This window comes from Amphiprion ocellaris, chromosome 17 (assembly GCF_022539595.1).
Source record: "Amphiprion ocellaris isolate individual 3 ecotype Okinawa chromosome 17, ASM2253959v1, whole genome shotgun sequence".
NCBI classification, from domain to species: domain Eukaryota; kingdom Metazoa; phylum Chordata; class Actinopteri; family Pomacentridae; genus Amphiprion; species Amphiprion ocellaris.
Window position 1 is genome coordinate 7,376,860 of NC_072782.1, and position 263,101 is coordinate 7,639,960.

The 263,101-nt window shown below is 39.1% G+C and overlaps 20 protein-coding genes and 2 long non-coding RNA genes across 40 annotated transcripts in view; 8 read left to right on the forward strand and 14 right to left on the reverse strand.

Moving 5' to 3' along the window:
- The window catches only part of LOC111581834 (lysine-specific demethylase 2B), a 26,897-nt gene extending 4,042 nt beyond the window's left edge, over positions 1 to 22,855 (reverse strand). For 2 of the 4 annotated variants that reach the window (XM_055019106.1, XM_055019108.1), the window contains exons 1-19: positions 22,671 to 22,855; positions 21,990 to 22,134; positions 21,779 to 21,857; positions 21,603 to 21,649; positions 20,300 to 20,478; positions 20,069 to 20,175; positions 17,439 to 17,532; positions 17,117 to 17,270; positions 16,835 to 16,950; positions 15,505 to 15,625; positions 14,709 to 15,115; positions 14,497 to 14,583; positions 8,869 to 9,099; positions 5,920 to 6,063; positions 5,735 to 5,822; positions 5,275 to 5,609; positions 3,733 to 4,805; positions 3,485 to 3,648; positions 1,293 to 1,454 (exon numbers count right to left, since the gene is read on the reverse strand). In XM_055019106.1, the coding sequence (XP_054875081.1) occupies positions 1,293 to 1,454; positions 3,485 to 3,648; positions 3,733 to 4,805; positions 5,275 to 5,609; positions 5,735 to 5,822; positions 5,920 to 6,063; positions 8,869 to 9,099; positions 14,497 to 14,583; positions 14,709 to 15,115; positions 15,505 to 15,625; positions 16,835 to 16,950; positions 17,117 to 17,270; positions 17,439 to 17,532; positions 20,069 to 20,175; positions 20,300 to 20,478; positions 21,603 to 21,649; positions 21,779 to 21,857; positions 21,990 to 22,134; positions 22,671 to 22,715 (3,778 nt within the window). In that variant the 5' untranslated portion in view covers positions 22,716 to 22,855. The remainder of the gene's footprint in view (positions 1 to 1,292; positions 1,455 to 3,484; positions 3,649 to 3,732; positions 4,806 to 5,274; positions 5,610 to 5,734; positions 5,823 to 5,919; positions 6,064 to 8,868; positions 9,100 to 14,496; positions 14,584 to 14,708; positions 15,116 to 15,504; positions 15,626 to 16,834; positions 16,951 to 17,116; positions 17,271 to 17,438; positions 17,533 to 20,068; positions 20,176 to 20,299; positions 20,479 to 21,602; positions 21,650 to 21,778; positions 21,858 to 21,989; positions 22,135 to 22,670) is intronic. The other 2 variants (XM_023290198.3, XM_055019107.1) reach the window with 2 other exon arrangements.
- Positions 22,856 to 22,985: 130 nt separating this feature from the next.
- On the forward strand, positions 22,986 to 24,792 carry orai1b (ORAI calcium release-activated calcium modulator 1b). Its single transcript, XM_023290200.3, has 2 exons — positions 22,986 to 23,563; positions 23,673 to 24,792. Exons 1-2 carry the CDS (start codon positions 23,450 to 23,452, stop codon positions 24,228 to 24,230), a joined length of 672 nt encoding a protein of 223 aa, XP_023145968.1. The 5' UTR covers positions 22,986 to 23,449; the 3' UTR covers positions 24,231 to 24,792.
- A 687-nt stretch (positions 24,793 to 25,479) lies between these two features.
- morn3 (MORN repeat containing 3) lies at positions 25,480 to 26,724 on the reverse strand. The gene is made up of 5 exons (XM_023290212.3): positions 26,580 to 26,724; positions 26,308 to 26,465; positions 26,071 to 26,230; positions 25,780 to 25,964; positions 25,480 to 25,623 (listed from the first exon to the last, which is right to left on the reverse strand). Exons 1-5 carry the CDS (start codon positions 26,722 to 26,724, stop codon positions 25,558 to 25,560), a joined length of 714 nt encoding a protein of 237 aa, XP_023145980.1. The 3' UTR covers positions 25,480 to 25,557.
- A 1,225-nt stretch (positions 26,725 to 27,949) lies between these two features.
- tmem120b (transmembrane protein 120B) lies at positions 27,950 to 42,030 on the forward strand. The gene is made up of 12 exons (XM_023290203.3): positions 27,950 to 28,102; positions 29,973 to 30,091; positions 30,337 to 30,453; positions 30,621 to 30,680; positions 30,776 to 30,871; positions 30,965 to 31,054; positions 31,171 to 31,236; positions 31,987 to 32,048; positions 38,050 to 38,142; positions 38,429 to 38,493; positions 38,738 to 38,806; positions 39,925 to 42,030. Exons 1-12 carry the CDS (start codon positions 28,040 to 28,042, stop codon positions 40,039 to 40,041), a joined length of 1,017 nt encoding a protein of 338 aa, XP_023145971.1. The 5' UTR covers positions 27,950 to 28,039; the 3' UTR covers positions 40,042 to 42,030.
- Positions 42,031 to 42,339: 309 nt separating this feature from the next.
- Positions 42,340 to 48,090, reverse strand: rhof (ras homolog family member F). The gene is made up of 5 exons (XM_023290201.3): positions 46,259 to 48,090; positions 45,905 to 45,992; positions 44,839 to 44,948; positions 44,415 to 44,549; positions 42,340 to 43,462 (listed from the first exon to the last, which is right to left on the reverse strand). The coding sequence occupies exons 1-5, from the start codon at positions 46,394 to 46,396 to the stop codon at positions 43,298 to 43,300; spliced, it is 636 nt and encodes a 211-aa protein (XP_023145969.2). The 5' UTR covers positions 46,397 to 48,090; the 3' UTR covers positions 42,340 to 43,297.
- Positions 48,091 to 50,007: 1,917 nt separating this feature from the next.
- On the forward strand, positions 50,008 to 70,232 carry setd1ba (SET domain containing 1B, histone lysine methyltransferase a). 5 transcript variants are annotated; one of them, XM_055019025.1, is made up of 19 exons: positions 50,008 to 50,154; positions 50,602 to 52,860; positions 53,093 to 53,244; positions 53,480 to 53,578; positions 53,880 to 54,150; positions 54,993 to 55,114; positions 55,552 to 56,652; positions 58,331 to 59,083; positions 59,966 to 60,139; positions 60,242 to 60,335; positions 61,136 to 61,347; positions 61,428 to 61,509; positions 61,602 to 61,970; positions 62,085 to 63,358; positions 63,657 to 63,824; positions 63,900 to 64,025; positions 64,277 to 64,396; positions 67,697 to 67,834; positions 67,923 to 70,232. In XM_055019025.1, exons 2-19 carry the CDS (start codon positions 52,800 to 52,802, stop codon positions 68,094 to 68,096), a joined length of 5,490 nt encoding a protein of 1,829 aa, XP_054875000.1. In that variant the 5' UTR covers positions 50,008 to 50,154; positions 50,602 to 52,799; the 3' UTR covers positions 68,097 to 70,232. The 5 variants fall into 5 exon arrangements, with proteins under 5 accessions (XP_054875000.1, XP_054875001.1, XP_054875003.1 ...); XM_055019026.1 differs by having other exon boundaries at positions 50,602 to 50,719; XM_055019028.1 differs by lacking the exon at positions 50,008 to 50,154 and having other exon boundaries at positions 52,453 to 52,860; positions 62,085 to 62,462; positions 62,820 to 63,358.
- A 20,339-nt stretch (positions 70,233 to 90,571) lies between these two features.
- car15 (carbonic anhydrase 15) lies at positions 90,572 to 97,644 on the reverse strand. Its single transcript, XM_055004104.1, has 8 exons — positions 96,750 to 97,644; positions 96,603 to 96,632; positions 93,476 to 93,652; positions 93,257 to 93,402; positions 93,051 to 93,143; positions 92,902 to 92,968; positions 92,665 to 92,825; positions 90,572 to 92,550 (listed from the first exon to the last, which is right to left on the reverse strand). Exons 1-8 carry the CDS (start codon positions 96,799 to 96,801, stop codon positions 92,332 to 92,334), a joined length of 945 nt encoding a protein of 314 aa, XP_054860079.1. The 5' UTR covers positions 96,802 to 97,644; the 3' UTR covers positions 90,572 to 92,331.
- Positions 97,645 to 98,944: 1,300 nt separating this feature from the next.
- dgcr2 (DiGeorge syndrome critical region gene 2) lies at positions 98,945 to 119,289 on the reverse strand. 3 transcript variants are annotated; one of them, XM_023270042.3, is made up of 11 exons: positions 118,786 to 119,280; positions 111,615 to 111,647; positions 110,527 to 110,649; positions 105,354 to 105,440; positions 105,046 to 105,256; positions 103,824 to 103,900; positions 103,546 to 103,728; positions 103,249 to 103,452; positions 102,649 to 102,801; positions 101,368 to 101,604; positions 98,945 to 101,270 (listed from the first exon to the last, which is right to left on the reverse strand). In XM_023270042.3, exons 1-11 carry the CDS (start codon positions 118,865 to 118,867, stop codon positions 101,038 to 101,040), a joined length of 1,623 nt encoding a protein of 540 aa, XP_023125810.2. In that variant the 5' UTR covers positions 118,868 to 119,280; the 3' UTR covers positions 98,945 to 101,037. The 3 variants fall into 3 exon arrangements, with proteins under 3 accessions (XP_023125810.2, XP_035803932.2, XP_023125811.2); XM_035948039.2 differs by having other exon boundaries at positions 103,249 to 103,728; positions 118,786 to 119,289; XM_023270043.3 differs by lacking the exon at positions 111,615 to 111,647 and having other exon boundaries at positions 118,786 to 119,279.
- A 3,053-nt stretch (positions 119,290 to 122,342) lies between these two features.
- On the reverse strand, positions 122,343 to 128,874 carry ess2 (ess-2 splicing factor homolog). The gene is made up of 10 exons (XM_023270039.3): positions 128,515 to 128,874; positions 125,991 to 126,159; positions 125,751 to 125,834; positions 125,343 to 125,512; positions 125,096 to 125,213; positions 124,864 to 124,997; positions 124,641 to 124,743; positions 123,313 to 123,422; positions 123,117 to 123,232; positions 122,343 to 122,908 (listed from the first exon to the last, which is right to left on the reverse strand). Exons 1-10 carry the CDS (start codon positions 128,656 to 128,658, stop codon positions 122,629 to 122,631), a joined length of 1,428 nt encoding a protein of 475 aa, XP_023125807.1. The 5' UTR covers positions 128,659 to 128,874; the 3' UTR covers positions 122,343 to 122,628.
- Positions 128,875 to 130,801: 1,927 nt separating this feature from the next.
- On the reverse strand, positions 130,802 to 132,946 carry LOC111568393 (homeobox protein goosecoid-2). Its single transcript, XM_023270037.3, has 3 exons — positions 132,556 to 132,946; positions 131,451 to 131,686; positions 130,802 to 131,168 (listed from the first exon to the last, which is right to left on the reverse strand). Exons 1-3 carry the CDS (start codon positions 132,767 to 132,769, stop codon positions 131,091 to 131,093), a joined length of 528 nt encoding a protein of 175 aa, XP_023125805.2. The 5' UTR covers positions 132,770 to 132,946; the 3' UTR covers positions 130,802 to 131,090.
- Positions 132,947 to 137,659: 4,713 nt separating this feature from the next.
- si:zfos-128g4.1 (uncharacterized) lies at positions 137,660 to 140,877 on the forward strand. The gene is made up of 2 exons (XM_023270023.3): positions 137,660 to 137,863; positions 139,748 to 140,877. The coding sequence occupies exons 1-2, from the start codon at positions 137,734 to 137,736 to the stop codon at positions 140,455 to 140,457; spliced, it is 840 nt and encodes a 279-aa protein (XP_023125791.2). The 5' UTR covers positions 137,660 to 137,733; the 3' UTR covers positions 140,458 to 140,877.
- On the reverse strand, positions 140,707 to 145,359 carry rnf185 (ring finger protein 185). 2 transcript variants are annotated; one of them, XM_023270036.3, is made up of 7 exons: positions 145,168 to 145,359; positions 144,814 to 145,075; positions 143,840 to 143,858; positions 143,625 to 143,737; positions 143,375 to 143,429; positions 142,936 to 143,053; positions 140,707 to 142,845 (listed from the first exon to the last, which is right to left on the reverse strand). In XM_023270036.3, the coding sequence occupies exons 2-7, from the start codon at positions 144,990 to 144,992 to the stop codon at positions 142,748 to 142,750; spliced, it is 582 nt and encodes a 193-aa protein (XP_023125804.1). In that variant the 5' UTR covers positions 144,993 to 145,075; positions 145,168 to 145,359; the 3' UTR covers positions 140,707 to 142,747. The 2 variants fall into 2 exon arrangements, with proteins under 2 accessions (XP_023125804.1, XP_054859990.1); XM_055004015.1 differs by having other exon boundaries at positions 144,814 to 145,359.
- Positions 145,360 to 146,280: 921 nt separating this feature from the next.
- LOC111568396 (chemerin-like receptor 1) lies at positions 146,281 to 151,287 on the reverse strand. The gene is made up of 2 exons (XM_023270041.3): positions 148,600 to 151,287; positions 146,281 to 148,484 (listed from the first exon to the last, which is right to left on the reverse strand). Exon 2 carries the CDS (start codon positions 148,468 to 148,470, stop codon positions 147,457 to 147,459), a length of 1,014 nt encoding a protein of 337 aa, XP_023125809.1. The 5' UTR covers positions 148,471 to 148,484; positions 148,600 to 151,287; the 3' UTR covers positions 146,281 to 147,456.
- A 1-nt stretch (position 151,288) lies between these two features.
- Positions 151,289 to 154,769, forward strand: LOC118470274 (iron-sulfur cluster assembly scaffold protein IscU-like). Its single transcript, XM_035948037.2, has 5 exons — positions 151,289 to 151,445; positions 152,607 to 152,720; positions 153,406 to 153,516; positions 153,665 to 153,743; positions 153,830 to 154,769. The coding sequence occupies exons 1-5, from the start codon at positions 151,344 to 151,346 to the stop codon at positions 153,919 to 153,921; spliced, it is 498 nt and encodes a 165-aa protein (XP_035803930.2). The 5' UTR covers positions 151,289 to 151,343; the 3' UTR covers positions 153,922 to 154,769.
- Positions 154,770 to 154,771: 2 nt separating this feature from the next.
- On the reverse strand, positions 154,772 to 159,010 carry tmem119b (transmembrane protein 119b). The gene is made up of 2 exons (XM_023270034.3): positions 158,774 to 159,010; positions 154,772 to 156,244 (listed from the first exon to the last, which is right to left on the reverse strand). Exon 2 carries the CDS (start codon positions 156,226 to 156,228, stop codon positions 155,404 to 155,406), a length of 825 nt encoding a protein of 274 aa, XP_023125802.2. The 5' UTR covers positions 156,229 to 156,244; positions 158,774 to 159,010; the 3' UTR covers positions 154,772 to 155,403.
- Positions 159,011 to 162,281: 3,271 nt separating this feature from the next.
- Positions 162,282 to 165,345, reverse strand: selplg (selectin P ligand). Its single transcript, XM_023270032.3, has 3 exons — positions 165,058 to 165,345; positions 164,744 to 164,845; positions 162,282 to 164,222 (listed from the first exon to the last, which is right to left on the reverse strand). The coding sequence occupies exon 3, from the start codon at positions 164,205 to 164,207 to the stop codon at positions 162,894 to 162,896; it is 1,314 nt and encodes a 437-aa protein (XP_023125800.2). The 5' UTR covers positions 164,208 to 164,222; positions 164,744 to 164,845; positions 165,058 to 165,345; the 3' UTR covers positions 162,282 to 162,893.
- Positions 165,346 to 167,615: 2,270 nt separating this feature from the next.
- On the reverse strand, positions 167,616 to 190,726 carry coro1cb (coronin, actin binding protein, 1Cb). Of its 4 annotated transcripts, none has more exons than XM_023270025.3 (11): positions 188,678 to 190,726; positions 181,090 to 181,289; positions 177,314 to 177,436; positions 175,587 to 175,716; positions 175,196 to 175,377; positions 174,965 to 175,084; positions 174,435 to 174,539; positions 173,287 to 173,432; positions 170,665 to 170,722; positions 170,284 to 170,526; positions 167,616 to 168,675 (listed from the first exon to the last, which is right to left on the reverse strand). In XM_023270025.3, exons 1-11 carry the CDS (start codon positions 190,608 to 190,610, stop codon positions 168,556 to 168,558), a joined length of 3,360 nt encoding a protein of 1,119 aa, XP_023125793.3. In that variant the 5' UTR covers positions 190,611 to 190,726; the 3' UTR covers positions 167,616 to 168,555. The 4 variants fall into 4 exon arrangements, with proteins under 4 accessions (XP_023125793.3, XP_023125796.1, XP_023125797.1 ...); XM_023270028.3 differs by lacking the exon at positions 188,678 to 190,726 and adding an exon at positions 185,501 to 185,639; XM_023270029.3 differs by lacking the exon at positions 188,678 to 190,726 and adding an exon at positions 185,392 to 185,412.
- LOC111568391 (uncharacterized) lies at positions 183,952 to 211,069 on the forward strand. Of its 3 annotated transcripts, none has more exons than XR_004847306.2 (5): positions 183,952 to 184,559; positions 184,658 to 184,776; positions 187,302 to 187,393; positions 204,440 to 204,563; positions 205,913 to 207,643. It is a non-coding gene; the product is annotated as an uncharacterized LOC111568391 (long non-coding RNA). The 3 variants fall into 3 exon arrangements; XR_008604533.1 differs by lacking the exon at positions 187,302 to 187,393 and adding an exon at positions 209,672 to 211,069 and having other exon boundaries at positions 183,966 to 184,559; positions 205,913 to 206,039; XR_004847307.2 differs by lacking the exon at positions 187,302 to 187,393 and having other exon boundaries at positions 183,968 to 184,559.
- On the reverse strand, positions 194,402 to 218,905 carry ssh1b (slingshot protein phosphatase 1b). Of its 2 annotated transcripts, XM_023270030.3 has the most exons (15): positions 218,471 to 218,905; positions 216,530 to 216,567; positions 209,389 to 209,489; positions 208,104 to 208,168; positions 207,330 to 207,451; positions 207,176 to 207,244; positions 205,936 to 206,001; positions 204,447 to 204,641; positions 203,556 to 203,649; positions 202,474 to 202,602; positions 202,326 to 202,372; positions 200,885 to 201,031; positions 200,167 to 200,367; positions 199,354 to 199,984; positions 194,403 to 199,220 (listed from the first exon to the last, which is right to left on the reverse strand). In XM_023270030.3, the coding sequence occupies exons 1-15, from the start codon at positions 218,549 to 218,551 to the stop codon at positions 198,609 to 198,611; spliced, it is 2,598 nt and encodes an 865-aa protein (XP_023125798.1). In that variant the 5' UTR covers positions 218,552 to 218,905; the 3' UTR covers positions 194,403 to 198,608. The 2 variants fall into 2 exon arrangements, with proteins under 2 accessions (XP_023125799.1, XP_023125798.1); XM_023270031.3 differs by lacking the exons at positions 216,530 to 216,567; positions 218,471 to 218,905 and adding an exon at positions 214,776 to 215,107 and having other exon boundaries at positions 194,402 to 199,220.
- Positions 218,906 to 220,388: 1,483 nt separating this feature from the next.
- LOC111568395 (synaptic vesicle 2-related protein-like) lies at positions 220,389 to 228,608 on the reverse strand. Of its 2 annotated transcripts, XM_023270040.3 has the most exons (16): positions 228,472 to 228,608; positions 228,144 to 228,271; positions 227,075 to 227,160; positions 226,894 to 226,992; positions 226,744 to 226,815; positions 226,530 to 226,654; positions 226,389 to 226,452; positions 226,169 to 226,294; positions 225,200 to 225,328; positions 225,011 to 225,084; positions 224,151 to 224,227; positions 223,963 to 224,067; positions 222,895 to 223,006; positions 222,719 to 222,800; positions 222,551 to 222,640; positions 220,389 to 221,710 (listed from the first exon to the last, which is right to left on the reverse strand). In XM_023270040.3, exons 1-16 carry the CDS (start codon positions 228,531 to 228,533, stop codon positions 221,573 to 221,575), a joined length of 1,569 nt encoding a protein of 522 aa, XP_023125808.2. In that variant the 5' UTR covers positions 228,534 to 228,608; the 3' UTR covers positions 220,389 to 221,572. The 2 variants fall into 2 exon arrangements, with proteins under 2 accessions (XP_023125808.2, XP_054875079.1); XM_055019104.1 differs by lacking the exon at positions 228,472 to 228,608 and having other exon boundaries at positions 226,894 to 226,988; positions 228,144 to 228,163.
- A 3,067-nt stretch (positions 228,609 to 231,675) lies between these two features.
- LOC129351007 (uncharacterized) lies at positions 231,676 to 235,360 on the forward strand. The gene is made up of 3 exons (XR_008604624.1): positions 231,676 to 231,794; positions 234,088 to 234,213; positions 235,313 to 235,360. It is a non-coding gene; the product is annotated as an uncharacterized LOC129351007 (long non-coding RNA).
- Positions 235,361 to 245,492: 10,132 nt separating this feature from the next.
- On the forward strand, positions 245,493 to 260,010 carry myo1hb (myosin IHb). 2 transcript variants are annotated; one of them, XM_035958386.2, is made up of 32 exons: positions 245,493 to 245,836; positions 249,962 to 250,123; positions 250,478 to 250,593; positions 251,183 to 251,381; positions 251,472 to 251,552; positions 251,667 to 251,846; positions 251,932 to 252,030; positions 252,145 to 252,258; positions 252,357 to 252,428; positions 252,517 to 252,636; positions 252,899 to 252,966; positions 253,046 to 253,151; positions 253,273 to 253,353; positions 253,451 to 253,542; positions 253,668 to 253,762; positions 254,090 to 254,136; positions 254,348 to 254,428; positions 254,511 to 254,616; positions 254,729 to 254,846; positions 254,974 to 255,087; positions 255,183 to 255,259; positions 255,350 to 255,418; positions 255,539 to 255,623; positions 256,995 to 257,157; positions 257,301 to 257,384; positions 257,581 to 257,674; positions 257,957 to 258,012; positions 258,093 to 258,228; positions 258,381 to 258,451; positions 259,166 to 259,263; positions 259,364 to 259,463; positions 259,544 to 260,010. In XM_035958386.2, the coding sequence occupies exons 1-32, from the start codon at positions 245,807 to 245,809 to the stop codon at positions 259,568 to 259,570; spliced, it is 3,141 nt and encodes a 1,046-aa protein (XP_035814279.2). In that variant the 5' UTR covers positions 245,493 to 245,806; the 3' UTR covers positions 259,571 to 260,010. The 2 variants fall into 2 exon arrangements, with proteins under 2 accessions (XP_035814279.2, XP_054874990.1); XM_055019015.1 differs by lacking the exon at positions 245,493 to 245,836 and adding an exon at positions 249,038 to 249,097.
- The last annotated feature ends 3,091 nt before the right edge of the window (positions 260,011 to 263,101 follow it).

Here is a 263,101-nt window from a genome sequence, read left to right on the forward strand (position 1 = left end):
TTAATCTGTCATTATGGTGTTTTTTGAATGCTGGAAAACGAATCCTGAGTAAAATAAACAGCCAGTGCTACTGCAGAGCATTTCCACCTTGAAACTGCAGCGTACCAATGATAGAAGTCCAAGGAATCAATGCTGTCAACTCGATAGGTAGGGTGTCTGTATTATTATTCTTTTTCAGAATCAGTCTCCAGTTTAAATGTGTGGCTGAATGACTCCAATAATACAACGTGTCCTTGTGTAGTGTAGAGTAGTTTTACAGTGACTGAGCAGAGTTGTACATGAGCTACAGCTTCTAAATACGTAACTCCAATACACAGAGACACATTTTTAGGGTTTAAATCAAAAACTGAGGAGACAGAAACCAGTGGCTCTGGGATTGAGTCACAAACAGAGCAGGGAAGTTGTAAAGTATTGAAAGGTTACCAAATGCACTGCTTGTTCTTTGCTTATTTATCTATTTTTGCTCTTGTAGCTGATGCTGTTTAAGAGCCTTAGGTTGCCATGACAACGTAGGAAGTTGGTCATTTTACAATCATTAAGTAAATTCTATCTTGGAAAGCAGTGTTAGAGTATTTGTTTTGTTGTACTTTTGGTCATTTTGTCCTGATGAAAATAATTATTTTTAGTCTAGTTTTTGTTTGATTTATTTGTCCTGGTTGATAAAGTTGTATAACATGTCATGTGACTCACGGCACAGACGCGAGGTGCAAAAGCAGCCAATTTTACATCCCGTCTGCTTTTATTTGTTTTCTGTTGGTCATCCAGGTGAACACGGTAATTATTCCTTTTAATACATTTTCAGACAACTGTATACTTTGTTTAGAGAGAAGCGAGAGACAAAGGTATTTGTTTTATTGCCATTTCATGATTCAAATGTGATACTGTCATGTTTGTGTTTATAGTTTTCACGGTGTACCACCAAGTGACATGGCTTCTGTGAAGACTAAACCTTCTTGTGGACATCAGTACGAAGCGTGGACTCTTTCAATGACCAGCAGCTACAGTTCTTTTCATATAATTTGTTGATAATGAGATAAACCTTTTGTTCAGCACATAATCTTGAACATTTCAGTGCTTCAGGCTCGTCAGCTGATGACTTACCAGCTCGGAATCTGTCGTACTGCATGTTTTCAAGAATGGACAGAAGTTTATGAAAAAAAACAGTGTACACAATGTGATGCATACATTTCCTTCTTCCTTCCATTATGTTCCTGTCACTTAGTGGTCATGTTCCCTCATTCGCCAGCTAACGTCTCCCACTGTCTGAGAGTGAAGGCAGAATGTGCTGGTACCTGGTCTGTTATCTGTGGGAGGCGACAGCAGGTCTCTCATCTGGGCGTCTTTCAGACCCTCGACCCACTGAACGTCCAGAGTTCGCAGGAGTGGACAGCTGGAGGTGCAGAGAGCTGAGACGGCCACCCAGGAGCATCCTGACAGAAGCAACACCCGCAGACCTGCAGGAAGACGAAGACACACACAACCTCACTGTAGATACACCTATTTCTAGTTTCCTGTTCTACATGGACACAAGCAGATACACGGCAAGCTAGGTACACTGCAGATTTATCTCGTGTTCATTACGGGGAAGAAATCTGGCCTATTTTTCAGTTCTCTGTCCCCAGAGTTTTAGCTAATCTGAGGTCACATAAATAAACCATCACAGATGTGGGAGGTATGCTTATCTAAACAACTGAATGATTCAGAAAAGAGACATATAAGTAACAAAGAAAAGCATGTAAACCTTCAAAATTCAGCGGCCTCTGGGGAAACAATTATCTGTACAGAGGAGCCTTATGGGAGCACGTTAATGAAACACTTTCATGCTTTATGAAATCCACAAGTCCACAGAGACAATGGTCAAACTCTCATTTAAACATCTTTTTAAAATCTGAGCATGCTACTTTTTTGGCACATGGAGAAAAGACATTGTTCCGTCTTTAAGAGGCTGAGCTGTACAGTGATGATATGATGATGTAGTAGAACGCTGCTGACTGACCACACATGAGCCACTTCACCCTCAGCTATGACTGCTCAGGTGTGAGTGCTCAGGTGTCAGTCTGTAGCATCGCAGTAAGAAAAACAACTAGAAGCTATTTGATCCAGCTCAACTAACAACCACTCTGCAGTTTGATTGAGTTTGTTTAAAGCATAATTTTGAGTATTTTTTTTTATCCCCAAGACAAATGTAACAGAGATGAACCTCATGGAGCATCAGAGGGAGACAGACAGATAAAGCCCGTAGACGTAGGCTAAAACAGGCATTAAAGTTACTTTTTACATTAAGTGCAGTTTTCCGTGACTCAGGTTTTTCTTGACTTGTCTGCACAAAGACTGGCCCGTAATGAAAATTGCAGAGAGCACAGTTTGAATGTCTTGACTCAGCAGAGGTGCACACACTGAGCTCTGCAACATCACAAATCAACTTTCATGTTTTTTGCTTCTTTTACTTCTCCCTCAGATCGTAGCTACATCTGTTCCACTGTCGAGCAAACAGCACATTATCCAGATGAACACGGACACACATTGTTTCCGGGCGTCATAGTGTGTGATTCAGGCACATCTGGAACATGTTAGATTAATGTCTGATTCTTTAGCAGAAGTCCTACTTGTTGCCTCTAGACTACTGTGTCAGATTGGTACCTTTTAATAAATAACTGCAGCATTACACAGCTGCAGAAACAATGAATGCGTCTTTACAGCAGTAGTAATTACATGAATACAGAACCAGTCAGGATCTAAAAGCAAATAAAATTCTCCTTTCTTCTGCACTCCTGACCCAACCTGCTCCCCTCTAGTGTCTGACTGGGGACTGTGCTCTTGATTGTAATGAAGTCATGATATCTAAGTCATGAAATGTATATTCTGTCATAGCAGATTAAAACACAAAGTTCAAGCAACACCTACATCAACCAATCACATCCAGGCTGCAGCACTGCTTACACCCAGTGGCTCAACACTGATGCAGCTTTGCTTTTTGAAGGAGTAAGCAATAAATGGGCCACGTAAAGTGTCAACTAGTCTCTCCTTTCTGTAGCATCTGCAGTTATTAACATGTAGTCTTCACTACGGTAAATATGTTAACAGAAACATCTACAGAAAGACTTAATCAAACCTTAATTTTTCTCTTTATTTTGCACAATAAGGTTATACTGTATATAAGGTTAATTTGGTTAAAGGATAGTCAGGTCATGTTGAGGTGAATCAATGTGCCTTTGTATCTCTATAATAAACCTGTTAATAAAATGTTTTTACAATCACTAAGAAAGATGGCAGAAGCTATATTACATATTCAGTTCATTCCAGCTTATCATTTCAAGCAAAGCTATCATTAGAATAATTATGTGGTGAGACAGAATTTCAAAATTAGATCTTTCAAAAAGTCATTAGACCCTCACCTCTAAAGTGAATAATTTCACTTCTTTTTTTCTAAAAAATGTACCTTGTTTTATTTCTTTTGCTATTTCTTGCTGTTGGATTTATTTACCTGGAAGTCTGTTGATTAGCCAGCTGAGCTGTTTCTTGGAAATGTTGGTCCAGCTGAGGTCCAGAGCTACTGGCTGTCTCCGGATGATGCCGCTCAGCATGAGAGGTGTGATGGACTTGCAGCGGTTCAGATTGATGTGCTTCCAGAGCCTTTTGTCACAGCACCTGATGGGAGACACAGCGGACACTTGCGTTGGAACGAAGTGCAGAAGACAAAGTTTTCAACTCCACAGTGCAGCTTGAACTCACCACCTATTCCAGGTCCTGCAGACACGCATGCAGACGCAAAGATCTCTGTGAGTGAGGTGACTGAACACCGTCATCCACGTCTCTCGTCGCATCACGTGCGCTTCGCCGTCGTTCAGCGGCAGTCTGTCGGGCGGAGGGCTGATGGGAGGCGGCCGGATCACGTGGCGCTCCATTTGGATGCATTTTGGTGGCGACCGGCAGGGGAGCGGTCGGGGGCACATGGGTGTGATGGGCGTGCTTCTGCTCCAGCCGAGCGGCGAGTAGCCACGTGGCGTCCCGTTCACCTCCCGCCCCCGGTGCCTCAGCCAGTCACCCAGATCGCTGCTGCCGTTATTAAGAGGCCATCTAGGCTTCTGCTCGTCTACTTCATTCTCAGGCTCAGATTTTACCGGTCTGTGGTTCTGATTGGCCAAGCTGTCCTCCGTTTTTAGCGGTTGTCTGTTTTGATTGGCCACACCTTCCTCCAGTTTAACAGCTCTGCGGCTCTGATTAGTGGTCGAGTCCTCTGTTTTTAGTGGTTTACGGTTCTGATTGGTCAGACAGTCTTCGTTCTTCAGTGGTCGGCGGTTGTGATTGGCTGGGATGTCCTCCGTCTTCACTGAGCCGTGCTTCTGGCTGCTCGGACAGTCTTCTGTCTTGGCAGTTTCCTGGTTGGACTCTTTGCTCGCCTCTTTGTTGGGAAGACGTCGACGCTGATGGCGAGCTTTGAGCTGAGCAGAGCTCCTCTCCTGAGCTTCTCCTGACTCGCTGCTTGGTCCGGCTCTGGGAGAGTTGGAGGAGGACTGGTCACTTTCTCTGGCTGTGGATGTCCTCAGCAGTGGGTTAAGTAGGACCTTAGCTTTGTCCTCCGTACTACTGTCTCTCTCTTTTGTCACTGCCTCCTCTTCCTCGGCATCCTCTTCTTGGTCCTCATCATCATACTCATGTTTCTCTTTTATATGCATCCTTTCCAAAGACAAGCCATCTTCTTCTTGATCCTCCTGGTCATCGTCTTCATCACCATGATCATTCTCTGTCTTGATTTGCCGCAACAGCTTTGAAGTGAACGGATCTTCCAGTTTTGAAGGCTTCTTCTGAAAAACAACAGAAGGAACATACTAATTTTTAAAGCAAACAGAAACATCAGTATACAGGCGTGACGTTAAGGATGATCTTTGAATTTTTTGCATTTTTTATGTGTAGTCTATTTTTTAAAGAGTTAAGGGAGCACAAAATGGATTTTAAAAAAATACTGACATATTTTCAAAAACACTAATTAGTTTTTAATTCGAAACATAGCAAACAAATTAGTCTAAGAAATCATCTGTGACTCTGTCTGCATTTCAATCAGTCTCAACCCAAAGTCTGAGAAATCCTTCTCTAGTTGATTTGCACATTTTCATATAGATTAAGTCTTTCATTCTCAGTTTTTTTTATATCTGCCCTCTTTGTAATATTTATAACAAACAATTCACAATGAATTAATTCCTGGCAGAAAGTGTTCCAAACTGTGAAGACACCACTCAGAATACTAACAAGGTAACAAAGGAATAAGGGTCTCACCTTCTTCTTCATAATAACAGGTTCATCATTGGTGTCAAAAAGTTTCCTCTTTTTCCTCAGCGGATTGTCCTCTAGTCTTGGTCGGGGGATGCCATCCAGAGACAGCAAGGGGGGACGTTTCTTTGGAGGCTCCTCGTCGTTCCTCTTTGAGATTACTTCCCGCTCTGCCTTTCTCTTCACAACAGATGTCGTAGTCAAGGTAGTGACCGTTGTTGTGGCCACCATGGGCGGGTCGAGCTCCTCTTTTGGATCTCGGTTTAGTCGTGGTTCTTTCAGCAGCGAGCCGGGAAGATTTGACGCATACTTGAACCCTGGCCCCCTTTTTTGCTTTGAGGCCAAAAGGTTAGAAAAAAGGAGAGCACAACTTTATTTCTCTTGTTCTGGGATCCTCAGATAAAGTCGGATGGTTAATAAATTCATCATTCAGACACATGCAAAATAAAGTCCATACTAATGCTTACTTTCCCTGTTTTCCCAGCATGGTTACACTTTGGGCATTCCCAGCAGTTTGGCAGCTCATCGTTGACTACTCCATTTGAATCTTTAATCTGAACAAAAGCATAAAGACTCTATTAACAGTGAACAAACAGCAGCTCAGGAATTCTAAAATCATGGTTTAGCACATTTTGACAGTGAGGAATTTACCTTGAGACAGTTAGGATGAACGATCTCATTGCAGATGGAGCACTCCATGAGCATGAGGTTGAACTTCTCCTCCTCATCCTCCACTGTGTCCTCCTTTCCTGCCTCTCCACAGACTAGACATACTGCTGTGTGGGGCAGTACAGGCTGGTAAAAAAAAAAAAAAAAGCACAGAGTCTGAGGCTGCTGCGTCCAATTACTGTCTTCTTTCAAGACAATTCTTAACAAAAGTTAACCCACACTTCTGTCAGTACAAAATACTGAATGGTGAATAATAAAACAGATTAAGAATATTTCACAGTCATGACTTGTAACAGCATACTGGCATGACTCAACTAGAAAGAATAAAAATCCAAATTGACTGATGTAACACTGATGTGATATTGAGCCTAATGGCGCGTTCCGACTACTGGTGAAAAAGCAACTCTGTACAAGTCATTTTTAACCCCCAGCTTGTGACAGGCTACTGAATTAAAGTCCTATTTGCATGCAAGAACAACATTTTCTTGCCATCAGCCATTTCCTAGTACTATTGCATACTTTTTCAGTGCAACATTAACAACATCATAAGCCCTTAAACAACACTTCAAAGGCAACTCTGTGACAATATAGGTCTGAGTGCTTGGCTCTTTGGTAACTTCTGCTGCTGTTCTTAGTGACATAAGAATCAGTAATTTTATGTAATTCTAGCCCAACAGTGAACATCAATATAATGATCAGTAAATACTTATTAAAATAAGCCATGTTTTGTTATTGTTTTCTTCCATTGCTTTAATGATTTTCGGCCTTATCTCTTCAAACTTATTTACTGTTTACAGCCTGTTTGCAACCACGTAGATGCATTAATACCAACAAATGGGCCAATGCGGTACAGCAGATGGCGATGGACTGCAGAATACACTTAACTGTGAGTTCTGCTTTGCAACTCTATTAAGGTAAGTGAACATCAAGGGTGGTTTAAACATATCTGCATATATTAAAAGTGAGACAATTGTTAAGAGCTTGAAACCACAAGTGTGAGACATTAGGATAAATGCCAAGACACTTTCACTGTATCATCTACAGTGGTCAAACAGTCAAGCCGAGCCTTTTTCATTATCTGTAATGCAGAAACAGTGAAACTCATCGGTCTCTCTGCAGGTCTCTGTCCGTGGTGCTGAAACAGTCAAACACAACCATCTCTACCCTGCTACTGCAGCAGCCCACACTTCTGCACGTACTACTACTTGCATTATTAGTATTACACGTGTCAACTCTAACAGCAAATAGCAGCTAGCAACCACTCATAGTTACCATAGCAACTACCTGGAACCCCCTAGCAATCATGTTGTTCTGCCCTAGCAACCATGTTGAACACCCTAGCAACTACTTCACAACCACATGGGCACATTCAAAATCAAGTATTCACAAATAAAGGAAAGCTACATCTACTAAAGAGTCATTAAAGGACCATTGTGTGCAGGATTAAGGGATATCTATTAACAGAAATGGAAAATGGCATTACTAATTATGTTTTCATTCATCGTTAACTACAAATTGGTGTGTTTGCAAGGGTCCTCATCATATTTCTACGGTAGCCTGGAATACTGTAGAAATATGGTGAACTAACCAACGCTGGCTCTAGAGAGGGTCTTTTGCATTATTCTGTTGATGTGACAGCAATCATAGGTTCTCCTATATGCTTGGAAAGAAACGGGGATTTAGTTAGTTGGGTCAATATATAATTGAGGGACTTTTGAAGACCGTGGGATATATCTTGCATATATTTTTATTGAAAGTAAAACAAAAAAATATCCTTTTAATGTTCATTATGATCATGTCTTTACAAATTCCAGAATTATTTATTCCACATTATTAATAAAAAATGACTGAATATCACTAAAATGTCAATTAAATAACCGTCCAAATTTAATAACAACCATCTTCTAATCCACTAAACAATAAGAAAATGAGTTTATTCAAAAAATGTTTTGACTGTTCTTTTCATTAAGTTGAGATAATTATGACAGATATTTCTTTTTTTGCCAACATATCACATTTTATATGGAAAATAACAAATTGTATCTGTGTCCCATAAATCACTTTCAACTAAGTTACTCATTACAAAAACACCTCTCAAGGAAGTGAATTAATTCCAGATCACATGACCTGCTCCACATGATGTCATTTCCTCCTGAAGAAAAGACTGGCCAGACTCCAAGACTTTCTGAGTTATTTAATATAAAGTAGTCAACACGTTTACTACAATATCTTTATAAATAACTTTCAATTTCAATTTTACTCAATTGTATATATAATATTTAAAATAATCTTTCTGTAAAAATGCCATGTGGTGTTTGGTTATAGGTGGCCATGTTGATTTTAGAAGCCGCAGCCAACAAGTTGTTTGTTTAGCTGGCAATAATAATAATAATAATAATAATAATAATAATACATTTTATTTGTATAGCACTTTTCAAAACACTCAATGACACTTTACATATAAAATCATCAAACATTAAAAATAAATGTAAGAAACAGGCACCCTGGCTCTATATAAATGTTAAATTAAATGCCTCTATAGCTCACAGACAAGTTGTGGTTTTACAAGGGGTTACATGCTTGAACTGTTACTCAGCCACGTGAAGTGACTTCCTGACTGGTTGCTTTTCAAACTGACATCAAGACACCAAAAATTAACTGGAAATAAATTTTACAAGATATATTGTTTTAACTAAACCTTATAAGTGCTGTGTGTGTGTGTGTTTTTTTAATCTCTGTATGTAGACTAAGTAGCTTTTTCTACCCGTTTCCAGTCTTCGTGCTGCGCTAAGCTAATCACCCACTCTTTGCACCTTTTATTAAACAAACAGCTCTGAAACTGCTACCAATATTCTTACATTTCAGCTCTAAAAATGTCCAACATTGTGTGTACATCACAAGGACATTCCCTTCTGAACATTCTGTACTTACAGCAATGCACTGCCTCATAATGCAGGACTGTTTCATTCGCCCCGGCCCACCAAACTTCTTCATGTCTTTACAGAAGTGGCACTCTCCACACTCCGTCCGCAGACATGCCTCACACTTTCGACAGCGCGTCCTTCTCCTCCTGGCACCAGATGTTCCCCGACTAGCTGACAGCTTGACTGCTGATGCAGGAGATGCTGCCATCTTAGGTTTCGGCCGGTTGGGAGGCCGGGGCTAAAAAGGATGAAGAAGATACAGTGTCAGGGGCCAAAACCAACAATATTTCACAAATAGACATTTAAAGGTCAGATGAAATAACTAGTGGCAAAGAATAAACAACGTTATGCTTCTACATATTAAATATGCATCTAGATACAGTAGGTAGATATGGCAAATAAAAGTACATTATTATAATGATAATGTGCAAATTTCAATTTAAGATGTAAAAGGCTTGGAGAGCTTGCATCATTAGCTTTCACAAAAAAAATCAGTTTGAATCCTTACAAAAAATGAATGATCAGCAAACTGCTGCACGTGTATTATAATTTTAATTAAAAAAATACATTCTGATAATAAATAAAAGAAAGGCATAAAGCTCTGCAATCTGATGTTCTAAATTACACTCCCTTTCATTTAATAATGGTGCTATGGCCCATTGGTAAGTGCATACAATCATGTTATGTAATAAGGAATAAAAATTCCTTATTACACATCCTATTAAACTCAGCTGAGATGAGAGTCATGGTGGATGTATACGGTACTGTCTGATCCTTTGCTCTTTCCATGTCAGGGTCAATAGTTCCTTCCACAAACAAATGCAAAAAGGACACCTGCATCCATGTACACATATAATACACATCCACAAACCCAATCAAAACATGCTTTGTATAAACAAATTATTCATGGCTGTTAATACACAGAATACGAGAGACAACAAACACGTCAAAAATGTCCCCGGAGGCGTCTTCCAAATTTAGCACCTCACTTGCTTCCATGTTTCTACTTCAAAGAGAAGCTGCACTTATGGTTACATTTCACACATGGATCACTAGGACCCATTATTCTGCGAAGCGGGGCACACAGACTGATTTAGAGCAGTACACATTATTAAATGTGCTCTATTTAATAGAAGTGGTCAGTGGGGATGTGATGCCTTTGATCAGCCTCATTATTGTTCTTGTGTTATAGATTCCACTGCCTCTCAGGCTCAGAGCCAAACCACAACAATGTATTTTTAACATGAAAACCACATGTCAAAACGCTGCCAACTGTGCCACGTGAGGAAATAAAGTGGCAGCGTGTGAGATGAAACAAACAAGAACAAGGAGTGCAAAACACTGCAGCTCTTGGAAATGAAGATCGGATTTCTTTAGTTACATCGGCAGTGCAGATTTTCCTGGTGTCAGCATAGCAACAGCCACGTCCCATTCCCTAACAGAACAGTCTATGACACACAGACTTGTAACCAATAAGAACTGTAATGAGATCCTCTAACAGAAAAAGTAAGCAGGCTAAATCTGAGGCATATTACAATAATTTATTCTAACAATAGCCATGAAATAGACTGACATAGGCATTCAGATATGTGGTTACCAGACAGGATTAGAGGGAGATATTGGGGAAGAGGGGGAGGTAGGGCTTGTGCAGTCTGCACTGGACTGTTCTGGGGATATTCATGGGGATTAAAACGAGGAGCAACACTGAAATGAGACCAAATAACCCAGTCCTGTAGTTCACACATCGTGATCTGTCATTCAGCGTTTGCCAGGTAAAGTTACAACTAATGTTCAAATAAATAACAGGTAAACAGCTTACACCTGTAACTTCAACTACAGGTGCCAAAATGTTATTACAAAGATTTCCACTTGCTGTATATATTGTCTCCTAAATCCCATCTATGCCCCACCCCAGTGTCTACTAAGTGGAAGATCTCTAAAGCAGATACTCCTCTGACATGCAGAATTAAATGACATAAGACACAACTGCCTTTCAGCCTCAGCATGTCAGCTGCATGTGTTTTTTGCAAAGACACCTAAGATATCTTGCAGCCATCCTCAGTACATTTCTGCAGAAGTACTCATTATAAGCTGGAGTGTGTTTTCCTCCTTACAGCACAAAGAATATACATGTGTCCTCTTTGTACAGTAATAAGGACAGTACAGGTGACCAGCTTGTCATTTTTGGCACTTCAAAGCTCATTCAGCTGGGAAACATTATGCAAAGCAGATTCTTATGTTCAGTGACAGAGCCCCGAGCTACTGAGGATACGCTTATCAGCACATTAAACACACACTGAAGACAGCGCACACTGGACACAGACTACATGGACAAAATGACAAATTGTTTAATCAAAGCACAAGTAATTTAGAATCAGATAGTTGTTTCTAGCAAAGCGTACATCGCTGTGCTGCTTAAAGTCAACACTGACATAAATAGACCACTTTCATATTGTTATAAAGTCTCTAATCATTGTGACCCAGATTGTGATTTTCTCTTTATGTCCATGCAATTGACTGGTCAAAAAAATGGGCTTCCTGGAGGGATTACTTTTCTGTTTAGCAGTAGAGGTGACATAAGCTGTAAAGCTGAGGCTGTATTTGGGAAAAAAAACACTACAGCATGTGCTCAGTTTACAATATACAGTGTGAAGCACAGATTTTACATCCTAAAAAAGGGAAAGTAGAGCAAGTGTTAGACAACAACAACTCTAATAAAACCTCTGGTGTATAGTTACCTGAGCTAACAGTGTCAATAAATTGTAAACTCTCCATACATACAGAGAAAGAGCATGCTTCGGAGACACTGAGACGATGCTGCACAAGCAGGTATTCTGGCAGTAAAATGATTCACAAGTGATTGAAATTGATGCTGAAGTGCTGGCATGCTTGGCTTTGGAACTACACTACCTCATATCTTATCAGTTATTCAGTCTGGTGTGTATATTAACCCTGAGATTAGCTGATTTTCATGCTGTTTAAATAGCTGAACTTTGATGTAAGGAACAGGTGCATTAACTGAAAATGTCTTATGATATTTGGCAGCAGAGCAAGATGTACTCATTCATCTGCAGTCAGTGTTTTTCACATCCAAATGCAGCCACAGACTTAACGTAAGGGGGTGTGGTTCAGAGGTAAGCATGTAGTAGGAGAAATATTGAACAAAACACATTTCTTTATGTGTAGTTAAGTCCTATCTTAGATGCACCTGACATATATACAAAACAATATTTACATTTCACTTCATAATTGCTGCTTTTTCAGTAACATACTGGCACAACAAACCTTTTTTGTTGTTGTTTTACTGTCACATATATTCTAACATGCATTGCGATACTTTTACAATCAAATCATGAAAGATTCATCTCCTGCATCTTGAAACAACCAAGAGCAGCCCCGAGGGTCTGGGATATATAAACACAGCCTTCTCCTACTGTTCACTTCACCTGATAAAAACACAAGCATGCACAAACACGCAAACAGCAACAGCTATCAAAAAACAAAGGCAGAAATCCAAGACCAAGCACTGAAGGTAGACTGAATCAATGCTTTTGTCTCCAGGTAGCTCCATTTCCTCACTGCCCTGTGATGCTGCACATTGCTCTGTCTGACACAAGCATTCCTCTGGCGGCCTCACTGTGCTGCCTGCAGGGCTTTAGTGTGCTAACCTGCTCAGAGTCTGAGTCGTAGTCCTCATCATCAGCGCTCAACGACATGGCCATGGCTGCTTTTCAGACACCGTCCAGCTCACAGCAAACTGACATGGCTGCAGTCTCCTCCTCCTCCTCCTTCTACTCCTGCTACTGCTGTCAGGCCTACAGCCCTCCCTCCTGCTCCAAAGCTCCACAATACCACAAGCAGATGTAGGAAACACATACAAGCCTGCCTCATTAATATGGATCGACTCCCTGAAAAAGAGGAGGAGCGTCGGGAAGCACAGAGCCAATGGGAGGCCGCTGTGCATCAGAATATGTACTGGGGGGTGTCTGCCTCTGTCCAATGAGGACAGAGAATGCAGAAAAGGTGTTATCATATTCATGACGAACATCACAGGGAGAGGACAGCAGGCTCTGCACAGCCAATAGAGCCAGATGGCATCTCATTACAAAAGGCAAACACAAAGAGGCCCCAGGACCAGCAGCTGGCCTTTGGAGGGACGGATGGGGGTGATCCAGGGCGTTTATGAGACCAGTAGAAACGTCACCTCCATGCATTCATGCCCCATTCTTAAACCTCCTGTTGAGGCTTCTCTGTCTCTTGAGCAGTTTAAGTGTTTGTTTGCACAGTTAACCGTTAACAGAAAATGAAAGAGCATGCATGTGCTATAAAACAAACAAAAAATATTGAGTGACCTAAAATAAAGTCACAATATGGCACAAGCAAACACATTTTACAAATAAAAAAACTGTTTTACATTATTTTGGATTACAATATATTGCAAATAAGAGAACACTAAAAGAGGTATTAAGGAAATGGAGGTAAAGTGATTCCTTTTTCCTTTTACATTTTGCAGATTAACGCAAAAGCCTCCATTCTAACCCTCTTACAGCCCACTGCTCCGTTCATGGCTGGAGGAAATCAAAGGCTAAATGACAGCGACATCAAAAGCACTTCAAACCTGCCTGTGTTTACCATATCACAATTTTACGAGGACTATATCATAGGAGGTATTTTGTACAAAATACCCATGCCATAAAAGCACAGCAGTCAAAGTGGCGCTCCAATAATGAGCGTCTGCACAGATGATTCCCCTCTTTCAGAGGAACAGAGGGGCGAATCACAAACACAATATTTATGAGGCCTCTGAAAATATTCATCCCAGTTAATGTCAAATTTGATACCAATTTGATCCCCAAGCAACCCTGCAAACATATAAACAGAAAAAACTGCATCTGGCCTGAAAACATGTCATACAATTTCCATCCTCAGTAAACAATGCTAGAAAACAGTGCCAATAAAAGCCTGTGTAGGATCCAGAGGGTAAATTAAAATGTGTTAATGTCAACAAAATACAGTATGTAGAAGTATGTGTATGGAGAGGAGGAAAAATATAAAATTAAAAAAACTCATTATTTACTTCATTAGGCAATACTGCAGCCTGTTCAGTCAAAATTATGCAAATGAGTACATCTACTGCTCTAGGGAAGGAATGCAATGAGAGGTGGACCACGAGGGGGAAGACAGGAAAACTCTATGAAAAAAAAGCTTCTCACTTGGAAGCTGATGACAGGAGAAAGGTAAGTATTAAAGTTTAAATGGTAGACTATAGATAGCCCATATTGCCCTTTGCTACTAATACCTGTCCAGTAGGCAACGACACAAGCATTCTTGTCATGTACAAGAGTGTACTATGTAAAAAAAAAAACATAAAAATATATAATATGGATTAACCGATGTTTTCACAGTACAAGGAAAATTTCACAAAGCGAATCTCTAAGATTAACCTTCTTAAGGTTCTTTTATCACAAAGTCAAGCAACAGGTGGATTAGATCAAAACTCTTTTCATAATTACATAGATTTTTCTATTATCAAGTGTTCATCAGCTTGATCTGAAAGCCCCAAAATAAAGTCAAAGGACCATGTTTGCAGCAAAAACAACAAGGAAGTGTCACACTGCAGATGAATCATTCTTACCTTTATAGTTTTCTTAGGCCAGCACACCACAGGAACCCCAGTAATTGCTAATTTGGGGTCGTCATCAGCGTGTTCTTTTAAGACAGCCTTGACAGCCACAGAGGAGAACAAAAAGTTCATCAGAAGTGTGTCACGGCTATTGAGTCATACCTGTTATGTAATCTGATGTGAGCAGAACAAGCTTATGCCTTTTGTCATCTTTTGTTTCTTACCTTCATGTCCTCCAGCAGAGCTTGTGGGTTCTCTATTCCCACTGGAACGCATTTCTTGTTTTCAGGAAGCGACTCCAGCTTCTCAACCAGCGTCCTGAGTCCGTTCAGTTCAAACTCCGTCAAATGAGTCCATTTATTCTGACACTCTGAGGCCGGCGAGTCAGAAGGGGTTTTGGGGAAATCTAGAGAGGTGGAGCCGGGATTACAGCTGTCCTCAGAGTCAATACATAAAACAGCTTTCAGGTGTTGGCCCTTCCCGGCGTCGGGCGAGCAGGGACCATCCTGAGCGACTCTTTCTGATTTTTCACCCTGGTCCTCCCTGACTTGAGTCCCACATGAATCCTCGTATGTGTCCTGGCTCCTGGAGTCAGAGGAGGGACTCTCTGTCTTCACCTTTGTCTCAAAGTCTGAAGGACAAAAGCAGATAAAATGTAATAACCCTATATGTGAATGTCAAATGGCACATTTGTGGGACAGTCACAATTTAATAAAGTTTTAGCTTGACTTTTAAACAAGATTTGTTCATGTATCATCCCCATATTTTCTAATTTAATGCTAATAATTATGGTCTTAATTTGGAGTTTTAAAGCAGCAAAATACAGCTAATGTTCCCAAACAGTGCCTCTTACAATAGAGCCGGTCACATGGACTGCAGAAATGTTATTCAGTTTTAACCTCTGATCTGAGATTAATTAAGAAACAGTGAAGTACAACAACAAAACAAGATTTTATCAGCAGCCACAGACATAGACAGGAGATACAGGAGAACAGATGTACATTAATTCATTTCACTCACCCATAGGCTCTTTTCGGACCTCTTGAGAAAGGTAGGAGCGTTTGGTCAGGCAGTGAAGATATCTCTCTAGAACATACCAGCATATCTCATAGTAGAACGGAAAACGAAATTTCGAATGAACCTGAAAACAGGGTAAGAAAATTTATATTAACATGAATTACAGTAAACCAGTTTTTGCAGGGGTTTGGCAGAAACCTAGTTCATTACAAAAAAAAAAGTTTTAATAAAAGCGTGGTTCGAGTTCTGCAGGCAAAACCTGACTTCTCATTCATTTAAAAACAATTTCTTGTGTGTTAAGAATGTGCATGAGAGAGACTTCAGCCAGGAAACATATCACTGACAGCAGCGTGGGGATAAACAGCCTAAGAGATTATTACTCATAGCAATATGCTGTGCTTTGTCACGACAGAGACAGAGTGCAACATATTACACTCTAATGCACACAAGCAAACAAATTCTTCAAGAATACAACTCAAATCTCAACAGATGGGCTTACACTTTACAAGATATGATCATTATTCTTCTGAAATAATGTGTAAGAGCTACAAACAAGGTAATGCACCAAAGTTTGGGGTCACCTAGACAATTTCACACTTTAATTCATGTGCTAACATAACTGCACAAGGGTTTTCTAATCATCAATTATCCTTTCAACACCATTAACTAACACAATGTAGCATTAGAACACAGGAGTGATGGTTGCTGGAAATGTTCCTCTGTACCTCTATGGAGATATTCTATTAAAAATCAGCCGTTTCCAGCTAGAATCACCATTTACCACATTAACAATGTCTAGACTGGATTTATGATTAATCTAATGTTATCTTCACTGAAAAACATGCTTTTCTTTCAAAAATAAGGACATTTCTAAGTGATCCCAAACTTCTGAATGGTAGTGTATAAAAACATAAATATATTCTGAATTTCCTACAAGAAAGTTTTCCAAAAAATATGAGCTTTGCAATATGGATTACTACAACAGACGTCTTGACAAAATATTGCTTTCTTCCATTTGTTCAGTATGAGAGTGCTTATAAAATGTTTTCTCCATTTGAAAAATATAGAATAATCTGCACATTAATGTTCCTGATATATATTTCAGTACACAATTACTAATTTTTTTTTTTTTTTTACATTTTGTCACTTCTAAATATTTTTCCCTTTGCCTCTTATTCTCTTTCAGTCTCAACCAAGCTGCTTCCTCTCACCCTCCTGTCTCTTGCAGGTGAACTCTTCACCTTCTGGTTCTCAAGAGAAATCATTTATCCCATGTAGAGTTTACTGTACTGCACTGCAGGTCAGCCACACATTGGAGAAAGCAGACTCCTACCTTAGTCCTGTTCTCTATCTCATGGATGGTAAGCTGCATAGGAATGTTAAAGCTGTGCAGAATATTGCCTCCGAACACCAGCGTGTCCACGGGAGTGTAGACAGCATGAATCCACCCTTAATTACAAAAAGCAAAAGCACAAGACATGTATAAAGAGATACAGAACAAAGAGAGGATTCATTCAAACCCACCGAGAGAAATATATTGTGTAATGGTCAAATAAAGCATTTCTGTTCATTCACGTGGTAGCTAATCTACTTTAAAACATCCATGCCAACACACCAGACGGGATGAAGAAGGTGTATCCTTGTTTAAGCTCCACTCTCTGGCATCCATCAGCTCGGTCTCCCAGAAAGATATCGCTCTGCTTGCCTGACAGTACCCAGTCCTCATACAGAGCAAGGTTATGTGGGGTTGGAGGCACAAGCCAGAACACCTGAGGAGAAGCAGAATTCTTTTTTCACCTCTGCTTCTTCAAGAGTAAAGTGAAAAATTATTTCCAGATGTTTTCTTAAGTTCTATCCTAATGGTCAGTTAAATCAATAATAGTAAATTAAGGTTTACGTCAGAAAATATCACACATAAAAGACTACAAACAACTTACTTTCTGTCCCTTGAACACATGATACCACACCGACGTTCCCCCAAAATCAATGTGGAAGTCTGTGTAGCAGCCCTTTACGCTCATCAAACAGTACCTAATGAGGAAGTAAGAAAAGAATTCATAATCATATTATAGATAAGTATATAACGGGGCTGTCCAAGCGTAACAGACTGACTTCCAAAAGTATCAAAAAAGGAAAAACACATCTTGACCAATTAGAAGAAGCAGTAATCTCACTTGTTTTTTACTGAAAAAAAGTTAGTCAAAGAAAACACTACTAGAAGCTACAGAAGCACTACAGCATACAGAATAGTTCACAATAGGGCATCTCTCCTCTGGAAGTTAATTGTGGAATGATTAACACCCCGAGAAATAAATGACTGGCTGATTTAGCTGGATGGGAACAGCTCTGAGAGAATCACCACTGAAGTGTAAACACAAAATAAAAATGCTTCCAAAGGCATCTCTGCACACTGTTGAGTTGTGAGTCCCACTGAAAAACACCGACACACTTAAACATATAAGAACAAAACTGTATACACTGCATTTTTCCATCATAAAAGCTTACGTTTTTAACAGAAGAGCCTAATTGAGAAAATGTTAAGATATCGCCAGTGATGTCCTTTTTCACCGTTTCATAATAGACTGAGTTTTAACATTTTAAGGTCCCATGTATTAAGAATCAATTTTCTTGTGTTTTGTGGTCGTCATAAAGTTGGAGGTGTAAAGTGAAAGCTGTTATAATAAAAGTATATTTATTTCTAAATTTTAATATAGCCTAATTCCCAATAAAGCCATTCTCATTTTCATATTTTCTGTTGTCAGACAAGTCACAAGTGTGAAATAATGACAAAAATTCAGTCCGTTAACGCTACATGTTAACTAGCAGGCACTTCAGAGCCATTTCCGAGCTGCTGCTCCGCACTGCTACACTTCTGATATTGTCACTGCAAATTTGTCTGATGTAAAAGAGTAAAAAAAACGACAGTAGTGTTGTCAATTCAGCTGTATTTCCGTGTAAAGTCTGTTGGAGATTCCTGGCCTCACACGCTCATTTATGTCTGGATCTGCAGCTCGGTTGACTGTTTGTTCTGCACTGTCAATCACGGATGCAGAGAGAGTTTTCTTCCTGAAGGGGGTTTGGACAGGATTTAAAGCTACAGACACATAAATAGCCTGTTTAGAACCAGGGGTGATACAGACATGGAAAAATAAACCATCTTTGCCTCATTTTGGGCTGAAAATTTGAAAGACCCATTCTGTGGAGATGTGAGACTTTCATTAATTGGCAAAAAAGAAAAGAAGGTACAATACAGGACCTACACTGCATGAGCAAAATCATCACATGAAAGGTCATCCAGTGCAGACTTAACGGTAAAAAAACACCACAGCCAGGATTTCTACTAAGTTCAACTACAACAAAGATAAAAAGAAAAAAAACATATTAAATCCTGATCAGTAATTTTGCTTGCATGGGAGAAAATGACAAAACAGAGATAATAGTTTGTTCTGTGTATTCATTCATTCGTAATGAGAAAATCATGAAAAAAAGCGCATCAGAATTTCCTAAAACCCAAAGTGGTGTATTAATTTTGCCTTTGTGGCAATTTTGCTTTAAAAATCATTTCAGCAACTTATCAAATTAACGTATACGAGTCAAACAATTGGTTAGAAACAAATAATTTTAGATCCATAATAATTATAATATTTTTACTGTGGCAAATGACTTATTGCAAAATTGGTAGTGTAAACATCAAAATCAAAAGCTGTAAAATATATCAATAGATTACATAACATAATAAATTCATAATTTAAGCAAATTTTTTTTCTCTACAAATACACAAAATAATTAAAAACAGAGACTGAAAGACAACATACCATTGCATCAGGAAGCATTGTGACTGAAAACATTACAATAACTGTTTTCTACTGTAAACCTGGAGAGATTTGTACACTACTCCTTCAGTAAACGCATGGAAACAGTGTAATCTTTAATAATAAAACAGGCAGGTTTCTGTATTGTGTCTGCACTGACAGAAAAAAATCACTGTAGCAGCACGATAGCTAAACTACTCATATTGGTAGTGAAATTAAAACTGTTGGTATACATATTGCATGAAGTTAAGGCAGAAATTATTTATTAGTAGAATTCAGTACAGCTGTTAGTTATTCCATTCTGTGCAATCCAGCCCAGACCATCAGTAACCACCTAACCTCTGTAAGGAATATGGCAGGTTAGTGGAGTCTATGTGTAATTATAATATCAGCAATTATGGGAGGTTATAAAAAAATAAAGGCACCACTGGTTTTGATTCATTTCGATTCTTCTTCAGCTGATTGGCTCAGAGGTGTCTGTGCAGTGAAGACCACAGCTGTTATAAACCATCCTCCTCCGTGGAAAAAAATTCTGCTGCCTAGCAACAATCAAGAGCACGTACAGGAGGTGACAGTATGCAGCGCTCCACTATGATGGAGCAATAGATGAGACACTCAGATGGGAGGAGAAGTATTATTTACAGCCAAGGAAGCGGACATTTTCTCCTGTTTCTATATACATTTATTTACACATATTTTACAGACTAATATACATCACCAGAGGGAACTTCATAAAACACACAGCAATGTCATACCTTTGCACTTTAGGGTACTTCATCTCTGAAATGACGTTGGTGGCTTCTGTTTGGCTTTGTTTCAGATCAGAAGGCCACATGTTGTCCACCCAGTCCACTTGATCCACCTGTGAGGGTAATTAAAAATCAATCCCAGTGTCGTTAGTCATCCCTCTTAGGATAAGGTGCTAAATGTGTGACCTCTATCAAACCTTTCATTAAATATCATTGCAACTGGTGATGTCAAATTACCACTGTGGGCCGCTTGATGAGGTTCTCCAGCTTAGTGTGGCTGAACTCTAAGCTGATGACATTGAACAGTTTGTCCCGTTCTTCCTCCGGCGTCTCGTAATAACGGACAAACTGCGCCATGCTCATCTCAGTGCCTTTCTGAGTGCTCACGTCCATAACGTCCACAGACCGGCGACTGCCTGCAACAAACAACCCAGGCCACAAGGTGAAATTAATCTGCAATTTTTTCTACTATAATTAATATGTGACGCAAGTGGTATGTAAATTAGCATATAGTTTGTCAGATTTATACGCAGAAAAGGTAGGATATGACAGATTTTAGCTTGGAAAAACTGTAGTTATATGCATGTTACTCAAATAAATGTACATCATATTTATTAATATATATGTTATTCACAATGTTCCCCACTAGATGGAGCAACTACACCCTGAACATGTTCTGCCTTCATGTCTTTCATGCTTCACACAATTATGCTTCAGTGCATTCGAAAACAACTACAAAATCATCTCATCAGATTTTTAACATTATTGTAATAAAAGAGCAGACAATAAGTGGAAACATATATAGTTTTTAATAGAGAATACCCCAACAACATGAGAAAGTGGATATGGACACACCCACAATACCATAACAATCCATCACACGTATCAAAATATTATATTAGAGTTGGACAAAGAAAGACAAGCATCAATAGACAGATCATTAGACATGTATATTTAATGCTAAAATGAAAATTATGGTAACAATAAGACATTAAATTTACACAATTTACACATCTTTTGATGTCCATGTGAATGTTTTGACAACAAAAGTAGTTTTAATGCTTAATCCTCCTTTTACTAGATAATTATTTACAAAGAAAACTACTTTTTTCAATTTATAAGCACGTTCTCTGACGTTATGACAATTCTGGTTGAGAGTACATGTTTTGTTTTTAGTTATTACCCTAACAACACTAAAGGATCACTCATAGTTAAAGTGGTTTCTTTACAGAAATGCAACAGATAAAACTATATGACACTTATTTGGACACTTGAAATCATTTTTTGAGAAGGTAGGTTCAATCAGTGTGGTACTTCTCCCTCTCCCAGCACCATTATTGCAGAGATTTGTTCTCATTATAATTTTGAAATTCCCAAAACTCATCACCTCAGTTGTTACTTCAACATCTCTAACTCTCTGAATTAGCAACTAGGATTCTTTGAGATGTAGATGTGTTTTAGATGTTGCTTGTATTTAGGACAAGTTTAACAACTCTGTAAATGTAAGTGTGTGTGACCGTGTTTGTAGCATTCCACTTACCAACTAATCCTTTAATTTCACTGACTGTAAATTCTGGATCCGGCATTCTGTGTAAATGTAGAAGAGAAGTACATGTCATTCAGTTAATATATTACATGTGTTGCTAAATTGTGGGATCAATCAACAGCATGAGCACAGTCAAAGAGTATTATGAAAGACTGTAAATGACTCCTCACCTGATCCCTAGTTCGTCTTTCTCTTTAAAAATGAGTGGGATCCTGAGGGCCTCCCTTTGCACATATTCATAGGTGAAGTCTGCAAGATCAGTGTGTTTTAGTTCAAAGCATTCACATTCAAAAGCATGCAAGTGCGTTTGTTTTCTTGCAAAACGATATAATCAGTGCAACAATAAACAACCGAGCATGACTGTGATTTGTGTTGCTTTACCTTTACCCTCCATTGAGTGGACAAAGTCTGCGCTGTAGCTGTCACTGACGAGCTTCTCCTCCACGCTGAAACCTCTGATGTTTGCAATTTCCTCCACATCAGACAAGTCCTCGTTTTCGTCGTACATCCTCCGGCAGATGGAGCGCTGCCATTAAGAAGCAGATGATTTACATGACAAAACTGGAACACGCGTGGAAAGCAAACTCTTTTCTGCCACAAAGGCCCCCTTCTCTCCACACACACCCACAGCCAGAGTAATAATTTCATGCCTAACTTTCACACTGGGGCATATGTTGATAGTAACACTTTCTACAGTAGCAGCATGTTTTTTCTTTTAACCCGTCGTTTGGTGAAATACCCGTTAAACTGCGCTTCCACTGGGAAAACGTAGTAATGTTGCATGACAGTCTCTAATTGAAAACTGCTTGTACGATCTCACTCATCTGGATATTAATTTGTGTCGCTTTAACGCTTCCGTAAACTACTACACGCATAAAAGTAGTGATAAAACCTAAAAAATATCCATCGTTCTTCCCCGTCGCCTCAAACTTGAGCAGCTTCCCTGACTTGACAAATTCCCCCCTCAACGTTTACAAACGTTAGCTTAGCTAACTAATTAGCTCGCTGCCAGTGGAGGCGCCTCGCAAGCTAACGTTACAACGGCAGATGGTAGCTACACACCAGCCTGCGTCCGGACTCGGCGCACGTCTCCGCGGCCTGAGCCATCGTCTTCCCCCGTGAACGTTTTCCCCGGTGGATCAGGGTCGGAAAAGCATCTCGGCGGAGGCGCGGCGGAGTTAAAGAAGCAGCACTTTAGCACGCTTTACGGGTTCAAAACAAGGGAACCATGTTTTTGTGTATTACGTCACCGCCAGGAACCAAAACATTGTTGGACAACGTCACGGCATGTCAGCGCTTTCATTACACACCAGCAGCATTCATCACAGCAGGGGAGTCGCTGTTTGTTTGTGGGTCAAACTAAATTAAAAATATATAATTCTAAGTACTATTAGCACATATTTCATAACTAGCTTTTCCATATTTTTAAAAGCAGCTTTTAAATCCACTTTCATTCATTTGCAAATAAAAAAAAACACTTTTAATATGCCGGAAGTGCCTTTCGTGAAGTAGTATAATAAAGCATTTCTCTTAACATTTCTACCTACTTAGTTGCTCCCGTGTTAGCTACTACAGGGATGAGTAGTGACCGCTTTACGGGGCTTTAGTTTACTAACGGATGTTGCCCTCAAACCGCGCGGGCTTCTGGGTAATGTAAGGTGCAGCACGCTGAAGGCAGCTGGTGAAAAAATAGCTTCCGCAGTTCCGTCAGCTGGCGAGGTTAAATGCTATGTAAGTGTACACCGTTGGACTCTTATTTCTCTCTTTTCACACAGCAGTGACAACCTCGTCTGTGCGGCTTCTCCAGCGTTTTTTTTTCCTTGTGTGATATTTGGCGCAACATGAGTCTGAGCGAGCATTCACTGCAAGCACTCTCCTGGAGGAAGCTGTACCTGAGTCGAGCTAAACTGAAAGCCTCCAGCCGGACATCAGCTCTGCTCTCTGGATTTGCCATGGTAACACCGTCCCCCCCCAAACATCCTGCTGTAGATGACTGCTGCAGTCACATGACAGAGCTGACATGTGTGTAAAGTTCCTGTACTCTTCCTGTTCCCTTCTCCCCAGGTGGCCATGGTAGAAGTGCAGCTAGACAACAGCTATCCTTACCCACCTGCCCTCCTCATCGCCTTCAGTGCCTGCACCACTGTGCTCGTGGCTGTTCACCTGTTCGCTCTGATGGTCAGCACCTGCATTCTGCCCAACATAGAGGCCGTCAGCAACGTCCACAATCTCAACTCTGTGAAGGAGTCTCCGCACGAGAGGATGCACCGGCACATTGAACTGGCCTGGGCTTTTTCTACTGTTATTGGTACTTTGCTCTTCCTCGCTGAAGTGGTTCTACTCTGCTGGGTCAAATTTTTGCCTGTGAAGCCCAAAACATCCAATAGTACTACAGTTTCATCTGGTGTGGCTGCTGCCATTACCTCCACCTCCATTATGGTGCCCTTTGGTTTAGTCTTCATCGTCTTCGCTGTACATTTCTATCGCTCCTTGGTCAGCCACAAGACAGACAGACAGTTTCAGGAGCTGGAGGAGCTTTCTAACCTCACCAGGCTCCAAAACGAGCTCGACAACAGAGGGGAATCTTCCATTCTTCAGTCGCCAAGCTCACATTTCCCATAAATGTGTACAGCGGATACACATTTGTGGTTTAACTTTGACTCCGAGGGGATTTGTCCAAGGAAGAAGCCACATTATTGGCTTCTAATTTTTTACAGGAATGAAGATATTCCTCACTCTTTGTTCTGAAATTACTTTTGCGAGGAACTGTATTTTTAGAAGACAAATTTGTTTCAACTGAACTCACAAATCTGCCATAATGCATGTAGCTTGACATCATGAAGTCTTAACTGTGATAGTTGCTTGATTTACGTCTACATACATCTGGGACATCTGAAGAGTAACTTGGCATCCTGTCTGTTGCCTGCTGCTTTTATTTACCAGTTTATCAGTGAATACTCGCATTTGCTTATGTATATTACTTTGTTGTGTTTTGTGAACCACACGTATGTAACTTTTTGCTCCATATTTACATGACCTATTGTACTGTTCACCATTTGCATTCAGAATGCATTCTGCGCTGACTGACTAATCACTCGCCTAAACTACAGTATTATTAGCGTATATTTGCTGACATCTGTAGCAGAGGCTGTGATGTTAAAATAAACCTTTTTTTACCAACTGACTTTCAAAGTTTAAAAAGTGTAGAAAATGATTTGAAGGGACTATTTGAAAACTAATTTCTAATGTTAGGATATGCAAGTTAAATGCAACTCACTGAAAGAGAGTTTCTGCATAAATACACACCATTTTTCATCAACAATCATCCTCATGCTGTACAAAGGCATTATACTGAAGTTTCTTTAGAATCTAAATCATTACACTTCTTGTATCAGCACAGTTTGACCTCTGTGGAGTACCTGTTGATATTTAGCTCTAGTGTTCCTCCGTGTTTCATTTTGTAAAGCCTGAGCACTCCACTTGTCTCCTGAATTAGCATGTCATGTTTATTCACATTTAACCAGTGTTTTGTTCTGATCAATTTAGAGAAACTGATCTGAGTAAATTGTCAATGCTGAACAAGGTAGGAGTCCAGGTGCGTGTGAAGAAAAACACCTAATGGTGTGCCTACAATAACTGAATCCACAGGCTTTGATTGTGTGCTTACACTGGTATCAAAGTGGTTTAATCTAATTAATTCAGTTCTAGACATGTAATTGGGTATTTTTCTTCATGTGCAGAGTTTAAATTATCAAATATTTGCTCTGTTAAATACAAATTAAATTTCAGCACTAGAAACACAGGAGCTCGTTTGCTCCTCTGAAACAAATAATCTGACTTAAAATATTAACAATGAATGAAACATTCTGAATACCATTATGCGCTTTCCTTTTATTTGTTCCTTATCAGTGAGCATGTGCTGGAGTGGAAACTTGCTTCTTGTTGTTTATCAGTACTGATCAAGGTAAGCTGATTTGGCTTCCCTTAAAACCAACTCCATGTCCACCAGATGTAGCTTGGAAAAAGAAGACAGGTACATGTTTTAATCCACAATATTGCATCGGAAAGAGGATTTGTTGTCAGTGCTTATTTGACTGTGTTATGTAAGTGGTGCGAAAATCAAGTAATTTAATAAGATGCATGGCTGTTAAAGTCTGTGGCAGTGTTTTACCTTTGGGATTGGATACTTTGCCGGGGCTGGTGCTTCATCCCTCCCAAAATCAGTCAAGGTCCCACATTTTGCTACTCCAGCCACCCAAAAACCTACATAAAGCTGGCCTTTGTCAGAATAGTAGAACTTTCCATTGCCGTTCTTCTTGCCATCTTGCCAGGTGCCTTCATACCAGTTACCATTTGCTAGAACACAAGATGAAAGTCAGATTTTACAGTTCCATACTATGTAAGGGTTTCCAAACCATAACTTATTTTTGACTGAAATGTATGTAAACCAAATTTCTCTTACAAAATCGAATGATGCCATGTCCGTGATTCTTATCCTTCATCCACTCTCCCTCATAGATGTTTCCGTTTTCATAGTACATTCTTCCCCAGCCGCTGCGTTGGTCCTCACTCCACTCTCCCTCATAAAGAGAAGAGTTGTTGTAAAAGTATGTTCCATACCCCTGAAAAAAATAGAAACATATCACAGATGCAACACACACCTGGCACAGTGTGCATGTAAAACATGTCAAAAACATACGTGCTTCTTTCCATTCCTCCATCCACCACAGTACTTTCTTGCGTAAGCCTTTGATTCTGGAAGCAGAACACTGTAGGTACCATGTCCATCACGTTTTCCAAATTTCCACTCTCCATTATAAATGGCACCAGATTTCTTCCAAACTTGAGTTCCTTTGCCTTGGAAAAAAAAATACATTTTATCTATAATGTAACAAATGTATGTAATGATTAATGGCCAGGCATTCACAGACATTTCAGTAGTTAAGTGGAAGCTGTAACCGAGTATCTCACCATGCTTCTTGTTGTTCTGCCACTCCCCAGTGTACTCGTTGCCACTGACTGAGTAAACTGTGTGCCGCAGTCCACATTTCTGAGACTTAATATCTAACAATGTTGAGACTGGAAGGCTTTTTTTAGATGTTTTAATATATGGCATGGCTGGAGGTAGCTTGATGTAAACACTATAAAAAATAAAAAGAAATATGTTTGACCTATGAAGCTGTAAAAGGTAGTTTATTTCCACCCACATTTCCATCCATAAGTCAGTTTATTTATATAGCACAGTTAAACACAACAAAATGTTGAAGCACTGCACAACATCAGCCATAAAAACATGAAAACTAATTAAAAACAAACAAATCAGTTACACCCTTATATCACAAAACCATTCAAACTAATTAAAAACAAATCAATCAAAACCATAAATCAAACAAGCCATAACAACAAATGTAATCACCATCATTGTATGAAAAATCACAGGGTAAGTCATTTGGACTTTGCATCCAGATTAAACTTTTAATTGGTTTTAAACTGTCAAAGCAAACAAGAAAATTTTTAATTAGGTTTTGAAAATCAAAGTGGGGATGCAGTTTCAAGGTTCAGGAAACCTATTAGATCGATGAACTGCTATGATATTCTGATCTTATGATCTTAGCAAACTACATGGGACATAAAAATGCAACAGGTCTGGCAAAAAAAAAAAAATACTAGTCATCAAAGTTATACTATACAGAAGGAGAAAGGGTCTACATTGACTTTAGTTCAGTGCAGGAGATCAAATTTAAAGAAGCAAATTATATATATTACAAACATATATTTACTTCATCAAAATATATAAAATCTGACTAAAACATCACTTTTTTAGCCATGTGTATTATGAGAGCATGTCTATTTATTGCGTTTACGTTTGCAAGTTAGCTACAAGGCCATTTAAGCTAGCTAATTAAGTTTTCTAGGTTACTTACTGTAAACGGTAAAAAACTGAACATCAAATATTCATTCAAAGCAAAGTACTTTCACCTCAGCGATGTGTCCAAGCGGATGACTTACTTAAACTCAGTCCGCTTGAAAACCCAAGCCGAGCAGACCCGGAGGAAATTAGGAAAACACGTTAGAGAGCTAGCAAGTTTACATTGTACTTGTTGTATCCTAGCAACAGCAATGTGTACTGTGATTGGTGCCTCATACATTTAATTTAGAGGTTGATATAAAACAAAATAAATATATTTGGGCGTCCTTTCTAATACCTGAGTCATTTTATTTATTTGTAATACGTTTTTGTTTACTTGTAGCAGGTTCAACCCCGGTTCATGTGACGTTCGTGTTAACGGCGGTTTACGGTGTGCGCATGCTCCGTGCAGCACAGTTTAAAAAGCGCCTGAGTGACCGGAGCAGCCTGCGAGAGGAGAGACTCGGTGGAGGCTGAAGCCGTGTGGAAGCGTCCTCTTCTACCCATCAGCTACTGGACCACAATGTCCAAACCGAAGTTTCAGACGGAGTGGGAGGAAATTGACGAGGAATATCAACAATTACAGGTGACAGCACTGAGTCTAATAGTATCCGCGGCGGCTTTGCAGGCAGTAGCGTGTCAGTAGCGGATGGCACTGACAGCAGATACTGTAGAGGCTACGGTAGTTTGTCTGGCTCTTTCCTGTTCGCCATTCATTCTCTGCTCAGCCGTAAACGCAGCAATAAGCAAGTAGTGACACTGTTGGTAACGATATTTAGGGAATGTGAGATGTTTCCTGGGGGTTTTATCCTCTTTCAGTCCACTGTAACATGCGCGTCTAGCCGCTAACGTTAGCAGCAGGGTGCGTGTCTTTTTGCTGCTATTGTGTTTTGCGGCTAATGAGCAGCTACAGTACCTTAGCTAACCCCTCAGTGCAATATGGTGCGATTGATCAATGTTGAGCAACTGCTGTCAAAGTTAGGCAAAGGTCGGAAAGGTGCTTTTTGTCCACGTTTCTTTTCCTGCATGTAACATTTAGCAGCCACTGAACACATCGTCATCCATCATTAAGTTGTCAAGCTAGCTCAGGTTAGCTCTAGTTAGCTAACTTGAAACAACATACGGGAGAGAGTGTTTCTCACTGCGATTATGCATGAGGCGTTTTATATTGTGTGATTATGCAGCTGGTATTAGACAGCTGGAACTGTGATGCCATCAAAATGTAAAATCTAGAGCTGCTCCACAGGGAAGGATGAGGATGATGATGTGATCGTCATCTGCCCAGGGATTTTCCTAAATGACGCTTACATCTGAGCTTCTACATTTACCTCCTGATTTTAATTCTTTGTGGCATACCAGGTTTAAATCATATGTTTGGGGTTTGTGGGTTTACAGAGACTCGAACATGTGTACAGAAAACTATCATGTGATATACTGTATACACTGGAAACACAGTGGTTGGTGTGTCTAGCTTTTCAATTTCCTTTTTCAGCTCAGAAGCTCTTTCAGGATGTTACCAATTTTGATTAATTGCACAAGAACACAATGGATTAGTAATCCACCAGGAACTGATTTCATAACCCCATCACACTCTGTCTCTGTTCTCTGTCTAGTACAGGACAGGAATGACCAGTTAGTATGTAATGTGTACTCTGTGTAGGTTTAAGCCACGCTCCTGAAAAAGCCTTTTTTCAAGCAGGTCTACACTTTAGATGACAAGACACATACAGTCTTTGTTCAGGTCTTCTTCCGTTCTCTGCTTAAATCAATTTTCTATCATGCATGTCTTAAAGAAAGCTGACCTTTTCCCGTGTTCCTAGTGTTGCACCACATGACCCCATCAGGGCCTGTTTAGATTGTAGATGTGGGTTTCTAGGAAATAAACCGCTGTCCTGGGTGTGCAAATCCTCCCCTCGGTAACAAGTCCCTAACCTCAGACCACAGGATTATCTGCTGATTCCAAGGACCCACAGACTCAGTCCAGTTTTATAAACCAGAGATGTGCAGCTGAAAGCTACCAGCAAAAGTGCACATAAGTGCAATATTTATTTCACTACATAATGTGATGTCATGGCCTGTTTGTGTTTAGACAGAAGGGTCAAACAAGATTTCACGCCATGGAGCATTTCCATCTCTGGTGAAAAGAGACTCTGTTTGCCAAGAGCTTTCCACTGTTGTCCATTGAGAATTTTTTTTTTTTTTAGCTTGGCAAAGGTTTGGGTGAGACGGGGATGTATTTTCACTCTTTCAAAGAAGTGTTTCAAGGACAATGTGGAAAAATTCAGTTTAAGCTCGTTTATTGATTGGTTGCAAACACCTATTAGCAGTGCTTTGTAAGTGTATTTTAACATGTTTGTGATATAAGAAACAGAAGATGTCGTTCATTGCACATTTCAGACAAGCAGCAGATGTTTCTACTCAGTCTCTAACCCCACATTTGTTTGCGTTATCCGCAGGAAACTCACAAAATATACAGACAGAAATTAGAGGAGCTCACCAATCTTCAGACAACATGCAGCAGCGCCATCAGTAAACAAAGAAAAGGCCTAAAAGACCTCAGACACAGCTTGTCCAAGTAAGTACAGTGTGCCGTTATTAAGAATGATATTTAGCAGGAATGACAAATAGCAAATAAAATTCTACAGCTGAATGTGACTTTTAATGTGTTTCCTGTACATTCAAAGGAAGCAGTCGTATAGTTTTCATTTTGTTTTGGTTAAATGCGTGACAGTCTGTAGACTTGTAGTTATTTGCAGTATATCTGATGAATTCCTCTTTCTTGATTATTTCACTCATGAATTCTCCATCTGTTCTTTTCAGGTGTGCACAAACATGTGAAGAGAAAGAGTTGAAACTAATAACAGACATCAAGACACAAATCAAAGATAAAGAAAATGTTTTCTTTGATATGGAAGCATATTTGCCAAAGAAGAATGGGTAAGCTACTTTTTCATGACTTAAGCTCAATATTCAACACTTTGTGACCTGGCTAAGCATGGAAAACACACTACATCATGGGAGCTCTAAAGGCCACCCTATATTTCATCAGTATAAATAGAAAAAACTACATTTAAAGTTTGTTTATTTACTTATTATGTTAACAGGCTGTACTTGAATTTGGTCCTGGGCAACGTGAACGTAACGCTTCTCAGTAACCAGGCAAAGTATGTAAAGCATTTTGTCTTAAGTTCTCCTTGAAACGTAGCTTTTCTGCATGTTGTCACTCTCTCATCTTCTTCTTTTCTCTGTTTATTCACAGATTTGCCTACAAAGACGAGTATGAGAAATTCAAGCTTTATATGACAATAATCCTGATGTTTGGAGCAATAACCTGCCTCTTCTTTCTCAACTGTCGGTGAGATGACATTTCTCCCTGAAGGTTTATTGTTGGTGGGGCTTATTAAATGGTGACTCATTGTTTTTGGCATGTTTTTTTGACTTTGTTTAGAGTCACTGATGAAATCTTCAATTTTCTGCTGGTGTGGTACTACTGCACACTGACTATAAGGGAAAGCATCCTCATGAGCAACGGCTCCAGGTTTGTTGTGGCCATATTCCTCATTAACATAGAACTTATGATTTTTCTGTAATGGGAATTTTAGTTTTGTAAATGTTTTTCTTCATGTCTTCCCCTGTTCTTCATGTGTTTTTCAGGATCAAAGGTTGGTGGGTGTCTCACCATTATGTGTCCACCTTTCTGTCAGGTGTTATGCTTACCTGGTGAGATATTGTCTTTGATTTTATGGCGTTATATTGATTCAGCGTCATATTGGAGCTTTTTCAGAAACAAGAGCAACTGCTAAGCCACTTAAAAACGACATTATCAGAACCAGAATCAGAAATATCTTAATGTTCCCCGAGGAGAAATTTCTTATGTTGTTGTTGCTCTCATTCAAGCCTTAGAAATATCAGAATCAGAAAAAGCTTTATTGCCAATTGAGCGCATACACAAGGATTTTTACTTGGTAACTGAAACTTACAGTACTCACAAAAGGTTAGTTAGATAATAAATACTATATATAGATATAAAAATAGCTTCAGCCATATTACAGGTGACTGATGAACAGGATGAAACATTACAAGTGAATAAATGAAGTGAATAAATAAACGTGGAATTCACTTAAAGATAGAATGTATTACAAAAACAGTGGCATTATATTTACATAATGCAATAAAATAAATTACAATATTGCACATGAATTGGATGGGTTTGATGTAAACATAAAATATAAACAGTACAATATATATGTAAGAATAAGTAGGAAAATCTGTCCTATAAACATAAGTAGAAAAAGTATAAACATAAAATGTAAAGTTAGCATTTTCTAAGAAAACTACATGGAAACATACAGTGTAATAAATAGTGTTTTTTTTTATGCACAGAGGTAATAAATAGTGTGTTACTGCATAGAGATATGTAGTTATTGCACAGTATTGAGTGATTTTGATTAATCTTGTGTGTTTCCACAGGCCAGAGGGACCTATGTATCAGATGTTCAGGAGCCAGTTCCTTGCTTTCTCCATCTATCAAAGTAAGAGCTATGAGTCAATTTACTCAACAAAATGTGTTACTGCATTCTTCTGTATGTTGATTTTATTTAGAATTTAGTTAACCAGGTTAGTTCCATTGAGATCAGAGATCTCTTTTACAAGGGAGACCTGACCAAGAGGGCAGCAGTATAGCCACATTAAAAAAAACAGTAAACAACAGATAAAATTAACAGCATTAAAACTTGCACACAGACAAGGTAGACTGTAATGATTTCACCAGAACTTTAAACTCATTCAGTGTAACAAGGGATTGAAGTTGATTTTGAGATTGTAGTTTATTCCAAGCATTAGGTGTAGAAAACCTAAATGTATGTATGTAGACGCTCTGAGGTTTATGAAGGCAGTAGCAGATGTTTGTTCTGCTTGCATCAGGACTGCACAAGTATAGTAATACTGCTCTTATGGATCTGGGATGCTGTTTCTGCCATCAAGGTTTATATGGTGATCATATAGTAAAAGCAATAATAGAATTTAACAGGTCAAAGATAAGCACAGTTCATAGTATATTTGTGTAGGTACATAGAGCCTATATTGAATACCCTTTAACTGCCTCTTGATGAGAAACTGTGGTGAATTATTGGGAGATTGAGTGATGAACCGTTTTAATGTGATATCTATAGACAATGACCATTAAAAAGATTGTATTCAACATTACAAAAGTAACTTTGTGCAAAAAAAATATGTAAAAATGCGTCGTAAAAGAGCATTCCCTATTTCAGTGACAGAAGTATTGCACAAATATTGACCAAACTGTCAAAAATGAATACCCATATTCTTCCTCGTCTGACCCACAGAAAACCTACCCAGGAATTAGTCTGATTCTTAGACCCTGTGAGCATTTACAACCCTATCTCCCTTCCAAATCTGGACCAGATACAGCACCTAACCTTTGTTCTTTTAGGTAGTATGTCTGCTGGGACCATTTCTCAGTTAAAATAAGTCCTCAAAAAGCAGAAGTAACTTCTTCCTTTGACTTATTGTGCAGCAGTTTAAACAAGCAACACCATTCCTGTTTTATTGTAACCACCATTTCATAGTTTTCTTTGGCGCTTTTCAGACACTCTACCATGACAATCTGTCTAGTCAGTAAATGGTGACAAAAATTTGTATTATCATCAGTTACAGACAAAAACTGTAGAATATAGAGAGGAATTGTTCATACAGCTGTCTTTGTTAAAAAAAAAAACAAAACAGGATAACAACTTTCAAAATCAACTTCTTACACAAAGAAATATGAAAATACTACAAATATTTTTATTTAAAAAAAAAAAATAAGAACCAGATGAGTTCCTGGATACAGAGCTGCAATTTGCAAGTGATGATTATTACTTAATAATATTTACTAAATAGCACTATTTAGAGCAATCATTATTAATGTGCAAGAGTCCATGGAAACATATTGAAATGTCCAAAACCCAGATTTGAGAAACTACAAACATAGACTTCTTGGCTTTTTTAAATTTCTAAAATGATTAATCAATCATTAAAAAAATCCTTGCACATAAATTTCCTATCAGCTAATTCATTTATCATTATAATTTGAATCAGAATCTTTTATATGTTGCCTTTTGGTATGAAAGAGGAGATAAAACAAAAATGACACTTATTAAAAAATGGAATCTGATGCCAACATAAAGCTAAAATATCCACACAGTGAGAGTCTGCGGCTCAATTAATGAGGAAATAATACAAAAACAGACAGCATTAGTAATAATATGGTGATCTGTTTATATTGAAACACGCTCTCCTCATTTTTTTCCCTCGAATGTTCCCGAGGCAGACGTGCTGCGACACTGTGTTATGATAGCACACTGATCCCAGAGCAGGTCAAGGCTGGCAGCACCTGCAACGCAAAATTTGTTGCCTAACCGTGAGATGTCCTTTTCAATCACTCTGCGTCAATGAAGTTGGCACAAAAGTTGATCAAACAAAGTGCAAGCATGTTAAGGTTAAGAAGAAGTAAATATCTAGAAGGATGAAACAGCCGAACACTAGATGACCTCCAACTAATAAAGGATAGTTTAATCATGAATCTCCTTTTACTTGTGCTGTTGAAGGTTGTGAGATGTCAGATGTGTCATCTCTACCCTTGTGAAAATGATTGTGTGTATAATAGAGCAGTTTTTCTCAGCAGAAAAGAGAAGAGAAATCTTTATCACACATTAGTGGTAACAGTCACTGCTTAGTACATGTAGACTCATCATGTGTCAGCAAGGTGATGAGGTCTCTGGTCGGGGTTTTCGGTTAAAGGTCAGATGTTTAAGTAGACAGATGTTCACTTAAATTAAAAAAAAATACAGAAAAATTTGTAAAAGTCTGCTAGCAAGAATCTGTTCTGTATATACACTGCTATATACATACACTAATACTGTCATTTTTTTATAAAAGATGAAAATAACAGTAACTATCTGTAAAATAATGATATTTTAACTGATACAAAACAATAAAACTCTGAATTTAAAAAAACTAATTACTATTTGTGAAAATACAGATCTGTTGATGTGGACATTGTTTACAGTTTGGGACTTTTTTTTTTACTTTTTTGTGTGATTTTACTAGTTATTATCTGAAACAAAACAGGGAGAATTAGTAAAACATGTTTTTGTTTCTTTTTTTAACGACAATTCAATGCATTTTCAGTATACAGAATTTTCTGACAAATAGTAAATGTCTGCAAAATAATTATATTTTTAGCTAATTTAAATGCTGTAAAAAAAAGTTTAAGTTTATGATCACACACTATTTTTTTATTTATTTTTTATTTATTTATTTTATTATTTTATTTAGATTATTTTTTGTATTTTTTTTAAAGTGTTAACGTGCAAATAATTACTTCCCCTGTAATTTTACTACTTTATTATCTGTAATGTACAAAACAGGGAAAATCTGTGAAACAATGGTTTTTTAAAAAATTTATTTATTTTTTTTAAACAATTTTTCTATGCATTCTCAATGTACATAATTTTCTTACAAATAACAGTAAATATCTGCAAAATAATTATATTTTTAGCTAATTTAAATGCTGTAAAAAAAACTGTAATTTTATGATCACACACTATTTTTTAAAAATTTATTTTTATATTTATTTATTTTATTATTTTATTTAGATTATTTTTTATATATATTTTTTAAAAGTGTTAATGTGCAAATAATTACCTCCCCTGTAATTTTACTACTTTATTATCTGTAATTTAACACAACAGGGAAAATCTGTGAAGCAGTGTTTTTTTTTTTTTATTTGTTTTGGGTTTTTTAAAACAATTTTTCTATGCATTCTCAATGTACAGAATTTTCTTACAAATAACAGTAAATATCTGCAAAGTAATTATATTTTTAGCTAATTTAAGTGCTGTAAAAAAAACTAATTTTATGATCACACGCTATTTTTTTTAAAATTTATTTTTATATTTATTTGTTTATTTTATTATTTTGTTTAGATTATTTTTTATATATTTTTTTAAAGTGTTAATGTGCAAATAATTACCTCCCCTGTAATTTTTACAACTTTATTATCTGTAATTTAATGGTTTTTTTTTTTTGGGGGGGGGGGGTGTTTAAACAATTTTTCTATGCATTCTCATGTACAGAATTTTCTTACAAATGACAGTAAATATCTGCAAAATAATTCTATTTTTAGCTAATTTAAATGCTGTCAAAAAAAGTGTAATTTTATGATCACACACTATTTTTTAAAATTTATTTTTATATTTGTTTATTCATTTAATTCATTATTTTATTTAGATTTTTTTTTAAGTGTTAATGTGCAAATAATTACCTCCCTTGTGATTTCACTACTTTACTACTATTATCTGTAATTTAACGACACAGGGAAAATCTGTAAAACAATGGGGTTTTTTTAAATTTTTTATTTTTTTTTAAAACAATTTTTCTATGTATTCTCAATGTACAGAATTTTCTTACAAATAACAGTAAATATCTGCAAAATAATTATATTTTTAGCTAATTTAAATGCTGTAAAAAATGTCATTTTATGATCACACTATTTTTTTTAAATTTATTTTTATATTTATTTAATCATTTATTTCATTATTTTATTTAGATTTTTTTATTTTATTTAAAGTGTTAACATGCAAATAATTACCTCCCCCGGAATTTTTCTCTACTTTATTGTCTGTAATTTAACACAACAGGGAAAATCTGTGAAACAATGTTTTTTTTTTATTTATTTTGGGTTTTTTAAATCCATTTTTCTATGCATTCTCAATGTACAGCATTTTCTTACAAAAAACAGTAAATATCTGCAAAGTAATTATATTTTTAGCTAATTTAAATGCTCTAAAAAGAGTGTAATTTTTTCGATCACACCCTATTTTTTTTTTAAATTTATTTTTACATTTATTTATTTTATTATTTTATTTAGATTTTTTTTTTAAAGTGTTAATGTGCAAATAATTACCTCCCTTGTGATTTCACTACTTTATTATCTGTAATTTAACGACACAGGGAAAATCTGTAAAACAATGGGGTTTTTAAAAATGTTTTTTTTTTTTTAAAAACAATTTTTCTATGTATTCCCAATGTACAGAATTTTCTTACAAATAACAGTAAATATCTGCAAAATAATTATATTTTTAGCTAATTTAAATGCTGTAAAAAATGTCATTTTATGATCACACTATTTTTTAAAATTTATTTTTATATTTATTTAATCATTTATTTCATTATTTTATTTAGATTTTTTTATTTTATTTAAAGTGTTAACATGCAAATAATTACCTCCCCCGGAATTTTTCTCTACTTTATTGTCTGTAATTTAACACAACAGGGAAAATCTGTGAAACAATGTTTTTTTTTAAATTTATTTTGGGTTTTTTAAATCCATTTTTCTATGCATTCTCAATGTACAGCATTTTCTTACAAATAACAGTAAATATCTGCAAAATAATTATATTTTTAGCTAATTTAAATGCTGTGAAAAAGTGTAATTTTATGATCACACTATTTTTTAAAATTTATTTTTATATTTATTTAATCATTTAATTCATTATTTTATTTAGATTTTTTAAAAAAAATTTTAAAGTGTTAACATGCAAATAATTACCTCCCCTGTAATTTTACTACTTTATTGTCTTTAATTTAACACAACAGGGAAAATCTGTGAAACAAGGTTTTTTTTTTAATTTATTTGGGTTTTTTTAAGTCATTTTTTCTATGCATTCTCAATGTACAGCATTTTCTTACAAATAACAGTAAATATCTGCAAAATAATTATATTTTTAGCTAATTGAAATGCTGTAAAAAAGTGTAATTTTATGCTCACACACTATTTTTTTTTAAATTTATTTTTATATTTATTTATTCATTTATTTCATTATTTTCTTTAGATTTTTTATTTTTAAAGTGTTAACGTGCAAATAATTACCTCCCCTGTAATTTTACTACTTTATTATCTGTAATTTAACAAGACAGGGAAAATCTGTAAAGCAATGGTTATTTTTTTTGTTTAGGGTTTTTTTAAACAACTTTTCTATAATTATAAATAAAAGCTAAAGCTAAAAATAATTATATTTTTAGCTGATTTAAATGCCGTAAAAAAAAAAAATTGCCTCATTTTACGATCACACACTGTTTTTTAAAGTGCAAATATTTACCTCCCGTTTTTTATTTTCTGTTTTCAGAAAAAAAAAAACGGGAAATCTGAAAAACAAAAATTAGTTAAAACCAGTTAATATTCTTTATTTTTTTTATACAGTGTAACAAATTCAACTGAGACAATGCAAAACTCACATATTTTTTGTTGTATTTCATTTTATGGATTGTAACTGGTGATGAGTAGATGTCAGTCCTCCATAAACAGAATTAGTTTTTGCTACATATAATTGGACACTCTTTTATCTTTCAGACATTTCCTGTCTGCAGAACTGAGGCTAATTGAGTCTAGCTGATCTGTTCATCGTCTTACAGCATTGACTGTGACGTGCTGCAATGCCTTTTAATCTTTGCGATCACTTTGTCCTGCAGGCTTTGTTCAGTTCCTGCAGTATTACTACCAGAGCGGCTGCTTATACAGGCTGCGAGCTTTGGGAGAGAGAAATCAGCTGGACCTCACAGTGGGTGAGTTGTATGCTATTTTTGGTGGCAGTCATTTCGATCGTTTGAACTCTTGAGCCATCTGTAACGCCATGCCTGGAAGAAAAAAAATGGGGTAAAGGTGAAAGATGAGGACAGCTGTTAGCATCAGCACACTGGGGAGCAGATGTCGAAGTGATTTGACCTCAGAGAATTTGCTTCTTAAACTACTTCTAATGTCAAATTGTTGTTGAGTTGCAGCACATCAATCACTTGTGTAGTTTTGTGTGTCATGTCGGGTGAAGGTTACAGCTCTTGTGTGTCTGTGCAGAGGGATTTCAGTCCTGGATGTGGAGAGGACTCACATTTCTGTTGCCTTTTCTCTTTTTCGGCCACGTAAGTCGAACTTTTCTTGTGTTTTCTGCTCATGTTTAACATCAGATTGCGGCTTTATCACCGTATTCCGGTATTTTAAATATGAGAACGTTGCACAAAATCGTGTAAGCTTGTGAGCTCACATTAAATTTTGCATCAGCATTTGTTATTTTTGGGAGAAAGATGTGGATCAAAGGCATATTTGCTTGTGCCACCAGAGTGTGCAGCAGCATTGTGAAAGATAACGCCTCCCCTTCCCTCACAGTTTTGGCAGCTGTACAACTCAGTGACCCTATTTCGCTTGGCAGGACACGAGGACTGTAAGGAGTGGCAGGTAAGGATCAAATTGGCAGATCCATCACTTAAGCTGAGTTAAAAATGTTTCGGTCTTAGAAGAAAGCAAGGAGCTCCTTTGAAAATCATTTGTGCATTTACTCATCTTTATGGAAGCAGCGTCCTTGTAAATTCACATTCAGGGCCGTATTCAGACATAGAAGTTGGTCAATAAATATAAAATATGGAGTTTCTGACCTCTAATAACACTATGGGTTAGTTTTTCAATAGTGAGTGGTGAAAACTAGAAGACTGCGTGCTATTAAACTTCTACTAAAAACAGTTTTTCAAAGGAAGTGCATTCATGTTTTACATAATACATCTTGATGACTAACACCATTATCCATTTTCTACCGATATGAACTGGGTGCTACTTCCACTCTGAAGCGAGTGCTGGTTCAGAGTTTATTCAAAAATGCCATGTGGTGTTTGGTTATAGGCGGCCATGTTGATTTTAGGCCTGAAAACAGCAAAAATGTCAACTATGATACATGTCAACTATGTTACAAAAAGTCCCACAGTTACATATTGACCCAATACATAATGGTATAATATGCATGAAATCTGCCACAAAATAATCAGGGTAAGATGTGGAGCAAACGTCTGAACGTGTCTGGGTATGTTCTCTTTAAAACATGACCTAATGATAACCTAATGTCCTCTGTAGAGAGTGATCTAGGAGTGAAATATGATAACCTGACGTCATGATCTGACCAATAGATTTAGGAAAGTATAATGGTGTCAAAAGTGTCACGCCTGTCATATGGAAAAATGAACAACTCTCACAGCATAAAATCCAATGCACAGCTCAGTATCTGTTTTTTTTTTCTTGGGGTGTTATCACTGCCAAGAACTACTCCTGGATTTTTGTCAGCAATAAATCCTACTGCCTCCGAATGCTGACTTTCTCTTTGTGTTTTTTTTTTTTGAAGATCTTGAACATTTGACCACAGTCAAGTCTTAGACTCCGGCCCATGATTTGTGACTTGGATTCCACTTCATCACTTGCAAATTGAAAAGTCTAGTCAAAAGATGGGAGGGACATTATTTAGAATCATGTAGCAAATGTGCAGCTGCCATGACTCGTACTGAAACACCCATTTTCCCATTTTTTTCCAGGTATTCATGCTGGCACTGACGTTTCTCGTCCTCTTCCTGGGAAATTTTCTCACCACGTTGAAAGTCGTCCACCAAAAAATTCAGAAAAACCAGGAAAAGGTGCAAAAAAGTGACTGAGAACAACCTCAGCGAGACGCATCGGACCCTTCAAACGGCCAGTAACCTTGAAGCAACGCGCACAACCGCTCCACGGACTGACCACGGTACGATCAGGCCGAGAGAACACGACGCTGAAACCACCGTTCCTCTCAGGCTTCGATGGCAGCAGCAGCGTCCAGCCAAAGCGTGCGGCAAACATGCTATTACTTTCTAATGACTCGATGTTGATGTTGCTGCTCAGTCGGGCTCGACACAAAGTGGTGTTGACCCGACACACAAACCGTTCGTCTCTTTATCCTGTATATAAAATGCGAGTGGAAGGAATGTGTTTTGTTTGGGTGTTTGTCGGTACGTGAATCTATCAGAGAGCCTTTGTTCAAATCATATGCAACTTACAAAGAGGGCAGGTAGCATCGGTTAACGGAACAGGAAGTAGTTTGCCTTTGAAGACCAAACGTCTGTCATGCTTCATACTTCTGTGAAGTAGTTACAGTCAAACTGTCTCTGGCTCCAGCAAAATTGAACACATTCAGCTTCATTTTCCTGAACTTTCATCATGTAGTTCTCAACTCACTGCTAGCCGTTATTTTTACTAGACTTTTGGTCTCTGAAATGACAAATGGTAGGTCAACAATTTTTAAAAATGTAAAATTGATGTTCGACTTTCCCCCAAATGAACTTCCCCCTGGTTGTGCTCTTTTTCTGTGGCGAGTCAGAGGCAGCTCTGTTTCTTATATTTGCAACTACAAGTGAATGCAACGCTGTTTCCCCCCTTCAGGCAGTGGTTACAAAAGCCATAACCGTTTTGTATGCTCTTATGCGTTTGTCCGGTTAAGTCACAAGAAGAAAAAAACGGAAAAAAACTTGTACTGTCTCCACAAATCACTGAGGATTAAAGCGGCTTATTGTGTGAATTCATGCCTAGAAGTTACATTTTGTGTTCTCATTACCAAAATATACTAACAAAACGTAACATATATACATAGATTTATCACGGTCTAAATCTTGCAGGCGTGGGAAGGTGATTTATATTCAGTTTACCACTTGAAGTCCATGTGCAGGTTTTGGATTTTTCTTTACTGAGCTGGCAGTTACCAATTTGTTATGTGACATTGCAGATATGTATTCTGATCAAATGCTGCTATTGGCACTGGTACTGTAAATCTATTATATATATATAAAAAAAAAAAAGATGTGCTGGATTATTTTTCTAATTCCGATCAACATATACCATTAAATATTTGTATTAATGAATTTATGGTCACATGTTTCACTCTGGTTCACAACAAACTTGTCTCTAATGCCTTATTCTGACTTCATAGAAAAAACTTTTATTTTGAAAACGGTAACATTACATTCATGTCATTTCTTCAGTGCAATCATGCTTCTAAAGAGAATCACTGGTATTTCTGTATCACTTTTGTTAAAGGGAAGACTGAATCGTGTTGAGTTGTCAACCAAAATGTTACATTTGATGCAGGAGCTGCCAGAATGCAACAAGATTTCCTCATTTTTATGATGTAGCTGCTCATTTCTAAACTGTAACGGGTGCCTGAGTGTGATCAGTAACACAAGACAGTTGACAGTTTCTCAAACTGTGTACATTGTTGTAAAAAAAAAAAAAAAAAAAAGAAATACTAATGATACACCTGAATAATAAAAACAACATGTCAGTGGGTCTTGCACGCTGACACAGAAGGTAATTGTGTTTATTTCAGTGCTGAAAATTCACTTTATTGTGCCACAGCTAATATACTCTGCAGCCAATAAACACATTCTGGTTTTGTGCCACTAGTGGGCGCTGTTGGTAAAGCTAAGAGCTCAGCTTCAGGCTGACAGAGCCCCAAGACGACTTGTTTCCCTGGTTTATGTTCTGCTGGAGATGAAGAAGAGACACTAAAGGCAAAAAACAGACTTCATTCACTGGATTAATTTTTCTTTCAGACAATACATGTTTAGATGTTTATTTTACTGCACTTTGACTATTAAATAGCTTTACAAATTTAATGAGATAATGCCTTATTTGTATATTTAAACAAAAATTCTGAGAGATTATTACCAAAAATAGTCTAAATCTAAGTTATCAACTATATATATATATATATATATATATATAGTTGATAACTATGTATGTATATATATATGTATATATGTATATATATATGTATATATATATATATATATATATATATATATATATATATATATATATATATATATATATATACTACCAGTCAAAAGTTTCCAGATGTGTTCTTTTACAGTTTCGATGTCTTATAGCTGGTTTGTTAGTATGTTTTCAGTTGAGAAGATTAGTTTGTTATTTTTTTTGGATCACTGTTTTTTTTGTTTTTTTTTTTTTTTTACTAACAATATCATATGATATTTCTATACAAAATTCTGGATTTTTGTCCTGTATAAGCAACGCTGAAAGCAGTCTCCCTTGCTTCTTTGACTATCTCTTTACCCTTTGCTTCTCTCGTCTCCAGCCTCATCCCGTCTTCAGTAGTAATCTACAATGTATAAAATAATTAAATTTAATTCACATTACCGCATTTTTACAGAAATATATTTAACTTCATTTCCATAATCAAACATAGAATTTTAGAAAATTTGTATCACAAAAAAACCCACTGTCTTAATGTAAGTTATTAACTGGGAAAGTTTCATATTGAATAAAGTATTGGTTAAAATTTAACAGTATTCGCCTGCAGTGTCTCACCTGCAGCTACAGTGCCGCTACATTGTGAATTCCAACACCTAATTTTGACTTGAAATTTGGTTTCTGCCAGCAGATTGAAACCAGATCTGACAATTTAAATAATATTGCAAAAATCCATGGTAATCCATTACAATACAACAACTCACTGTTCAAATTCCTGCAATAAATATAGGTTCTAGTAAGGCAATTTGGTGTCATTACAAACAGTACAAAGTTTTCTCAGAAGCTATAAAAAACACACAAAAAAATTGCATTCAAGAGTGAAACACATTGCCAGAGGATGTTACAAATTGTGCGCCACTTTAGAAAATCTCCAAGTTGCAACTTGCAAAATTGTCTTTCCTGTTGCGTCACTCTTCTTGTAACAGTAAAAGAAGCTGATGAGCTCAGCGAGGTTCAGACTTCCAGGGAATGATAAAGATTCTCTGAGCAACTTGTCACACAGCTGCCTCCACATCTGTGTCTGGTATCTGAACGTCCAGCCACTGTGAATATGAAAAATGAAGACTAACTGGCACTGTTTACAGAAGAGCAGGGTCTCTTCCTTTATCTTCACAAAACAACGCATTTCTTCTTCCTCTTGTAGTTCCTTTGTTTACGTCTGAAGGCCAGAGCCTTTTTGGTCGCCTCTCTGAATATGTCTTCCACGTTCTCCTGATATTTCGCCGAACACTCGAGGTACAGCTCTGCATTCATCTGCTGCCGTGTCTCCTCACCCTGCATCCAACACCAAGAAGAACACTAAATGGGTCAATATAGAATTGCAGGACTTTCTGTAACATAGTTGACAGGTATCATAATTGACATTTTTGTTGTTTTCAGGCCTAAAATCAACATGGCCGCCTATAACCAAACACCATACGGCATTTTTATAGAAAGATTCTTCTAAATATTATATATACAACTGAGTAAAACTGAATTTTTGAAAGTTATTTATAAAGATATTATAGTAAACCTGTTGACATGCCATAAATCCACACATGACTCACACACTACTTTATATTAAATAACTCAGAAAGCCTTGGAGTCTGGCCAGTCTTTTCTTCAGGAGGAAATGACATCATGTGGAGCAGGTCATGTGATCTGGAATTAACACACTTCCTTGAGAGGTGTTTTTGTAATGGGGAACTTAGTTAAAAATGATTTCTTGGACAAAGATACAATTTGTTATTTTCCATATAAAATTTGATATATTGGCAAAAAAGAAATATCTGTCATGATTATCTCAACTTAATAAAAAGAACACAATCAAAACAGTTTTTGAATCAGCTCATTTTATTATTGTTTAGATAACTAGAAGGTGGTTATTAAATTGGGACGGTTATTTAGTTGACATTTTAGTGATATCCAGTCATTTTTTATTAATAAGTGATTGTTTCCATAATAAATAATTATGGGATTTGTAAAGACATGATCATAATGAACATAATACATATGTATGCAAGATATATCCCATCAACTTCAAAAGTCCCTCAATTATATATTGACACAAATCACTGCAGTGGCACTGACAACTAAAAAAAAGCATTTGGAAGGGATTTGTTCTTGTCAACACAGGTAGATGTGGTTGTATGCTCTGGTTAAGGTGTTTCCTCTTGCATATTTCAGTTTACATCCTGTAGCCTCGGCTGAAAGGCCTGTTTTCACTGCACACTTCTCCTTTCCTTACCTGTGTGTAGGTGATGGGAGCCAGATCCATGGCCTTCAGCTTCCTTGCACACTCTTTGTCCTTCCTGAGGTCGGTCTTGCAGCCTATCAGGATGACCGGTACGTCCTGACAGAAGTGCTTCACCTCTGGGTACCACTGCAGAAACACAATAAGGATCCAGGAGTCTGATTCACTGCATTTAACATCAGACTTTTCGGGGCTGCAGGACTGAATTATCTGATTTCCCTGCAGAGCGGCTGCACCAGGATCAATGTCCACATGAGGGCTTACTCACCTGCATGAGTCAATCATAGCTAAGAGAATGCAGCCAGCACAAACACACACAGTCTATCAATCATTTACAAAGAGCAAACCTGAAACTCCAGTTCAACATTTTTGTCTCTTTGTACCTGAATGTGTAACTTGGCACTGTTGCAATGATTACCTTTATCATGACATTCTCGAAGCTGGTGGGGTTTGTAACATCAAAGCAGACTAAAATCAGATTGGCCTCTTGGTATGAGAGCGGCCTCAGTCTGTCATAGTCCTCCTGTCCTAGAAGAAAAAAAGGCGTGAATATGTGTTAGCGGATGAATGCATGCACGCACAAATACCAAATAATGTGTGTGAAAGAGCAGCGGGACTCAACAAAAGCGGTTGTGTTTGCAGCCTGAACATAAAGATATAACGTATGTGACAAAGTTTGGTCTGATACACGAAAACCACATCCTGGCTTCAGCTTCCTCCTCCGCTGATGTAAGGCGCCCTGCTGCAATTACACAAAAGATAAGCTGCCGGCACAGACTGTCGTGGCTTTTTCGAGAAATGAAAAGGCTTTGAAAATTCATAGGAACATTTGATGCGCCACAGAGACACAGCAGTTTGTGTCACTTTTCAGTCAAACTGGTTTGTTTTCTTTCAATCCACATTAGTGCTGCATCGTTTTCTACACAAAAACTCTCAGGTATATATGTGGAAGTTAACTAATAGAGCTAAAACAGGACATCTGATAGCGTCTGATCAGAGAATTGCACTAGTGTTTACTGTAAGAAAACATTAGGGTTCATAGACAAACATAGAAATACAGTAACTCTGCTTTTTGAAATCTTACTGAACATATAAATTCATATAAATGTGCCCTTTATATTTACTAATATATTAGTCAGTTCCTGAAACATGATGCTGATGATGCTCTGACATAAACACCGACCTTTACTGCTTCCCCTCGTGTCTTTCAGTGTCACAACAACGAGATAAAGGCTGAATCCACACGGCGGGAGGCTGCCTGAACTTGTAATCTTAAGAGATGTAAAACTATAAGGTTGTTTCCACTCCTCTGAGTCGGTATGTGTGATGTTTATCTGCAGTGTTTCTACTGTACTCCACTCAGGGGACAGTGTGTGGCCCTCAAACTCAGCAGGCTCAGAACCCCAATGTCTTTCCACATAATGTGAAATGTAGTGTAGAGCTGAATCATAAATATGGAGCTGATCACTGATTTTTTGTCTTACCAGCTGTGTCATACAGGTTGAGCTTGATTTCTTTTCCTCCAATAGAGACAGTGGCGACGTATTTTTCGAACACTGATGGTGCATATTTCTGTTGTTGACACACACACACACACACACACACACACACACACAAAATCCCACTTTATAATACAAAATATATGTCTGTGTATTTAGTTACATGGTTTTACAAACATTTGGATTGAAAAAAATGGCTGGATACATTTAAATTTCAACAATATCAGTGTTTTTATTAGAATCTCTCACAGTTATTCCCAGAAATTGTATCTGTACTGATAAACAAATGCACAATTTCAAAAGATGTGGTACATGAAACGACACAGGAGCTCTTCTTACCTCTGGAAAATCACCTTTGGCATATACCATCACCAGAGATGTTTTCCCGCAGCCTCCATCTCCCACAATCACAATTTTAAGTTCTTGTTCCCTTTTCGTGGTACCATTACCGGTGGTGGTGGCACCGTTTTGTGTCATTTCTCCTCCAAACAGTCACACAGGTGCCAGGCAGGGCAGGGCTGAAGATGTTACCTCCGGTTTTAAACTAAATACATGGCAAACCCTGATGAATGTACATTTGGAAGGGCTGAGATGATTCACAGGCGGTGAGAAGAGAGAGGAACAGGCGAGCTTCATGTTTTACCAGGTAGCTGCTCACCGCTTCCTGTTCCTGTCACAGTGAAGCTGCCTCCAGTTGACCCTCCACACTCCTCTGCTGTCCTGTCGTCAGTCTGTTCACTCGGAGCTGCAGCTGATGTGAAGCTGCTGAGTCTGGCTGCTTCTGCTTCCTCTATTGCATGTGTTTCATTTTCTGGGTGGGTACTCAATCTGAAGTACTTCCTCCACTGACCGTGTGCTTGTGAGTGTGAGAAGGAGAGAGATTACACTTAAAATGTTCAGTTTAATGCTGAACTAGCCTGAGCAGGTTTTTCGGTAAACACCGGCACTGGCAGATTTCTAGATTCTTATCTGTGATGTTATGAATGTGCATCCTGGAGATGCTGTGATCAGAGTGAATGGGGGTGGCTCCACCCACTGTGTGCATGCAAACTGGTTTCCGTATAAACTTTTACTGGCAAAAGGTCAACTCCTGCTGTGCTGCAAATACACTGAGTCTGTATGCATTTTTAAAAGGTAACCACCCTTTTTCACCATCAGTTTGTGATGTTTGGCTCATTCAGTGAATAGTGTTTGTTTAAATGCTGTAGAAATCCTGAGTTTGTCATTGAGAAAATGCCTTCAGGAAGCATAAAACCAGTTTAAATGTCGAATCTTTTACACAACTGAGAAACAAGCAAAGTCTTTGACCATGTGTGTTTCAGATTAAATAGTATATTAGTTGAAATGAAAGTGTTTTCTGTTCATACAGTTATTTTTGAATCCTCAGCAAGACATCACTTGTTTGTAATGCTGGAAAATCACAGATTAATCATCGGGACAAACTACTCTCCCTCGTGTCTCAAGACGTAATGTACAGAGTTAGAACTACATAAGCAAAACAAAAGAGATAAGGACTCAGATGTTTAGTTCATCTCTTTACTAGCATGTGATGAGAAGCTATTCTACAACATGAGGAATATCTTATCGGTGTTTCAGTAAAAATAACCGTCTAATCACGAGTGGATGTGACAAATTAGGGTTAAACGCTGAGCCAGAAGTGGTATCTGTTAGTGATCAAAGACAAAATGCACAGTAGGTGTTAAGTCCAGCCGTGTTGCCTTCGAGTATCAACTAGATATTATGTCTGTGTATTTTTATAGACATCGTATATGCAGTAAAAGATGTGGGGATATGGTTCAGCCACGTCTGTGATTGCTGATAATCACAACCAGGTCGGCTGCAGTGGGTGTCAGGAGAGAGCAGATCACAGGGAAAGAGTGTGTGAATGACTTGAACACACAAAAATGTTGGATTTAGGATCCAGTCTGGAACATTTTCAAACACAACTCAAACTGAGGTAGGCTTCAAAGCTAAATTTTAAGGTTAAATTACACTAAAGGGAAAGAATGCAGTTAGTTTGTGGGTAGGAGTGCAGGAAATTTGAGCAAGCTGTCCCTTTAAGAGGAAAAGCTGACACCCTTCGCCTATTTTTGAAAAAGAACACATTTAATCATTTTTAAGTATGAATACACACACATATTTATAATAGTACCTAAAAGGAAATCTCATCCATATTGTAAACTGTGGCTAAAAAAAAAAAAAAAAAATCACCCTGCAGTCTGAATGATGTGTATATTTTGGGTTTTATATATATACAGTGTATCTGTCACGACAGCTCAAATACTGTTTGAAATCTGGGCCTAAAAATCATTTAAAGTTAAAAAAAAATTACAAATGTACAACAACCTGCTTTAGCTTCCACAACAACAAACCATAAGCATTAGTGTATAGTCTATTTATTTAAGCACATCACAAACACAGACAGGTGACAATATTGTCAAGTTAAGGAGGCTAAATTACAAACCATACTGTGGAATATTAACTCACTACACATGCAAATCTTCAAGAGCTAGAAAGAAGAAAATCCAGTGTTGTAAATAGATACAGTACCATGTGCATGACAAAAATCCTTGAAAAATCGTGATAAGTAATCAAAAAAAGACACACAGAGCTCCGAGGATGCCTGATTTGATTCAGTGAACAATCCGTCAGAACAAAAGACAAAGAAAGAAAAGCTCTCACAGCAGTGTGCCTGTCTGCTTGCTTATTCTGACTCCACAGCAATCAGCCATTCACGGAGGAAGAGGTTCTGTCATGTGCACCATATGCCTCTACAAAAGGCTACGGTGTGGTGTAGCACAAGCCATGAAAAATGCCTACATAATAAATCATTTTAGAAAGTGCTTGTTTGACTTACAAGAAGAAACCTGGCATCCTAACTCATGGATAAAGTAGCCTAGAAAGGATATTAAATTGTCCTGTAGGTGTACAAAATATCCACACGCACACAGCCCCCTTTTTTTCATCAATTAATAAACAAAGAACAATTTTCAAAATGTTTTTTCCGCCGTGCAGATAGAGAGACAGCTGTCCTGTAGAAGAAAGAGAGGCCAATCCCCGGTGTGGAATATTCCAGTCTGTCAGCGGCAAGGCTGAGTAGCGCAACCCACCGGGGAGGGATTTTTTTTTTCTTTTCTTTATTAACAAAGGCCTATCCTATCAATAACCTCAGTGGCGGATTTCAACGCAAAACACCCCTACCTAATGTCACATATTCACCGTCTTTATGATTTTGTCGCCATCGCATTGGGGGTTGGAGTGTAGAGAGCGAAGCTTTAGAGAGGGGAAGGGTGTCGACAGACTCGTGACCTGAATGCGCGCATTTGGCAGCCCGAGGGTAGGAGTGGAGAGCAAGAAAAACAGGCCTCTGACACACACACACGCCGCGATTTTGAAGGCGCAAACACGCACAAACACACTAAAAAAAGGCGTGCGTAAAAAGGCGCTAAAGATGCACCCGGGGACCCACTTTTACGCACGAGAACAAAGACCCTCCCCGCTTGTATTTTTAACTCCTTCGCCGCAAAAATAGACAGGCTGGCATCGTGTTTGTTTGCACTCTTATTTACAGCGGCTTGAAACAGTCGGTATTGGTGATCCGTCTGGTTTTTTGCCTTTTACGCGCGGAAGCCCGACGCAGCGCTCGAGTTATTTTCACCCAGACACAGAACAACAGGGCTGCTGCGGAGGATTCCTGTTGACCTTATATGGCAGTGTGGGGGTGCTGCTCTCATGGCAACCGTCCAGAGCTCTCGGATTACTGCCGTTGCCAGGGCGAGTCAGCCCAGCAACGCGACAGCCTGAATACGCCGCGTCCTATTAAAGTTTCCTTCCTTTAACACGCAGTGTCGACTGATTTTTTGTCTTCTTGTAAAACACGCACCATTTCGAGAAAAATCACCCATGTGACGCTGTGCTTTGTCTTCGTGCTGATTCACTCAGAAACGCCGAGAAACGTCCTCGGTTTAAAAAAAAAAAAAAAAAAAAAAAAAGCCGGCGCTCTCCCCGAGCCTCACCCAGTTATGGCGCAGCAACATTTCACAGCACACTGCTCTCCTTTGTCTGTAAAGAAGCCATTTTGAGAGAGAGAACAGCAGAGAAACCATTGCACAAGCGCAGCTTACATACCACCAAAAACAGGTCTGTCTGGAGAAAGGGAAGCAGTGAAAAACACAAGATTTCTTCCCCATAAGATCTCTTTTAAAACGTGGATTTACATGTTTTGAATACTAACTGTAAGTTTCCAATATCAATTAAACGATGTGGGTTACAGTTATTTTTATATATTTTAAAACAAAAGTCAATATAGTTAAGCTGAATCGTTTTTATGAATTAAATAATATTTAAGTATTATTCGTGTTGTCTGTCCTGTAGGAGAATACGTACGTGGATATAAATGGAGAAATTAAGTGAAATAGCTCAAAATCCATTACCTTTCCAAACAACATTTTCCTTGTAGCTTTTTATATGATGTTGCTCAGCTAGAAATGTCGACATGGCAGACGTTTCTAATCGACTGCAATCCTGTCTTCAAGGAGAGAGAAGAGATGGTTTGCATATTGCCCACACAGATGATGCTTGAAGATGCATATTCGCTGGCTGAGAGGCAAAAGCTACCACTGATCAAAAAAAGTTTTCAAAAGAGCTCTATCTGTCGTGCTAATGGATTCCTTCCTTTTCAGGAGACGCTCTCCCAACCCCTTATTAATGCCAATAATAGAGGATCCGAAGATGGAGCTGAAAACATTCCTCCTGCCCCTGCGTTTAGGCCTGTTAACTGCATTTCACCCAAGCGCTGAGGTAAATATTTTTTTCACCATGAAGAGTTTTCCCTCCATCTGTTTCCTCTTTAAGTTTGACCTGTCTGTGTTTAAACCGTTTTTAAAAAACTAACATTTAAAAAAAAAAGAAAGAAGAAAAAGAAGGAAGAGAAAGATTTTTTAAGAAAGGCTACCTGATTGGACTTCTTTAGATATTTAAATATGCCCTTGAAGCAAGGTCAAGCCAACGTTTACACTTTTTTGGAGCGTTTGGCTCTTAAATGGCAGCACACACCTAATCATGCTTGAAGTTGTCTCCACAGTTGCAGTGTAAGGTACAACACAAGCCTTCAGGGTGTTTAGCGTTGCTGTTGTGAGAGGAAAAGTGTTTAAAGTCATTAATCAAAGCAAAGGAAGTTATCAGTCAACAGTCAAAAATGCAAGAAGCACAATAAAGTAATTTGCAAAAAGGCCATTAGTTATCCATGGCCTGCTTTCTGTCATTTCAGCAGCTTAATAAAACTATATATTTATGTCAGCATGCCATTTTTGAACAAATTCTATGTGATCACATTAATAAAGCTGAGTACAGAAATTGACAGAAAAATACTTATTTTTAATAACAGTAGCTGCATGCCTCACTTTTACATTGCTAAATTATAAAACACTGTTAAATTATTATAAAAGAGTTGAACTTACTCATTGCTACTCATATCCTACAAGGCCATAAGTGCAATGCCAACAATCTGCCATTACACATTTTGTCACTGTGTTCCCCCCCTCCTCAATTTCTATCATTTTAAACATCTCCAAAACCATAAAGCTGTTTATTCACAACATTTTGGTTTCTTTGTTTTACTTAATAAGAAATATAAACACTATTATATGGGTGTGCCATGACCTAGTTAAGACAAAGATGGATTCCCAGGCAGAGTAAAAAAAAAGGCTCAAAATGTCACAGGGTATTACATCCAGTACATTCTCTTCCTTCTTCTCAATCCTTTAAAAGGAGGAATCATAGTTTTATCATAGTCCGTGAGAGATGAGGAAATCAAGTGTAAGATCCCTTTTGGAACAAAGGAAACCCATATAGGCCATTGAGTCCCTGTTTTAAGGAAAATGGCTGCCGAGAGCGCTCAGCCCCCTCTCTCTGCTCTCTGTTGAAGGACTCCTGAGCCGTGCCTCTAATAGCAGACAGCTCCTCTGCCGCTGCGCTCTGATTGGCCCGCCGAGCTGCCGCTGTTAACCAGCCAATTGCCCGAGCACTGCGAAAACACCAGGCAATGTCAAACAAAACCCAGTTTTTTCGACAATTTTTTAAAAAAATATTTTTTAAAAAATGTTGAACACCACGCAGCTTCGAAAAAACCCACTGTTGTTTAATACTTGTGAAAAAATAGTTTTTTTTTTTTTTTTAAATGGAGGCGCTACCTAACAGCTCGGCACTACTTTCTCGGTCGGGATTAGCAAGAGAACGAAACAAACCGCCGCATTCCACAACAGTTATGAACATTAGCTTAGCCGCCAAACTAGTAATTTCTCCTGCCAAACGGTTGCTAGCCGTTTGTTTGCTTAGTTTAGAAAAATATACATGTACATTCCAGAATTGGAACCACAAGCCTACACCACATGAAACCGTCCGACCGAATCAGTTTTATTAGCCCCTTTTAGTGGCAGTTAAGAAGATATTGCCCCCTGTGTCTATCTTGTGTTTGCCAGTTGGGTAAATGCAAGCGGCAGATTCCGTGTAAAATGATTTAGAGGTTTACCGGCACTAAACCGCCACCACACCCGGAATAATCACATATACGAATATTAGCGTTGCTATTTGTGATTTTCTTTTAATTTTTCGATTTTTATAAGTCAAGCGCGTCGTTAAACGAGCGCTGGAAATAGAAGTGAGTTTGTGTCGAAAGTGCGGCTAGCTTCGGAGGTGGGCAAGCCTAGCGGTGTATTGTGGGAGAGACAGCAGCTACAGACCAGAGGCACACAATATGTGTTGGCTCTCGCCGAAAAGGAGGCAGTATTCTTCAAGCTAAATCATGTAATGTAAGCGGCGAAAGGAAAGCGATTTCGTCTTTTCATCAATTGAAAAAAACAAACACTCGATCGGACGAACCATGTCCAAGCCAGGCGAGAAGAACAGATTGAACGAAGACCATGGCAGAAAGCAGAGTTCAAGTAAGCTTGTTCTTTTTTCCTCTTTCTCCAGCCCTCCTAATGCCTGTTTTCCGTACGCTAGATCCCATTTTTACGCTCTCACTTGGGTTCCCCCCGCCACCGGAGCCATGCATCTGCACCGTTTGGCTGTTGAAAAAGTGCTGGGGGGCTGGTGAAGGGGGGGACCGTGTTCACAGCGCTGCCTCCCCGATAACGTTAGCTCTCCTCTCCCTGTCGCTGCCCGTCGTTTCAGGTTTGGCGAACGGCATGGACAGTCATCCCGTCTGCGGCTCGGCGGAGAAGCGGAGTCACCACTGGAGAAGTTACAAGTTGATAATCGACCCGGCGCTCAAGAAGGGATCCCACAAACTGTACCGCTACGATGGACAGACTTTCAGCATGCCCGTAAGTGCCTCCTCCGGAGCGCCTACAATAGTAACCGAGTAGCCGACCTCCATGATAGGTTCCAATGTGGCCGAGTGGACGGACACGTTCAGCATCCACAACACCGTGTCGGAGGTGGTTTTTCTCCATAAACAACACCTCCGGTTCGAGCAGGACGACTTTGCAACAAGTTAGTGGCGTGTGAAGTTGTGAATGGGATGGTAACAGCTTTGTGTCCCCCTCTTCTTTCCCACAGAACCCCGGGATCCCGCCGGTGGACATCGTTCGAGACCCGAGGATCGGTCGACTTTGGACTAAGTACAAAGAGACGGACCTCCCGGTGCCCAAGTTTAAGGTACAAACAGTGGATCAGGATGGCGGCTCTGTCCTAGTGGAGAAGGGGTGCTGTCAAAAGTTGCAGACACACCCCCTCTCAGTCATCTCTGGGATGTGGAGGATTGTCGGAGGACCGTTTAGACCAGACTTCAACCATCTGCTGTCATGCTTTGCATTTCTGGACTTTCATTCAGTTGCACTTGTTCGCTGCAACTCCTGCAGCGCTGTTCCTCTTATCTGAGCTGTCAGAAATGACCCCACATGGTGCAACATTAACCCGAGCAGCACTTAACGTTAACTCTTTGTCATTCCTCTCCCAGATCGACGAGTGCTACATCGGCCCGGTGCCTCCAAAGGAGGTGACATTCGCCCGACTCAACGACAACATCAGGGAAGGATTTCTTACCGACATGTGCAAAAAATTCGGAGAGATCGAGGAGGTGGAGATTCTGTACAATCCGAAGAACAAAAAGCACCTGGGAATAGCTAAAGTTGTTTTCGAGAACGTGAAAGCCGCCAAAGTGGCCGTGCAGTCGCTGCACAACACGTCTGTTATGGGAAACATCATCCACGTGGAGCTGGACCCGAAAGGTAAACACTGATTCAGTCATTCGAGGTAAAACGACGCGCAGCCTGTATTTCTGCACACTCAGTCCTGCGAGCAGATGCAGGGGCACGAAAATTACTAAATAGTGAAACGTTGCCTTGTTTTGGATTTTTAGGATGACAGCAGTCACGTGTCCAAATTTACGTGCGTTGCCTGGTAACGAGGGATAATTGAATTTCATTGAATGTAAGCCTGTTCCCACAAGCCCAGAGCTGAGGGTGCTGTGTACTCCCACTGTGCATAATTTCAGACCTGCAAACAAACACAAACCAATCTGCCAGAGCCCTCTGCACTTCAGATCTGCTTCTGAGTCACGTTTCTAATAAAAATAATATGAATTGGACTTGTGTTTGCAGAAAGTTACACTGCAGGTTGTTATTGACTGGCACCAAACAGCAACTTTATTACCTTCTAGGTTAATGCAAATAATTAACTATTTTGCTGGCAATATTTTTGCATCTGTGCTAATTACAGAAAAAATGGCTGCTTTCTCTGCTATTGTTTTGGAATTATTTCCACAAGTTTCTTGTTGTAAAGTGTTGATGTCTTTGTTTATTATATGCAATCCATATATTAAGGCATGTTTTGGTTACACAAGTAAATCAATAGTTCACAATTAATGTATTGTCAAGCACAATTAATGCATAATAGTAATTTCTGAGGCTCCTTCTGTTGACATTACTGCAAATTGCCACTTTACAAATGTTTAGTTTCAGGATTCAGCTACTGTTAGTCAAATCATGCCAGAGTGCTTTTAATAAAGCGCTTGCATTAAGCTCACTTTATAAACTTGGCAGCAGACCCAGACATGTTTATTGTTCTGCAGGTGAGAATCGCCTCAGGTACTTCCAGCTCCTGATGAATGGCAGCTACACTCCGCGGACCCTTCCTGTCGGTGGAGAGGAAGCCAGAGAAGTTTCCCCTCGGAGCCTGGCAGAAGCCTTGCTGGTAAAAATTCCTTTAACAATCCGCAACATTTTTTGTGCTTCTTATTTTTTCTTAACTACTCCTTTAACTGCGCCAAAAGAAGTTAATTAGCAGTTTAATATGATGAAAGTTGTGGTTTGTGCAAGGACATTCCTGAGGAGGAGTTGCCTGTTATTGTGTAGATGTTGTGGTGTTACTTTGTAGAAGTTTCCCATCTAATCTGTGCCAGTGTAGCAGGTTGTAGATTAGAGTAGTAGTGCCTAGATACTCTTTGTTAGTAGTTGTTTTATTTAAGCTCTTAAATGTAGCTTTAGTCATCTGAGGAACATCATGCAATTATTTATGATGACTGATTTGATAAACAGTTGCAATCTAAAGATATTCTCAGCAACATTTGCCCATTATTTAATCTGTTTCAGGCTTCTTGATTCATTGCAGTCTTCTTTATGTCTTTGCAGGCCTGCGAGCCCATCCGCAGGTTGTCAGAGAGCGGTGTGGCTGCAGTGGGAGCGACGTTGCCACCCAGCAGCTCCAGCACTCCCCTCACCCTGGAGACGGGCTACTCTAGCCTAAGGCAGGACACACCTCAGTCCCAGGGAACCCCTCATACGCCGCGCCAGGCAGGTACGCCCTTCTCCCAAGACTCCAACTACTCGAGTCGGCAGTCCACGCCCGCGTACCAGTCCGGCCGTCCCGAGAGCTCCGGAGGTTACAAATCTCGCAGACACGAGAGTAAGTTCCAGGACGCGTACAACCGCAGACCGGAGAGGCCTCAGTACCGCAGCAACATGTATCGAAGTACGTCGGAGCAGGCTGCTTTCAAACAGCACCAGCTCACGCCACCCGAGCCTCCACCTTCCACCACCTCCTTCACCTACACGGCGCCTCCCCCTGCTACGCCCAACTTCAAGTCGGCCTTCTCGCCCTACCAGGCCCCTTTGCCCCCCGCCTTCCCCCCGTCAGAGCCAGCGTTCCATCACCCAGCCCAAAGGGAGGGTGAGTACCTCCGACCTCCACAGCCGCCTCTAGCGGCCGCCACCGACTTTTTACCGGTCAAGGAGAGACCAGAGACTCCTCCGATCCCAGAACCCCCGCCCGAGCCCATGCCCCATCCGACCACCCCTCCTCCTCAGACGCCAGAGCACTGCCCCTCACCCGGCTCCCCCGTGCTGGATTCAGAGCGCAATAGCCTGGATTCCCGCATCGAGATGCTCCTCAAGGAGAAAAGGACAAAACTGCTGCCGTTCCTGGAGGAGCAGAACTCGGACACTGAGGTGCATATGGAGGGAAGCCCCATTTCCTCCTCCTCCTCTCAGCTCTCCCCAATCCCCCCTTACACGAGCGGCTCCCAAGGTGGCCAGCAAAATTCCCGTCCCTCGAGCACAGGCTTGGAGGATATCAGCCCGACCCCACTGCCAGACTCGGAAGATGAAGAGCCAATTCCTGGAACTGCCTCGTTGATCAAGAGAATCAGCTCTCCTGTCCACGACAAGATGAGCAACAGTGACCTCAAAGACGGACCTTTTCGAGGCCACACTCCCACTGATAAAATGGACACGGTAAGACAGAATCCTCTCTGATATTTCCCTGCATGTTTTTCTGCTTCAGGTTTTATCACATTTCACGAGAAACAAGTGTCAGATGCTGCTACAAACGCTCTCATTAATAGTGTGGATTAAGCTGATAGTAGCACAGCGCTGATGTTTACACACAGCTGTGAATGACAGTTATATAGAGGGCACAGGAAGTCGGGTCTAGTTTCAGTGTGAGGTGGTAGTAGTAAATCTTCGCTTTTGTTTCATTCTTTTTGTTCTGCCTCGAAAAGGAAATTCCGGTTTCACAGAAAAACGTGTGTGAAGGTATCATGCCAAAAGGCTCCTTCTGCTACTAACAAGTAACGACAACCTGCTAACAAGTCACTACCTCCAAAGAAGTACATTTAATCACCCAGTAGTCTCCTAATATGAACATAAAAGTGCAGAATTCCTTTTTAGTGCAGGTTTAAATAAGTTTTGAATGAAAGGTTTTTGATGCATAACTTGCAGCTTCACAAATGCCTTCACATTCGTACGGACCTGATCTCTTTTTTTGAAGTCACAGTATTGCCATCTGGCCTGTGATGTCGTATTGCTAAACTTTGCACTCTGCTCTGAAGGGAGAAACTAGAGCCACGCTGCTGTTGGGGAATTGAACACTCGTTTCCTCTTTCTAACACTCGTTGCACGCGCTCAAACGAAGGAAAACACGGCTTGGCTGTTGGCCCCATTCAACACCGCACTTCCTGGTTCTGCTGAGCCTGACAGTCAGGATTGGCCGCAGCGTCTCCGCTCTCATATTTCAAGTTATCACAAAGCAAACAGTGCAAACAGGTCATTTGGGTAACAGCAAGCCACTCCCATGCTGAGTTCACTCCGCTGGGTTTCACGTCTGCAGCAGTTGTGGCTAAAGATTCTCTTATAATATTAAACAACAGGGAAAACAAATCAACCCTGATGTGTTTAAAATCTTGCATTGAGTTTTTTTTCCTGTTAGAGATACACAGTTTGATGCCTGAACAAACAGCTCAGTGTGGAAACATGCTGACCAAAGACACAGGTCATTTGTGTTTGACTGTGCTAAACTTTGAACTCAGATCACTGCGAGAATCACTTGTTGCTCTTATTTGCAAGAACTAGCCAGACATCAGAGCTCCGTACTGTTTGGTACCGACTGAAATATGTCCACAGCACATCAATCAATGATTATCAAAAACCACAAGTTTACATTAGATGCCTATCCAGATTTGTAATCTTATTTCCTGATTGAAATAAATCAAATTACCGTCACTGTTCAGCTGTTTTATTCAGGCGCAGTTGCTTATAGCATTTAGAACTCCAGCTTCTTTTTGTTACATTTTTAGAAAGTATTTTATAGATGTACTTACATACTAATATTTCTCACAGTAATCCACCACAACAAAGCATTCATTCGCTATCATTATCAGACATTTCATCAGAGCTATTGTAATATGGACATATGGCCCTGTCATGTCAATTCATGTTAACTTTTAAGGGCCAGATTTGACAAAACAATCTTAAACCAAAGTCCACTAGCCTTTTCCGAGCTTTTGACCTCATCTCAGGGTCCTCATAAGTAAATGCCGTTTCCTCAGTTGTCATGGAGATGAAAAGGGCAGGTGATGGTACAGGTTTTTCATAATCTTGTATAGTCCTGACAGGATGTCCCCTTTTCACACAGGGTCATCAGTCGTCGGGAGAAGACATGGAAATCTCCGACGATGAGATGCCTGGGACTCCCATCACCGGCAGCGACTGTGGCAAGGGCATTGTCGTCAACTCGGCAGTGTCCCCCATGCACACCATGACCATCCACGCCGCCGGCTACCACCCTCTGCAGCACCAAGCCGGCTTTGCCATCCCACACCACCACCTGGCCCCTCACTCCGCCGTCCCGGGACACCCTGCTCACCTGGCCGCTCACCCCGGAGTGCCTCCCCACATGCTGCCCCACATGGGTCCCTACCCGCACAGCATGATGCCGCTGGTGCAGATGGAGCTGATGAACTGCTTGCGGTGGGAACAGTGGAGCACGGTTCCCATGTCCTTCCAGATGCAGCAGCAGATGTTGAGTCGCATGGCTCAGACCAGAGGACCCTATCCTTATCCACATTTTATGGACAGCGGGGCCACCGGGCCCTTCGGGGGACCTTATGCGCCCCTTTCCATGGGTGCTACACCTGCGAGCAGCACCGGAGCACCCGGTCAGCAATGGCAGCATCCCAGTTTACCAAAGTTCAACCCCACTGTTCCTCCTCCTGGATATGAGACTAAAAAAGAGGATCCCCACAAGGCCACTGTTGATGGCGTGCTGCTGGTTATTGTGAAGGAACTGAAGGCCATCATGAAGAGGGACCTCAACCGAAAGATGGTGGAGGTGGTGGCTTTTAGGGCTTTCGATGACTGGTGGGATAAGAAAGAACGTTCTGCAAAGGTAAGTCACTGATTTCACCTAATGCATCTACAGAAGCAAAAAGAGCTCATCCACACATGCACAGCGTGTTTGAGAAAGTACACTTGTGCTGACTACTTTAGAATTTTTAATTGCTGCCAGTTAAATTGGAAAAACAAATTAGGTCCATATTATATGAATTAATTATATGTAATAGAAGCCACGAATTGCAGTGACATTCATTAGGGTGGTTCAGTCTCCACTGCAGCACAAACACTCATCATAAACATCCATTCAGAGGTGGACAACATGATGCTTTCTACAGCTTATTAAAAAGAGTAATTGTGTGTAGCTGTAGCTGATTTGCCTCTCTGTTGTCCAGCGTGATTACACAGCCAAGAGTCTGGCATTAATAGTAGATATCAGTTTGACAAGTGTCATAATTAATTGATCTGATCTCATCTTGTTGCTATGAATGCAAAGATTAGTCTTGTAATAAAGTCAATTAAACAGCTTTGATAATCAATTTTCTTATTCATTTATCAAGAAAATAAATAACATATTTACTGGTTTCAGCTGCTCAAATGTGAGGATTTGTTGCTTTTTGTGTTTGTATTTAATTAAAAATTGAATTCTTTTAGGGATTTAGCTTGTTGATCAGATAAAATTAGGCTCTTGGAACTGGCAATGGGAGTTTTTTTTCTTTGTTACCAATTTTTGTTATGAACTAACAAAGTATTAAAAATTACTTGATTGATCGTGAAAATCAGCGTTAACGGTATTTACATCTAAAGCAGCTTGTATTAAATGAAAATTGCTCCACAGACTGAATGAAAAGGAAACTTATTTTGTGTTGTTGGGTGTAATAATACTTCTCAAAGCCACATCTAGGAAGCATTAACAGTCATGTTCTTTTTTTCCCAGGCTTCTTTGACTCCAGTTAAAGGTACGGAGGGGAAAGAAGAGGAAAGACCCAAACCCAAAGAAACGATGGGTTCAAGTCTGCTGGAGAACTGGAACAAGGGTGAAGGACTGGGTTACGAAGGAATGGGCCTGGGAATCGGTTTGCGAGGAGCCATCCGGTTACCGTCCTTCAAGGTAAGATTTGAAACTTGTCTTTTTAATAAATACAGAGAAGGTGGGAGAGTCTGAATCAGGTGCGAAGTCCGTCGGTGTTGAAATGTTCCGTGTTGTGTTCAGGTGAAGAGGAAGGACCCACCTGAGGCTGCATCAGCAGGCGACAACAAACGAGCCCGACCCTCCACTCCAGTCGATGACGAGCTAGAGGACGAAGGTGATGCTCTACTTTAAAATACAGTGCTCTATCGCCATATCGCAGTCTCACTGTATTGCAGATTTTTTTGCTATATCATGGAATTTTGCAGTAGGTGTTTTTATATACTTATTATTGTGGCAAGCTGGAGTGAAGAACAACACTGGGGAAAGGATGTCTACCTTTTATGAACTTTGCAACTAGCAGATGCTTTTATTTTGATATACAGAGAGAACATGTGGCAAGAAGTCATCAAACACACTTCACACTCATGGTCCTGACAACATAACACTTAACCAAACTAACTAGGCTGACTAAAACACAAAAACACAACAAAACACAAACACTAGTAACATTGGAACACCAACATAAACCACAGTAATGACATTTGAACCCCCAACACTTTGAACTCCCATGGTGAATTACAGTTCAGTCACAGCGACCAGCTCTGTAATCGCTACATTATTTTAGTTATTTTTGCGGTAAAATAAGCATTTTCTAGCCTAAAAATTTGAAACAATCCAAAATATATATAAAAAATATTAATTAAAACATACTAAAAGAATGTTTATTGTTGCTCTGCGGTGTTGTGCGGTGTGTGGGGAGGGTTTGTAAAGCCTTAAAATATATATTTAATATATAAATAATAATATAATATGTAAATAATAAATATGGTCGCTACTTTGCAGATTTTCGTCTATCGCGGGGGTATGTGGAACGTTATCCCCACGATAGATGAGGGACCACTGTACAGGCTAAATATTACTACACGTGCAGTTTTTTCTTGAACGCTAATTTATCTCGTGGTTAATTCCTGTCAGACCGGGATCGTGACCCAGCTGAGCTCCCCTCAGATGACTCCAAATTGGACGGTGACGGCACCTCAGCGAAGCGACGACACTCACGACCGCTTGAGCTGGACAGCGAAGGAGAGGAGGAGCTGGACACCTCAGGGAAGGAGGAGGAGTCGCTGTCGGACAGGGAGGAGGAGCCTGATGAAACGGTGGCAGCAGACAGGCTGTCGTCAGGCAAGGTAGGCCTAAAATATAGCCAGTGATTCGCACAGAGTATTTGGGTGTGTTGAATGCTTTTTAATACATCATCCTCACTTAGGAGAGCGGTGATGAGGAGGGCGATGATGAAGACGAGGGAGGGTCATCCAGCGACAGCGCTTCCTCGGATTCATCTGATGATGGTACATGAAGTATCTGATAGAAACAGCCGATCGGTTACTCTTGTGAAGTTTGTTTGCTGTAGTTTCTCATTTCTTCGCCTCATTTCTTGCAGAAGCCGAGAGTTCGTCTTCCTCCAAAGCCAGCTCGGACTCCTCATCAGAAAGCGAGGACTCCTCTGAGTACGAGTTGAGCTCGGAAGAGGACGAGGACGACAAGGAGGCCGCCACAGAAAATGCAGAGCACGATGGCAAGGAGGCCGAGAGCTCCTCGTCATCTTCATCGTCCTCGTCATCGTCTTCTGATGAGGAGGCTGGGGAGGTGGAGACCAAGCCTCCGAGTCCTCCTGCAGCACCAGTCCCAGAGGTTAAAGAGGAGCAGAAAGGCAGAGAGGAGCTGAGCAGCAAACCTAAACGCAGACCTCCTAGTCCTAAAGAGGAGCCAGCAGAGGACGTGAAGCCGCCGTCACCAAAAAGCATCCCAGGTGAGTCTGCTCCCAATTTGGCAGTGCAATGTGTAATTTCACCAAAACCCATTTATCACTTTGAAATACTGCTGGCACATCTTAAAGGAAAGAAATATCTTTTCTCATGTTTAGTTAAAGACAAAGTTGTGGACGGCACCGTTCCCGTGGTGAAGTCGGAACCTCAGGAGCATGTAGCGAATCTTCGGCCGTCTACTCCCACCGGCGCCCTGCTCGACAGCGACCAGGAGACAAAAGCCAAAGGTAAAGCAGAGCCTGAAGAAGTAGCCTGCACCCCCGGTCGATTAGCCCCATCCCAGGTAGATCCAAACGCACCCATCCCCAAGTCAATGCACCTCCCTCTCCCTCCTCACCCGGCAGTAGAAGGACGTTCCCTCCTCCATCCACCCCCTGGTCCTCTGCCTGACTTCCCTCAGCGGCCCAGGCTCCCCACGGATGAGGACATCCCCCGTACACCGGGCAGGGACCTGATGGAGCGCGCCCGGAGTCTGGGTAAGTCGCAGAGCACCGACACAGTGCCCATCACCCCTGGTGGAGACGCCCCGCTGACGGGCAGCAGTCTGTTGCTCAGCTCCCCTCACATCCCCGGTAGTCCTTTCTCCTACCCCGCACAGTCCCCGGTCCTTAGTGCTGGAGTCCCTCGTACTCCAGGAAGAGACTTAACATTCACCCCCGTCTTCCCCGACCCCTCAGCACTGACACTCAATAGAAAAATATCCTCTGAGAGTTTGGACGATAGACCAGTTTTTAAGGAGCCGCCCATCAGCGCTCTGCCTAACCAGGCGCTGTCAGCTGGCACAGAGCGCTCAGCCAGCGTCCCTGAAGATCTACCTTCTGGTCTCCCTGTAGACGTCCTGGTGCCGTCAGACACCACACCATCCAAGAGGAAACCTGGACGACCCAAAGGCAAAAAGACCCCAGCTGTGTCTGTGACCGACGAGTCTTTGGAGCTCTCATCTGAGTCCACGCCGCTGCCTCATGAAACGCATATCGAAGATCTGTCTGTGCAAACGATCTCTGCCAAATCCCCCAAACACCCGAGCCTGGACTTCCGGGAAGGAGAGGGGGAGCCTCAGACGACGGTACTGCCTGCAGAAGAAGGCTTCCTCTCTTATGAAGAGGAGGCACCTGTGACAGCCAAGCCAGCTCGGAGGGCACGGCGAGGCTGGGAGGAGCTGCTCCTGGGCAGCCTGTCGCCCGTCACCACGCCTCCCCGGCCGTACTTCACCCCACGCTCCGAGTTCGAGGAGATGACCATCCTGTACGACATCTGGAACGAAGGCATCGATGACGAGGACATCCGGCTACTGCAGATCACTTATGACAAGATGCTGCAGCAGGACAACGGCAACGACTGGCTCAACGACACGCTCTGGGTCAATCATCCTCATATCCTTTACTGCTGAACATCCACTGATTTACACCACATGTTATCAGTAATAATTGGTTTAAAGTGCTCCAGAAAATGTAGAGAGAATGGGAGAAACTTTTTCAGAGATCTTTCCAGTCCAACACTATTAAGAAGCATGTTGTTTACCTTTTTAAAAGGAGTGTGATGCTCTGTGTAACAAATAGCAGCCCCCTCTGCTGGTGAAAGAGAGGAACTGTTTGCCTGGTGTTGTCTGTAAAGCTTCAGGATAATATGGGTTTCAAGGCATTTTTAGTTTCTTCCTTGACTTCCCTGCACATACCAACGTCCCTGGAGTGAAGAAAAAGAGGCGAGACGATGGCATGAGGGACCACATGACCGGCTGTGCACGAAGCGAAGGATACTACAAGATCGACAAGAAGGACAAGATCAAGTACCTCCAGAGCACACGGCTGCAGTCAGAGGAGCCGCCGGTCGACACTCAGGTAGGCAGCAGGTTACAGTCTGTGATGACTGAGGTACTTGTGTTGTACGTGTCTAACTGTGTGTCGTGTCTGCAGGGTATGAGCATTCCTGCACAGTTCCACGCCTCTACCAGAGCTGGCTCGGAGCGACGGTCGGAGCAGCGACGTCTGCAGTTCTCTTTTGCATGTGACAGCGACCTGCTGAAGTTCAACCAGCTGAAGGTAAATCAAATCCAACAGCTGGAGAGTCGGGCTCAGCAACCCACTTCATTTTTGTCATTCTTACAAGTCTATCTGTACTGAATGAAGGCAGATGGTTTCACCTTTCGAATCTGTTTTTGTCACTAAATGTGTCACTGTGTTTGCAATTCATCCAAAACATTTAATGCCCAGCTGGAAAATTTCTACCAGTGGATGATTATCAACGATCCTGGGATACTTAGTGACACTTTCTGATTTTTGTCCCTCTTCAGTTCCGTAAGAAGAAGATCAGATTCTGCAAATCTCACATCCACGACTGGGGTCTGTTTGCGATGGAGCCCATTGCTGCTGATGAAATGGTGATCGAGTATGTCGGACAAAACATCAGACAGGTGAGACTCACTCAGGTTTTTGTATTTGTATTTAAACAGCTTAGCAAATTTACAAATAATTTGTGCATTTACGTGACGCTCAGGACTGAGAGATGTATAGCACATTTTCAGTATGAGGATGACATTTTTTGGAATTTTATGTGTTAAGAATTACAGTGGTTCCTCACCATATCAGGATTCACTTTTTGCAGTCTCACTGTGTTGCAGATTTTTAAATTGCATTTGGTATTGTGGATTTTTTTTGCTATATTGCAAGATTTTGAGGTTTATAGGTATTTTTATATATTATTGTGGCAAGCAGTTTTGAAGAATATTGCTGGAGAAAGGATATCTGCCTTTTATGCATTCTGCAACGCTTTTATTTTGACACCTACAGAGTAGCACTGTAGTAAAAGTGACAGGAAGTCATCAAACTCACTACACTTCACGCTCACAGTCAAAACAACATGACACTTAACCAAACTAACTAGGCTGACTAAACCACAAAAACACAATAAAACACAAACACTAATAACACTGTAGCACTAACATAAATCAAAATAATGACATTTAAACCGGCAACACTCCGAACTCCCATAGTGCATTTCAGCACAACACTTCAGTCATAGCAACCGGCTCTGCGATCACATCATTATTTTTTCGGTAAAATAAGCATTTTCTAGCCTAAAAAATTGAAAATGATATAAAAAAAATATAAAATAAGAATTATAACATATTAAAAGAATATTTAATCAAAATAAAGTGCGTAGCGTACAGCGCTGGGAGCTGATTGGCTCAGCGACCCTAGCATCTGTCTCCAGTGTGTAGCAGCATTCAGTGTCTGGCCTTGTTCATTTCACATAGACATCTGATCGCTGCGCATAATGTTGCTCTGCGGTGTTGTGTGGTGTGTGGGGAGGATTTATACAGCCTTTAAAATATATAAATGATAAAATAAATATGGTCGCTACTTTGCGGATTTTTGTCGAGGGACCACTTTATTCCCTTGTGGTTTTAAGAAGAGTTACATGTTTGTAGACTCCCAAGAGTGTCAAATATGCTAAATATGTAATTAACTGCATCTGTACGGGCTTACAGCAGCCTGCCAAACTGAAATATAACTCAAACTGACAAGTGGTCAGGTTTGTAGTCACAAATGTCTATAATACAGACGTCTGTCAATGCTGCAGACCAAACAAAAATCTGTCAAGTGTGACGTAAACATTTTAACCGGTTGACAATAAGCAGGTCCATCACTGTATGTTTTTACATGTATGAGTGCAGCATTTATTTTCTCCACACTCTTCTGTTCCTCTGATCACCTCTGCTTTGACTCACCGGTGTTTCTATAGCTTGTGGCTGAGTCACTGCAGTCGAGTGTTTTATTCTAGCCTCATGATGTTTTGTGTACAAGCCGAGCACTGAGCACATCGGTGACATTTGTTCATCCTGGTTTAGCTGAGTCAAAAGATAATTGCAAAGTCTGTCTTTTTGGATGTTGTATGTCATTTTTGCACTGTGTGTGTGTCCTGGTAGAGGTGTTTACTTTCACTCGCTAACTGGCTGTTTCCTGCTGTCGCACAACACAACAGCTGATATGTCAGGAGTGAAAAGTGTTGATGCTGATGCCACGTCTGTGTAAAGTCATGTCAAGTGTCAGGTTTGGTTTAGGGAGGAGTTCGTAGATTATTAACCCATAACCCCCAGAATTTCTGAAAACCAGTCAGTAATAAAGCCACTACTAGCTGCTCCTACTAGCTATTTACTCTGTCCAGAAACACTCTCAGCCTTTTGGTGCAATTTTCTTGTAGGAGAGAGACGTTTTTTCTTCATTATCATTTGTTATCGTCAGAATAAAATCACCTCCAAGAGATCAGACTGACAACACTTTACAGCAGGGGTGTCAAACATGCGGCCTGCGGGCCCAAACCGGCCCTCCAGAGGGTCCAATCCGGCCCGTGGAGCGACTTTGTAAAGTGTAAAAATTACAGAAAAGACATTAAATACAAATTTGTAAAACTATAAATTAAAAATCATTTCTGGAGCATGACAAATTGTTTTGATCATAAACTAAAACACTAGATTGCTCATTGTTCTTTTGTCATTGTGTGTCTCATTTTTGTAATATTTTGTCTTTGTTTTTGTTGGGTTTTTGTCTAACTTTTGTCATTTGTCTCATGTTTCTGTCGTTTTGTTTCTGGTTTTTGTTCTTTTGTGTTTCCTTTTGTCTCGCTTGTGTTTTTTGTCTGTTTTTTGTTGCTTTGTTTCTCGCTTTTGTCATTTTTTTGTCTTGTTTTTGTTGTTTGTCTCATTTTTTTGTCGCTTTCTAACTTTTTTGTCAAATTTTTTCTCTCTTTGTTTTGTTTCATGTTGTTTGTCACATTTTTTATTTTGTTTCTTGTTTTTGTCGTTTTGTGTTTCCTTTTTGTCATGCTGTTTTTTTGGCTGTTGTGTTTCACGCTTTTGTCATTTTTTATCTGATTTTTGTTGTTTGTCTCATTTTTTTGTCGCTTTGTAACTTTTTTGTCAAATTGTCTCTTTTGTTTCGTGTCATTCATCTCATTTTTGTCATTTTGTGTCTCATGTTAGTAATATTTAGTGTTGTTTTTGTTGTTTTTTGCCTTTTTTTGTCTTGCTTGTGTTTTTTGTCTTATATTTGTCATTTTGTGTTTTGCTTTATTCGTTATTTCTCATTTTTGTCGTTTTGTGTTTTTTGTGTCTCATTTGTGTTGTAAGTCTATTTTTTTGTCATTTTGTTTCTCGCTTTTGTCATTTTTTGTCTCATTTTTGTCATTTGTCCATTTTTTGTCGCTTTCTAGCTTTTTTGTCTAATTTTTTTGTCTTTTTTTGTTTTGTTTCATGTCGTTTGTCTCATTTTTTGTTACTTTGTTTCTCGCTTTTGTCGTTTTGTGTCTTGTTTTTGTAATATTTTGTCTTGCTTTTGTTATTTTTTGTCTTTTTTTTGTCTGACTTTTGGCATTTTGATCATAAAACAAAATACTATATTGTTCCGTTCCAGATACCTGTGACTAAATGTTTTGTGTTTTTCTAGACACTCTGTGATCTGGAAGCTGTAATGTGTAAATGATAAACTGAGGCTGAATGTGGCCCCTGAACTAAGATGAGTTTGACACCCCTGCTTTACAGACTCTTTCCCCTTTAGAGAGAATGAGATACAACCAAACTACGATGTCCACATATTGCTCAGATTGCCAGAAAAGGTTGCAAACAGACCTGCTGGCTTATTTTGCTTTTAAGGAACAAAGCTGTTGACGTCCGATCATCTTCAGGTATCTAACAAGTGTCCATCTTGACTCGCAGGTGATCGCGGACATGCGGGAGAAGCGCTACGAGGAGGAGGGCATCGGCAGCAGCTACATGTTCCGCGTCGACCACGACACCATCATAGATGCAACAAAGTGTGGCAACTTTGCCCGTTTCATCAACCACAGCTGCAACGTAAGACAGCGTTAATGTAAAGCAGAATCATTTGCAAGCTTTAAAGAAAATATGCTCTTATTTTGCCCGTTTCTCTCTTTCCTTGCAGCCTAACTGTTATGCAAAAGTCATCACAGTGGAGTCTCAGAAGAAGATCGTGATCTACTCCAGGCAGCCGATCAACGTCAACGAGGAGATCACGTACGACTACAAGTTCCCCATCGAGGACGAGAAGATCCCCTGTTTGTGTGGGGCAGAGAACTGTAGGGGAACGCTCAATTAAGTCGAGGTCAGAAGAAGAACCCACAAACTTTTCTTTTAAGTCGCTCGGACACCATGTTTAAACCCTGGACGAGGAGGAACTGAAGAAGGAAGGTTTTTGGTTTTTTTTAATCTCGGAGGGAGGAGCAGAATCTGGCAAGTCACCTGGATGAGAGTTCAGCTGCCTGCACTGAGCTCTTCTCATATTTAAACTCTAGATTGTTTACGATTTATGGTGCTCTTAAAATAAAAAAAACACATAATTTTTCTTTATGTGTACACACTTGACTTGCTGGTTGCAGCGTTTCCTCCTCCTGGCAGTATTTCAGCATGGTTCCCTCCACATCCAGTCCTGGTTTCTACAACTTTTTTTTCCCTCTTTCATTCGTCTCATAAGCTTTACCTACGACCACACGTGGTACATAAAAACACAGACTCACATGTTCAGCTGCTTACTAACACTGTTGAAGACGCACAAGCCCCACCAGGTGAACGCCTCTCCGTGGGAAGAAGACGTGATCGGCGCCCCGAGCGGACGGCGATCGGTGGCGTTTCCATCCAGCAGCAGGTGGGGAGCTTGAAACTCCGTTTTCTCGCCACTACCTCGACTGCGCCCTACTTTTTCTTGCAAAATAAATCAAACTGATGGGAAAACGAAAATCACAAATGGTTCAATTCTGCCACAAAATCTGGAAAAATTCAAACCCCTCACCAGCCAATAATAGATCGTGCTGCTTCCTGTCAGTTTATGCAAAAAAAAAAAAAAAAAAGTGAAAATTTGTATTAATGATATTCCAGTGTTTTCCACTTTTTGTTTAGGTAGTTCTCCTCTCACTCGTTTCTCCGAAGACACTATATTTGTGTGTTTGTTTGCGTGAATGTGTGTCGGGCCGCAGTATTTATCATCATGTCTTGATGGTGTGTGAGAATGTGAGTGCACTGCCCCCTGTAGGCCGCGGCCAAGAAGGCCAACCAATCATGCAGAGAAAAAAAAATAGTCACTTCTTCGACTGAAAATACGAGTTAATCTTAAGTTTTCAGCTAATTATGTCTCATTTGAAGTGCCATATGAATGTGTAACTGTATTTTTTTTGTCATGAAGAGGCCGACAACGGATAGAAAAGTCAGAGATTTGTTCACATGCATGTGCAAAAAGAGTTGCTGCCTAGTTTGGGCGTTTGATGATGATCATGTTTTGGCTTCTCCCTTTCGTCCCTGGGATGACTGTCTTGTGTTTGTGCGCTCATAGACCTCTTTTGAACTACAGCCCAGTGTTAAACGAAGAGTTTCTAAGACCCAGCCGGCCTCCTCACAGCCGCGAGGGTCGTTCTTTCTTTATAAACTCGTAAAGATTAAAAAAAAGGAAAAAGAAATATGAAAAAAAACATATGAATGCACTTGAGGCTTGCACTTCTGCATTATACCCTCTCATCCAATCATTTTCCCTTCTAAGACCAAGTCAATCGTTGTTTTTCATTCATTTTGGATTGATAATGGAGATTTTTCACCAGTCATGTTCATATTGTATATGATTACTTGTACAGAAGATCTACAGTTCCTTTTTTTTATCTTCACAAGGGTAACACTTTTAAGATTTCTTTCTTTTTTTTAAACAAAAAGACTGAGTATTTAAAAAAAATATTTTCAGGGATCTGTAAAAGGAATCTGATGGTTTAAAAGGTTGTTTATTTAAAGAAAAAAAGACCCACTGTGTACAGGAAAAGTCTCCGCCTCCCTTTTTGAAAGATTGTTTCTTGTAGAAACGTCTTCATTTTTCTGCCCGTTTGCTTTGTAATCCTAAAAATGTGTAAATACTGTAACTGTGAATACTATATAAATATATATATATATTTTTGTTCCCTGGGATTTGCTACGTGATCACAGCTCCGACATCTATGTATCATAATGAGGTGAGCGATGAGCTGGTAGCAGGAAATTCAGCTTGTGTCAAGCTTTGTTTTTGTTTTTTTTATTATTAATATTTTCTGTTGTAAATTCTATGAAAAGTTGTTTGCGGTGTGGAGAAAAAAAGAGGTGCAGAATCGACACGGGGAGAGGACTGAAGCGTCAGCCTGGTTCTCGTGTCTATTTATTATACAACAAATGTATGAAAAAGGAAAAAAAATGGAAATAAAGCAGTTTTGCATACATCCATAAACGTTGGTTGTTTTTGAATCGCAGATGAAATGAACTGAGTGACGATTGTCTGAGCGCCCGGTCGCACTGATGCAGAATTTTCTTGAATGAAAACAGCAGCTGACCAGACAATGACTCCGTGTCAGGCTGCTTTGATTGACGAGGTCATGTGATCCGCTGTCCTCTAACAAACACTCACAGCACAAACAAGTGCAGCTTTTAATGAAATCAAAAGGCAGAGAGAACACAAAAAGATAAATTAACCCTCATGTTGTCCTGTGGGTCAAAATTGAAATTGAAAGTTTGAAAATGTGAAAAAAAAAAAAAATTTCACAGTGAGACTTCTGATGTCCACATTTTTAACATTTTTAGGAAATCTTAAACTTTTTTTGGTGGAAAAAAATGTTAAAAATGTTTTTTTTAAGAACATTCACATAAAAATCAACCAAAATCCAGCGAAATTCACTGGATTTTGGTTGATTTTTATGTGAATGTTCTTAAAGAAAATATTACAAGTTTTACTGATATATATGTAATCACTTTAGATATTTTTAGGATTTTTTTTTTTTTGAAGATTTTTACTCATTTTTTTGAAAATACAAGAATTTTCTTGCCAAATTTGAGAATTTTTTTTAAAATAAAACTTTTAAGGGAAACTTTTAAGGAATTATTCAAATTTTCTTCCTGAAGGTTTTGCAAACTTTCAGAAATTTGGGGATTTTTTTTGCTGAATTTTTGGATTTTTTTCAGACAAGGAAACAGTATTTTTTGGTGCCTGTAAATGAAGATAACAGGAGGGTTAATACACACACAGTTATTACAGTTTATTAGGAAAACTTCCCTCTAGTACCGCAGTAAATCCTCCCATCTTCGATGTTATAATGTTCAGCTTTTTGTTCAATCTTGTAATCATTTAGGTCAGTTATACAAAGAGATGTTTCTGTTATTCAACAGTGGTTCTCAAAGTGGGGATCATGAGCAGGGGTCAACAGATTAAAAGTCTATTCAATTACTACATCTGATATTTTGCTTTCAGATGATAATCAGCATATTTTTTTTAAAATATAAACAATTCCCCCCAAAATTAATTGATTTAAAAATGTCCTACTTTGACTATGATGAAGCCACCACTCTATGAGGAATGGTATCATTTTAGCCACCCTGATCACAGAGGACCCCTCTCACCCCCTCCATCACTCCTTCCAGTTACTTCCATCAGGCAGACGTTACATTCTAAACTCTTAAATAATGTTATTCTAAATAATAACACCAAGATTTGAATTTTTGCTGCAAATATATACTGCCTGGCCAAAAAAAGTCTCCACCTGGATTTAACTAAGTAAATAGGTAAGAGCCGTCCATTGGATAACTACTGCAGTGATGAATATGTTTCAGCTACTTCTTTAACCCAAACTGATGCAGTGAGGAGCTTCTCATTTCTTAAACAACCATGTTGGAAGATATATCCTGCGGTCATGGAAAGGATATTAATCTGTCTCAGAAGGGTCAAATTATTGGCCTGCATCAAGCAAAGAAAACGACTAAGGAGATTTCTGAAACTACTAAAATCTGATGAGTCCAGATTTACCCTGTTCCAAAGTGATGGGGGCATCAGGGTAAGAAGAGAAGGAGATGAAGTGATGCATTCATCATGTCTAGTTCCTACAAGCCTGTGGGGGTTAGGGTTATGATCTGGGGTTGGTCAAGTTCAGCAACGTCATGTTCCCAAAGAATGAGGTCAGCTGACTACCTGAATATACTGAATGACCAGGTCTTTCCATCATCCATGGGGCTCACATTGTGAATGAGTGGATCACGGAGCATGAGATGGATTGACCTCCACAGAGTCCAGCCCCCCGCCCCATTGAGAATCTTTGGGATGTTCTGGAGAACACTTTGCACAGCAGTCCGACTCTCCCATCATCAGTATAAGGTCTTGGTAGAAAATTAATGTATCTCTGGACAGAACTAAATGCCATGACATTACAGAAGCTTATCGAAACGATGTCACAGCGAATGTGTGCCGTAATCATAGGTAAAGGCAGTCCAACAAAATATTAGAGTGTGAATTTTTTTTGGCCGGGCAGTGTATATTGGTTCCAAATATCTCTAACTGGCTTCCTTGATTAATAATAATCGGTAACAGCCCTATGAGAGCCTATCCCAGCTGACCCTGGACAGGTTGCCAGTGTAGTATCTGACCTGAGACGTGTTAATTACTGCATGTTCTGGAATGTGTAGATACTTTATTGCTGAGAGGGGCTCTTATGCCAGGCCTTGAACATTAGACTTCTGTTTTATTAGAAGGGTTCTGTCACCAATGGAAGAACATAGATTGAGGTTTTACAGGTAACCATAAAACATATATAAGTGAACTCAGAATGTTATTTTACAAGGTCCATATTGGCTGAATCCTTCCAGGCAGTCTCTGCCTGATCGATGCTGGTCTTCTTTATAATAAACTTACTATGAAGCAAGTCTGTGTCAGCGGGCATTTCTTCTTCACCTACACATCATCAATGTCTGAGAAACTACAGCAGTCTATCACAGGGCTACATAAAATGAAAAACAAGCACTCTCATATTCACAGTCATTAATTAACCTCAGCATCAGGAGTACTTGGAAAAACCCACACATGCACATTGAAAACATGCAAACTCCATGCAGAAAGATTCATGGCCCAGGCCAGGACGCAAACCGGGGATCTTCTAGCCTGAAGGCGGCAGTGCTAACCACCGAACCACTGTGCAGCCCTTCACAAACATTCATCAGCAAATAATAAGTCAAGATGCCAGTGTGAAGAAGTCATAGGCTGACTTGACCTTTTCTGAATAAAGGTTAGAAAAGGCATTTCAGGTCTATGAGTGACTTTATTTCAAAGTTGTGTCGACTGTGTTTGTTACATCATGAAAGTGTCACTGTTGGAATTTAACAGGTCAGAACTTCAAGTCAAATCAAGCCTATGGAGAGTCAAGTATCAGGGTCAATAGTCAAGTACACCCCGAGGGTCAAATAGAGTCCATCCATCACCTCCTCCCCCTGGTCAGAGCTGTTATTAATCAGGGAATTCAGCAGTGAAAGTCTGCAGCTTGACATCACCTTCGCTCAACCCTGGACTCACATTCACACAGTCCCCAGAGAGGGAGAAAAGGCTTACAGTGTGGTCCGTGTGTGTGTGTGTGTGTGTGTGTGTGTGTGTGTGTGTGTGTGTGTGTGTGTGTGTGTGTGTGTGTGTGTGTGTGTGTGTGCGTGTGTACACGCTGCCCCAAGGCCGTGACAGGAGGAGGATGGTGTGACCACAAGCAGAGAGGCTGGGCTGGGAGAGGGAGCTGTAGACAGCATGGGAACCTAATTCACACTCATGTCCATCTGCTTAAGGATGAAGCACACACCAACACTAGAGCACGCGCCTCCACACCGACTGATCTGATTGGTCACACGTTATCACTCCAACTGTGCTGTCTTGTTTTGTTGGTCATCTTTCCAGTTCCTTTCATAACCTTCTTTATATTTGCACCAAGTCATGAGTGGCTTTTCTTCATCCAGCAGTCCTTTTTTACATGGTGGTCACAGTTACTGATGTTGGTATGGGTCAACAAATAAAGTCCATGGGATATATCTGGCATACATTTTTATCAAAAGTAAAAAAAAAACCTAATGTTTTTCTATGTTCATTATTATCATGTCTTTACAAATTCCATAATTATTTATGATGGAAATAATCACTTATTAATAAAAAAATGACTGGATATCATTAAAATGTCAACTAAATAACCGTCCCAATTTAAAAACAACCACCTTCTAATTAGCTAAACAATAATAAAATGAGCTTATTTGAAAATTGTTTGTGTTCCTTTTATTAAGCGGAGATAATCATGACAGATATTTAATAGATATGTAAAGGTTAACTTAGTTGAAAGTGATTTCTCGGATGCATATACAGTTAGAGTTAACTATATCATTATTTTCCATATAAAATTTGATATATGTCCAAAAAAGAAAAATCTGTCATGATTATCTCAACTTAATAAAAAGAACACAATCAAAACAATTTTTGAATAAGCTCATTTTATTATTGTTTAGCTAATTAGAAGGTAGTTGTTATTAAATTCAGACAGGTATTTAGTTGGCATTTTAGTCACAACTAAGATAAGTGATTGCTTGGTCCGTGTATATTTTGGCAATCGGGTTTTCCGTTCTGAAACGGGTATTGAAAAACAAAAAACGAGTGGTTATTTGATTTTCGTTTTAAAATAGAAAAAATACATTTGAAATACAAGTCGTTTTTCCTTTTCATGATCAAAAAGGGATACACGAAATTTTAAAAATGCTTTGATTTTCATTTTAGATTTATAATAACAACAACAACAAAAAAATCAGTAAGAGACAGAAACGAGAATATGTCCGTTTTTTCATTTTCTGAGACCGGAAGTGGTCATCAGCAAGTGTGGAGCCAAACGACAACAAGATTCTCAGAGGGTGGAGCCAGAGAGCAGTGATTGGTCAGACTGACTGAGAGCCAGAGAGCAGTGATTGGTCAGACCATAGACAATATAGAAGACAGCGCGCTAGCGGATCTAGTCTGCTGTATGTATCTATGGTGGGCATGTCTGGTAGCATCTCTGGCTGTTTTTGACCTTGTTTTTGGAGTAAAACACGGTAAGAAGATAAATACTTCTAACCAGTAGCGTTGTTTTGTTGTACGTTAAGTCAGCGACTTGTGAAGAGTTGTGTTTTGTCATGTTTCAGCAGTTGGTCGGGACGCGTTAGCTAGCTAAGCGGCTAAGTTAGCTAGCGGGCTAATTAGCACAGGTGGCTAACTTACTGCTGAACACCTGTGTTAGTTGCTGCCGCAGCTGTCCTCATTATTAGGATGGACTTCTCAACCTGTATTTCTCTGCTGTGTATATTAGCTTTTAAAAAAGTTATTTTACTTTAAGGTTAACTGAAACCCGTTCAGCTGCACTGAAGTTTAACATTCAGCTGGTTTGAATTAAACCACGCTTAACTTAACATTGCACAGCATTACCTCTCTGAATCTCCATAATTTCATTAAATTCCTTCTCTCTTCTACTGCTCAAGTTCAATCCAGTATATAAAGTGACATTAATAGTGAGCAAACTAACAACCAGCCATTGTATTTATTTATTATTGTATGTATTTGTAGTAAAACATGAGTTGAAACATCCTACTTTTGGATGTAGAACTGCACAAGCCGTTCATTTTCAGTCACCTGACGAGTTAAACTCCCCTTTTTATGTGAGGTTGAAGAAGAAAGTCTGAGTTAACAAAGAAAGTTGTTTATAATTTGCGATACCTGTTATCTCTGACTGAGGCTTTAGTTTTTGTAGAGCTGATTTACACGTAGAAACTTTGTTCAGGAAGATTTCTCAGTAGCTCAGAGGACAGGCTGCTTTTTACACAACCTTGTAAGAGAATGTTTGTCAACGCTTTCAGCAGAATTTAGAAACACAACACTTCCTAAACAGATATTTTGAGGCTGTGAGGTTGAACGTTTGAGAGTATATCAGTGTGTTTGTTTGTGGTCTTTCTGTTTCTAGGTGGAAGCTGAATTAGTGAGGATGACTCCTGCTCCTGTCATCTCTAAGGTCCTCACACATCTTTACCTGCACATGAGGAAAATCACTCCTGTAGAATGCAGGTATGTTTGTCATTATTATAAAAAGATGTTGCCTGGTGACCTGTCAGAAACCCATTATACAGAGTCAGCCAAAATAATGTTTACACACATCAGAAAAAGAAAAACTTGCATAAATATTTCAATATCAAATTTATTCAGACATCACAAGATTAATAAAAGTTATCTTTGGCCTCTACAATTACAAGAGGTGCTCAAAGTAGTGGCCACTGGCTTCCAGACATTTCTGTTGTGTTGTAGACGTCACTTGTTGATGCACCATTCATGAGGGTAAAGCCATCTGTTGGGAAAACATCGTACAACAGGACAGTTATCGTGATTTGATCAAACTTAGAAAGAGGTATCTATATGTGTAGAAGTACTTATAAAATGAAATATTTATAAAAGTTTTTCTTTTCCTGATGTGTGTACATTATTTTGGCTGACTCTGTGAACTTAATGAGAACAAAACTGTCATTTAATTGTTGCTTTGAAAGCTTCTTTAGTGAAAACCAGCTGGTGTTCTGCTTTGAAACAAACTGCTGTTGAGGTCTGTGTTTTTAGGTTTAACCCCACAGTTTCTGAATGAACTGATAGTTGTTGGTTTTTTTCCTGATCAATGTGGACGTTATAATTGATGGTAACATTTACTGATCATATAATCAGCATGACAATATAACAGTATAACATTCTGACCACCTGACTAATACTGTGTTGGTCCCTTTATGCTGCTAAAACTCCTCTGACCCAGTGGTTCATCAGAACCTCTGGGGATGTCCTGTGGATCCTGTGGATCCTGTGGGTTGCAGGGTGGATCCTACCTAGACCAGGCTGATCCTGGACCATCCCACAGATGCTCCATCAGATCTGGATGTGGGGAGTGTGGAACCCAGGTGAACAGCTTAGCTCTGTCGTGTTCCTCGGACCACTCCTGAGCAGTTTTAATTTGTCATGCTGAGGGAGGCAGCTGGCATCAAGGACTGCTGTTGCCATGGAGACTAGGGGGTTGTTTGTCCTGCAGTGTTTAGGTGGTGGTACATGTCAAACATCCACATGAACGTCAAGGTTTCCCAGCAGAACATTGCATTAGAACAAGATGATGGATGTTGTTCTCTTCAGCTGTCAGTGGTCAGAATGTTGTGGCTGATTGGTGGATCTGTCTGCCTTTACTCTGACATCCAGAGTTATACAAAAGTGTAGTATGTGTGCAGTGCAGAAGAGATTTACTTTATTGTATGCTGTTTTAGTGGTCCCATCAGAGAAAATCATATCCATATACAGATTTTTATTAATTCCAGGGCTGGTTCAGTAAAGATTATAATAATAACTACATCAGATAATTCTTGGTCACAGTTGGAATTTTGCAGACTGAGAGATGGTTGAGAAGGTTTGCAGTTCTTGTTTTAGCAAAATATGTTATAATAGAAGATCTTTATTGTCATTGTACATGAAATTATCTGCAAACCAGCAAAGTGCATCAGTCTGAGGCATCTAAAAATAAATAAGTAAAGAAAAATGCTTCTAAAGCCAATAATAAACAGAATATTTTGAGGGAATATTCTAAAAAGGAAAGAAAAGCTCCATTCTCACTCCTCTCAGGATAAACTGTCATTAAAATTGACTTTAAATTTAGCTTCAACACGAGATAAAAACATTTACTTTCATTGCTGATGTCAAGTTTTAATAAAGTTCATGCTACTTTTATAAAATGATGAAAGTGAATAAATTGTATTTGTGTGATCTGTGTTTGATTTCTGTCTTTTCTCCTGTCATCCAGATGTTCAGAGGGAGATGATGCCACATCTGGTCCAGCTGATGGAAGGTCTTGAAGTTCTCTGACTGGCCTCGACTGAAGATGGTCGTCTCACTGGATTTAAGGTTCAGATGCTCAGTAACAAACTCCACCAATGAGCCAACAGGGAAGCTTTAGGTTTATTAAATGTTGCTATGAAGGTATCGCTGTTTTTCTTTGTGAATGCAATGTGCTCCAACTGAAACTTGAATTAGAACTTAGAAGTAAATCCTTCCATCTGAAAGGATTTAGTTGCATTAATAACCTCATAACATTCTAATTTTTATTCCAGTCTTGGTTGGAAATAGAATCTCTGTATTGATTCAGGTAAAAATTGAACTTCACAAATAAATCTAGTTTGAGTCCTAATCTCTGCCTGTGTGTTTGCTTCTTTACACTGCTGTTAACAGTTTAGGCTGTTAGATTGTTCCAGATAAGACAAGTACAAGATTCTTCAGAGCCGTTCTACCACGAGCCTGACAGGAAGAACTCCAACAGCTACTGAATGTTCCTGTGGTCCCCTCAAGGCTACAGGAGGAGCCCTATGAGGACGAGCCGGTCCACCTGATGGTGGCCAGTCGCTGCGGATCAAAGCCAACACCGACTACGTGGACTTCTACTGGACCACATGGAGGCCTTCAAACCGGACCAACAAGTTCACCGACTCCCCGACTCGTGGGTCTGAGGACGCCGCCGAGCCTCGGTCCAGCCGGCCTCCTGTCTGTGGGTGTTTGAGTGCTGAGAGGTTTGTGGATGCATGTGAACGTTCTGTGTTGAAACAGCAGCTTTGGACTCAGTAACGCCAGGAAAAACCAAGAGCTCCTTTATTTGTGACTTCCACTAAAAAAAACTGATGAAAATAAGTTTGCCAGGATTCTGACTGATAACAGATTATTAAATAATGAAAATAATCATTTAAATATTCCTTTAAACAATCCTTTTAGGTCTACATTTCCTTTACACTGACTTCTTGGTATATGTACAAGTATTTTGAGTGGAATATACCAATAAGCCCAATGTTCAAGGGTTCTTCTGGGAATATACCATTAAACCAACCTTTTAGGTAAATGTTCCAGGATGTTGGGTAGAATATACCATCAGATCAACCTTTTAGGTCTACATTGGAAGATTTTAGAGCAGAATATTACTCCAAACCTCCTTTAGGTCTACATTTAAGGTGGAATACTCCTTTACACCAAGACTTTTTGGTCTACATTGAAGGATTTTAGGTGGAATATTCCTTTGAACGAACTTTTTAAGTTTATGTTCAAGGATGTTGGGTGGAATATACCATCAGACCAACCTCCAAGGTCTACAGTAGTGAATTTTAGGTGGAATATACCATTAAACTCACCTTTTAGGTCTACATTGGAGGATTTTAGGTGGAATTTTCTTCCAAACCATCTTTTAGTCTACATTTAAGGATGTTTAGGATGGTATATTCTTCTGAACCAACTTCTCAGGTCTACATTTCAGGTGGAATATTCCTCCATACTAACTTTTTTGGTCTACATTGAAGGATTTTTCTAAACCACCCTTTTGGGTCTATATTTGCGGATTTAGGTGGAATATTCCTTTTAACCAGCCCCTCAGGTCTCTGAGGATTTTGGATGGAATACTCGGTTAAACCAACATTTTAGGTGCATGTCCAAGGATTTTTGGTGGAATGTTCCTTTAAGGTGGATGTTTGAGGACCTTGTAGGTGGAATACTTCCTGAAACCAACCTTTTAGGTAACATTCAAAGATTTAAGGTGGAATATTCCTTTAAACCAAGCTAAATTTCATGTTTTGATCATTATCAAGTGAGAAACCTCAATCCAGACTCCTCATAATGACGTTTGAGATTTATGCTGCTGTTATTTGTTTAGTCCAGACTAAATGACAGAAATCCACAACTGTAATTTTATTTCAGGACTCGGCTATTAAATGTCAAAACAATCCCTGTGACTCTAAAAACTCAACAGCTTTACAAACTCTAACATTAAACTCTCCACAAGGATCCAAAATAAGTTGGACTTCTACATGAGAGCTTTAATTATTCTTCATCTACTTCCTGAAAAGTTTGGTCAATTAAAAAAGACAAAAACTATTATGACTTTTTTTTTTTCCACATTTTGGACGACATACTAAACTATGACGTGTTTGTCACATTTTGGACCACATACTAAACTATGACGTTTTTGTGTCAGGCTGGCTGCTGCCAGGCCCAGACAGTGCCCCTCCCTCTCTCTCCGCCTTTCTTTTTCCTTCTCAGGTTGGTGCTGCGACAGGTGTTCCTGATCTGTGATCATCATCAGCTGGTGCAGAAGCAGCTGGGGAGCTGCCAATCAAGCCCTCCTTCACTACAATATAAGCAGACGCCACTCACCTCTCAGCGCCGGATCGTGACACAGCCAGTAACCACATACTGCTTGTTACTCTAGCCTCAGTATATTTTTGAGACTCTTTAGTAATCCTGTTTGTCCTCCTTCGTTCCAGTTTGGGTCAAACTGCTTCGTTTCCTCTGTGTTCCGCCACCAGCTCCGAGCCTGGATTCTCTCACCTGAGCCGTTTACCTCACACCTGGCGTCCATCTTCAGAACCTGCCGCTGCCTCCTACCATTCTCCATCTGGACTTCAAGCAAGCAGCCAAGAACCACCTGCCAGATATGCTAGATCCCAGTCCGAGCATCTCGCTTTCGTTTCTTTGTGAGTTACAGTTTAGTGTAGTTTATTCTTCCTATTGTAATAGTTTAGTACATTTGTAGAATCTGCAGTTTCAGTAATTTTTCCGAGCTTAACATGATTAGCTTCGCTTTGAGTTTTGTGTTGGTTCTGTTATTATAGGATTTAGAGTTTGAACTTTCTTGCCTGGGTGTTACCCACTGTGAGTTAGTGCCAGTTTGTTCGTCTTCCTTGCCTCTAGTGGTCACTAGTGGTTTCCTGAGCTTTATGATTCGTTTCTGCCTCGAGCGTTACCTGTTGTAGTTCCTAGTCTTGTGACTTGTAGTTCTTCTGTTCTAGACTGAGCAAATAAACCTTTTACTTGCATTTTGAATCCGTCTGTTCCTTTTCCTGCACCTGAGCCACCTTGAATTCTTAACATTTTGTCATATGTTGGACAACATACTAAACTATGTTTTTGTCAGGTTTTGGACGACATACTAAACTGTGACGTTTTTGTGGTATTTTGGACGACATACTAAACTATGTTTTGTGACATTTTGAATGACTTACTAAACTATGAAGTTTTTGCCACATTTTGGACGACATGCTAAACTATGAAGTTTTTGTCACATTTTGGACGACATGCTAAAGTATGACATTTTCGTCACATTTTGGACGACATACTAAACTGTAGTTTTTGTCACATTTTGGACAACTATAATGTTTTTTTTGTGGCCCTGTTTTTTTATTTTATTTAATAGGTAAATAGAGATGAAGACAGTAAAGCAGGGAAGACCTGCAGTAAAACACCATGAGCTGGAATCAAACCTGAGTCTCTGACACTGTCCTGTTTATAAGTTGCCCTCTCAACCAGTTGAGCTACCTGAGCACCTTTGGTCCAGCTGTTGAATGACATACTAAACTATGATGTTATTGTCACATTTTGGACCACATACTAAACTATGACATTTTTTTCAGATTTTGGACGACACACTAAACTATGACGTTTTTTTCCCACATTTTGGACGACATACTAAACAATGACGTGTTTTTCCATATTTTGGACGACAGACTAAACTATGACGTTTTTGTGACATTTTGGACACCATACTAAACTATGACGTTTTGGTCACATTTTGGACGACATACTAAACTATGATGTTTTTGTCACATTTTGGACGACATACTAAACTACGACGTTTTAGTAACATTTTGGACGACAAACTATGACGTGTTTTTCCATATTTTGGACGACATACTAAACTATGACGTTTTTGTGACATTTTGGACGACATACTAAACTATGACATTTTTGTCACAATCGACATAGTATACTATGACGTTTTTTTTGCGCCAAAATTCATGATGATTTTTTTTTCAAAGAAAACCTTACTGGAGTGTTTTTCACGGCCTCCTTTACACTATTTCATCATATGGCATGTTTTTACAACATGTTGAAAAATTGCATTTTTTTTTCGACATACTATACTATGGCGTTTTTTTTGCACCAAAATTCATGATGATTTTCTTTTCAAAGAAAACCTTTCTGGAGTGTTTTTCACGGCCTCCTTTACACAATTTCATCATACTGCACGTTTTTACATGTTGAAAAATCGCATTTTTTTTCGACAGTATACTGTGGCGTTTTTTTTGCGCCAAAATTCATGATGATTTTTTTTTTCAAAGAAAACCTTTCTGGAATGTTTTTCATGGACTCCTTTACACTATTTCATCATATGGCACGTTTTTACAACATGTTGAAAAATTGCATTTTTTTTTCGACATAGTATACTATGACGTTTTTTTTGCGCCAAAATTCATGATGATTTTCTTTTCAAAGAAAACCTTTCTGGAGTGTTTTTCACGCCCTCCTTTACACTATTTCATCATATGGCATGTTTTTACATGTTGAAAAATCGCATTTTTTTTCGACATAGTATACTGTGGCGTTTTTTTTTTGAGCCAAAATTCATGATGATTTTTTTTTCAAAGAAAACCTTTCTGGAATGTTTTTCATGGACTCCTTTACACTATTTCATCATATGGCACGTTTTTACAACATGTTGAAAAATTGCATTTTTTTTTCGACATACTATACTATGGCGTTTTTTTTGTGCCAAAATTCATGATGATTCTTTTTTCAAAGAAAACGTTGCCATAGTGTTTTTCACGGCCTCCTTTACATTATTTCATCATATGGCACGTTTTTACAACAACAACATTTACAACATTTTTGTCACATTTTGGACGACACACTAAACTGTGACGTTTTTGTCACATTTTGGACGACATACTAAACTGTTTTTCTTTCTACTTCCTGAAAAGTTTGATTAAAAAAAAAGACAATAACTGTCATTTTCAGCTGAACTAAAGACAGACTTTGTGATTTTTCTGCTCACATGTTGTGTTGCTTTAAACTTAGTCCTTCTAATAAATAGCCGCCTAACCCCCTGGAAACCAGCGTTTGTCCTGTTTTTGTGTTGCTCCTCAGTGACCCTAGACAGCCGGGTCGTAATGTTTTTTGAGCAACACATCATACTATGACGTTTTTAGAATGATGGTTCTACTATGGAACCAGTTTGACATGTTCAGGTGTTCTTTGTGTGAAAACTCAGAGATTTCAGGGATCAGAAGGTGGTTTTCAACTTTCTTTGTTAACTTTCTGCTTCAACTTTAAACTAAATTTCCTTCACTAAGCCAGCCCTCTGGACTTCCAGGAAGCTGTGTTCCTATTGGCTGTCCAGGTGGCTGCTTGGTGTTATCAGGAACACCTGAGGAGCTCAGTGTCTTCCTGCTTTATGTGGCTGCAGACAAACATTTCCTCTGCTTCTCTTCACCACTAACTGGGTTTGGCTCCATTGCTTTAGTTTGTTGTTTAGGCGTTGGCTTGCAGCTTCCAGCAGAAAAATCGTCTTTAATGTGTTTCTTGGTGTGTTTTAGGGCTTTGTACTGGATAGTTGTCTTGGTAAATGTGGTTCTTTAGCCACAGTTAGCACATGGTGCAATTTGTGCAGTGATTAGTGGATTTGGTACAGCTGAGTTGTGTCTTTATCTTGGCTGTAGTGAGTCTTTAGAGGTTTTTGGTCAGACACATTCTGTATTCTTGTTTGTGAAGCAACGTTGGTTGTCCAGAAGGTAAGAGTTCCTGTCCTGATTCTCTGTTCTCAGAGGTTCTCTGGTAGGCTGCAGGAGACTTTAGTGTTTGGGTTGTGCTAGTTTGGTTTATGTTAGGTTTCATTTGGACGACTATCTTGAGGCCCCTCCATGTGGTTTAGTGAGGTTTTCTGGAACAGTTCTACAAAGCCACCTGCAGCAGAAGAGACTTTGAGAGTTTTTAGGAAGTTCTGGAGAGCAGACTTTAGAGCAGCAGAAACATTTGTCAGCAGTTTGAGCAGGAGAAGGTGAGCTTCAGAGTAGAAATGAGATGGAAACCTTCTTGACCCGTGTGGTGAGGTCCTGTACCAAGAGTTTGAGCAGGTTGTGAAGAGTCTGTAGTTCTTTGGTCTGAAAGCACAAGAAGAGTTGACTCATTAAAGGAGAAAACAGGAGATAATGTTGGTTCGTCTGTCACTCTGCAGTTTCCTTAGACTGAATATCAAGTTTATATTTTAAATGATTTACCATGTGATCCCAAGAAGACTTCAATAAACTCCCTCCATCCCCTGGACACAACTGATTTTATTACCATGTTTATTTATTTTATTTTTTTTTTTTTGTAAATTTTTGAGTTTCAATCATAGTTTTAGCATAAATTTTCCTCTTTGCTTGTTTTGTCATCTGTGTAAAAGGTGCTAAACAAATAAAGTTGAATTGATAAACTGAATAATTGACTAACTCGTGATTGTGACAACAGAAGTATTTTCATTGTGATTTAAGGGTTTATTTCATTTTTAAGGTTGGGGTTAAAATCTTGACAGAAAAAGTAGATTAAAGAAACAAACTACATGACAAAAAGCAATTAAATCAAAGGAAAAAAGCATTTAATACAATAAAACTTTAACAAAATGTTTTTGTTAAAAAATATTTTTTTAAATGTTTAATATTAATCTTGTTTAAAAAGCATTTTTAAAAAAATGTTTAATATAATTCTTGTTTAAAAAGTATTTTTTAAATGTTTAATATTATTCTTGTTTGAAAAGTATTTTTAAATGTTTAATATTATTCTTGTTTAAAAATTATTTTTTTAAATGTTTAATTATCTAAAATATTTTCTCTGTAATTTTTAATAATTGTATTTCAAAAATTTTGTTTAATTTCATACTTACATGTTTTGTATCATGTTTAATAATCTGATTCCTTATTTTGGCAGTTTAATGTCATTTAATGGAATCAGATTATTAAACGCGATACAAAACATGTAAGTATGAAATTATTTAATGTTTAATTTCATTAAACTGCCAAAATATGGAAACAAGAATAATATTAAACATTTAAAATTTAAATTAAATTAAAAAAATACAAAACATTAAATTAGATTATTAAACCTTGAAAAAGACAAAACATTTAATTAAAAAATTCAATGTTTAATTACAAAATTACATCTTAAAGACAATAAAACTTTAAATAGGAATTAAGCAGAAAATACAATGAAGCATTTAAAAAGAAAATTAAACATTAAAAAGTGGTAAAACATTTAAAAAGAAAAACATTAAAGATTTAATCGAAACATTAAATATTAGGAAAGAAAAAAAAAATTCAAACAAGTCGATAAAACATTTGAAAAAACAATTAAACGTTAAAAAAACAAAACATTTCGAAATCAAATCAGACATTAGAAAAGAATAAAATGTGAGAAAAGAGCAAAACTAAACGTTTAAGAAGAATCAAACTAAAGACGAAACATTTGAAAAGACACCAGTTAAACTTTAGAAGATCAAATTAAACAGAAGAGACAATAAAAGGATCAAAATGAGCAAAAACAGATAAAGGTTTTAAAGCGTTTACTAGTCTGAAATGAAAACATCAAGTTGTTTCTTCAAACATTTCCTCTTTCTATGTTCTTGGTTTGATTGTGGACAGATTTACTAAGAACTCATTTCAGAAAACTGCTTTCCAGATAAAGTCTACTAGTAGTTGTAGGCATTGATCAAACTAATGTCTTCTGATCTCCACAAACTTTACTGTTCATTGAAGAGAATCAAAGTTTGTTGAGGATTTCTAAAAAACCCATAGGTGAAGGTCTGAGAAGAACTCAGATGGATGATCTAAATGTGAAATCAAGACTCATGGTCACAAGTTTTAAGGCTTCTGTTAACCAGAAAGTTCAAACTAACAGAGAAGTACTGAGAAACTTTGAAAACTTCAGTCCTCAGACTGTCTAAAGGTTCAAACTAACAGAGAACTACTCAGGAACTTCGAAGATATCAGTCCTTGGACTGTCTGAAAGTTAAATCTAACAGAGATCCACTGTGGGACTTCGAAAATTTCAGCCCTCAGACTGTGTGAAAGCTCAGGTCCTGAGGACTCGGGAGGTGTGGAGGCTTGGAAAGTCTCGAAACTGAGGGTTCAACCCTCCAGCACAAAGGCTGAAGCCCATCCTCCTGAGAAAAACGGTCGAGTCGAGACTCGAGTTAAAAAAAAAAACTTGAAACGACAAAAAATAGATGATAAATGCGCAAAAAAAAGAAGAATTGGTATCTGAGCGAATAGCTCAGGGAGATAAGAGGAGAGACTACAGAGTGGAAGGTCGCAGGTTCAAGACCCGCCAGTGGCAATTTTCTTTCTTTGTCTTTGTCAGAATTTTGATGAAAATTTAAGAAGTGTCTGGTCTTGAACCTGCAACCTGCAGCTCCATAGGCAAATCCTTAACTCACTGAGCTACAGATCAGATAAAAAGAAATAAATTCGTCGTCCCTTTGGCATCGTAGTTGCTGATGTCACCACATGGGTGGAGCCAAGGCGGAGTCTGGGTGGAGTCAGGGCGGAGAGTAGGCGGTGAGGTGGGTGGCGGCCTCCCCCCCTCTACTCCCCCACCTCCCACCACCACCCACCACACCTTCCCCCACCCGACGAGTTCTTCGAGTCTCCACGAGTTCTTCGAGTCTCCACGGGTTTTCCCGAGTTTCTGGAGTTTCCACCAGGTCAGAGGCAGAACAAGTTGTCATGAAGAGGTGTTGAAGTCGGCCAGGATGGACTGACTTTTTACAGCGACTAGAAGGAAGACGACTAGAAGAGCAGGTCTTTAACCACCATCCAGAAAATCCATGGAGTTGGTCTACTTTTATCAATCTCCATCCAGATCTTCAACTTGATATCTTTACTTGGAGATTTTTAGCACCACAAACCTTTAGTATCACACTTTATTATCATTTATTAGGACTTTCATGGAATCCACCAGCAGATTTAGTTTTTGTTGAGAAAGTTTATTCTTGTCGTCTTGGATTAGTCAAGAGGTTTAAATTTCTGACTTTGTCATATTTTCAATATGACAAAAAAAAAGTTAAAATAAAGCATCTTGAGACAATTTGACCTGTAATTGGCGTTATATAAATAAAATTGAATTAAAATTGTATGTATCTTGTAATGTTGGAGTAATTCAGCCATATATGTTGGAAAACACATTTTCTTTGTCCATTAATCTGTTGATTGTTTTCTTGAGTAATTCATTTCCTGTTTTGGCTTATAAAATGTCAAACCCAAATATATTCAGTTTACTGTCATAAAAAACAAAAAGATTTACATCATGATGCAGGAATCAGGCAATTTTTCACTTTTTATCTTAGTTTAGTCAGAAAGATAGTTGATAATGTGTGAATTGTTGCAGCTTGTGAGCCGTAAAAGGTTTTAATCTTTGGGGCCGAGTGTCAAAAAACATTTAGAAACCAACATCAACAAAACACTCAAAGAGTTGAACATCATTAAAAGGAAATCCAAATTTTGCATGACAATGTCTAACTAAAGGACATTTATTTCCAACGTTAATGTGTGATATTCATCCTCTGGAGCTTTCTCTTCACATCGTCTTCCACCTGGACTGGTTTGGTCGGGAGCATGTGCAACAAACATTTGAAAAACTGCACTTTAACATCAATGAATGACACTGAAGTTTAATCTCTACATAAATGAGACTGAGTCTGAATGTGCTGCTCTGTCATTAACTCCTCAGTTTTGGGAAAGTTCAAACAAAAGAGGACAGTTCAGATAAGACTTGAGAATGAGCTTATTTTGAACAAACATCTCAGACTTTCTGAGCTTCAGCACCTCTAGCAAGATAATTTAACAACAAGCAACTCAAGAGATCCAGAAGCTGGAGAGAGTTAGCTTTAGCTGAACCAAAGAACATGTGGGACGCGAACCTAGCAAACATTTCAGACTTTTCTCTGTAAATTCTGAGAAATAATTTACTATTTAATGACAGAGCTACACATCTTAACTCAATCTCATTAAAACAGACTCTAATTTAGTGTCATCCATCCATATTAAAGTGCAGTTACCCAAAATGTTTGTTGCATGAGCTCCAACAAAACCTGTCCAGGTAGAAGGCCACTTTGACAAACAGGAAGTAGATGATTCCAAGCAGATTTATAGAAGGGGGAACCGGGCTGTACTAAGTGTGGTCGAGTACAGAGGGGTGTTTTGTGGGTTTTTAAGGTTGATAATGATTATTAGTGAGACATTTGGAGTAGATATTCATTTGCAGTAAATGAAAGTATTTAATATCTTGGAGTTAAACTTGGAAGAACACAAACTCTAAAAGAAAACTTTGTTGATACGTTTTTGTTTTGTTTACAGATGTTAACTTAAAGGAGTTTTATTCGTGACGTATAACCAATCAAATCACTCCAGAAGACACAGCGACCACAGGTAGATCAAGTTTCAGAGCCAAAGTAGCAGCATTTTTAAATTGATTTATTACCGTAAATCAGTAAAAAATAAAATACTGATAATCAGTACATCAGTCAGCCCACAATTACCACAATTCTACAATGTATGTCTCTTTCCTTTGACTTGTTGTTTGTACAATATACGATGATGGCGTTTTTTCATACTATGATGTTTTCTAAGAGACATACTGTTTGTTCTGGCTCTGGGTCACTGCACTCCTCCTCTGTTGTTTTCTGGATTGTACTCAGCTGCATGCCTTCGTCCACCAGGCCTCCGTTGACTCGTCCCGCCTGCCGTCTCTGGAGCTGAAGCTGGATTGGAACAGACCAAAGTACAGTCCAATCACGATGCCAGCTGCCTCTCAAAAGGCTCCTTCATCTGGCTCCTTCTGAAGGGAAGCTGAGCTGGCCCTGCAGAACTTTGGAGATGTGTTCCAGTGGTTGGTGGATCTGTGGGGAGATAGAGAGGGACCTTTGAATTGTTCAGAAAGGAAAACAGGAAACCCATTGGTAGTTTTAGTTTAGGGTGCTACTGTGGTGTGTTTTTGGGTTTTAAGAGGTGAACAGGAAGAGTTTTTTTTCCCTATTGATTATCTTTTACTCTGTTCCTGGTTGGAATGTCCATCAATGTCAACGTGAAGTTCATTTTTAGTTTTGTTTATTTTTATTTTACTAACACCCATTTGCTTTTAACCCCCTCACATGTTGTGTTGTTGTATACTTACGCTTTCAAATAAATACTCGTCTAACCCTCTGGAAACCAGCGTTTGGACTGTTTTGGTGTTGCTCCTCACCTACTTCAGACAGCCGAGACAAAACAAAGTTTTGTGGACTAAAGGCTATACTGTGATGTTTTTAGAGCAACATGCTGTACTATGATGTTTTTAGAGCCTTAACCTTACTGTTTTAATCACATTTAGGTTTTCTAAATGTTACATTAATGTGAACCAGCATCTCCATGAACAGTTTTATTCACTAAATGCACCACATTACAGTAACACGACACACTTCAGCTGTTTACATTAAACTCAACACAAACATCGTTAGCTTAATGTTACGTTAGCTTTAATCAGGCTACGACTGAGCAGCTAGCTCGGTTAGCATGGCTAATATTAAAACTAATATTTACCGGATGCTAACATTCTTCTCTAGTCAACACACAGAAATAAACTCCACCAACATCTGGAGTGCATGGCACACATTACATCTGACACTAAAGCTGCATATAAAGTGCATTAAAAGCGGCACCGACACGAAAATAAACATTTACTTACCAAACTATCAGAGTCCTTTCAGTGTCTGCTGGTAGAATCAGCCGAAGGCAGAAAACTGGTTAAAACAAGCCAACGGGTAGGAAATCTGTCTGTGGAAAACGTTGTGCTGCTCGACCGATAAATAAACCAACAGTTATTATATCAGAATTAATCCAAATGAGGAGAGCAGAGTCTCTGCTGCTATCTCCATAGGACCTGTCAATCTTTCCAGGCTGGACTGTCAATCAAGTAACCCCGCCCCCTGGCTTCGCAAAACTTTAACGTTCTATAAAAAAATCAATATTGATTTATTTTAAGATCAGCCACCGGATCTCTCATTTTGACCATGAAAACTAACGAATAAAAAAAAATAAATTATATACAGTCTATGCACTGTACTCTGTTTGGCTCCACACTTGCTGATGACCACTTCCGGTCTTAGAAAATGAAAAACGGACTTTTTTTCATTTCTGTCTCTTACTGATTTTACTTTTTTGTTATTCTAAATATAAAATGAAAATCAAAGCATTTTTAAAATTTCGTATATCCCTTTTTGATCATGAAAAGAAAAACCGCCTTGTATTTCAATTTTGATTTTTAGATTTTAAAACGAAAATCAAATAACCACTCGTTTTTTGTTTTTCAATACCCGTTTCAGAAAGGAAAATCCAATTGCCAGATAAATACACGGACCTTGTTTCCATAATAAATAATTATGGAATTTGTAAAGACATGATCATAATGAACATAAAAAAACATGATTTTTTTTTTTTTACTTTAATAAAAATGCAAGCAAGACATATCCCATGGACTTCAAAAGTCCCTCAATTATATACGAACCCAGACACATTCCATAGCTCTAAAGTTACAAAAGTTCTCGTATTCATAGGTCATTTTATAACTATGTTAATGCAGTCAGGTTGATAGGTATCACTTAGTTTTTTTTCTGTGATCAAGGGTGTGTTCATGTTTGTTGCTTTGACTTTCTACTCCGGGGTACTTTGGAAAAAAAGAAGATGATCATACAGAGCACAGTGTGAACATCAATCGACATCCATTCAACACCTGTGTGCTCAACACTGACCACACCTAGACCACAGATTTACCAATCCCTGAAGCCTTTTTGAATAATTGCCTCATCAAACAGGACACAATCAGTTCAGAGACAGAAATCTCATCAACTGCTTTTCAAAAACAACAACAGCAAATGTGACAGAATAATGTTCTTTATTGTTAGAATACACGAAACATTAGAAGAGATTCAGTTAATAGAAAAGTGTGAAGTTTTACACTGATGAAAGTCTCAAGCCCACAGTTGACAGACATGTTTGTTTTTTCAACAGGTGTTTTTTACTCGGTGTACATGAATCCTTCCTTCTGTCTGTGCGCAACATTACTCAAAAACGGACGAACGGACTTGGATTAAATTTTCAGTGAAGGTCAGAAATGACACAAGGACCAACTGATTAGATTTTGGCAGTGATGCGGCTTATAGTCGGGATCCACAGATTTGTTAAAGATTTCCCATTGAGATAGCTTCACGGCGTCACTGTAACTATGATGCTGGTGATCACATGATTGAGATCCTACTCCAAATCCACCACTCCTGATTTATCAAATGATACAAGGAACAATTAGCTAAACTGTGGGCATGTTTCTGAGCCCCACCAATTCCCGCTGCCCGCTACATATTTATGTCAGGTGATTCAGTATCCGTACATAACATACACATGCATAACACACGCTTGTATTCAGCACAAGGTCAGGGAATGAACAGTCTTGGCAGAGTACTGCGCTCTCTGACTGCCTTTCTTGTTTGTTTTTTTTAGCCTTGCCTATTTGCATACTTGAAGCCATCCTTCACATGCTCCTGCTTGTTGCTGGTGGATCCTCGCAAACATACAAATTTAATGCAGGGAGAAGCACTGACACACATGAAAAAGTTTGCATGTTGGACGTAGGCGAGGAGGAACTTAGTTAATGAAATTTGTGTTCTTCAGTGACCTTTTGTCACTGCAGTCATTTGAGCTTGTCGTGGAGGGAAAAGCAGGTGTTACTAATGGAATCAAGCATTAAATGTAAAATAATATAACTTTGGAACAGGTAAATCTGATTGGATTTCAGCAGTTAATATTAATAACATTTATCATCAATGTCAGAACAATAAGCTCCTGTGCTGGTTTAGATCCTTGAGATTACTGCTCACTAACTCTACTAAATCCATTAAAACGTGTCTTTGCAATTAAACACCTTTTATTTCTTAGCCATGCTAAGAGAATTACTCAATGGACAGCACTATCAGCAGAGATTTCTAAACAAATGCATGAAATTCATGGTCCTCAGATGATGAATCCCATTAACTTTTCCTCTAACACCACTGTGAGATTGACATTTTTGTATTTCATTTCAATCACTCTGATCCATTGTGATTCTTGTGGCTCCATCATCAGGTCAAAATGTTTGTCTAATACTTTATATAGTCACTAAATACTCGGTAAAACTAATAATATTCCTATTAGCTTCACCTGCTGGCTGTGGTATCCTGGTTTTGACTACATTTATCTTCTGTTTTTCACTGTTAAATTTCAATATTTGTGACGTTACGGACAATCCCTAACCAAATCTAGCAAAATTGTATTTTAAAAACACTGCACATCTGTTAGAAATGTAGTTCTCAAGAACCAGCTACTAGTGCTAAAGGTCTACAGTTACTAAATGAAACTGTTAGTAATGAACTAATGGTGTTAAAGAATCCTGCAGATACATGAAACATTACAGAACAGTTACAGTACTCTTCTTCACAGCTTGTTTCTTCATATTTATTCTTTGCTGGAGCATATGTGTGAAAACTCTGATGTTCAAATAAGACACTGACAGAACTTAAATGCTGTTTTGGGGCTAAAATGAACATTTTTCTGTTTCTTTTGGTGTTGTACTATTTAATGATTTGGACGTCACACGACGAGTGCTAAAGCCCAGAAATAAAGCTTCCCAGCAAAATTATTTGAAGCACCGACGTGGCTGACCTGAGGGGCCGACCGGCCGTCGCTTTGAGGAGTTTGGCGTCTTTGGAGGCCGAAACGACGCGACTGAAGGTGGGATGGACGTGTCTGAAGTTGTTCTGCAGAGGCGTCACCTGCTCTGCGTCCTCCTCTGTGGAGAAGATCTGTGAGGTAAACTGAGCCAGCTGAGGATGAAAACGCAAAAGGTATTAGTAAATTAGTCAATCAAATCTTTCATCTGGAACCAGTAAGAGACCTTTCGATGCTTTGGAAATGTTATTAACTTTTAATTGACCTACTTGGGACCATGAGATGTAGATGGGGACTTCATACAGAGTCCAAACCACCACTTGAGAACATGGAGGAGTGGTGAGGCTGCCGTAATATCGGTAATACTGACTCATGTTGTGCTTCGGCAGGAGGCTCATCAGCGGAAATGGCTTGACTTTAGCTGTTTGGCCTTGGGGGAAGGATGCACAGTCAATATGAGAGCGCTGTTACAAAACCCATGAAGCAGAAGGTGGGAGTGGATTTACCTTTGTAAGCAACAGAGGAGAGCTTCTGTGATATGTGTCCAAAGTGCACATTTTCTGCATAAACAACCTGCAAAAAAGTATAAAATCAGCACAGATTTTTGGACCAAAATGCTTCAAATTGCTAAAAAATACACAACAAATAAACTGACGTCAATGAAGAATCCAAGAACAGCGAGTCCTGTTGGATCTTCTAATGCTGCGGACATGTTTGGATGGATGGACTTCATGTTGACGATGTGCATCTGGAGGTAAATGTCAACAAAACACAGAGAGATTAAGGGAAGGCTGCACTGCACCGGTCTGCTGATGAAACTGGCTTGTGACAGTGTAGCGCTGTCTACTGACCATACTGTACCTCCATTGGGTATCTGCGTTTGTCCACCGTGTGCTCGGAGCCGTTGGTGGCCGGGCCTCCCCAGTGGAAATGCAGCTGGATGGTGTGGTACACATCTGGCAGACCTCCACCGCTCACCGCCATGCCGCTGCCAACCTGCAGTATAACTACGAAAAACCACAGGTATGTCAGCTCCAACACTAAGGAGATACTAAATGAGCAAATGTGCTGTTTTCTCACCGGAGTGCCCGTCATTTTTGAGCGTCCAGTGGCCTGTTTGGATTGCATCGAAGCCCTCCAGATGTAGAGACTCCAGAGAGTCGTTTCTGGTCATGTGATGGTCCAGATCAATGGGAGAGTGATGAGATTCAAGTAAAGGGTGGCATGAGGGGAACGCGTCTCCCCAAGCGTAAGGATCTGAGGATGGGAAAGGAACCACATGAACACCAAGAATAAAGCAGAACAGAAACTCTAGGACAGTTGACTGCCAGGTATATTGAAAGTTTTAATCATATCACATGATATTCCTCAGCAGATGGAGTGTTTCGGAACTTCATGTGCAACTTTGGCTTGACACTTAAAGCTAAAAGATCATTCTTAACTTTTGTAACAATGGTATAATGAGTAAACAGCTCCACCACAGGTCTACTTAGTGACTTTCAATCATTATGAGGGTCAATATGAAGTTGCGGGACTTTTTGTAACATAGTTGACATTTTTGCTGTTTTCAGGCCAAAAATCAACATGGCTGCCTATAACCAAACACCACATGGCATTTTTACACAAAGATTCTTCTAAATATTATATATACAGTTGAGTAAGATTGAAATTGAAAGTTATTTATAAAGATATTGTAGTAAACCTGTTGACATGCCATAAATCCACACTTGACTCACACACTACTTTATATTAAATAACTCAGAAAGCCTTGGAGTCTGGCCAGTCTTTTCTTCAGGAGGAAATGACATCATGTGGAGCAGGTCATGTGATCTGGAATTAACACACTTCCTTGAGAGGTGTTTTTGTAATGGTGAACTTAGTGGAAAGTGGTTGTCAATTTGTTATTTTCCATATAAAATTTGATATGTTGGCAAAAAAGAAATATCTGTCATGATTATCTCAACTTAATAAAAAGAACACAATCAAAACAGTTTTTGAATAAGCTCATTTTACTATTGTTCAGCTAATTAGAAGGTGGTTGTTACTAAATTCTGATGGTTATTTAGTTGACATTTTAGTGATATCCAGTCATTTTTTTATCAATAAGGAACTGTTTCCATTATAGACAATTGTGGAATTTGTAAAGACATGATCATAATGAACATAAAAACTTTTTTCTTTTTTTTTACTTTTAATAAAAATGTATGCAAGATGAATCCCATGGGCTTCAAAAATCCCTCAATTATATATTGAACCATGAACCACCGTCACAACTACTGAATACAATGACGTGCAAAAGTTTGTGTAAAATGTCTATAACTGTGAATACATACATGAATAATAGATGACATGATTCCCAAAAGGCATAAAGGTTCCCATTTTAAGCAAGATTAGAGTATTGATTTGGTTTTGTACAATGTCAGAGTCAAAAATAGGAAGGAAAACCATGCAAAAGTTTACAAGAGAGCTGAGCACTTAGATAGCTTTTACTTAGATCTCAGACTTTGGTCAAGTGGTACAAATTACAAAGCTTTTAACCCTACAATCAGCAGCCGTGGGCTCCTCAAAGCATTCTTAAAATCCAAATAACTGATGCCCACAAAGCAAGAAAAGGCTACAAGAAGATAAGAAGCTCTGACTGTTAAGGACAAGAATGAATTGATCATGCTTTAGGCTTGTGTTGCAGCCAGTGGCACATTTCATTGGTAAAAGGAAGAATGGATTCATATAAAAGCTAAATATGGTAAGTACATGGCATCTACAACAGGATAATGATGCTAAATGCCTCATAATACACAGTGGAAAACCTCAAAAGGCTCAGACTGAAGGTTTTGCTGTGGCCTTCATAACTACTAAAACTAAAGATCTTTGAAAGTCTGTGGATGTAAGATGGCCAAAGAATCTCAGTGAACTTGTTGCGTTCTGCAAAAAGAATGAATAAAAATCCCCCAAACAGCAACTGAAAAACTACAAAAAGCATTTACAAAAGGTGTTACTAAGCAGACACCATGTGAGGTGCTCAAACCTCTACTTCAGGCCATGAAAAGATAGAAGTGAATAAACGTTGCTTAAAATATGAAAGAACTGTGTCGCCTTTACCGTTTAGTTGGACCTCCTGCATTATTCAAACGACAGCGTGAGAGCTTTGGAGGAGGAAACCAGTCCTTTGATGATTTGCTCACAACTCAAAGAACTATTCAGCATCTGAAGGAAGACACTGCTTCACTTTAAGGTGTCACCAAACCCCAAAAATAATGAGGAGAAGTAGAAATAAAGATGCAAACAAAACTATGAAATCCACCTGTTTCATCTGAACGTCTCTCATTGGCCAGTAAAATATTCATATAGTGTTGAAATAATGATTTACTTGCATTTTATTTAGAGACTATAGTCTGTACAGGCAGCTTTTTAATGCACCAATATGGAGATTTGGGGATATTTTGTTTTCATGACATGTCTTCTCTCAAAAAATACATTAAGCTATTTATTTTACTACACTTTATCAATTAGACATTGATGCAAAATATATTTAAAGAGTTCTCAATTGCATATTTAAACATGAGATTTTTGAAGAATTAACAAAAAATATTGTTTCATAATGTAAGTAATCAACTGAGGAAGTTTAAGTTTTAGTAGTAGTTTCCAGTAAAAAAAAAAAAAAAAAAGAATAAAAAAATGCAAGTAAAAATGTCAAAATTGTAGAATTTTACAATACAGGAAGCCAGAAATCTCCACTTCACTACTTAAACACTCCAAGCATTTCAGTTTTATTGCTGTCCATATTCAAAATTATTTTGTTTGTTTTCTTTTGGATTTTTTCAGAGGATTTTGCTGATATTCTATTCACGGCCTGTTTTATGCAACATTTTATTCCAAAAAAGTACTGAAAATTGAGTTTTTTGTACTTGTTGAGTGTGTCTTCTGATTAACAGAGGCTAAAAAATGTCAACAACATGGAAAATAATTATTTTGAAGCTGGCTTTGTCCAATATTTAGTGTTTTGTTGTAGAAATTAATGCAAATTAATTCCTTTTAAGACACCTCATTTGTATATTTATACATAAAATTCTAAAAACTCATAATACAAATAATCTAAGTCTTATTGGAAGTAATCGGCTGAGGTAAATTCATGTTAGTATTGGTTGTTTAAACATTTTACTCCATTCACCCGCTTTTATAATGAAAAAGAAACTCAAGGGTTACTCACCACAATGTGCCTCATTGTAACAGTAGTCCTCTGGAATATAAAAACAGCACAGAATTCTTCATCCTACTTATTAAAATGACATCAAACTGAGCAGAAATCATGGTTTTCTTTTTGCATATTAACGTGCGACTTCAGCCGGACCCTCACCTGAATCAGCGTACGAAACAGCAAAGGTGAGGAGAGCTGCGGTCAGAATCATGGCAGGATCCCGCAGGTGTCAGTATGTGAGGTAGACTAAGAAGAACCAGCGCCGACGTCCTCGTTTAAATAAGGAAGGGACGTGAAAGCCCAGTTTTATTTGCTCCTGGTCCTGATGGGTGAACCGTGTCATTTGCCAGTCTGGTGGTCTTTTCTGATCAACAGTCTCATTGATGCGACGACAGCTTCACCTCCTCCTCCTCCTGCTGCTGCTGCTGCCAGCATAGATGCCCACTGACTAGTAACAAGAGCCATTCATCTGATGGGAAAGCCAGAGGATGTTAGCAGGCAGAATTAGAAGTGAACAGAATGTATAGGGTTTAGTAGAAGGAGGCTGTGAAGTTCAAATTGTAAACATAAAAAAATCACAATTTACCGTAACTATTACTGCTTCTAGCCTGGTCTTTCTGGTTTTGCCCACATGGAGTTGCTTATTTTATCTGCTGTTGTCACATTAATCCATTTTGTGAATCTTTTTTTTCCACTTTCACCCTCGTGGTTTTCTCTTCAGATGATCCAGAATTACACAAAGGGGATTTCTTTCACGTATCGGATCAACACACAAGCCAAGTCTTCTTCAGCTATACAGGATGGTGCTCCTTATGTGTGTTTTTATTTTTCTTTGCGCTATTTTGTACCACTGTCTCATTCAAATCAGATGCTCAAATGGAAAGGCAGCTTCATCTAGTGAAATAAAAGAATACTAGATGAAAAAACCTGCCAAAATTACCACTTATACTGCATCAAAATGAAGGAAATGACTCTTACTAAATCCTATTCATCAGTATCACAACATTCCTGGGATACTGATGGTCTTCCTGAGTATTCTTCTTTTCTTTTTTAACTCTCATTTTGTCCTGCGGGTCAAAATTGACCCGTTTTAAAGTTTGAAAATGTGGAGAAAAAAAATTTTCACAGTGAAACTTCTGATGTCCACATTTTCTACATTTTTTGGGAAATCTTTGAATATTTTTTGGTGGAAAAAGAGAAATGTTAAAAATGTTTGTTGAGAACATTCACAAAAAAATCAACCAAAATCCAGCAAAATTCGCTGGATTTTGGTTGATTTTTATGTGAATGTTCTTAAAGAAAATATTAGAAGTTTTACTGACATATATTTTATATATATATATTTATATTTTTTTGAAAATATTTACAAGAATTTTCTTGCCAAATTTGGGGGATTTGTTTTTAAATAAAACTTTTAAGGGAAACTTTTATGGAATTATTGGAATTTTCTTCCTGAAGGTTTTGCAAATTTTCAGAAATTTGGGGATTTTTTTTGCTGAATTTTTGGATTTTTTTTCAGATGAGGAAACGATATTTTTTGGTGTCCATAAATGAGGATAACAGGAGGGTTAAAGATAATTATTATTACTATTGAGTGTTTTCCTTCTGCTACGGCACAAACATGGTTCTAAGAAACTTTCTGCACGTTTCCACTGGGTTTTTGAACATTTTGGCCAAAAGGTCAGCATCTTTGTTCAGTGTCTGATTGAGACGTTTCCAGAACTGTTCAGATTCAAGGAGGATTCTTCTTGGATTCTACTATTTTTCCCATCCTCATTAATAATGTAGAGTGAAAGGACACTCTCTAATAATAAAACAATGCCATTAATTCATTAAATCCGCTGAGAAATGACAAATTGCTGCCAGTTACAATCCTCTTCTCGGTCAATAAAAGCTCCTTTAACTCCAAGTCTATAAATGTTGTTAGATTTCTCCACTGCCTCGCAAATTCAATCACCGCCTCGACTCGAACAGCTCAGCGTTAAGTGCTACGTCTCCCCCATCCAGGAATAGATTGTGTGATTCTGTCACTACTTGGCCCGTGCAAACAAAGCCTCTTTTCTCCAGCAACAATGCTTCCCAGCTGGGTATCACTATCTCAGCTCCGCCTGCTGCCCTTATGAGTCACCGTGAGGTGCACCATATCCGCTTTCTTTAAATTATTTGAATCTTTTGATTAGCGTGGATTGGATTCACCCACAGGCTCCGTCTCACTGCCGGGGGATTTCCCTGCATCCCACCTTAAGCCTCTTTGACATTTCGGGCGCCGCAGACGGAGGAAATTTCCTTAAATGTCGTGATTGATGAGGCTGGACGTAAAGTTCAGCGTGTGTTCACAACCACTGATGCACGAGTCGTCCTTCATGGTGCATTTTATTTGGCATTTGATTAGATGTACATCTACCTCAGAAAACAAGCGCGCCTGAAAATGAAGCAGTTTTTTTTTTCTTTTTTAAATTGAAAGGATATGAAATAAAAGAAAATGAAATGTAGAATTTGTTGTATTACACACAAAACATTTCAAAACCGCCCCCCACAAAAAAGAATTAGTTCTCACGCCACCATAGAGTCGAGCACAGAAACTACAGCGTAAATGCAGCCGTTTGGGTCGAGTTTTAAATGGAGATATTAAACTATATGCAGGAGTCATTGAAGCTACTGTACAGGACACACTGTTGAGCTAAAAATGTTTCCATCGAAAGAAAACTCTCTCAGCATGCCAAAAGATTAAAAAAAAAAAAAAAAAAAAAAAAAACATGCACCAAAGGTCCAAAAAGCAGGTTGAAAAATAAAAACCAAACTTGATGGAAAAAAAAAAGAAAAAATCCAAACCAGTACACCATCTCCTAAACACACATGCACTTTACTTTTATCCACAATTTATGACAACATGATTCTGTTTGTTAGATAATCCACTGTGGATTGTCAATGCGAGAAAAAAAGAAAACAAAAATTAAAAAAGGGGGGAAATAAGCTTAAAGATAAGCACAAAAAATTATACATACATACAGTACATTCAAAAATGAGATACACAGATGTGCACGGTCGGACACATGTTTATAGCTGTTTTTCGAGGCAGATCGTAAGCGGTTTTGGATGCTGGTGGCGGTGGGTCGACGATTGTCATCATAACAGGGTTCTGACTCGTTCCAAATAGACAGTTTGTTTTATTACTGTTTTGTCTTTAAATCCCACTGAGAAACAAGAACGCTAACAGACCCATCAACACCAAAACAAGAAAAAGACTCACAGCTACAGTCGGTGACATTATCTCCCTCAGTAGCTGAAAACAACCTGCATTAAGAAAGACACAAACACTTCAGGGATGGAGGGGCAGCATCCAAATGTGACAATTTCTTTCCTTAAAGCAAAACAAAAAAATATTAAATTGAAGGATGAAACAGTTCAGTTAGCAAATACACAACTATCCTGCGAAGAGCTGATGATAAAGTAACAAGAATTTGCATGATTATGGAACAGTTACTTTAAATAAATCGAGTTTTTCAAATTTAATGACGGGATATCATCCCTAATCTTCACATATACACTTGAAAAGTCTTCATCGATTGGTAGAGAAACCCGCCTACATCTATCCCACAATTTAACAATCAAGATTACAACCTGCAGTCATAAATTATTATCAAGAAAGAACACAAATCATATTTATCAGTATCACAACATTCTTTGATGCGTAACGCCTTGTTGTCGGCATTACCTGATAAAAACTCCATAGCAGGAAACTAACCGTACCCTCTTACATGGACTAATCTCTGAACTACAAAACATCTCTCGCTGGAAATATGTGCTATAAACCTGGAAGACAGCTTCTCGTATCAGACTAATAAAAGTGAGGGGGGATAGAAGGGTTTTATGAGCAGATAGAAATGTGGATGTTATTGTAGCTTGGAGACCGACAGATCGATACGCACACGTCCGTTTTAAAGTATGATGCAAACAAAAACCGCACGAGGAACAAAAGCTGGCATCGCTGTCTGTCTGTCATTATTTGCTTTGTGCAGCGCTGACGCACAAGTATTAGACGGGCACAGACCTGAGGGAGTATTTACACCAGGGCCTCTCGACCATTCAGGCCAATTTTGAGATGTTTCAAAAAGCTTTGCTCAGTTAATGCTAAAAGTCCAAGTGCAGCTCTGAATGTAATGTTTGTCTCTTTGTACAGAAACGGTCCTCTCTGCTCCCTCAGTGTCTTAAAAAAAACAACCGTAGAAGAAAAAGCTGCAGAAGAGTCTTCAAAGAGAAAAGAGCATCAAAACAAATGGAAAAAAAAAACAGGCTGCTCTACCTCCTGATATGTCTGTACAAACTTGGTGTCCTCTCTGCAGTCAGCGTTTTCGCCAACAGTCTGCTGCATCCTCTCCCGGTGCAGAACAAACTCATGACCTTCCTCAACCAGCGGGTGATATCCGGGTGCCGTCGGCCCACAGTCCTATACCACGGTGCTGAGGGAGGAGGTGCAGTCCGCGGGCATGGCGGTGGGGGCGTGGCCATCTGTCGGCGTGTCGGGCCCCACCAGGAGCGTGCTGCTATCTATGGAGTCCTCCCTCTCCTGAGAGGACGGCGTCGAGTCTGGCACCGGACCTGAGGCGTTGGGAATATCTGCCTGGAGCCCGTCTCCCATGGCGTTCATCTGGCTCGGCACCATAGAAACCCCGCCGTGTCCTGACGGCAACAACAAAGAGAGCACAGGAAGAAGGGAGATTAACGCTCTGAGGACGAGGAGAGTCTTAAAACAACAGGAGAAAGGAAGCGTGCCTACCGAGGTCCACGTAGAGGAGGCTGTCTGGGTTGATGGAGGCTTCATACGGAGGTGGGGGGTCATCGGGGTGCTGGATGTCGGGGTATTTGTAGGCTGCGTACGGCGGAGGAGGCTCTTGGAAATGAAACGCGCCTCCTTCTCCATCATCAGACAGATGCAGAGGAGTGAGGCCGGTGCCAAAGGCATCTGGACCGTAGTCAAAGCCCGGGACTCGTCTTCCAAGGTTGAAGTGGTGCACTGAGGAAATAAAAACAGAGCGATGACCATGTGATGAGACAGAAAAAAAATTGTCAGCGCACAAGAAAGTTTGGTGAACAGCGAAGGAAGACGAGACTGTATTGAACTTGTTAGGTGGAAAGTTTTCTTTTAAAAATCTTCCTGATGGCAGCTTGGATAAAAGCATGGTTGTCTGTAAATCGTGCAACAAAGAGTTTTCTTATCACCTCAATGCAAAACATGTAGCTGTTAGCACCAGAGCTAAAGTTAGCTACAACAGTCCTGGTACGGGCAAATGGTGCAGCCATCCCATAATGGACCACTTTTCAAGACACTGAAAGTGCTTGAGTTTCCAGAAGTCTTAAAATGTTGAATATAATCGCTATAATTGCACTTTGAGTTTGCAGTAATCTGGAATGTGGTAGACAGATGAAAAACGCAGATAAATATAAATGAAACTTTAACAATTTTGTCATTTAAGTTTTTACTCCGCCAAGGAGGCGGAGTTAGCTGACGATCAGCGTTGGTTTGTCTGTCTTTTAATAATTTAATGATACATTTTTAGTTTATAAAAAAATACACTTAATTTTTATAAATAAAAATTTATACTCCTAAAAAAGAACCATTAAAATTACACCATTTATCAGATCCAGAAACAATGAAAACAGAAAGAATCTGTGGATTTTCAACTTTTTGAAGGTCCTTCAACTATTACTAACTGCTGTTATGTGTTATACAGTGAGAAAACTGAAATAAATCCACGCTTTAAATTGTCAAAATCATTTATTCCTACATGTTCCGTTTTCAAATTTTATAAATTTTAAATTATAAACACGTACATTTCTACTAATAGATTCAGTCGTCAACCAAAATGTATTTGAACTGAAAAACTTTGCTTGTTGTGTCAAATATTTGACAAAAATTCGATTAATTAACTGCGAAGTCTGTAATTATTAGATTAATTCATGTAATCGCGCCTCACCACTAATAAAAACTAATGTGCTACAGTTCTGTTAATTGCAACTAAACTTATTCACTGCGGTGTAATGGACTGTTAATGCTCACAGTTTCCTCCGATCAGCGTCTCGATGCGTTCACGTCTTCTCTGCCGGAGTCTGTGCACCATGAAGAGCAACAGAGAGAGGATGAGGAAGGACGAGATGCAGCTGACGATCAGTCGCATCCCGCTGGCCATCGAGTCAAACAAACTGTTTCCGTCTGAGGGGGAATAAAGAAAATCACAGAGTAGTTTGTTGTAAACTCATTTAGTTTCAAATGATCCGTGTGTGAGGAAGGTACATGTTTGTTTTGCTCTGCTCTGAAAGAAATTCGACAGTTTTAAAACACATGTAGCAGCGATTTCACACAACGCCTTATTGGTGCCAAGTCTGTGATACATTATTCAGAGTAGACAGCAGATGTCGGCTCTTTCTTAAATGGGACCTGGTAATTTATTTTAACATAATTTGCTAAATATCTCTTGAACATGGTGTGAAAAAGTGTGATGAGCTGCAGTAAATTAAATACTGCACAGCTGTTAGGAACTCCAAGAACATATTCTCAAAGGTTTTTGTGTTTCCACTGAATTCTCCTAAACTCTGACTGTTTGCACAGAAAAATATTGATCTGAAATGAAATACGACCGTCGTCGGTGTGAGGACGTACCTGGATCCAGGCAGGTGAACTTGCAGCACTCTTTGGGATCTTTGCGGAAGTGCTGGCAGCCCTGCGGCCGCTCGCACAACGCAGCGACGCACATCTCAGGCTCGCCGTCGTGACACGTGCAGCTCAAACACGGGTCGTCTCCCTTCGGTGTGAAGTAGTAGCCCTCGTTTACAACATTGTCTTTTATGTCAACACATGTTTGCCCTGTGGGGGGAAAGTAACCAAAATGAAGACGACTCCAAGAAAACAAACAGCTGCCTGAACATTTCTGATTCAGGATATAAAATGAGTCCGTACTCCTCTTGCACAGGAAAGGGAACTTCTTGTAACAGTTCTCAGCATGCCAGCTGTGCAGGCCTCGCTCATTCATGCTTTTGATCTGAAAGCGCTGCAGCTGGGCACAGAAGACGTTGTCCTGGGTGGGAGATGCCTCCCCGAAATCCTTCAGACCCTCAGGTGGCAAAAACACCTGCATGGAGCCTGTTGAGAAACATAGAACCAATGATTTAGACATCACAAATTACAAACTAGAAAAACACCTGTCTAGACTTTTTAAAAAGTCCGATCTTTAACACCTTTGTATGCGACTTCCCAGCGGCCCTCCAAGGAGTGGTTCTGATTGGTGATCACATACTGGTAGCCCACCCAAAACCTGAAAAAACAACATTTTAAAAAGCAATTACTACAAAAAAATTTTGCACATTCAAGTGTTGTTTCAGAGTTTATGCATTAGCCAGTACTGACCACTAGATGGCCTGCAACCAATAACAGAGCACCATCACTGCCTGACTGCAGATACAACATGCACACACATTTGACAGTGTATTTATACAATTAAAAACTACAAAATACTACTAAGTGGGTCAATATATAATTGCAGGACTTTTTGTAACATAGTTGACAGGTATCATAGTTGACATTTTTGCTGTTTTCAGGCCTAAAATCAACATGGCTGCCTATAACCAAACACCACATGGTATTTATACAGAAAGATTCTTCTAAATATTATATATACAATTGAGTAAAATTGAAATTGAAAGTTATTTATAAAGATATTGAAGTAAACCTGTTGACATGCCATAAATCCACACTTGACTCACACACTACTTTATATTAAATAACTCAGAAAGCCTTGGAGTCTGGCCAGTCTTTTCTTCAGGAGGAAATGACATCATATGCAGCAGGTCATGTGATCTGGAATTAACACACTTCCTTGAGAAGTGTTTTGTAATGGGTAACTTAGTGGAAAGTGATTTCTCAGACACAGATACAATTAGTTATTTTCCATACAAAATTTGATATACTGGCAAAAAAGAAGCATCTGCCATGATTATCTCAACTTAATGAAAAGAACACAATCAAAACAGTTTTGAACAAGCTCATTATATTATTGTTTAGCTGATTAGGAGGTGGTTATTATTACATTTATTTATTTAGTTGACATTTTAGTGATATCCAGTCCTGTTTTATTATTAAGTGATTGTTTCCATAATAAATAATTATGGAATTTGTAAAGACATGATCGTAATGAGCATATAAAACATAGGTTTTTTTTACTTTTAATAAAAATGTACGCAAGATGAATCCCATGAACTTCAAAAGTCCCTCAATTATATATTGAGCCAAGTACAATTAGCAAAGTGAAAATACTACTCTCTCTCTCTACAGACTGAGTTGAGTTTCCTTGTCAGTAACTGAAACAAAGAAGAGCTGGTTTGAAACATGCATGTTCAACCAGCTGCTTTCTGTGTAAATAAAGGCCAAACAAAAAGGTTCACAGTAAAGCAGAAAACTCACTTGCACTGGTCTCTGCGCTCACACACTTTGTCATCAAAATCCACCTCGATCTTCAGAATGAACTGCAGCTCCTCGTTGGTCACAAACGTCGCCAGCGAGCCGTTGACTTTCTGACACGTATCAACAGCCTGCCAGTAGTTCTCGTTCCTCAGGTAGACTTTGTAGCAGCTCGCTGTCTTCTCGTAGTGGTGCCACCCGCTGGGGCATTTCTCTGTGGACAGAGAAGACACTCTACCAGTCAATATGCAGATTCAACAACTATATGATCAAGCAAAATAAACCAGATGAGGGTAAAACAAGATGCTCACTGTTGAAGCGCACAGGCTGAGCCACGCCGATGACGTCTTCTACCTGGTCATATCCATTCCCGAAACGAAACCTCTCCTCCTTTATAGCTGCAATAAATTAAGCAAATTAAAGTCAACAAGTGTGCTCATTTGTATGCAAAGTTCTCTGGAACTCTAGATGCTGTTTTCTGCAAACTGTTAAAAGCTTATGATGATATTCATAAATATAAATTCTGAGTCACAAAGGATTTTATGTAAATGTAAGGAAAATAAAAGCAGAAGCGAAGCCTTGCAACTGGTGCAAGTTTTGTTTTCTCTTATTAAGTATGATCAGGAGTTTAAAGAGATTAAAATGTGTACAGAGGCAAGAATCGAGACATTGTTTGCACATCGCAGTCTCACCTTTTCTTTCTGAGAGGATTCAAAACAGATCTCTGGCACTAAAGTGTTACAGCAGCCTTTTCATTTTATGCAAGAAAATGTGGTAGGGAAGAAGACATGCTAGAAATGAACACTGCTTCTGCACAATAAATCAAACATAAATTATGAATCATGGGTTCCCAATGAACGTGATCGACTGTAATACTGATGTTTCAAATACCCGACTTACAGAGAACTCTAAGCTGATAAAAATTACTTGGTTTTAGTGTTGTTAAATTCAATATTAAATGGCCTTATTTCAATCTTTAAAACATAATTTTTGGTCACACATATGTCAACGCTGCGTGGGGACTAGAAGCTTGTCTGTGCTCAGCTGTCTAGCTAACTTCTACTGTGGCCTGCTGGAGACACATTTAGGGACCATCAGTAAACTGAAGTGTCTATTGATAACCGCATGTTCAGCGAGGGTGGTGTTCCAATTTTATTTATATTTTGCAAGGCGAAGAAGATCTTTGGACATTTGGGGATGTTTTTCACCATTTTTTGGATCAAAAATTACTTCATTATTCAACAGTGGCAATAATAGTTGGTTCTATCCCTAAAATGGACCTTCCTCAAATCAAACTCCATCCATAAAAGCTCAGATTTAAACCCAGACAGAATGAATCCAGATTTTTAGCTCCGATTCGGTCGCCTCCAGCAGATTTTTTTTCATGAATCGAAACTTTTTAGGGAAAAACAGTCAATAATTTTGACAATAACCTTCATAAAACCAAACTCTATTTGAAAAAGCTCCAATTTAAATCCAGAAAGAGAACATTTAAGAATTAATCCAGATTTTTAGCCCCAATTTCCAACAGATTATCAGGATGAATTTCTGTCTCATCAGTTGTTGTGCGACGTTCAGTTGGAGTTTTTTTGTTGTTTTTGAGGGAAAGAATGAACCAACAACCTGCAACAATTAACCGATTAGCTGTCGACAAATAAATTAATCACCAAGTAATTTGATAATCAGATCGGTTTGAGTAAAATTTTTTAGGAAAAACAACAAATTCTGTGGTTTCATCTTCCCAAAAGTGAATAACTGTTAGTTTGCTGCAACAATATGTACATGAGCACAAATGTACACTGTACTTTAGCTTCACAATCTCTACTTTCTCAATATTTATGACTGTTTCTATTTTTTAAGGAACGTTTTTTGCCATGTCTACATATCACTGCGCAGCCTTGTGAAACAGTCACTTTGCATTTCTTAAACGACAGAACAGTTGCATACAAAAAGGGGAAACATTCGCACATTTTTTCTGTCGATTTTTAAAAGGAGCAGAAGCTGGCTTGATATTTATTATCACTCGGGTTACATTTACAGATGATTTTTCAGGTAACACTGCACCCAGATCAGCTGAAATAAACACAGTGTCCCTCTGCGACACTTGACTCAGTGAAATTGTAAACTGTTGACAGACGAGACACAAGGCAGGATGGACAGGTTGTTAAAACATCAATGCTTTATAATGAAGCAGGGGTTTCTGGAGTTGCACTGTTTGAATTATTGAGAAAAGATGAGCAACTTAGCTCCCAAAATAAAACATAACTGAAGGAATTCTAAGGCTGTAAAAAAAGACCAAATACATACCATTTACTTAGATTTTAAGAAGTTATTTAGACTTTACTTTCTTTTATCAGGCTTTAGACTGTGCTATTGATGTCATATTTTGTACTTCCTGACATTAGTAAGTTAACCACGCAGTTTTGTTTCCCAATCCTAATAGTGATTGTGTTCTGTCTGCAACCTGGCTAACTTCTCCAATTTTTTTTTGCCAAATGGGTGTTTTCCTGTTTTCAGTAGCCGCTGTGAAGTTGAGAAGCTTCAGCCTGGAATTAGTGTGAACCATTGCTCCAACTTTCCATGTTATTCAACAAAGAGATAATCCCAAGAACAGTGACTTTCCTGCATGCTAACAATAACCCCTCACTGTGGCATGTGTAAGCACTGATCTGGTTGTTCTTTAGTTCTCTGTGAAATCACAGCTTGATCTGGCAAAACTTTATCTTCAGCTGGAAGCTTGCTCAGTGAATAACAATCATCGGATTTGCCTCTGAACACACCATATCTGCATCTGTGCCAAATAACTGTTTTGGTGAATAAACAAAGAAAACAACAGGAAGTTTCTTCTTCAGTTCTATAAATGGAGCTTTACTGAAGGATGAATAGAGTCCAGTGTGAGACCTCCACCAGTATACAGTGTTGTTGGCAGGCCTACAGCATTAACTCAAAGCATGCACAGCTCTGGCTGTATGGAGGTCACATGCTGTACTCAATCCTTTCAATAATTCCCATTATGCGGTCACAGATCTGGGGATAAGGTCTTTCTGGATTTAAGGAGGAAACAATAGGATTTCGGTCAATGGCTTAGCACTGCAATATCTATGCAGTGTTGAAGAGATCAACCAACAGTAAACAAAAACAGAAATGCAGACACGTGCAGCCACTCAGAATAACAGCTATCTGATGCTGTCAGTCAGCTGCTACTACTGGATTCTGGTTCACTGTGATGACAAGAAGGATTTTTCCAAACCTGTAAACTCAAAACCACATCTGTACTGGTTGGCAAAAGCAACTCAGCTGGACTTAACATATTTAGGGGGTTTATTGCCGGGGGGTTGTGTGTGTATTAAACACACACTACAAACATGACCGGATGATTTGTCATCTGTTAGTTCAGTCAAAATATGTATTTGAGTTAATACTACAGGTTAACCTTCTGAGCCATAAAACCCGATGGCTTGTTTTAAATCAAAAATTACATCCGTTTGTCACAGCAACAAAAAAGGGGGATTTAGATTTTCCGATGGTCCTTGAAGGTGTTACTGCTAGTTTCATTGGGGAAGCGCGACTAAGTCTAAACTTGAAATTGTAACGTTTAAGCAAAATCACATCAATCTAGATATCTTACATGCAGATTTGCCAAAAATAAACATTTTGCAGCAACCAGATTCTTTAACAAACAGAAAACTCTGCCCTCGTCTGCGCAACAGACAAGCCATTACATGCATCAACTTGTCCCATGACCTACACCTCACACCAGCTGCTTTGCTGAATGAAATTGAACGTTACTGAATGTGCCTTTCTTATTTCCGTGTTCTTGCATTGTGCGCATAATAAGTGAATCCATACACTTTAAATGGCGCACGTTTAGAACAAAGGTTAGGTGCTGTATCTGGTCCAGATTTGGAATGACGATGGGGTTGTAAATGCTCACAGGGTCTAAGAATCAGACTAATTCCTGGGTAGGTTTTCTGTGGGTGAGATGAGGAAGAATCTGGGGTGCCAATAAAATCACAACGTGAGGGATAAACTCCTCAAACAGTGCTCATTTTTGACAGTTTGGTCAATATTTGTGCAATACTTCTGTCACTGAAATAGGAAATGCTCTTTTAAGATGCATTTTACATTGATTTTTTTTGCACAAAGTTACTTTTTATTGTTGAATACAATCTTTTTAATTTTTCCCTTTATGGTTATTGTCTTTGACAAGTTCTGAAAGTGAATTATGTTGCCAAAGCTATTGAATACACATACAGTGGACAAAAATGAAGCAGGCTGTGTTTACATAAAGCAGAGAGGAGGCAAGGAAGGAAACAAATTAAACTGCTAGTACAATATTTATAGTATGCAGAGTCCCCATTTTTTTCCCACCACTGGTAACACCTGGGGACAAAATGTTATACATTTTGATTTCAGGGTTTTCAAATATGTGTAAAATAAATAGTCAAAGAAGTTACATTTTTGTTTGCATTTTGTCCAATAGCAGTATTTGACACAATAAGAAAAGCTTTTCAATTCAAATAAATTTTGGTTGACAGCTGAATCAATGAATAGACAGATACGTGAACTATATTACCATTTGTATCATATTTGATACATGAGTTTCTGAGACCTCTATCTCATCAAATAGACATATAGTTAAATAAATTGGACAAAACTAGTGTCTATTTCCAAAATCTATATCGTTGTAAGCGAACAGTTGCCAAAACTGCGCAACACATCAAATGTGCTACAAAAAATACATCATAAACAAAATTTGACAGCAAATTGTTCTCTGGATTTTATTAAAGAGGTCAATAAACACCTCATTTCCATCAAAAAATAACTTTCTGGCTATTTTTTGCTAGGTCAGGCTTTACAGGGTGAAATAACAAAAAAAATGTATGTTTCATTTATATTTATCTGCATTTTTCATCTGTTTAGTCCATTCACAGATTATTGTGCAATTACAGGTATTATATTCAACATTTTAAGACTTTTTGGAAACTCAGGCACTTTCAATGTCTTGAAAAGTGATTGAAATCGCGTAATTGAAATTAACTTGTCCCAGTCCTAGTTTTTACACAATTTCTGGCTTTGTAACTTATAGATATTACACAAATGAGTTTTCTCTTCTTCTAGCCCTGATTTTGCTGTTTCCACAGAGGTGCAGGATTTAATACTGCAATGAAAAATGAGCCCACGGTGAGTGAAAATGTGATAGCAAAAACCACCCAGACACTGCTTGGGGATCAGAAGGTTAAGACTTTTCTTGGGTAGTCAACATGCATCACTGAACATCTCTCAGTGCAGCTTGATTAGATCCAATGACATCCTTAAGGCATTCCGGCTGCATTCACACCTGGATTTAGAGCGGCTCAGCTGTGATTTGATCGTTCGAGTGTGAAAAGGTCCTGGGTGTTGCTATTCTTTCCAGAAATCAATCATGTTATGGGTGTTAGGTAAGAGAGTGGGTGTAAAAGGGCTTAAGTGAGCTATACTCACGGGGACAGTCCATCTCGTCGCTCTTGTCCTCACACGCTGTCCAGCCGTCACACTGCCAGGACATTGGGATACACTGCATCTTCCCACTGCGGCAGGCGAACTGCCCAGGGCTGCAGCGCTGCTCTGAAATACAACAACAGGGTTCGTGTGGTCAAAACCTGCACGTGACTGAGGCCGTTTCCAAACAAGAGAAAACCATTTTCAGTCAGCAGAGGGCCGGATGATGCCACGTGAGCTTTCAAAACAGATCTGGTGTGATAATCTGCGGTATGGAATAAATAAACTGATTGTTAAGGTTTCTCCTGATGCAAACTGAGAAACTCACAGTTAGATCAGACCAGCATTACCACTGAACCCAGTGGGATGAACTGAATCAGCAGCTACTGGACTCTACACAGTAACTATATTATATACTTCCAATCTTCCCGTCAGCCCACTCACCAGTTTAATATACTGAGGCAGCAAAATTTGAGGAAGCGATAACTGAAAGAAAATCCGCAGCAGCTGGTGAATGAATACACTTAGATTTGTTCAGAGATGTGGATCAACCAGAGGGAGAACATTTCTTTTGGTGACAAAACCACAGACGAGTTTAACCATGACTGCAAACTGCTGCTTTTTGTTTGTAGCTGGACCGTTGCTAAAAGCATTTTACCAAATTCAGCAAGATCAGACCACCAAGGATAAAACAATAGCGCTTTTGTGAGCATGTGGTTAAGCAAAAGCTCAGATTTGAAGGCAACAGGAAAAGACTAGTTAGATCACAAAGGACACATATTTCACTTTTATCGGCTTTTTATCTATTTATACCGGTCAGTCTGGCCACCATTTATGCTTAACATATGATGTCGAGCCTTCCCGTGTGATGAAACAACAGGTCTATCAGTAATAATGGTATTGGTTGACTGATTTAAAACAGTCTTGTTTTTAAGAGATTAAAATATTTGATAAATTTTACAATATTAGGGGACAAATGTTCTATTCTGATTTCAAAATATTAAGACATTCAAACTATGACTATTTTCTCAGGAGCTGCAGATGTATTCTAACAAAAGGTAACTGAACTAGAAGACATACTGCTTGCTTACCTGACAATAATCTTGCCAGAGCTAGCCGCGGACCTGCAACAAATAGAAACAATAGAGTGACTATCCTGTCTTTCAGAAATTTGAAATTGTACTCAACTGAGAAAAGTCAGTGCGATTTAAGAAACAAAAATCACAATTTTTATTCTATTTGTGCTGCTCCTTATGTAATCTATGAGGAAATTAATTATTAATTGAATAAATAATTGTTTACTGTATAAATTTTAAACTGCTGGCCATTCTCTGGCATCTGTCAGTAATCCCCTTGTTGCTAGTCCAGATTTGGGTTCACGAGACCATCTGTTGGTTAGATACAGGTGGTTACGTGTACCTACAACGGAGCCGGATCACCCACTCGCCTGACAAATATGGCAACACTATTTTTACTTAGAAAGAAGGCTCCGAGCTATTTCAAGACTGTTGTTTCATCTGCAAACCGACCATCTTAGGTGACCTTTTAACCCACGCAAACCAGACTTTGAGCTCTGATGATCCACACAGCACAAGGCCACAACCTACACTGGGGTTTAATAGCGATTCATTACAACTGGCTTTTATTTGCACTATAACGCTGACTGTTGCATAAATTAATCAAAGCAGCAAAGTGGGCATGTAGCTTGGAAAAAGCCTGGAAAATCAGGGCTCCAGACTGCGACCAAAAAAGTTGCATTTGCGATCTTTTTTTGAGCGTATGTGAGTTAAAATTTCATGTGTGTCGCATTATGAGAGTGCATGATGATCATTAAGCTGTATTTGTGTCGCTCTAATCAGCACAGGCAGCAACTGTGTTAACCACAGTGGTGGAAAGTTGTACTTTTATAACTTTGGTGTAGTGGGTCAATATATGATCGCAGGACTTATTGTAACATAGTTGACATTTTTGCTGTTTTCAGGCCGAAAATCAACATGGCCGTCTATAATCAAACACCACATGGCATTTTTACACAAAGATTCTTCTAAATATTATATATACAACTGAGTAAAATTGAAATTGAAAGTTATTTCTAAAGATATTGTAGTAAACCTGTTGACAAGCCATAAATCCACACTTGATTCACACACTACTTTATATTAAATAACTCAGAAAGCCTTGGAGACTTGCCAGTCTTTTCTTCAGGAGGAAATGACATCATGTCATGTTAAAAATGCGGTCTTCTCATGAAATGTGGAGTGCACCTACATGTGCTGTATTTCAGCTCATAGAAAAGACCGCATGTAGTAAAGAATCATACAATTCATCTTGGACAAGTCTGACATTATAAAATGCCCTAGTTTAACTCTTTTCAAAATAATTTCTGGTCACACACCTGTCTGAGAACCGCAGCTACCACAGCCTGCAATGTAGGGCATTTAATGAACATTGGTAAATTGTAGTGTCTATCGATAAGATGATGTTCAGCAAGTGATGTGTTTTGCCTGTGACAAGGTGGGAGGTGTGACTAAATGAGAAAGTTAGTGAAAAAGTTAGTCTGAAGCGCTGAAAATGTAAGCGTCATACAGGATGAATTTACTTTTTTATTTTAAAACAGATAACATTAAGTTTTCCTCAAAACAAACTACTCTGCAACAACATTTTCACTGGACTTTATTAGAAGTTGACAATCGTTCAAGCATCCAGCTTACTGCATTGCAATGATGTAGCCAAGAGAAACCAGAATATATGACAAAAAGTACTATTTCTAACAATTAAATGTATATCTAGAACCATCTAGCTATGCTGTGTACTTCTAGTTTTTCTAGTAAGTTAAAAATATAGTTCTTGCTGAAGACCTAAACCCCAGCAGCCGAAAGGTTGATTTAATAGAGAATGTTCCATTAACAAATGTAAATAATGAGGGAAAAAACACTTAAATAAGATCAGGAAGTAGGTGAACCTGCAGGCTTAAACACTACATTGGTCACTCTGCCAAAACGTTTTTTAAGAGCCCTCTAACACAGTGGACGTCACCTCCTCTTAGTTAATGCTAAGTGGATTGAGACGCATTACAGAGTCGTGTCAGTCTCCTGGGACAGAATGTATTATCATCAAGCCTGAAAGTGTGTCAGAATGATGGATAACATTAGACACCATACATCCCAAACACATTAGAGAGAGGAATCAATAATTAATGCAATATATTTAAAATGAATAACTGTTTGTGAATAGGTTAAAATGTGTTTATGGCTTTCAAAGAAGAGCGAATCATGTTTAAAATAAAGGATTGTGTGAAAATATCTCCCAATATATGATCTAGCCATATTCTATAGACATCAAGACTTTTTTGATGAGAACGCCTGAAAGAATACTTTCACCAGAGATGGATGTGAGCACTTTATCTTGCCTGTGCACGGCTGTAATGAATCCTCTGACAGCCTTGGGTATCTTACATTTACATATTTTTCACTAATGCATACTGTAATAGGACTTGTAGCTAGGACTGATTGCTGAATTTTTCAAATACAGCTGACTCTTTAAGCTAAAGCTACGTTTGCTTGCTCAGATCTATAAAATAAATGCCTGGTTTGTGCCTCTGATGGATCTGAGCTCCATTTGAATAAGGGCTGTCTGCACGCATCAGTATTCATGCTTTCTGTGCATTTCTGATAACCGTGCTGCAAGAACATCCACAAAAACAGAACTCATCCAGACGCCTGCAGCCTATTGCTTTTAGATATCAAATATTACAAGTTGTGAATATCCAGACTGAAGCTTCTATCTATTCCAGCTTCATTTTCAAGTGCACTTTCCTGGTCATTATTTGGATTTCCTGCCGATCTGGATGGAGTGCATGATTTGGATGTAGTTGATGGGTGTTTGAGAGCTTTTCCTTCCCTCCCTGTTTAGTTGGGATTTTTATATGAGAGAGGTTTGCTGCTTGCACTTGGTATTTTTTGTTTTAAAGAGTATGACTGATGGCTCATTACTAACCACAACAAGTCCAGTGTGGGGTGATGCAAATGCTTGACATGCATCCACACACAATGCAAGACTACTGCTCTATACACAGTAATGCATTTGCTTGGAATCATGGCGATACACGCTGATGAATGACAAAAGGAACAGGAATAAGGAGTTTTCACTTCCTGAGGGCTAAGCAAGGGGAAAAAAAAAAATCATCTTACTGAAGCCAACTCTCTCACAAGCTTTGGATTTTGTGATGTGTGAGTGAATACTTGCTACCCTGAAAAAAGTGAGCCTCTGCATCTCTTATATAACCTACAGGAAAATACAGGAAAAGACTATGAGACAGCCTGAACTCAGTCCCACTGAAGTATAACAACACAGTGAGCTGGCCTTGTGCACACACTGCATCATCTCTAGCCGCTGATGATTCATATCAACGCCGAGGCTCGCTGTTAAAAGCAGTGAGTGGGTATGGGCATTCATTTCATTTTCTTTGGACCATCTCGCATTTAAAACCAAGGTTTTTCCCAACAATGTGTGGAGGAAAGCAGCGCAGGTCAACTTCCTTCTAACACCAACAGTTTATGGGGTGACAAAGCAATACATGCCACTTGTGCTATTTTAACTAGCTACCAAGAAGTTAAACACTTTCTTTTCCCCTGTGTTGCACTTTCAGTTGTGATGTGTCTAACTTAATACCTAAAATGGTAAACAGAGCTGCACTAAGACAAGAGGTTGCACCACTACAATATGCAATTAAATATTAACACTGTACATCTGCAAACTAAGGAAACCAGTAATTAATTTAAATACCTATGGTGTTAGAGGAACAATTAATACTTTACAGCCATAATCTGTGCGCATGGGGTTGGTGGGATATCAGGTACAAAACGTTTGATTTTCAAATGTAACATCAGCCTGACTGGAATCAATTTTTCTCTCTTTCTCTCTTCCTTTTCCATTTTCAGTCCCTCTGCATGCACTTTTACTCAACCATAAAGGACAGCACAGGCAAGAAGTTGCAAACATTGCAGATATGACAGTGATAAAGCCTTGTTGTGAGATTAGTAATGTGTAAAAGGTCAAAGCTGCCACACAGCATCCTGTAGCCAGAAATAGTTAAGCTGAAAACCTATTAATTACCCCGCAGACTGATTAACTCCAACTTAACCTCCTTTTTAGTTGATGTTAAATTTCAAGACTTTGTTTGCATATTGGTTTCAAAATGAAACTTCAAACAAAGCAATTGCAAATCACAACAGAGGCAATGACTGTTTACTAATTAGAGGAATGTTGTAATTCTGTTTTATTAAGGTGGTAACTTTAAATAGTTTCTTTGTCCATTTAGCAATTTGTACTTCGTGTTTCAGGAATGTACTCTGTGACCCACATAAGACCGGTCTAAGTGTTTTATTAACCACACTGTGTATTTTGCAGCATGTCAGAGCTGAGGTTTACACTGCTGTGACACTGGTTTTACAAATTAATGTCATCCTCCTTGTGTGACAGTCACACTTTTAATAGTATCTCATGTGGTGATGCTCCATCACGTTTTACATTTATGACACAGTGAATGAAGAACTGAAACTTAATTATATTTTCTAGGGCAAATTAAACTGCATTATCTGTCAGAAAAATCGCAGTTAGATATTTTCCCCAAATTGTTCAGTCATATTTACACAACAAGCATTTTTGCAAACATTTACTACAGTAATTTTTCAGGAACTTACAACGCTGTATTAGTTTGTGGTTGTAGTTATTTCTAGTCTCTATCTTTTGGGTCAATGCAAGTTAACTGTCCACCACTCCTCTAAGTATGAGGCTGGTTGGTGACGAATGACGCCTGGCAAAAGTTAAAATGCCACCAACTTTATTGTGCCAAGAAAAAAGTGACAAACCAGCTGTCAGTGTAGATGACTGGTCGCTCAGCGTCACAGACAATGAACAAAGAATTCAGCTGACTGGTTGTTCAAGTTGACAACTATTGCAAGATTTCAGTCTTAATCTGATGTCTTGGGCACGTTCACACCATACGAGTCCAAACAGGCTCTGGTCACTTCACCTTGTTCAAATACGTTCGCCGTTGTTGCTGTGTTGTGCCTGCTCAGACTCATTTAGAAAGCTCATTAAAGTATTTCAATCTAATCCAGACTTTGTGTCCTGGTCACCTACAGTTTAAGGTGTGATCAAACTGGAGCAAATACAGAAAATGTACACATGCTAACCACTGAGCCTCTGCAGAGCCGTGCTATATGCATTTCGTAATATCTATTTCTGCTTTTACATTTAGCACATATATTAGCACATGCTGCGTAGTGTTATGTGAGCCGTGCACTAGCAACCCAACAAGTTGAATTATTTGCATGTGAAGCTCAACTTGTCTATAAAAGTGATTCTGAACACATTTGATTTAAAACCACATCCAGTGGTTGCCAATCTCTCTCGCATGGAGGGTGTGTAAAGCAAAACTAAAATATTTTGACATTTAAATTTCATCTCACTCACTGGCAAACACCCAGAAGGAACTGCACAAAACAAAAGGCTTTTTCACAAGTCTTAAAATTCTCTTGCTTGCTACAACCTGCTGTGAAAAAAGTGTGAAAACCAGGTGTGGATTAGCAGATGACACAAATGCCAAATAAATGACTTTGAAAGCATTTAGAGAACGTCTTAAATAATCATATTATGATGCCTGGCCTGTCATAATCCAAGAGACGCTGAAAGATTGCTCTTTTAGTAATGGGATTTTACTTCAGGAAATGTATCCCTGTGTCTAAGTCACCTGGCTATCAAGCTTTGCGAAGGCTGCAAAATCACACTGTGACACAGCCTGTGCAAAACAGGATCACCCAAACAAGCAGTGGTTTCAAAACATGCACGAAGTGAAGCCCAGGCAGTGCTCTACTGAAAACACATGAAGGCTGAAATGTGTACAAATGACAACCTTCACTTTTCAGATGTTGTTTTTGAGCTTAAACATTTGAAATAAATCATGACTTTGCTGTTTGAAAATTGCAGTCGATTGCTCTATAAGCGACTGTACATGAATAAGATAAGATAAGATAAGATAAAGTTCTTTATTTCTCCCCACTCCAGGGGAAATTTACATTGTTACAGCAGCTTTATTTACAATATATACAAGGGTGGCAAAATTTTTTAACAGAAAAAATAAAAATAAAAATAAAGTTTAAAGTGCAGAGATGTGCAGTGCAAGAATGTCAGTGCAAATTTTATGGTTTGTGCACACTACTGCACAATATGAAGCATGCAATGTTTTGTCCATCACTCCTTTGGACTGAGCCAAACAATAATGTGTTTATCCATGGGCTGAAGTGATAACGGTTTCAAGATCACAAGACCAAGCCTAAAGGAGACCACAAGACGCATTTTGTCCTCTTGCTGCACAAATGTATACACACACTACATAAATGCTTGCATTCAAAGCACTAATACAGGCTTTTATTAGAGATTAATGACCAAAAATGTTCCCTGTTTGGTCCATTTTGTGCCTTTAGTGTACAGATATTGTGCTAATGTGTGTGGTTTTAATAGGTCAAGTCTGTTTTCAATTCATTTTCATCTCGATTTATTAACTTAGAAGTTACATAAATATCAATCAAAGCATCCTCACTTTACACAGTTATTTAATTGTGTAATGAGAATTAAATAACTGTAATTTATCCGTCTGATGAGTTTAAACGTGCAGCTCAATGATGTGTGATCCTGGTTTAGTGATGCAGGAGCATGAATCTCCGTCAAGCATTTCAAATTACAGCTTCACGGCTGAAGCAGAGACCAAACAAGGAGTGTAGTTGGGGTTAAACACACCTTTTAATTTAGACGAGTTAACATGTCATCTTTGAAGAGCACAGGAATGATTTTACTGCATAATTTCCCAATATAGCTGCATCAATACGGCTCCAAATTGGCTAATAATTTCATCGAAGCAACGGTGTTTGTTTTGAAAGCTACATGTTTATACTGAAATAACTGGGTCTGTCGAAATTTTTAAGTGTTTTCTCCTTTAATTATAGCCGATTGGTCGTTTTAGTTGGCCCACTTTTTACAATGAAACAGCAATACTTCCAACAGTGCCGACAGAACGACGGCGTTCCACGCGGTCCAGCAGTAGCTCGGAACCGGTGTAAGAACTACTGGAGGCCGTGGTCTGCCAGCAGGCCTCTGCGCCGGAGACTCGCCGCCTCCCGCCTGCAGCTGTAATCTGTTTCTCCCACTTTCTAGTCGAGCCCACGGGAATGTGTGCATAAAAGGAGTCAAAAAACAATTTACCTGTCCGTGGTGGGTCCGTTAACGTGAGGACGAAGAGAAGAGAGAAGAGGACGAAAGTGCTGCTGTCAGCCTTCGGCAACATTTATCCTCCATTCATAGTAACTCCTCTATCCAAGAAATTTAACAAATATACCGAGGAACTGGACCGTCGTCGCCGCCGCCCTCTCCGGGACTATATCACTAAACCCTTAACACAATTCGTACCCATTTTCATTCCATTAAACCGACAGCGAACGAAGAGAAACTGCGTAAATAAAGCATAGTCGCGCCGCACGGTAACACGGAGCGGTTAATCTGGCCGAGCGGCTAACGTTAGCCGAGTGGCTCCGCCGTTAACGTCCGTCCTCTGCTCCAAGATGGCTGCGGCCTCCCATCACAACAATCCTAAACATGCAACACGCAGGCAGGCCATCAGCTGGAGGAGCTGCCGGGGCGGAGTTTAGCAGATTATACCCCCGTGTGGCACTTCGATAGCGTGTGTGTGAGTGTGTGTGTCTGCTGAGATCATTATGTGATGAGTCCAAGGCAGAATATTATCAATGGTTGAGCGGAGCGGATGGCACCGACACAAGGGCGGCGCTGGCGCAGTTTAACGCACCAAAACATCCGAGCTGCGGCCACTCAGGACACTGGATCTGAGCCGTGTGCTGATGTGGTCCTCCACTACTAATAAAAAATGCTAATTATACTCAATATGATTGTATATGTATTGGACCAGTGCAATATCCAATACATATACAGTATTCAACCTCATGTGCAATATTATAATTTAAATAATAGAATTTATTACCCTGGTTAACCCTCCTGTTGTCCTCATTTAGGGGCACCAAAAAATATTGTTTCCTTGTCTGAAAAAAATCCAAAAATTCTGCAAAAAAAATTCCACAAGTTTCTGAAAATTGGCAAAACCTTCAGGAAGAAAATTCCAACAATTCCTTAAAAGTTTCCCTCTAAAGTTTTATTTTAAAAAATCCCCGAAATTTGGCAAGAAAATTATTGTAAATATTTTCAAAAAATGAGTAAAAATCTTCCAAAAAAATCCTAAAAATATCTAAAGTGATTCCATATATATCAGTAAAACTTCTTATATTTTCTTGAAGAACATTCACAAAAAATCCACCAAAATCCAGCGAATTTCGCTGGATTTTGGTGGATTTTTTTTGTAAATGTTAAGAAACATTTTTTAACATTTTTTCCACCAAAAAAATGTTCAAAGATTTCCCAAAAATGTTGCAAATGTGGACATCAGAAGTTTCACTGTGAATTTTTTATTTTTTTTCTCCACATTTTCAAACTTTAAAACAGGTCAATTTTGACCCGCAGGACGACACGAGGGTTAAAGCAAATTTATGTCTTTTTTTACACAGTACTTCTTCTACTCCTTATACTTGTAGTATTTCTTATTTTGAATTCTCAGATTTAAATTTGTTTATTATTTTACTGTCTCTTGTTGTTGCTAGGTACTGCTCTCTATACACAAAGTCAAATTCCTTGTGTATACTGACTTGGCAATGAAGGCTTTTCTGATTCTGATATAACTTACTTACGCTTGCAATTTTACCTGAACCAATAAAACCCATCGCTCTACATTCCTTCAAAACAAAGCCAACTGTTCTATATCAACAAAACTCTTAAAATTAAATTTACTTTTTCAATTAAGGATCCCAAAAAATTGCAGAAAACATGCAATTTTGCCTTTTACTCTCTGAAATAATTTCCTCTATTGAAGTATTTTCCTCCTATTCTCTTCCGTTTGGCCTATTTGACCTCCTGAAACAGCCCCTGGGTCAAACTCCAAGGTGAGTCCCTGTCCTCCACTGTTTTATGGCTTCTTCTTGTTATCATAATGGGCCACATATCTAATATCTTAACAGCAGCTTTCAGGCCTGGAGCACAGTACATTGTGCACACTGTCATCTATCACCACAAATCACGCAACCACCGGGCGCAACTTTGCTTCCACACTTTAAATGAAACAAAGGTTGAAAAGAAATTAATCTTCACAAACTTCAAAAAAAAAAAAAAAAAAAGGCTGACCCAGTATAGCATCTGAAGTTACCTTGGGGGTTCACTTATTCATGTCAGATGTTTGCCTCCTATCTGGGTTACAAGTAAACATCTTAGGGGAATAACATTTCATGCCGATGATAATTCTTGCTGAGATATCAAAACCTCAATTGTTAAAAGATCACTTTTTTTCCAAGCTAGGCTTTAACATAATATGCCCCTTGTGCACTGAACAAATTACCACTGTAATTACTCTTACTGTCAATACAGGCTATGACTGTGACCCTTTCTTAGTTTAATATAAGGTGATCTGCAGTATGTGTTGTGTGCAATAAAAAATGCATGCAAAGTTTAACTGAAGCTATTATGAGACTTTACCAGCCTGTGGTTTTTTTTTTTTAAGTGTCTCTTGAGCAAAATGAACAAGAAAACACTCAGTGAAGAAAACAAAGCCTTGAACAAAAAATCCTCTAGTAATGGATGATACCCACTTAATGAAAAGTAGCATCAGCTAAAGTTTTAAATACATTTTTGCACAACTATAGATAGTGTTTCCCACCGGTTAGGAATCCCTTCAGAGCTGGTTTAGACAAATGACCCACATTTTTAAAATGTACATAAGGGCATGCAACTACAGGTTTACACCTCCTTTGATTGCTTTTTGTGGCAACATCTTCATTAAAAGACACCTTTTCTTGCAAGTTTTACAAAATTACCGGTGTTAAAATAAAATGAAAAGTTAAACTTTAAATGTGTAACGCAAACAACTTGGTCAAAACAGGGTTTGATTTACTCCTGGACAACAACTGTGGTATGTAAACACTGACCTATGAACCATGACTCCTCTGAAGAGGGAAGCTGTAAATCTGTAGCATGTGTTGACTCACTAACATAACAGAACCACCTCAAAAGTCTGTACTCTGCAACCTCAAATGGCCAATAGAACACCCTGGGGGTATGTTGTTGAGTTTTGTGGCTGTAGTTCATTTGAAGATGTAGATATTCAGAATTGCTTGAAAAACATACAGTACAATGCTGTTATTCACAGTTCTTTTCTACCATCAGGAGGAGATAAAACAACTACGTATGAGGATGTCATCTGGTGATGCGTGGCACTATATTATTTTAGTTAAACGAAATTATAGATTTTTAGAAAAGACTATTACAGCTTTGTGATGCCGAGCCCAGCTCTGCTTGCAATTTGTTTTCAGCTTTAAATACAGAAACTACAGGACAAAGAAGACACTGACCATTTATGCTGACAATCTGTGAGCTAAATGAAGCGGTCTTTTCCATTTTAACACCAACACGACTGTGTGAGGTTAGCAAAACCTGCTGTAACAAAACATTTCATTTTGAGTAATTTGTATGATGCAGAGACAAACGCTGAAATGTCATGGTGACATGTATGAGGTGTAGAAATCTCATTTGTACTTGTGAATCTCAGGAACAAGCACAAGATTATAATTATATGAAAAGAATCTAAGCATGTGCTCGTGGCAATGTGCCAACGACGACAAACGCTTCTTAGAGTAAACAAAGCTTACAAAAACCTTTTAAAACTGTATTTTAGATAGAGAAAAAAAAAACATAATTAAATACAATTTGGGACATAAGTTGTATTTTACAGAGATCTACATTATTTCAACTGCACCAAAATGTAACAAATTAATCTAAATTCTTCAGTCCGCTGTGCATTTCTTTATCCAGTCCTCCAGCAAAACAATGTGCTCTTAAACATAAAAATACTGAGTCCGGGAAGTTGTATTAAAGTTCTCCACATTAGGATGAGTGTTTTTGTGAAATCCCAATAGAGAATAGAGTAGCTTCTCTTGTTTAGAAAAAGTCTGAGGCTTTCCGTCTCTTGGGAAGCTGCAGCAGATTGTCTGTGAGTGATGTAAGGTCCTGAGAGCTCGGCGTTTTGGATTTGTTTGGCGTTGGCGTTCCTGAAGGAGTTGATGGGCCACCGAAGGGGGACTTACACCCAGTGACTCTGTGTGAGGGCGATGGGGTATAACTCGCTCGCAGTGCTTTGTCTGTGTATTTGCTGGATGTCCGATTTACGAGCCTCTGGAGGGCAGGCGTGAGGGCCGGGCTCAGACCTTTAGGCGTCAGACTGCAACACAAAGATTGAGGTGTTCTGTTAGCGATGGTAACTATTTCTTCATGACTAAATACACAAATAAAAAAAAAAAATGATGTTGTAAAGGACACAGTTTTGAACTTAAACTCAACTTTTGTTCTCAGGGAAATAGTTTCCAGATGTACTAAGCCACTAGTTACGCAGACAATTAGATATAATCAAGAGAAAATATAATCATTACCTTGCGAGGTTCTCTGTGACCTTTCGCAATGCCTCTTGTTTCTTTGCACGATTTTTTGCAGCCGCTTCGTTGGCCATCTTCAAACCCAACCTCTCTCGTCTTCCTGGTTCTGGAATCTTTTACATACAGACCAAATACTGTCAATAATTTGCTACTTAAATAATTAGCAACAAATCTAGCACTGAATGTCCCGTACCTTAAACGACGGCCCGTGGTTCCTCTCAACATATGGAGTGTCTGATCCCTCCAGACGAAACGGGGTGCTCTCGATCTCACCCCACGTCATCAGCGGTGACTCAGCTACACCTAAAAGAACAAAGGCTTTTAGAAAAGCGCTTCACATGTAGAGGTAAAGCAGGGTCGAGTGATGTATTACACTAACTTCTATTTTTATTTTGCGCAATGTGAAAGATGCTTCAGTATGTGCTTCCTCCGCTGCCTTTCAAATAACACCAGTGCCAGCAGTGAAAAAAAAATTGCCTGACTTTAACCAGTGCTATGCCCTCTGAGACACGTTAGAGCTCTATCCAGTCAAACACAAGTAAATTAAGACAGCAGCTGATGACAATGAAACAGAACAGAACAAAGATAGTCACATTATCTCAGTTATAACGAAATGGTTTGGACAGACATTGAACAGACCACTGTGCCGTTCTCACAAACTTTCTGCAACAGTAATTTTGGAATTTCTGGTTTCAAGTTGGTTGTTGTTTTTTGTTGTCATTTCATAAATGTTTGAATTCATGTGATCATTAAAACTAACTGGAAGCACAATAAATAAGATGTTAAGAAAGGTAAATGTCGACCTTTAAAAAGTGACATTTGGCTTAAGATCTAATGCTGTTTTACATTGTTCAATGGATGTAATATGAAACAAGTCACATGATGGTGGTTTAGTTCAGGGTCACACATGTGGGATTGTGGGTCAGATTCAATACGGCAGCAGAGGAAAATGCCAACATTGCCACCGAGGAGAAGACATGGCCTAAAAAAAAAACCCTATCTATTCTGCATGGTCTGAGAGACGCACACGGTAACTTTGACTTCTACGTTTTATTTTGTTTTACATTTGTTGCCATTACTAGTTGAAGTGTGTTGTATAGACGGTTTAATACAGTGTTGTCACAGGCTAGCATGTGGGGACCCGTCTAACGACAGATAACTAGCTTGAAAGACTCTTTGGAATCTGTCTAATGAGAGATGCGTTGGTGAAAGTTTGTGTATTTCTGAAATGTTTGTATGTCTTTATGTCCATAGTTTTCACAGTGTCGGCTGACAGAAGAGCAAATAAATGTTGAAAGACATCTGTGTGATGCATGGCCTTCTATACATCAGATCGGAGTAGTTACACTCTGCACAGCACTGTGTTTGAACTTAAAGTGGTCGCGCATGAAAAAATAATACGATTGTGTTTTGTTTATATAGTTTACTCAAAGAGATAAACAACTGCAATCTTGAATTGATCTTAAGATTGTAAGAAAAGCTCTAATTTAGGGCTTACAGATGATTATAAGCCCCACTTACCAGGTGCAGGGGAAGGAGTTCTTTCAAAACCATATCCATTCACTGTTGGGGATTCATGTGGGATGAGCTCTTTCCCATCAGGACCTACTTTACCCTGTTTGAACTGCAAAGGAAAAGTAATACATTAGCTACATCACTGAGGTATTAAACATTTTTGTGCTATTCTGGGGCACATATAAGCAACATTGTTTTCAGATTTTGTATACTTGTTCCAAAAGCCTACCTGAGCATTGAGAGCTGCAGCCTGTTGAATCTGGCTTTTGTTGAGAGCTTTGCTGAACGGGTCTCCTATAAATCGGGTGTTCTTGTAAACTACCTCCCTTGGCTTCTTAAAGAGAGCATCATCATCTTTAACTCCTGGCAAAGAAATGTGGAATAAATGTGTAAAAATCAAGCTGAAGAAGAAGAATGTAAGCAGAATAAACCTCACAACTACCCAAGTACGGTCTTCTTACCTTCTGGATAATACATCAAGGCATTCTTTGCTTTGTACTCCCATGTCTCCAGTCCAGCTTTGACACATTCAAGAGCTGCCTTCTCTACTGATGGTAAGGCAAGGTTCTGCTCGTGGCGCTGGAAAAAGATCAGAAGTGCCATGATACTAATACTTTTGTGATTTTCAGAAATTCGATTGGCACACCTTAATTCAAGTATTTCATTAATTTACTTTGAATTTGTCTTAAATAGTCTGCACATACAAACCTGTTTGTACTCAGCCTCGGCTTCATATAACCAGGCGTGCTTCAGTTTCTCCTTATCTTTTGCCAGATCCATTATCTGCTCAAAGGATGCATTATCCTCACTGGTATTTTTAGCAAGGAAATGGTCCAGACTGGGCAGCTTCTTCTCTTCCTTGTCATCTTCCTTTCTCTCTATAAATAAAACAATGACATAAATAGAGATAAATTACTGTAAATATTTTACAAGTCCATTTAACTTACAGCCAAACCTGCCAATTCTGAGATCGAATGCAAGCAAGAGCAATATATGGTTTGAGAAATGAGCTGGATATAATTGCGGGCACAGATTTGAAGGATGAAGGATGACATAACCATATTTTTTAAGGCTCAGAGCATTATGTTCTTCATCATAAACAAATTGGATATTTACCTCCATCTACCCCTTTACTGCAGTGGGTGGAGGAGGGGGATCCTGAGCGACCCACTGGTGTCTCAAAGCTCGCTGGAGTCACATCTTGCACAAGAGGAAGACAAAGGAGAAAAAACAGGTGTAAAGCACATTCATGGGAACCAGACACAACACATAGTGACCTTTCATGGTACATCGGTACTAGCTAATGGTATTAAAAGTGAAAATACAACGTTAATTTTCAAATCTTATTTAACTCACAAGGTGCTGAAGACTGTGGTGTAGGTTTTGTCAGTGATGAACCATATCGGATGGATATCTCTCTCATTCTCTCAAGGTCTCCACTTTCCTCTGCTTCAAGGTAGTCTTTCTGTGCTTGCAATTTTGTCACATCTGGGAAAAAGTCCCTCTGGATGATCTTCTCTAAGCTCTGTCAAAAACAGTTCAGTACAGATGTTAGAATTTAGAGCTGATATCATCATTATGTCAGATGATGAGTAGAAATTATCAGTAAAGACAATACCCATAAGGGGAAAAAATAAATAAGTTTGTATTAAACATTAAAAAAATAACTTTGTGCAAATAATTCAATGTGAAATGAATCTTAAAAGAGCACTTCCTATTTCAGTGACAGAAGTATTGCACAAATATTGACCAAACTGTCAAAAATGAATGCCATTTCAGGAGGCTATCCCTCACACTGTGATTTCATTGTGACCTGCCAAGAGACTGCAGATGGAAATTAGCTGAAAACTAACTCTGGTGCAATGCATCAAATGGCAACATTTATGTTTAATACTGTACATGGTCCCTTTTTAAATAAACAGATTATTATTATTATTATTATTATTATTATTATTATTATTATTAATATTATTAGTAGCAGTAGAAAATGCATATATTAAGGTAATTTTTAACTGTTAACAACAAATATGTGAATTGCATGCTAAGGATATTTTTGATCTAGTACCCCGATATCATTATTGTGGCTACTGTCTTAAGAAAACTGCATAAAGCAACTTCACCTTTATCATAATATTTTATACAGTCTAGTCTTGTGCCGTATTATGATGTGACTCTTGTCCTCATTGTATCACTTACTTAAACCAAAGCTTACTTAGTACATACATGTTAGTAAAAATAAACTATTGGTGAAGCCGTGGATTCACACTCATATCCTGTCACAGTAAATTTTGTCAGGACAGGACCTGCACTCCAACCCCAGTCCACCCCCTGGGCGGCCTTTGCAGAACAGTGGTGGAACATGCCATGTGGTCTCGCTTGGGCATGCTGCTGGGAGGCAAGGTCAGTGGTGAAGTCTTTCTTAAGGACCTTTACTGATAGTAATGGAGGAAGTGGGGTGCCCATGCGCTTGGCAGCAGAGGCAAAAAGGCCAAGGAAGTCAACAAAGGGATATCGATGAGCTGCTGGTTAGTCTTACAGGAGTGTGGCTGGATCCTTATCCTTTTGCACACAGCGGTCTCCACCGTAGTCTGAATTTCTCAGTGTCTGGATTTGGTGCAAAAAGCCACCGTCTCCCTTGACAGCCCCAAGCTGATGTCGACTGTCAACACCACAATGCAGGCGGCACAAGAATCAGCCTGTCTGGTGACACCAACTGAAGCAACAGAAATAAATTTTGTGGTGGTCCCAGGTTGCCAGTGGTAAGAAACAGATGCAAAAGGATTTACTCATCGACATCTTCTGAGGGGTGGCGATGATATGGAAGACCATGGATCTTCCAGGACGGCCGAGAGAAAAAAGGCGCTGAGCAGTAAGTGTGCTGAGGTTTATAGAGGAGCTGTAATGTGTGGCTACTACTTCCAGTGAGATCTGTCTAATGTTGCTGAAGCAGAGCCTCGGAAAATTAGCCAAAAGTGAAGTATTTAATCCGGAGCATGTATGCAACTATGTCAACATAAACAGACCTGCGACTGTAATTGTTTGTTGTATTCAAACTGTGTGGCACAAATGAGCTGGTATACAGCTTTATTATTCCCTTGGCTAGTTAAATGACACATACACCTTGATGTTAAAAGTAATTCAGTAACATGATGTACATTGAACAGAAGGACTGGACAGACTGGTGAGGAGAGCTGGCTCAGTGGTGGGACAGAGCTGGACTCTCTGGTTTCAGCAGCAGAGAGAAGGACCCTGGAGAAGATTCTCTCCATCCTGGACAACACCCAGCATCCTCTGCACAGGACTGTGATCAGGCAGAGGAGTGTGTTCAGCTTCAGGTTGCTGCCTCTGACCTGCTTCACCAACAGGCTCAGGAACTCGTTTGTCCCCCATCAGATTGTACAACTCATCACTGAGTGGTCAGGGGGGGTCTCAGTCTCAGCAGATCCAATGTGATTGTTAAATGTTTATGCACCTTAGGTAATTTAATAGAACTGTTTTCCTATTACCAGTCAGTCACTTTACAACATTCGAATTCACTTTAAATCACGGTGCCCTGAAATGTGTCAATACTGTATATTGAATTTTAATTACATTTAGTATTTCTATAGATTTTAAAATTAGAAGTGTATTTTTATAGTATTGTACAGTAAGATTTTCAGAGTATATACGAACCTTTAATGGTACTAACGTACCTGTCTTGTCTTTTTGTTATTCATGTTGTTATATGTAAGCTGCTGAACACCTGAATTTCCCTAGGGATTAATAAAGTATCTATCTATCTACCTGTCAACCTCCACAGTTTCCAGCTAGCAGTATCTCTATTGTGCTAACAACATTGTATCCCAGTGTCTCTGTCTAAAACCCATCAACCTCCACTCACCTCAACGTACTCCTCTTCATCGAGGACTTTTCTGTTTATCTTCCCCTTCTCCTCGTCGGGTTGTTGTCGGAGAGCTACTGTTGTGACCGCAGAAGGGACGAGAGTCCCGGACAACGATTTCCTCACGCTGGCGCTGCCCTCCATTGTGGACCCTGTTAGCCTGCTAGCCCAACAGCTAAAAGCGATCCTTCTACGAAAAAAAAGCCTTTGAAGAAGACGGAAGACGACTTTTGTACTTGACTAATACCGTTTTGAAAATAACTAACTAATCCTCTAGGTAATAAAACGTTTACAATAGCTTGAAACCTCAAACTGAAGCTGTTAGCTAACTTTTAGCCTCCTCATAACAGCTGCGTACGAAACCCGTACGTCAGTATGTTACGTCACCGGAAGTTTACAGCTTCTTGGTGCTTTACCGCCACCAGCTGGTTGGAGTGTGGACCAACAAAAACATTCTTCAAAAAACTCAACCCTAAACACACAAGCTCGTGTAAGATGCTGTAATATGTTTCATAATTCTCACTTCTTCAGTTGCTTCATAAAGTGTCTACTACATAAAATTTGACTTTTTTGTCTCTGTGGTTTTGGATTAGCTGCCTTTCTTCTGCCTCATATTTCTAACAGTTTGCCATAACACAGTTTATGGCTTCTCAAGAAATATTATTAGTGAAGTTCTCTGAGGAATAACCTTTATTATGAGCTAAAAATAAAACCTTGCGTCAGGAAAGAAGGACTTTTTTATAGAGGTGGTACAGAAAGTCTAAAAGCCATAAATGAATTTGAGGAATCATATTATGTTGCTGTTGTATAGAGGCTGGTTGAGACAATCACACACTGATAAATGTTGGTTTCTTATTTTATAGTCAGTGTTACTAACTATCTGATGTGCATAAACTAATACAGGTGCAGTTAACATTCTGTTATGTTAGGGCAACCACCACCAAAGTAGCCCAGTAGGAGAGATGCTGCTGTGTATCTGTGGGGAAAAAGTTTACCCAGAAGCAAAACATCGTAATGATTTCAATGGCGAAATGTGTCATGACAAGTTATTTAACTACAGTCATTTATAGTCCAATAAAAAGTGTTTTTGTTGTTACTAGACAATCGTTTCCAGATTTAACCAGTCACTTAAATGATTAGAGGTCACATTCTATTGTGAATTTCCTGCTGTAAAATGGCTCATAAAATAAAATTGCTATGACAGAAAAATATTTTGACTTTTGTAACTGGATCAGACTTTTACAGTGTAATAATTACAGCTGTGATGGTGCTCAGGATTCAGCTGTGTATCTAATAATTTCCTAATTATAATCTGTGACCCTGTGTATCACAACTCCCCTGTCTAAGGTGAATTAAAGTACACAGTGTCATTTACTGTCAGATTCTGATCTATTCTGTCTCCCTATTGTGGATAAAATATTCACAATTCTAAATCAGTAATGAAGTTACTGCTGTGTTGTGTTCACCTCTCTCACATTGGAGACGAAGTTCATCCTGCTGCTGTTTGGTGCTGCTGATGTTTAATAAACTTAGAGGAAAGATTCCTACAAACAGCCAGGCGCACCAAACAAATTTCAAACAGTATTTATTACAGACACTTTGTATTTCATAGCTTTTGAATTTCCCTCGGGATTAATAAAGTACCTATCTACCTATCTATCTATCTATCTATCTGTCTGTCTGTCTGTCTGTCTGTCTGTCTGTCTGTCTGTCTGTCTGTCTATCTATCTATCTATCTATCTATCTATCTATCTATCTATCTATCTATCTATCTATCTATCTATCATCTATCTATCTATCTATCTATCTATCTATCTATCTATCTATCTATCATCTATCTATCTATCTATCTATCTATCTATCTATCTATCTATCTATCTATCTATCTATCTATCTATCTATCTATCTATCTATCATCTATCTATCTATCTATCTATCTATCTATCTATCTATCTATCTATCTATCTATCTATCTATCTATCTAGCTATCTATCTATCATCTATCTATCTATCTATCTATCTATCTATCTATCTATCTATCTATCTATCTAGCTATCTAGCTAGCTAGCTAGCTATCTATCTAGCTATCTATCTGTCTATCTATCTACTGATTATACTTTAATTAATTAATTTTGAGCTGAGAAGATGATTTCAATATAAAATATTTAAATTCTAACTGGGAGTCTTCAGTTCATTTCAGCTTTTATATTTAAATTATGTGTGTTATTGCTCTCACACTCACACAGAAAGAATCAACCCTTTTAGAAGAACTTTATTTGTTCTCAAGGACACTTTATCACAACCTGTGCAAACCACAACAATCCTTTTACGCACTGCAGATTTAACTCTCAGTATTAATAACAGCACACAATGCCAGCTCATGCGTGCACTGAACCAATCTGACTCACAAATGGACTTTAAAACTACAGTCTAACTTCACACAATTTGACTGACACAAATGTGCTGTTAAATTTTCTGGTATATAAGAATGTGTCTGGATATTATATTTAATAACAATAACAAGCAGAATTCTTTGAAAGTCACACACACAGCCTTCTTTTTTAGTCATCTTTTACTTAGTTTTCTGTGTTTCTCACAACAAATGAAAGTCTTTTCTGACGTCTCCACTTTGCTCTTCGGTTTTTAAACCAAACCTGTGTTGCAGAGAAGATACAGCGTTATTAAAGCTGTATTGTTTCAATGACATGATACATTTACATAACTAGAAGAGGCAGCGTTACATACTTGTATCAAACATCACTGATCAACACAGAAATGTAACATAAACATAACAAACTACTCAGAGCTCAAGTAAATGCCCCTCCTAATTCACCAACATCCCAAAACTCATTTGCATTAACTGCATATTTTGAGACTTTATAAGCCGTATATCATGGTGTAAATAGGATTATTATTGTTGAAAGCAGCAGTCTTACCTCTACTCTTTCTTCTCTTAGGTGAGTCCGCTGTGCTAGTTTCTCCCTTGTGTTCACATCTGGATACTGGTTCTGCAGGAACAGCTCCTCCAGTGCGTCCAGCTGGTCCTCTGTGAAAATGGTTCGGTGACGTCTGGTTCTTCTCTGCACCTGACCGGCCGACTGATCCTCCCTGTGAGTGTCTCCCAGCCTGCAGGGGTCCGAGAGCATCGCTGGAGTCCATCCATACTGACAGGCTGCAGGGAGGACAAGCGGTTTGAGGGGAGGGAGCAGATTAAGTGCTGGGTTAATATATAATTGAGGGACTTTTGAAGTCCCTGGGATATATCTTGCATACGTTTTTATTAAAAGTTAAAAAACTAATGTTTTTATGTTCGTTATGATCATGTCTTTACAAATTCCATAATTATTTATTTTGGAAACAATCACTTATTAATAAAAAATGACTGAATATCACTAAAATGTCAACTAAATAATCATCCCAATTTAATAACAACCACCTTCTAATTAGCTAAACAACAATAAAATCAGCTTATTCAAAAACTGTTTTGATTGTGTTCTTTTTATTAAGTTGAGATAATCATGACAGATATTTCTTTTTTGGCAATATATCAAATTATTTATGGAAAATAACTAATTGTATCTGTGTCCAAGAAATCACTTTCAACTAAGTTCCCCATTACAAAAACACCTCTCAAGGAAGTGTGTTAATTCCAGATCACATGACCTGCTCCACATGATGTCATTTCCTCCTGAAGAAAAGACTGGCCAGACTCCAAGGCTTTCTGAGTTATTTAATATAAAGTAATGTGTGAGTCAAGTGTGGATTTATGGCATGTCAACAGGTTTACTACAATATCTTTAGAAATAACTTTTTCAATTTCAATTTTACTCAATTGTATATATAATATTTAGAAGAATCTTTCTGTAAAAATGCCATGTGGTGTTTGGTTATAGATGGCTATGCTGATTTTAGACCTGAAAACAGCAAAAATGTCAACTATGTTACCTGTCAACTATGTTTCAAAAAGTCCCTCAATCATATATTGACTCTGCTACTAAAGATAGAGAAACGATGCACCACCAGCTGGTGGTTTGGTCCTACCTTCATGAATGAAATCGGTGTGGAATAAATCTGCACAGTGGGAGCAGTAGCAGCAGCACAAGCAGGCATGATGGACAGCGTCTGTCTGGCCTCCAGTAGGATTCACCGTCTTCTCTTTTAGTCCACTTGCTCCACATGGCTGTTTGTCTCTGTTGCTGTTTGGATATTTGCTCAGTATGTTTTCAATAGTAAAAGGAAACTTCTGTCTCTCCATCCTGATCAGTCCATTCGTCTCCGAGGAAAATTCAAATAAAGCCCCGAAGCAACGACGATCACAGGATGTTGTGACTTTTCGATAGTTCAGCCTCAGTTGCTCTTCTCTCTCTCCTCTGTCTACAACAGCGTGTCAGGCCCTTATAGTGAAATTGGGAGGCAAAAAAAAAAAAAATAGTAAAACTGTAATCCCCCCTATGGACCAGACACATAAAACGGTTGAAACTTAATTCCTAGCTAATCTGGGCAGTTTTGTGAAGAGGTTAGGGAGGACGGCAGATTCAGTTAATCTTGCCTCATTCCTTTCTCCAAAAGAAATCAGATTTCAGTGCATAAAATGAGAAGTGGAGAGCTCTTAAGATCCTTATTGTTGAGGTTTTAGAGAAAAGGGGATTGCTTGGGTATTAGAAACCTGGATTTAAAGATGAATGTTTTTTGGTGTGGCCGGAGTCTTGTGTATGCTGAATTTGAGGATTAGTTCTTTTTTATTAGCTCTTTATTATTTATTTCATTTAATGTCACTTTCCTATTTAGCTTTATCAACAAATGATCTTTTGCAGATTAGTAGATTTTGTGTTGTAGACGACACAAGCTGGTTCTGCACTCACAACAACAATGCATGCTAATTAAACACAGTAATTAGGGAGTCACAGATGAAAGGGTGACTCATGTAAGCTGGTGACGTGTGGTGATGGTTTTATATGTATTGCTCCATACAGTTAAAGTCAGTAAAAGGGATCCGACCGTGTGGTTTGTATTCACAATCGTGCATCGTATGTCTTATCTGTGTGCTGCAGTCTTTTCAGTCTGACTTCTCTGACAATGTGCACGGCGGAGGTAAAGCTATTACAGGTTAAATTCATTCCCCCCCTCAACAAATCCTGTGATTTCATACAAGGCAATACACCTTTTTTTTTCCAGAGAATTAATGGATTTCCACAATCTGTCCTAAGCTCCCTTTATAAGGGCTTTTGAAAACAGATAACAATAAACACCATCCCATCCTTTTCACTTGGGTTTAATAGCGTCCAGATTGTTGATGTATAGTTTGTGGAGCATGTGAGATTGTTATCGGCCGTTATTGTTGCTCTCAAAAGAAAGGAATTGTACCACATCCACGCTGGTTCAAGTGGTTCAAAATTCATTACTGGGGATTAAAATGATAAAAGTTCATTTTGTTGTTGTAAGCAATATTTGGTACAAGAAGCACAGCTGCAGATAAAGTTTGTCTGCATTTTTGAGAAGATGTTTAAGGGTCAATATATAATTGAGGGACTTTTGAAGTTCATGGGATGTATCTTGCATACATTTTTATTATACGCAAAAAAATAGTGTTTTTTATGTTCATTGTGATCATGTCTTTACAAATCCCATAATTATTTATTATGGAAACAATCACTTATTAATAAAAAATGACTGGATATCACTAAAATGTCAACTAAATAACTGTCCCAATTTAATAACAACCACCTTCTAATGAGCTAAACAATAATAAAATGAGATTATTCAAAAATTGTTTTGATTGTGTTCTTTTTATTAAGTTGAGATAATCATGACAGATATTTCTTTTTTGGCAATATATCAAATTTTATATGGAAAATAACAAATTGTATCTGTGTTCTAGAAATCACTTTCAGCTAAGTTCCCCATTAGAAAAACACCTCTCAAGGAAGTGTGTTAATTCCAGATCACATGACCTGCGTGGATTTATGGGATGTCAACAGGTTTACTACAATATCTTTATAAATAATCTTTAATTTCAATTTTACTCAACTGTATATATAATATTTAGAAGAATCTTTGTGTAAAAATGCCATGTTGTGCTTGGTTCTAGGTGGTCATGTTGATTTTAGGCCTGAAAGCAGCAAAAATGTCAACTATGTTACAAAAAGTCCCGCAGGTTATATATTAACCCCTAAAGTTTTCTTTTTTACCTGAAAGTGACATCAAACTGAATTTTTAGCAAAACATTATATTTAATGCATCAGAAATGGTGCCATTTAAGTCCACATCCTTAAAGCAGAGAATATTGAGCAACTGATTTGTTTTACTTTAACTAATGACCATGTCCAGAACATGAAAAATACATTTTAACTGCATCTAATCATGATACTGCATTTAGGTAACTAGAAAACATGACAGTTTTCGTGCAGAATGGTGCCTGTTTTGATGTTTTTTCTGTTCAATTACCATAGACTAAGATGCCCTTTAGGTTACTTGTTGGGATCAGAATGAATTAAAAATGAATAGTAAAGAACACAAATCAAATTAGTGTAATTCAGACAGCATAATAAACGCACCCACCCACTGAACAGAGAGCTGCACATGGCATCAGACTGTTCATGTGTGAAAATGCTCAGTGTCTCTGGACCGTGGCCCAGCACCTCCTGGGGAATCAGAAATCACAGCTTTGCGACCAAGAAATGCACAGAATCGTCCTTCCGCCGTGCACAAGTGCAGAGAAATGTTTGTCAGATGGCAAAATCCTGATGGGGACTTGACAGATGTCAGGAGAACCACCCTCGATGTTGCAGAAACTCACTTCACAGTGTTTTCTTCTATTGTGTTTTTCCCGCTGGGATCTGAAAATGAGCTCCTGAAACTGGTGTTTAGTTTGTCTGGCTTCTTCATCGTCCCACCAGCTTAAGCTAAGAAGGTGTTGAACTCACAATGACCATGTGTTTTGCTACTGAACATGATTGCGTTGCCAAAATAGAAACATACATACATACAATCACGGATATATGTCAAGGAGTGGTTCTGTATTTATTGGATAAAGATGCATAATCTCTCACAAATACCAAAGTATATAAATATTTCTTTCACAGGCTTTTCATAGAGTTACATATAAATATCTGTCATCATCCTGGGGTGTGTTGCATTGAGTGTATTGTGTAGTTCTCACACTTTTTGCCTTTGACTCTGTGACATGAGGCGATGTCGACATCACATGTAGATGAAGTTTAAAAGAAGGTTTTAAAAAAAAAGCACAGATTAAAGATAGGATAAAACTTAACCACTTAAAACACTTAACTGGTCTGACAGTGGGGATTTATGTAATGCCAGACTAAACAGGAACAAGATTAATCTAACAAATGTATGTGAGAAGTGTAATTTTGATCAATTTTTACTCAAAACCTTGGATTAATATAACATATTGTACCTATGAATGGAAAACTCAATTGGGTCAGTACAATGTCAATACTGTATGTTAATATTTTACAAATTTAAACTCTGTCAGTGTAACATGTTTTCCTTTGATGTTTTATTGCATTTAATTAATCATATTAAGTAAATTTGCAGTTTTGGGGAAAACACATTGGTTTAATATGGAATAGCTCAGTTTGATTTTAAGGAAAATGACGTTGCTTCAGCGTCATTGTAATATTTCTGATAGAAACCATCAAAGAAACACAATTAAATACAAATATTGTATTAGTATTGCAATCTTGTTCTGACACAGTAAAATTTTATCTTTATTCTTGTTACACAGTGCAATCTTATTTTTATTTTATCTTTATTCTATTTTTTAATGACTTTTTGTAATCATGTCGTGCTCTGCTGCTAATTCAAAGAGCTGCTGAACTGCCTTTTGCTGTCGTTTAACAATAAAAATCTATTCACTTCTATTCTAAATATTATTATGTTTAAATTTGTGACATAATTCAAGATTCAAGAGTTTCTCATTACTCACATGTTCTACAGTATGTGCAGTGACTGGTCTCAAGGCTGGAGAGGTGTTTTTGTAATGGGTAACTTAGTTGAAAGTGATTTCTTGGATGCAGATACAATTTGTTATTTTGTGTTATAAAAAAACACAAATGATCAGAGAAAAACACAAAATGACTCAATGAGACACAAAACTATCATAAAAAGAGACAAAACTACCACAAACAGACTGATAATGATCAAGACAAAATGACCAAAAAAGGCTCAAAAAGACACAAAATGACCACAGAAAAACACAAAATGACTCAATGAGACACATAATTATCATATAAAGATACAAACTGAAGAGACGCACAAAATAATTAATAAAAAATTGCAAAATGGCCACAAAAACACCTAAAATGACCACAAACAGACTGAAGACGGCCACAAAAAATGCACAAAATGACCACAAAAAAAACCTACAATGCCCCCAAAATGGACTGAAAATAATCAGAAAAGAAACAAAATGACCACAGAGAAACAAAATGACCAAGTCATGTGATCTGGAATTAACTCACTTCCTTGAGAGGTGTTTTTGTAATGGGGAACTTAGTTGAAAGTGATTTCTGGGACACAGACACAATTTATTAAATTTGTTATTTTCCATATAAAATTTGATATATTGGCAAAAAAGAAATATCTGTCATGATTATCTCAACTTAATAAAAAGAACACAATCAAAACAATTTTTGAATAAGCTCATTTTATTACTGTTTAGCTAATTAGAAGGTGGTTGTTATTAAATTGGGATGGTTATTTAGTTGACATTTAGTGCAATCCAGTCATTTTTTTAAATAAATGATTCTTTCCATAATAAATAATTATGGAATTTGTAAAGACATGACCATAATTAACATAAAAAACATTATTTTTTTTTTTTTACTTTTAATAAAAATATATGCAAGATATATCCCATGGAATTCAAAAGTCCCTCAGTTACATATTGACCCTAACATTCCAGTAATTAGTCTGCACCAAAACGGCTCAAAAACAAAAAGCTATTTTCTTTTTGGTGTGTTATTTTTTGATCTATACATAAAAATGGAGTTTACCTCTCAGTATAGACATTGCAGGGTTGAAGTCGGTGCAGAGCAGAGCGCCCCCCTGCGGCAGAACAGCGCCACCGCCGCTGCTGAACGCGGCACGGCGCGGCAGCAGCTACTCGCGATAACTGGCGTCGGAGCAGCAGCTGGGCGGAAAAGGCGGGAGAAGACTGCCGCTTCCGCGTCCGCGCAGCACAGACACTGGGGCAAAATGGACGATAAGTTAATATTGGCCGTATTTAATTACCCAGAGCTTTACAATATCACTTTGCCGAACTACCGCTGCACGGAAAGTCGTGCAAATGCTTGGAGGAACATCAGCATCGGCCTGGGTCTGCCATGTGAGTGTTTGTTTTCTTGTTTGTCACAACTTTACTGCCACTTATTATTTGCTTAGCCGCTGTTACCGTGCAGGAGTAAACACGCACAACTTACTCATGAGGTGTCTTTAAGAAATAAAGGCATTTCACGCGTCTCTTTAAGGCTACTCGTAGTTTGTTTTACGCGTTTATCGCCTGCAGCCCTGCGCTGTGGATGCAGCCGCGCTTTACCGTGCTAGCGGTAGCAGGCGCAGCTCGCTCGCCGTAGGCCGCGCTGAACCGAACGGCGCCGTCCGGCTCTGCTGCGCCGCCAGAGCGGAGGAGGAAAACCTGCGCAGCGGCACCGACTCGCACTATTTATCGAGCCGCTTGGTTTCCGTCCGTGTCGCTCGTTGAACACCGGAGCTCCGTGACCAACTCAAAGCTGCTGGAAGTGTCGTGGAAGCGGCGCGGCGGCGGCAGCGGTGGAGGACAAAGCTGTCAGGGGCCACAGCCGGCCAGGTGTACCGGGTCACGGTCAGCACCGGGCCGGGATAAATGAACTAACATGACCTCCAGACGCAGCACAGGAAGAGCAATGTATATAGAACACATGACAGAGCTACTTAGTGCAGTTTTACCAACATTTATAGCTAAATACCAATAACCTGCCTTAATTTATACTAAGAAAAAGTAATGTTCATGATTTAACCCTCCTGTTGTCCTCATTTACGGGCACCAAAAAATATTGTTTCTTTGTCTGAAAAAAAATCCAAAAATTCAGCAAAAGAATTCCCCAAATTTCTAAAAATTTGCAAAACCTTCAGGAAGAAAATTCAAATAATTCCTTAAAAATTTCCCTTGAAAGTTTTATTTAAAAAAAAAAAAATCCCCCAAATTTAGCAAGAAAATTCTTGTAAATATTTTCAAACAAAATGAGTAAAAATCTTCCAAAAAATCCTAAAAATATCTAAAGGGATTACATGTATATCACTAATATTCTCTTAAGAACATTCACATAAAAATCAACCAAAATCCAGTGAATTTCCCTGGATTTGGTTGTTTTTTATGTGAATGTTCTTAAGAAACATTTTTAACATCTTTTTTTCCACCAAAAATGTTCAAAGATTTCCCAAAAAAGTTGAAAATGTGGACATCAGAAGTTTCACTGTGAAAATATATTTTTTTCCCACATTTTCAAACTTTAAAACGGGTCAATTTTGACCCGCAGGATGACACGGGTAAATAACCGACTCTTGTGCCGTTTTTTTTTAGATAACTGCACCATGTAAAACAACAGATCTGCCACAGATATTACATTTTAAGGGTCGACTGATAGGCTTTTATCAATACCAATACTGATATTGATTATCATTGATCAAGCAGACTGATAGCCTTGTTGAGAACTGATACACATTTGGGGTAAAAATGAAAGTGTTGGGGTGAAAATTTACAATAATACACCAAATTTAGCTAAAAATCAAAACAGATATCACACGTAGAGAAAAGCTGCTGTGTCTTTTGTTTTTTTTGAAATTACAACACAGAAAATAATAATCATAAAAATATATCTTATCTGATAATTAAACAGGCTGATACCTAGTACATTTATGAAGATTACAATTGTAGGTTTTTATTATAACTTTTATGATTTCAGTTGCCCTATAGTCTTATTTCCAGTCTACAACCAAATCCCACTGTGTGAATAATACATTAGTGTGATTAAAAACTAATGCTGAAATGACTGCTTGATTAAGCAGTAATTGCAAAAATAATTATGATGATAAGTAATCTAGGTGATTTTTAAGGCAAGGGTGGAAATTTTGAATTTCAAAGTATTTCAACGCTGCAAGTTGCCTCATCTTTGTTGTACATAGTTCCTGTGTTTTCCCTGTTTCTTATACTCTGGTATTTTCTCTTTTCAAGCTGAGGAATGCAAAAGAAAATGGAAGAACATGAGAGACAGGTACCTGAAGGAAATCCGAATGGAGATCAAAAGCAAGAAGCAAGGAGAAGTCATACAAAGCAGATGGAAATACAGACAGCTTATGAATTTCATAGCACCCTTCACTGGATCGAGGAGCGGCGTGGCAGACATCTGCGGCAGCAACGACGACGACCACGACAATCCTGACAACGAATCGGGCAGCGCTGACGGAGAAACCACTTTACCGGAGGCCGTGAAGACGCCGCAGAATATCACCAAGGTCCCGGTGAGTCCACCTGACCTGAAGCCTCAGGTGACTTTTGTTCCTCAACTCCCTCCAGCGTCTCAGGACACACAGATGGCCCAGCTGGCCGTTCTCGCCAAGATGCCGTCCGGCCCACAGGTCACCCCCGCCAGCAACACCGGACGCAAACGGCGGCTGATGCAAGATTCGCTGTCGCCGCCTTCCTCTCAAAGTTCAACGCTGCCGACAAAGTGGCTGGTCAAGGACGGTGTCAACCCCTGTCCCACCAGACCGCGGGACGAGGACGAACTGTTTCTGCTGAGCTTCGTTCCCGCTCTGAAGCGACTCGCTCCCCAGAAAAGGTGCGAGACGAAAATAAAGATCCAGCAGATTATGTACGAAGCGGAGTTCAATGTCGCACAGCCAGAATCTCAAGAGAAAAAGGAGACGGAAACACCGAACTAATCTGAACCGACTTTTTTTTAAAACTTAATTTTGTTTTTTAAAAATCCTCTTCCACAAAATTATCAAAATGTCTATTTTTCTTAATTTACAGCACAAAAGTGGTTGAGATTGAAGTACAACTATTTTTCATGTAAAATATGATTTGGTGCTTCTTGATTTGTGTATTTATTAGACAAGTAAAACTTGTTTGGCAATGAAGTCCTGATAGATTTACACCTTAACAGAAAAAAAAAGACAATTACTAACCTCTTCATTTACATAGCTTTACTGTCAATAGAGTGAATTGACATTTAGAAAAGTTGCTTCATGTTCAATGAATCAAACTTGACTTTAACTCTGTAATCTACAGTATTTTACATTCAATTACAGTGAAAAACAGTAAATTGAGCAGAATAAAAGCTTTTACAGTTTGGAAAGGAACACTGTTTCATACATTTAGTCTTTCCACTGCTTACATGCATAAACACATTTCTTTCCAGTGTCATCTAAAATAAAATGTCAGTGTGACAGTATATTGATTCCTCAGGATGTCTTTGATTTTTGGAAACTTTGAGCTGTTCGATTTATAAAAATCAGGTACATCTGAATAGGTGGAAAACCCACATTCTTAGTACATTAAGGTTGAGTCCAAAGTCACTCCCAGTTTACTACAGATAGGTGACAAATTAAAGGAAAAATTGAATGGGTGACCCCTACAGAGAGAGGATTTGGTGGCTTTGGTATGATGTGGTAATTTTCCTGCATAGTTTGGATCCACTGTGTCATGAAATGATCGCTGCAAATCAATACGAAGTTGCTTTAAGCGGTCACCTTTATTATATGATGGAATATTTCCTTCCCGATGGAAGTCGTCTCTTTGGATGACAATGCTCATGTCAATAGTGTACGAGGAGTAACTGAGTGGTTTGATGAGTGTGAAAATGATGTCAATCATATGCTGTCGCTTTGAACTCAACTCAGTTGAACATTTAAAGGGAGATTTTGGTCATTATCAAAACACCAAATGAGGGGAAAAATGCTGCTTCATCCCTGCAGCAGAGTTTTACAGTCTTAAAGAATCAGTGCTAAGGTGCATTAAAGCTGGTTGGGAGCCAACAACGATTTTTCCTTTAATTTGTCATCCCCTTGTACATAGTCACTACAGTGGTGGAAAAAAAAAATTCAGACATCCCATACATTTACATGTATGCTGCATTAAGAATCACTCTTCAAGTGCAATTTCTTTTCATACAATCACTGCCATAATACTAAACAAATCCTTAAAAAAAGCCATTAAAAACTTAAAATTGGTTCCATAAAAATAAAATACTGAGCATTGGGTCATTTTGGTAGAATTTAGTCTTGTTAGTTTTTGTTGTAAACAAAAAAAAAAATATATCATTTGTATTTATGTCTGTCTAATGCAGCCACACCTTTTGAAACACAAAAAAAGATTTTTCCATAAATATTTCCTGATAATGAGATTGTGTAAAACTTTAAGGGCATACTAAAACTTTTTTCCACCTCTGTACATTTACCCTGAGCCCTTTCCTCTCACAAATCACTATATGGGGACCTCAGAACTTGCACAAATTTGCACAAAAAAGGGGAGCGTCCACGACACATCCACTACTTTCTGCTAACAATCCCACAACCAAAATGAGTCCCTTTACAGAAGCGAAAATTACATTTGTGCAGCACGACAGCTGACACTGACAACTCAAAATTATGATGATTGTGAAATCTCTATATAATTCATGCTCACTATTGCATGTCTGTATTAAAGGGAGTATTGAATGAGTGAATGTGGGAGTGATTTGGGATGCAGCCTTGGTGGGAGAAAGAAGACAACATGGAGAAAGCACATGCTATTATTCAGCACATAAGTAAGAAACTAGAGGGTTTCTTTGCAGCTTGTCTAACATGGACAGGCCTTTTATTCACAGAGGATATTTTTAGTATTAAAAGTACAGGTGTAGATCATAAAATTCATAACTGCCTCACTATCACACTCTCCCACTTTAAGTTTTCTGTGTGTATTTCAAATTAATAACGCAAACAGATATGCACATAAGATAATCAAGAGAAAGATGGTACACACTAGGTGTCTGTGTTATGTGACTCATGGTGAAAGCCTAAATTAGAACAGATATCGTTAATAATTAAAAAAAAAAAAAAAAACAGCTTCATTCAAACTTCACATGACTTGGTGCCAAGGAGAGGAAAACTTTTTTAAAAAGTATGAAGGCAGAATCATAAAACATTTTAATCTGACAAATCCTTCGGGTTAACGCATCGTCTTTCCACGCTCTTATGCAATCAGCAGCCAAAACATGATCACCAGAGCGACAAACAGGAAGAGCCGAGACAGAAACTGTTCGTCCATGTGCTGCGGTGTCCCCGGAGCGGCTGTTTGGGAAATTGTTTAACACAGGTTATTCGATATGTTTGCGGCTAAAAGGACACAGAGGTCATGGTGAAGTGTGTTAATAGAAATACCTGGAGGAGGTCGTCCATCGTTGATGTTAAAAGCCGTGGCGAAAATACCGAATGGAAAGGCACCGATTCCAAATGACATCTGGAAACCCCCATCTCCGAAGCCGAATCCCTGGAAACCCTGAAAAAAAAAAGTATTTTCTTAATATGTTGCCTCGTCTTCACAATATCTGAAGTTTAATGTACAGCGACAGATGTGACGCAACAGTTGGTTACAATTTGTGATCATTCTCAAGAGACATGTGGCACCTCCGCTCTTAACACGTAATAGATCCCAGTGGGAAACATCCTTTTGTTAATGAATAAGCCACAGGTTTGTACTGCAGCACCTGCATCATCATATGTAATGGTTTCATCATGAATGCATTAAGTTACTGAGCACGTTTGGACAGGAGAAATACACTTTGTTATGACTGGAAGCATACGTGTTCATAGTACTTACACCGCGGTTTTCTGGCTCAGGCCTCTGTCCTTGTGGTCGAGGGGGTGTTCTTTCTCTGTAAAAACAAAATTACATTCAGCAAATTCAGGCATTGCACTGAGTTGCACTGTAACCTTGAATAAAATGCCAATTTAAAGTCACTTGTAATGAATACAGCATTACAAAATGTGCGTTGAACATATTCCCCATTGGAGTATCATGTGGAGGAATGTGATTGTTAGTCTGACCTGTATTACAATATTCTACCCACCTGGGGTCTTGTTGTCCTGTGCTTCCTCTCCCATACAAGGGGATTACTTTGTCTCTGCTGATTCCAGCTTTACAAACTGGACACACTTGTCTGTTTGGTCGGGTCTCCAGCCACTGCGAGGAGATATCAAGAAGCTTAGCCTGTGAAGCATCCATAACGAAGCACTATCTTGGTATTTGAATGAAGTGGAAAAAGAGAACGCAGTTTCAGCTTACCTGATGCAAACAGGGCCAACTAGTCAAGGGGAGGTGAAAAGGAAGAAGTTTGATTAGTTTAATGTCACAAGTCCAGGAACAATCTGACAAAAGTGGCATCAGCTACTAAAGAAAGGTAGAAAAAGGTTGAATTTTCTTTGAAAATACATTAAAGAGGCACAGTAGCAACAGGAATCAGGTCAAGTGTTAAACACCTGACATGTCCTGAGTGCACATTTTCTATTTCTGCATATATGTAGCATGTTCCACTATAAGTGCATCAAGAGCACTCATTAAAAATTGGGTTTCCCATTAAGGGCAACATAAATTAAGCACTTTCTATTCACCTCACACAGGCCAATCTCAAATTAGTAATCATTTTAATGCATCTGCAAAGATATTACCAGAACAAAATATACATTTAATAACTGGTTGAATCATAAATGTGTGTGGTTTTTAATTTAACTATAGCCTGACCAGGAAGTAAAGCCACAGTGGCGTCTAATTTGTACTGTTTTTTTAATCATCACTGTTGGTTTAATTTTGATTTAGATTTACAGATGATACCTTTATAGAAACACTGAAGCAATAGAAAATAATAAAAAATCAAGTAATATGTATAAAGTCGGAACTCATTGCAATTCCTGTAATAAGTAGCATTAAACTAGCATGTTCTAGCATCAACTAATTTAATCTTTAATGCATGTTTGTGTCATGTTTGTGTCATATATGTAAAGATAACACGTCAGCACCACGTGTGACCAGCAATCAATACAGCTGATGATGATGTTTGGTTACAGCTGTTGGCTTTAGAAAGTGATATTGACCTCCAGGAGTTGTGTCCCCACTTCACCTCTTGATAAATAACTTGCAGCAACTGATTCTCTGGTGGTCCAGACTCCTTCTCAGCCGCAGGTGGCCTTAATACCCAGATTAAGGTGCTTTATAATTTAAAAAATGTAAACACAAGCCACATACAGGGAGCCGGTTCTTACCAGAAGAGGTGGCCACACAGGCTGATCACCGCATCCTTGGCGGTGTCCAGACAAATGTTACACTCGAAGGTGCTGTCTTGGTTGCCGCCGTCGGCCGCCGTCGAGCCGCTGGATCCGGGACTCGGGTTGTCGGCAGCCGCGGCGGAGCTAGCGGCCGGAGGGGGAGCAGCGGTGGCCATTTCTTCAAGCTTAGATCCACTAAACGAGGAAGGGGGTGACTCCTCCGGCACCCAGCGCCTCAAAATGTACACATAAGGAGGTCCTGAGGAGAGGAGGGGCGGTGATCAGAGACCAGAGTGAAATCAAACCGAGCTAACGTCCATCTGGAGCTGCTAATGTTAGCAAAAAACTGACAGTTTAACCGTGTGGCCGTTTAACGGAACGCAGCGCGACGAAAACCGAAGCGTCTACAAGCGTCGATACACCTCGTCGTTCAGAAGCAGAGCTGACATTAAGTGAGAGTTAAAACTTATTGACAGGAGTTGGGATAATATCCTTACAGCTGGTTGCATCACACACCCGCAGCTTTAATTACCGGTAGTGGAGGGGAGGCAGGGGGCGGGGCTTCCGGTACCGGGGCTTCTGCTGCCCTCAGCTGAGCCTGACAGGAAGTTCAGTTTAATTCAATTTAATTCAGTTCAGTTTAATTCAGCGTTATTTAATTTCATTCAGTTCAGTTTAATCCAGTTCCATTCAGTTCAGCTTAATTATGTCATGTGATGATAGGTGTACGTTTGTCTGTCTGACTTTCTGTGCAACATTACTCAAAAACAGACTAACAGACTTGGATGAAATTTCCAGGGAAGGTCAGAAATGACACAAGGGCCACTTGATTAGATTTTGGCAGTGATGCGGCTTATAGTCTGGATCCACGGATTTGTTAAGAATTTCGAGATAGCAGCACGGCCTCACTGTAACCATGACAACAAATGAACACTACGTCAGCTGCCTGCTGATGATCAAATGATTGCAATTCTACTGCAAATCGGACTTATCCATCGGAAACCATACAATGACTGAGCAGCCTTGGCGGAGTACTGCGCTTTCTGAGTACTTTTCTTGTTCAGTTTAATTCAGTTTAATTTAGTTCAATTCAGTTCAATTTAACTCAGATGAATTCAGTGTAGTTAAATTAAGTTCAATTCAGAGCAAAACAATTCAATTGAATTCAAATACAATCAGATTGCTTTAATTCATTTCAGTTCAATTCAAGTAAATTCCTTTTAGTTCATTTCAGTTCAGTTCAATTTAATGTAGTTAATTTCAATTTTATTCAGATCAGTTCAGTTTTATTAAATTCAAATTAGTTTGATTCAGTTAAGTTCAGTTCTATTCAATTTAACAATTTAATTAAATTCAGATTAATTAAATTTAATGCAGTCAAGCTAAATTCAGTTAAGTTCAGTTCCATTCAGTTCAGTTCAAATCAAGCCAATTCAATTTAATTCAGTTCAGTTCTATAGAAACCAAACCACTTCCATTTAATTCAGTTCGAATCAGTTTCATTCAGTGAAGTTCAGTTCAGTTCAGTTCAATACAATTTAATGACATTCAAATCAGTTCAGTTAAATTCAACTTCATTCAAATTGTTTCAAATTCAATTCAGATCAGTTAAATTCAGTTAAATTCAACTGTAATTTGTTCAGTTCAGTTCAAATCAATTGAATGCTGTTTAGTTAATTCAATTAATTTCCATTATGAATAATTACAAGGCCCACAGCTACAGAACCACTGCTCTAGTTGCTGCTAACTGGGATATTAATGTTGCACATGTAAGCATAAAAATGAAGTGACCTTACTTTGCCTAGATCATAGGGTGTGACATTTTATATTCATTTTACTCTAAAATATCTTGAAAATGGTGCAATTATTAGCTTGATGGTTCCAATTCGTCGTTATCCCAACAAGTTCTCTGAGACTAGATCTGGAGGAACTGCAATATGAGATGATATTGTTCCACTTCGCCTTTCATATGCCATTTTATTTTTTCCCCATTGATATAGAAATATAAAAAAATAGCAGGCTTAAAATTACTTCATGAGAATGACACTAGAACAAGCACAATTATATGTACAGCAGTACAGTTTAATAGTAGGGTGATAACTGAAAACTGAAGAACTTTACACAACAAAATTACAATAATTTAATTACTTCATCTGATTTGTTTAGTTTAATTTATACAATTTTATTATGAACACAATGTAAAAACTAAAATGTTGGTTCTTAATATTTCAGTCATCACAGTTTGCTCTAAATAACTGAATATAATGCATTTAATTGCGTTAAAAACACTTCACACAAGCTATGATTTGAAGGACGCACAAGAACAACATAAGAGAAAGTCTTCCATACACACAAAAATATCTAAATTAAACATATATGAGAATAAAGATTTTCATTTTACATCGAAAGACACAGTAAATCAATAGCAGACATCAATCAATAACTTATAGCCTCAATGACCAAATGTGATCCATAATGTTTTAAGATCATGATAAATACATCATTAATGCATACATGTATATACATAATATACAAATCACCTACAGAATACATTGTGACTAAACATGTCCAAAGTCACCTGTGTTGCTAATCAAAGTTCATGTACTCCTTCACATTAATGATAAAAATTTGAAATTAATTTCATATAACCTCCATTGACTTGGACTTTGAGTGACTGAGACCACCTGTACGGAAGTCCTCAGCCATCGCCTCCTCGATCCCTGATGTCAAAGACCGCCTCAGGGTTCGTTTGAAGTCATTACCAATGAACACATAGAGAAGTGGGGATATGAAGCTGTTTGCTGCCGCCAGCGTGGTTCCCACCCTCAGCCCAGTTCTCTGCACTTCCACACTGTGGTTCTTCAGGTCCAACTCCAGCAGGACAAAGGTATGATACGGGACCCAGCAGAAGAAAAATGACAAGATGAGCGCTGCCATGATTTTGTAAGGCTTTGTTGACTTGATGGTCAAACTTCTCAGCTTCACACCAAGCACCAAGCTGCAGGACACAATAATCTGGAAAGGGATCAGGAACCCGCAGATGAACCGAGTCAGCGCCACTGCCTTGTGTTTGGAATGGCCCCCGTAATCTGTGTGGCACTGAGTGACCGAGCCGTGGACTGTGGTTTTTCTGAAGATCAGCGAGGGCAACGTGAGGAGAGCAGAGAGGATCCACATGAGGACGACGACTCTAAAAGCTTTGGGCACCCTTCGATGGTTGTGCGACCACACAGGAAATAAAGCCATCACGCAGCGATCGGCGCTGATTAGAACCAACAGGAATACGCTGCTGTACATGTTGAGAAACAGGGCGGAGGACGAGAGCTTGCACAAGATCTGCCCGAAAGGCCAGTGCGAGGTTAACATGTAGAACACGTCGAGTGGCAGAAAGACACAGAACAGAAGGTCTGAAATGGCCAAACTGATGTACCAGGTGGTGATGACCGTTGTTTTCATTTTCCATCCACAGATCCAAATCACTAAGGAATTTCCTCCAAGCCCAACAACAGAAATAATGATATTGGTTGTCACTAGGACATAAGTCAGAGAAGACTGAGAGGTACTGAAAGTCACTAGTTGAGTTAGGTTGCTGTAGATCTCTGTTTCATTGCTTGGGGCGTAATCCTCATATTCAACATAATCAACATCATCCATGCTGGTTACTTTACCTGAAATATGAACCACAACAATTTCCTCAATAAACACACAGAAAGCTGTAACAATTTGCAATTTTATCAAGAAAATGTGCTCTAGTTTTTTCCTGAAGAACAAATAAATACTCACGGTATGTGTTGATGGTCAAAGCAGCGACTAAAGTGTTGCCTTCCTGAGTCCTTTGCTGCTGGATGCAACTTCTCACTTCTGTTTTCTGAGCAGTGTTTGCTGAGAAGAGTGACGTAGGTAAGGCTTTTGGTCAAAAACACAAAAAGAACTGTTGCAATCTCAGAATGGGGATCTCCACCACACAACCACATGAAGGGACCAAACCAGCAACTCACATTTCTAAACACCAGGGTGTGTCTACAGGCCATTTAATCAATCACTTCATAATCAGTATCACAAATATTGCTCAAAACACCTATATAGAAATCCCAATTAGTGTACAGAATCAGAAAAACTTCATTAATCCCCACAGGGAAATCACTTTGCCACACTTTTTAAAGTTGATTTCAACTTCATATTTTCAAGATTGTGGAAGTTGTAAAATTATACAACTTCATCAGAAAGACCTTAAACTATATAACTGGATGACCACAGATAGGAAGGACCTCCGACATTGATTCTGTCACATCTTCCAGCCCAGATGCTTCCAACAGCTGCAAAAGAGCATCTGTAGGTGGCAGGTTGCTGCATTAGCTAAAGTCTGAAGTGTCTGAAGAGAAATTAAGTCATCCATTCTCCAAATGTAAACATCTTAGTAGTAGAACAGGACAATCTTTAGAAGAAGTGCTACTTCCTCACATATGTTTGTATCTTTAGGAAAAACAAAATTTTTATATTGATCAAAGAATGGGATCATATAATTGACCTCACGTCTGTGGCCTCCATGCTTTTCAAACTGAACTGACACATTTGTGTAGAATTCATCACAGAAATGATACTAGCTATGGCTTTTTATACACACATGCATATTTATCTCTACTAGTAATTTTACTGCACCTGATTTGTCTTCATCTTAAAGGACTGAGACCACAAGTTCTGGCGGGCGATGAAGAAAGTTCATTACAAGAAGTGACAGGAATGGAAGGTTCTGTAGATCTTCAGCATGTAAGCCTTTCCACATGGTTGAAACTGTGAAAATACTCTAAGTATGACATGTTTAAAGTGAAGTTTTCATTGGCATCATCTTGGTAAAGGAATAATAAAGGCTTCTGTAGCAGTGAATCATTTCAAAGTCACATTTTTCCTGCCTGCTTAAGTGAAATATTACATATCAAGTTGTAAGAATCTGCACATACATTATGCAATGATCATTCAGTGACTCATTTCCCCTTTTTTCACTCAAACTAAATATTTCCATGCCGTGCCCTAAAGGTCATGTGATGCTGTTATGCAACAGAAAAATGCTGAGTAAATTATTTTCAGAAAAATAACCACAAGGCAACTAACCAATAAATCGCTTTGATTCATACAAATTTTTGAGCATTCATTTATAATACTTCCCTTTAAAGGCCACATTCTTCGACATTTAAATTTGCTGTGATTTATTAGCAGTGCTGGAGGAAGCATTAAATCATTTACTGTAAAGGTGCTGTAAAAAGTATTAAATTGCATTTGAACTCAGTAAAAATAATTATGGCTGCTACAATATTCTTTAGCATCATAAATAAAATAAGTTATTTGAATAGACACCTTTATACTAATGTGTTGTAGTTCTTTTAATTTACTTTTAATATCATTGTGTTATGATTTGTATTGTGTTTTTATTTTTAAAACATTCAAATTACGAGCAGCCTGGTTGAGGTGGGCCAAAAAAAACCCCAAACAAGCAAACTTAAAACTATGATTGGGTGGTGTGCAGTGGTAGAAAATAACTAAATACTTTTAAATTCCTAATATACTTTAAATTTCCATTTTATGCCACTTAATACTTTCCCTAACCACCATTACAAGAAAAATATTGTACATTTTACCCTGGGGATTTAAATCATACATACAAAACATATAAAGATATTGTAGTAAACCTGTTGATATGCCATAAATCCACACTTGACTCACACACTACTTTATATTAAATAACTCAGAAAGCCTTGGAGTCTGGCCAGTCTTTTCTTCAGGAGGAAATGACATCATGTGGAGCAGGTCATGTGATTTGGAATTAATACACTTCCTTGAGAGGTGTTTTTGTAATGGGGAACTTAGTAGAAAGTGATTTCTCTGACATGCAGTTTGTTATTTTCCATATAAAATTTGATATATTGGCAAAAAAGAAATATCTATCATGATTATCTCAACTTAATAAAAAGAACACAATCAAAACAATTTTTTGAATAAGCTCGTTTTATTATTGTTTAGCTAATTAGAAGGTGGTTTTATTAAATTTGGACGGTTATTTAGTTGACATTTTAGTAATATCTAGTAAATTTTTCTTAATAAGTGATTGTTTCTATAATAAATAATTCTGTTATTTGTAAAGACATGATCATAATGAATATAAAAAACATTAGTCATTTTACTTTTAATAAAAATGTATGCAAGATATATCCCATGGACTTTAAAAGTCCCTCAATTATATACTGACCCACATCAACAAAAACAAAAAATAAAATAGAGCAGCTACAGGTCAACCAAAAGCCTGTCTGGAAAAAAAAAACGTTTTCAGCTGCCTAAAGTACTTTTTCTTTGAGTAAACTGTATTGAAACTGGGGTCATGACTGTTTACTGACTGCATTCATATTGACCGTCTGACTGCATTGTATTCTGAAAGGATGTTTACCTTCCGCTGTTTTACATAAAACGGACATGCGCAGATGCGGTTAGTTGAGCTCGAGCTGTTCTCCTCTTTCAAACTGCGCCATTCTGTCAACATGGCGGGTACGGTGGCGAACAAGTGTCTCAGTCCTCTGGCTTTTCTCACCAGGAGGCTTTCTGCTCCGGAGTTCATCACTCAGTGCTGCTACCACAAGAAGGTAAACCCGTCTGGTGTAGCTTTTTAACAAACGGAAGCCCGGGGTGTAGTGTTGTAGCCGCTGTTAGGCTAATGTTTACATTTATTGTAGTTAGCTTGGTGTAAGTCAGCTTAATTAGAGCAGCATTAACTCTGAGGCTAACAGTGGTTGTTAGTCAGGTAGATAGAGCTGGTTAACTGCGTAGTTAGGGGACAAACAAAGGAAGGACGCTTACATGTGTTGTGTTTTGTGCATCAGTCTGCCTCCAGACATTCAGAGAAGGGAGTGTCAGAGAGAGATAAGATGTGAAAACTCAAAATAGTTATCAATATCTGCTCCATGCCACCTACATAGCAAGCAGAAGACTAGAATAACGTCCCTAATCTGTGCCCCAGCTGGGCACAGTTTTAATACTTAAATCACATCCGATTAATGGGCTTTAGGGGGTGTCAATGTGGTGTAGGAGAACAGTGTGCTAGAAACAGGTAAATGTTCTGTAATACCTAATATATACCTTCTTCTTAGGGATGGAGCATCTTTTAGTGATCTATTAGACCTATTCACATGTTCACAAGGTTCAGTTTCACATGTCTGATGCAACATGTAGAAATAAGGTCGTGGTATGTAAAGATGTAAGCTCAGTTGGATATGTTTTTGTTTGGGTGTAATTTGAAAATTATCAACCTATGCTGAAATTATTTACTAAAAAACTATAGCTGTTGGATTTTCACTAGTGAGTCTGGCTTCAAATGTGACATCCTATCTGATATATATATATATATATATAAATATATAAAAGGTTCCTTAATCATAAAGACATTTTTGTATCAGATTTTATTTTACATTTATCGTATTAAATGTAGTCCTGTATTGTGATGTTCAGCCACTTCATTTCGTCTCAGTCAGAGTGACTCGGCAGAAACTAGAGGAGGGCAGGATGAGGAGTTGGTGTAGTGGACAATGAAATCCAGTCCTAATCTGTTTATTTCTGTGTCTCTTACGTAAGGGAAGAAATATGTAGTTGTGTAACGGAGGTGTCAAGACTTCTAGACATTCTTTTTGTGGTTATAGTAGAATACAAATGCTGTCTCAGGATGCTGCTGTCATTAGGGTTCCTCACATTTGTTCTAGTGTTAATGAACGGTAACTACACTGAACTTGTCCCTTTTCTGTTGTCTGAAGGTGGTGGATCACTATGAGAACCCCAGAAATGTGGGCACACTGGACAAAAACTCCAAGAAAGTTGGAACCGGATTGGTGGGTGCTCCAGCCTGTGGAGATGTAATGAAGCTTCAGGTGCATTTGTCACTAAATATGGATGCATTTCAGCCCTTTTATACACACTGAACCATTAGGGCTAATGTATACATATAGTATAAAATAACACATCAGAAAAGTACTTTGAAGTAGCATGTACAGAACACTGAGACATTATTATTCAGTTTTACTATGTAGAGGTGCTACATCTGAAATGGTTTATCTTTGCTTGTTATTTGCTAGGAGAAATGTGCAATTTACTAATTTATTATTATCCACTTGTTCAAAGTTACATTTTGATGTGTAGTTTTTAAGAATCGGACTGTAACCTTCTATGAACTCTACCATTTTGCACTTTGCAATTTATATCTATCTTGATATATGTAGTTTGTATCTACCTCATTGCCCTATTGCACCTACATTATTAATTTGTATTTGCATTAGTATGACACATTTGCACTAGTATGTTACTAAGTTGTGTTTGTTTCTTTTTATAATACTTGTTCTACATATATTTATCCCTATTTGTTTATTTATGTTACTTATCTCTAATTGCTTGTTTTTTTTACTCAATTTCTTATTGTTGCACTGCCTGCTCTGTGTGTCATTTTTAGTTGCCTCCTGGGGACAAGTAAAGTTTTCTGAATCTGTAATTAGACTTGTAAAGTGAAGTAAGAGTTTTGTTCACCTTTGACGCTTGAGTGAAAGTAAAAACTTTTTCCAGATTGAAGTGGATGACAATGGGAAGATCGTGGATGCCAGGTTCAAAACTTTCGGCTGCGGCTCTGCCATCGCCTCCAGCTCTCTGGCCACAGAGTGGGTGAAAGGCAAATCTGTGAGTGAACACATTCGACAACGTGACACTTCTTTCATTTCCTCTTAGATCGGTTATCTACTTGATTTGTTCTTATGCATTCTGCTCTGTTATTGACACAAAAAGTTCCTGTGGTTACTGGAGCCGTGTGCTTTGCTTTTCTTTTCAGGTGGATGAAGCTTTGACCATAAAGAACACTGACATTGCCAAAGAGCTCAGTCTTCCACCTGTTAAACTTCACTGCTCCAGTAAGTTTTCAAAACATTTTTAAAGGGATATTCTTCTTTTCTGCTGCTCTGTGGATGTATTTAACCTCTAATTGTTCCTGTTCCAGTGCTTGCGGAGGATGCCATCAAGGCCGCTCTTGCTGACTATCGTCTCAAGCAACATGACAACCAGCAGGAGGCAGCCAGCGCCAGCAACTAAGCAGAGCACTTTCACTCTGAGCTGGACAACATTTGCTTCCTGCTGCCAAGAAAATAAGTAGCAACAGTCCAGCTTCACCACCTCACTTTCCTGCAGTAATGATGCCCAGTATCGTCAACCCTCTGTAGCAGTGTTACACCAGGCTTTCTGTGTTAGTCTGATCCTCCAACCTTGTATACTGTATCTTTTAGCCTGTCACATTAACGCACAATATAAGCACTGTTTGGGGTTGTTGGTACAAAGTTGAGCCTTATTTATCAGATTGATTACATTTGAGTGTATTTTAAGCTTTTGTTCATTCTGGAAGGTGTGATGGAGGCATTTATTAAAGCTAAAAGCTTTACAAAGCTGCAGTGTGGGACTTTTACATATATATGAACCTCTGTTACATTCAAAATCCTTGTCAAACACAATGCTGAATAATCTTATGACCACTGAGTAAATATCTCTGTATTCCACAGCACCAGTTTTGATATATTTTACATCAACCAGCAATGAGTGATTTGCCAGAGTGTGTTCTACGGCAACTAGGAGTGTTGCACAAAAAGAAGCATCCGAGAAAAAGTTACGATACTCCAGATAAAAAAAGAAACTTTACATTCAGAAGAAGGATTACAGTCTGAACACTGGAAACACGACAGTATTTGTGTAGTTACTCTCACTGCCAAAAGGGGGAGACATGTTCCACACTGCAGCTTTAATTATCCTGCCTGCACACTAAGCACTCACCTATTATATGCAATTAAGCAAAGTGGCTTGAAACAAAGAAAGGGTCCATTAGTTTTCAGTGTAATTCATTTTTACCTATGCTTAACTGAAAGTCTGCAATAAAAGTATACTGAATCATATGTTGTTTTGAATCCAATTTATTACTTAAATAACCTGAATAACTGTCCTTTATAAGATATTTTTAACTGTCATTTATAGAAAAACACAAGTGAACCTCTTTCTTAATGCCATTTTAGTGCGCTACATTATACTGTGATTGAAGAACTAGCTCACCTAAATGAAATACAGTCTTTATAAGTGCTATTACTTCCATCTATATACGGCTGCTTCTTAGATGTAAACCCACCACTAATCTCAGGAAGTGGTTTTCTACTTGCTAAGATTCAAAAACTGATCTGAGTCAGTGCAATGTTTTGCACAGAAGTATCTGGGTCCACACCACACATTGTTTCTGGTAGCGACCCACATGCAGGAATGTTTCAGGATGTAGACAAACTATACAATTTCCAGCAGCACAAAAATCACCCCAGCAGATCAACTGTTTTTCATGCCATTAAACATGTTTACAAAATTGCATGAATGCTATATTTAATCCAGAGCAAACAGGCTGCTGAGTGTTAAACTGCTCAGCACCGAAGGAAATCGTGAAATTTTGAGTGTAACTTTTCCACATTTGCTTCCGTAAACCTGTAGAAATCTTTGGAGGCCAGCTGGGCAGTTTTCCACAAGCATTAGGAAACTTGTTTAGATTTCTTAGAAGGCAGTTTTCTCTCCAGCGATTAGCTGAAGTGTGGCAGAGTCATTGTGAATGTGCAGAGATGAGGGCCGGAGACTCTTGCCATTGGAAGGCTCCTGTGATTCATCTTTCTCTGGACGAAGCTGCTCTGAAGGACTCGACTCTGCTGCTGCAGCTGCTTCACTGTCAGAAACCTCACACAGCTCCTTCTCCTCAGGGAGGCTTGGAAGCTGCTGGTCCAGGATGCTGACATCTGGTTTGGAGCTGTCCTCGGCTACTTTCTGACTGGGGTCACTTCTCTCCACAGCATCAGCAGATTTATTTGGTGTGCGAAGGCTCCTGGCAGCTCTCATGATGTCAGCTTGGAGCTGCTTGTGAGAGTCCACCGGCTCACTTTCCTGCTCAGTAGATGCTTTTTCTTGCACTTCGTTGAAAGGTTTGGCACCTCCGGTTTTGTCCCTTTGGTCCACGTACATCTTTGAGGGGAAGGAGGAAGGGTAGTAGGAGTTGACTTTGCGTCTTCGGCTCATGAAAATCGACCCACAGATGATGAAGAAGACCAGCAGGGTGAGAGTTCCTGCGACCAGGATGAGGAGCTTGTTCTCCTCCAGGAAGACCAGCAGCTTCTTCAGAAAGTCAGTGTCCTCCTGGGCTGTGTCCACCGGTGTGGTTTGGTATACAGAGGAGAGGTTGCTGGTGGGCAGAGAGGAGTTTAAGTTACTGAGGTCTTCTTCATCTGTGCTTCCCTCCAGAAAACTGTAAAACAGCGGCGGCGTGGCCAGACTGCTGCTGAGGCAAAACGCCACACACAGACCGACGTGGTGAAGGGCCATCGGGAGCATCGTGTTCCCTCGGGATCTGTAAACCATAGGAAATGTCAGAGACTGAAATGTCAGAGCCAGATGTGAAGACAGTTTGTGGTCCACATGTACATTAGGGTCAGTTCAGCATCTGTTTTAGTGAAAAACAAACATCTGGTCAGTTAACAACACTTACAGCTGTTCAAAGACTCATAGTCAGTCTGCTTTACTGTACAAATCTTTATAAAAACTAAAGGAAATTATAAAAAAGTCTGTGTCATAAATAATGAGGTAGAGATCATAAGCTAAAGTGCAGTGTACCTTGTGCAAATAAAATGAATAAAAAATAATAATAAATAAGTGGATAAGGTTTGGTTTTTTGTGTGCATCTGACACAAATGTAAATACAGTTATATATTTGAAAACTTAAAAAGGCAGGAATATTGCTTGTGGAATATTTCATTCATGTTCATTCTTTCAAAAATGTCATTACATGATGTCTGGATCACTTTCTGATAACAATCAAAAGGAACTACAGTCATGAATCCGCATCAAAATGGCTCAAAAACAAGAAACTTTTATTTTTGTTATATTATTTTGTGATCTATGCATAAAAATCGAGTTTATCTCTCAGTATAGATGGGTAAACATATAATTGTGGGATTTTTTGTAACATAGTTGACAGGTATCATAGTTGACATTTTTGCTGTTTTCAGGCCTAAAATCAACATGGCTGCCTATAACCAAACACCACATGGTATTTTTACACAAAGATTTGTTGGGATTTATAATTTGAACTACTAAACTGAATGGAATCATTTGTTGGTGATTTGCTACTAATCATTATCCCTCCACTATTGATTGATTACTAATTACTGTTATCTCTTCACTACTGATTAATTACTAACTGATCATTACGTTATCCCTATATTATTATTTCCTTACTAATATATACATAACTCACTTCTTTTTATGGAGCACATTGACGTACTTAAACATGAACCATGATGAAATTAGTTTAACACAGACACACTGTATTGTACGCATTATAACAGAGTTGCATTGGCCTGAGGATGGGTAAGGGGGTCGCCAACATTACCTCACACTATGTGAATTGGGGTAAAACAAAGTTGAACAGCCGGATCAAACAGAGGGCAAATACACGCCACTCAAGACATTACACTCAAGACACATCAGATGCACGAACATGCATTCCAGACACACTCCCTGACATGCTTAGTGCACACACAGAGACCGGATGCTTCTCACTGAAGGCCGCACTTGTTTTAAGAACATTGCGTGAATAAACATGAAGCGTGAGTAATTGGAGACGTACGTCACCTCCATCAATGACAGCATAATCATTTGGGTCCGTCAGGCACATGACAAGATCATAAGTTCCTGCACATGATACACCTTACGCAAACACACCTATCAATCTGTCACAGTCGTAGGGAGGATCTCCCCTCTTCCTACAGGGAGTCAGGAGTTGGTGATGACTGGGAGGATCGCTTGGCGGGAGAAGTGTACCAGGCTGTCAACCAACGAGAGAGTACCAAGTCTAAACCGTGGCACTTCTCCATCAGTTTCTGGCCAGTGAGATTGTTGCACATTCCATCAATATGCACTGTATAGTGTAAACTGTATCCATTACCGGGAAGACACCTGCAGATTAACACCCTTTGTTAACTCTGGTCCTCTAATCAGTGATGGTCCTTGATCAAGTACTCGTTGCAGAAAAAAACAACGTTAATTGAGAGTTGTTTGTCTTCGATCTCAAATAAACGAACACGCTCGACAGATTCGTCTAAAATATTATATATATAATTGAGTAAAATTGGCCTGAACACACATTAAAACCCAGAGTAGAGAGTCAGAAATGTGATAATAAAAAAATAATGCAGGACTTTTTCCTCACTCACGCCCTTGTGTTACTAAGGGCAGCAGCAGACTATCTCAAAAAAAAAATGGAACAATTAAAACCCAAACTATCTGTACAGCGAGATACAACAAGGTTTATATTGGAGAATTTTACAAATAGTGTGGACCAGCCCTTTAAACGCTGCTTTTCTTTGCTATATTTATTTTTCTCTCTGCTCGGTCTGTGTGTCAACTGGCAGCAGCTCACTTCTATCCCTGTTCGCCTCCATCTGTCTGCAAGCTGAGCCACATGAAACTCTGCTCTCATCTGGCAAAAAAAAGGGGGTTGGGAGTTTTTGTTTTTTTTTTTCAAATTAATCACCCACTCGCCCCAGACCTAATATACGCTGCAACACATTCCTGTGCAATCAGACGCATAAACACATGCACATAAGGCCGTCGTGTGCACATCTATGCTCCAAGAACGAAGCAGCAGATTTTACTGTCAACACAGACAAAAAAAAACATTGATTCATTTTGTTTTCGGTGCAATTTACTGTCTAAAACTGGCACAAAACTTTGAAACTTTTAATAATCATGCTCCTGAGTTTGGATGCTGCTTCGAAGCATCTGGATGTTGGAATGTCACCCGCTGACGTGATGCCAAGATGCTTGAGCATTCGGTGGAATACCTAAATTGAGAAGAAAAACAGCACATTTTACTCACCGTGCACAGCGGCAGGAGACGTGTCTCTGTTGAAATCCCCTCTGAGGGAGGATGAGTGAAACCAGTCTGGAAAAAGTGAACTTCTCAGAGGAGCAAAGAAGAGTGGCGAGTGCCTGGTGGAGCACAGCACTTCTGCAGGTTCAGATTTCAGAGTGGAGGTTTGTCTGGATTACACAAAAAAAGAAAAAGAAAGATGTCGTTAACCATGAGGACAAATCCCTCCTTCTACTTCTCCACTGTTCTCCTCCCCCTTCAGCCTTCCCCTGAGTGTCTCCGGCCTGCACACAGATGTTCTTGTTAGGTAGGAGTTTATAATGTGCTGTGGGGGCAGGGACCTCTCCTGCACTCTCCTGTGTGGCTAACTGGATATGTACGTCCAACATGACAAAAAACAGCAACAGAGCATCATGAAAGAACCCTTAAACATCACGTGTTTGTCAGACGGAGCCTCTGATTGACAGCCTTCCCTTCAGCTCCTCAGCCGGAGTGACCTCCTGATGCAGGAAGAGGTTAATGTTTCCTGTGTGGCCGAGAGAAGGGGGAAGGAGAAGGCCACGCGCTGGAGGCTCTCAGAAACAACACAGGGTTTTTCATCCAGAGGCGACCAATTAGGCCTCCAGGGTGACCACTTTAGGGAGCCAAGTGTGACTGTGTGCGAGCGAGTGCATTTTTTTGGCCAGTCTGCTGTGTTTGTGATCACTCAAGACAAGGGCAGCTTTATATGGTCATCAGCAGCATGCGATGGATTCCTGCATCCACCAGGTTTACATTTGTCTCAGCTCTGTTGATAGTCACCGGCGTCTGGTTCAGCTGCACATTGGCTTTAGAAAAAAAAAAAAAAAAAATGGAGAAGAAAAACAGCTTCATGGCCCTAATAAGCATTCAGAGAGCTGTTTTCTTTTCTCAGGAAGGGAAGTGAATATGAAATCCTGTCCAGGGGAGAAGAAAAGCCTTTTGTGAAGCCTGTTATAAATAAGGGAACTGGGTGAGTTTGCAGAGAGTCCACTTTTATTATGACTCTTCACCATTTACAGACATAAAGACGTTACAAAAGTGCATATTTATCACTGGAAACGGAAATTAAAATTCGTGAGAGAACACAGTCTTATGGGGAATAAGCAAGAAAAACTTTGTTACTCCCTTATTTTAACTTCCGAGAAAGGTTCCTGAAGTTATTACTCCACCAAGGAATGGCGGAGTTATGTTACGATCGGTGTCTGTTTATCTGTCTGTTAGCAACACTACTCAAAAACAGATCAACAGATTTGGATGAAATTTTCAGGGAAGGTCAGAAATGACACAAGGACCACCTCCTCAGACTTTGGCAGTGATGCAGCTTATAGTCTGGATCCACAGTTTTGTTAAAGATTTCTGTATCATTGCGAGATAGTGGCACGGTGTCACTGTAACCATGACAACAAGTGAACACTACCTGCTAAGGACTTATCGGAACTTATCCATCGGAAATGACACTAAGAACAGTTGATTAAATTGTGGGTGTGTTTCCGATCCCCATTAATTCGTTGATGGGACTCGGTTGATGGAAATCATTTTACTTTACTGAAATTTAAGTAGTTTACTCAATATACAGTAATATACAGAGCAATAAAAGAATGGAATTCACTCACCAGTTATGTAACTCAACAGCGGAACATGATAAACTTCAAAATAAAACTAAAAGGTTATTATTCAGCACTAAATTTCACTTATTAATATCCATGGGGTGTTCGGGGGAGCAGAAGCTGGTAAAATACAACTATATATATATATATATATATATATATATATATATATATATATATATATATATATATATATATATAAAAGCTCAAATATAGTGGCTGCAATATTCCAATAGCAAGACAGATTCCAATTATACTGTATATATTGTGAATGTAATTAATAGTAAGAATGCAAGGTTCAGTGTTTCACTGTTCAGAAGACTGAGATCATGGTTAGTTTCAGTGGTAGATCTTTCATTAATCATTATTATTATTGTTGGGTCATGACATCTTTGTAGTAGAACAAAATCCATTTCTATGCTGATTCAATGTGGGAGTATTGTGTGTTGTATGCAAAACTCACCAGATTTCAGGCTGAAAGAATGACATTTAGGGTATTTTTGCTGCTGTCAAATGTCGGGTCAAATTTGTCCTGAACAGTAAGGGTTCAAGTCCTTCATTGGTCACTGATTAAACCCGCAAAAGCTCACATCTGTGTGTCAAAGTCACAAAATTAGACATTTCCCCCCCACCTCTGCCAATCTACCATTCTATTACGGTTTAAGTAGGAGCTCAAGTGCAGGAAACAAGCAGACACGCTGAAGCGATTTAACAGAATTTATTCACAAACTGACATTTTACTACAAGCCAAAACAAGGGTCGAAACTGATCTACACTATTACTCGAGATGAGCACTCTAACACAACTAGTGGTGAGGAGGACAAACCACAACCTAAGACGGTAACTCACAGTGTGTAATACCCAGGCAAGAAAGGTTTTAATGAAACTTTACTAAAACTGCGAAGCTCTAAACCCTAACGCAAACAACAGGCTCGAATGCACACTTCTGGAAACACAGGCTAAACTATAACAATAGGGCACAAAAATGCCACCCAAAATAACTTCGATAAACAATCACAACTGAATCTAGGCTGACGCTCGGACTGGGCTCACGCTGGAGGACCTCATGTGGACGAAAACCAGGGAGAACTTGAGACGGCAGGTAGGTATGGAGAAGACGCCAAGGAACGGCTGTGATGGATTAATCCCGAGTGAAGAAGACGGCGAAGAATCCAGGTGAGACCAGGCAGATCCGAAACTACGACGAAGGAAGACAAACCATGTTACTACAGGTACGTGAAATAGAGAACTTTAAACTATAGTGCGAGTAAACCAGTACAGGCTGTATCACGATCTGGCACTGAGAGGTGAGTAGCGTCTGCTTAAATGCTGAGAGAGTGAGGTCTGATTGGCAGCGTTCCACCTGCTCCTGAACCTGCTGATGAGGGTGATGTGGAACACCTGGTGCAGCAATTACTCCCAGGAACACCTAAAAAGGAAAAAGAGGAGGAGAGAGAGCACTATCTTGATCTGGCAGCTGCCAGCTTGACACATTCACTGCAGCTCGAGCACGCCAGCTCACCTACAGCTCTGATAAAACACTGTAAAGCTACTCTAAGCTACACACCGGAAACCTGTGACATTGCAGTAAAATTAGCAATACATGTTAGAACTGGTACCTGATTCTGAAGAGTGATACTGGTACAGAAAGAACAACTCTGCAAGCTGACATCATCAGTTACTAAGTTTGCTAAATGTGAAACTCTTATCTGAATCCATAGATTGAAGGTAGAAGTGTTCAGCGATGTTGTTGACTGCCTTTTTTTGTCATCTAGCATATAAATAACATCATACAAACATGTTAACAAGGTAAAAAAACAACAATTTGATTTTCACTGGAGGGGCTCTTTAATGTAATTTCTACAAAATGAAAAAGACTGACAGTCTCCAAGCTTTACCTCTCTTTAATTATCTGTAAAAGTCACATCAAATTACATGCTTTCCAGTAAAGCTGCAAGAAATTATAAGGAAATAACACACTCATAAAGGAAAGCATTACCTAAAAGTTAAATAAGACGTGTTTAATAAATTACCACAGTACAGAAACTGCATATTTACACATTAAACAGAAACACATCACTCAAAATCCTGCATTCAGTTAAGCCTTCAGTCTCCAGAACAGTTTTTCTAAACTGTACAGCGTCTGTGAAGAACAACAATCCCTTGTCGAAGCCTTCCTGTCCCCCGTTGCAAAGTGAAATACCATCAGGCCTCAGCTCCGGATGTCTAAAAAAACACAACCTTTGATCACACAACTGTCCTCATCCTGACTTAAATCCTCTGGTGTAAAGTCATGCAAAAAGTCCCGATACCAGATACAGTTCATGGTGCTTGAACATTTGTGGTTTTTATGCCTCTTCCTCCACAGAAACGAGGCGTGCATCGAAGCTAAACCGCCGACATCAAAGGGGAAGCAAAGAGCAACAGTTTCCACATCACTGACAACCCCACAGACCAGTCTAATATCTGATGTGTAAAGTCATGGGTTGTAAATCCATCTAAACACATCGGTCATTCTCTGGGAGGAAGCTGCTGAGAGTGAGGTTATCTCCTAAATCGTCGTCGCTGTCTCCACCTCCGGGAATCACCCGGACTCCGTTTCGAACTGGGTTGCGTTGCCTGGTGTAGCTGTAGCTGGGCTCGGGCAGCAGGGCGGAGATACACATCATCTCAGTACCCTGCTGGGGTTTCTTGACTCTGTACTTCCTTGCTGACAGCTTGGTGCAGAGGACGATGGTGGAAACCATGAAGACAGTGGCCAGCGCTGCCAGGGCGGCGATGATGATGAGGCAGTTCCTCGCCAGGCTTCGGGTGGAGCAGGGTTGGGTCTCAGTGCTGGAGGGGCTCTTTGTGACGTGACGGGGTGCTGCTGTAGTTGCTGGCATTGGTCTAAATGTTGGAACCGGTAGCTTCTTGGGGTTATCAGGGACCAGGATTCCTGCAGAGCTGTTGGAGACGGTGGAGCTGGGAGGGTCGGTTGAGACGGACGTAGGCGTGGAGCTGGATCCTGCTGCTCCTGTAGATGTGAGGACAGTCGTAGCAGAAATGGGATGAGATGTAGATGGAAGCTCAGAGCTGATTTTGGACGTCTCAGTTGTTGCACCAGGCATAGAGGTGGGGTTAAACACAGGTGCTGCCTCTGACGTAGGGTTTGTTGTCATTGTGGTTCCAGTTGAAGCTGAAGGACTGCTGAGGTTCTGGTTGAAGATCTGAGTGGCCTCATTGGAGGAGACGGTGGAAGATATCTGGGAGGTGACCTCAGACTTGATGATGGATGTGGGCTGCGGAGAAGACACAACCACCGTGGCTGTAAATGCGGCAATAGTTGCTGCTGGAGCAGTTGTGTCATTAAAAGTGGTGGCTGATGGTTGATGGGACTGATCCTGAGCATGTTTGTCTGTGATTGTTGTGGAGTTGTGGAGCTGGTCTTCACTTGCAGCTGTGGTCTCTGCTGTGGTGGTTTGAAGCAATCTGTGATCTGAGCCGCTTGTAGCTGCTGCTGCTGTTTCTGCTGCAGTGCTCATGACAACCAAACCAACTGTGCTGTTATTTAAACTGTTAGCCTCTTGCGTTTCCACTGTGGGCAGCACTGCGTTCTCTGTCTCTGCAGCAACGCTAACTTCTGCAGGTTTGTGAGTCGGTTTCCAGGTTGCAGGCTGCAACTCTTTTTCACCGTAAAGTACAGTCGAGGCCTTAACAGTGAAGTTACCGTCGGTGGGTTGTGGAGTGGGAGCAGTCAGGGACTCCACGGCAAACAAAACACAAATCCTCCATAGCAGAGCTGGATACGTCTTCATGCTGAGGAGCAGCATTGTTGAATAGAAGATCTGAAATTAAAGAATAGGGTAAAGTTTACTGACGTCAAATGAAATGTTGACTAGGTTGACTAGACACACATGGGGGGAAAAAAACTATGTGTCATGTGTCTGCGAGTGGCATCTTATGATGAAACAATCATGTGTCTTTCACCACACCCAGTGCTTCATTTTCACAGGAAAAAACACAGAACTACTGCATTTGTCGAGTAAATGTGAAACTTTGAATCATCTACATTTGGAGATGATTTGGAGTAAAATTAAAGAAAAATCTGCAGAAAAGGATCCAAAATCAATGGCAATGTTTGCAAAATGAAGAATAAAAGAAGTGTTTGAGGTAAGAGGGTAGTAAAATAGATTAAACTCGTTACATTTGGTCTAAAAAAATTGAAAATGACAGATAACAGAGCATCTTTTTAAAAAGTAACATCATTCAACAGTCTTACATAAAACCAACAGTGTGTCCTAAAGCCAGAAACATTCAACTAGAACAATTCAAAATATGTCCTCAGAGGCACCTGTCACTGTCTTACCTTGCTGCTGGTAAAGCAGAGGGATGGATGTGACGGTAAAAGGTGGTAAAAGTTGACTTCAGCTCATCTCAGGCTCTCTGGTCGAAGCAGACTGTAGCACAGCTTCATGGAAGAAAAGGAAATGTTCAGTCTTTAAAAAAACGGCACTATGTAACACTTTCAGATAAGTCAGAGAGACACTTCCGTTTGAAACATACAGCCTCAGATGAAATCTATCAGCAGATTTTTTTTTGAGAGGATGAAGCCGCGCACAATCTGAGCTACCACATATAAACAATTTATCTACTTTGAAGAACTTGGAAGACGTGTCTTACCTCACTGATGCAAAGCTGTGGAGCATGCTCTGTTCGCGTGCCGTGCTTACTACTTTATTTAAAGCAGCGGGAAGTGCTCAGTTCTGTAAACTGCTCAGATGCTTTCTCATGTCAACCCCTGATCACAGTTCTGTCCAAAGCTAAGTGTCATGTGGGTAAAAAGCTGCAGTCGGTTCAGTTACACAAGGACAAACCGAGAAATCAACTGAAACTCAATGTAATCAACCAGAAAGTCCATACACTGACTGGATTGTGTGTGTTGCTTAGATGCCCTGTAGCTTCTAAGAGTCATAATGAGAAACATGGACTCCCACATTTGTACCCTGTGAGGAAACAAAAATGTTCTTCTTGTGTTGAAATAATAACTGTCACTTCCTGGACTGGGGAGCCACACTGAGATGTGGTTAAAAAAAAAGTTGAACATGAAGATAATCTGCTTTTTTTTTTTTAAATTTTGGTGTTGCTATGCAGTAACACAGATAGCATTTAATGGGCTCAGACTGACTATATACACCCACAGTAAAAGCAGCATTTGGTGTGTTAAGATAATAAAACATATCAAGATTGCTGAGTTAATTAAAAGTAGTTTCTTCAAAGGTAATTTTTTAAGCAATTTTCAGGCACTTTTTATCCCATTTTATACTTCCACTCCATCATAATTCAGAGGGAAATGTTGCACTCAGCTTTAGTTACTTCTATGAAGTAGATTTGACACATTAGATAAAACAAACTTTAAAAATACACTACAGTTGCAAGATTAAACTAGTGTGTTGCAACCTTTTCTGGTTTCTTACAAAAAGAAGTTAAAGATGATTTGCTAACAGCTCCACCAAACAGTGGTTTTTCTTATCTGCTGCCCCTGATATAAAACTGGATATAGATCAGTTCAAACTAGCTCCAAGTGCAGCAGCTACAACATGCTGCCAGAACACTGGTACTTCTGTATTTATAATCTAATAATGTCATATATATATATATATATATATATATATATATATATATATATATATATATATATATATATATATATATATATATATATATATATATATATATATATATATATATATATATATAAATAAAAATATCCCTCTGTGAACAAACTAGAACTTTTATTTTACCACTTTAGCTACATTTTTGCTGCTAAAATGTGTGTACTTTTACTCAAGTTGGATTTCTTTATGTAAGACTTTTACTTGTAATATAGTATTTCTATCATTGCAGATCTATTTGTTCCACCACTGATGATCATATATTGAACTTTTTCAAACAACTTTAAAGTTCCTAACTTTTATGGATGAGGTAGTTTATTGAGAAAACAGTTGGTAGATTAATTAATAATAAAAATATCTTTTAGCACAACCAGCTCCTTCCATCTAACTACCATCCAAGTGAAAAAGCAGCACTGGAGGAGGAAATATTAGTACCGTGCAGTAAAAATGTAAAGGTTAAAGTGATCATTATGCTGCCAAAAAGACTGTGGATTATGATTTGTGATGCAGGAGCAATATTTTAATGTTGCAGCTGCTCAGGAAAGAGCTTTAACGGTTTTATGTTTTATTGAACAATATAACATTTTATCCTGTGATCATAGATTTGATGTGCAAAATATTAATCCATAGCTGTCGAATGCAGTGGAGGAAGCGGCACTTTAAAAAAAATCTGAAATGTAGAGGAAGTATAAAATGAAAGTCATGTGGGTCAATCTATAATTGAGAGACTTTTGAAGTCCATGGGATATACCTTGCATACATTTTTATTAAAAGTTAAAAAAAATAGAATGTTTTTTATGTTCATTATGATCATGTCTTTACAAAGTCCATAATAATTTATTATGGAAACAATCACTCATTAATAAAAAATGACTGAATATCACTAAAATGTCAACTAAATAACCGTCCAAATTTAATAACAACCACCTTCTCCCATTACAAAAACACCTCTCAAGGAAGTGTGTTAATTCCAGATCACATGACCTGCTCCACATGATGTCATTTCCTCCTGAAGAAAAGACTGGCCAGACTCCAAGGCTTTCTGAGTTATTTAATATAAAGTAGTGTGTGAGTCAAGTGTGGATTTATGGCATGTCAACAGGTTTACTACAATATCTTTAGAAATAACTTTTAATTGTGTATCTAATATTTAGAAGAAGCTTTGTGTAAAAATGCCACGTGGTGTTTGGTTATAGGTGGCCATGTTGATTTTAGACCTGAAAACAGCAAAAATGTCAACTATGATACCTGCCAACTATGTTACAAAAAGTCGTGCAATTATATATTGACCCATGTGCACTTAAAGTAGCACTTGACTAAGAAAATGTACTCAGTTAAATCTCTTCCTTGGCACCACATACCGACTGATAAAAGCTGCTCAAATATTGGCTACACCTGCAGCAGCTTTTAACCCGTCTGAAAAGTCACTTTTCTTCATGGTGACATTTCAAAGCCACATCAGAGGACAGAAGTGAAACTAAATGAACGAAAAGCTCCTGCTGACGCACAGTTAGAGGAGTGTCGACTGAAGACTCAACAGATCAGAAGGAATGGTGGGAAAAAATGGAGGTTTTCATGTGTAAAATCTTTATTATGTGCACAGAACTGTTTGTCAGGGGTTCAGTGAAACACAAGCTGGGGGAGTGGTCCCTTCCCAACACTAATATGCACTGGAGAGGGCAATTTGACCCTTAACAGTGACGAGAGGCACCACTACATTTGCACAACATTTACACCAGAGAGATGCAACCCCCTCCCTCCCTCCCTCCCTCCCTCCCCTCCCCCTTTTAAAACCCAATGTTAAATTTGAAGCCTAGAAGAACAGGAACAAAATGTTTTAGAAGGAATTCTTCCACATTCAGAAATCCGATGGATATCAATGAGCAAACTGGTCAGAGGGGAAAAAACTTCAACAGCTATCGCTTAAAAAAAATCCAGCTTGACTATATTGTTCTACCAGGTTGTGACTGGAATGTACAACAGGACAAAAAAAAATGTAAAAGCAGTGCATGAAACCGCACACAATGCATATTTGGCAACACAAAAAAAAAAGAAACAATGGAAATACTGATGCTACATACAGTTTTTGAGTAGTAAGTACAAACTTCACATAAGAATGTTTTTACCACGATTTGAAAACAATTTAAAAGTTAAGACTTTTCCTTCAACAAAAATGTCTTTTCTTCAATTGTGTACACGAGCTGCAAGAGTTTTTCCTTTTTCTCACTCTCTCTGTGTGTGTGTGTGTGTGTGTGTGTGTGTGTGTGTGTGTGTGTGTGTGTGTGTGTGTGTGTGTGTGTGTGTGTGTGTGTGTGTCAGGGCGAAGTGTGAAACAGGAGGCCTGATGAGGAAAAATAAAGTACATCTTGGAATGTAGGCTTGGACTCGTCACGGAGACGACGCCGAGCTTAGTGAAGCCGAATCTTGAGAATTTGGCCGTGGCTGAACCCCGTCCAGTCGATTCTCTCCTAAACAACGGATGGTCCTGGGAAGGGGGGACCGTGTCTTACATGGCAACCTTGGCGACCTGCTCTTCCAGTCTGGCGATTCGACGGTCTTGAAGGATGACACGGTCCCTGAGTGACTTGAACTCTCGGAGTACCTCTTCCAGTTTGTCTTCGATTTTCTGGTCAAAAACAGAGAGAAAGTTATCCTCGAAAAAGTTCTTTCTGTCTGTCATGTGGCTGCTAAAGATCGGCAGAGTTGTATCAAAAAGATGTACTGAGAGTAACTATTTATTTTGTTGTTAATCATAGCAAAGTGAGCAGGGATTTGAAAGGCAATAAGGCCCAGAAGCAGCTAACATTTTCCCTTGCTGTTCCACTTGGTGACCCAAATACCAAAGCATGTGCTGATCCATAACTCTGGTGAATTGTTCCAACCATAATAATTACTGTGAATCAGAGTCCACAAGTCAGCAAAAAGCAGTGAGCAAGTCTGAAAAGTGAACTCTGAAGACCAAGTAACAGGTTTTTGAGTCATTTCAAATGGGTTTTGTCCAATTCTGGCCAATTACAAAGCATTTCGCGCAGCTTTTGGGTCATTTTGGACAATTTTTAATGGATTTTTAACAATTTCATTGTCATTCACAACATATTTTTGTCATTTTGGTAAGTTTTTGAGCTATTGTAGACAATTACAATCTTATTTTTGACATTTGTCATTTGGAACCATTTTTTGTTATTTGGGCAATTTTTACCTCAATATGCACACTTTTTGGGATAGTGCTAACAGTTATAAAGTCATTTTAGACCATTTTTGGGTTATTTTGGACAAGCCATGTAGCTGAAATCTCATAAAGCTCCATAAATTAATGCTGTTTTATTGGCCTGAACCTCTACAGCAGAGGTGCAGAATACAAAGTTAGCATAAAAGCACAACAGACTAAAATAAAACAGAGCTATCCTTTAAATTCTGGTGCTTTACTTGCATTTTGGCAGCTTTTGATAAATTCCTATGTTTTGTGTAGAAACAAGCGTCACAGAGAAGCCCGTTTAAAAATCACTTCAGAAATCTGTTAAAAATTCTCCAAATACATTGAAAATTGCCCACGACCCAAAACTTGTTCAAACTGACTCAAATTGTCCAAAATGTTTTTAAAAAATTGTCCACCATGACAAAAAAAATGGTCCAAAATGGCTTTAAACCTGAGTCAACAGCTCCAGGTGGGTAACTTGTTTCCTTTTACTCATGAGTTTTTGGAAAGGTCTTTGCCACTGGGTACAAGTTTTGAGTAAATTTGGACATGTGTCAAGTCATTTTTGGACATCTTTTGAGGCATTTCAGATACATTTTATATAACTGTGTAGAATTACAAGGCATTTTGTGCACATATTGGTCTGCTTTTAACTGCATTTGGACAATTTATAACATATTTTCAGCTATTTCTTTGTCATTTACAACATATTTTGGATAATTCTGTTCAATTTGTTGAGTCATTGTGGACAATGTTCATCTAATTTTTAAAAATTTCATTGTCACGTGGAAGAAATTTTTGTCATTTTGGGCAATTTTTACCTCAATAAGCACAATTTTTGGGTCAGTGCCGAGAGTAACTTATTATGTATGGAAGTTATTTGAGGAAATGTGTGGTGTTATGTCTGTCCTGTAATTTCCTGCAAAGGATTATGAAAGGATGATTAAAGGATCTATCTATCTATCTATCTATAATAGTAATAACATGTTTAAATAAGTAAAAAAAAAAATTTCCATGAACATTGATTCCAACACTCACTACTGATGGCTGTGGAGAAGCGTGCTTCTGGACAACCGAGATGTTTTCTGCTTTTGTGGCCGGCTTGCTCTCCAGGACATTCGTCTTGACCACCTTCAGGTCCCGGTTCTTCGTGGAGACGTAGCCGTCTTTGAGCGAGATCAGGATGGGGCCTCCGTTCTTGCCGGCGAACCACTCCTCTGCCTCCAGGGCGGGATCGGGGCCGGCTGTGTCGGGGTAGAGGTCGTCCTGGAACAGATCCGACTGGGCAGGTGCAGAGGACACGCAGGAAATGTCAAGAGGAAAAGAAGACGGTGCAAAAAAAACGCTGAGGCACAGATGCAGAGAAAAGACACAGCAGTGACAGAACAGCATGTCGATCACTTCCATAAACAGACTTACCTTACGTGGGACTGTCATGATGATTGGTTCACATTTTCTCTCATGTAATTTGTAAAACCTACAGAGATGATTAAATAATATGATTATTATCAGAGATGGCTGTATGACTAGTTTTACTAAATGACATTTAGTATTTTTTAATGACTTAGACCAGAATAGAAATACTTTGAAATAAATTCTGTTGTTACAGCAGCAAGCAGAAACAGTAAAGTGACTACCCCAATACAAATACAGAAACAGATATAACCAGCAAAGTAAGGTAAAAAAAAAAAGAAAATATTCTAAATCACAAAATGCACAATGAGATAATATAAAATATAATGTAAAATATATTATGAGTAAATAAAGCACTAAAGTAAAAAAATGTACCACTAAGTGTGAAATGCACAAATATACAAAAGTAAAAGAATACAGAGAAATGAGGAAATTAAATGAAAATGTACTAAAACAAACAGCGGTGCAACACGTGCAAGTAATGCAATGAGTGCAGAAAAAACAGGTCATTACAAAAACAACACAGATTACTTACAAGCAAGGCAGAATTTGTTAAATCTGATTTGATTAAAAATCCCTAAAATTCTGAATTTAAACACTGTAGTTTAAACATTAATTGTTCAGCTCAGCTCCACTTTGTGTTCTGAACATAGTAAGTCATGACATGAAACATTTTCTGGGTCAATATATAATTGCGGGACTTTTTGTAACATAGTTGACAGGTATCATAGTTGACATTTTTGCTGTTTTCAGGCCGAAAATCAACACTATAATCAAACAACACATGGCATTTTTACACAAAGATTCTTCTAAATATTATATATACAACTGAGTAAAATTGAAATTGAAAGTTATTTATAAAGATATTGTAGTAAACCTGTTGACATGCCATAAATCCACACTTCAGTCACACACTACTTTATATTAAATAACTCAGAAAGCCTTGGAGTCTGGCCAGTCTTTTCTTCAGGAGGAAATGACATCATGTGGAGCAGGTCATGTGATCTGGAATTAACACACTTCCTTGAGAGGTGTTTTTGTAATGGGGAACTTAGTGGAAAGTGATTTCTGGGACACAGATACAATTAGTTATTTTCCATATAAAATTTGATATATTGCCAAAACAGAAATATCTGTCATGATTATCTCAACTTAATAAAAAGAACACAATCAAAGCAATTTTTGAATGAGCTCATTTTATTACTGTTTAGGTAACTATAAGGTGGTTGTTATTAAATTCGGACGGTTATTTAGTTGACATTTTAGTGATATATAGTCTTTTTTTTTTTTTTTTTTTAAAAATAAGTGATTGTTTCCATAATAAATAATTATGGAATTTGTATAGACATGATCATAATTAACATAAAAAGCATTAGTTTTTTTTTTTTTTTAACTTTTAATAAAAATGTATGCAGGATATATCCCATGGACTTCAAAAGTCCCTCAATTATATATTGACTCTTCTGTTGATCAAAACACTGTTGAACGTTATGGAGAATATTAAGTGTAGTGGAGAGTATTCATAGTGATACTGTCCCCAGTTAAATGCGGTTTTAATATGGCTCATTTCCCCATCGTTGACGTCGTTGTCATGGCGACAGTAACTGCTGAGGAGAAGTGTTGTGTGTTGTTGCTGCTGACTTCACGCATTAACATTTCACCACAGACTTTGCCATCAGAAAATGAATGAACAGACACAGAACGTTTCCTGATTTCTCCGGTACATGATTTCTACAATTACTGAAAATGTAAGAATATGTCAGAATCAGGACTAAATATGGACTAACTGTCCGAGTCGTGTCAGCCTCAGCTTCGTGTTGGTTCAATCGCAGGAGATGTGATGTTTATGGTGTGATCACACTTCAGAGGGGTCGCACTGATGCAACTGACTGTAGCGTCACTTCTCCCACCAGCCTCCAGTGGATTTTCACAATCTTGACTCTCTTCATATTGAATGCATTTTGCTTTGAAGTCATAAATGAGTTAAATAATTGTTAATTTTGCCATCACCACTTGTTCTGAACCTCTGAAAAATCAGATGTAGATCTATGAGGAATAAGTTTTACAACCCTTGCTGTTGAAGGTTCAGGGTTTGGGTTTTTTAAAGAAAAAAAAATTATAAAATTACCGAAGTGAAATGTGGCATAATCAGTATTTTTTCCATTCACTGTTTTCAGTTTAAATTACTATTAAAATAACCTGTTTACTAGTAAACTAATATGACGTGTAGAGCTGAACCAATCCACTGATGAGACGACCAACAAGTTAATCACTTTAATCAAGTTTTCAGGTTCTAGCTTCTAAAATGCAAATGTTTTGTTGTCGTATTTGTTTCCTATGGAGCTAAACTGAACATCTGGGGGTTTTGAGCAGCTGGTCTGATAAAACAACAGAAATCTTGCTTTGAGAATTTGGTATATTTTGATTTTTTTTTTTTTGCATTGTCTAGACAACTTATGAGTAGATTAACTTACAAAAATAATAATTTTGAGTTTCAGGTGCAATTACACTATTTTGCAGCAACTTTTGAGTATATGGAGACATGAAATCTATAAATTTAGCTACAGAATAGAAAGGAGAACCTACGAACTGAACAAAATATTAAAAAATGCGTAACTGCTACAATACCTTGCGATTTCACATTTGTTGACATCCAGACCTCTTTTGGGCATGTATCCCATTCCCCTCTGGGGCTCCTTGGTGGAAAAGGTGTTGAGGTAGTGAACGAAAGGTGCCTCATCAGTGATCTCAAAGTACCGAATGCTGCTGTCACCCTGAGGACACAGTCACAGATAAATGTGAGTTTCTGAATCTAATATTTTAAAGAAATTAAAAAGATAAAAATAAATCCATCCATCCATTATCTATGCACTGCTTAATCCTCATTAGAGTCACGGGAGGCTGGAGTCTATCCCAGCTGACTCAGGGTGAAGGCAGGGAACACCCTGGACAAGTTGCCCATCTGTCACAGGGCTACACATAGAGACAATCACACTCACATTCACAGCTACAGACAATTTCGAATCATCAATTAACCTCAGCATGTTTTGGGACTGTGGGAGGAAGCTGGAGAACCTGGAGAAAACCCACAATGCACAGGAAGAACATGCAAACTCCACACAGAAAGATCCCATTAAGGCCGGGACACAAACCAGGGATCTTCTAGCTGCAAGGCGACAGTGCTAACCACCACGCCCCTGTGTGACCCATTAAAATATATATACAGTCATGGAAACAATGATTACACCACCCTTGTTTTCTTCAGTTTTTTGGTAATGCCTGGTTCAACTAAAGGTACATTTGTTTGGACAAATATAATGATAACAACAAAAATAGCTCGTAAGAGTTTAATTTAAGAGCAGAAATCTAGACATTTTCCACCTCACTCTTGCCAATTTCCAGCACTGTCAAGATGTCTGCCTTTGTGGCTTCACATAATTCTTTAGTTTTAGGCATTATGTGAGAGCTGACTACTTGTGAATTGTGCTACAGCTTGAACGTCAGCAGGAAACCTCTTGGCCTTTACATGTGCAGTGCTGCTTATGACATTAAATGTCCTCTTATATACCCTGGGAATACAATGAAGCTGAAGCATGTCAAAAAGGACATAAAGTATTATGGAATCAGCTGCATTTTTTGTTGTGTTCATTGTATTCTTCAGGTAATATACCTTTAGTGGTAGCAGGCATTAAAATGAACAAGAAATTGAAGAAAACAAGAGTGCTCTCACAATTTTTTTTCCATGACTGTATATTTTTAAATATAAAGCGGCTTACCTTCCCACACAGGTAGACTATATTGGTGTCGGGGTCGTAGAAGGGCAGCAGAACTCCATTACTGGTGTCCATCTCTTGAACACAAATTGGCTCATCCATGTTATCCTGGAACATAAAAGATTCCTCATTCAAAATGCTTTCACACACTAGAGGAATATTACACTGTATAATTTCAAGAGCAAAATGAAGAACAAATTATACTCTTCCATTACATGAATAATGACTCTCGTTAATTAGATTCGGACCAGTGAAGGCAAAGCGTGTGAAAGCAACACTGTGAATTTAACGCCCCCAACTGGAGCTGAGGTGTTATAGTCCTGTTGCACAGAAGGAAAAGGAAAATTTGTCCTTGTGGGGAAAAAACAGGCATAAAACCTTAAAGCTACATTCAGACAGCACACTAGAAACTGATATTTTGACTATAACCACGACAGAATGTACATGGCAACATTCTCCAGACTACCAAGTGTTCTACAGATAACAGTTTCTACGTGTATCACTGTGTTAAGGATTAAATGAGACTGACTTACAGCTTTCCATAGTCCTAGCTGACGCTCACTCATGCGGCTGAATCCGGTGGTGAAAATGTTTCCATCTGCTAAAAAGATCGCTCTCATTGGTCGAGCTCCCTCGTGAGCTTTGTCCTTCTCCTAAAAACAGAAACGCACTTGTGAGATCGATCAGTCATGACTGTATGCTTTTTTTGCATCTTGCTTTGTGCCACCCGTGAAGCGCCTCGGCTCCAAACACCTTCCACTTACCGTCACAATCTTTTTTTTACGGGGGTCGATGACACGGACCTTCTTATCCTTGCAGGCTGTGCAGAGCAGGCTGCCATTGCGACTCCAGCTGACACTAAAGATAACATCAGGGTGCATGTCCTCCAGATTGATCATGGCCTCTCCCGTGCCCACATTCCAGATGACGATCTGGTTGTCGCACCCTAAAATGGACACACACATTCTGAATGCACACACCTGTCTGTCCCGGTTTATTTCCAGCACTTTACAACATACAAAGCAATGCAGCAGACGGCGTTGAGATAATCGGTCAGATCTGGAGTTCAGCTGTGGACAAACAGCAGATCAGTTGCCACAGCGTTATTTCAGTTCGAGGGACTGGGGTGTATCCGAGGCTTCAATAAAAGGTCACCTGCACTGAGGAGAACATTGCGAGCAGTGGGATGCCAAGACACAATGCCGACCCTTTTAGAGTGGCCCTCTAACACAACCACAGGCTCTGAAAGGGGAGTTTCCAGTCCATTCTCAGGTATCTGCCACACCTACGTCAGAAAAAGAAAGAGAAGTCGTCAATGAAAAACATTTTTTACATTACTACTATTAACACAGAATTCAGAAATACGGTTGATTAATCTTATGTGTTAATGCCAATGACCTCCATGTTTAAGAAAACAAAACACACACAATATTACTTTGTCTGCATCAAGTCAAGCCTCACTGAAAGCTATGTTTCCACTTAAACGCCAAGCGAATTTGAAGTGAACTCTTAAAATGTCACAAAAAAATGTGTTTATATCTATCGCAGGGGTATGTTCCAGACACCCCCCTGCAATAGACAGTGTATATAATGTTCTCTGCGTTTTTGCACTGTGTTTCTATTTATTCTGTACTGCCTTTATACTATTTTTTTTCTCCTTGGAGCTGCTGTAACGGTGAACTTTCCCCACTGTGGTATAAATAAAGTTTATCTTATCTTATCATTTCAATTATATATCCTTTTTTTAATTGTTCTCAATTTTTAGGCTAGAAAAAGCTAATTTTACCGCAAAAATAATTAAAACAATGTAGCAATTGTAGAGCTGGTTGCTATGACTGAACTGTTGTGCTGCAATGCACCATGGGAGTTTGTAGTGTTGGGGGTTTAAATGTCATTATTGTGGTTTATATTAGTGTTACAGTGTTATTAGTGTTTGTGTTTTATTGTGTTTTTGTGGTTTAGTCAGCCTAGTTAGTTTGTTTAAGTGTTGTGTTGTCAGGACCGTGAACGTAAAGTACAGTGTGTTTGATGACTTCCTGCCACATTTTCTATAGTGCTGCTATATTCTGTGTGTGCCAAAATAAAAGCATCTGTCAATTGCAGAGTGCGTATAAGGCAGATATCCCTTCTCTACCGTTGTTCTTAAACGCGGCTTGAAACAATAATAAATATATTGAAATATATATATCTTGCTAAATCATGCAATAAAGTGCAAAAATCTGTGATACCAAAAGCAAGTTAAAAATTTGCACTGCAGTGAGACCGCGAAAAGTGAACTGTGATATGGCGAGGGACCACAGTATTAAAAAACATGAACTACACTTATTTACATTAACTGTTTTATAGTGAATAAACCAGTCTGCATCAGAAGTTGGCAGCATAGGCTACATTACACATGGCTATAATCTACAGACTAGAAGAAGACAGAAACTTATTGCCAAAAATCTTTGAAAGAGAAGAAAAAACAAACAAAACCATTTGTATCGGTCATCTTTGACAGAAAAACGGAGAGAGTTCTTCAGGGATTTTGTTCAATCAGGAAAGTTTCTATTAAGTTTTCATGTCATCAAGTATTTGCCATGCTTTGTGCTGTCCAGCGTCTCTAGATTTAGAAACTGCTGGTCAGTTTTGTGAGTTCTATGTTCACTACATCAGAAGTGATTCAGCAGAGGTGTTCCCATCTCCCATAAAGTGCAGTGATCTTTTCTTGAAAAAGTCAAAAGCCACTTCAACCATGAGTTAAAAAAAAAAAAAATTAAAAATTCAGTTAGTTGTAGTGTGAAATGTAAATGTGTCTCTAAGTACTGACAGTGCTACTCTGTAAATAAACCGGGAAAAACCCAACACTCATGTGATCCTTCAGAGATTATCCGAGTCCTTACCATGACCGTACAGTCCTCCGAGCCGCTAGCAATGACGTGGTCATTATGAGGACACCAGTCGATGTCCAACACCGGGCCCGTGTGACCACATACTGTCGGGTAGACCTTGTCTATACGGCCAGTCTGCAACACAGAAAGAGGGGAGAGAGTGTGAGCTGAAGCAGAGCAATAAAGTCCAGCAGGCTGATATGAAAATGACAGACAAACAGGGTTCATTTGACTATCTTACATGCTGTAGAAGTTATTCAGTCCTTTGCATGACTACAAGACAGTTTTTCACTCTTCTGTGATCATCATGTTGCAAATGTATCATCACCAAAGTGACAATGAAGCCCAAAACAGGATTGCATACGCTTTAAAACATTCAGACACTAACTTGAGACATTTCGCCCTGTAAAACCAGCATAAAGAGAACCTAACATGTTGTGTGATACTTTCCAAAGACTGAATTAGTACAGAGAAGAAGAGTAAGTGATCAATATCAAACTGCACCGAGATCAAAGCTGTTGTTACCTTACATCATTTTATAAGAACCATTTTTATGTGCAGTCACAGTAAAAAACACTTTCACTGCAGTGACCTTATCCATTATGGATGTACATCTGTGATTTCCACCGAACTATCCCAAAGTTAAAGCAGCTTCTCCAGAGGCAGGACATTATACAGTGAATATAAACTAATTAACTCAGTGACCTCAAATAATGTCAGAGCACCCATCCCCTCTGTGAGTATCATGTGTGCAATGAAGCAGCTGGAACATGATACACACTGGATGGCTTGACAATCGGGCAGATTTAAACATTGATTAGCTATGGTTTTTACTACAGATATAAGCCTTGGGGAACAACAGGAGAGGGTCACAACACTGAAGAATGGACCTACAGAATTGACTAACCGCATGTTCTGAATGCTATAACATGACACAGCGTACTGTTATAACCAATGTGCTTCTGTATCCAACTTTGATCCTCAGAAGCCAGTGTTACACATTTCATAAATTCTACGTCCACAATTTTTGACAATGATGTCAGGATCAAAAATGTATGAAAGAAGAACAGTGTTTTTTTGACAGTAAATACTGCAGCTCTTTAAGACTAAATTTCCAGCTAAATGCTAACATGCTGATACCTTTAAGGTATAATATTAAGCATAATCATCATCACCTTAGTTTAGCATGTAAACAAGTTTATGTTTTGCCAAACAGCCCTAAAAACAAAGTACTACTAAAGCTGATAATAATGGTATTTGTTGGATAAGAAAGGTACTGTATAAACTTTAACCTGATGATGATGCTAGATGAAAAGTCTTGGAATTACATTAAATAAACAGTCATTAGAACATACAGATAAGTGCTTAATTAAAGAACAAAAAGCGAAGGCCTTGGATCCGACAGTGAGCGGATCTAGTGCCTCTGTTATGATGTTGGGAGCTTTTCCCAGCATGGTTTGAGTCCATTTGTCCCCTTAGAGGGAAAAGTCACTGTAAATCAATACAAAGCAGCTCGGAGTGATAACTTTATCCTTCAATAAAATATCTCCATCCTGATGGGAATATTCTCTTCTAGGATGACAATGCTCCCATACGTCATGAGGTCAACAGGGATCACAAAATACTTTGATCAGTGTGACATAAATGGGTCAATATATAATTGAGGGACTTTTGAAGTCCATGGGATATATCTTGCATACATTTTTATTAAAAGTAAAAAAACTAATCTTTTTATGTTCACTATGATCATGTCTTTACAAATTCCATAATTATTTATTATGGAAACAATCACTTATTAATAAAAAATGACTGAATATCACTAAAATGTCAACTAAATAATCAACCCAATTTAAGAACGACCACCTTGTAATTAGCTAAACAATAATAATATGAGCTTATTCTTTTCATTAACTTGAGATAATCATGACACATATTTCTTTTTTGGAAATATATCAAATTTTATATGGAAGATAACTAATTGTATCTGTGTCTGAGAAACCACTTTCAACTAAGTTACCATTACAAAAACACCTCTCAAGGAAGTGTGTTAATTCCAGATCACATGACCTGCTCCACATGATGTCATTTCCTCCTGAAGAAAAGACTGGCCAGACTCCAAGGCTTTCTGACTTATTTAATATAAAGTAGTGTGTGAGTCAAGTGTGGATTTATTTCATGTCAACAGGTTTACTACAATATATTTATAAATAACTTTCAATTTTAATTTTACTCAATTGTATATATAATATTTAGAAGAATCTTTCTGTAAAAATGCCATGTGGTGTTTGGTTATAGGCAGCCATGTTGATTTTAGACCTGAAAACAGCAAAAATGTCAACTATGATACCTGTCAACTACATTACAAAAAGTCCCGCAATTATATATTGACCTAAATCATTTGCTATGGTCTTCAGAGTCACCAGATCTCAATCCAACCGAACGTCTTTGTGAGATTTTGGACTGACACGTTAGACAAAACTCTCCACCACCGTCGTCACAACGTGCTCCACAGATTTGGAGAATCAGTGTCAAACTGTATAGAAGCTGTTCTGGCTGCAGTCGCCCAACACAAAGATAGTTTATGCTGTTTTTTCTTTAATCTGACACCTGTCTGTTTCCTCTGAGGGCGATGAAAATGTGTTAAAGATTTGAAGGCAATTCATCTAATATTTGTTGAGATATTTCAACCTGGATCAAAGCAGAGAACTATGTCTGCACCACTACTAAAAATTATATACAAATAGCTTTATCGACAATGAGTTCAGGATAAATTAAAAGAAAAATTGCAATGGGAAAGATTCCTGTGGGATTACAATATTAGCATCAGATTATCCAGTGGAGGGTGATGGATAAACAAATTCATGTAAAAACGTATTACTTTGGCTCTGATACAGTCGCCTCTATCTGTAGACGCCAATCAGCAGAATTGTCAGTGCTAAAATGTTACTTTTATAAAAGCATATGTAAAACATAAATAAGCAAAGGCATTTCAAAGAAAGTTCGCATTGTTATTCAAAATTTTACACCAAAACCTTTTATTTTTATGTGCAAATATATAGTACTTCTCAATATTGGTTACTGTTCTGCTTGATTATTAATCACCTGTATTTGTATTAACCCTGAAAAACAATCAGCTCGACCTCGATTACTGAAGATGGCAACTGTGTGTTATATTAATAACAGCAATATGTACAGCAAAGCAACACTTCTCTGGCATTGTGTTGGTTGTATGCAAACATTCAGTGCATAGACCAGCCAATTCCTGGGCACCAAGTAGAGCAACGTTTCATCTTGTTACACTTGCAGCTCCTGTGAGTAGTAAACTATGAAATATAACAATGGCATGATTGTGTAATAATGCAGTTAATGCTATAGCTTTTCTCATGTTTCCATGTTCCCATCTGCTCAGGGTTGCAGAGGTGTTTGCAATGTGTATTCAACTTCTCAGGATTATGTAGTACTTGGATACTGATGTGAGCTGTATTGAAAGCTGAAAAATGACTTGAACGCTGCCTAAGCAACACCTGGTATCACAAGCATACTGAGCAGAATGGAAAAAACAAAGAGCATGGGGACAGAGAATTGAAGAACGCTGCTCTAAATCATACTACTGGGACTTGGCAACTAAACTGAGTGTGACATAACATCACAGGTCAAAGAGGGACAAGTTATTTGGAGGTTCAGCATCTCTTAGCATTTAAATGACATCCTCTGGATACATTTGAACCCTAACATGGACCTCAGCTCTTCTTGATGCAAAAACAAAGCAGAACACCTGAATCTCTCACCTTTGTTAGAGGAAGGACGAGAAAGGCTCCTCCCCCGCTGGCATCTATGATGATGGCAACAAACTTGGGGTTGACGGCACAGAAGGAGCTGTCCCATGTGACCCTGGACACACGGATGTCATCGTAGCACTGGTCGTTCCTCACGGCTTGACCGAACACATGACGGAACTTGCTCTGTCGCACAACTCGCCGCAACATATCTGCAGAGGGGAACACGGGCAAAGTCAGTCAGAGTTGTTGTGTGTTTTGTTGACAGCTGTCCCAATTAAAGACAAAGTGGCATCTTAGTCTAGAGAAATCTGAAAATGAGCATCCCTCTGAGGCACGCTGAGAAAACCTTGAGGTAAGTTTGGGTAGCTGCCAACACAGTTTGTCTCATCTGAGATTATGTTTATGAACTGCGACTGAGTTTCTGAGCTTCCTGTGCATGCAGAGGAAACACATCAGCTCTACGTATGGGCACGTTTGAGGGAAACTGTACATGAGACACATTTCTTCGCCATCTGTGTTTGTCACCAATGTAATTTTTCCACTCCTGTTAGAGAGAAAATGCATAATTTCTGTTAAGGTTCTCAACGATTAACCATCCTAAGGTAGATTTTAGTGAATTTTGACCTCAATTAATGCACAAAAATCAGAGAAATTAAACTTTCAGTGGTTTGCCAAAGTATGTTGGTAAAGAAATATATTTGAACAATACAGTTTGGCATTTTTTGCACATTTTTAATGCACTTCAAGACCTAAACATAGACGGCACACTTTATTTTAGTGTCTATTGATTGTGACGCAGGAACAAAAGTTCAGAACTGCGACCAGTGATGTTATATTTTTAAACTGCTGCATCAGTTCCTGTGAACACACCACAGATGGCCTGTTGTTGCTTCAAGATTCTGGAAATGATCTCAATTGTTGATTCACTTCACATGATCATGTCGCAGCTCAACGTATCGTTAATCAGGCTTTTCCCGTTTCTTCTTCAACACTCATTTCTGCTCTGGGCATCAAGAGAAGTCATTCACTGAGTGGAGACAATAGTTCTCACAGCAGATTCCACTTCTGGCATCTTCAAATGGTGAGATTTGTAGCCAAAATGTGATAAATCGCATTTGCCTTGGCTTGGAATTATCTATTATAATCCCTGAAAACCTTGCCTTCAATATATTTTTACCATTTTAGTGACTTGCATTGCTGTGTAATTATCTGGAAAATATGGTGACTCAAGGCCATAATTAAGCTGCCAGTCTGAAGCAACATACAGAGTTGTTACAAAGGCTGCAGGTCTGTCGCCACACCGTACCACCTGCTATTCACATTCAAAATCAGATCTCGACAATGGGAAAGCTGAATCACGGCCATTTGGATCCAATAAAAAAACCTGAGTTTTTCCAAAATCTTTCTCAGCAATACTGGAGCATGTTTTGCTGCTTTGCAAAAAACTGAGCTACGCTTGCACCGGCAGCACCATCACAATTTACCTTGGATTTAAAGCTGTTACTTAATGAAACAGCTTTGTTGCTCAGATGTTTATTTTGACCCTTGTGACTGTGCTTTTGTAGCTGAATGTCAGGCTTTTAAGTGACAAACATGTGCTGACTGTTCCTGTTATAATTAATTTTAGGAAAATAGAATGATTTCAACAACTTGAGCTCTAAAGCCCCAGAAAACTCATTATATACCCACACAGGCCTATTCAGTTGTTTGGTCTGGTTAGAGTTTGTCTCATGTGTGCATGTTGTGCAAATCATGAGTGGCTAAAACTAGCATAACGTGACAGCTTTTTATGTTGTTTTATTTGTGTGCATTTATTTTTGTATGATTCTATGTGACTATTGTGTGAACTACATAGTCAGATGAGTATTATTCCAGCCTGACTGACATTATTGGTGAATATGTTGTCTGATATACACAGATATGAAAACTTTTTCTTTACAGAACATAATGCAGAAAAAGATCCTTGGGGTATTTTACAAATGCTGAGTAGTTTTGCCTCTGTTGTTTACCATATTCTCAGCACCATCTGCAGCACATGTAGCAGAGTAACTACACATCACAGCTGAGCAGATGATGGTATGGAAATAAGCTGCGTCTTCACGGTGTGCTGCTAACTAGTTTGTGAAATTCATTGCTGGGACTTTAAACCATGACCCTAATCAATTGCAAACATAAAAACAATATCAGCTAATATATCTATATCCAAAGTCAGGCTCTCGTATTGACGAATTCTAATCCCCCCCAAAGTTGATGAATAAAGCGAAACTGGGCAGAAACCACACAACTTCATATTACATAGCGGCCAAAATCTACACTGTCTATATGGTCCAATGTAAAGACACATCTGATAACATTCTCTATTATGGACATCTCTTGGCACAAATGGAAGACATTTTAAAAAAATCTTAATTTATGCAGAATCCTCTTTCCATAACAACATGTTGTATATGTGGCTGTAAAAAGCACTTCCATCTGTAGCTATTTTTATCATCAGACACAGAGATATGAGAGAAATAAACATTTTCAAGGTGGCTCGCCCGTTCTTACAAAACCAATACTAGCCCTGGATATTCCCAAGACAATTCCCAGAGCTGTAAACACCGATCATGTTCCTGCACGGCTGCACGCTGCCTGGACAGCACAGGAATACAGTTTAAGGCTGGCCAGAACAGCATGTTCCCTCCGTCAACAGTAGTGCTCCATTCAAACAGCAGCTACCTTCAATCCACATATTCAGCTGACAGAGCTGAGCTGCTTCAGGCCCTGCAGGCTTTAGTTGATGCCATTCATTACAAATGCTGCTCTCTGACCCAACACGGTCTCATCAGCCCAAACACACACCAGGACACCACCGAGCATCGCGATGGTGGCTTGAATCATAGCAGTTCACTGAGTGCTTTGGCCTTGCCACAGCAGGTGCAGAGTAATGCTAAAATGCTGAGGTCCAAGAGGGCAAGGTGAACGAGGATGTGATCTCTCATGTCAGTAATCAGCAGCTCTACAGGAGTCTGGCCCGTCTGTCTGCTATTTCACTGTCTGGGCGATTGTGAATAAACGGGTGTGCCACCAAACGTGCAACCATGATCACTTTAGCTCAGCCTCAGTTTAATAAAACACCGGCCTGGTAATATTTTGAATTGCAGGCTGAGGTTGCAGAGAGGTCGGGCTGAATGGAGGCTGAAAGAGCTGCACTGTGCTAACGTTTAAACAATGGTTGGCTGGCTAACGTTAGCTGATGTTACCACAAAGCGGCGAGCCCCCCTCCTTCCCGGTGAAAACAACTAGTTAGCTTCAAGATAAAATATGAAAAATGCTAAAACCGAAGCTGGGATTTTAAACGACCTCGCCAGTCATTTTAAACTAAGTCCCTAACGCCGCGGGAAGCTTTAAACGCCAGTTAAAGGTAACTTAGCTACATTTGCTAACGTTGCTGAAACAGGGGGGTGGAGATTTGTGTTTTGGTGAGCGACTCCCCAGATGTGAGTATCCAGAAAACACCGCAAAGCAAAGTTTAGAGGGATGGTAATATAAATAAATAGCTACAACATGATATTTGAAACCAATTCTAATGTTTTAGGTGGAGCTTTGGAGCGTGTTCCTTCGCACCGCCAGCTGTGCCGGGGCTGGTCCCGTCTCAACAGCGGCAGACACGGAGACGTTTCACGGCGAGCCAGGAGGAGGCAACCGGAGGGCAAGGTTTGTCTTTTAAAATGTCACACAAGTTGGACTCATGTGTTACAGCCACGCAGAGCCGCTCGCCGACACTAAAAAGGCGACATTTAGCGCAAATGAGGCTGCCGTTACATCCCCCTTAGTGTGTTTTGCATCCTAACGGCTGACGGGTTAGCACGCATCACTTAAGCTAGCTGCTAACTACTAGCTGCGGTGGACCGCTGCCAGCTGACGCAAGTGCAGATATTTCCACCCAACGTTTTTGGCTGCTCCCATTCTCAAACCCATCCAGCGAGCTTACATGGATGCTGCACAACCCGCAACACGCACACGCAAAAAAGAAAAATGCACATACTGAATACACTTTCTTACCTCCTAAATCTATGCAAGATTTTCGTTCGCACGGGGGGTAATCAATCACAACACATGAATCTGGTAGTTTAGGCGCGCCCTTATCCTGCAGGACGTTGCTCTAGTATCCCTCGTCTCCACACAAAAAAAGAAGAAGAAAAGCTCAGCCGCAATGCTCTTTTTCCCCCCTTCTTGGCTGCAAATGTGTTGCCGGAGGCAGTGTTTTTAAATGTGGTGGTATTTCAGGATGCCGGTGGACAAACAGAGCATCTCCTGTCCGCTCCTCACCTGCGGAAGACTAGCAATCGCCTGTTCTCATCTCGTTATTAAATTCAATGGGATACGTTGACGACTGGCTACGGCACATGCGCAAAAGCAAAAGTCAGATTTTTATTACCCAAGGCTCTGGAGATGGGGATGGTTTTTTTTGCAGGAATTCTGGGGGTTTCTCGCCGGATCCTGCCGCGTCTTTTTTTAACAAGACGTCCCGAATCGGTGCATTTTGTTCAGCTGTGCCTTAATGTGGATTTAATAGCAGGCGGCATCTTTTGTATAAGGGTCCCTCCCTTCCCCCTCTGTCCCATCCCACCCAGGCCTGTCCTGTCCAAACACAATGAAGAAAGCCCCCCCCCCCAATAGTCTGTGGGTTACCCATACATTCACTATCACAAGTATTTAGAGAAATCACTGTTCATTCTGTTGCATTTTCAGTAATTATGGGTCAGTCTATAATTGAGGGACTTTTGAATTCCATGGGATATATCTTGCATACATTTTTATTAAAACATGTTTTTTTATGTTCATTATGATCATGTCTTTACAAATTCCATAACTATTTATGATGGAAACAATCACTTATTAATAAAAAAGGACTGGATATCACTAAAATGTCAACTAAATCAGCGTCCAAATTTAATAGCAACCACTTTCTAATTAGCTAAATGATAATAAAATGAACTTATTCAAAAATTAAGTTGAGATAATCATGACAGATATTTCTTTTTTGGCAATATATCAAATTTTATATGGAAAATAACAAACTGTATCTGCGTCCAAGAAATCACTTTCAACTAAGTTCCCCATTACAAAAACACCTCTCAAAGAAGTGTGTTAATTCCAGATCACATGACCTGCTCCACATGATGTAATTTCCTCCTGAAGAAAAGACTGGCCAGACTCCAAGGCTTTCTGAGTTATTTAATATAAAGTAGTGTGTGAGTCAAGCGTGGATTTTTCGCATGTCAACAGATTTACTGCAATATCTTTATAAATAACTTTCAATTTCAACATAACATTTAGAAGAATCTTTTTGTAAAAATGCCATGTGGTGTTTGGTTATAGGCAGCCATGTTGATTTTCGGCCTGAAAACAGCAAAAATGTCAACTATGATACCTGTCAACTATGTCACAAAAAGTCCTGCAATTATATATTGACCCTTATGCTATCACTGAACAAATTTGCTGTCCCCTAGTAGATGTGACTTATAAATTGGAGTTTATTGTGTTACACGTATTGCCAGTGTATGCCTAAATGTGTAAACAGACAGATTTTAAGTGATCAGATTGATGATGCCAACTAATGCTGTCTATTGTTTATCTGACTGTTATTGCAAACTACAAAATCCCGAACATGATTCAGTAATCACGATTAGCGTCTGTGGAAACCATTGGCCTGCATGAAAGTTGATCCTATATGATGAAAATGTTAAAATATTTTGAGTAATTATTCTCCTAATCGAATATCAAATGCATATAGTACCTATTAAAAGTTATTCAACCAGCTTTTAACTTTTACTGGTGTCTTACGTTGGATAATTGGCAATGTAATTTGCCTTTTATGTCAAAGTGAAAACAGATTTCTATGAAATAATGTTAAACAAAATCCTGAAATGTAAAATAAGTGCATAAGTATCCATCCATATTAAGTGACTCACCTAATTCAACACAGGTGCAACCACTTAGTGCTAGAAGTCAAATAATTAACAAAAAGTAGATCATCTGAGTGTAGTGAATGTGTCTCAAGTTATTGTAATATAAAGACACCTGCATATTGACCATTGTCTAATAATGCTATTGACAGAAATGATATAAGAATGTTAATCTAACAGGTTGTTTAAATTGTAAATGAATTGATGGGAGTTATAGAAGACAGAAAGATAATGTATTTGCATTTGTTTTTAACCTGCTGGTTCTATAAGGGCAGCGGATTTGGAGCCTATCCCAAAATGCATAAACAGAAGGAAGGGAAATCCTCAGGGACTGTTTCCAAAGCTGCCGCAAGGATTATAAGGTAGACAAATGCATTCATAATCACATTAACACCTAGGTGGGAACTGGAGGCTCCATTTCAAGACTGATAATAGAATTAGGACCAAGAATGTAGATGCTGTTTATTACTTAACTTGACTAAGAGGTGGGAGAAGTATTCAAATCATATACTTAAGTAAAAGTAACAATACAGCAAAGTAAAAACTACTCCATCCCAAGTAAAAGCCCTATATGAAAACTACTACAACTAAAGATACTAAAGCGTTAGTGTGTTAGTTGTAGCTCCTGTAGTTGGAGCTAATTTGGATAACTGTATATGCAGTTTTATGATGTATATATGATTATAATGTGTGATCTGTTAACAACTCGTAGACATATGAAATGTGATCCCAACTGCATATTGATTTCTAAGATGTCAGAATCCAAAAAGGTTGGAAATTGCTGGTTTAACAGTGTGCTGTATTTGAAAGGGTTGTTATTTTATCCATTGTGTGAAAGCAAAGCAGTAAAATAAATGTAGCTGGAGTAGAATGTACAATATTTTGCTGTGTAAAACTGTCATTTAGTACAGTAATTGGGTACATACACTTAGTTGCTTTCAACCATTGACTAGACTTACATTTTGTTGCTTTTTTACTGACATAGAGTTGTGCACTTCTGTTTCATTTAGCATGAATAACAGTTTTTTAAATTAATGTACATGTTTAAGTAAAACAAACAAAAGGGCTAAACCAGGACACCACTATTATGTTAGCTGACTAATTAACCATCCATTAGATATTGAGTAACAGTAACACTAATTTAGTTGTGTATCTCTGCACATTTTGTGAATATAAGCCCAATGTTTTGTATTGTTTTAGGTCTGTTATGCTCTCTACTAACTTCATCAGGAAACATTTGGTTATTAGCTAAATGCTCCACTAGGATCACTAACTTGCTAACTTTCTGTTTCCGATTTAGTGCTGCCTGGGCAGTTAGAAAATCAGCTTAAAGAAGAAGAAAAAAGCTCCTTGGGCTAGGGTTAGAGTTGAAGAGAAGGGCAGTAAATTCTCCGTGGGTTGTGCCATGACAAGTGACTCTTCACATTACATGTAGCTGATCCAATATCAATATGAAAATATTGATTGGACCATCTTAAGATTTCAATGGCATCCACTCAGCTATAGTTTCAGAATGTCATAGCCAGTCTTAATCACTCTTTAATTTTTTACTCGTAACTAGACCATTGATTTTATAATTCATTCATTATTTGGTCATTAAAAAACAAAAGTGGTGTATCTAAGCACTGATAGTCCAAAGTACTCACCTTTCTTTGGAGATGGTTGCAATTCTGCTGGTCTCTCTTTGGATTTCTTGGGGACATCAAAGGCATTTTTCATTTGGGAAACTTTCACACTTGGACTCTGTTCTGCCACACGAACCTGAGCTTTGGCCCCTTCAGGTTTAATCCGGCCCTGATGTTTCTGCATTTGGTTTGTTTCTTTGACAATTTCCGACACAGGCTTGTAAGAACCCACCTCACTGTCAATATCTGCATTTCGTTCATGTCTTTGATCCGTTATATCTTTAAAGTTACGATACTTAATGTGGCTGTCGTCGCCAACCTGTGTGCGCATTCTTTCAGATCGGAGCTCGGGTTGCATTTCTCTTTTCACTGAACAAGCAGGTTTTGGTCTTTCAGTTTCCTTGTCTGATGCATCTTCAGGTATGTGTTGAGTCTCTGTGGAGGCTAAACGATTTTGGGGCTTTTTTGCAACAGGAGGAGGCGACCATTTACACTTGGATCGTCTCTCCAGAAATACTCTTCTCTGCAACATGTCCAAGTTTTCTGTCTCTTCTTCTGGAGACAGTTTTTCCATTCGTGCACAGTAGTCAAAGTCGACCATATCTCCGTATCGTTCATCCATGTACCCAAGCGAAAGATGGTCCCACAAGCTAATGTCCGCTGACTGTCGACGAAAGTCATTTGGTGCGGTATAAGTTCCTCTTTCATCCCACAGCAAGCACATGTCCTGATTCTTTGGAGTGTTGCATGGAAGTTTTTGATTAAAATGAAAAGTATGTCTCCTCTTGACCCTCTCCTCTGAGCGTGGATGATCTTTGCCTCTTCTTTGCACATCAGTAGACATTAACTGTGCAGTTTTGAGCCTTATAAATGGGTTTTTAGGTTTTTTGGGGACAGGTGGAGGTGGGCCTTTAACTTTGGGCTTTTCTTTTGGCATTGACTCGTCGTCTTTGGAATCGGATGAGGCAGAAGTGGTGTCTTGTGAATGTACCGTGCTTGTGCCGAGTTGCGTTGCCATCGTTGTGTCTTTCTTGGGCAACAGATGAGTTAAAGGTGGTGGCATGATGATAGCTGAGAAGCAGACGAGCTCGCTCTCCCTCTTTAAGCTCGCGACCTGTTTTCCATCACAGCCTTCATTCCCTGGCAGAAGAGGATAAGGTATCAAATCACATTGTTCCAGGGAAAATGAGGGATTGTCTTGCAGTTGCGGTATTACAGAGTGAGGGGTCACGGCCTTCGGAGGGTGGGATTCGAATGCTTGGCTGTCATCTTTCTTGGTAGATGAACACAGAGCGGCCGTGACTCCTTCTTTAACCCTCCTAGAGACAACACTGGCAAACTTGCTCTGATAGGACGGATCGATTTGTTGTGCAACACACCCTGAACTCTGGCTTTCCTTATCCTGATTTTCAGATTTGTCTCGTGTTGACAGGTGCTCCTGCTTGTTCTGGTCATTCAAGGTTTGCTCCCTCTCTGCTTTTCCTCCACCAGTTGTCTCACTGTGGGCAGCTCTGACACGACTGCCTCCTTTTAGCTGACACCTGCTGCCTGTCACTTCAACCAAATGTTGACCCATTTCCTTCTCAAAACAGGCGGCGGATGAACTCCTAGCGTGTGCGTCCACACTGTCAGTTGTGGCTAAAGGAGTGTCAGACTTTCTTCTGCTTTTCTTGTCATTACCCTTTTCTGGATGCGTATTCCTGGAAGGTTCTTGAAGGCTGAAAGTGTCTTCCTCAGCTCCTCTTTTAATAGACGATTGAGTCTTCTCTATTTTTATCCTGTCACCAAAAACAGTGTTGTTTCCTCCATCAGGTGACATCCAAGTTTCATCCTTTTCCAGCACCACAAAGTCTTCCTCACTATTAGAATTGCAGGAGGCTGTTACACCTCTTGTTTGAGGACCTAATTTACTATGGTCAACTTCTGATTTCTTCTGATTTCCTTGCTTCTCCATAGCTGTAGTCCCAAAGCAGGCCACAGCCTTATTCTCAGAGCCTTGTTTATTGTTTAAAGTTTGTCTTGTCTCCTTCGAACTCAAGGCAGTTTTTGACTCCTCTACAGTTGGAGTGTCGCCCTCCCTGTCTCCACCCACCCACTCTCTCCTGGTGTTCAGAGGGTGCTCCTGCTGCCCTAGAGGCCCGATTGGCTGCCCAGTTTGGGGGTCTGTACGTGCAGAAGTGACTGTAAGCTCCCCAGTGGCCGGGCTGCCAACACTGATCCTGCTAATCCCACCAATACTCCGAGGGCTTGTGAAACTGCCATCGTCCTGAATGCTGTGTTTCTCGTCTTGCTCTGCGACCTCTGACTGCTCTGTTTCTTCAGTTTGCTCCGAGGAATCTTCATCTTGTTCCTCCAGCTTCTGCAGCTTCTGGCCCATGACTGATGCTCTGGCTTGGCATTAGGAAAACACAGACACAAATGTCAAGACAGCAGAAGGTTTATAAGCAAGTCACAACGATGTGCAGCCCCATCCCAGTGAAATGAATTCACACAACAGGCATTGCTCTCTTTCGCCGACTATCTTGAGTTTATCTCTATTTTTGTCCATTCTTCTACACAGTTCACACTTGCCCTCCCGAGGCCTCTCTGTCTATCTCTGCCTATTCTGTCAGGAAGGAATGCTGTGGTGGCTATAATTAAGTAGGTCTGATGGCTGCCAGTGAGTCAGGAGGCCAAAAAAGAAACAAGACAAGTTAGATAAGAGGTCAGATGGCAGGTGCCAAGGTCAGACACAGCAGTTGGAGCAAATATGATACAATATCTTCTGACAATTACATCAGCAATAAATCATTCGGAATCATTTTCCTATTCTTTGAAACCATATTAATGAATTACATCAGAGCCTTGTTGAGTATGATTTGTGGATTTAATTACCGGTTTTGGGCCAGCATGTCCCTTTGTGAGACGTCACGCGCTGTCAATTAAAGCTCTGGAGACAAGGCGTGTTTGTGCTGTATGTGCCGCCCTTCGGACTATCTGAATGTTTATGATTGTTTTGGTGACGGGGTCCACAGAAAGGTCACCCAGGATACATGATTCGCGTCACGAATGCTTCGACTTCTCAGCTCAATTGTTTGTCCAGAGTTTGATGAGAGCACAGTTTAACCGCAGACATGATGGATGGTGTAACGGAGATTATTACAAAGGAAAACAGCTCAACAGGCGTTTGTGGCATGTGGCATGTGCAGTGGGTATTCTTAGCCTACAAATAAACATGTAAGCGCCAGTAGTCTAAAGTAACTACGTATATTAACTCAGTTACTATACTTAAGTACAACTTTGAAGGTACTTGTACTCAAGTTGAATATTTCTATTTTATGCTACTATATAATTCCACTCTGCTACATTTCTGAGAGACATATAATTTCTTCTCTGCTACGTTTACTTGACAGATTTTACATAACAGATAACATAACAAGATTTTCAAATGCAACACATTTTTGTTTCCAGCTTTTTTTTTAGCCTCTGGCATTTTACAAAAAGCAGTGTGTTGTTGAAATCATGCTTCAGATGTCTATGAGTTGTTAATGGCATTCAAATGGCACCACATCACCCAAAAACCAAAGAATGGACAAAAGGCCAACAACAGATTTGCGCATTTTCTTCTTTCTTCTCCTATTAATCATCTTACAACCCCACAGATATATCTGGTATCTCTGTATGTGCACTGCTCAATAATTTAAGGGAGCACTTCATTCACTGGACAGATTGATATCCCAGAAGTTTAGCTGAACTGATGTTATACTGTGGTGATTTAGTGCAGTATATAATAAAACTGTATAGAAAATAGTTCAAACCTGCAGCAGCTACAATAATAAGATGGTCCTGACACACTGATGCTTTATTAATAGTAATACAATGATCAGCCAGAAGGATCAAACCAGTACTTATATTTTAATACTTAAAATACAGGACTTGCAATGAAGTATTTTGACATTGCTGTATTGGTACTTGTATTAACATCCACAACTGGTAGGGAAAGTTTCCTAGTTTAGTAGAAACACACACTAAATTTAGGCTTGATCTCTGTATCTCACATATATGAAATGTCAGGCTGCCGTATGAAAATTTTTTCTTAATTAATAATAATCATAGTACCAATTTTGTTGGCGTAAAGATGAGTGAGGAAGCAGAAGTGACTGACTGCTGCTTAAACTAGTGACAAACATAAATTAAACTGTTCCCCTGAAACTGACTCGGGTCCATCTATAAATTAAATGTTTGTTCTTCCATCCAGAGACATACAGTGGGTACTAAATTAGCTGTGAATTGGCCACAAATAATGGTCAAACAGGTAGCTAAAACAGGTGGAAAGAATTGCAATTCACCATATATTTATAAAAATAAATTTACACTTTAAATAGCAACTTAATAAGCTACTCAAATAGCTACTTAAAAGTATTTATAAATGGTTGATGTAAATGCCACTTTCAGTTAGGAGTTACTTCATTCATCTGATGGGAACCTGTGAGAACAACCTTATTCCTTCCTATGTGAAGCAGCTTTTGTCTTTCAACCAGCCAACATTGATCGACTGCAGCTCTGGATTTCTGCTACGAGGCTGACAACAATCCACTGGCTTGACTTGCAGCTTTACTGTATCCAAAGTGTTATTTTGGGATGGATGTGTTATAATGGCAGCAGTGGGAGGCATCTGTGACATTGGCTTGTGAAATCCCCTCCCTCATTCTCTTTCTATCGCTCTTTCCATTCCCTCTTCTTGTGGCTCTCATGCCTCCAATAGTAAGCGCGGTTTTATAAGAGACTTGTGACTTAGAGTACACTAACTATTAAGCCGGTCTCACGATAGGCTATACCAAAATACCGTGCCTTTACTTTGGACTGTTAACTCTCAGCTAAAATTCAAACAGTCGGTACAACAGGATGGTATTCAGATACATAATCTAATTTGACAGTAAAATTTCCATAGCATTCTGTAAGGCAGGACTTTTATCCGTCATTGAAAGATAGATTTTAAGGTGGCACAGTGGACTTATGCAATACACCAGGTCTTTCTTCAACTTTAACAATATATTTCAATATGTTTAGATACGGGCATGACACTTTTTGACACCTTAAATGAAAAACAAATCCGATTAATATAGAAAATGGTAACTTTTCACATTTTGCTCCTGGCCTGTTACTGTACATTTACCTTGACAGTCAATACTGACTATATTCTTCATGTTAATTATTCTTCCCTTCAAACAATTACCTGTCAGCAGTTTTGTGACATAAAAATGATAAGTAACAGATTTCAACAGATAGATACTTACTGAGGTGGATGCTTCACGCTGATGTTGCTGCCTGTTGGTCTGCAGGACTTTCTGGGAGATGTTTTGCTTTAGCTGTCACCTGCCCCATGATGTCAGACTTCATTTGACTAATTCAATAAGAGCACTCTCTACTGTGACCATTTAACCAAAAGAGCAAGTGAAGGCCAGAAGACTAGAGTCAATTCATGTGCAAGGTACAGTACATTGCAAAAATCAGATACCTTTCAAAAACTGCAGTTTTCAGACATAGATCTCATGATATTTTTCACCTAAAGTTGCTTTAGTTATTATTAGGGATGCACAGTATTGGATTTTTGTTGATATCTCACATACTGATATTTTCCAACTTATTTTGACTGATTGCTGATGTCAGTACTGATTTATGCACATAGAGTCATGGAAAATTTATTAGACCACCCTTGTTTTCTTCAATTTCTTGTTCATTTTAATGCCTGGTACAAGTAAAGGTATATTTGTTTGGACAAATATAATGAGAACAACAATAATAGCTCATAAGAGTTTAATTTAAGAGCTGATATCTAGACAGTTTTCATAGTTTTCTTGATAGTAACCAACATCACTTGACTGGCTGATTAGCTATTTGTGTTAACAAGCAACAGGTGTACCTAATAAAGTGGCCGATGAGTGTATACAAAGCACCATATGGACGTTAGGTTAAAAAAAACTTGATTTTCACTGAAGGGGAAAGTGAAAAGCCTTTTTGGGACAATACGTTGTACCTATATCATCATGGACCCCTTATTATTATATGCAGGAGTGATAGCACTGGCTAAAAACTGCATTTAAGCAACATTTTAATTTTAATTTACATTCATACAGTTGTCATTAAATATGTGCTCCTATAAATGTTTTACATTTAAATACATTTTTCTTGCTCACAATCTGTAAATACACTGAGCTATTTACATTAAATGCCTCCAAAAATCAACTTAAATGAGTAATCAGATTATGCAGAGAAAATCGTTTATTTCCATGATAAACACTAGACTGGACACAATTTGAACAAAATGTAAAAAAAAAAAAAAAAAAAAAAAAAAAGATGACAAAAGAAAAGAAAAAAGTGCATACACATGAACATTGGCAATGTACAGTACAGTACACAAAAGTTAACAAAAAACCAATGTAACGAATCTTTACTTCCAGGGAGGTTTTACATTTTCTACATTTTTCACTCATCTCAAGCTCACATGCTTTGGGGCAGACTTGTGCTCGATAAATACACTCAATAAATACCCGGACCCCCTTCAGAAATGACACAAAGACTTAATGTCCTGTGGCTCTTCAGTAGGATTGTCATGTTGATGTCTGCTGCCTGCGACTAATGCAATAAAAAATTAAGCCATTTTAAACAGAACCTGAAAACGTTTGCCTAAAGTAGAGATGATCTTTTTTTTTTTTTTTTTTTTTTTTTGCTGTGGTACAATGATGAGTATTTTTCAATACACAGTAGCATTATCATCAGTACTTTTCTTAATACTGACCACGTCTGCAACCTAATGGACTCAAATAGCAAATTGTAGACAAAAAATATGTACAGACTGGTAAATTTCAAAGACTTAAATCCATTCTATGTGATATTTTCATGTAAATGATAGTTCTCATTCCAGCAATTAAGGTTCTTCAGCCAGCTATTGAACCAAAACAATGTACCACGAGTCTCAACAATATCAAACAAATACGATATCATTATAGGCTATTAATAAATGGAAGTCCATCAAAGTGTGTGTATTGAGGGAGAGGAGGCTGCTGCGGATGAGTTTATGTGTGTTTGCATACATAATATAATATGCTGACTTATACATGGTTATTATTGGGAGTGAGGGTAAATAATGTACAAAAAGCCGGACCATCAACACACTCCCAGAAACTTTGCAAAGCCTGTGATGCTTCATGACAGAGCTAAGGCCGAGGTTAAGGCACTTAAATACAAAAACAAGTTCAAAACACGAAGCAAACAACCAAACATCGTACTGTGGTCAAGGGGCGCAAGGATTTAGCCACCTGTCAAGAGCGTTAGCATACTGAGAACGTCCGTAGTAAACTAGAATCATATTATTAATATTTTAATAGAATAGTTTGAAATTTTTTGGAGTTTGCTTACTTGCTTTGTTGCTTATAGTTAGCTTACAAGATTTCTGTCAGTAAACGCGAAACTACAGCCAGTAGCAGGTTAGCTTAGCTTAGCATGAACGCTGCAAACAAGAAGTGCTAGCTGCCTTCTAGTCTTTATGCTAAGCTAACTGGCTGACGGCTAGCTTCATGCTTACATAGGAGTGGTATCAATCTTTTCATCTAACTTTTGGCAAGAATGCATATAATTTTGCTCAGAACACCAAATTAGTTTTTGAATCTTTCTTTCAGAGCCTTCAGCAAGCCTAAAGCTACTTGGTAACTTTCCTTATTTTCAAAAATTTTCTGTTTAAAATGGTTTATTTCAATAGTGTGTGATTTCAGCAGCTGTCAACAGCTTTCTTTGTGCCTTGCGTTACGTAATGGTCATATGGCCACGAGAAGGAAAGAACAAGTTAAAGGAGAAACTAAAATATTTAAATCTAATCAGTGGAGCAAACCTGCAGCTCCCTCAAATTCAGTTAAGGTACGAGAAGGAACAGAGGATGCATTGATGTCTAAGTTTCTACTGATCTAATTAAAGAGCTAAATCTACAAAAAATAAAAACAACACAAAAAACCCCTTAGTTAAAGATAATTAAATAATTTGCATTCATTCTTTGCACAGTTTTCATTTCTCCTGAAGCACTGAAGATCTTCAAACACAGTAAATCAACTTGCATGTGCTTTTCCTGCACACCAACAGGCCTCGTTCTGTACCATTCCAGCACACCCAGCGTGCCAAAAACAATAGGAACACATCATCATCAGCCAAACAGAAAAAAAAACCAAACTGTAACACCGAGTGGCACAGCAACTTTGGATTGGTGGCACAATTTTCACTAAACTGTTAAAAAAATATGCAGCAGGCTATATGAACATGTACAAAATGAAATGAACATTTGTAGACTGATTGTAGGGGTACAGATGTGGAAACCTGTGTGTGCTAGTAATGTAAGTTAAGAATATTTTCTAATTTTCATACATCAGCGAAGGAAGCTTTATTTTACATCACGAAAACAGTAAATTATCAATAAAACTGTTGACTCTTAACTGTCTGATGATTATTAAATCAAATAATCTACACTGTACACAGGGATGGACTCCACTGCAAGCAATATAGTAGATATTATTAAAAGTTATTTTGGAGGTCTCTATTTCTGGTTTATTGTGCTCAAATGAATTCAGATTAATGTACTATAGCTATAGATCTGAAATATGTCTGTGCACTGTGTGACGGATACTAGAGTTGTGCTCATGTGCTTAAAATATATATGAACAGTGTGCAAATATCTGTAGGTCGAGGGGGAAGGTAGTTTAAGGTTTTCAGTAAATGACCGAAAAATTAAACGTGAGCCATGCTTATCACAGGAGCCTCTGGGTTTGAAAAGCATGATATGGCTTTGGTTACGTCAGAGGTTATCTGACCAGAGTTAATGTCTGAGTCTTGTTTCTTCCAATCTGTCATTCTTTCAGGCTGAAGACGAATAAGATGAAGGATTGCACCTGTCATTGATACAGTGCAATCACTAACAAATCTGAATCTTACAAAGTAAAAATGAAAGACAACTTGATTATTTTTCTGTCTAAACATGTTGAGGATATGTCTTGTAATACTGCAGAGTCATGCGTGGGCTAAACTGAGCACTTTAAGTACATGATTACATTAACTTTTATTGGAGGAGGTCAGGGTGAACCAGCCACTGAGCAGAGAGAACAAAACAGTCTTTGACCAAAACAGTCCTAGATGCTTGTGGTCCGAGGTACGATGCTTTACAAAGAGGCATAAAAAGGCTTGCATGTGGTCATGTCCTTTTTTAAAAAAAATTCCTATGCTTTCACGTGAAATGCCCTCTGGTGATGCAAAAGCAGCTGCAGCAGGGAGGTGAAGTTACGTGAGAATTCAGATATCAGGGGCAACGTGAGGAGAGAGTGGATGCGATCAAACAGTAAATATTTACTGAGCTCCTTCTGGAATACTGTTGATGAGTTGGATTGAAAACATACAGTACACTGACAGAAGCATGGAACTTCAGGTATTTTTCTTTTCATCAACATTAATGTGCCGACTATAGCACTGTCAGATATCAGAAAGGGACAACAACTAGATCTTACAAGCCACCGCTGTCTTGCCAAACCTGTCTGTTGGAGGTCAAATGGCAGCATAATGCTCATCTCCACTGGGATGTGGTGACGATCCTGCATGTGTGGTGGTGGGGGCAGGTTCAAAGAGCCCTCAATTACATCTGAGGGACAGATGAAGGACATGAGAAAGTTTTCCATCCCGACATGGACAGAAGCATCGAGGCCTTTAGCACATGGCGAAAACAAGCAGCCTCCTGTGGATCTTAATCCCTTCAGTCGATGACGGGACACTCAGAGAGCTGCTGCAGCTAGTTAAAACTGAGCCAGGAGGCCAAGACATTACAGCAGAGGTCAGCGCAGAGCTTCCACCAGCAGTGGTTATCTAATATCTCACAGCCATCATAGAGATTGAGGCAGTGGTAGGCCACTTCCTCTATCTTATCTATGCTCCAGCCGTTATATTAAGGCAGAGGCCCGACTGGGAGCTGGCCTTCCATGGCCAGACTTGGCATCTTCTCGAGCTGCTCAGCCCTTTGTCGCATCAGTTCCAGACCAAACTCTATCCCCAGTCCTGGCATTTGTAGAGCCAGAGCCTCCTGAGGGAGCTCAACTAAACCACCAGGTTCAGCCTCAGCGCTCTCCCTTAATACCTGCTCTCCCACATCGCCCCCCTGCGGTTCATCCATGTCCTCCGCCTCCACTGAGCTCCGGTCAGTGGGCGTCTCCTCACAGTTCATGGGTGAGACCAGTTTCTGTTGGTTGGTTAGAGGAGGGACAGATGCGACGCTCGGGGTGCAGGTGGCACAGCGGTACAGATGAGCACAGGGCTGGACCAGGTTAGATGGGACTACCGAAGGGGTTGGCAGAGACTGCAGAAGAGAGGTGGAAGCAAAATTTGTCCCGGGCGGATCTATGCATATGGAGGGGACAGTGCAGTGGCGGGAGGGGTTAAGGCGGTGGGATCGGCCTCCTGCTGGACGGTCGCAGCGCCGTCCTTGTGGCAGACGCATGCAGTCTTTACAGGACTGATAGGAAGGCTTCACTTTTAAAGGGTTTCCTGTGCTAGCACTGTCCTAAACAGATCAAAATTGGAACAGAACACAGTGTACGGTCAGTGGCAGTGGCATACAGAAGTTGCAAAAGTAACATTAAATTTGCTGCTGGCATGAAAACAGTTTTACCAAAAGATGTATATGCTTAACTCACGTCAAAAGCTGCTGGACAGCTACGCTTGGCTGCAAGGCGGTTGCTGTTGTTTGTGTTCAGATTGGCTAAGCCTAACCGGCTCTCCTCGCTCCGCTCAGCCTCCTTTGCATCTGAATTTCCAGGGGTCTGAGCCAAGGCTGCCATCTCAGCTTCCTCTTTCTTGGCTTCTTCCTCATCCTCTTCCTCCAAAGTGCTGAACTCAAGCCTCAGTCTCATGTCCTCCAGCGGATCAAGGCGCCCGCAAGTCTGGGCTGCTGTGCCCTCACCAGGCAGGGCTAAATGGGCCATGGGGAAACCTTCGTCCTCCAACAGGGCGTCTCTTTCCACATCTTCGATTTCAATGAAAACTCTCTCCATACCTAGCAGAGGGGGACCTCGCACTGGGGTGGAGGGCTCACTGTCGAGTGCAGAGTCTGACAAACGCCTGAAGTAATAATTGTAGTTCAGAGAGTCGAGGGGTTCCATCTCCAGACCCATAACCCTGCAGGGAGATGCCCCGCAGCCTCCCCAGGCCTCCTCCTCTCTGAGCACCGGCGTCTCCTCTCCACCAGTGCAGTGGCCAGACGCTTGTAAATCATCTCCTCCCTCCTCATCTGTTTCGGGCCTCCATAGTTTGTTGTGACGTTGTTTGCTATGAAAGAAAAGAATATTTGTGAACTGATAAACACTCCGAAAGCTTCACAAAGCACCGTTACATTTTGGTAATGTCAGCAGTATGTGTACTGTCACCGTCACATCCCATGATCTTGGCTGCACTATAAATAAAAAACACAGATTTGAACTCGCAGAGATTGAAACTGTAGACCTGCTTACCTGGCATCTAGGATTCCCTCATATTCTGCCAGCTGTCTCATGAAGCCAGCATTCGGCTGAGCTATGCTCCGTTTCTGCTTGACAAAGTTGTAGGCTTTCTCCAGAGACCAGCCGTACTCCTTCATTGCATAGGCAATAACTGTAGAGGCAGACCGGCTCACCCCCATCTTACAGTGCACCAGGCACTTGGAATTATTCTTCCTATTGGACAGGAAAAAGAAAAGTTCAATTTTTCACTGTAGTTGACAAAAGCATAGTGTGGTAATTAAAATGTTTTGTCAAATCCAATAGATCAGCAGATAAATGTGTTTTATTTCTGGATGTGGCTTTAGAATTCTACCATGAACGCTCCACATATCTCACGTTGATTTTTTTCCATTTTTATTTTTACATACATCCGTTTTCACCTCAGGTTAACATGGTCAGACAGTTGCATAGCAACCAGACTGATGCACCATTTCACATCACTGTTACTGGCACAACTCCCAACCACGTCTTGCATTTGGGGAGGACAAGAATATGTCTTGTGTGATCGCAGCCTCAGTAGTTGGAGAGAATGATGTGAGTTTGTCAAACTGCGGTGACTGAAAAATTACGACTTAAAACAGCCTCTATTAATGCCAAAGTGCAAACTCTGATCAAATTCTTCTTCAGTAATCTAAATTCTGTCTAATCCACCCCAAAAGATCCCTGTTTGTTTATATGTGCAGACTCTCACTTGGCTTTGACAATAAAGTTGTAGGTGTCGTTCCAGTGGGCCAGTAGGTCGGTGGCGTCCTCATCGTACACTCGAACATTGTGATACGAAAACATCCCTGGGAAGAAGTTGTCAATCTCTCTGGTTACATTCAGAATGTAACCCACCCTGTAACCAAAGCAACAACATGTTAGTTTTATCTCTATTGCTGATCAGTTTTACTGTTAACACAAATGACAAATAACCTGAACTGCTGCAGCACTGATTATGCATGTGTGTGTTGTCCCAAGAATAAACTGTGAGATCGAGACATCCATCCATCCATTATCTATACACTGCTTAATCCTCACTAGGGTCGCGGGGGGGGCTGGAGTCTATCCCAGCTGACTCAGGTGAAGGCAGGGGACACCCTAGACAGGTCACCAGTCTGTCGCAGGGCTACATACAGAGACAAACAAGCACTCTCACATTCACACCTACGGGCAATTTAGAATGATCAATTAACCTCAGCATATTTTTGGACTGTGGGAGGAAGCCGGAGTACCCGGAGAGAACCCACACATGCACAGGGAGAACATGCAAACTCCATGCAGAAAGATCCCGGGAAAGCCGGGACGCGAACCAGGGATCTTCTAGCTGCAAGGCGAAAGTGCTAACCACTACGCCACTGTGCAGCCCCAGATCGAGACATTACTTTATTAAATTTACTGGGTTCAATACAGTGCACTGATCAAATTCTGCCTCCTAATCTGAGGTAAAGACTTCAGCACAGAGTCCAACACTGTTTTTTGTCAGTTTGGATTTCAATTTTCATGTGCTATTTGAAGATCAAACACGTCATTTTGCAACAGCTTTGAAAATGTTTTTTAATTTTGTATTAAGTAGGGATGTCCGATGTTGGCTTTTTTGCTAATAATCGATATGCTGATATTGTCCAACTCTCAATTTTTAATTCCAATATCAACCAATACTGATATATGTGGGCTATTTATCTAATTTTAGGTAACATCACATATCTCCTGTTGTGGAATTAACACATCAGGCCTAATTTTACTGTGATGCCCCATTGGATGCGTTCTCAAATGCAACAAGGCTTTCCAATGCATTATGTTATCGGTTTTCATTATAGGCAAAAAAACCCTACAACAATATTGACCAATATTACATTTTTATGCCAATCTTGGTCCAATATTATCAGACATCCCTAGTATTAAGCACAACAGATCTGAGTTGTGTTCAATTTTATAGTGAGACTTTATTAAATGGGAGTATAAACATGCATCTTTTGAAATACACATAATCTAACTATTTAAGTAACATGCTAATTAATTCCATGAGAAAGGTAAATGTACTGCATTTACACACAATGGCAAATTTCAGAAATAAACAGATAAATATTGTAAGAAAAGACATACATGAGTAAAACATTCATTATTAAATAATAAAAAAGCTATCAGCTGACCCACAGTCCCGTAGTTCTTCCAGGTTAGAAGCATTCCACTCAGAGCCCTACAGAGGAATAAAAAAACAGAAACTGATTCAGAATAATCAGAAGACTACAACACAAAAACACATTAAATTTAAACAAGTAAAAAAAAAAAACAACTCACCAAATAAACGTGATCAAAAATAAGCGTGGCCTTGTCCATCTGGCCGAGGATCAGAAGCATCTCGTTGTCTATGAACTCCTTGTATTCTTTCAGGTTGCAGCTCATATGCTGCTCCAGCTCGTTACGGATCTGAGGAGGAGGAATTAGCAGGAATTATTTCCCTAAAACATGGTTTCACAGTGCATTTCCCACAATGAGTCAAGTAGCAGTGCTTGGTTTTTAAATGAATTATTATCTTTATTTAACTCTCTCAACCCCAAAAAGTTTCTGGACTTTTTTAGCTTGTTTAATTTTTTTTACTCACTTCGGGCTCATTTTTCACTGCAATATAAAGTCCAGCACTTCTATGTGAACAGGACATCTATGACTAGTAGAAAGAACTCAAAAATGCCTTCTGTGTGGTATGACACAATTATAGTACCAAAATCATAAAAAAGAAAAACAAAAGTTGAATTTCTTTCTCAGGTGCCCACAGGTGTTACTGGAAAAAAAGGTAACTCTACATACTGTAGATAGTATACTAGTGACATCTTTCATTCGTGCTTTATGAAAACACAGTCTGCAGTTCTTTACAGTTGTACCAAGGAGCACAGAAATGTTTCTCTTTTAAATAGAAACTGGTAAATGGTTTATTTTTTGGCATGTCTCTGAATTAGACATGAAGAATAAAGTAATTTTGATGACAAAGCATGATTGTAAACTTACATTTAGTAAAACCTCCTGATGAAAAGGCATGTTATTGATTAGTAATTCTACAGCTTTCAGCCTTGTGTTGTAAATAGTGTAATATTGGTGATTGTTTTTAGACGATAACATGCTTTTCAAACCCACTGGCAGGTTTTGTAGTTCAGAGGGTTAAGGTGAAATAATTTTTGAAAACACTATTCAGAAGACTTTAAATGATGCATTTATAGTCAGAACGAATAAAAACTAAGGTCTGCCATGACAAACAAATTCTAAGTGTACACTTAAAAACGGTTGAACACAGTTAATTATCATCTTTAATCAAAATATCAAGTCCAGCATTAATGAAAGGTGTAGAGCAATAAGACACAGTGTCGAGGTGTTGATTTGATACGTACCTCCTTGGAAGTGATGTTTTCCAGGTCTTGGAACATCATGATGTTGCGTAATTTGGCTTTAATGAGACACTCCGTCCTCTCTCGCTCAGTTGGCCTGTAATGAGTCAATACATCAGTGCTGCTGTCTGAATGAAAATTAACATAATAGCAACACATTTCCCCCCATGAAGACAAAGGCCAGACCCAGCTAGTGTCCAAAGCACTGAGATCCACTATATTGACTAATGACATAAACATGTCTGGCATGTTACACCTCGGCTGGTTTTCTGTGCTCTGTGTGTCTCCTTTGGGTTGCATCCATCTGGTATTCAAATAGAGCTGCACTGTACCACTGATGGGGTTGGACGCCAGGATGTCGGGTCGGCGCAAGATTGGTCGGGCAATCATGAAGGCCGGTATTAAAGGCGGAAGGATGACGTCGTCTCCGGTTCCATCAGTGGTGTGTTCAACCATACACCATTGATTCCAACCGGCAGCACAATTTGTTCGTTCTTTAGTAAACTGTGAGTTATGTATAGTACCAGGTATAGTAGGAGTGAGTGGGCTTTTGTTTGTTATTTTGGTTTTGCTCACTCTGAATTTAAGTTAAAACATTACCACTGCTTTGTTCTTTTTGTTCAACCACATCTTTTGTTTAGCACTTCTCAGTTATTGTAAATAAATACTTCAGTTCTTTGAGAAAACACGTTTTGTGGCTGCTTGGATCAGTGAAAGGTGGCACTTCGTGTTATGTTTGAGCAGCCCTAGGCTGGGCGTAACACATGAAATCAGCTTGAAACTGTTTAAAATCCTCTTTCTCTACAGGGTAATCCAGTGTGAGTACTGTGAATGCCTCAAGTAAATGGTCTTCTTTCTTATTATATCACACTGATGTTTTCTGTTAGGTCTCACCGGTCGACAAACATGGTGGGAGAATCCGACCGGGTGCTCTCCAGATCAGTCATAGCGTTCCACTCATTGAGGCAGCTCTGCTCTGAAGTGATGCAGCTCTCGTAGAAGGCCATCCATGTGAGTGCAATGCCTCCTGGGAAGTAGTTGAACCGGCGCGACACCTCGCATGCCTTATGGAGGACCTGCAGGGCAGACCTGTGATAGCACAGAGCACAAAACATGAACTCCTGACCACCAAAAATCACTGTCAGAAAGATGGATGTAATGTTTAAGGAAAAGACGAGGCCTTAGTGGTAATTCTGACAACTGACCAGCAGGTGGCGTGTGAATGCTCAAAATCTAAACCTGCAGTGTCAGGTGGCAAATAATAATCACATAACCCGGAGATGTTTATTTTTTCACCAAACCAACAAAATGAAGGATATTTGTATTTTAAATAGATTTACATTCGTGAGGTTTTCAGTCCTGCAAAGTTTAAGATACAATTGAGTTTCCAACTTTCCCTAGCAAGGTTATGGGTGTCTTGTTTTATATCTGTGGGCACAGTGCATTTAGTCTTAAAGTGCTGGAAGTCAATAAGATGAACAGCAATAAGAGGGTGAAACTTTTTTAAGTTGTTGACATACACTTGAATATTCATAATATGGGTCAAGATATAATTGAGGGACTTTTGAAGTTCATGGGATATATCTTGCATACATTTTTATAAAGGAAAAAAAATAATGCTTTTAATGTTCATTATGATCATGTCTTTACAAATTCCACAACTATTTATTATGGAAACAGTCACTTATTAATAAAAAATTACTGGATATCACTAAAATTTCAACTAAATAACCGTCCGTGATTTTAGGCCTGAAAACAGCAAAAATGTCAATTATGATACCTGTCAACTATGTTACAAAAAGTCCCACAGTTATATATTGACCTATATAGTAAAATTTGGTAACTAAGAGATCAGATTAGTTTCCATTTCTCTCTCTTTGCGTCCATCAGGGGAACAATAATGTCAATATGACTCCTTTGTGAAATTAATGTGTATTTGTGATATGGAAATGGTTGGAATGATAAGTAATGTTGGTATTTTGACTGTATGTTTGCTCAAAAATGGTCAATTCTAATCAAAGCTGGTCAAGAATCCAACATTTTATGGAGCCACTACTTAAGATATTGACATGATATTCACTGGACTCATTTTAACATTCAGAATATTGCTCCTTCACACTCTACAGAGGTATAAAAATGTAGCAATATGCTTATTTTTTTAAACAAAATACACAATATCTTCAACTTGTGATTTATATTCCCATCAAATGTAGAGAAACCTATAGAAAAGAACACAAAAAACCCCAGAAAACATGCCTTGAAGGTGAAATAAATGCCCTAAATAATGACTGTTTTGATATATGTGTAGCAAAAATCTCCAGACAACATTCACCCAGTGTTTGTCTCACATTTCAACCCAGGTAAACATGAAGAACTTACTCACCACATGGCCTGCACAGATACAGGCTTGAAGACATGTGATCGCCCTGCCGTGTTCACACTGAAGCCTCTAAGGAGGAAGAAGAAGAAGAAGAGGAGGAAGAGGAGGTGAGTTTGGATGGAGGTGAAGCGTGACGAGGGGGATGTAAACACAGACTGGACGGGGCTCATTCGTGGGACTATTCAGGACACCAACCAGTGGAACATTCCTCCAGCATACAGAGGCAGCGGCAATGTTAACAGGTCAGCAAGAACTGGGACAAAAATGTGTGTAATTCACACCTCTGCCACTAGTGGGCAGTAAATCCCAAAATGTAGAGAACCGCCAAAACGTGTGACAGGCTGAATAAAATGAGCAGAAAAAATGCATTAGATCAGGGGTGTCAAACATGCGGCCCGCAGGCCAAAACTGGCCCTCCAGATGGTCCAATGTGGCCTGCAGGATGACTTTACAAAATGTCAGAGAGAAAATATTAACTGCAAACTGTAAACATGTAAAACTATAAATTTAAAAGGATTTCTAGACCATGACAAGTTGTTTTGATCATAAAGTAAAATACTAGATTGTTCATTGTTCTTTTGTCATTTTGTGTCTCATTTTTGAAATATTTTGTCTTGTTTTTGTAGTTTTTTGTCTTTTTTTGTCTGACTTTTGTCGCTTTGTGTTTCCTTTTTGTCTTGCTTGTGATTTTTGACTTATTTTTTGTTGCTTTGTAACGTTTTTGTCTAATTTTATGTCTTTTTTGTTTTGTTTCGTGTTGTTTATCTTATTTTTTGTCGTTTTGTGTCTCGTTTTTGTCATTTTGTGTCTCATTTTTGTAATATTTTGACTTGTTTTTGCTGTTTCTTGTCTTTTTTTGTCTGACTTTTGTAGTTTTATTCATAAAGTACTATATTGTTCGGTTGCAGTTGTAATGTGTAAATGATGAACTGAGGCATAATGTTGCTGAAATAGAAGTTATTTTTCTTCAGTAATTTCCGGTTGTTCATAATGTTTTGTGAAAAAGATAATTCCTTAAATGTGAGCATTTTCAGAGTGTACTTTTTTGTGCTAAAACGAAGGAAAATTTGGAATTGTAATTATTTATAGGTTATTATGCTGTGATTTTACTAGTCACTGGAGATTATATTGGGCTGAATGTGGCCCCTGAACTAAAATGAGTTTGACACCCCTGTATTAGGTTGCCACTTTTGAAATGAAGAAATCCAAGAAAGTAGTAGAAGTGTGACAACCTGAAACTTACCCATCTCCATCTAGATGTATGTTGGTGTCGCTCCACAGAGGCAGCACCATCCCAATAGAGCAACTTTTACTGTAGATGAGAAAATTATTTTAGCTAATCTGATAATCTGATAAAAATGTACAAAACATACAGCTGCAGCAGACAGATTGACTACCTGTCCTTGTCTGTGAAGTCCATTCCCAGCACAATGTTTTCCTCTGTGTCTTGATGGCCGTTGGTATAGATAACAACCATGTAGCGCACTCGATCTGACCATCCGCTCTCTAACCGCACAGCCTGCACGACAAAAGGAGGGTTTGAAAAAAGAAAAAGTGGTACAATTAGATGACAGTTCTCTGAAGTTGTTGTGTACGTCATTGCACGACAAACCCACAAAGTAGGCCTCCATTCTGGTCTTACTCCTGTTTTTAGCAATGACTCACAGCAAATCACTTCTAAAATTACTTTAAATAAAGGTTCTCATCCAGACATGCTGCAGTTTATAAAAATACTCTGCATTACAATTTCTGTCTGGTATGGTTTCTCTCGTGTTGCACTTTTCTGAAACATCCATTTTCTAAATCTACATACTGGATCATGACTAGTTGCTGATCAGACGTGTTGACACGCTACTCAGATTAAAAGGTTAGATATTGTGAAAATCCTTTTTTATTGTGTTTTGTGGTTAAAAACTTGGGGGTGTAAAGTAAAAGTGAGCACTTTATGGAATTTTTGAAGTGAGCACAGAGAAACTTTCCCCCTTCAGCAAAAAAAAAAAAAAAACAGCCTTCTAATATCAGACTGTGCACACACATCCGTCTGTACAGTGAAGTGAATGTCCAAGTGAGCTGAGTGGAGGAGGACTTTAAAAATACACTAAAAACACTTTAGTATCAAGTCTCTGATTTCTTGAATGTTTATACGCTGGAAAAACAAGAGTGATACTGACCAACTTAATGCGATCTTCAGACCGGAGGACCTTAAACATGACCTGCAGATGTTGAGGTAAATCACCTGGAAGCGAAACATTAGATAACTGATTAGATGACTGTTTATTACCTGAAATGACTGCACAGTGATTCCATGAGAAACGTCCTCTAATACAGTTTTTCTGGGAATAGTTTGGAGTAATTTATGGGTTTTTAACGGTCAAAACGGCTTACTAATACTAACCTCCCACAAAGACACAAGAGACACTACTTCTTGACTTTCTAGCAAAAAAAACTAAAGGTCAGCTACAAACTGAGCATTCAGCTTCTTCCATTTTGCATTCACTGTCGGTCTTCCTACCCAGTGGGAGGAAATATGTAGCGAATTTCTCTCAATGAAGACAAGTCTGAACCCTGCCAGCTGTGCTGAACGAAGCTTTCTGCAGAGTTATGTACAAACTGACTTCTGACTTTTCCTGCCTTTGTCCTCACATGACTCCAGACTCAACAAGGAGATATTAGTGTTTGTGAAAGCAAAAAATAAAGGTCAGAATGTCAGAAATTGACATTAAATCAGCAGATTAAAAAAACAGAGGGGTCCCTGACTGAGCGTTGTTTTATGTAGGTCAAAAGTTTTAGAACACCCCAATTTTTCCACTTTTTTATTGTAAATTATGCATGTTAATGTCTCATTGTACTCTTAAATTAAAGCATAGAACAAATAAACAAATGAAGTTGAAAAAAAAATCAATTCAGAAACCAAAATATATTCTAAATTTTTGACTCATCAATGTAGCCACATTTGGCAGATAAAACAGTCGTGGCATTCTTTCGACGATGGAAATCAAATATTCTTCATAAAGTTCTTCCCAACTCTGTTGCACAAGTTCCCATGCTGTGGTAGCCGTTCTGGTTCAGGGTTCTTCTCACTCTGTACAAGAACCGACTCCTGGATCCAGCAAAACAGCCCCAGACCATCATGTTTCCTCCTCCATGTTTGACAGTTGATGTCACACACTGAGGAACCATCCTTTCTCCTACTCGAGGACGAACAAAAATCTTGCGTGATGAACCAAAGATTTCAAATTTTGATTCATCAGTCCATAGTACCGTCTTCCAGCTGCAGGTCACTTCAGGTCAAACTCAGTAATATTTCTGAACACAGTTTAGAATAAACACAGACAAACCCACGGAGGGAAAAGCTCCAGCCTATACAATTTTCCTATTGTCTGGGGCTCATTTGTGCAGAATCTGGGCAAAGGAGCAAGAAACAAAGCTTTCCATTGTGAGCGTGTTTGTTCCTACCTGCATGTTTGTGGTGGGTCGGGGTCTTGGGTCCTTGTGTGCTGCCGCCCTGCTGGAGGAAGAGGGCGGCTCCTTTGACCATGAAGAAGCTCTCACTGAGACTGGAAGAAGAAGAAGAAGCACAAGTGCACAAATAAAATTAGAGCTACTGAGGTTTTAACAAGATTAAGCTTTGGTCAGTGTGCTAATAGTTTAACTATTCTTCTTAGTACTTCATTCTAAACCTGAAGTTCAAACACGTGAGATGAGATAAACCTGAACTGTGGTTTACTGGCTTTCATAGGTCAAACGCAGGGAAATCGCCATCTGGGAAGGTGTCTTTCAGTTGCGGCAGAGACGGGCGATGGTGAAAATCCCACCATCAAGAATGTTGACTATGGAAAACAGCTGATTCTTGTACAGTCCGTAGGTGCTCACTGGATCATCAAAGGCAACCAGTTGCTCATCACAGAAACCAACCACTCGCTGTAGTCCAGCTCTGGCAAGGTGAGGAGCTCTTAGCTGACACTGGACACAAGGCTGAGATTGAGCCTGATTTCAGAGGGTCTCAGACTCCCTTTGGTAAAGCTCAGCTTATACAGGTTGGCCTGGATAAGCTGAGGTTTGCCAACGTTTGCCAACGGAAGACCATGCAGGCTCAAGCTGCAGTGGTTCGTACCGGCTCTGTTCTGAAGGAGGGATGTGATAAGACGGACACTATTTACCAGACCATGGATGACCTCAAGACTTTGAAGTCATCCATGTCATAAATTGTCAAAAAAATTTTAAACTGTCAACTGTCCAACAGTCCTTGAACTAATCATGTCTGATATGTAGTTAAAATTGCAATATTTCATCAAAATAACTTTATTATATGTATTTGTCATTCAAAAATGGACCAAAACTAAAAATGATACGGCTATCGCTATAGCTAAAAAGCCATCAGTGACTTCAAAAATTCACTTCTCAGCTGAGCTGGGCTGAACTGCAGGTTGTGTTTATGCATATCATATACATCACTGACTCCAAAACTCATCGTATTTTTGGTTTGAACAATATCTCTCATGAAGGGTGTAAACATATAAAACACAAGTACAAGCATTACACTTTAGGCTAATTCAAAATACGACACAAACTATTTTGAAACAAACTATGCAAAACTTACAGCCAGTAGTCTTCCAGAGCATGACATTATCTGCAAATAATCATCCTCAGCTGGTTCAAAGCAACAGTGAACCTTACTTTACTTCTCTTTCCTATCCCCTCATTAGGAAATAAATAGTCATAAAATGTACCATTAAAATGTACCCAGACCACATGAAAAACACATTCTGCACAGAGATGATTCAAATTGCTTTAAAAAATTTGAATAAAATAAAACAAACTATAAAATTTGACAGCTTCTATGGATTTAAAATAGGATACAATATAATTTATACACCATTACATTTGTAATATATTGGTTAGATGGTTATGGTGCATTTACCTTTGCTTATAGAATAGTTAACATGGTGCTGAGTTGTGGCAGGTTGATCTAAATCAGGGGCCTGCAGAGACCATGTGAGTTGCCAGCAACATGTTCTAAAAATAACACTAGTCACCATGAAATTCCTTATAAAAAAATAATAGTTGCTGTTCTTTTTAAATAAAAAATACTTACATTAATGCAGATTTTAAATTACAATATTTATTATAATTTTTTTTTTTTTTTTTTAAACAAAAATGTCTTCGGTGTAAATGAACTTCGACCTTGTCCGAGTCAGAGTTCACTGCGCATGTCAAACCACTACGTCACTCTTTGCGGAAGTGTCCGGGCGCAGACACTTTGGGAAGCTAGATGTGTTTTTTACCCCCAAAACATGACAGAGAAGCGAAAGAGAAAACACTATTTTCACGGTGATTGGGAGGAAGAGTTCTTTTTCACGACAGTGAAAGATAAATGTATGTGTCCTATTTGCGGGGCGACTATTGTGTCGGCAAAGCGGCACAATGTGGAGAGACGCTACTTTAGCTGCTACAAAGCTTCCATGCTAACTAGCCACCTGCTAGCGCACATAGACTGTATGCTCACTACGGACAGGAAAACCCGGGACTTAAAGGCAGCTTTGACATCTACTACGCGGCGAAAGGTTTCTTCGTGGAGGAAATTATGCCATTAGAAAAGCTTGTTTCAGTTACGACTGACGGGGCTCCTCCATGACGGGTCGCCATGCAGGCTTCATTGTACGATGCAGAGGTGATCCAGACTTCCCAACATTCCTACATTACCACTGCATCATTCACCAGCAGGACATATGTATGTACAAAAGTGGCTGGATTTGATCATGTGATGACTCGTGTCGTGAAGATCATAAATGGCTCCAAAGCCAAACAACCAGGACATTGAAGGTGCTGCTGGAAGAGCTGTCAGCTGAACATGATGACCTGTTATTACACACAGAAACCCCATGGATCAGCAGGAGACCAGTTTTGCAGCGTTTTTTGTCACTGTTGGCCGAAATAAAAGAGTTGATGTAATCCAAAGGGGAAGACACCTTGCTGCTTGAGGACACTGAGTGGATTCTTGCCCTTTCATTTTTAATGGACATCACTGGGAAACTGAACCATCTGAACTGTGAGCTGCAAGGTAAAGGTAAGACATGATAAACTCTGCAATGCCAGGCTTCTCACTAACACACATTTACAGACAAAGAAAGAGGTAACATATGTTGTCATTCAAAACACCGTGCCATTACACAAAAATGTGAAAAATAATCTGTTGAAAACATGTAATGATTTGTTGTTATGATCTGTTAAAAATGTTGCAATGCTGGTGAAAAATGCCGGTGATTAGTACTAATGTGATAGGATTCATTTTCAAATGTGAGAGTTGATTTTTTTTCTTACATAACTGATCATTTCTAAATATTGGAACATATTTCCATATATGTGTGTGTGTGTGTGTGTGTTTCCTACAGTCATTGTTGTGGAAATCGTTGTTAATAATTATTGTAAGGAATAATTAACATAAATGTGATCAGTCTTTTTACATACTATTTTCATTATTATTATTATTGTTTAAAGATGATGGCGCAAGTTTGCTATTGAGGAAGTTTGTATCAAACAAGGTGTCCTTCGTACTACTCAGTACCCTTGAAGTTGCTCTCAGGTTCAAAAAGGTTGGTGACCCCTGATCTCAATGCTGCATAATAAATGTTTAGAAAAAAAACTGCCACAATTTGCCCACTAAATAATGATGATTATACATAGAGATTAACCTGAATATTATGTCCTTGAATAAATGATTGCTCCATAAACGAGCCCAAAGAGGTATCTTTACAGTTCTCGTTGGAAAAACAGCCTGAAGTTCATTGATTTACTGTGACATATATGTGAAACGAAACAAGGGAAAAAAATCCGTCTGAACAAAGAAACTAAAACCAATGAATATTTGCCATTGTTTTTTTTTTTTTGTTTTTTTTTTTTTTTAAAAAGGCTTGAAATGACGAATGATGAGTTCAGAGTCTCCATGACGTCACACATTAGTCATCACAGCCAAAGATGCACCATCAGAGGATATGAAATGGCTGCAGTCAGGACACTGGACGTACAGTGAGCAGGTTGTGTACTTATTTAGTCCTCACTGGTTCATTGAGCAGCTCATCTGTGACTGAAAGTCAGCAGAGTCCTGATCCAGCACATTTTACAGCCCTGTGTTTTTGTAGCATGATGAACAGTCTGACCTTTTATGGATCACACGTTAAACTCCCTACGTGTACTCGGGCTTTAAAACTTCTCTCCTGTCTAACCTGTGCTGAATGAAGCCCTCCCGGGTCACGGCTTTGTTGTGAAGGCCGGAGGAGGCAGAAGGACAGCTTTAGTGTCTTTTCTCACACAGAACAGAGTGCAGCTTTGTTTAACCACAGTCTCATTCCTCGCTCCACCAAAACACACAAAGCCTGGTATGACTGAGTGGGACCATCACAGGGCCTTTTGTTTGAGCTGCTCTGCTATGTGCTATCATTATTTCTTTTCAAGTTTATATAGAAGACAGATGAGTTGGCAATGACAGCGGAAATTAACTACAAAGCTTAATGTGCAGAAGTAAAACTAGAAAATGTAACTTTCCTCGAACAACTTTACACTGGAACTCAGAAGATGCTTTAATACTCCTCACTCGTTTGTTACCAGAATTTAAGTTTTTAATACGTAGCCTCTGGTTTTTACCTCTTTGATTACCAAAACTTGCCAGCTGGTTTGAAAGGCATATTGTCTTTAAGAATTGTGGAAATGAAACCATTTTTCAGAGAGAGGAACTGTAAAAACAGAAAGAATTGTTGGAGTGGTCTTTGAACAAATCACACGCAATAAGCAGTTTCAACAAGAAAATTAACAAATTAATTAATATGTAATATATAATAATCCTTGTACATATTGTACATATTGTTAGCATTGGTATTATTATTATTATACATATGTTTATTCTGTAAAAACTGTTGCTGCTGTAACTGTGTAAATTTCCCCTGGCATGGGGAGCAATAAAGGATTATCTTAATATTCATTCATATTTCATCAAAAACTCAACTAACTTTAGTCTCATCAAAAACACACCATTTATACTAACTAGATTCTGTAAAAAACAAAAAATTCTGACCTTATCCACACAACTGAAAAGCCACAACTGACTCCACTACAACCAACAGTGACTAGACAAAAAATCTTCTTCTTTTCAGGTGAACTGGAATGAACTGCAGGCTGTGCTCACACACACCAGATATGAGAAAAGTATGGAAACAAAATAAAACTTCAAGTAGTAAAATATCTAGTCATATTTTTTTTAGTATTGGTAAATAAACTGCTTGAACTAACTAGATTCTGTAAAAAATAAAAATAAAAAAAATTCTGAGCTTATCACCACAGCTGACTCCGCTACAACCAACAGCCACTTGACAAAAATAATTTTCATGTGAACTTCGATGAACTGCAGGCTGTTCACACAGACCAAATATGGGACAAGTATGGAAAAAAATTCAAAATTCTAAGTAATAAAATATCTAGTTTACATTTGTGGGCACTTGAAAAAGTGTTGTACATGTTGATTTCAAATTTGTAGAATTTCTGTAAAGTAAATAATCAAAGAAATTCTACTTTTCCCCCTCTTTCTTTAAATTTATGGCATTATAATATTGTTTTACAGCACAAAAAGCATTTTTGAGTTCTCTGTTTTTCTAGACAGTTGTGCTGTTTCCATAGAGGTGCAGGAATTTATACTGCAGTCAAAAATGAGCGACTAAAAAATGTGACAGGAGCTAATAAAAAAATGCCTAGAAACTGCTACAAACTGAAAGTACAGATTGCAGACATCTCCTACTGCCATTCTATACCAAGTTTCTCTAAAAGGCATCTTCATGTTTGCGGTCAGAACTTACATTCGACAGATCTCCGTCCGAGTCAGAGCAGCTTTCTCCACAAAGTGAGGCAGCACGGTCAGCATGGCTTTATGTGAAGATTTCACCACTAGATGCATCCTGGTGCTTTTTCTTATTTACAGCCTCCTCAGAAAAACTTGTCCATGAAGCCCTTCCTTGTTAACATCCTCCTGTCTCCTCTTCTTGTCTTCTACACCTGCAGGTTCCTCTGACTGCTGCCTATTTACATTTAACTCGTCTCGTCATGGTCTCGGCCCGGCGTGTCCATCCCCTCTTCCTCCCACAGCTTTCTTTCTTCCCATCTCGAGCCCTGAACCCTTCAGGTCTGTGCCACTCAGATTGGGCTCGTCTATCTTGTATCCACAGCACGTGATCCGGCAATCAGCTCTCCCTATGCAACCCTCCGCTACAATAGCATCATTCATGCGAGGGCGGGCAGGCGCTGGAAATGTTACTTGGCGTCAGTCTCAAGTTTGACATGCAGAATTCTAAATTAAGCCTCTACACTGATGAATCCCTGAGAAGCACAAAGCATGACACGACTGTTTCAACTGTGACAAACCCACACACACACAAACAAAGACGGAGTGTGTGCCAAAGCCGTGCTGACACAAATCATGACGTGTGTGACGTCAAGTTGACTAAAGAAAAGCCTTGTGACTGAGCGGGGACAACGGTTTATGTTCTCTCTATTATGTAACTGAGAACAAGAGGCATTTTTTCACAACCTTGTCACATTAAATCAACTGTTTCTCCAGATGTTTTTTTCAGTAAGAAACTACAGTATGAGCCAAAATGCTGCTGCCCTTAATCAGCCAGAGACAACCAGCTCATCACCTGCCAGCACATGTAGCGGCAGGAATTGATGGGACTCGGAAACACCCCCACAGTTTAATCAATTGTTCCTTGTATCATTTCCAACGGATAAGTCCTGATAAGTCCACAGCGGTGGATTTGTAGTAGGATCGCAATCATGTGATCGTCAGCAGGCAGCTGACGTAGTGTTCACTTGTTGTCATAGTTACAGTGATGCCATGCCACTATCTTGCAATGATACAGAAATCTTTAACAAACCCATGGATCCAGACTATAAGCCGCATCTCTGCCAAAATCTAATCACTTGGTGCTTGGGCATTTCTGACCTTCCCTGAAAATCTCATCCAGATCTGTTAGTAAGTTTTTGAGTACTGCTACACACAGATGGAACAACAGACGGATAGACAAACATACGGCCATCGTCACATAACTCTGCCGCGTTCCTTGGCAGAGTAAATATTCAATTTGAATACCAGTTTGGAAAATAATATGTCCCAGTGTTTTGTTTTCTCAAACTGACACCAGTCAAAGAAGAAATGCCGTCACAGCTCTATTCATCATTTGTTTTTGCTGTTTAAAGGTGTTTATGTAGTGAAATCCATGATTCAATCCAGTACTATATGTAATCAGTTCAAAAACACATAAAAAAGGCCACATCGCAGACGTACTCGTACACTCACTGTCAGAACAACTTCATTTTTGGTGTTCAGCACTCTCATGCTGAGGACGCAGCATTGAACATTAGTCAGCTTCTTTTATCTGCCTGTTAATGTTTGCTTAGAGACAACAGCATTATTTGATTTTAAAGCCTTTATAGTTGATACCAATGATGTGCCAATTTAAGTGCATTCCCCAAGAAGAAATGCAACACTTTTCTATTTCTTTGTAAATCTGTTCTGACTCTACAGAACTCCACATACATGACTTTTTAAACTTACCTCTGGTTATTTTTCCTGTCATCATCGCTCCCAAAGTCCTGAAAGACAAAAACAAAGGACAAATTATAAAGTTTGCCATGCTTATGTTGTGTAAAAACGACAAAACAGTTGAAGCAAAACAGAATAATGTTCACAAATGGTCAGACAGTATGTTACAGTTCCCTTCTCTTTATAAATGTTGTACTTTTTGCTGCAGTCCAACAGAAACACACACTTGTTCTTGTTTTCGTTGAGAATTAATGTACAGTTGCATTAAAGGCAAGTCAGCACCACCTGCTGGTCCTGCCTGGTCAGTGTTGTGATCTCATCTGCTATGAATGTCCCACAGAGCTGAGAGCTAAATCCTGAGGACACCTTCAAACAGCACGAATTCAGCAAAAAAAAAAACACATCCAAGCGTCACACACACCTTCACTTGTTCTCCCTGCTGCAGAATAGTGAGCCATAATGCTAAAAGTGATATGAAGAACCCACTTCTCATCAAAGAGGAATGTCACCGCTTATTTTTGCACCTCAGCCTACTTGAGAAGCACATAATCCACTTTCCTAAAACTCAAAAGTGGAGCACTGACACTGATGTTGTGATGACAGCTCTGTTTTCTGCTTGGTTTTACAAGTGGGATTTGAATTTCTAATTATTGGTTCCTTGCCTCAAACTCAAGTTTAATTCCGATACTATACAAAATACTGGACTATGAGAAACTGACTGCATAAAACTTGGATTTAAAGTTTGGCAAAGAACCAAATTGGGTTCCTAAAATGTCATATCACGTAGGTCAATATACAATTACAGGACTTTTTGTAACATAGTTGACAGGTATCATAGTTGACATTTTTTGCTGTTTTCAGGCCTAAAATCAACATGGTCACCCTTTAACCAAACACCACATGGCATTTTTACACAAAGATTCTTCTAAATATTAGATACACAATTGAAAGTTATTTATAAAGATATTGTAGTGAACCTGTTGATATGCCATAAATCCGCACTTGACTCACACACTACTTTATATTAAATAAGTCAGAAAGCCTTGGAGTCTGGCTAGTCTTTTCTTCAGGAGGAAATGACATCATGTGGAGCAGGTCATGTGATCTGGGATTAACGCACTTCCTTGAGAGGTGTTTTTCTAATGGGGAACTTAGTGGAAAGACACGGATACAATTTGTTATTTTGTCAAAAAAGAAACATCTGTCATGATTATCTCAACTTAATAACAAAACTGTCAAAACAATTTTTGAATAAGCTCATTTTATTATTGTTTAGCTAAATAGAAAGTGGTTGTTATTTAATTTGGATGGTTATTTAGTTGACATTTCAGTGATATCCAGTCATTTTGTATTAGTGTTTGTTTTCATAATAAATAATTATGGAATTTGTAAAGACATGATCATATTGAACATAAAAAACATCAGTTTGTTTGCTTTTAAATAAAAATGTATGCAAGATTTATCCCATGGACTTCAAAAGTCCCTCAATTATACAGTGACCCATGTAATTGTGTTGTAGTTTTTCTCAGATTTCTTAAAGTTTTCTTCAACTGTACAAATAGAAGCCATTCCTCTCCACCACTGTGGATTCTGCATTACTGCACATAAAATCCCAATAACAAAGAGGGAGAGCAACCTGCAGCAAATGTTTGTGCAGCAGCAAAATGAACACTTTGTCTTGACAGCTTTAACCCACCAGCAGCCCCCCTCCCCCTCTGCAGGATTTTGTTTACAAATCCGCTGCCACAGTGGCCACAAACAAACAACTCTCACAATGCAACAATACATCAAGTTTATAACAAACACACACCACCACACAAGCAGCCAGCGAGGTTAACCCTTCGTGCAGGATGTTAAACACCACCCAGCTCCTATTTGATTAAGGCGCATTTGGCGTGTCCTCACGCCGCGCACACAAAGACCGAGCCCCGGCCCCGGCCCCCGCACACTCACCTCCCCCGCACTGCTGTTGGTCGTGCTGGCCGAGGATGCTGCACTGGGGGTGGGAGAGCGCTGCAGAGTCACCAGGGCCATGGTCGGCGGGGCTGCAGCCGCGGAAGGGCAGGAGGAGGAGATGGAGGAGGAGAGGGGAGGGGAGGAGGAGCGCCTATCCGGGAAGATGCGCCGCTGAGATTGCCTCTGTCACCGGGGAGAAAATGCCTAGTCAGACTCTCATCCAAGCGGCTCCCTTCGTTCCGCTCCTCGGCCCCCGCGCTCGGTGCTCCCGTTCGGTCCTGCTCCGTGCGTCCTCCGCGGGGACCGGAGTCCTCATGAGCGGGGAGTGAGGAGAGTTTTCCCGTGCTGGTGTCGAGCCGGCGGACTTGGCGGTTTCATCGTCGGAGCGCAGACAGACAAACAAAACACGGTGCAGGTTGAGAGGCTTGGAAATGACATGCAGCTCAGGACGCCTCTGATTGGCTGCCCTAGTTCGCGTGTGCGCTGTCATTGGGCCAATGTTGTCAAGGTGACAGGCCAGACTAGGAACTCCCAAATACAAATGTTGATGAAATTATTCTCTGTTTATGAAACGCAGCGAGCTTCAGCAGGCAGGAACCCGTCTCATAATTGATTACATTGCGCAGTTGTATTTTGATTATTGATTTATTCATCCAGAATACGATTAAAAATGGAGGCACAATTTTCTAGAATGTACACCGAGGAAATCTGTTGCCTTCTTATGTGCAACAAAAAGTACAAAAAATCCTTTTACTACAATTTTATTATAATAAAAGCAGTAGTTTTGCTTTATAATAATAATAATAATAATAACATCAGAATACAATAAAAATAGGAGCCACAATTTCCTAGAGAATAAACTGAGACCATCAGTTATCTTCTGTGAATCAACAATTAAAAAATAAAATAAAAGATTCATCATACTATAATCTTAAGATCATGAAAAGCAGCAGATTTGCTATATTAATATTATTATTATTATGGAAGTTTCAGGGTAATCTAATCTCAAATTTTTAGATCAATTTCTGCTCAACCATCTCTGTTTTGCCTGACATTTTTATCCAATGAAATATTTTTTTAAATAAAAACGAAGGAAAATTTTAGATCAATATGTATAATACTTTCGGAGAAATATATATTTTTAAATATCACTCATGGACTTGTGCATTATCAGTTTATTTGTTAATATGTTCTCAAGGTGGGGCATTTAATGATGGCTTAGTTTTTATTTTTCCCAACTCATCAATAATCAGGCATTATTTGAGCTACTTGTCGAATATTTCAGATTCTAGATCAGCGACATGATGAGAAATAGCACATTCCAGCTAAAATTTCTTTATTTCAGAACATACTTGTTATGTCAACCTAAAATTTGACAGGTAACATTTTAAATTTATATAGTTCATGATAAAAACATTTCATGGTTGAGCAGAAGACCCCTCAGGATTTAAGTTGGAATAACTGGCTTATAGTGAACTCATTACTCAGACAAAAGAAGATTCTTGTGATTTTTTAGGGGTCTCCCTGGTTCTTCTTAGCAATATCACAACTGAAGAACCTTTTTGTTTATGGGATAGTTCATATATAATATTTGTTTTTTCAAAGCACTGATGGTCAAAGTTCTTTGAAGCCCAATTTAAGGTAAAAGAACTCATTTTAAATGTCACCTTAAGAGATCTTTGGGGGTTCTTTAAACATATGTTTAAAGAAATAATTGTTTGCTAAAAGTTCTTTATGGAATTAAAAGTGGAGAGACCAAGGCCTTCTTCACCAACCAGAAACTCTCGTAGAAACATGGATGTGTAGAAAGAAGAAAGAAACTAAAGCCTTCTTCTACAAACTTCATAACTCACACAAACAACACACAGAATCTTCACCAGCAGGAGTGTCGGCAACACAAAGAACAAACGAAATGGTCTCTGCAGATGGATTTATTGCTTCTGGATAAGAAGGTTTCAATTTTTAGTCTTTTATTTAAATTCATACCTGAAGTAGATCAACTCAACTCCAAATGTAGTTGGGCTATTCCATCTCAAGTCATCAGGATCCTTCTGCTATCATAAACTATGAATATTAATGAAGATATTTGTGGAATTTTGGCTTCATGTATCAAAAGCTTTCTGAGATATTTTTGTCTATGACATCACTGTAAAGAAACATTTTTGGTTCCGGTTAGCACATTCATTATTCTGTGTGTAGAGTTGCAACTATGGTTATTTTATAATACTATATAATACTTTTTATACCTTAATTATTTGTTAAAAATAAATATAGACAGTTTTATCTACTGGATTGCATACAGTGGTGAAAAGCATCCACTGGTTGAGCGGGTGAACAATAAACAGGGGCTGTAGTCCCCGATGCAGCGGCCTGGGTTCAATTCCAGCTCAGGCCCGTTGCTGCAGGTCTTCCCTACTTTCCTGTCTGATTCTCAACTTACCTGTCAAATAAGGCTGAAAATGTCCATTACAATGTCCCAATGCGATTGCTTTACATCATCCTTTTTACTAAATTAACATGCCAAAATTCTGATATTCAGTCTACTGAAAGTTTAAAAACAAATCTAATCCTCACATTTGGGAAAGCTGCCACCAATATGTTAGTAATGTAGAGCCATGATAATTGTACACAATTAGAAAGTTGATAATCACCAGCAAATAATTTTCTGTTTCAGGCACAGGGTTTCATTTATAAATATTTTTGAAGCAACATTTAATAAAATCCCTCGTCTCTTCAGATCTGGTTTAAATGTGTCAGTCTGCACAGTGTCTTCCTAATCTCTCTCTGGTGCTCCTCATGGCCTCAGTGAAGGAGAAGGCAAACAAACCAGCCAGAGTAGGAGTTCACTTCCGCTCTCATCAGGCCGACCCTCCCTGCCTATAATGAGATCATCTCCCGCTACTCTTCACCCATCATCGCTTGGATGATTCAGTCCGTCTGCAGGAGGCCGGGAGGTGACAGTATTCTTTCCTTTCCTTTCCTTTCCTTCCTCCTTTCCCTTTTCCTCATCCTTACTGGTTGACCTATCGCTTATCTGTGGAGTCTGTTGTAACACTCGATTGGTTGGTTGTGGTGGTCATTCGTCCTCCAGTTTCTTGGTCAAGGCTGGACTCCTGCAGACTCCTGCAGACTCCTGCCCAGCGTCTCAATGGGGAGGATTAAGGACGCAACGCCAGCCAGCACAGCAACACCACAGTACACCGACAGGGTCAGATACACTGAAGTCCTGAGCATCACCTGGAACCAAAACACAGACACGAATAGACGCTGTAAATATGAAATACACTGAAATCTGCAGTGCCGCATCACACTGAGTCATGTCATGAAAGCTATTATATTCCTTTAATAGCTAATGAGTAACAATAAAGTCGGTTGTAGGCGTTTGATTTTTTCATGCTTTCTGGTGAAGAAAAGGCGTAAACAGACCTCAGCCCCACTGAGAATCTTTGGGATGTTCTGGAGAAGATTTTGTGCAGAGGTCCGACTCTCCCATCATCAATATAAGATCTTGGTTAAAAATTAATGCATTTCTGCACAGAAATAAATATTGTGACATTGCAGAAGCTTATCAAAACGATGCCACAGTGAATGGGTGCCATACTCAAAGCTAAAGATAAAAATATTAGTGTGCGACTTTTATTGGCCAGTCAGTGTATCTAGCCATGATTTCATGCTATTTTACCAGTCACATTTTCTGGCATATTACCACCAGAAATGAAGTGAAATGAAGTGAAGAAAAATTGCTTGCTAGTAGCATGGATGTCCTTAATAGAAATACAAGATTATATTTATGACAAATTTCAACATAATTCCTAATGAAACTCTTGTGCTTCACTGAACACCACTGTCACTGCTACTATCTTAAATGCTCCTCTCAAAGCTTTGGTCAATTTCAAGGTATCTTCAAACTCCTAAAACTCCTGGTCAGATTTGGACAAAATCTTTTGATCACCAAAGCCTGAATCCTCATTTTGTCGATCCTCTAACCTTGATGTGGTGTTACATAACACTCACTGTTGCTTGCTGTAAGCTTTAGAGGAAGACAAGAAACATAGTAAATCTACAAAAAAGTCATACCTGTGCCACGAAGGGTGTAATCAGGGCACCCACCCTGGCCATCGCACTGGAAGTCCCCATTGCTAAGGCTCTGCTTCCTGTAGGGAACACCTAGTAAAAAATGACAACATATTTAGGCCAGCTTGGCTCATTTAAAAAAAAAACATTAAATGCAAAAGTGATACTTGCTTCTGGTGTGTAAACAAATACAACTTGGTATCCTCCAGAGATGAAGGCTCTGGCGACAAAGATCAGGATTGTAAGAGCAGTCCTATATCAAAAAGGACAGACACAGAGAGTTAGAGATTGGTGTTTTAATGTAATGCTGTCGTCTCAATATGAGAAATTAGAGGGAACAAACTTACCTCTCAATACAGGCAAATAACGGTAGAATACATAAAGAAAACATGAAGAAACACAGGGCCATGCTTCTCTTCCTGCCGATATGATCGACTGCCAGAAGGATAACTAGAAGACCTGAAACAAATATGAAAAACAAACGATAAATAGCTGCATTCAAAATTGTAAAAGAAAAATTACGAACAAAAATGACAATCCAACAGCCTATGTCCTTCTCTTAAACAGTTCTTTTTTTGTATGTCAGTTTCATCATGCTGTGGACCGGGGCAGTGAGTCAATACAAGAAGTCTTTTATAAAAAGAAAATGATTATCTTTTAGGTTTAATGTATATGCTTAATGCACGTTAAATTTCATGACATTTAATTTATTTTTTTTTGTCTATGAAAGTTTGATAGTTTGTTTCTATAAATGTAGAAATATCTTCACAAGATTGATCTGCTCTTGAATTTTTGCAGAATATATATCTCTATCTATTTCTGGTGATTTTGATTTCATTGATGCTGAAATTCCAAATTGGAATTATTTGATTTGGCAGGCACACAAGATTAGCTTTACAATATCAGCATTCAGCCAAATGTGAAATATAGTCACAATCTCTCTTTCTGTCCCTGATTTATGGCAGAATATACTGAATAGTGAAGTTTTCCTTTGATTTAAAATGTCATCTCTTCGTCATTTTGTTCTGTAAGACTTTTTTGGAATTCAGTCAGAATCAACACGCATATTCTTGAGTTGTGGCCATAAACGTGTCTTGTGAGGTCACAGTGACCTTTGACTTTTGGCTTTCCACCACCGACATTGAATCAGTTCATTTTCAAGTTTAAATAAACATTCATGTCAAATTTAAAGAAATTCCCTCAAGGCATTCCTAAAATATCGTGTTCGCAAGAACAAAAACTGACAACCCGAAAACAGAACGCCTCCAGCAGCAGCTGCTGCTGCCATGGAGGCATCATAAAAGACACCTGCTGCATGTGAGCTTACACAGTTATTAACAGAAACATTAAACGTGACGGTTTCAAGCGCAGGCCACACCCCTGACATCACTAAACACTAATGGGAAACATCTCACCTGGGAATTCAGCCAAGGTCGTCCATAAAAGGTCCTTGTAGTCAGCTGATGTTAAATATTTACACTCAAGACTGCAGGTCGGTTCAATCTTGGCTCCTTGGGTTGCTATAAGGAATAATTTAGTATTTGTTGGAATTTAAGATACATTATGATAAATATTTGGGCTGATAAAGGACTCTATTACGTACCCACACATGAATCTCCAGCTTGGAACAGCTCAGTTGTCAACAGAACAATCCCGTAATAGGAGAAGGCGTATGCAAACCTTTGTGATAAAATAACAAAAAGTGTTCTAGAAACTAAATCGTGCAAATTAGCTGAAAATAAAGCATAATATGTGCATGCAGGAGACTAGAAAGGACCACCTCCACATTATTCTGCATGGTGTAAGTCACTACTTCCATCATACTAACTGTTCCAACGTCAACAAAAGTCTTTAATCTACATCTTGACACTCTGCCAGGTCAGTTATTAATGAAAGGATTTGTATTATTCCAGGTAAGCGGAGCATAATTCTAAACTCATTTGTGCTCAGTTAAACAACCATAAGCTGACAACAGTTAACCTGGAGCTTTGCTAAGTCGGCACTCCTTGATTTAATATTTACCTTTGATCAGAATAAATGATAAAGAAAGCTCACTGCAGAAATGCCTGATCAAATTTAAGGCCAAACTTTAGAGGTATAAGCATGTTGGCGCCTAAAACAGGAAAATCTGACTGCCAGTACCGTAAGCGATTTATTTCAGAAGGGACGTGAACCAGGAATCTTCTGGCTGTGAGGCGACGGTGCCAACAACTGAGCTAATGTGCAGCCTGCACATACAATCTTGAAATAAGTTAAAAAAAAACAAAAAAAAAAAAAACACCCAGAGATGTCTTGTTAAAAATAAGTTTAAGAAAAAGAAGCAAATGACATTTCTTGAATTACTTAAAATGATCTTCTTTTGACTAGATAATCCATTTCTACAAAAAAAGGTAAACTAGCTTTTTTAATGTAAATATGAGATTACTACACTAGAAAATGAGATAATGTGTTAACCAGACTAACCATATAAACCATAAAGGAAGAGTCGTCCTCCAGTATTGAGCAGCAAAGAGGTCTTTGATTTGTCCACGATCACTCTGTGAAAATAAAACGACAAAAATAAAAACTGCGTCTGTTAATCTCCACAAGTAATTGGACTCACACATGCCTTGTTTTTCACATCTGGAACAAACCATTTATCTTCACACTCACCTGTTGATAAGCGATCATCCTCCCCTGAGGCATGGTCTTGCCGTTCTCCTTAGCAACGCGTGTTAAAGTTTCCATGGCCTTTTCACTTCTTCCAGTCAGCACGTCAAACCGAGGACTTTCAGGTAGCCACTGTTTAACGAAGAACATCATGTTGAGAGTTTAAATGCAGCTGGGTCAAAACATAATTGAGGGACTTTTGAAGTCTATGGGATATATCTAACATAAATTTTTATTAAACATGAAGAAAAAAACTCATGTTTTTGATGTTCATTGTGATCATGTCTTCCCGAATTCCATAATTATTTATTATGGAGACAATCACTTATTAATAAAAAATGACTGGATATCACTAAAATGTCAACTAAATAATCAATTTAATAACAACCACCTTCTAATTAGTTAAACAATAACAAAATGAGCTCATTCAAAAATTGTTTTGATTGTGTTCTTTTTATTAAGTTGAGATAATCGTGACAGATATTTCTTTTTTGGCAATATATCAAATTATTTATGGAAAATAACAAATTGTATCTGTGTCCAAGAAATCACTTTCCACTAAGTTCCCCATTACAAAAACACCTCTCAAGGAAGTGTGTTAATTCCAGATCACATGACCTGCTCCACATGATGTCATTTCCTCCTGAAGAAAAGACTGGCCAGACTCCAAGACTTTCTGACTTATTTACTATAAAGTACTGTGTGAGTCAAGTGTGGATTTATGGCATGTCAACAGGTTTACTACAATATCTTTAGAAATAACTTTCAATTTCAATTTTACTCAGTTGTATATATAATTTTTTAGAAAAATCTTGCTGTAAAAATGCCATGTGGTGTTTGGTTCCAGGCAGCCATGTTGATTTTAGGCCTGAAAACAGCAAAAATGTCAACTATGATACAAAAAGTACAGCAATTATATATCGACCCAGCTGGTTTCATTTAAGGACCTGTATTATTCACTAACACACTTACAAAGCAGAAGGAAACAAAGATTGCCATCGGTATAGTTGACAGGCCAAGTAGCCACCTCCAGCCCAGAGTGGGCATTACCCACAGAGCCAGGAGGACCTCGAAAACAGTGCCGATGGCCCAGAACGCCTGATGCACACAAACACAGTTTATGAGCGGTGCACTCAATCAGGCTCCAGTCGGAAATAAAAGTCTCACATTGATAAGAAAATTACAACAGTACCGCAATCAGCATGATGCAGATGCCTCTCGACTTTACTGGAAGGAATTCTGAGTACAGCGTCACCCTGAATACAGACTCTGTGTTAGATTTTAAAGAGCCACAAAGAAATCTCATTGTGTTTGATGGAAGCAGTGAACTTACGACTGAGGAGCTCCTCCGATACCAAAACCTACGAGGCCCCGTAGGACCAAGAGCCAGCCGTACACTGGACTGAAGGCACTCATCAGGCCGTAGTACAGAGTCCAGCACATACAAATCGTAAGACCCTGTTTACCACACAGACATGTACAGAAAATACGTGATAATACACAAAAAACATTAAATTGTGAATGAAAACCTCAGATACGAGACTCACGACTCTTCTGCCGTACTTGTCGGATACATTCCCCCACAGAGGTGAACTGATCCCCATCCCGACAAACACCACCTGATGCCAAAAAGAAAAAGACATTAGTACATGTAACAAAATCAACAAGCTGTGGAATGGCTCCAAAAGAGACTTTACTGATGTAATGAGCGCCACTTGATAGCCAGGCAGCCTCCATTCACAGTGCAGCTGAGGGCCCAAGATGCTGAGGATCATCATCTCCATGGCATCTGCTATCTGAGGAAGAGCAACACATGAGTGATGAGCTGTATCTGGACATCAGAGAGGAGTTCTTTCTGTGTGTTGTGGGGATTCTCACCCATGACAGTCCAGTGAGGAGAGAGATTTTCCACTGAAACTTTCCAAAGCCGATGACCTCCAGTACATCATCTACTGTGAAGGTTTCTGTAAGAAGTCAGTCAATAAATGCATGTCTGCACAGTTGTTTAACAATCAAAGCAAACATTCAAGGAAGATTTCAGATCTCCAAAAAGGTGCCAGATTAATAAAGCTATTTAACTAGGAGCTGAAGCTGAAGGTGCTACCAGAAAGCCTCAGATCAGAACACAAAATATGCTGCATCGCACAAAAAACGAAACCAAAATGTTTATTAAGCAGCTAACTACAATGTTAAAGTATTGCTCACACATTAATGAGTCAACAACAATAATTTAGTCATAGAGGCCTAAAAATAAAACCACATAACAGAGTGACATGGGCTACACAACAAGTACTTTGATTTTTTAAACTTACATTCTGCTGTCAATAGTTTACTTTAGCAAAAATAATGAACGCAGGATTTTTACTTGCACTCTAAAAAAACAGTGTTGAAAAAACCTATAATATTCTGGCAACAAGACGCCACAAATACACCGTTTAAAAGTTTAAAATAACAAACGCATAAAACAATAATTTTAGATACATAAAATACGTTTTTTGGCCTTAATTTTTTATTGCATCATGTGCAGTTTTTCTTTTTTAAATATTTTATGAAGGATATTTATATGTGTAAATTATATGGTAGTAATAAGACAAGATATCTCATTTAACAGAAATCTTCATAAAATTACAGAACCACCTTTTTAGTTCTTTAATTTAGAATTTAACAATTTTACCTATTAAATAAAAACGGAATATTTGGGAAATTACAATAAACTTTCAGATGTATTCTAAGATTTTTTTAATGTAAAAATTATAATGTTGTACTAAAAATTGTAATTTCATGGTGATTCATGGTTACAGATTTTTACAGTTATTTTTGTAGTTTTGTCCTGATATTTCCAAAAACACAAAATCTGTGAAATAAAAAGGAAAAATCTTAATCATATGTACTTTGCCCAATTCTAAAAGCATCAGATTATCACTGCATCTAGCAGTGTTGTGCAAACCTTCAGTCTTATCAGATCCACAGCTGGATGCAGACTCTGCTCCTCCTGGTGCTGCTGAAGCTATCGTGCAGATCTCGTTGTCTGTGGTCTGAACTTCATCCGTCTGACCCACAAAATCTGTCTCATCCCTAAATATCAGCACAGAAGAGTGACTTTCAAAAAGTATAACAGCTGATGTAAAAATAAACGCGTCTACATTAGGAACTACTACTTCCTGAGGAAACACTCAGGTGTGTAAACAGAGCAGGTCAGATTTGTTTTCTCGTCAAATTTCGGGATCACACCTGTTTGAGATCATTACAAAAAGTGTACTGATTTAAATGTTTACCGCAGTTCAGGATTTTTCCACCGCTTGTAAGCGATTTTAGCTGATTTAGTCCAGTTGTCCATTCTAAGCAGAGATCTGTGACTTCCAGCTTCCAACACTCAGACCAGTGAGGTGTAGTCAAACTTGCTGGTGCAGTCGCATCCGGTTTCATTGAGACGCCCAATCAGAGAACAATACCTGCAGAGCCTAACAGGGAGGAGTCAGATCAACTGGCACAGGTTTGGTATTCACAGACCTGCATTAAGCCTCTTCAACGTATCCTGGATCTGTTGTCTGTCGTCATTAATCGTCCACGCCTAACCTGCCAGTGGAGTGATCCCACGGATAACAATGAAATGTAATTAATGCAAGTACTTAACCAGGAAGAAAAAAAGAAGCAGTAAGCTCTGTAAATGATGTCTCAATATTAACGGTTACAAAAGGTGTAGAAGTTATTATAAGACTAGTTGCTGCTTCTTTTTTAAATGTGAAGATGAAGAAACTATTGTGTAAATGATGCCTATTTAAAAAAACAAAAACAAAAAAAAAAACAATGAAATCTTAAACCGATAACATCTATTTGACAGAAATGTTGCATTTTAAAAATATGGGATATCTTTTTCTAATAAAAGACAACAGGATTATCACAAAAACGTATTTTAGGGCGTAGCCACGATTTACATAAAGGGTCGTGTCTAATTCGGTCCTGAGTTGCCCAAATAACGCTCTGCTCCCTCCAATATGTGTAAGAAAATATCCACGCGTTAAGATAAAGGTGCAGGGAGGATTTTGCCAAACCATTAATACACCTGCTGAAGTTTTATTTGTTGCTTGCAGCAGGCTGTATGTCAGATTCTTTGCTTTGATTTTAATAAATCCCTGCAGCAGAAACGATCAGTACTTCTCTCAGTCAGAGCGGTGTGCGTATTTACGCATGTGGCACAGCAGCGGTAACTTCATGAAATCCTCATCTGACGGCAAATAGAGTTCTGTGTTTCTTTACATATCGGACGGGTTTGCTGTTCCACGCATATTCCAGGTTTAAAATGTGGAATTCTTAGCAGCTTCTTCAGAGCAGTCATGAGATTTTATTATTGTTTTTATTTAGATAAGCCTGTCAGTCATTATGCACAAAAGTCACATCTTGGAGCTTTAATTGGTTTGTTGAACTGGAGTTATGGAGGTGAATTTGAAACAGCTCAAATTAACCAGCCTCCCCCCAGGTCACGTCATTCTGATAGGTTAAATGAGAATGATAAATCATGCTGGTAATCCACATAAATCAATGAAATACTGCTGCTGTCCTCATTATTTTGTTTGACACATCATACAATCATACATTTAAAGCTAACCAGAAGTGGTTTATTGATAACTAGGTAAATGTTCTGAGGCCCAGACCTCCATCCAGTTGATTTGAAAAGGTCTGTTAACTCAAGATCATGGTGTATTTTTTAATTTTACATTTTTTTTACTTTCATTAATATTAATGTATGTCAAAAATACAGACAAAACCTAAAAAAAATCTGACATCCAGATTTTTTATTTTTATTTATTTATTTTGCAGAACTGTGGTTCAGTGGCTGAGTACCTGTGATAACCTGGAGCTGACAGCAGGTTGTGCTCTTATCCTGCTGTTTCTGATGTCATATTGGTCAAAAGGGCAAAGGCTGCCGTTGTCAGAGGCCCTCAAAGGTCATATGTCTGCAAGTTCATGTTTACTCAGACAGTCATTGTGTTACTTCATGCGGTCCGAAGGCTATTTTATCTGTAACCATGAATTAGCACCTCAAGAAAGCAAAATGTAATTAAAGCTGCAAGCAGCGTTGGACGGGTCCTCGCATCCATGCTCGTCGTCGAATCCACGCACGTCCACCAGGTGGCGCTGCGACCGAGAGTGTATATTGGCCTATGGATGTGATCACGTCCGCACTCTGATGACACATATAACATTTCAGGCAGATCGGACCATGTCCAGGCTAGTTATAGAGCTTTTCCTTCTATCCACCAGGTGGCGTTATGACTGTGGCTGTATTTCAGCATGTGAATGTCATCAGGGCGGGACTCTGATCATACATGTAAAGTTTGAGGCAGATTAGAGTATGTTTAGGGCAGTTACACAGCAGTTGATGTGTCATGTCGAAGCATCAAAGTTTGGGAGCCTGCCATGGCCACGCCCTCAGACTTTTGTGGAGCATTTTGATAACTTTTGATCACCCATGCCTGGAGTACATCCTGGCTGAATTTCATATCTGTCGGTGTTACCCTGTTTGAGTTGATAGCTTTTCAAAATGTCTAAAAATGACCCAAAATTGAAGGTTGGTGTTAAATTCTAGAAAGAAGAAGAAGATTAAAGAAAGAAAATACATAAAAAAGAAGCAATTAAATAAATGGGAAAAAGTTAAGACAATTAAACTTTTATAAAGTATGGGGGGAAAAAAGATGTAAGAAATTAAAGAATTGTATTTAATAAATAAACAGGAAATTTGTAAATAAGTGTTGTAGTCTTTTGCAGTTAATTGATGGATAGGCGTAGTGAGAGACAGCCAGACAATGGGGTAGAAATAAGAATGAGAACAACTAATATAGCACAGGGTTGCGAGCGGGAATCGAACCAGGGCCTCAGCATTGAGGACCAACTACATGCGTCAGTGGCTTAACCCGCAGAGCTATATGATCACACACGTTGGCTGTCAGCAAAGGTGTATCAATCCAATAGAAAGTCTAGGGGTAGGGTTAGGGTTACAGAGGAAGGTCCTGACAGTAGCAATGTACCAAAAACATGGATATAAAATTATACATTTTTTCATAATTTAATATTAAGTCACACTAGCCAAAAAATTCTTAGAATAAAGTTGGGGTTTTTCCTTCAGCCGTTGTGGTTGCACTGTACCTTTAGGTTATCTAGATCTACAACGGCTGAAGGAAAAACCACGGATTAATTTCTCAGAATATTCGGCTGCTTAGTATTAACATTAAAAATATTTATGTGTAATATTAATTACCCTATTTTTTTTCATTACAACTGTAAGGACCTTCCTCTCCAACCCTAACCCTACCCCTAGACTTTCTATTGGATTAATACACGTTTTCAAGACCAGAACATGTGTGGTCATGTAGGTCTACGGGTTACGCCTGTGATGTTCAGGACTCATTCTTGTATTTTACACTCTCTGATGTTTTCTTTTCTTCATGTCTAGTGTGTGAATCATTTCTGGTTTGTCTCTTCAGTGTCTCATGTGGCCCTGCAGCTTCTCCTCCTCCACCTCCTCCTGAAGCCTTCATCTTCTTCATCATCAGCTGCTCAGTGACTCTGTTGGACGTCTCACCGTGTGGCAGCAGCTCAGGTCAGTGGTGAAGATCCTCTTTATCAGCTCCACACCCACAGACGTAGTGAACGCAGCGTCTGTTGTTGTGCTAATAAGAAGCTGCATCTGAGCAGCAGCAGCTCTGTTCACTCCAGCCTCAGTCACACATGGAGTCAGAGCAACACTCTGTCAGAGCTGATTCCTCAATGTTAGATCTGATTAATCTCTCTCTAGTAACAGGTTATGTACCACAGGCTTTTAAGGTTGCTGTAATCAAACCTTTACTTAAAAAGCCCACTCTAGATCCAGATGTTTTAGCCAACTATAGACCAGTTTCCAACCTCCCATTTCTCTCCAAAATTCTGGAAAGAACAGTTGCAAATCAATTATGTGAACATTTACAAAGGAATAGCTTGTTTGAAGAGTTTCAGTCAGGCTTCAGAGTGCATCATAGCACAGAAACAGCTCTGGTGAAAGTTACTAATGACCTTCTCATAGCGTCAGATAATGGACTGGTCTCTATACTTATTTTATTGGACCTTAGTGCAGCATTCGATACAATCGACCACAAACTTTTATTACAGCGACTAGAACATTCTATTGGCATTAAAGGGACAGCACTGGACTGGTTTAAATCCTACTTATCAGACAGGTTCCAGTTTGTGCATGTCAACAATGACTCTTCTGAGCATACTAGGGTTAATCATGGAGTTCCTCAGGGTTCTGTCTTAGGACCAATACTGTTCACATTATACATGCTTCCCTTAGGCAACATTATTAGGAAGCACTGTATTAATTTCCATTGTTATGCTGACGACACTCAATTGTATTTATCTATGAAGCCAAATGAAACTAATCAGCTAGCTAGACTGCAAGATTGTCTTAAGGACATAAAGACCTGGATGACCTATAATTTCTTACTACTAAATTCAGACAAGACTGAAGTCATTGTATTTGGCCCCAAACATCTTAGAGAATTGCTTTCAAAGCATATAGCTACTCTGGATGGCATTACATTGGCCTCCAGTACTACTGTGAGGAACCTCGGTGTTATCTTTGACCAGGACATGTCCTTTAACTCGCACATAAAACAAATCTGTAGGACTTCCTTTTTCCACCTGAGAAATATTGTGAAAATCAGGAACATCCTGTCTCAGAGTGATGCAGAAAAACTAGTCCATGCATTTGTTACTTCTAGGCTTGACTACTGTAATTCCTTATTATCAGGTTGTCCCAATAGCTCTCTGAAACATCTACAGCTGATCCAAAATGCTGCAGCCAGAGTACTGACGGGAGTTAGCAAGAGAGATCATATTTCTCCTATATTGGATTCTCTTCATTGGCTTCCTGTTAAATCTAGAATAGAATTCAAAATCCTTCTTCTGACATATAAAGCTCTTAACAACCAATCTCCATCATATCTTAAAGACCTGATAGTACCATATTATCCTAGCAGAACTCTTCGCTCTCAGACTGCAGGCTTACTTGTTGTTCCTAGAATCTCTAAAAGTAGAATGGGAGGCAGAGCCTTCAGTTATCAGGCGCCTCTCCTGTGGAACCAGCTCCCAGTTTGGGTTCGGGAGGCGGACACCCTCTCTATTTTTAAGACCAGGCTTAAAACCTTCCTTTTCGACAAAGCTTATAGTTAGGGCTGACTGGGGGACCCTGACGGGGTATGCTTGTGTTTTCATTTGCACAACTGACTTCCCCTCTTGACGTCCCTTAGTTCTGCCCCTAGTTATGCTGCTATAGGCCTAGGCTGCTGGGGAACCTCTCTTGATGCACTGAGCCCTTCTCTAACTACCTATGTATTTACTACATATACCATTATTGCATTACATTCACTCTGTTTCTTTCTGTGTCCTTTCTCCGAGTGTCCCTGGTCCCAGAGCTGGATGCTGGATGCTTCAGATGTGTGGCTGTGTTTTATGGTCCTTGTGTCCCACCCCCCACCTCTCTATCTCTACCCCTCTATCTGTATCCCTCTATCTCTACCTTTCTACCTCTTCTGTCCCTCTCAACCCGCCCGGCCAGCAGGCAGATGGTTCCCCCCACATTAGAGCCGGGTTCTGCTCGACGTTTTTTTCCCTGTTAAAAGGGTGTTTTCCTTGCCACTGTCGCCTTTTGGCTTGCTCTGGGGGTCAGGCATATGGGTTCTGTAAAGCGTCTCGAGACAATTTGACTGTAATTGGCGCTATATAAATAAAATTGAATTGAAAATTGAATTGAACTGAGAGCTCTCAGCAGTTTTCTACCCATTTAAGAACAGGACAAACCGAACAAGCTGTTGTATCGATTTGTCCACGATTTCCTCCCATGTGTCCATTTTAAGGAGTTTGCAGTCAACCAAGGCCGACTCAGAATCACTCCCACCGGGAAGATCTGTGAAGGAAGGTCCACCCGGCTGGTCCAGAAGCTCCGGTCCAGCAGAGCAGCGTCAGGATGGAGACGTAACCGGGTGAGTTAACTAGAGAGGCGACACATTCACATAGAAAATCCAACAATTCCTTCTGTTTTTACAGTTTGTGACTCTGGTAAATGGTGTCATTTTTCAAAGCTGGTGGGTTTTGGGCTTCACAGATTGAACCTAAATGCTTTTCTTAAACAAACTGCTGAGCTGCTGCACAGTGAAATGTTTGAGTGGAGCTCAGGATGAAAGCATCAGAGCTGTTTTACAGGTTTTTATGTTCAGCTAATATCATTTCCTCTGGACAATGTTTGTGGTGTTAGAAGTGGACGTTTGTAGGGAGTTTTCAGTTGTAATACTTAAATGCATAAATATTTGCAGTGGTGGTTTCACTGCAAGCATCTACTGATGTCACCAGTGAAGTAAATAAAAACAGCATTTGTTGAACTTTACGCCTCTCAGTGTCTGCAGTTAGTTTAGCTGAATCAATGCAAAGATATTTCTATTTTTCTACATGACAGGAATGTCAGTGAAATCCAAATGCTAAGAATAAACAAGTGATCTGCCTGGTCACAGATCCCACTTTAATCCAAAATAAAGACTTTGCAAGGAAATGAACTTGAAATATGAGCCACCAGTAAAAGTTGTGATCAGACAGAAGGGCCTGTATTTTATCTTTGGAGAAGTTTAACATGTAAGTTTGTGCAGCTGATCAGTGGTGAGGCCTGTGGATGACTGGAGATGTGTGTGGACACTTAGACGAAGCAGCAAATGTGTTGAAAATGAGTTGTCTTCTCAGAGTCTTGAAGATGTTTTGTCAGAGCTAAGAAAGAAGTAAGAGATCCTGCAGGTGATTGTTGAGTGGTGTTGAGGAATTTGAATGTAGAGGAATAGCAAAGAGATTTTGAAGATATTTAAGCCATAAGTTGTATTTTATTTGTTTGCTGTTCTCTCCCATTTGTAGTGAAGAGAAGTGATTTGACATGAAGAATGTGATTTGTGTGGCTTTGAAATTGTGTTAAAATGTAAAAATGAGTGATGAGGAGAAGAGTGTGACTTTTTAGTATTGTGTTTTTTAGCGTGTTCTTTAAAAGTTGTAGGTAGATTATCTTCTTTTTTTGATTTTGTGGATTGTTTTTTTTTCTTTCAGTGTTGATGTCACCGCCTTGACGAATAGAAGAAAAGGGCAAAATTTGCAAAATTTGCAAAAAATCTTTTCGTGCCTTCGTGCCTTCGTGCCTTCGTGCCTTCGTGCCTTCGTGCCTTCGTGCCTTCGTGCCTTCGTGCCTTCGTGCCTTCGTGCCTTCGTGCCTTCGTGCCTTCGTGCCTTCGTGCCTTCGTGCCTTCGTGCCTTCGTGCCTTCGTGCCTTCGTGCCTTCGTGCCTTCGTGCCTTCGTGCCTTCGTGCCTTCGTGCCTTCGTGCCTTCGTGCCTTCGTGCCTTCGTGCCTTCGTGCCTTCGTGCCTTCGTGCCTTCGTGCCTTCGTGCCTTCGTGCCTTCGTGCCTTCGTGCCTTCGTGCCTTCGTGCCTTCGTGCCTTCGTGCCTTCGTGCCTTCGTGCCTTCGTGCCTTCGTGCCTTGCTTATGGGTAAATCTCCTGGTTTTCCTTTTTACCAGATCCCTCCTTGAAGTCCATTCCAGTCCAGTGACACTCCACACCACAGACCACAACCTTTCCACTCCACTATCATCCTCAACAAGGTTCCCAGCGGGGATTCGAACCGTGACCATCCACATGACAGACACACACCCTCTGTGTGAGCTATCTGTCACACAAGGTCCCTGGTGGAGTTTGTTGTAATGATGGTTGCAAGAGGTTGTCATGCAGCCAAAGTGTAAAAAGAGCCTTGAGCTGGATTCAAACCAAGGACCTCCTGGATGAGAGGCAGATAACTTACCACTGCACTATCCTTCCTACTGGGTGTAGCTGTTAGTTTTCGTAAATGATGGTACACAAAAGTATTAAGGAAGTGAAGATAATAAAGGTACTAAGGTACCGGGGAGGCAAAAAACTTACCTCTACACCACCTGTCCTACAAGATGTTGCTCTAACTTTGCTTAAATGATGCTATCAATTAGTACTGGCGCAACCAAACGACAAATAAAAGGTGTGAGTGGAGATCTGAATCATGTGAGGTTTGTTTCTGAGACTGAATACACCTGATCTCATCTGATCTGCAAAGCTAAGCAGGGTTGGGCCTGGTTAGTATTTGGATGGGAGACTACCTGGGAATACCAGGTGCTGTAAGCTTTTTACTTCTCCTCACAACCTGAACAACACACTGCTAGCGACAGCTATCAACTAAAACCTCTTGGTTTCTTTATTATACACTCTATGAGGTGGATAAGCTGCAGCTCATGCTGATTTATTGCTGCTTCTGGTTGGAGCCAAAGAACAAAGGCTTCACCTGTTGGAGCAGCTGATGTCCTGCAGCCTCTTCACCACAGAAAGCCTCTGACAGCTTCAATTCTTTACACTCTGACTGCAAGACACCAATCACATAGGAACATTTACATGTATGGAACAAAGAGCTGAGCTGACACTCAACATATGTTTGAGCATTTATTGATAAAGACATTCAAACATGTCTAGAGATAGAACACCAACGCACGGTGTAAGAAAGGTCAGAACAGACTTCACCTGCTCAGGAAACTGAGGTCCTTCGGGGTGCAGGGAGCAATTCTGAGGACCTTTTATGGTTGTGTGGTGGTATCAGCCATCCTGTATGGACTGGTCTGCTGGAGCAGCAGCATCACGGCTGCAGACAGGAAGAGACTAAAGAAACTGGTTAAGAAAGCAAGCTCTGTCCTGGGCTGGTGGTAGACAGGAGGATGATGACAAAGCTGTTGTCTATCATGGAGGACATCTCCCACCCCCTGCAGGAAACAGGACCATCACCGGCAGCTCCTTCAGGGACAGACTGCTTCACCCACGATGTTTGAAGGAGGTCCTTCCTTCCTGCAGCAGTCAGACTGTGTTCAATCAAGCCTGCTCCCAGTAGTTCAGATCACCCATGAAGTAACTGCAATAAAATGTAAATAAGTCAATATGTGCAATTTCACAGGTTTTTTTTTTTTTACAAGCATTTCTATTTCTTCTCTAAGGAGAAAGCATCTATTTATATCTGTGCACTGAGTGCTGCTTTTTTTTTTTTTTACTTTTTTTCCTATCTGCTACTGCCACACTGAAAATTTCCCCACTGCAGGATCTACCTATCCATCCATCTATCTATGGTCCATCTACCTCCCTACCTATCTATCCATCCATCCATCCATCCATCCATCTCTCTCACAGGGGGGGTTGATTCACCTGTTCTCAATCACCTTAATCCACGAAGGCCCGGTTCTTCATTCTTCCGCTCTCTGCCAGACCACAGACTTTGAAACCAGAACCTTTCTCCTACAATTAGTCTGGTTTCCCCTTTTTGTTTTCACCTTGGTTTAGTTATCCTTTCTGTGTTGGTTTTAGTTTCATTCGTTAAATAAACTCCTTGTAATCTTTGACCTGTGTCTGCAGATGTCCTGTGACACCAATGATCCCATCTGATATTTAGCATGTTTTCAATTATTGGTCCCATTTCTTAAAAAAAAAAAAAAAAAAAAAGCCCCCTGAAATCTGATCAGATAAATGAATGTGAAACTACTTTGGGTCTGCTGCAGCTGCCTCCCTCTGATCTTGTTCCTGCCCACAGCACAATCTGATCAGTGAAACACTGAAGGACAACTTCAGCATGTAAAACATAAATAAGCAAAGGCTGCAACTCGTGATTATTTTAATTTTAACTTAACTTTATGTGCTGTTCAAAAACTTTATTTTTTCTGCAAATGTGTAGTGATTCCAAATCTTGGTTATTGATCTCCTTGATTACAAAAAAAATCTGTATCGACCCGGAAAAAAAACAAACATGTCAGGCACCCTATGATGTTAACTGTTTGCCTGAATTTTTTTGTTTAAAATCCTCAGTAAATAACCTTTGACTGGTTGCTCTATAACCCTGTAAAGCTCACTGCTGCACAAAATACAACATCAGCTTATTTTTTTAATTACTATTTTCTATTATATATATCTGAAATAAACCCTAATCTGTGGGGTCTGACAGCAGCGTGAGGTCAAAGAAGCTGCCATCAGAGCTGCTGCACTTCTGTCCGTCCAGCAGATGGAGCCATGGAGCTGCAGTGAAGTGAAGAGCAGCACAAGGCAACCACCACTCCATCCACTGACGCATTCAATTTGACTGACGCTAATGTTTTATTGACTTCCATCCACTAAACCAATATGATCACTGATGCACTGAGCTTGAAGAAGTAATGTTACATTTCAAACATAACTGGAGAAATAACCGAAACGTCTTCCTTAGGAAAGGAGAAAGTATAGAGTATAAAGGCCAGTGCAAGAATAAATAAGAGAAAAAACGGTGCAAAAATTGCCCATGCATTATATACAGATGACTTTATTCTTAAAAAAAAAAAACAACAAACATGTAGAAGACTACATACAGAGGATCAGGGTTTCAGGTATAGATAGATCGACAGATGAATCCTTACTGTGAAAATATTTAAAGACATTGAACATTGTGCAATATAAGGTCAGTCAGCAGCCTCAGTTCATGCACCAAGAAAACTTTTATGCATTTTTTAAAAATAAATTTTCTCCATTTACAAGGCAGGGAGATAACCGAAACTTCTTCCTTAATAGTTCCTGTTTAGTTTGTATGCTGTGGTGTCAGGATTACTACACGTGGAAATGAATATCAAATTAAAATCATTTCCATATCTTGACAAGTTGTTGCGATCACAAAGTAAATAAAGCTGCAAGCAGCGTTGGACGGGTCCTCGCATCCTTGCTGGTCGGCGAATCTGCGCACGTCCACCAGGCGGCGCTGCGACCGAGAGTGTATATTGGCCTATGGATGTGATCAGGGTCAGACTCTGATCACACGTAAAATTTCAGGCAGATCGGACCATGTCCAGGCTAGTTATAGAGCATTTCCTTCCAACCACCAGGTGGCGCTGCGACCGAGAGTTTATGTCGGCCTATGGATGTGATCAGGACTGGACTCTGATCACACCTGTAAAGTTTGAGGCAGATTGGAGCATGTTTAGGGCAGTTACACAGCAGTTGATGTTTCATGGCGAAGCATCAAAATTCACGAGGCCGCCATGGCCACGCCCTCAGACTTAAGGTGAGCATTTTGATAACTTTTGATCACCCATGCCTGGACTACATCCTGGCCGAATTTCAGCTCTCTCGGTGTTACCCTATGTGAGTTTATAGCTTTTGAAAATGTACAAAAATGACCCAAAATCGTCAAAACGTATGACATATAATTCAAAATGGCCGACTTCCTGTTGGGTTTTGGGCATGGCTGTCAATTACATTTTGGTGTGTCTTGACGAGTTACATATGCCTACCAAGTTTCATAATTCTAGGTGACACGTACTGGCCGTAGTAAATGTTTGAAATTTTCCAGGTGGCGCTATGGAGCCATTTTGCCAAACACATGTGCAGTTTCCCTAAAATCTGAAATGGGTTGCCGGTCCAGATATGTGTGGTAATTTTGGCGAGCATTTGAGCATTTTTAACCTGTCAAAAAGTACTTTGTTTATTCCGGCAACGATACGTTGCCACGGCAACAGCGTTTTATGAATCGTCAAAATCTTCACACTGTGCCATCGTCAATGTGTGGTCACTCACCTGACCAATTTTCAGAATCATATGACAAAGTATCAGGCAATGGCACGTGCAAATGTAATGACAATTTCTTCCTGTTGCCAATAGGTGGCGCTATGAGTATTTCTAAATTTATGAATGTGGATGTGTTCAGAACCGGACTGGTGTCCATCACATCAAGTTTGGTCCGGATTGGATCATTTCCAGCTGAGATATTAATAATTCAATTTTTATGGCGAGAAATCAAAATTCGCCGCAATGCCACAGACACGCCCCTTGACGACGAGCCACCATTTTCTTTGGGAATCATCATCAATGTGTTCAGGCTTATGTTACCACATTTGAGGTGAATCTGATCAACGTGCTAAGAATAGTACATCAAAGTGTGAAAAATGTCAATTTCCTGCTACCACAAGGTGGCGCTATGACTGTGAATGTATATAACCACATGGATATTGTCAGGGCTGGACATTGATCACACATGTCAAATTTCAGGCAGATTGGACCATGTACAGCTGAGTTAGACACCACTTCCTGTTTCATGGCAAAGGATCCATTTTTTTGGGAGTCGCCATGGCCACGCCTTTTGAAATGAAATGAACATTTTGATAATTTTTCATCAGGTCGCGTGTTTGCATATATTGGCCAAATTGGACGTCTGTCGGACTTATCCCCGATGAGTTATTAATTTTGAAAAATTTACAGCTAATTCAAGATGGCCGACTTCCTGTTGGTGTTAGGGCGTGGTCATGATTGACTTTTTTGGGTTTCCTGATGTGCTGAATATGCATACAAAATTTTGTAGCTGTACATGAAACATCGTGCAAGTTGGCCTAATGACCAAATTTTCAATTTTCCAGGGGGCGCTATGGAGCCATTTTGCCACACACATGCGCAACTCCCATAAAATATCAAATTTTTCGTGAGGCCTGATGAGCATGCCAAGTTTGACGCGTTTTGGGGCATGATAAGGCCGCCAAAAAGGCAATTCAAAAGTCCGGAAAAGAATAATAATAATAATAATAATAATAATAATAATAATAATAATAATAATAATAATAATAATAATAATAATAATAATAATAATAATAATAAATAATTCCTTGCATTCCAATAGGGTCTTCGCACCATTCGGTGCTCGGGCCCTAATAATAATAATAATAATAAATAATTCCTTGCATTCCAATAGGGTCTTCGCACCATTCGGTGCTCGGGCCCTAATAATAATAATAATAATAAATAATTCCTTGCATTCCAATAGGGTCTTCGCACCATTCGGTGCTCGGACCCTAATTAAGACATATACTACCAGTCAAAAGTTTGGACACACCTCCTCATTCAATGGTTTTTCTTTATTTTCATGACTGTTTACATTTTAAATTCTCACTGAGGGCATCAAAACTATGAATGAACACATATGGAATTATGTAGTAAACAAAAAAGTGTGAAATAAATCAAAACGTTTTATATTTTAGATTCGTCAAAGTAGCCACCCTTTGCTTTGATTACTGCTTTGCTCGCTCTTGGCCTTCTCTCCATGAGCTTCATGAGGGAGTCATCTGAAATGGTTTTCACTTCACAGGTGTGCCTTGTCAAGGTTCATTTGTGGAATTTCATGCCTTCTTAATGGGGTTGGGACCATCAGTTGTGTTGTGCAGAAGTCAGATTGCTACATAGTTGACAGCCCTATTTGACAACTGTTAGAATCCATATTATGACAAGAACCAATCAGCTAAGTAAAGAGAAACGACAGTCCATCATTACTTCAAGAACTGAAGGTCAGTCAGGCTGGAAAATTGCAAAAACTTTGAATGTAACCCCAAGTGTAGTCACAAAAACCGTCAAGCGCTACGACCAAACTGGCTCATATGAGGACCACCCCAGCAAAGGAAGACCAAGAATCACCTCTGCTGCTGAGGTGAAGTTCATCCAAGTCACCAGCCTCAGAAATCACAAGTTAACAGCAGCTCAGTTTAGAACCCAGATAAATGCCACACAGAGTTCTAGTAGCAGACACATCTCTACATCAGCTGTTCAGAGGAGACTGAACTATCAGGCCTTTATGGTCAAATAGCTGCTAAGAAACCACTACTCAGGAAAAGCAACAAGCAGAAGAGATTAGTTTGGGCCAAGAAACACGAGGAATGGACATTAGACCAGTGGAAATCTGTGCTTTGTTCTGATGAGTTCAAATTTGAGATTTTGGTTCCACCTGCTGTGTCTTTGTGCGACACAGAAAAGGTGATGGATGGTCTCTAGATGCATGGTTCCCACCATGAAGCATGGAGGAGGCGGTATGATGGTGTGGGGGTGCTTTACTGGTGACTCTGTTGGGGATTTATTCCTAACTGAAGGAACTCTGAACCAGCATGAATACCACAGCATCCTGCAGCGACATGACATCCCATCCAGTTTGTTCTTAGTTTAACAATCATTTATTTTCCAACAGGACAATGACCCCAAACACACCTCCAGGATGTGTAAAGGCTGTTTGACCAAGAAGGAGAGTGATGGAGTGCTGCATCAGATGACCTGGCCTCCACGTTCACATGACCTAAACCCAATCCAGATGGTTTGGGATGAGTTGGACGGCAGAGTGAAGGCAAAAGGGGAACAAGTGCTCAGCATCTCTGGGAACTCCTTCAAGACTGTTGGAAAACCATTTCAGGTGAGTACCTCATGAAGCTCATGGAGAGAATGCCATGGGTGTGCAAAGCAGTAATCAAAGCGAATGGTGGCTACTTTGAAGAATCTAAAATATAAAACATGTTTTGACTTATTTCACACTTTTTTGTTTGCTACATCATTTGATATGTGTTCATTCATAGCTTTGATGCCTTCAGTGAGAATCTGCAGTGTAAATAGTCATAAAAATAAAGATTAAATGAGAAGGTGTGTCCAAACTTTTGACTGGTAATGTACATTAAAAAAAAACACCTTTTGAGGACTTACTGAAGGCGTTGACTTGAGTTCAGACTTGGTGTTTGTCTGACACTGAGCTCTGAATTACCTACCAGTACAGTTGGAAAGTGTAGATGTACAATATTACTGTTTAAAATAATGTGAATTAGTCTCATAAAATAATATAATGTAGTGCTTAGTTACCCTCCACCACGGCTAAGATAGCATGCTCCATGGAAACAATCTATTTAAAGCTCTTCACCAGCAGTGTGTTGTGTCCTGCTAACCCATTTGTCCACTGCATACACTACAAAATATTAGATTTTTGGACACTTTTTATTTCTGTAGCTGTTGGAAGTAGCTCAGTCTTCCCATCATCTGCACCCCTGCAAGTGAACAAGGCCAACCTGAAAAGCTGTTGAAAGTAGGACGCCGTGGGGACATGCTGAGGCTGCTGCATTATGGGACAGTCATAAATACAGTGTAGTTAGAATATACAGCGCATCCTTCTGTCCCCACATCAGCTGCTCGGTCAGACGCACACAGACCAGTACAGAGCCTCAGCAGAGCTTTTCTGATTTGCACAAAGAAATACAACATGGACTTTAAGGTAAGTTTTCAAATTATAGGTAGAATTTTCTGTCTTGCTAACGTGTTCGAATAAACATGTTGAAATCTTATTGATTGCTTGTTGACATCACTAAAACAGTGATTATGTCTTTTAGTTATTGAGTGATTTGACTAGTGAACGCACCGCTTCTGAAACTAATAGCCTCACAGCTCCTTTTGGCCCTCAAGAGTCCTTCCCCGGTGACAGCAGTCTGTTTGCTCACATGAATAAGGAATTAGTTGAAAGTTTAGTTGTTTGTTACTAAGTGAGCCTGTGAATATTTATTTGGACAAGCAGTGGATGAAAGACACTGAGTGATTTAACCTGCACTTCACTCTGTAGAGGCAAGATTGTGTCAATAGCGTAAACCCTTGTTACTGGAGAGAGGCGGAGGAAAGTGAAGGTGATACTTTGGGAACCAATTTGTGTATGTATGCTATATTTAATTGCTTTTTTTATTTATAACAACTCAGATTTGATATTAGCAACAATATCAATAATCAATGTTAAATGCGTAGCCCTTAATATTAGAGATTGTTTGTTAATTTGTAAGGTTGAATGTTGTATTTTAATTAGTTGGTATCTATTCTCAAGCAAAACAGTACATAATAATCAGTGGATTATCCTGAATTATGTGTGAAATACAGGGAAAAAATATTTTCCATCTTCTTGTCAAACACTTCAAGTACACAATTGGACTATGAGCCAAATCCAGTCGAAAAATTTGGTTTTCAGTATCATCTGTCCAGCTTTGCTATGGAAGGAACGATATGTTTATAAAAGGGTGGAAAAAGTTCAAATTAATATTAAATATTATCTTGAAATATTTGTGGAAAAATCTTTTTTGTGTTTCAAAAGGTGTGGCTGCATTAGACAGACACAAACAAATACAAATTTTTTTTGTTTATTGTTTACAAGAAAAACTAACAAAACTAAATTCTACCAAAATGATCCAATATTCAAAATTTCTTATTTTGAAGGAATCAATCAGTTTAAGTTTTTAATGGCTTGTTAAAGATTTATTTAGTATTACGGCTGTGATTGTACTAAAAGAAATTGCACTTGAAGACCCAAGAGTGATTCTTGCGATGCAATATTTCACAAATGTATGGTCTGTCCGAAAACTTTTCCACCACTGTATGCGTGTTCATTAAGAGATTATTCTAAGAGGAGTGGTTTAAAGATTGAGTCGATTCTAGAAACCCATCAGTCTTTGCCTAATGGATTACATTATGTTAATCACCATTTTTCCAGTATGCTCTCTTATGTCACCGTGCGTTTTGGCCGATCATAGGGTAGTAATGTAAGATGCCTTTGTTGATGCTTACAGGAAGCAATGTTAAATTTTAAACAGTCGGAATGAGAGGGCAACGTTACCTGTGACAACTAAACCCGCTGAACCACAAGATAAAGAAGCGGCCAAGGAACTAAGTGGATAGAAATACATGTGAATTCAAAATTGGGATGATGTCTGTCGGTGTAATTTCTGCCATAATTAGCTCTCCCTCAATTTTCTGTCACTCCAGTGTTGCATTTAATTAATATATATTTGAATTTTCAAGAAGTGAGTTGGTATAACAGTGACCAGAACTGTGTAAAATCAATTCCACGATGTTAAATAACCAGAATTAATCCTTTTTATTTAAACATTTCATTCAAAAACTTGAAGAAAATTAATATGAATCAATTTATCATTTTGACAGTCGGTGTCACTGAATCTGCAGTAGTTTAATCCCAAACTACTCTGGTCCTTGTGGCTCAAATGAACAGCTCGTAATTAGTTTGAAATGCATCTGCCTAATCAAAGATCAGTAATCGAATACCTGTGCTGTAATTTTGTGGGGAGGAGGCTGAGAACGGGTCTCTGGGGGGATGAAGTTACCACATCCTTGTATTACATACCTGCACATACACAAACACACACACACACACACACACACACACACACACACACACACACACACACACACACACACACACACACACACACACACACACAAACTCCTCCTGAAAAACACAGTGTAGCTGTTCAACACTCAGGGGAAGCGCTGAATGGATGTTTGCTGCCTGGGCTCCATGAATGTTTAAGCAGCCGAGTCCTTCCATAGCCAGGTAGCTCATTACTGCCTCATTACATACAATGCAGGGACACCAGCCCAGCAGGAAGCAGCAGGGCCACCCTCCTCCTCCTCCTCCTCCTCCTCCTCCTCCTCTGAAGCCTCTCAGTCGCAGGCTGTGGTACCTGCTCCAAGCCACTGTTTGATTAACGAACCGATGAGCATCAGAGGAAAGAACAAACTGTTGGTGAAATACCTGCACTGACTTGAAAGGACTCCACTATGGGAGAACTCCTTGGCTACTAAAACTACCATCCTGGGCCGTGTCTGCCCGAGTTGTGCACCTGTGGACTGAAGTTCAGTGTGGTTTGGATTGATCAGGTTCATCACATAAGGCAGAGTCAACCATGACGCACATGGTTTTGGAAGTGAAGGAGGTAAATGTGTGAACAGTACCTAAACTGCTTTTAGTTTGTCACTATTTGTAAGTGTTTGTAGCATCTTTCAAAGCATTCCAATGGGTTTTTGTGATTTGTAGGGATGCTTGCAGATTGCTGTTTGCCACCAGGTCTTTCCTGATAGCAACACTGGTTTACTACATATCTAGCAGTGTCTTTAAAGCTGCACTAATCTATATCTTTATATTCGCCATACATCACACGAGCTTGTGTTATGTCAAAAGTGTTGCTTGTAGTCATGATTTATCACACAGCATAGCATTTTAGCTCCATTTAGCTCATTGTTTTGGTGTCGCATATTTCATTGATCTTGTTTCCGGCTTTATTTTTCTGTTTAAAAGTCTGATATGCGACTTAATCAACTTCGAGCATAACACAGACAATGTTAGCAGCTAGTTGGTTAACCTAGTGGAGCATTTAGCACCTGAAGAGATGGATATTTTATGTTAGTGGAGGGAAAATAACTGTAAAGTCAGTGGATGAATTGGGTTTCCAATAAGAATGTTATGTGTGATGTTTCGATACCTGTATTATTTTGTTGTGGGGAAATACAGTACATCTGTAAATTCTTAAATTTAATGTCAAAGACTTGGTTTAAGGTCAGACTAAATCTCTAAAAATAAAGGATAAAAGCGATGTGTTAGTGTGCGTTTTTTTACTTAATCGGTCCTATAGGGAGCGTAAGTATTGGACATTTCATGGTGAGAAAGACTATTCCAGATGAATGCTAACATCGCATTCATTTGGAATAGTCTAATAGGTTCACAGAAATGGCTTTCTAAAGGGAAAGTATGTGCAGGTTGTGCATTCAACCTGCTTCGATGCTCCCTAAATGGGCAAAAAATAGAAGTGAACGCTGCTTTAATCCTCTGAAACCCAAAACTAGCCAGTGGGTTTGAATGACACCAATTATCAGAGCTAGAGACTATAAAAGCAGAAAGAGTTGTTGGATTTTTGTCTTTCTGACAATCCTTGAATGAATCATCTATGATGTGCCATTACATTGGGAAAATGAACCACACCTAAACTTAAAATCATGCTATTCTAAATCTCGTGTCATTTTAAAAATTTGCCAAAAATAAATTCCGTACTTGAAACCAATTCTGTTCAAACAAAACAAAACAAAAATGTCTTTCCAGCACAAATACAAAGTCATTACTGGTTCAGTTTTGACCAACAATCACATGACAAAAATTCAGGGACATTTTGGCTGAAGTAGATTGAACTGCATTCTAAGTTTACACAGCTTTAAAATTTAAAATACTTCAAATTATAAGTAGCAAAATATCAATAGCATATGAACATTTTTTAGTATTTGTAACACCTGTGAACATTTACAAAAATGTTGCGCATGCTGATTCTAGGTTTTTAAAAAGTATACTCAAGGTTGTTTTTAAGATCATATCTGGAATTTTAACCAAGTCGCAATGCTCAGGAGACATTTTTGAGCTCCATTTACTTCTAGCCAAAGCTGCTGTTTCCATAGAGATACAGGACTTTATGTTACAGTAGGAAAAAAAAGAAACTGCTTTAAGTTCAGATGGTTAAATATAAACTGCCTTTAATGTCTACATAAGTAACCCATTTAGCCAACTCTTGACCAACCAAAGATGTAAACATTTTGCTAAATGGGATAATGAGTTCATAGTTGGTGACTGTATGTTTGTGTGAAACTGGACCAACAGAGGAGGTACAGTACTTGACTGGCGTGATGGAGGCCTGTTGTAGGTCAGGTTTCTCTAGACACCTGGAGCCCCTTAAATGTGTGTTGCCCTGGGTGATGTGTGGTGTCAGTCAGTGGCCCACGAGGAGTGCTATCTCTTTCAGGAGCCTAACTGCCACTTTGTGGCTGCGTAACAGGATCCTACATCATACTGGATAGACTGGGACAATGGAGCGCCCTCTCGGGTGATGGTCTACAGGCCAGATAGACTTTCCTGTTCAAATGTGAGGTTTAGTGTATTTTTGTGTCTTCCCTCAAGCACTTGGTTGTGTTTTGTTCACCTAAGTTCATGTTATTGTCTTAAACTGTAATTTTACTGAGCAATTTAATTCAGATATCAGTGTTGCCAAGAACACCAATCTTTTACCTTGTGGCTCTTGGCTTTTGTAAAATTGTCCATCCTCATACATCACAGTGTTGTTTTCCTGCCTGGCGTGTGCTCAGTAGAGGTCGCATTTCCTTTGAATGGCAGAAAATCTCTGCCTCGCGATCAATGCCTGGCCGAACACTTGATAACACAGATGCCCACAGACCTGTGAGTGCCGACAACAAGTCAGAGCATCCGAGACAGACCTCACTGCTGCACATCCTGCAGTTATCACAAGGTTGTTTTCAGGGTTTTCACACAGACAAAGCTGATGGTCATTGAGAGAGAAACCCCTGAAGATTAGTTTTATTATTATTGGAATTTTATTTGAGGCTGCCAGTTTCTTTTTAAGCCAGTATTTAGAGAATGTTACCGAAAAAAAAGTTTTTGAAAGGGTTTCAGTGTCTGATTTAAAGGCCTCCTCTGTCAGACTTACAAGAATGTATTGTTTGTGGATAACTATTTCAAATTGTACCTTAAGCAATGATCAAAACTGAAGCATACAATTGATAGAGTAAGGTGCAACACTGACAGAGATCAGTTTTCACATAAAAATATCTTCTGAATGATACCAGAAGTCATATATTATACTTCTCATGCAAAACTTCCAGTCATGAAACCTAATTGTATCTAGTATTTTGGTTATAAATGATTCAATATTAGACATTTAGTTATGTTTTGTTTGAATTCATCAGGATGTGGGTAGAAGGATTAAGAAGTTCTAGGTGTTGCCAAGGAGGTGACTAACATTTTGGAACTTCTCCCAATTTCTCATAAAAAAAGAGTGAACAAATTGATACAAGTATGTTGTATGTGGTCAGACCACACACACACACACACACACACACACACACACACACACACACACACCTACACACCTACACACACACACACACACACACACACACACACACACACACACACACACACACACACACACACACACACACACACACACACACACACAAATACATATTTAGAAGGAGATTTACTTCCTTTTTTGCTCACTCACTACATAATTGATGGTTTCCTATTGAAGGAAGCAGAGACTGTAATCTGTCAGTTTTTCCTGTGTTCCCTTCAATAAAACCAGATGTTAAGTTCAGTCCAGAAAAGGTACTGGGGCACACACACATTCAAGACCTCCAGGGTAGGTGACTTTTTATAGTTTTTCCTGAATTTAATGATCGCATGTTCCCGCGTGACATGATTTATTGTGACATTTTGCTGTGAATATCTGCTAGATCAACAGATCATCGGCTTGTTTAAGTGGAAAATGAGCTGTCAGTGTCAGTTACTCTGACTCGGTGACAGGTCAGCTTGCCAGTGATGAGAGCCAAAACTACTGAAGCATAATACTGGATGTCTCTTTCATAGCACCATAATTAAAGTGTATTGCATTGCAGATTATTTTACAAGGCACAAATTCAGTTGTGTATTAAGTAGCAGAACATATCCTGTGTTTATGCATATTATAATGAATGTTCTTACTACTGCTGGATTTTACTTGGAGGAACTTATTTTCGTGTACGTTATTCTTGTAACCTTCACGAAATGTGAGATAAAATTTGAATAAATATGGGTTTTCTTGAGTATCTAGTGTAGGTGGACAATTTGGTGTTCACTTTGTCCTTGTGATGACTGATGGGTCTTTAGAGAACACAAAAGCAGATTAGATAGTGGTGGCTGGATTTAGATTTGTCATGAGCACAGAGGATGTAGTCAAGGCCACTAACAGCTCTGAGTGGAAGTCACAGATATAAGGACTAACAGGCAGGAAATCATCGCCTTTGGGAAGTATACAGGTTGCCCAGAAATGTGAGCATGTGCATGTATGTGTTTTTCACCGCTGACAATCTCAGAAAAAAGAAAAAAAAGATAACTTTTGAGGAAAAAATAACACAAAGGAAAAAGGTGTGTCCAGCCTTGAGAGGCGGAGTAATAAGAACATGTTAATCCTTGATTCCATTTACTTTCTCGTAATGTCACTGATGTGTGTCTTGTTTGGGCACAGAGCCTGGAGGAGCGCTGTAACCAGATCCTGAGGAACATGGAGGCCTCCCTGACAGCCAGGGATCGCGTGGGCATCCAGGATTTTGTTCTCTTGGACCCCCACACGAGTGAAAGTGCCTTCCTGGACAACCTGAGGAAACGCTTCCATGAGAATCTCATTTATGTGAGTCTTTCCTGTGTGGTGTCATTTCAGATGTCCTGGCTTTTTCTCTCACTCTAATTAAACATCGTGCCCTCAACCTTCAACCTGATAATGTCCTAATGTTGCGCCGCCTTCTGCTGAATCTGGCACCTTGTGTTGCTGAAACAGCAGCTCCGGTTCTTTCCATTTGCAGAGTGAGCAGTCTGAAGGTCACTACTGTCCACTGGGTCATGACAAGTGATTAACTAAACTTATTGCTTTTGATAAGGAACAAAATTGCTTATCAGTGAAATGATGCATGGACAACACATTGTCATCTTTTAATGTCCTGTAATGTTGCAGAGCTTGAGTTCTTTTCTTCGTCTTTCTCTGCAGACCTACATTGGGACTCTCCTGGTGTCAGTTAACCCCTATAAAGAGTTAGATATCTACAGCAAGAAGCAAATGGATACCTACATGGGAGTAAACTTCTTTGAGCTGCCACCTCATATGTAAGATTTCCATCTGATCAGTGATAATTCCATTTCTGAAAAATTAAACACATGGGGAATGGTTTCAGTATTGACCAAAATATCTCAAAAACTATTAGAAGGATTACTGTGAAGTTTTGTGCAGACATTCCTTTTCCCCGACGATTAATCCTACTGTCTTTGGTGATCTCCTGACTTTATCTCTAGGGTCACAATAAGGTTGACATTTCATTGATAGAATTGAAAAACGTTATTCTAAACCAGTTTGATAATTACTCAATGGAAAGCCATGAAACCGGGCTCAGACAAGATGAACTGGTGCAAGATCTTGATTCAAACTTTGGTTAATGACAAAATAATTGCAAAACTAACAACACCAATTAACCTCAGTCATTGGTGATATGGATGGAGAAGATGGGAGACATGCCTGCAAAGAATCTGCATGTCAGCATTGTTATTGTGAGCTTAGAGGTTTCACAGCACAGCCTTGAAGAGCTGCTAGTGGAGAGACAGTTACTTTTCTTACAGATATATTCAACTTTTAATGAAACTTCATTAAAAGACAAGATGTGACTGACTTTCTCAGTTTAACCCATCACTCTACTTTCAGCTATGCACTGGCAGACAATGTCTTCCGCACCATGCAGTCTGAATTCAACAACCACTTCATCTTGATCTCAGGGGAGAGTGGGGCCGGAAAGACAGAGGCCTCAAAGAAAATCCTTCAATTCTATGCTGTCAGCTGCCCAAGTACCAAACTCCTGAACAATGTTCGGGACAGACTGCTTCTGTCCAATCCAGTGCTTGAGGTCAGTGATGCCTGTGCTAAAGTTTATGCTGTGTAAGATCATTTGTACAGAAAAGCATGATTTTAAAATCAGGTATTTTACTTTTGTTAGGCTTTCGGAAATGCCAAAACCCTGAAGAATGACAACTCAAGCCGCTTTGGGAAATACATGGACATCCAGTTCGACCACCAGGTAAAGTGAAATATATTGCATTTTCCTCCAACTGACAAAGTCAAGGTAATATAACACAGCAATAATGACCTCAGGGTCATTGACTAGACATTACGGATTTCCTTTCACCCCCAGGGTGGTGCAGTTGGTGGTCACATCCTCAGTTACCTGCTGGAGAAATCCCGTGTGGTTCACCAGAATCACGGTGAGAGGAACTTCCACATCTTCTATCAGCTGGTGGAAGGAGGAGAGGAAGATCTGCTCCGCTGGCTCGGCCTGGAGAGAAACTGCAAGAACTACCGTTATCTGGTGCAGGTCAGATGGATAAAAACACTGTATTTACGTGGTGAACAACAACAAAAAAAACCCTCTTTACTCAAACTTTTTATCTTTCCTTTAGGGGGATTGTGCCAAAGTTAGCTCTATCAATGATAAAAGCGATTGGAAGACGGTGCGGAAAGCCCTCTCTGTCATAGAGTTCAGTGAGAGTGATACTGAGGTGAGGTAACACAGTAGATTTTTGAACACTAAAACTGGACAAACTTTATATACAACTATGCATGCTCAATTTTAATCATAATAAACCAACAATTTCTCTCTGGTCTTGTTGCAGCACCTGTTTGGAATTATTGCGAGTGTACTCCACTTGGGAAATATCAAGTTTGATGTGGATGCTCGAGGATACGCCACACTCAACAATAACCAGGAGATGCACTGGGTCTCAAAGGTGAAATCGAAACAAACAGATTGTATAAACCTCTGGTCTGTCTTCATGCAACTTTTTTGAGGTCACATGTCTGATTTTGCTTTGCCTTTGCTGTTTAGTTGTTGGGGATTCCTAATCAGGTGCTACAACAGGGCTTAACCCACAGAAAGATTGAAGCCAAAACAGAGGAGGTGACTTTGTATTTAAAGTATAAAACAAACCAAACTTGTTTGTAATGTTAATTTACAATTAATAATCTACATTATTCTGATGTTAAAGGTGTTCAGTCCCTTCTCTGTGGACCATGCAGTATATGCCAGAGATGCCCTTGCCAAAGCCATCTATGGCCGCACGTTCAACTGGCTGGTCAACAAGATCAATGAATCATTAGCTAACAAGGTGAGCAAGAAAGCAGTCTTCTCTCATCCCAATCTTACCTTATTATAGGGAGAAAACTGGGCTGTCAAGATTTGGTTAGCAAACCAGAGACAGACACTTGTTTGGTTGTGAGACTAAAAGCATTCAACTCTTTTTTCACCTTTTCCCTCCATTATACAATTTTTGCTCTAAAGCACTATGAACACATGAGCTTGAATTTCTCTAAAGAGGTTGGTTTGTTCCCAAAACCCTAAATCCTGATGTCTGTGCATATTATATATAGGATTCCTCAAGAAAGACGGTGATTGGTCTGCTGGACATCTATGGGTTTGAGGTTTTCAGCGTGAACAGGTGAGATTGTTCACAGATGAACTGAGTCTTTAACAGTGAAATGAAGAGTTGAATCCTGACAGCGTGCATTTTATTTTAGCTTTGAACAGTTTTGCATCAACTACTGCAACGAGAAGCTGCAGCAGCTTTTCATCGAGCTGACCCTCAAATCAGAGCAGGAGGAGTACGAGATGGAAGGGATTGAGGTAATAATACGATAATTCAATCAGTCTGAATAGAGCAACTAATGCATGAACTAAGATGCAACAAAAATACACAGGAACCACCAACATAATCCACTGTTGCTGTTCTTATTTTTTCATTCAGTGGGAACCAGTGCCATATTTCAACAACAAGATAATCTGCGATCTTGTGGAGGAGAAATTCAGAGGAATCATCTCTTTATTGGTAAAGATGTAAATGAATAATGCGCTTACAGAAAGATGACAAATAACTAGTCACCAATCTAATACATGGCTGAATTATCGATGCTTTTCTTATCTAGGATGAAGAATGTTTACGCCCTGGAGAGGCCACAGATATCACCTTCTTGGAAAAGATGGAGGAAAAGATTGGCGGTCACCCTCATTTTGTCACGTGAGTCTTTGGTTTGACAGGAAATACACAGTGAAGAAACTGGTCAAAGAACATATTCCAGCAAGCAAACCATCACTTCTCGTTAACATAAATGTCATAACAATTGGATGCTCCCCTTCTTGCAGGCATAAACTTGGAGACCAAAAGACGAGGAAAACACTGGATAGAGGAGACTTCCGCCTCTTGCACTATGCTGGGGAGGTTACATACTGTGTTGTTGGTAAGAGATAAATTGCTCATAATATAATTCTCTATTCTAATGCCATTAAATGTGTCTATGTAACAGCTGCCAGATATGAAAACAGAGAGCTGTCATAATGGCAGCAAACCTACTCAACAATGCCACTTAAACTGAAATTTCTATATACTATTATTTAAAAATAATCATATCAGACCAAGTAAGGCTGCTGCTTAGCTTACTGAATTGTGGAAAAGTGTGTTCCACTGCTGAATTCAGTGTTTCATTTATAACAAGAAGAAGGTGTTGTTGCCAAAGAATACATTATTTCTCTCCTTTAAAGCATCCATTTGTTCTTTAAACTTTCAGGATTCTTGGACAAAAACAACGATCTCTTGTATCGAAATGGGAAAGAGGTATTTTATTTCATGTCTGACTCCTTGAAAGTAAATAGATTCACTGTATTATATATACACAAAGGTTGTTCTGAATCTTTTATATGATGTTTAATATCCTCCAGTGCTACTAAATACACTGAAATAGAACTGAAAATATATCTCGATATATAACTCTTACAGTATATAGTCTGACTTGCTAGATTATTACAGTTTTCCTGTCATCTTTAAGGTAATGCGACAGTCCAAGAATGCCATCATCAAACACTGTTTTCCTTCTACTGAGCCAGACAGCAAGAGAAGACCTGAAACTGTGAGTAATCCAGATGATGGAGCTCAGTGTCTCTCTGATGTCATGTTTTCATGTCATCATATACCTGCCTATGACTTTTAAGGTGGTCACTCAGTTCAAGAGCAGCCTGGTGGGCTTGACTGAGATCCTGATGTCCAAGGAGCCCTGGTACGTCCGCTGCATTAAGCCTAATGAAGCCAAGCAGCCAGGTGAGGCCTTGCATTTCAAAGATCTGCTACTTCTGCTAAAGAGCAGCTCATCCTGTACGCTGTGTGTTCAGGTTTGACCTCCGATCTTTTGATGTTGTGGTGCTTCCTGCAGGACACTTTAACGATGTGTTGGTGAGACATCAGGTGAAGTATCTGGGCCTGATGGAGCACCTGAGGGTCAGGCGTGCTGGGTTTGCTTACCGCCGGAAATATGAGATCTTCCTTCAGAGGTAGCTCAGCATGCACCAGCACAGTTCTAGTCTTCACCTATATACATATCAAGTTAGCCTTGACATTTCATGGGCTCTTTATAATGTTTCCACACACCTTCAGCTGCTGTTCTTCCCCTGTGCTCAGGTATAAGCCTCTGTGCCCTGATACCTGGCCCAACTGGAAAGGAACTGCAGCAGAAGGTGTGCAGCTCCTGATCAAACACCTGGGCTATAAACCTGATGAATACAAGATGGGCAGGTAGGCAGATGTAAATGGATTGGTGTTAATGAGGAGTGCTGACTTATCTGAAAAGATATACTTTTTTTCCCCCCTCTTTGTGTTGTTATGTCAAGGACTAAAATTTTCATCCGCCACCCTCGAACTCTGTTTGCAACAGAAGATGCCTTTCAGGTCTGCAAACATAAGCTAGGTGAGATATGGCTCAACGGATGGAGTTGTAATGCTACAGTAAATATCAAAAATCTTTTGCACTTGAAATTGTTGCCTGTCTTTGTTGCAGCAACAAGGATTCAAGCCAAGTACAAAGGCTTCAGGGTGAAAGAAGACTACCTGAAACAGAGAGAGGCTGGTGAGTGATGACATTGGTTTATGAGCGTAAACAAAATCTTTTGCCATGAATTTGCTGAACAAGTTAATGTAAATATAAACCAATTTAAAAAAATAATGTAACTTTGTTTTTTTAAAATAGCCACTAAGATTGAGAACTGCTGGAGAGGTTTGATGGCCAGGAAAGAACGTGAGAAGAGAGCTTGGGCTGTGAAAGTCATCAAGAAGTAAGTTAACACAATGAGAAGAGATTGATTTTTTTTCAGTTTTTTTAAATATAACTTTAGTGTGCTGTTCAGTACCTAAAGGGCACTCACTGACATACTTTAAAATTCAAAATTTAAACCCTAGAGTGTTATTGGAAGACATAAGACTTTTTTACTTTTGTGACATTTTTCAAAATTTTAAATTTTTATGTAGAAATTCAAGGTCAGTGGTATTTACCATATTTGGTTCCTTGCCCGTTAGTGTTAAAAAAAAAAAAAAAACACTCCAAGAAATGTATGTATCATCACTTAGCACAACTACTCAGCTGTAAAATGTGTGAATTTTGTCAACTAACCATGGCTAGTTTTGACATTTCAATGGCAAATATGGAAGAGGACCGAGCCGCAAGTCCGTCTTTTTCCATCTTTACAGAAAAGAGAAAGTTTGATACGTTCCAGGCCTCTGCTGATTGGTCAAATGCCATGATGTAGTGTGCTGTAATGTAGAGTGATCTTTGCTGATGGGCTGGGTGTTAACCACATGCTTCTCAGTCTCACTGAGAGGCGGGAGCAATGCCATATTTAACGTGCAGAAGTTATCAAATATGACCACTTGCCCCATGAAGGGCAACGAGTATTCAACCCCATGCTTCACATTATGATGCTGCCACCACCATGCTTCACGGTGGGGAGGGTGTGCAGTGTTTGATGTTCGCCAAACATAGCGTCTAATCTGGTGGCCAAAAAGTGCAATTTTGATCTCATCAGAGGAAAGAACCTTTTTCAAGTTGACTTCAGAGTCTCCCACGTGCTATCTGGCAAACTGTAATCAGTCATGACCTTTGCTTTTTTTTTTTTTTTTTACCAGTGACTTTCGCTTTTCCACTCTCCTATGAAGCTTTGAGAAGTGCAGTAATCAAGCCTACAATCAACTCGTCTCTTTCTTGCGCAGTCACTCAGCTTTAGAGGACGACCAGCTCCAGGCAGATTTACACATCTGCCATAGTCTTTCCCTTTCTTAATGATGGATTTAACTGTACGCCAAAGGGACGTTCAATGACCTGGAAATTTTTTTTACTTATGCTTTTCAATAACTTTTTGCTTGAAATGTTCTTTTGTCTTCATATTGTAATTATAACAAAGCTGAGTACACCACTATTTGTATTTATCTGTATCTGGACTTTCCAAATAAAGGTGTCTTTATACTATAATCACTTGAGACACATTCACTGCACACAGATGATCTCCGTTTCACTAATTGCATGACGCGAGTCATTTTAAAGGTGGGGAAATCTTATGCAGACTCTCAGACAGAGGCTGATGAGTACAAGCAGTTTACCAAACCAATATGTTGTGAGGTTACTTGTCTGCTGATTTGTTGATTTGTTCTAGGTTCATTAAAGGGTTCATGACCAGAAATGAACCAGCCTGTATTGACAACAGTGAGTACCTGGCCTATGTGAGGCAGAACTACCTCACACGACTGAAGGAAAATCTTCCCAAAACAGTCCTGCAAAAAGACTCTTGGCTCACTCCTCCTCCTATAATGCAGGAGGTTAGTGATGCATTAGTTCAACAAACTGCATTCATTCGAAAACGGCGCATTTTGGTTTATCTTTATCCTATTTTTGGTTATATCTTCATCCTGTGCAAACAGGAAATCAAACACTTAATGTAAAACCGCTGTACTTGTTGTAGGTCGCCCAGCTCTTGAAGAAAATCTACATTCGGCACATGGTACGGAAGTACGTCAGAGGAATCACTCCCCAAAGGAAAGCACAGGTAAAATCCACGGTGTTCCTGCTCTAACTCTGCCTCGTTTGTCTGCACCAATGACACAATTATGTATTTATACATGTGTATACTTTAAGATATTTTGTGTTAAATATCTAGATGCAGTTGAGTCCAACAAATTTCCTTCAGGAAATAAAGTTTATCTTGCAATAGTTTTATTTTATCATAATTTTTCTGTTTCTAGCTTTTGTTAAAAGTACAAACAAGCTCCATGTTCAAAGGAAAAAAAGAAAACTACCCCTTCAGTGTGTGCAGACCATTCATGGACACCAGGATCTGTAAGACTACAGCACCATGTTCTTGACACTTGGTTCACCCACAGGCATACAGCAGATTTGTATTGCTTTTGTAGAATAAATTATAGTAATATGTTACATTTAGCTGGATGCATGTGGTTGTTATAGCTGCAAAACCCTTCCCATTATTAAAAGTATGTTGTCCCATGCATTTGCAGTTGACCTCATTGTTTTTTTCACGGAGATTTTATCATGTTAATGTATTAAATTTGTTTATCTCATCTTCTCTCATTGATCTTCAGTATTTTTTGTCATTTTATCAAGGTAGAGAAGACATAAGCATCAAAGTCCTCCAACTGATTCAACATGAGCACATCAAGGTAAACAAATATTAGAGTTCACTTGTCATCTTTGTCTTCTTTTTTTATTTTTCTCTGATCTTTGTGTCCGTCCTCCACAGTACAGTGTGCCGGTGGTGAAGTATGACAGGAACGGCTTCAGGCCTCGTCTCCGGCAGCTCATCTTCACCCAACAAGCTGCCTACCTGGTTGAAGAGGCCAAGATTAAGCAGCGGATAGATTACAGCTCTCTGAGAGGTAACGAATGAGACAATTAGACTAAGAAGGCATCATTATCTGTAGGGAGAACGTTACTCACACTTTAAACTCACTGTTACAGACATGTGCTTTATTGTTGTGGTGTTATTTACATATGTGTGGTTGACTAGTGACCTTTTGGTTTTTTCTAGGTGTGTCGGTCAGCAACTTGAGTGACAACTTCCTGATCCTCCATGTTACATGTGATGATATCAACAAAAAGGTAGATTTAGTAACTTACTGGTGTGTGCAGATACCTAAAATCTGGCAAAACTGCCAATAGTGTATACATTTGTTTTTTAAAATGTCAAAACTGTAGATGCCTTTTTACTTTCAAAGAGATAACATCACAATAGCACAGCATGTAGGTCATGTATGATGTATATATCAATATAATTTGGGTTCTTTGACAATTATTTGAATGTGAAATATTAAAGACATTCCTTAGGCTCAAAACCACACATTTAAATTGACTTTCAGTTTATTATTATTATTTGGAATTTAGAGACAATGCAGTAGGACCCACTTAATTTTGAGACTTTTACTTACCTATTATTGATTTTATTTTCTTTTAAATTATGTTTTTTTGGCATTTTATTCTTTTATTCTATAGCCAATAGAAGTAAAATGACAGGAAATCAGTAGATCGAGCTTGGGAACAGCATTCAACATTGCTGGTTCATTGTCAGTGACTGTATCTGACATACTAATGTAAATTTTTAAAATTTGAAATGAGGCTATTCTGCAAAGATAAACAAAATGAGCTGAGTGTTTTCTTTAGATAACCAGTTTTGTTTCAGTCAGAAGTCTTGACATAAAACATGTTTTCAATATGCATATAGGCACTATAGGGGAGATCTTACACTAACCAGGCAGATTCACTTGGTATAACCATCATATCTAACAGCTGGAGGACTGATATCATTTGCTCTTTCAGGGGGATCTGGTTCTGCAGTGTGACTACCTGTTTGAAGCCTTGACGAAGCTGAGCATTATTGTTAACAACCAGAACTGCATCAAAGTGGTCCAGGGCAGGTAGAGAATCTGGATTATATGTATTATCCTTATTAGAAATGTACTTGGTGAAAACCACAAATGATCCTAGTTCAGTATGGAATGATTTTATTATGTGCAGTGTGCGGTTTGACATCCAGCCAGGCAGAGAGGGCTTTGTTGACTTCAAAAGTGGTCAGGAGTCAATGGTCTACAGGGCAAAGAATGGCCACTTGATGGTGGTGAGTTTGCCATTTAAACAACATCAACTTATCTTTGAAGGTATTGTTGAGCAACTGACCAAATTCTTTGTGTTTTATAGGAATCAACAAGAACCAAATCGAGATGAAGATGCCAGTACCTTGGGATAATGGTGCTTCTTGAACTCCTACAGTTGCAAATCTTGAATCTAGCTCTGTGGCTGTTTCCAATAACTTCTACTTTATGTCAGCTGATTTTTACTTTTGAATCTTTATGACAATTTTACTCAATTAAGTATATGCTATTATTACACAAGTACTGCCAATATTTTAGTTAAAGCAAGTGCAAAGCATACTCATCGCAGAGTGAAGCCAGAATATCAGCAGCCCTGCTTGTTCTTAATATTTAGAGCTGAATGTATCTGTATGTGAAAAGCACATATTCATGGATCATAATTTATATAAGCTGAAGCCCATGTAATCAGTCCTATCTAGATGATCACAGTAAAGACATTTGTGTGAAGCCATGACTAACAATTATAATGCCTCAACCGTGCTGTACTTTATATTAAAATACTAAACCACAATAGATTTAGCATCTTTTGGAAATCCGTTCAGTGCAACACAACACAAACACATCAACAGGATGTTCAGTCTCTATACCAGAGGTAGCCAACACGGTGCCCAGGGGCGCCTGGTTGCCCGCAGAGACCATGTGAGTTGCCCACAACACGTTCTAAAAATAACACTAGTCACCATGAAATTCCTTATAAAAAATTATAGTTGCTGTTCTTTTTAAATCCAAAATACTTACATTAATTCAGATTTTAAATTACAATATTTATTATAATTTTTTTTAAACAAAAAATGTAAATGCACTGCGCATGTCAAACCACCACGTCACTGCTGAAGCGTCCGGTCGCAGACACTTTGGGAAGCTAGATGTGGTTTTTACCCCCAAAACATGACAGAGAAGTGAAAGAGCAAACACTATTTTGACGATGACTGGGAGGAAGAGTTCTTTTTCACAACAGTGAAAGATAAATGTATGTGTCCTATTTGCGGGGCGACTATTGCGTCGGCAAAGCGACACAATGTGGAGAGATGCTACTTTAGCCGCTACAAAGCTTCCATGCTAACTAGCCACCTGCTAGCGCACATAGACTGTATGCTCACTACGGACAGGAAAATCCCGGGACTTAAAGGTAGCTTTGGCATCTACTACGCGGCGAAAAGTTTCTTCGTGGAGAAAAATGTACCATTAGAAAAGCTTGTGTGACGACGGATGGGGCTCCTCCATGACGGGTCGCCATGCAGGCTTCATTGTACGATGCAGAGGTGATCCAGACTTCCCAACATTCCTACATTACCACTGCATCATTCACCAGCAGGACATATGTATGTACTAAAGTGGCCGGATTTGATCATGTGATGACTCGTGTCGTGAAGATCATAAATGGCTCCAAAGCCAAACAACCAGGACATTGAAGGTGCTGCTGGAGGAGCTGTCCGCTAAACATAGTGACCTGTTACTACACACAGAAACCCCATGGATCAGCAGGGGACCAGTTTTGCAGCGTTTTTTGTCACTGTTGGCCGAAATTAAAGAGTTGATGCATGGATTGTTGCCCTTGCATTTTAACGGACATCACTGGGAAACTGAACCATCTGAACTGTGAGCTGCAAGGTAAAGGTAAGACATGATAAGCTCTGCAATGCCAGGCTTCCCACTAACACACATTTACAGACAAAGAAAGAGGTAACATATGTTGTCATTCAAAACACCGTGTCATTACACAAAAATATGAAAAATAATTTGTTGAAAACATGTAATGATTTGTTGTTATGATCTGTTAAAAAATGTTGCAATGCTGGTGAAAAATGCTGGTGAATTATTACTAAAGTGATAGGATTCATTTCAACATGTGAAAGAGTTGATTTTTTTCTTACATAACTGATAATTTGTACAAACATGGGACAGAGTTCATGAATTGTTCAAAAATGTTACAAAAGTAGTGGTTTGCATAAATGAAGCATGATTTGATGACAGTTAATGATTTCCTAAAAATATTAGAAGTGACAGTTTGCACAGAAATGTAACTGGTGTGATTTTGAACAAAATACTGCAAATATGCTGATTCATACAAAACTGCCAAAAAAGATATTTACAAAAGTTTCAGAGAAGGGATACTTCTGACTTTTAAATATTGGAACAGATTTCCATATACGTGTGTGTGTGTTTTCTACTGTCATTGTTTTGGAAATCGTTGTTAATAATTATTGTAAGGAACAATTAACATAAATGTGATCAGACAGTCTTTTTACATATTATTTTCATTATTATTATTATTGTTTAAAGATGATGGCGCAAGTTTGCTATTGAGGAAGTTTGTATCAAACAAGGTGCCCTTCGTACTACTCAGTACCCTTGAAGTTGCTCTCAGGTTCAAAAAGGTTGGTGACCCCTGATCTATAGTCTATTCTTTCTATTTCCTCGATCCACTGTGATGATTCACCAGGTAGCAGCTCCCCCTGCTGGATGACTTCTGCATCTGTTAAACTAAGTTCAAAACAACACAAACATTACCCAAAATACCAAGATCTTGATTTTGGAGCCTACTCCAGCTGACTTAGGGTGAAGGCAGTGGCTTCCTGGACAGGTCAGTCTATCATAGGACTACACAGAGACAAACTATCACACTCATATTCACACGTACAGATAATTTAGAATCACCGATTAACCTCAGCATGGATTTGGACTGTGGGAGGAAACCAGAGTACCCAGAGAAAACCCACGCGTGCACAGAGAGCATGCTCTAGAGTGTTATTTGAACAATATTGTACTGCAGAAAGTAGTGTGTTGCTATAAAAATGGAGAGGAAAAGGCAATTAACAATAGTAGAGAGACAGACCATCATAACACTTAAAAATGTAGGTCTTTCCTACTGAGAAATTGCAAAGAAAGTCAAGTTGTCACTGAGTTTTCTTCACCATCAAAAGGCTCAGAAACTGGGGGAAACTCTGACAGGAAGAGGTCTGGAAGACCCAAAGCAACAGAATCAAAAGACAAGTTTCTGAGAGTCAACAGCTTGGTGATAGGTGACTCACAGGACAATAACTTCAAGCACAGCTTAATAGTGGTCGTAGTAAGAAGTCTCAGTTTCAGCTGTGAAGAGAAGACTTGGAGTTTCGGGTTTGACAGGTGGAGTTGGAGCAAGAAAGCCATCGCTAAGGTGTCAGAATAAGAAAAAGAGGCTTGCCTGGGCCATGAAACACCACCAATAGACTGGTGAAGACTGGAAGAAGGTATTATGAACTGATGAATCAAAATTTGAAACCTTTGGTTCATCACGTAGGTGAAAGAATGGTTTCTCAGCGTGTGACATCAGCTGTCAAACATGGAGGAGGAAGTGTGATGGTCTGGGTTGTTTTGCTGGATCCAGGGTCGGTGACTTGTGCAGAGTGAGGTGCCCTGAACCAAAGAGCATTCTGCAGTGTCATGCAGTACCCTCTGATATGTTCCTAGTTGGTCAGAGGTTCATCTTACAGCAAGATAATGACCCAAAACATAAGTCCAAGCTATGCCAGAACTACCTTAAGAAAAAAGAACCAGATGGTAAGCTTGAAAACATGGAGTGGCAGCACAGTCTCCAGACTTCAACCCCATGGAGCTGGTTTGT

What these genes read in the sequence shown, in the direction of transcription:
- rnf185 (XM_023270036.3), bottom strand. Translation starts at nt 144,992, where the DNA reads ATGGCCACCGCTGCTCCCCCTCCGGCCGCTAGCTCCGCCGCGGCTGCC. An exon ending in CTGAGCCAGAAAACCGCGGT is followed by an intron (nt 143,054 to 143,374) that starts GTAAGTACTATG and finishes TTTTTTTTTCAG; the next exon opens with GGTTTCCAGGGATTCGGCTT. An exon ending in CGATGGACGACCTCCTCCAG is followed by an intron (nt 142,846 to 142,935) that starts GTATTTCTATTA and finishes TTTCCCAAACAG; the next exon opens with CCGCTCCGGGGACACCGCAG.
- coro1cb (XM_023270025.3), bottom strand. Translation starts at nt 190,610, where the DNA reads ATGGAGAAGCAAGGAAATCAGAAGAAATCAGAAGTTGACCATAGTAAA. An exon ending in CGGAGGACTGTACGGTCATG is followed by an intron (nt 175,717 to 177,313) that starts GTAAGGACTCGG and finishes TTTCTGACGTAG; the next exon opens with GTGTGGCAGATACCTGAGAA. An exon ending in TCATGACAGTCCCACGTAAG is followed by an intron (nt 170,527 to 170,664) that starts GTAAGTCTGTTT and finishes GCACCTGCCCAG; the next exon opens with TCGGATCTGTTCCAGGACGA.
- ess2 (XM_023270039.3), bottom strand. Translation starts at nt 128,658, where the DNA reads ATGGAGGGCAGCGCCAGCGTGAGGAAATCGTTGTCCGGGACTCTCGTC. An exon ending in ACCACAGTCTTCAGCACCTT is followed by an intron (nt 125,835 to 125,990) that starts GTGAGTTAAATA and finishes CTCTTGTGCAAG; the next exon opens with ATGTGACTCCAGCGAGCTTT. An exon ending in CAGTAAAGGGGTAGATGGAG is followed by an intron (nt 125,513 to 125,750) that starts GTAAATATCCAA and finishes TTTTATTTATAG; the next exon opens with AGAGAAAGGAAGATGACAAG.
- setd1ba (XM_055019025.1), top strand. Translation starts at nt 52,800, where the DNA reads ATGTCCAAGCCAGGCGAGAAGAACAGATTGAACGAAGACCATGGCAGA. An exon ending in TGACGAGCTAGAGGACGAAG is followed by an intron (nt 60,336 to 61,135) that starts GTGATGCTCTAC and finishes AATTCCTGTCAG; the next exon opens with ACCGGGATCGTGACCCAGCT. An exon ending in TCGGACAAAACATCAGACAG is followed by an intron (nt 64,397 to 67,696) that starts GTGAGACTCACT and finishes CTTGACTCGCAG; the next exon opens with GTGATCGCGGACATGCGGGA.
- dgcr2 (XM_035948039.2), bottom strand. Translation starts at nt 118,867, where the DNA reads ATGTTGCCGAAGGCTGACAGCAGCACTTTCGTCCTCTTCTCTCTTCTC. An exon ending in TCTGGCAAGATTATTGTCAG is followed by an intron (nt 110,650 to 111,614) that starts GTAAGCAAGCAG and finishes GTTGTATTTCAG; the next exon opens with AGCAGCGCTGCAGCCCTGGG. An exon ending in CTGGGAAGTCGCATACAAAG is followed by an intron (nt 103,729 to 103,823) that starts GTGTTAAAGATC and finishes GTTTCTCAACAG; the next exon opens with GCTCCATGCAGGTGTTTTTG.
- car15 (XM_055004104.1), bottom strand. Translation starts at nt 96,801, where the DNA reads ATGATTCTGACCGCAGCTCTCCTCACCTTTGCTGTTTCGTACGCTGAT. An exon ending in TTCTTGGATTCTTCATTGAC is followed by an intron (nt 92,969 to 93,050) that starts GTCAGTTTATTT and finishes ACTTTTTTGCAG; the next exon opens with GTTGTTTATGCAGAAAATGT. An exon ending in TCTACATCTCATGGTCCCAA is followed by an intron (nt 92,551 to 92,664) that starts GTAGGTCAATTA and finishes TTTCATCCTCAG; the next exon opens with CTGGCTCAGTTTACCTCACA.
- selplg (XM_023270032.3), bottom strand. Translation starts at nt 164,207, where the DNA reads ATGCTGCTCCTCAGCATGAAGACGTATCCAGCTCTGCTATGGAGGATT.
- LOC111568396 (XM_023270041.3), bottom strand. Translation starts at nt 148,470, where the DNA reads ATGGATGATGTTGATTATGTTGAATATGAGGATTACGCCCCAAGCAAT.
- LOC111568393 (XM_023270037.3), bottom strand. Translation starts at nt 132,769, where the DNA reads ATGGAGAGACAGAAGTTTCCTTTTACTATTGAAAACATACTGAGCAAA. An exon ending in CACCGATTTCATTCATGAAG is followed by an intron (nt 131,687 to 132,555) that starts GTAGGACCAAAC and finishes TCCTCCCTGCAG; the next exon opens with CCTGTCAGTATGGATGGACT. An exon ending in TAAGAGAAGAAAGAGTAGAG is followed by an intron (nt 131,169 to 131,450) that starts GTAAGACTGCTG and finishes TCTGCAACACAG; the next exon opens with GTTTGGTTTAAAAACCGAAG.
- orai1b (XM_023290200.3), top strand. Translation starts at nt 23,450, where the DNA reads ATGAGTCTGAGCGAGCATTCACTGCAAGCACTCTCCTGGAGGAAGCTG. An exon ending in TGCTCTCTGGATTTGCCATG is followed by an intron (nt 23,564 to 23,672) that starts GTAACACCGTCC and finishes CCTTCTCCCCAG; the next exon opens with GTGGCCATGGTAGAAGTGCA.
- LOC111568395 (XM_023270040.3), bottom strand. Translation starts at nt 228,533, where the DNA reads ATGGACAACTGGACTAAATCAGCTAAAATCGCTTACAAGCGGTGGAAA. An exon ending in ACAAGTACGGCAGAAGAGTC is followed by an intron (nt 226,655 to 226,743) that starts GTGAGTCTCGTA and finishes TGTGGTAAACAG; the next exon opens with GGTCTTACGATTTGTATGTG. An exon ending in TCTTTGTTTCCTTCTGCTTT is followed by an intron (nt 225,329 to 226,168) that starts GTAAGTGTGTTA and finishes TTCGTTAAACAG; the next exon opens with TGGCTACCTGAAAGTCCTCG.
- tmem120b (XM_023290203.3), top strand. Translation starts at nt 28,040, where the DNA reads ATGTCCAAACCGAAGTTTCAGACGGAGTGGGAGGAAATTGACGAGGAA. An exon ending in TATTTGCCAAAGAAGAATGG is followed by an intron (nt 30,454 to 30,620) that starts GTAAGCTACTTT and finishes TTATGTTAACAG; the next exon opens with GCTGTACTTGAATTTGGTCC. An exon ending in TGCTTTCTCCATCTATCAAA is followed by an intron (nt 32,049 to 38,049) that starts GTAAGAGCTATG and finishes TTTGTCCTGCAG; the next exon opens with GCTTTGTTCAGTTCCTGCAG.
- tmem119b (XM_023270034.3), bottom strand. Translation starts at nt 156,228, where the DNA reads ATGCTCCCGATGGCCCTTCACCACGTCGGTCTGTGTGTGGCGTTTTGC.
- si:zfos-128g4.1 (XM_023270023.3), top strand. Translation starts at nt 137,734, where the DNA reads ATGGACGATAAGTTAATATTGGCCGTATTTAATTACCCAGAGCTTTAC. An exon ending in CATCGGCCTGGGTCTGCCAT is followed by an intron (nt 137,864 to 139,747) that starts GTGAGTGTTTGT and finishes TCTCTTTTCAAG; the next exon opens with CTGAGGAATGCAAAAGAAAA.
- ssh1b (XM_023270030.3), bottom strand. Translation starts at nt 218,551, where the DNA reads ATGGCCCTGGTGACTCTGCAGCGCTCTCCCACCCCCAGTGCAGCATCC. An exon ending in GACCCACCACAAACATGCAG is followed by an intron (nt 208,169 to 209,388) that starts GTAGGAACAAAC and finishes TTTCGCTTCCAG; the next exon opens with GTGATTTACCTCAACATCTG. An exon ending in CCCACCATGTTTGTCGACCG is followed by an intron (nt 203,650 to 204,446) that starts GTGAGACCTAAC and finishes GACTCATTACAG; the next exon opens with GCCAACTGAGCGAGAGAGGA.
- LOC118470274 (XM_035948037.2), top strand. Translation starts at nt 151,344, where the DNA reads ATGGCGGGTACGGTGGCGAACAAGTGTCTCAGTCCTCTGGCTTTTCTC. An exon ending in GAGATGTAATGAAGCTTCAG is followed by an intron (nt 152,721 to 153,405) that starts GTGCATTTGTCA and finishes AACTTTTTCCAG; the next exon opens with ATTGAAGTGGATGACAATGG. An exon ending in AGTGGGTGAAAGGCAAATCT is followed by an intron (nt 153,517 to 153,664) that starts GTGAGTGAACAC and finishes TTTTCTTTTCAG; the next exon opens with GTGGATGAAGCTTTGACCAT.
- myo1hb (XM_055019015.1), top strand. Translation starts at nt 249,041, where the DNA reads ATGTTAAGTTCAGTCCAGAAAAGGTACTGGGGCACACACACATTCAAG. An exon ending in TCCATGAGAATCTCATTTAT is followed by an intron (nt 250,124 to 250,477) that starts GTGAGTCTTTCC and finishes CTTTCTCTGCAG; the next exon opens with ACCTACATTGGGACTCTCCT. An exon ending in TAATGAAGCCAAGCAGCCAG is followed by an intron (nt 254,617 to 254,728) that starts GTGAGGCCTTGC and finishes TGCTTCCTGCAG; the next exon opens with GACACTTTAACGATGTGTTG.
- morn3 (XM_023290212.3), bottom strand. Translation starts at nt 26,724, where the DNA reads ATGCCATATATTAAAACATCTAAAAAAAGCCTTCCAGTCTCAACATTG. An exon ending in GCAGAACAACAAGAAGCATG is followed by an intron (nt 26,466 to 26,579) that starts GTGAGATACTCG and finishes TTTTTTTCCAAG; the next exon opens with GCAAAGGAACTCAAGTTTGG. An exon ending in CAAAGTATCCAATCCCAAAG is followed by an intron (nt 25,624 to 25,779) that starts GTAAAACACTGC and finishes TCTTTTTCCAAG; the next exon opens with CTACATCTGGTGGACATGGA.
- rhof (XM_023290201.3), bottom strand. Translation starts at nt 46,396, where the DNA reads ATGACACAAAACGGTGCCACCACCACCGGTAATGGTACCACGAAAAGG. An exon ending in CAACCTGTATGACACAGCTG is followed by an intron (nt 44,949 to 45,904) that starts GTAAGACAAAAA and finishes TTTTTCTTCTAG; the next exon opens with GACAGGAGGACTATGACAGA. An exon ending in TCGAGAATGTCATGATAAAG is followed by an intron (nt 44,550 to 44,838) that starts GTAATCATTGCA and finishes GTGTTTCTGCAG; the next exon opens with TGGTACCCAGAGGTGAAGCA.